The 288358-nt window shown below is 36.9% G+C and overlaps 6 protein-coding genes and 1 long non-coding RNA gene across 16 annotated transcripts in view; 4 read left to right on the top strand and 3 right to left on the bottom strand.

The window, feature by feature from the left end:
* LOC139124502 (alpha-2,8-sialyltransferase 8E-like) overlaps window positions 1-13913 on the top strand; it is a 32271-nt gene extending 18358 nt beyond the window's left edge. For both annotated transcript variants that reach the window (XM_070690639.1, XM_070690638.1), the window contains exons 5-7: window positions 5680-5769; window positions 6725-6969; window positions 11615-13913. In XM_070690639.1, the coding sequence (XP_070546740.1) occupies window positions 5680-5769; window positions 6725-6969; window positions 11615-11832 (553 nt within the window). In that variant the 3' untranslated portion in view covers window positions 11833-13913. The remainder of the gene's footprint in view (window positions 1-5679; window positions 5770-6724; window positions 6970-11614) is intronic.
* Window positions 13914-22520: 8607 nt separating this feature from the next.
* On the top strand, window positions 22521-41892 carry LOC139124488 (alpha-2,8-sialyltransferase 8E-like). 2 transcript variants are annotated; one of them, XM_070690629.1, is made up of 7 exons: window positions 22521-22643; window positions 32095-32341; window positions 32930-33074; window positions 37830-37942; window positions 39587-39676; window positions 40353-40597; window positions 41560-41892. In XM_070690629.1, the coding sequence occupies exons 2-7, from the start codon at window positions 32121-32123 to the stop codon at window positions 41781-41783; spliced, it is 1038 nt and encodes a 345-aa protein (XP_070546730.1). In that variant the 5' UTR covers window positions 22521-22643; window positions 32095-32120; the 3' UTR covers window positions 41784-41892. The 2 variants fall into 2 exon arrangements, with proteins under 2 accessions (XP_070546730.1, XP_070546731.1); XM_070690630.1 differs by lacking the exon at window positions 22521-22643 and adding an exon at window positions 24393-24464.
* Window positions 41893-57730: 15838 nt separating this feature from the next.
* LOC139124964 (uncharacterized) lies at window positions 57731-91082 on the bottom strand. 2 transcript variants are annotated; one of them, XM_070691085.1, is made up of 4 exons: window positions 90399-91082; window positions 66583-68603; window positions 64473-64541; window positions 57731-63690 (listed from the first exon to the last, which is right to left on the bottom strand). In XM_070691085.1, exon 4 carries the CDS (start codon window positions 61305-61307, stop codon window positions 60369-60371), a length of 939 nt encoding a protein of 312 aa, XP_070547186.1. In that variant the 5' UTR covers window positions 61308-63690; window positions 64473-64541; window positions 66583-68603; window positions 90399-91082; the 3' UTR covers window positions 57731-60368. The 2 variants fall into 2 exon arrangements, with proteins under 2 accessions (XP_070547186.1, XP_070547187.1); XM_070691086.1 differs by having other exon boundaries at window positions 57735-63690.
* LOC139125113 (uncharacterized) lies at window positions 78757-79562 on the top strand. The gene is made up of 2 exons (XM_070691226.1): window positions 78757-78914; window positions 79199-79562. Exons 1-2 carry the CDS (start codon window positions 78757-78759, stop codon window positions 79560-79562), a joined length of 522 nt encoding a protein of 173 aa, XP_070547327.1.
* An 8811-nt stretch (window positions 91083-99893) lies between the features above and the next one.
* Window positions 99894-262835, bottom strand: LOC139124895 (talin-1-like). 7 transcript variants are annotated; one of them, XM_070690997.1, is made up of 57 exons: window positions 262768-262835; window positions 209485-209740; window positions 199862-199959; window positions 187922-187996; window positions 177223-177277; window positions 167946-168031; window positions 167449-167530; window positions 161139-161281; window positions 159308-159435; window positions 158705-158768; window positions 158079-158183; window positions 146933-147022; window positions 142967-143134; window positions 139694-139859; window positions 139346-139434; window positions 137862-138002; window positions 136312-136472; window positions 133374-133533; window positions 131523-131546; window positions 130520-130618; window positions 129926-130093; window positions 129533-129634; window positions 128829-129062; window positions 128270-128401; window positions 127762-127890; window positions 126804-126917; window positions 126196-126444; window positions 125510-125638; window positions 124755-125066; window positions 124135-124254; window positions 122275-122394; window positions 121376-121414; window positions 119172-119369; window positions 118760-118899; window positions 118096-118279; window positions 117680-117802; window positions 116757-116900; window positions 116092-116253; window positions 115321-115461; window positions 114521-114702; window positions 113416-113650; window positions 112997-113167; window positions 112371-112517; window positions 111602-111820; window positions 110953-111099; window positions 110384-110553; window positions 109892-110075; window positions 108145-108270; window positions 107607-107723; window positions 106939-107124; window positions 106170-106274; window positions 105691-105796; window positions 105382-105512; window positions 103962-104087; window positions 103525-103587; window positions 102991-103173; window positions 99894-102180 (listed from the first exon to the last, which is right to left on the bottom strand). In XM_070690997.1, the coding sequence occupies exons 2-57, from the start codon at window positions 209618-209620 to the stop codon at window positions 101929-101931; spliced, it is 7860 nt and encodes a 2619-aa protein (XP_070547098.1). In that variant the 5' UTR covers window positions 209621-209740; window positions 262768-262835; the 3' UTR covers window positions 99894-101928. The 7 variants fall into 7 exon arrangements, with proteins under 7 accessions (XP_070547098.1, XP_070547100.1, XP_070547102.1 ...); XM_070690999.1 differs by lacking the exon at window positions 121376-121414; XM_070691001.1 differs by lacking the exon at window positions 122275-122394.
* Window positions 204614-207475, bottom strand: LOC139124808 (uncharacterized). The gene is made up of 2 exons (XR_011550042.1): window positions 206497-207475; window positions 204614-206043 (listed from the first exon to the last, which is right to left on the bottom strand). It is a non-coding gene; the product is annotated as an uncharacterized lncRNA (long non-coding RNA).
* Window positions 262836-275950: 13115 nt separating the features above from the next.
* On the top strand, window positions 275951-285615 carry LOC139124418 (uncharacterized). Its single transcript, XM_070690552.1, has 8 exons — window positions 275951-276218; window positions 278757-280412; window positions 281046-281510; window positions 282091-282173; window positions 282566-282611; window positions 282878-282964; window positions 283272-283895; window positions 284367-285615. Exons 2-8 carry the CDS (start codon window positions 279095-279097, stop codon window positions 285194-285196), a joined length of 3453 nt encoding a protein of 1150 aa, XP_070546653.1. The 5' UTR covers window positions 275951-276218; window positions 278757-279094; the 3' UTR covers window positions 285197-285615.
* Window positions 285616-288358: the final 2743 nt, after the last annotated feature.

Below are 288358 nucleotides of genomic sequence, written 5' to 3'. Positions count from 1 at the left end.
GGGTATGCAGGAAGTGGGTATGGGAACTTTTTTTTGTCAGAGAGACAGCATTTTTTTTTTTTCTACTGTCAGACCTGCATCAATTTTTTTTTCAAATGGAGTAGCAGTGAATTTTCAAATTTAAGCCACTGTTTCACATATCACAGGATGGTTTTATGTATTCATTTTACATTCCAACAAATGAAAACAAAATGGAAAGTCTAGTATATATACAACTTTCAATTGTAGAACACTTTTTTGGCAAATCAACTGTGATCAGTACTATACCTGCTTTTCTTTAAAATAGTCAATTCCTTTTAAGTTTTCAGGGGGGGGGGGGATGTTATCTTTTGTGGTCAGAGAAACAAGGCTCACACATTGTATTTCTTTATATTTGTTGTTCCTCAATTTTTCATAGTCAACTTGTAATCTTTCTAACATATTTATATTGAGAGAATAATGTATTGGTTTTAACACTAGTTTATTGACTCCTGTCTTGTGTTTTTAATTTTCACAATTTACAGAAGTCAAATAGTCCCATCTAGATATTGCCTATACCATTGAGATATTGCAACAGAAATCCTGAAATATGATTTCTTGGGTCAGAAAAGGGAAGGGAAACATCGAGTGCACTGAGGTGTAAAGTAGTGAATGCTTATATCGTAAGCGCTGGAAAAAAAACACATAAGAATTGCTTGTGGTAAAAACATTTGCGCTGCCTATGGCAGCATGCCAGCAAAGAATACATGAGGATGAAGTTTCCAAAATTTTGCTCTTTTCAACTGCATTGTGACAATTCCTTTTTTATTTCTGTCTGTTATGAGAATTTTTTTTTTTCAAGCCATTACAGGCTTAATTTTTTCTTTTATTTCACCTGGTGACATTTTTTTTCTCAAAATCCTCCATACCCCCCCCCCGGAAATCATGTGGTTCTCCCCTAAGTGAGCCCCTGACCTATACGGGCCAGTGGATTGCTTTCTCAGTAGAACTGATATGCCTGCCGGTACCGGTGTTTATCGCCTACGGAGGCCATCATTCTTCAGTCGATCAAAGGCGCCTTTCGTACCAAAAAATACATGACAGCCGCAAAAGTGCATCACTGTCAACTTCATAACTATAGAATATATTGAAATACACAGTGAAACGTTCACGACGTAAAAAAAGTAACGCAGAACGAGAAACAAGATGGCGTCCGATTCGATTCTTCAACTCAGAATTGTCCTAGAGTTGTGCGCATGCGCAGACGGTAGCTTTAACGAAAGCGAGGCAAAATCAAGTAAATATAAAATAAAAATGGATAAAAATATTGTTTAAAAATAATACAAGGCATGTATCACCAAATTTTGAACATTTCTGACGGCATTGCAACTATACGAACACCCATGCCAAATATCACAATAATCAAATCAGTGGTTTTGAGGAAAAATTGAAAATAGTGGTTTTCAGAAAAAAGCTAAAAAAGTGACTTTAAAATGATTCAATCAAAAAAAGAAAAAAGACCGTTTGAGATACATGCCCAAGTGACCACCAGACCAAATTTCAGAAAAAGTTACTGAAGCGTTTCTGAGATACCTGCGTCCACAGCATACGGCCCACTGTATGCAACAACAGAGGCCGCGTCATCACATTAGTATTTTGTGCCCACAGGGCACAAAGGACTAAAATAGTACGTGATTTTGAATATGTGTTTCGACAGAGTGGCCACACAACTGTTCACCGTTACGATAGAATAATGGCGCGATTAATTGTTATTTCGCGAACGACGTCCGTATTCCCATGAAATGTGCAACGCCAAGTGTTTTGGCAAAACCCTTCTTTCTCAACTGACAATATTTTTGACACGGACCTACGACAATACACGAAGAAATATGTGAATGGTGCAGCGGAGGAGTATATAGCAAGATAGAGGTCAACATAGTATGGCGTACTTAACTATGACATGTGGAGGTTGCCAGGAAATACAATTTTTACTGATGGCGCGCTGGCCGCTGATTGGCTTATGATAGAGAAAAATATTATGGCATAGCGTCGCCAATTTTGGAAATGACCCGGACTGGTTATAGTAAAGGATAAAATAGAATTAATTGTTACTTGATATATACGTTTGTACGACAACGTTGTGCCCGGTTCACCCTCTGATGAAAAAAGTTCAGCTACTCGATGTAAGACCCTGCAGGTATAGATTTTTTGTAATGTGTAAAAATATTGGACAAAAATTGGCAATTTTTACCATGATAACTACCTATTGTGTTTAACAAGGGACGTATTGTGGCACCATCATCGTGGCAATAGTAACTGCGCTGCCCAACTTCCACTTGCGAGCTGAAAACTACCGTTCCATCTAAAAACTGGCAATTTTTGCGTCTGGCTATTGACACCGAGGGCGCTTTTCTAAAAATCAATCCCAGCAGTCTTCTCTCTTCTTCTATTTTTAGGCGTGACAGCAACGATACTTGTATTAGTGACAAGGTGGATAATAATACTTACTGGCTAATAAAAGAGATATATTTTATTAATGGCATGTTATAAAATAATACTTTGCACGTTTCGAATTTGTTTATTTACGAGCACTAAAAACAAACATGGCGGCGCCAAGGGTTAGTATAGTTCAAGAATAGGTTTCGTTCAAACTTGTCAATGCAATCGTGGTGGGGAAAAACTGTGCGTAACAAAATATTTTGATTAGACTCATTGTACAGGGTATTTTAAACGCAAATTTCTTTCCAAATAGGTAAAAATATCAGTGAAAAGGAAATACTGTTGACAAAGCCTTGCAAATGAGCTGTGTCGTGTAAGCCAAATGACGGAAAAAACACTAGTAGCCGTCTTAACAGTACCTTGTGCCTTTCTTTTCTACTAATCGTGTAGTCTCCCGCACATACAGGGGGTGGCAGTAGTTGCAAGCGTAGCACTAAGCGCGGGTCGGGAATGCTGAGGGCATAACAGTGAGTGCAGAAAGTTTGCCCAGGCACCGGACCTTGACTCAGCCGTGTCAAGTGTTAGTGCAGGGGCGAAAATGGCGCAAAAACGACTGTCAGGAGTCTGCGAAACCTTCATGCCGAAAAGGTATTTCTGTCGTAGTAGTATAGCTTGCACACGAACGGTTTTGGTTTATTGTAAATTTGTATATTATGTATGATCACATATATTAGCACAGTCGTACCTTAGCGGACGCGTGTCGTTGTATTGCCCTTCATAGCAAATACAAATAAGCGACCTTGCGGCCGATATAGTACCGCTGTCTTATGTAGAGAATAACTACTTGTGACACATGTGTTGATGAAGAAGGTGGAAATCTTTGATAGCTCATTTCAGTGGTCTGACATAAATGGCAAAAGTAGCTCAAAATACACAATTGAAGATTTCATATTAATTTATACACATCACATAAAGATCATCCCTAAGAACATGTCAACCAAATCAATTAGACGAGTAGTTTTTTGAGCATCAAATTTCTTGACCAAAAATGACAACCCCCAAAAAACAAAATTGTAGATCATCATAATTTAATATACATATTGAAATATCCCCTTGCAACCTGTTTACCAAATATTAAAGCTATCGCACGAGCAGTTTTTGGGAAAGAAATTTAGAGCAAAAATTGAAAAAATTGCCCCAAAACTATGAAATTGCAGATTTCATTGTAATTTCAATATATCATATCAGGTTCACCTGTAGAAACCTGTATTCAAAATATAAAAGCTAGTATTTCAGAACACATTTTTCGACCACAAATCACAAAAATTGCCTCCAAAGTATAAAATTGCAGACACCATCATTATTGCATTATATTATTACATTATAAATAAGATAGCCCCTGGGAACCTGTGTACTAAATATATAAGCTATCAGGCAAGCAGTTTTTAGAAACATATGTTTTTACCAAAACTGGCAAAATTCTACCAAAATATACAAAATTTCTGATTTCATCATAATTTCAATTTGTCACATTCATTTCATCTGTAGCAATCTGTACATCAAATATCGAAGCTATCAGACGAGTACGTCTTGAGAAACAATATTTTGACCAAAAATTGCAATAATTGCCCCCAAAATACAAAATTGTAGATTTCATCACAATTTGAGTATATCACATTTTGCTCATCCCTACGAACCTGTGTACACCAAATATCAAAACTGTCAGTTAAGCGTTTTGGTGGAATAAATTTTTGACGATCAATGGCAAATTTGCCTTAAAGGTACGAATTCAATTTAATTTGCATATTTCTGCACATTTTGAACAAATTGGTAATAGGTGACCATTATGGAACTATATACCAAATATCAAAGTTATCTGAGCTGCAGTTTTGAAGAAGGTTTTTTTATACTTTTTGACTAAAATGACAAAAATTCCATTAAAAATACAAATATTGAAATTCCACCACGATTTGAACAAATTTTAGTGAGGTCACCCCAAGTAAACTACATATCAAAGTTAAAAGCAATGGGACTTGGGGTTTCAGAGGAGAAGGTAATTGTTGACGGACTACGGCCGGACAACTGACGGAGAGATGACGACAGCGATGACAGACGACAATGGAAAATCAGCCTCTTTGATATGCTGTAAAAGCAATTCCATAACCGCATAACGTACTTTGTAACGAGAACTATTCCTCTGAACAACTACTATTTTGTAAACTTACAAACACTGTCAGTCACAGGCAATATCACTTCAAGGCATAAATAAATTATGTATTGATATCACAGCAAGAACAAAAATTCATTTCTGGAACTTAAGATATTTTTAGACCGCAGCCTTTTCTCGTACATAATTTCCCAAGGTTTTTTAACCTATACACTTCATATATTAAACACTCACTATCACTAGTGTATATGTTTGAAATAGTATAAATCTCGTGTTGATCTGAAAGCTTGGATGGTGTATTTTAATGTACACCATCACAGTAATAATATAAAGTAGTGGGAATTCCCAATCACGAGTTGCCCGACTTTTGCTATTGACTGTTTTGTACTAAAAACAAATGCTCGACTAAGTTTAACATATTTTTAGCTTTCCACCGGTGTAAATCAATCAGTTGGCCATTTTTATTTGAAACATACATAAATTTCATTTTGTCCGAGATCAGTCAAGAAAAGTTGATATCTCTGGCAGCTGTCTCTAAAATGTCTCGAAACCAAATACCTGTCAAGACACTCAGTGTATACGAATATGAAACTTTAGCAATAGATGGATGTTGTTCATGGGCATTGCTTGATATTTAGAACTTTACCCCTTGCCAGGTCCACTGGGTCAATCAAAGTGAATTATAGTTTATTTATCATAAAGGCAAACTTGAAATGCTCACATTTTTAGCGCTTCAAAAACGGACAGTTTTACGTCTAATTAGCTGTGTTCACCATGAAAACAATCGCACATTTCCAGTTTTCACCTTAGGATCTCATATGTCATTTTGAATCATTCCATGACTCAATTATGGGTTTGTGATATTACACTTTGAGCAATGTGCCTTAAAATACCATAACTTTATTTTTGAAAATGGAAAGCGTCAACAATCATATAATTTCAATTCGAAATTTATAAATATACGCATGGCTCAATACAAATACCCTTACGTACAGTTCGATCACAAGAAAAGCTTTTAATTTACACTGAAATGAACATTTCCTTTACTCAGGTACACACAAATGATTTCTGTCAAGAGGAATCCCTATTGACTATTTTTATCTCATTATTTTCAGAATGAATTTTGCAAATGTCAAGAATTATACTGGCGATGTTGGCTTTAAAACAGATCTGGTAACATGTAATCCTTCGCAATTGATAAAACAGTGAGTAAAACGACTTGTCCAAAATAGTCTATAAAATTACCCTCACAGGGGTTTGGTAATTCTTTTTGAGTAATCATCTGATACGACACACTCAGAGGCCACATTCTGAGAGCAATTGCAAAGCCAGACATTTTAGCAGCCTTTTCGTGACGCAACTTTAAATGGCCTCAAGATATGTAACAGTTGTCCAAATTTTGAACATTGGGTTTCCTGGATATCCCGTAAGGTGCTGTTCTCTGACTTCCAAAAGCGCCCTTTTCTCACATGCATGTGAATTCTCTTGACCGACAGTACTGTAATTGAGATGCCTGTCTTCTTTGATTTTATCCAGCATCAATTGACATGATTAAGTTTTATATTTGAAATTTTTGGCTTGGTATTTATTTGCAGAGGCCTTATTGACCTTTGACCCACTCAACAACATGACATCTTACATATTTTATATAATGCAAGCATTCAATCATTGCTGGCCATAACATTTTCAGTAACGCCAAGCAATAAGTCAGGATATATTATCAAATGGTGAAATCCTGTTTTTAATTTTGCTTAATGATAGTGTACAGTTATGTCCCATTTCATAAGATTTTGAATAATTTGATATAAGTAGAAGATATTGGGTGGTAAGAATGAAACGCTTGCTTCCCAACTATAATATCATTTTTTTAAATTTCTTTGACAGGCCAATATCTTATACAATGGGAAATCCGCACCCCTAACCCTAACATTAAAGATTGAGACCCTTTGATTGGTCAAATGATAATATATCACACGTATCGTTTTAGCGGTACACAAACAAATTCATGGAGCGAATTTTATTTGGCAGAACGATCGACAAGATAACTTGTAAATATATTATGTTTTGAAGGAAATAAGGTGTCAGTACGTAGGAAAGTATACTACCAGTTACTTTGTTGTTCATATGGTAATAGAATATATTCCATTTGGTCTTAAATAGGTTCTCTAATTTGAATAAGGGAGGAGCAGAGAAGTTAAAAAACTATGCGATGCAGCAATATAAAAGTGCCAGGGTCTACACAACACCTTTCGCATATCAGGTACAAAGAAATTATTGCTTCAAAGCCCAGGACATACTGAAACCTGCAAATATTGAGGTTGTTTTTGCCCATTCAGATCACTTGTCTTCGCAAAGACGATTTTATGGGACAAAGAAGAACATTAAGGAAAATCGAGTGACAACAGGCAAGTGATATCACAAATATTATTGAATATTTAAAAGTTCAGACAATGTACCCAGTAGTCAAATCCTTACAAGGATCTAAATCCTTGTCTCTTATCTTATTGCAAAAGTATAGTGATCAATTAAGTAATAGAAAGACAGTGGAGAGGAAAGGCTGGATTACTCGTCCTCTTTCACTTAGCTCTGGAAAGAACGTATTATGTCATCTGGAATATGTCAACCTAATTGTCAGGTAGTGTGTAAACTTGTTGCAAAGTGCCCTCCTCATTCTTGCATTTCCATCCATGAAAATATAGAAACTATATTTAGGCCGCCACAAAACGAATTATGAGATATTCAACGTTGAAGAGTGTCAAGGGTAAGACGTCTGTCATCCATTAAGTCGTAGAGCTTATATAGTAAGCTGATTTCCGTCGTCATCCGTCCGTCAGTTGTCCGTCAACAAGGGCCTTAGTAATATGGCTTATTATATTATAGCTTTGTCAATACCAGTGAATTTTGTGACGTCATATCCATACATTAATACTGATAATGTATTCCATTATTCAGCATTACAGCCCCACAGCGAGCAAGTTTATTTTGGAAAACGAAAAAAGGACTGCGCATTTAAAAGGAGGGAAAATATCGGATAAACCATGTAATACACAAAACTACAAATCTTGATAATGGTGCACAATATTGATAATAATGTCATACTGTACGATTTATCTCATTTTTTGAGTCCTCACGCACGCACTTGCTGTCTGTCTGGCTGGCGCTCAGCGTGCAGTCCCCGTCCGATACGCTGGTTGTACTACTACGTTTGTTTACAACATGGTTCGCTTCGTTGCCGTATAGGTGAAACAGAACTCAGTACGTTCGGAGACTCCTAGACGATACTGGGTTTGACACATGGCATATTATGTATGTCATTGGCCATGTAAACGATGCAAAAGTGAAAGGATACTCGAACCAGCCGTAAACGGGCCAACAACGGCAGCTTGCTGTCATCAACCTTTACCGGAAGTGTCTACGGATATACTACGGAGCCATTCAAAGTCTCGGTCCAAGGTCAGCTACTACCAACAATCATGACGACCGTGGACTCTCCGTTGATCTAACATCTCGGCCACCTAATTCTGATGCACTGACTGTAATCGGAGACAACTTTCATTCATCGTTTTTTTCTCCATGTCTGTGATTTTACCTTGCCTTGTTCTCGATATCGCGACCGTACAGAAACCCTCCAGTATGTTTGTCAACTGTTGCTTTCAAGCACCCGTTTACGTCAAGTTCTGTCGTTCGCCGAAATAAAATAGCTCTTCTCAAGAAGCCATCGAAAATTAAATTTATAGACAATTATTATTGAAATATAAACATTTGAATAACAATGCTGAACTCTGTTGATATCGTTTGCAATGAATGCTGTACTACTAGCGACATAATAATGATCGTATTGATCAGCTGATATTATAGCATGCAGCTCGCTGATCAAACTGATGTCGATGCATGAACATTCCGTTTTCTTCATCTCTGGCATTTCACCGTGTCGGCTTTTTGAATGGCATGATATTTAAAGGTGATGTTTCAAGTTTGATATAGATCGTAGGGATGCAGTTACTTTTCATTTCCTTCGAAAATATATCGTTTTTCAATTAAAAATGAACCGTGAAAGTGCTGGTCATTTTTTGTGCTGAACGTACGTGTTCAGTGCAGTGCACTGTGCAGTGTGGAGTGCATGTAATATGTACAGAGTCAGGGCCGATCATGCTGGGCGACGCTCACTGGCTTCAAACTCAGTTTAAATTTCCTTTTTTATTCGTTTTCTACAACTACAAATTCACTGGCATTGCCAAAACTATAAAATAATAGCAATAATGCACCCCTCCCGGCCCATAATGGACTCAAGCAAACTTTGCACTCCATAATGTACTCGGCTTCGCCTCATACATTATTTCGTGCAAAGTTTGCTTTCGTCCATTATGGGCCGGGAGGGGGTGCATTATTGCTTAAGTAATATATTCAAATGTGATAAAATCTACAATTTTGCATTTTTAGGGCAATTTTGATTGCTTTGATATTAGGTATACAGGTTCCTACAGATGAAATCAATCTGATATATTGAAATTATTTGTATGCTTTGGCAATTTGCCAGTTTTGTTAAAAAATTTGTTTCTCAAAAACTGCTCCTCTGATAGCTTTGATATTTGGTTTACAAGTTGCCAGGCGTTAGCTTATGTATGATGTATTAAAATAATGGTGAAATTTCAAGTTTGTATTTTTAGGGAATTTTTGTCCTTTTTGGTAAAAAGGAATTGTTTCTCAAAATATTACTTGTCTCATAGCTTTGGGTGACATGTTCTCATGGATGACCTCATTGTTATATGTTCAAATTATAATGCAATCTTCATTTTTGTAGCTATTTTTGTCACTTTTTTCTGGAACACGATTGGAACTAATTTCGGATAATTGGATTTTCATATTTTTCAAATTTCTCAAAAGTGTTAGGTGCCGTATAGCTGATTGTTGCAATATTGCAAATAACTCATAAAAGCAAGTGTATTATGTATAAGGAAAAGCAGATGAGCTTAGATTTGCAGATTAAACATACATTACTTCACCATCCAATTATCCCAAATAAGTTCAAATCGTGTTCAGGCCATCCATCCAAAGAGGGAAGTCATTCATACCCTAGTGCTTCTCTGATAACAAAGTTTAAAGACTTTCTTCTTTGCCTCCTCATAAGTTTTCTTCATATTACCGACTAGCACAAGAGTCATAAATGAAGAATCACAGTTTAAAGGGTTCTCCTGCCTTCTTTTTAAATCATTCAATTCAAATTAAGGTGATTTACACTCGGGCTATCAATTCGGGACTCATGAAAGCTGCAAAGCTGTAATGCACGACTGATTTGGTGGATTCTCTTCAGACACAGGCACCAAGGGTTTAAGTGCTATTTCGAAATCATGACGTTAATATCAACTCGAAATAGTTCCCATTATTCCTCCTCCTTTGCTTTATTAGCACTTTCAGGTGTCCTAAATCACTCAAAACAAAGTTTTGCCCATCCACATATCTATATAGAACTGTTTTTTAAATATTTTTCGTAGAATCTCAGTGAAAACATTTCTATTCTCATTCTTTTTTCTTAAGTTAGTATATTTTAAATTTTATGTATTGTGTCTTATAATTGATATTCGCCTTGTATTGTTGAATATTGTTATTATGATGGTATCGCCTTGTTCCTCGCCAGCTTTGAGACATACGACATTCTTTAAGAATGCCGAAAGGGCAGGTTTGTTGGGATGTAAGGACAGTATGACTGTACTACCTCTCACGAGAAATTATCAACCATTTCACTTGTTACCTGTTTGAACTATTGTCGCTGTCAATGTAAATTTCAGATGCACTGGCATATCTAACTAGGGTTTACAGACCCATCCAACTATGGAAGTTAGTAGTGCATATTATTCGTGCATGCTGATAGAACAGTAAAAAGTAAACTTTAATCAGTATAAACATGTTTCTTATGGCATAGATGTAGACTATGTTTTAGAAGGGGAATGATATAAATCAAAGAAAGTGATTAATGACAATGGTGTTTTCTACAATAAAAAAGGATAACTGCAATTTTCTCTAGTGTTGAAGGGTCGAGAAAAATAATCCTATGTCTCACAATCGCTGGCGAATTTCTGTCTGACACTCCCCGCGCACTGTGTGAGATATAAAATTCCGCTAATTGTGACATTCAATTTCAGTTCTTTACGGCATGGAATCCCATCATTCCACTGAGCAGTTCCACAGCCCGAACCTTCATGCTACAGTGCTATCATAGAATGATAACCATCCTTTAGCTGTGTAGTAATCCTCCATCCATTACGTTATTCCAGACTGATTACCCTCAACCTACTGATTTGAATGACATCCGTCCGTTAAATTGAAGAAATGACTTTGGACGACACATTTGTGACGATAGAATCACTACTTAGTGGCGGAGGAAATTCGCATTTATGGCAACGAAAAAATGGTCTCCCTAAATACAATATGAATATGACAAACCTTGATATTATTGATCAAGAAATTCAAAAGTATAATATATTTTTATCGTACAATCTGCTTTTGCAAAGATAGAAATGTAAAATGTAATAACAACCAGTCAAACGCTGGTCATGTTTCACCGTATCACGTACTACATAAATTGACTTGATCATGTATATCGAAGTAAGTTGTTTTATGACATATTTGAAAATGACCCTGCGCTTGGACATTACAAACTTTTAGCAAAAGGCCAATTTATATGCATAAGCCAATTCGTATTTCCCCTATAGCCAAGTTTTAAAAGATGAAATAAGGCATTGAGACTCCAGACAAATGCAAGGACTGACATACAAACCGGAATTATAACCGCATATCACCCAAGAATTAAACATTGAATGGTGTCTGAGAATCAGTGAGGCACATCTGAGTCTCTTAGCGACCATGAAGTTGATGTTCCTGCCGGCGGGCTTCTTATAAACTTTGTATATTGATGACCAAACCTATATCTCTTTCCTGTACAATGTAGGAAAAACGTCTCTTACAGCCCGAAAAACTAGAGCACTGATTACAAGACTGCGCTATATTTTTTTACATCACCTGGAGGTCCTAACTATCTTTTTTATTTCCTAGGGTTGCTAATGTTCACCGCAGCCATAAGTTTCTGTGAAGAAGTTCATCTGTACGGATTCTGGCCCTTCTCGGAAGACCCGGATGGAAAAACCCTCAACTATCACTATTACGAAGAACAAATGCATGCTCAACCGGTCCACGACATGACAGCAGAGTTTAAAATGCTTGTGGATTTGCACAACAAAGGTGCAATACGGTTGCATGTTGGGATGTGTTAGCAGTGATCTTACAAGTTTCTTTGGAAATACCAAAGACTGAAAAGGCAAATCAATGTTGATTCATTCCCAGGAGTCCCTCATATTAAACCTCGCTGGTTGATAGAGAGAGGTGAAACATAGTTTGATTACAGCCAAAGAGTCCTTTACTGCTTGTACTTTCACCGTTTTAAAGCTTTAACGCGACGTTTTTGGGCGCGAATTTTCAAAGTGTACGGGACATCATCGTCTGTATTGAGTTAAATCTTCAATGTTATGTTTTCCTATCAAACATTTACAATTTACTTCATTTGAAATTTGAAATAAGGTTAAACTTTTCTTGCTTGAAAGTCTAAAAACGTGCTACATTTTTCTCGAAAGGTTTCAGCAGAAAGACAATAATATTTTCCCGGGTAACGTTTTTAATATTTAAAAAGATTCACCCCTACTCCAGTAATATTAATGAATGTCATTTTCCTTATAGTTACTGTTAAGTAGGTCATTGTAACCCATGTGTTAATAAGTCTAGAACATTCTTAAGGTCGTGTTCACTAAAAGTGAAAGATATTTTTAGAACTGTAATTAGCATATTAATCGAGAGTCTACAATATTCTACTGTTGTCTAGACAGCTGCTTCTCGGTGTAAATACGGGGAGGCACAGACTTTCACCAGATTTTTGGATCTCTCACATCATTATTAACTTCAAGACTTTCAAGCTGGATTTGCTCTGTACTTGGTTCAGACCTACATCAAGCCCGTAGCCAGAGAGTGACTTACTTGTAGACTGATATGATATGTTGTTGTTGTGGCCGCAGACAAGGCTTTAAATAACATACTTTTTGTCTGCAAGCAATTTTCATTCACTGTTTGATGAACCAACTGAAAATTAATTCAATTTAATGTATTACCACTACCCTATATGAACATGAAATATATCAGAATATTGATCAGTGTTAAATGAATTTGGCATCAACCTGACGAATGATGACAAGGTTTTACCTCGACTACATTGGATTCCTAAAATACACAAGAATCTCTATAAACAACGTTCCATAGCTGGTTCCATCAGCTGTACAACCAAGCGCTTTTAACAATTCTTGACCATAATTTTATCCACCATAAACTCTGGTCCGTTACGCTATTGTGACTAGGTTTATGAAACAAGCGGGAGTAGACAGATGCGGATATTGAAAAATTTTAAACAATTATTGCATGCTTTAGAAACCAACAACAGCATGTACAGTTCAATCCAAACATTCGATTTTTTACACTGTAGACCACAATCCCACACGACAAGCTTATAACTAGGCTGTCATCATTGGTTAAGCAAGCCTTCTTTTACAAGGATTGCAGTCGTAGCTGTGTATATGTTGCTATTAAACACAATTCAGGCTATTTTAGTAACAACAGTGATGCCACATTCAAATATACTGACACGGAAGTAATTAAAACTCTACACTTCCAAATAGACAATTCAACATACATATTCCATCGAGTTCAGCTTATTGTGTATACATTTTACAACTTCTGAGATACTGTAGAGATTGTGATTCGTATGAGGACTTTCAAGTGAGACATGCTTTTTAGTCTTAAAGCTAGTGAGACAGGGATTTTCACAAAGTACGTTGGCCAGATCATTTAACATGTTCTATGATATCTGTAAGTCAAATGATGAGAGACAGTAATCAGGCTTTGACTCACAACAGTTATTTGGCTTTACTGCCGTACAATTACTTTGTCACTTTGGTTAAATCTTGACAGGTGTAGCATGCTAGCAGGGTAGGCTTACCAATTCAAAACACCTTGTACCATCACTTTACAAGTGAAGTGGTTAAATTTTGTCAGGAGTTTTGGTTTTTGTTTGTTTTTATTGTTTCTTGGACATGGTTATTTACTTGCCTTGAATGATAAAAATTGCAGGAATTGATTTGATATCATATTTCCTGACTAGTAAGGTTTGTCTCGACTCAACTCCCTGGAAACTGTAATTTAGGAGTCTTGTGCCGTCCTAGCTAAGATAAGTACAACAATCTTTTCATTGTGCTGTAATATCTATTTAATTCCCATAGACTTACTAACTTTAATAAATCTATTTTACAGAAAATCGCTGACTCAACTGCCTTTTTCTGTCGTAAAAGCACTGCTAATATTGCCGTATATGTTATTTTGACTCAGGTTCATTGTGACCTTCGAAAACATTTCTCATTTTTAAACATCAAGTAGATAAAATATAAAAATGCAGTGTTTGAGATGTATTTCATATCGGATAAAAATGACAAGAATTAGTGATGATTTTTATAGAGTGCAAATATTTGAATTAAATATTATCGCAGTTGATGTAAACTTAGGGATCCATAATGGTAGAACGGTTACATACAGCTCAGTGTCGTTCAATCAAATATGTTGCTGATAAGGTTGGGTTATGACCTTTGACCCTATAGCACATTTACATGATAACGGGGAAACAAGTAATTCCCCATCTTTTGCAAATACATCTAAACATTAAGTACTTCACTTAGTGAATAGTGAATATATAAAGACAAACTCCTTCAAGTGTAAAGTAATAATATCTGCTACTTACGTTTCACCCATTCTGCAATCTTTAGACAGAACTAAATTGTCACCTTGTCTTGCTGTTCATTTATATGGTTGGGACGTATCATCATGCTGTGTTTTTTGGAATTGTCGAATAATGTATGGTTTGCTGCCTACATTTTGAAATCAACTCAGACTGTTTGTTTAACAGCATAGGTTTGTCAGCAATCATTGATAATGTGTACCTTTTCTGATATACTAACATTACATCACCTACTTATATTAGAGGGACGCGTCGCTCTGTCAATAATTGACAATGATATAAGTCAAAAATCTGATCCTTGTTCCTAACAGACCAAATTAACTTTGATAGTTCATAGTTGCACTCATACCTTAGCGGGAAGTGTCGTTTACAAGGCCGAAGTCTCATCGTGAGTCAATCAGGAGAAAATTTTCAACGGCCTCACTGATAGCACCTTCCAGAAGTGTTTCGTTAATCACATGTTATCTTCCCGTAACAAAAAACAACTTATAAATACCACAAGACGTTGAACGCGCTTAACGGTCCACATGCAACTGTCTATTACATTTTCCATCGCATATCAAAATGGGTATTATAACTTGGTAGTATTTAGGGACTTGCCGAAATAGAAGCAATTTCGGACAAGTTGTCAAGTTCAAGCTGTCGTTAGTATTCATTGTGAAAATAATTTAGAACAAACAAATCCGCATGGTTACTCCAACTGCATTAGTCTACTCCAACTTCCTTTAACGCGATTGGAACTAATTTGGGATAATTGGATGATGAAGTAATGCCAATTTAATCTACCAATGTAATCTCCTCTGCTTTTCTTTTTATATTACACACTTGTTTTTATGAGTAATTGCGATATTGCAACATTCAGCTATATGGCACGTAACACTTTTGGAAAATTTGCAAAATATGAAAATCCAATTATCCCAAATTAGTTCCAATCGTGTTCTTTATTTCTTCAATAAATCAGAGAACTGTTGCTGTCAGGTCGTGATGTCCTAACCAGGACAAGCAAACAAAATATCGTGGGAAAGTGATTAGTGGAAAAGAAAACATCAAGTGCCAACAAAATTTTCAGGAAATGTATTAGTGACCAACACATTTACGACTAATACGGTGGTAGTGCAAGCTTGTTCTAAAATATTTTATGTTTGTCATTGGGACAGTGCCACGGCATAATTTTCTGACGCAGAGAACTCTCTAGGATAGCAGTATTTAAAATGGCATAGTCAAGATTTGTATCCATATTGCTCGCTACAAATCTCAATACTGGAGTTACAATAGTACATCAGCATTTATTATGTTTCTAAAATATATCTACGCCTGGTTACCTAGTCTAAAATTTCGGCACTATTTATGTCAACCACAAATCAAATAATAATTTTGTCGAGACTTCTGTACCACATCTACATAAAACAATCATAATTATATTAGCTCACGTGTTCACTTAAATGTCCCAGTACATACCGCTGTCTGTGTCACTATGTCAATTAAAACATTATCGCAAGAACATACAGTTGGTTTGGAATCAAATTTGGTGGAGAAATTCCATTTGGGGAGTGCAAGAATAGATTAATTATTTGGTTAGCATGGTCTGAGTAACTAATACTATTTGCATAAAGTTCTCCGAACTAAAATTCCTATTAATATAAATAAAATTTGTGGATATTTACGAGTAGTCTGTTGTACCTTGTATTTGAACACTCCCACAAAGTGCATCATCCGTATCGTGTTCACCGAAGGGACTTGCAATAGGCTAATGAAAACAAAATTACATTTGGCCCACATACACAATGCAACAGATTTAATTATCAACTTTATATCCCAACAATGAACCTTAGAAAATGCAGGGACTGTGTCACCTTCAGATGACTGGTTTACTGGGGATTGTTGAACTCGTGAAGGTCACTTCTATCTCCACTGCTTGACCATAAAGCTTAGCGGTTTTGGCGAATTAGATGTAATTTTATTCCTTGATGTTTAAAATGTGATGCAGGTTTAATGGTTTGCATGCAGAAATGTACGCGTCCAATGAGAGAAGAGCAATATTGAAAGACACTAAATACGTCATCTGCGAAGGGTTATATGCAGACGCGTACATTGCATGCAGCTGATTCAGAATGGCCGGCGCTGGGTTGGTGTGCCCAGCCGATTTCAGGACAATTCTCACCAGTAGCGTAGGGTAAGGTATGATTTTAGGCAAAAGAGGTCAGTCGATCGATTGTTCATGCGACCATCTGACCGTTGACCAGTTTTTATCACCGGAAAAGCTCAGAGTTCGTCAATTTCGCTGATTTATGAAATCGGGCGTTGAAAAGCTTTCAGACCTTGAGTTCCTGTCTGTGCAGCAGTGGACGACGGCCCAAGCCGGGCCCTCTACAGCCGCTCGGTTAAGCTAGCCGACATGTACAGTAATATCACGTACCGTTATTCCTTATTAAATAATCAAGTCATGTAGACATTCTACACATTGATGATTATGCAGTGCGTTCGCCGGGCCCGAGCCAGGCAGCCATAGCCACTCGGTATAATGCCAGTCAACATGTAGACCTATAGGCCTACACTAATATCGTATGGTGATTCTTTTATTGAATAATCAAGTCGTATATAGACATTTACATATTAAATACGATTATTATCCAAGCGATGTGCCAAGCGCCTGTGCGTCAAACCATTTATGTTGTGAAACACCTTAGTCAAGCATTACTTGGTAGACCAGCTATCGAAGCACTAAACATTTTGTCTAGAGCCAATCTCAACAGTATCTCTGAGCAACAAGATAAACTCATGAAATACAAAAAGCTAATTCCGCAGTTATTCACTGGACTGGGCAAACTTGAGGGTAAATATAAAATCAACCTCAAGGATGATGTGAGGCCGTACGCAATTATTACACCCAGACAAGTTCCGCAACCGCTCATGTCAAAAGTCAAGGATGAACTGACACGAATGCAAAACCTCGGGGTAATCAAGCCAATTGATCAGCCAACCGACTGGTGTGCAGGCATGGTTGACGTTCCGAAAGCAAACTCAGAACGTGTTCGCATATGTGTTTTGACCTACAAAGACTCAATGAAGCAGTACACCGGGAAATTCATCCCATACCTTCAGTCGACAAAACTCTGGCACAGTTACAGGGAGCCAAGGTATTCTCAAAACTTGACGCAAACAGTGGGTTCTGGCAAATTGATCTAGACGAGAAATCTCAGTTACTCAAAACTTTCATGACTCCCTAGCCCTTCTGAAGATTTGCATTTCGCAGGTTACCTTTCGGTATCTCATCGGCACCGGAACATTTCCAGAAACGCGTGCAACGAATCCTCGAAGGCTTAGAAGGGGTAGTATGCGAGATGGATGATATCCCTATCTTCGGAGAAAATCAGATGCAAAACGACAAACGTCTGATCGATGTTCTGCGCAGATTGGAGAAATCTAGTCTAACTCTAAATCCGGACAAATGTGTGTTTTCAGTTCGTTCAGTGAGATTTGTTGGCCATATCATTGGTGAAAATGGCATCAGTGCTGACCCTCTCAAAGTTAAGGCAATCATTGAAATAGATAAACCTAACAACATCACTAAATTGAGAAGATTCCTGGGAATGGCAAACCAACTGAGCAAATTCACACTCGACTTGGCAGAGACTACAAAGCCCCTCAGAGACCTCTTATCAAAGAAAAATGCATGGCAATGGTCTGATGCGCAAGACGAGGCATTTTTCAAAGTGAAATCATTGCTTAGTTCGACACCGGTACTCACCATGTACAACCTAAAGTCTGAGACGTTACTCTCTGCAGATGCATCAGCATATGGCCTAGGTGTAGTTCTGGCACAAAAACAGACGGACATTGGAGACCTGTAGCTTATGCGTCACGAGCTATGTCCAGCACAGAACAAAGGTATGCACAAATAGAGAAAGAAGCACTGGCTATTACATGGGCATGTCAACGCTTCAACAACTACCTACTAGGACTACCCTTTCATATTGAAACTGATCACAAACCACTCGTACCCTTGCTTGGGACGAAGAACTTGGAAGACTTACCTCCAAGAGTCCAACGTTTCCGCCTCAGATTGATGAGATACTCATACACAATATCACATGTACCAGGTGGAAATATGACAACAGCCGATGCTCTCTCACGTGCGCCGATCAAATCATCACCATCAACAGAGGATCTTGCACTCCAAGAGGAGACTGCAGCTTATGAAAACGCTGTATACCAAAGAATACCAACATCGTCATCGCATTGAAAAAATCCGCAGATGTCAATCAAACGACCCAGCTTGTCAGCTGATCACACTCTACATCAAAGCTGGATGGCCAGAATGGTCAAAACTAGCCCCAATCGCGAAACCATATGGGCATGTCAGAGGAGAATTAACCACTCATGACGGACTGCTTGTGAAAGGAAGTAGACTAGTAATTCCAAAGGAAATGGAAGGTGAATTGTTGCAAAGAATTCACGAAGGTCATCAGGGCATATCAAAATGTTGTGCTCGTGCAAAATCTGCAATCTGGTGGCCAGGACTCAGTCGTGAAATCATCGACTTGGTGAAAACCTGTGACACATGTGTGAAAAGTCAGAAAGATCGAGCTGAACCATTAATTCCTACCAAATTCCCACAACGTCCGTGGCAAAGAGTTGCCGCTGATCTTCTTGAATTTAATGGATCAACGTACCTCGCACTTGTGGACTATTATTCTCGCTATGTAGAGCTGTCAAAGCTCGATTCTATGTCTTCATTTACAGTCATCAGATGTATGAAATCTATCTTCGCACGCCACGGTGTACCAGAAAATGTAATGTCAGACAATGGCCCACAGTATGCCTCTGAAGAGTTCCAGCAATTCGCAACAGACTATGACTTTGCACACGTAACCAGTAGTCCACACTACCCTCAGTCAAATGGAGCAATCGAAAGAGCTGTGCAAACAGTCAAGAAGTTGCTGAAAACAGTGGATGATCTGCCTGAGGCTTTATTGGCATATCGCTCGACACCACTGGAAAACTGATACTCACCAGCAGAGCTATTGTCCAACAGGAGAATACGCAGTACTGTACCAATCCTACCTGAAAAATTGGAACCATACCTCCCAAATAATGATGCATTACTAGCAAAGGTGTCGTCGATGAGAAACCGTCAGAAACGCAACTTCGACATTCGTCATCGCGTCCAGGAGCGTAAGAGCTTATCACCAGGAGACAATTTGTATGTAAAGGGAGATAATACACCTGCTACTGTTGTTCGTGCAGCGGGCACCCCGCGTTCGTACATTGTGCAAACACCAAAAGGGACACTTAGACGTAACTGTCGTCACCTGACATATCGATACAGCAAAGTAAAGACATAAAAACTATCTCCGCATGCAGATACCAGGGGAAATACGGACATTCCACAAAATATTCCACTCAGAGCGCTCAAACAGGACATTCCACGCAAACCACAGGAGATTGGAGAGGAAGCTATTGCCAGTGAAAATGTTGCACCTGCACAACCGCTTATGCAGGAAAGTAATGAACCCTACATGACTCGTTCAGGAAAAAGTTGTAAAACCGCCGAGCAAATTAGACTTGTGATGTTTATGTTGTGCATGCAAGAAAATCACTTTAAGACATGTATATGCTCATGAAAAATCAGTAGAATATTGTTCTGCACCTCTAGAGACTTCGCGGCGATGCATTAAACTAAACTTTTAATAGTTGTGTTTCTTCAAGTTCAAAGTTACACATACTGTCTTAAATGAGACATCAATTTTGTTGGTTTTCAAAAAGTGTAAATCTCTAATCATCAGTAGGGACAACTTCATCTTAGAAGGGAGATGTAGTGATATCGCCCTCTATGGCAAAGGTTTTGGCTGTAAGCCTCGTTCTGGTGTTGACAAGCATGGCTAGTCTGGTTCCCTGACCCATTTCCCCGGTAGAGGGCGTGGGGAAATATAGGGTCAGGTACCGGCTAATGTAAACATGGACGCTATTGGGTTAAAATAAAACAAGCTGTGATTGGATGAAAGTAACACTTGTAACTTTTGCTCATTTTTCGTGGGTTTCGCACTTTCAGGCTCACTTGACTCCAACTTCTTGTTTTTACCACAAAGCCGTGGAGGTAGAAAGAAAGACTTTTTACCTCCATGATTTAGCCACTGTGATTTAGCACACCTCTTGATACTTTTAGAACGTCGACATGATGCCTGGAATTTTTCACGAAATTCGGACACCATTCTATCCATTGAAATCAATCGTCGTTCACAGTTCCGACAAAGTTTGCTTTCAATTAGCTGTGATATCGCAGCAGTACTTGTGGCGTGTATCGAACGTGCTCTGGTCATTTGGGTCACACCACAGTGGGCGATGACCTCAATGACCCTAGTGCGTTCGATAACCGCCACAAGTACTGCTGCAATATCACAGCCAGCCTTCAATCACCTTTATTTCCCCGTACTTCTGGATTAATCCTTTCAGTTTATGTTTCCCGTCTCGTGTGCCAATGTTTTTGGTTTGGATACCAGTGATCGAACATAATTCTGATCCAGTCGCATTTTGACCGGCGTTTCCATGGTAGCAGCCATATTTGTTGCAGCATGTTCTGTCAGGTGACTAACCTCCGCCATCTTGAACAAAATTCTGTTCAAGATGGCTACCCGGTACCTGACCCCATATTTCCCCACGCCCTCTACCGGGGAAATGGGTCAGGGAACCAGACTAGTTAAGCATGGCATGGCCAGCTTGCAAATACAGATCATGTGTTCACATTAGTTCCTCGTCGTGTCATTGCTGCCAATAATCAAACACCATCTATATTACAATTTACTAAAAATTAGTCGACGTCCGTCCAGGAGTCATACAAATGATTAATATCCAATTTGCTAAATAGGCAGTTCGAACCGTTATCCCTACCTTTCGATAGGAAAAAAAAATTTATACAGTTAACGTTCACAACGAAGTCACACAGGGACAAAGGAAACGAATCCGATGGCCACGTGTTTCTTTGTGTAAAGTGCTTTCATACGTGAAGTTTGCCATTCATCGAGATGTAAGAGAAGCTGTCAAAGAGTTTGCTACTCAACATTTCAAAGAGTGAAGCGAACCAGAGTTGACCGCAAGTAAACCCAAAGTTGACCTTGTTAAAACAGGGCAGAGGTGACCTATATTTATTTAGTTCATTCATCTGAGAGAGTGCTTTGATATGCAAATCTGGCTTGCACAATGGACGGTAGAGCTACTGTCCAGACGGAAATTTAAAGGAAATTCCGAACTTTGTTCGGACATTCCGAAATGAGTTCGCGAAAGCGTTTTGACTTTATAGTTGCCCGAAGGAATAATCACAGGCTATGTTGAAATAACTACAATGTGTATTGAATTTTGATACAAATGTGCAGGTTGTTGGACTTATATATGAAAGTCACTTCCACCTCCATGTATGACCATATAAGCAGTATTTCGGCAGATTTAATGTATTTTTCCCTTAATTTGTAAAATTTGAGGCAGTTTGCAAAGGTCAACTTGTTTCAACTTGAAGGAGACCTGTCTTATGTCATTTTCCATATGAATTTAATGGATTACATATTTTACGTGCATTTTACCCTCAGATTACTCTTGGGTGATACATACACTAGTTTCACAAATTGATAATTTATTTTTATACATTTACTAGTCGCTGGATACTGCTAAATTCTCTTACGTTCATTATTGATGCGTGTAACTATTTGCATGCAAATATTATTGGTTAACTCATGACGTACAAATTATACAACTAAAAGCTTTCACCCTTATTTAAACCATTGATCCACGGAATCCCTATATGTTCAACAAATCTAGATTATTAAACACTGTGAAATAAAGAATATTCTGGCACGATTCCAGTCGAATGACCTTGACCACATTTCGGATGTAAACATACTGGACCATAGCATTAGTTAGAAAGGTAAGGCAATTCAAAGCAATTTACTTTTACGATACAAAATCATTTGATTTGGCGGGGCAGTCCATGTTTACCACATTGCGCTAAGTATGTGGTTTGGTTTACCAACATTTAAGAGATTCTGATAGAGAGAGTTTGTTTAGATTCAGAGCTCTGCTACCCGGATTCCCCTAGAGTAAATTGGTGAGTTTGCAATGACCTATGATTCATTTCACTGACAAGTTGCGACATGAACGGTGCAATGACCAGCTTGCAGTAAGAACATATACATGATGCCTGCACACACCCTCGACTGTCACCGTTAGGTATTACATAATCAGCCGACTCAGCCAGTATAAATCATGGTAAGTCGTTTTTTTTGTATTTCATGGCTTTGTGTACGTATGTGCCACGTGCACGTCTAATGCTACTTCCCAATGCATATCGCACGGTACTTCAAAACGTAGGCACATATGAAGTACAACCGTCAGCAGCTTGTCTGTAGGTGGACCACAGATTTTTTACAATGGCAGTCAATAGTAGACTACTTCTGGAGAGAGTTTCAAAAGTTCAAGGTCCATCTCGCTTTCATGCGAACAGATCCTCACTTAGCCTTGATAACAATGGAGTTGTTGAACTCCAGTAGAGTTACATTACCAGCACGAAACCATGCTGGTTAAAGGGCAAAACAAACATTGAACTCATTATGCTCTACTTATTGAGAGAGTTGAACCACAACGATGCTTTGGCCAACATAGCTAAAGGTTTGTAAATATATGAATGGTTTTTTACTAATTTAGACCAAAGGCTTTTTACAGAAACAGTATCATTTGCAAAACATTTTTCCTGAAGCGAAATGTGACTGCAGAATTATTTATTTCCGTATTTCATGTCATTTCTCTTCATTTCTCTTCCCATAATTGTCAGTTGTTTCCATACCATTTTCGTTAGTAAATGTATATAAAAGCGATCGAGATGGCAAGATATTATGTCATTTCTACACAGAAGGTACTGATAGGGTAACCGTAGGGTGGTGCATTTGTTTGCCATCGTCAGACTGTCTACGTCCGTGTGCGCATTGCAGTTGCTTTAATAGAGCAGTGATATATATATATATATATATATATATATATATATATATATATATATATATTTAAAAACTATCTACTGTTGATTGACCAATCAGAGTGCTCAATTCTGGGTGTTTTATTTACTCGTAGAGCCTTGGTCACCAAATTCCAGAAACGAATGACAGCGCCGTAGTAAAGTACTGTCCAATCAAAAGTGAACATGTCATATTCTATAGACATCTGGTACGTTTTAATATTCAAATTTGGTAACACAGCGGAAACCAGCTGCAATACAAAATCTGCTGTGCCCTAGGGCATTTATATAATGTGCCCTAGGGCATTTACAGGATGTTCCATTACATTGGAAGGCTATTTCACAAATAAAAGTGTTAATTCATATCCTAAACATGTTACATTGACAAAGGGGACGGTTGACGTAAACACATTGAAAACGAAAATATATCAGTTAGGGGCGATAGTTTTTAAGTCGGATAAAACCCTCGTACTCGGGCTCTTCTGGTATATAAAGTCCAACCCTACGATAAAATGTCTCGGCCTGCGGCCTCGACATTTTATCGTTGGGTTGGACTTTATATACCAGAAGAGCCCTCGTACTCGGGCTTTATCCTATATATATATATATATATATATATATATATATATATATATATATACATATACATATATATATATATATATATATATATTTGAACTTTAGCAGTCAAATAGAAATAATTTTCATTTTTGAGATCTCAATAAAGTATTACATCTCACGTATTATTCGAATATCGTAATTGCCTTAGACTAAGTAAGTCACGTGTCGGGTTGAAAAATTTACAATACCTGGTAAAGGAAACTCTTGCCCGCTCGGCGAGGTGATTTTCAAGGCTGTGAGCGTACCTTTACATAAGTTTAGTGCGCATCATTTATGTGCGCATAATGTGCAATTAGGCCCACTGTTCACGTTGACAACATGCGCACGACCGTCATGCATAAAATACGTTATTCCCCGGTTGAATGAGACGACTATATAGTACAACTACAAATGTGAGTACGTATGGCTAGCTACAAACTATGATGTGTCCGTTCTCAGATATTATTTGAAAGAATTTTAAGGTATGGCGACGGAAAATGTGTTTATTCACAGCTACGAATGTCTGCCTGCAGTTGTGAGTCACAGTCTACGGTATATCAATTATCATGCTGACAGCTGTGACTAACTTACAGGTTTAGACAATGCTCGTGTTACCAACGATAGCAATAAGCGATAAGCAAATAGCGATAAGCTGCTCACGACGGCAGTCCAGTAAAATCTCAATCGGATTTTAACTCAAAACATACGACACCTGGTTACCTGGCGAAGACATCAAAAACCAATCGCCTATATTAATCTTTACAGCCCTGATACGGCTTTTGCGGCCCGAGGTCGTACGGCGGAAGGGCCCGAGCGTGCCAGGCCCGTACGCCGTACGACCAAGGGCCACAAAAGCCGTATCAGGGCCGTAGAGGTTTTATCATATACCTTATGGAATGATAAATATGTAGTTTACATAATATTCAACATCGTTTAGGAGATAAAAAGGCCTGCAATATCAAAAATTCATCACCATTCATAATTGCGAAGGCGGTTTCCCGTCGCGGATTGACATACATAATGCCGTCATTTGTCTACCTGCAGAATTCTAAAACGCGCAAAACAACATGCGTACTAGTACGTGACCAAGAGAGATCCAGGCTGAAATCGAGGTGTAGAAAGGACAAACGCGTGCTGTCAATTTATTGTAATTAGGCCTACTACTGAACAGGCACGCACGCACTTAGCTGTGATATCGCAACGGTACTTGTGGCGTATATCGAACGCGCTCGGGTCATTGGGGTCATCGCCACAGTCCCGCTGCGAGCCAACGCATAGGCTTCGTTGGCAGTTTACTATGAGACCGACCGGTATCGTAGATTTAGCTTGCAAAATAATGAACTATGTTAGCCTTTGAATAAATAAATTTGTATCATCTTTATCATTGACTATCTGAGACTCATTCTGTACGCCTGCCAACTTTCTTGAAGATAAGAACACGTATTTTCGACCATTTTCCCGTGAGCCGTCGACGGTTTCTACGATGTTTGCTCGATCGCGCGTACAACGCACTGAATACATAGGTCAAAAGTTCATATTCAAGCAGGAACCATCGACGACTCACCGAAAAATGGTCGAAAATACATGTTGTCACAGTCGGGCTCATTAGCAGGAGTAGAAGATGAGTCTCAGATAGTCAGTGATACAGTAGGTATAATTTTATTTATTGCATGCTTTATCTATTTTATTATTTGCGAGCTAAGGGACTGGTCAGTTTCTTCGGCCTGGGGGGGGGGTGGATTATTTTTTGCCGACGTCAAAAAGTGGCTGACCCCCCCTATTCCAAATATTGAAAACAGGGTGACCCCCTATTCCAAATTTCTAAAACAGGGTGACCCCCCCCCCCGGGCGCGACAAAGGTAAAACAAAAGATGGACACATAAATTATATATATATATATATATATATATATATATATATATATATATATATATATATATATATATATATATTATTTTACATTTTACATATATTTATATTTTAAATAGTCATTCTATGTTTTAGTGAAATTGTTGACATGTCAGTTGTAAGATAGGAATTTCAAAGTGTCAATCTTAAAGTTTAAATACAGTACATTTTGAATGAGCTGTATTTGAATGAGCTGTGAATGTATTTCACACTTTCTCTGCTTAACCAGATGTCCTGAACTGTTGTACAGAAATGGATGTCAATCATTAATATCAAAGAGGAAAAAGCAGTGAATCAAAAACTTTGATGGGTGTTAAGACTTGCCAACCATCCAATTAAATCTACTGAGGAGCCATAGAGAGCTTTTTTAGCCAAATCTGATGTGTACAGTGTCTGAGAGGACCTTTTCTTGTGTAACATTGAAACCATAAAAGCACAGCTAAAAATGACAAAAACTGCCTTTTTTAACTGTTATTTTGTTCATAAAAAAGCATCTTTCTACAGAAAACCTATGAAACAAAGGAAAATAATTGCATCATGAGAAGGAAAGATATCTTGTCATTTTTCTATCTCTAAAATAAGTCACTGTATCAAATATATATTGTGAAATATTTGTGCATGTTGCTTTCTCATACTGAATTCTCACAGAGAGAACAGAAAAGTATCAGGAATTTGTCATCCTTTTCATATGAAATGCAGATTTCATAATGGTACACTTTCACTTAGCAAACATCAAGATATCTCTGAAAGTATGGCGCCCGAAGGGCGCGCCAAAAAATATGAAACATCCTGATATCTCTGATATATATGCCTTGTATATTAAAGTCATGCACCTGAAGGGCATGCTGAAAAATGTCTGATATATTAAAGTAATGAGCTTGAAGAGCACGCTGAAAAATATTGAACATACAGATATCTCTGATGTAAGTATGCTTGATATGTTAAAGTTGGGCGTGCCGAAAAATATGACTGATTATTAAAGTTATGCGCCCGCGCCGAAAAATACAACTGAATGATGAATTTTGTGGCTGACACTAGCATTTTAGGCAATGATGAGCCTGTGTCAAAATTCAAAAACACACTGACCCCCCCTATTGAGCATTTCAAAAACATGGTGACCCCCCCTATCACCAAAGTCAAAACAGGGTGACCCCCCATGAATCCACCGCCCCCCCCCAGGCGAAGAAACTGACCAGTCCCTAAATCTACGATACCGGTCGGTCTCGTAGTAAACTGCCAACGAAGCCTATGCGTTGGCTCGCAGCTGGACTGTGGCGATGACCTCAATGACCCGATCGCGCTCGATATACGCCACCAGTACCGCTGCGATATCACAGCTGGCACTTAGCATGGAGGTAGTCTCTTCCTACCTCCATGCACTTAGTATACACAGGATTTCACCAGAATTTAGAAATATAAGCCGATGTCACCGTCGCGGCGCCACTATCGCCACGCGCAACTACGTTCTGAGCGAGCAGACGTTTTCTTAACTTTTGTGTACAAATGGAACGTTTGCGGATAGCAAAGCGCGTAGCGACCAGAATCGAGGTAGTTCAGAAATCCACGCGATTGCCCATATTTGGGCACCGGGTCGGGGTATGTATGATACGTAAAAAAAATGCACGGAAGTGAGGGCGCTCTCCCCATAGCTTTACACAGGCACGTGAATGTAGGTAGGCCTGATAAAATATTGATGATGCCTGATTCGATAACTGTTGAGTTAGAACAGTCGATAGGTGCCGTTTTTTAGCTTTCATCATGCGTTTACTACATTACCCTGTTTGTATATATATATATATATATATATATATATATATATATATATATATATATATATATATATATATATATATATATATATATATATATATATATATATATATTATATATACTGTACTCTCCGTGCACAAGTTCAGAGATCGCCATAAAGCCATTATGGTGATAACCGGGAGGGCACATTGTATACATTTTATATATATATATATATATATATATATATATATATATATATATATATATATATATGACGCTGCAAACAATGTTGCATGCGTGTGCAAATCATTCTATATAAAACGTCTCCACACTGAAGTGTGTGCCATGAACGGAGGCAATCTCCACACAGAGATTGAAGCACAGTGGGGCAGCAGCGCGGCGTGGATAATTCGAACCAAGCTAGAGGGTCTCCGAGTCGTTGACCGCGCGCCCCACCAAAAAGACAGAAAATGTATATCGTGGAAAACGCACAATACCCAAAAAGTTGGTGAAAACCGTCGCCTGTGGCAGAGATTAGTGTGGCTACTGTACTGCTGAGACTCCCCAGCTAGGTTATAATTTTCCATGGCGCTACAATCTTTGTACAAAGATTGGAACGGAGGGTCAGACACATATGAATAGATGTGACATCTGTCATCACGAACAACATTGCAGTGTGTGACAGAAATGGACTGAAAGTATCAGAAACACGATTGGAACAAATTTGGAATAATTGGATGGTGAAGTAATGTCGGTTTAACCTGCAAATGTAAGCTTATCTGCTTTTCTTTTCAAATCATACACTTGTTTTTATGAGTACTATGTGATATTGCAATATTAAGCTAAAGGGCACCTAACTCTTTTGAGAAATTTGAAAAATATGAAGATCCAATTATCCCAAATTAGTTCCAATAGTGATCAGAGAGAAAACAAAAAAAACTTCCGCTTATTGTAGTGGATGCCCAAGGTGCATAAGAACCAATCCGGAGCTCGCTTTATTATAGTATCAAGCACTTGCAGCACAAAACCACTCAGTAAAGCGGTTTCTACTGTCTACAAATTAATTTTTGAACAAATGCATATATTCCATCTATAAAGTACATTTTATAGGAACATCAAAACCTACTGGGCTGTAAAAAAATATTTTCCAGTAATTGAAAAGTTGAAAGTCATCAACACTATAGAAAAAAGGCCAAATGCATCTCGACGTTCGACTTCAGCACACTACACCCAAAAAAACATAAGGATCTACTGAATATTTGTATGATGTAGTTGACTTTGTATTTGAGGGTGGAACTAAAGGGTACATTCATTTTTCTTCTTCTAAGGCATTTTTGCGCAAAGATAAACAAAGTTATTGTTTTTCTCAAGCATTATTGTAATCTGCCATAGAACATCTCGTAGTAGAAAGCTATTTCCAGATAGGCAACAGATTGATTTTACAAACCATAGGCATTCCTATATGGATATTGACCAAGCGCTATTCTGGGCAAATTTATACTTACACAGATATTAGTATAGATTCATGTCAAAAGCTCGTGCTCGGAAATTTCATGGATGCGCTTGATTCATCGATGACGTATGTTTCCTGAATGATCACGGAAAGTTTTGTAGATCGTATGAACAAATTTATCCGACAGAGCTCAAGTTTAAATGTGAGCATAATGTGCAACACCCGTACGAAAGATCAAAACTTGCTTCATATTAGTACATATGTGTTACAAATTTGCTAAACACTTTAATGGAACATGTGAAATATGCACCAAGTTTGCTCTAGTTTGGTACAAACTAAGGGGATTTTCACCGTGATTGTGGTGGAATTTGTACCAAGCTTGTAGAGATATGTGAAATATGCGTCAAGTTTGGTACTGACTTCAGACTTTTTTTGCTGTCACATATGGCACTGTTGTACAAAATTGTAGCTGTGATATCGCAGCGGTACTTGTGGCGTATATCGAACGCGATCGGGTAAAGTCCCGCGGATGTTATGAGATAAATTTTCTGCTCAAAGTGTTGGGAAACCCCCAAATTTTTATATTTTAGGTAATTTTCTTTTGTGACCTTAAATGACCTACACCAACCCACTGTCCCAGGATATGTTGTGAGAGAGTTTTGAAGGCTGCGAACATAATTTTGTCATATTTAATATCAATTTGTAGTAAAATTTGATCCAGAAAACAAAGCTGAGGTAATTTTTTTAATTGCGGGTCAATTTTTGCAACTGTTGCATGTAAGACATACAAGAACTGATGAGAAATTTGGATCCAGGATAATTCCAGATGTCGTAATCCCCCCACAGTGGAAGGCATTTCACTATCTGTAACTGATTTAAGTGCTGTTTACATTCGAATGATAGCACTCATAACATTAATTAAAACATCCCCAAGGTTGTAAATACATTTCCTGCCAGCTGGTCTTATGTAAGGGGTGGAACATTTGATATTCAGGAGGGGGTAGGGGATAGAAGATTGATGAGGTAGCATTACTTTTTACCAGATCCCTTGTACATATTTTTCCCACTTTTTATTTTTTCCCCACTCTCCCACCTTTTCTTTTGTCAAGCTTCTCTGGCTAATTTTTTGTCGACATTTGCTTATGTATGTAGGATCTGCTTGTCCCATTGCTAGAGAAGTTGATATGCATGTTCCTAAAGATGACCTCCAGTACCTAAGTTGCAGACCTTATTTGCTTTTGTCATTCTTGTTTTTCTGGTTTAAATATTCCTTGAATTTACCAATTCAAACCGAATGTGAGCACACTGTCCTTGACGGTATTTTACTTCTTCTAAGGTATTTTGGCGCAAAGATAAACAAAGCTATTATTTTTCTCAAGCATCGTCGTAATCTGCCATAGAACATCTCATAGTAGAAAGCTATTTCCAGATAGGCAACTGATTGATTTTACAAACCATACGCATTCCTATATGGATATTGACCAAGCGCTATTCTGGGCAAATTTGTACTTACACAGATATTAGTATAGATTCATGTCAAAAGCTCGTGCTCGGAAATTTCATGGATGCGCATGATTCATCGATGACGTATGTTTCCTGAATGATCACGGAGAGTTTTGTAGATCGTATGAACAAATTTATCCGGCAGAGTTCAAGTTTAAATGTGTGCATAATGGGCTACATTTCTTGAATTGGACATATCCATAGTGGATGGAATATTTGTCTATAAACTCTTTGACAAGTGCGACGATTGTAAGTTTTTCATAGTGAGAATGCCAGATCGCGAAAGTAACATCATTGATTAATCTTTTATGGCACTGTACTGTCAGAATATCTCCGCATTGCTAACGCAACACTTCTAATAGAAAACTTTCTTCCGAAAGTTGCCAGCCTGTATTACAGGATGCTGTCTCAAGGAGGAGTACAATGTAAAATCATCAGACAGTTTCATAAAGCTATGTCAAGATATCCGGTACGTTTTGAAAAATTCAATACAACACCTAAAGACATCACACGTAACATCAGACTCTGAAAAACTTATGGTGTGGTGGTACCTAATCAGTACTGCTTGGGGAGCCAAGGCAGTTGACTCAGTGTGTTATTTTCAAATCCCTGAAACGGTCGCCTTGGTAAACAACTGATGAACACTTATGGAGCTTTTTATGATGTTCATTCTTTGCTACATGATAATTGTTATAAACTAATCCTGCTGATGTCATATCTTCATCATTCATCTTACACCGTCTTAGAGAACACATAATGAGCCACTCTTTGCATTTGCATGACGTTACTATACACCATTGCTGTACTTATTTCTGTCCGAGTAAATTTAAACTGTATGACTACTTCTGAATATATATATATATATATATATATATATATATATATATATATATATATATATATATATATATATATATATATATATATATATATATATATATATATATATATATATATATATATATATCGATGCGGAAGGCAGAGTGTCATACCCGGTAAGTGTCCGAAGAACGCAGGATGCACGGAAACTTAAGTAACCGATATTATTACTATTATTACTTTGTTCTTGGAGTAATTTGTATTATATATATATAAATATATATATATATATATATATATATATATATATATATATATATATATATAGATAGATAGATAGATAGATAGATAGATAGATAGATAGATAGATAGATAGATAGATAGATAGATAGATAGATAGATGGATACATAGATAGATATATAGATATTTATATATATTTAACTGAACACAAGATATATATATATATAGATATATATATATATAGATAGATAGATAGATAGATAGATAGATAGATAGATAGATAGATAGATAGATAGATAGATAGATAGATAGATAGATAGATAGATAGATAGATTTAACTTAACACAAGATCCCAAGTAGGTCTACTGCGAACTCGGACTTGATTTTCAGTTTCTGTAGAAAATAAGACAATACATGTGGTTCCATTTAATACTAGATTCAACATCCTACGAAGACTGCAGCATGAAAACTGGACGTAAGATATTGGTGAATTGCTTTTGTGTTGTCGGACTTACCTTTTTCCTGATTATTCTACAAGTGCTTTCAAATGGTTCCATAGTTTGTGTTACGAACGTTAACTCAATGCCTCACGCAAGAGATGGGGAAGGTGTCTCCGTACTGGATGTATTTCACAGTATTGATACAAATTGGAGCTTCAATGCCAGAGAAGCGGATATATTTAGGTATGTGCACAGCTTTGTTTTAGCATGTTACGGAGTATGTGTGTTACATTGGTCTATTTTGTTTGAGTGTGTGTAAAACATTACATATAGATTTAGAGAGGGGAGGGGCTCCTGAAAGGCCTTTGAGCTATACTTGTCATATAGTAGTCTACTAATCAATATTTTGAAAGGTAATGAAACCCAATGTAGCACCCTAATAAGCCTGATTGAGTGCAACAATGAGGGACACTGTCATGATGTATGTATACCTATCACAATCTAAGCTCACATGCCCCAAAATATTTTGTACACTGAACACGTAAAACTGAATATGTCATCTTATGTGATATTGTATTCTATGTTTTCTGCGTGGTGTCAAATGTTTGAAAACGGTGGGAAATGTAAGATGAACTGAAATCTGCTTAATTTCCTTACTGCTCTATCACAAATGAAGGTTGGCCAATTGGAAAGTATATTTGAGAATACATAATGAAAATATTTTCCATTTGAAGGTCATCTAATATCAGTAAGTCGATGCTAATGAGCCTTAATGGCACTTTTGATTGGGTGATTTTCCTTGATGGTATATTTTACGTTATATATGTCTAGATCAGAGCTGGAGGACCATTGCACAACATCCAAACTATTTATTATAACACAGGAAAATGTTAAATATCATGGTACAATAGGATACGAGGCCGAGTGGCTTTCGTGGAAATTTGTGACATCAGAAATATACGATAGATTTCCAAAGGTAACGTAACTTGACATGTACTACTTATCAAAGGCCAAACATTGGTTCTTACCACAATTCTTCACAGATTCACTTTAACTATCAAATCATCAGTGTTATTCAAGTGAAGCATAACATTTTCCAAATAAAGTGTTCATCTGTAAATGCTGAATACATAGATAAATACGATTTTTATAAAACTGTCATGCTAGTAAGGGCCTGACATTATTCATGAATGATGAGTTTACCAATTTGATCACAGGCGCTCATGACATGTGTGCATTTGTAGACCCAGAACACATAGATAAGCACAATTTTTACAAACTGTCTTGCTGGTTAAAGACCTGAGATTATTCATGAATGATGAGCTTTATCTTCTTCCTTCTGTATGTTGTTATAATCATCACTGGCCTCACCATCACTTTAATCTTATCATCATCATCATCTTCATCATCATCCTTTTCTTTAGATCACGATCATCCTCATTGTCATCACCATCGCTTGGAGTATTCGTTTTTGATCACCTGCGCTATTCTTTCTAATAATCTGAATACAGGGCTTTGCTGCCTACCTTCCCGTTTCGATGTCTGGTATGCACACATTGTGTGCACAGAACACATGGGGTTTTAATCTTACATAAAAACTATCTAATGTTGATTGACCAATCAGAGTGCTCAATTCAGGGTGTTTTATTTACTCATAAAGCCTTGGTCACCAAATTCCAGAAACAAATGACAGCGCCGTAGTAAAGTACTGTCCAATCAAAAGTGAACATGTCATATTCTGTAGACATCTGGTACGTTTTACTATTCAAATTTGGTAACACAGTGGAAACCAGCTGCAACACAAAATCTGCTGTGCCCTTGGGCATTATATAATGTGCCCTAGGGCATTTATAGGATGTTCCATTACATTGGAAGGCTATTTCACAAATAAAAGTTTTAATTCATATCCTAAACATGTTACATTGACAAAGGGGACGGTTGACGTAAACACATTGAAAACGAAAATATATCAGTTAGGGGCGATAGTTTTTAAGTCGGATAAAACCCTCGTACTCGGGCTCTTCTGGTATATAAAGTCCAACCCTACGATAAAATGTCTCGGCCTGCGGCCTCGACATTTTATCGTTGGGTTGGACTTTATATACCAGAAGAGCCCTCGTACTCGGGCTTTATCCTTACATAAACAACAGGATGCCTTACAAGAGAGGCTGCCGTAATTAAGAAATTAGGCCTTTAGCAGCAGACACAATTCAGATTACAGCTGGCGTGGCAAGAGAATAAACAACAAGGGTCACCTCCAGTACATATGATCAATAAACAAGGATCATTCAGTCAATATATTTCTTGTTTGGTGTACTTGTCTTTAAAAGTCACAAGAAACGAAAACATCCTCCGACAGTAATTAGTCTAGTGTAATCTGAGGGCCTTGTTGTTCATGTAAGGGAGTTTTCAGTAATTACAAGGGGGTGGGCCGGGGGAATTTCGCGCACATCTGTACCGTAAAATGTGACCCTCCCCTATCCAAAATGTGACCCTCCCCTTGTCATACATTCTAAAAGTGGACCCTCCCCCCAACCACTGCGGTATTCTCCCCAGGAATAACTGAAACAGTATCAGCTAATTTATATAACAATAGATTAAATTGTTATGTTCAGGACAAATTACAGAGGGGAGGGCTGGTGTTTTTGGAGGGACACTCGCAATTTATCACGCAAGAATTTTTGAAGAGATATGCTATTTCATACACATTTGAGGGAGGGTCACCATATTTTGTGCAACTATCGAGATGTGGCTAATTTAGTTCTTCATCCAAAAATATCAAATCATAATACATTGAGTCTATCAGGCAAATTATTGACAATTTTCCCCCACAAAACATGCTATATCTGTATGTTATATATGTTTGATAATGTATTAAATGTACTTTGCTTGAATTTGGAAGCAAAATGTGCATTCGTGTAGAAGAAATTGATTTCTGAATTTCATCTAAAAGTTGGTTCACTATCCATGGTGTCCATGATGAAACTATGAATAGTTTTTTCCAACACAAAAACAGGTAAATCTTTGCATTTGTGTATTCTTGATTATTGATATTAATGTTCATGATGAGACTAGAGTGGTTACAAGTCTATGGTTGTGTAAGAAATTTGATTTTAGAATTTCACCAAAATGTCAATTCACTATGCATGGGGGTCTATGATGAAACTATGAATAATTTTTTTCAGTACAAAATTAGATAAATCTGTGCATTCATGTATGCTGAATTATTAACATTATTGTTCTTGATTAGAGTAGTTACAAGTCCATGGTTGTGCAAGAAATTTGATTGTGGAATTTCACCGAAATGTCGATTCACTATGCATTTTCAGTACAAAATCAGATAAATCTGTGCATTTATGTATGCTGGATTATCTAAATTATTGTTCTTGATTAGACTAGAGTGGTTACAAGTCCATGGTTGTGCAAGAAATTTGATTTTGGAATTTCACTGAAAAGTTGATTTACTGTACATGGTAGTCTATGAGAGAACTATGCACAATTTTTTTCAATATAAAAATTGACAATATCTGTGCATTTATGTACATTTGATAATTGATATACACTTTTCCACTTGTTGCATATGTTTTTGTCGCTTGACTTTTATCAGTTTTAACTGTCACCGTAAGGTGTTTAATGTAGGATACCACTGCATCTTCTTTGCTTGTGAAACTTGTGGATAATGTGTACGTATTTTGTCGGTGATTTCCTATTCAGGAAATATCACACGGACAATCAAAGTTTTGGCCATAAAATCAGCTTCTGTAAAAAGTGACCCTCCCCCCAAGATAGGTTTATAAAAAGTGACCCTCCCCCTTGAGCTGTTTTCTAAAAAGTGACCTTCCCCAAATTCCCCCGGCCCACCCCCCTGTAATTACTGAAAGCTCCCTAAGATAAAACCCACCATGCGTTCTGTGCACACAATGTGTGCATACCAGACATCGAATGGGCAGGCAGGCTGCAAAGCCCTGTAATTGCCAGGAACTCACTGTTCTTCTCAATGTCCTGTAAAGCATTTAATGGTAACCATACATTGACATTTATTTCAATCTATGGCTGGACGGAATAACGCATGTGCAGGTTTTGTTGAAAGGCTGAATACTGAATATTTCAACATGATAGCGTGTACAACAATATATTTGAAGTGATAACAAGAACAAAAAATACTGCAAAATGTTACATTTAGGTCAATAGTGTTGGCGTAATAAATGTTTAACCATATAATAAGGAGAGAGGGTTGATTAGACTGTCAACAGTCCCTTGTGCCTTTTCTGTTTCTTATTGTTGTAGTCTCTCGCACATACGAGGGTGGAAGGAATTGAAAGCGTAGCGCAGAAGGCTGAGGTCAAGCAATAACTAGGTGCAAGTTATTTATTAAACTGAAACCTGACTTACCCTTGTGCTGTTTGTTTATGCTGGATTTTGACCAGTTCATGACATATGCACTCACTATCGCTCGTGCATATATGAAGTGAACTGGTCAAAATCGATTGGTATACCGTCGCTGGGTGTGATTTATTGCTATTATATGATAACAATATATTGAAATTCTGGCGTTGAACGTCAAAAACGGATTTTCGCTCAAGCTCAGAGCTCACGCGTATGCCAGCCGTGGTATTTCGCCAATATACCACAGTTCTGTACGCGTCTCGGCCAATCAGATCACTGTATTTGCGCCATAATATACTGGTATGATGTGATATGAAATATGGGAGACGCCCTGACCATTAACGTGCATTTGTGGACCAGCGCGAGAGAAAAGTATTAAAATTAACAGCTCATTAATTTTGGGTTTCCTTTCGCCCACGCTCATAAACGTTAATAGTTAGGGCGGAGTCTTTTATTTCCATCATAAGCTTATTATCAACGGCGGGAAAGGTAATTGCCAATTTGAATATTTGATCAACTTACATAGGGATATAAATCTAGCTCTACTTTACTAAGGTTGATGATAGTGCTTATTTACATTGAAGGTACCAAGATATAACATTGGTGGAAGTTTGACATTCTGATCGATCGTTTATTTGCATATGCAATTATATTGTGTAATTAGGCTACATATCAATACTGAAGGCACCGATTTTTACCGGACTTCTGCTATAATATATTGATCCTACTTATGTTAAGTTATTTTGTCAGTTTGATATGGACGACGTTGTAATTATAAGGTATTTGAAAATTCTTAATTACGCTAGGTATATAAATAGTGAGTCAGCCGATTTTGCTGGAACCTCTGCTATGAATCGATCATTGCTAGTATAATTACAGTTTTTGTAAGTTAGGTGAGTGTGACATTCTAATTAATAGCACCTTTGCATATGTAATAAAATTACATGATTAGCTCATACATCAAAAGTGAATCTACTGCATTTTATTGAACTTCTAAGGTGCGTTTAGTTTATACAGTAAGATTTGTTCATGCTTAAAGTTTGATGACTGTGCTATATCATAATTAGTTCATTTGCATACATGTTTGTATAAATGCCAAACTGAAAGTAGAGCAAATATCAAGGACGAATACTCTGAACTCGAACAAGTACAACATTGATGAATGACATGTCGTAACCTCAAAATAATAAGCATGATAAGAAACATCACGCTGGTGTAGAGTATACATAAATATGTATAAACACCAAGATTTTTGTTATATTTGCTTCCATACAATGTTTCTAATGCATTCCTTATAGCACACAGTGTCCATCGAAGTCTTACTTTGATTTGTTCTCTTTTTCAGAAAATCCCATACGAGAAAAAAATGTTTAAGAAATGTAGTGTGGTTGGTAGTGGTGGAATTCTATTGGGTAGCAAATGTGGCAAGTTCATAGATACAGCAGACTTTGTAATGAGGTAATTACATATATCTGTTGATTCTCGTGTTATATAGAATTACTTCTGGATCTGCATTCAATTTTACCGATAATAATGTACATATCATATTAATATCGACTTGGCATTTCAAATACTATCAAAGGAGACCGAGAAATAAGCATGGTATAGAATTACCCAAAAATAATGAATTACTGGGCCTTACAGTGAATTTCAAAATAGCTTTGACTTACTGTAAAACGTGCTTGGGTGATAAGAAAAACATTTATGGCGATAGAAAATGACGCCACCTGCATTCATTACAGTGTTGCCGCGCTGTCTTTAAAAAATTAACAACCGTACACTGATTGCTTGAACATTCTTATATTGCCTTTATCTCATTTCCCGGCTATGAAACTGCACAGAACGTTATAAAGGATAGGAATTTTTTCTCAGGCAGCTACACTGGTCGATACAACGATTGGCATTTCCGACACTGAACGTGTTCTGTTATGAGAACAGTTGACGTCGTATTGGGTTAAATTGTTGCAAAATCTACCCTTTGGCGTCATTTTCTATCGCCAGGAACGTTTTTCTAATCACCCAAGCACGTTGTAGGGCCTAATTCTAAGCTATTTTGATATTCAGTATTAGGCCCTATTGCCGTTTAGTCTTTATCAGTTTCAACAGTATAGCCACTGGAGATTAAATCGTGGCCATTTGCACCTGTTGTTTTCCAATTGTATATCATTTTAATTGGGAGTCCCCAATCAGGGCTTCAAACTTAACCATGGCATGTTTGCAAACACATGGAATGGGCTGATTTCTCGCATAAGACACATGGTCCACAATGCATGCTATATTGTGCATTTGTGGTGAACTTTCAAGTTACGTGTGACTTCAATCTGAAAATGATGAGTATATGTTTCATTTAAAATTATTCAACTCAGAATAGTTAAGGAAGTGTCATTATCCCATTTCCATCTGCGATAGAGATATTAATTACTATGAAAATATATTTTTGTATTTAACACTGACAAACGTTATATGTGGTCGCCATCATATATTGATATATTTTCACTTCTAGCCTTAAAAACATTTAGTTGGCGATTATAAACTAATACATAAGTGCAGCCTCGTCTAGAAAAACACAAGTGCGAAATATCGATAACTTAACATAAGAAGATCCTAGGCAGTCATTTTCACATATTCTCGTAACATAATAGAATTTTTGTGAGGATCTGTAAAATTGTGAAATGAATGGATACTATTCATAGGTATAAATAATTTGATAACACAGTCAGAAATGATGGACAATGCATGGTGTACATGTTATAATATACTACACAATCAAGTGGCACCATACATAACACATACATTTCTAATATTCAATTTATACATTGATACACTAATGTCATTGAAATCGTGTTACAGACATGCATTAGTCGGTGGCATTTTTGTAAAAAGTCCCTCATTATCCAGTTAATGTATTCTCAAGAATTCGAAAATTTACACAGCTTACTTATTGCCAGTAGAACGTCCAAGATTCTAGACTTACAAACAGTTGGATCACAAGGCAGTCTGTACCAAACCTAAATCTTGTATTAACATTTTCACTGCTCTTCTGATTAATATTCTTCCAGTATTAATCAGTCCATTTGGACTAATTCTTATTTTTATTTACAGGATGAATTTTGCAGAGGTCACCACTTATAATGATGATGTTGGTTTGAAAACAGATCTGGTCACGTTAAATCCATCACTGTTATGTTCCAAGTGAGTAATGGGCATTGATCAACATCCATATATATATATATATATATATATATATATATATATATATATATATATATATATATATATATATATATATATATATATAATATATATATATTATATATATATATATTGTTATTATTACTTAAAGGCCGTACGGAACGGCCATACCCAAGGCGTACACCCCTCCGGCTGTATCTGCACGTTCATTGTTAAACGGTTTCAAGGGACCCAGTGGACGAATGTGAGACGTCTCGTGCTCTCTTGTGCACAGGCTATCCAGCAGCGCGTTCAATATAACATTTCACAGTTTCACTATAAATCGGGAGAAACATTGATAACATTGCACGAAAACGGCCACAACTCAGACAATTTGATGCCCTAGTCACGAATGAAAGATGTATAATAATAAGGTTATCACGGAAATCCCGGATGCACTCGCACGTTGGCGCCGCGCGTCGCCCTCCGCTTTGCGTCAGGCGATACGCTGCGCTAATGCCTCAAAGTATCCCTAATTTTAAAGTAAGAAGTTATGGAATATGGAAATAAGTAAAGCAGGGTCTATGTATGTGATAACACAATCAGCGTACTGTTCTCTTTGTTGTGTATATGAAGCGTACGATCATTCATATTTCATAATTTATGGAAATTGAATTTTCATTTCGATTTGTTATAGTTACTCTGGCCTGGACGAGAGAGGAGCAGTGAGGTTCAAAGACTACACCAAGCAGCAGTATAAAAATGCACCAGTCTATACATCACCTTTCAGTTACCATGGGCTTACTACAGAGCTTTCATTCAAAGCACATGATACACTCAAACCCGAAAACATAAAAGTTTTCTTTGCCCATCCAGACTTCATATATACGATGAGAAAATTTTATCAACAAAAGAACATCACAGAAACCCGAGTGACAACAGGCAAGTTAAATTATAAAACTCATTATTACGATGATAGTAAAGGTATACTGTCACCTGTTCCAATTTTGCCACAGTTACCATGGAAAGAGAAAATCTAACCAATGACAGATTTTAAGCGGGTGGCTGCTTTTTAAAAACAGCGCCCTCCCATGGGCATTTTGAATATCAAGGCACGCCCCTTTGACCATATATGGGCATATTTAGATTACAGGTGACTGTATACCTTTAACACTTCTACTCTTAAAGGGACACTATATGTCTGCCATCAATTGACCTTATCCGAAAAGTATGATATGATACATTAATTGGATTTTAATAGATATGGATTTTAATAGATATTGATTTTTCATCATATTTCCTAGAGATTAAAATAAGGAGCAATAATGTTTGTTCAGATGTAGTGGCTGGTATGAAATTTATTGCAACAAATCACGAATGATAATGTTTGCTTTTGAAAAATTGATAGAAATCATTTTTGAGACTAATAAAAGCAACATCTGAAAGACTCAATTTTCAGAAATGGCACATCACACGACATCTACAATCAATGAATATTGTTATGTCTTTGAGGTCAAGAGACTGCCCTATCATTTCTAGAAAAAATCTATTTCAGTGTGTAGTATTCGGATACAAGTACGACAACAGTAACAATTCTGACTTTCACTTTAATGACGGAGGTGTATCTTAACCTCTGTGCTGTATTTGCATTTATGCTATTCATGGATGTATAGCACTGTAACAGTTCCTGCAAAGTTTAAGGTTTCAGCCATTAGGTACTCACCAAATCAGCCACAAGCTATCGGGTTACGCTCCCATGCATTAACATTTCAATTGATGTTTCGAATAACAAGCAACCTTGTAGCCGATATAGCTCCACAGATTATTGCAAATAACAATTTCCTGTTTTTTGTCAAGATTAAACATCAAAAACACTTCGGTCTCTAATGGCTTTATGTTTGTAGGGTTGATACTGATCACTGCAGCTGTAAGTTTCTGTGAAGAAGTTCACGTGTATGGATTCTGGCCTTTCTCCGAAGACCCGGATGGAAAACCCCTCAACTTTCATTATTTTGACGCTTATTCATACCCGAATTACCTACACAACATGACAGCCGAGTTTAAAATGCTTGTGGATTTGCACAACAAAGGTGTTATACGGTTACATGTCGGCAAATGTAAGAAGTGATATTTACAGACAGCCCACAGAGAGGTTTTTAGTGCCTAGGTGATAGAGCTGTTTTAGTCAGTTTAGTCAATCTGTGTTTTAATAAAATTGTTGTAATATCAGTTTTAAAGTAGGGATTCAAAGTCTCCATATTTTGAATGAGCTGTGAATGTACTCCACACTTTCTATGGATAACCAGATGTCCAGATCTGTTGTACATAAATAGATGTCTATCATTAATATCAAAGAGAGAAAAGAAGTAAATCAAAACCTTTGATGGGTGTTTAGACTTGCCAGAGGTATTTTTATAAGTTTTATAATATATATTTTTATAAGTGTCTGAGAGGACATTTCTTTCATTATTGAAAGCACAGATAATAATGACAAAAGCTGCCTTTTGGTAACTATTATTTTAGTCATGAAAAAAGCACCGTTTTGCAGTAAATCTGGGACACAAAGGAAAATAGTTGCATCAATGAGAATGAAAACTATTGTGTCATTTTTCTCTTTCTAAAGTATGTCACTGAATCAAATATATTGTGAAATATTAGTGCATGTTGCTTTCTTATACTGAATTCTCATAGAGAAAACAGAAAAGTATCAGGAATTTGCCATGCTTTTCATATGAAATTTTCATAACGATTGGTACATTTTTCGAAACAGACTTTTAAATTGCAAACATCATTGACATATATCTCCAAAATTATAGTACCGCGCCCGAAGGATGCGCCGCAAAATATTAAACATCCAGATATCTCTGATAGGTCTGATGTATGAAAGCAGAAGGGCATGCTGAAAAATATCTGATATTTTAAAGTAACGTAACGTGCCCGGAGGGCGCACTGAAAAATATTAAACATACAAATATCTATCACACACACACACACATACATACATACATACATACATACATACATACATACATACATACATACACACATACATACATACATACATACATACATACATACATACAAACACACACACACGTATATATATTATATATGTGTGTGTGCCCAAAGGGTGCGCTGATATTATGTCTGATTATTAAAGTTATGCACCAAAGAAAGGCAACTGAATGATGAAATTCATGGCTGGCACAATGCATTTTAGGCAAGTATTAGCCCGTGTCGAAATTGAAAAACACACTGACCCCCATCCCCATCGGGCATTTCAAAAACATGGTGACCCCGCCATCACCAAAGTCAAAAACAGGGTGACCCCCATGAGTCCACCGTTGCCCAGGCGGAATAAACTGCCCAGTTCCTAATATCACTGTGCAGCCAAGTCATCAAGGACTGCTATTCGAATGTTAAGTGAAAGAGGAATATTTTTCAAAGAGACGACTTTTGTAAACAATATCACAGAACAGAATATTGATTTAGTAGGTATGACTGAAACATGGTTGAAAGACATTAATAGATATGCAATCTATGAATGCACTCATCCAGGATACTCATTTTGACAAGCACCTCGCAATGCGTCATCTTGCGGTGGTGTTGGAAATCAGTAATTAAACAGTCTTCATGGAAAACAATTAAATTTCAAATCCTTCGAGGCAACGCCAGCTACTCTTTCATACCATGGCATCTCGATCAAACTGATCATAGTACACCGTCCACCACCAAATAAGAAGAATAAATTAACTACATAGCAATTCTTGTCAGAGTTTGATGATCTACTTGAACATTTCAGTTCATGTGAAAGCCACCTATTTATTTATTGTTGGTGATTTTGACCAGCACATTGATGAACCACAAAATCCTGACACAAGGAAATTCACTGATGATATAGACTCCTGTGGCCTGAAACAATGGGTACAGTCTTCAATTCATATCCGTGGCCATATGCTGGACTCAATCATCACAAACTCTGAGTCTGTCATTGATTACATAGATGTCTGTCATCCAAGTCCCTCTGATCACAATCCTGTCCATCCCAAAGTTAAACTACAGAAACCACCACTCTAGGAACATCAAGTCTTTTAATGCTGCATCTCGTCCATTGACACCGATGTTTTCTCTGGGAATATTATAACCAAACTTGAGTTTCATCCCCCTCCAAGTGATATACATTTAGCTCAAGCCACCACCTACAATAATCTCTCCAGTCTTCTTAATCAACATGCTCCCCTTACCGAAACACATTGAAACCATCAGACCAAAAACACGAAATGGTACACCACTGAAGTACGCCAGGCAAAACAACAACGAAGGTCAACAGAACGCAAATGGCGCACTTATGAATTGGAGATTCACCTCAAATCTAAAGAGAGAAATGTCTTCAAGTCAACACGCTAATTCGTCAAGCTATACGTAGCTATTACACCAACCTAATAAAAGACAATGCAGATAACCAGATAACACTGTTCAGAGCCATCCAATAATCATCAATACGCCAACTTCTCTACCAATCTATACTTCTATTCTCGATCTTACACAATGATTCAGCCAGTACTTCATCAAGAAAATCACCGACATACGTCATAACCTCAACTCGAACACGTCAACCAGTCTTCACAGCAAGTTTGAAATCTTTAGTTCATCCAGTTTGTCACAATTCAAGTCCGTCCAAACAGAGGATATTAGGAAAATCATAATCAGCTCGCCAACAAAATCATGCTGCCTCGACCCAATTTCAACTTCACTGCTTAAGAAATATCTCGATTCTCTACTTCCATTCTTTACAAAAACTGTCAACCTGTCTTGTCACATTGGCACAGTTCTACAGCTGTTCAAGTCTGCAATCGTCACTCCACTCCACAAGAAACCTTTACTGAACTTCTACATTACCGAGAATTACCGACATTTTTGAAATTTACAATCTACCAGTTCAATCAAAATACTGGAAATTTCACAGCACAGAAACTGCTCTCCAGAAATTACACGATGACATTTGTTTATCCGAGGACTCTGACAGATGTTTTCTTCTCATTCTCCGCGATATTTCTACTGTATTTGATACTTTCAGTCATTATACAAACTCTCTCATCTTGGTATCTCCAGTGTTCCACTCAAGTTGTTCAACCCATACTTAACGCTGAGGGACTAGTCCATCAAAATCAACGATATCATCAGTGAACCATCAGAACCGAGTTTCGGGGTGCTATAGGGGCCCTATCCAAGGCCCTCTTTTGTTCACCGTCTACATTGCTCCTTTAGGAAATCTAATTCACAGCATGATCTTAACTTAAACCGGTATACAGACGACAACCGGCTTTATCTTTCATTTTCCCATCGTGACTCTCCTGTAGTCTTGTTCTCAGTCGAAACAATATTTGTGACATCAAGGAATGGATGACTCATAGTAAACTCCAGCTAAACGAAAATAAAAGCAGAAGCCCTTCTGATTCGGTCAAAGTTCAACTTTGCACTCACCTGCTCATGTCAACATGTTAACATTGGTTCGACTTCCATCGTACTCGTCCCAACTGTTCGCAATATCGGCATTGTCTTTTCACAACAATCACATGTGCAGTCAGCAAATTTAATACACTTGCAGATCAACCTACAGCCTTCTCTAGCTGATCAGATCTATACGAAGCTACCTCACTAATGAAGTATGCCAATCCTTAATACATATAACTTTGGCAGCCAAACTTGGCTATTGCAATTCATGTGTAGATTGACTCCCATCAGATAACACAGAAGGCCTGATTCAACCTACTCAAGCTGCAGGGAGATCAGACACCCGCATCAGAAAATTTACGTCGATCACGTGCACCCAATTCTCACCCACCTCCATTGCCTACCAGTTCGTCTCATGATTGTACTACAAAACATTGTTGTTGACTTTCAAGGCTATTTACAACTAGACTCCAGGACCTGCATATATCATTGATCTACTCAAGCCCTATATTCCAATTCGTACACTCTATCCATCAAGAAACATTTCACATATACAACCTACAAAACCATTATTTATGTTAGCCTTGCATTTTTCAATGCGGTACCTAAACCATGGAACGCACTACCGTTCGACATCAGAAAATCTCCAGACTTGGAAACTTTCAAAGGAAAACTGAAAACGTACATGTTCTCTAAAGTATACAGTGGTTTAGCAATTGAGTGTCACAGAGCAGAACACTAGTTTTGGATGTTGGCGCTATTTAAACTTTGCTGATAGATTGTTTGATTGATTGATCATATGGATAAACCGTTTTCAAACCCGTAAAAAACAATTGTCATACTATCATTCAGGTTAATGAGTAAAAATTGCATTATGCAAGTACCAATTCCATGATTATAGACGACCGTTCACAACCTTGGTGCAGTCACAGGTTCGAATTATTGTCGTGCCAAAAGAGTTGATTATCCTATCCAAAGAATTGTATACTACAAAACTTAGCCTGTGAATTGTTTTCATAACTGATTTGTATTTGTGATGTACATTTACAGCTGACTATATTGACTCAATGCGTACCACATAATCATCATTAGATAAAAATAGCCTTGAACTATTTTTCGACTTGACAACTTTATGATCTAAAAATGCTCAAATTACATGTTTCATATAGGGAATCCGGTTTTTACTAAATTATGCAAGAAAGATCGATTAAACGAACAACAGTAATTGAAATGTAATCATGTGCCTCTCAATGGTCAAAAATGCTTCATACTTTATCTATCTATCTATCTATCTATCTATCTATCTATCTATCTATCTATCTATCTATCTTTCTCGGACGTACATACGTGCTTATGCATGCCTGTACATATAAATTGGATGGATGGATGGATGGATGGGTGGGTGGATGGATTGTTAAAAATACTTTGTATATTGCCTTTATATTTAGTATTGAAATGGGTCATAGTTGCAGAGCTCCTGCCATTAACATGAAAGTGCAAATCCCGAAGATATGCAAATGAGCTAATCTGTGAAAATGAGAAAGAAAGCTAGAACTGTAAAATTACTGGTCAAAATGCTCTTGCCTTTTATTTTTGGCTACCTTTAGTATAGATACATTCTGACCATGCCAGATTGTTATCTTTTGTATTTTAGTCAATTTCTTGTTTTCGTCATTTTGGTAAAAAGTGACATTTTCTCAGGTTGAAATGTTTACTACATTGATTTTTGAAATGTAGCTTATACGTTCCTACACATGTTCTCATACATATATTGAAATCACTCCAAATTGAGTGTTATTGTAAATATTGAAAATATCTTTGTCATTTTATTGAGAAAAATTCTTTTCAGGGACCACTTGCTTTGCAGCTTTAAATTTTGTATGAATATTCCTTGCTTTGTCAGAGAGAAATTCATTCAGAATATGAGCAAAATTGTATACTTTATCCCATGTTCCTCTTTTTGTCGATGTGTTATCTACATCATCTTGAGTACACAGGATGCTGATTTAAAATACAGTCGATTGACAGAACTGTATTCAATGTAAAACTTTAGTCAAAATAATAAGAAATCAATGCTGAAGGTCATGTCTACAGGTTTCGACACCTTTTAAAGAAATTTCAGAATTTTAGCAATACCATTTAATATCAAGTGAAAATGGTTTACATCGTGTACATTTCTTGTCACGTGGTCTTGATATCTCTTCCAATAGACAAAGCCCTTGCCCCATAAGGAGTTCCATCCAGTGAGTCCATACAAGTGTCATACACCAATACTGTCGACAAAGCACCGCACAGTTCAAGACAGGAAGTTAACTCAAGAGGCCAGAACGGTTAGATATGTTTTTTGCTACAGAGTCCTACAACATGACGGGCCTTGGTTAAGACATTGGTGTACATGGTTCGTTCATCGATTCTGACTGGCGAAGGATAAATGTACCTAGACTTTGGGGGGACTGTGACCCAAAATGACATTTGACTATTACTCGTTTTGCTTTGTCACCTGGAAGCATAAAAGCAGGCAAATTTTTTTAGCTTGCTTGTTTGTCAGAGAACTACTTAAGTATGAGAACAACTTTGGCATGAAGATAAATCCTGAAAATTTGATAGGGTTTGGTTCAAATTAAGATGTTACTTCCAATATACAATTTTCTCGTGCTTTTTAAAAGTATGAAAGGGATAATTAATGAAAAAGGATCTGAAAAATTAAGTGACCTTCTTTTGATATTTGCGTTGTACGGAATAAGTGATAGATATAATGTAGGCTTCTTTAATTTTCTATTTGCCATGCGATTCTTTTTAATTTTGCCATTTTGTGTCTGAATAAATTCTTCAAAACCAGCACACGTCGGATTGCTGTGACGTTTGCTCTGAAGGTTCTGCCAGACAAAAATTCCACTCGCACAAAATGAACAAAGCGTCCATGTTTAAATCTCCTATACGAATAATCGCTGTTAATTTTTTTTTTAAATATCAGTTCGGTTGATAATGTAATCCAACTTCAAGTATCATTCTTTTTTTGCCAAAACAATTAAACAAAATCAGACGTTTCTTTTTTAAGGTGAAAACAAAATAATCATAATTGTGCTTCTTGGAAAAATTTGTGTTTTCATTTTAGTTTGGACTTATTAATATTATATTCCTGAGAACAGTTTTGCTTTTAATTACAAAAACCTTTTCAAATCATCTACTTATGGCTTTCAAATTCGATCTGTAGATTAACCACAACGTTTTATGATTGGTTTAAATTATTACAATACTACAGATACAAATAGTTTGATATGTTTCTTGAGGTTGGAGACAGATATTTCTACTCAAATTGTTACAATTGTTTTTTGATCTACCTTTTGTTGGGACTAATGTTGATAGTATTGGAGTAAGAAAATATTTCACGATTTGTTTTTTTTTGTTTTTTGGGTTTTTTTTGTGAAAATCGAAAATTTTATTTTCTCATAGAGAATGACTGCCTGGTTGAATAGAGTTAAAACAGGCATAAAGGCCATTTTAAATTACAAATATCGGTAAATGTTAGTTTCTACTTGCACAATTTGCACAGTGACCCCTGATTTTCATTCTTAATTTGGTAAGAAAATGGTTGACAGTTTCATTAAGGAATAAGTTAAAGCAAAAGTATGTCGTTCACTTTCGAGTCGCATACTGCATTAACAGACACCAAAGTTTAACTCCCTGTATAACCCCACTTAAAAATTTTTGAGTTTGATTGATACAGGTCACATTAACATAAACTTGTCGTGATCAAATGGAAATTAAAGTAATTCCCACAATTTTTAAATTCTACCGACAAATGAATTAAATAAGTCCTGGTACAATATGCGATTGATAATGTGCAGAACACATGGCTACATATGTCATCATGGAATCACAGTTGGAGTTGTTTTCAAGAAATGTATGATTTCTCCTTGATATTCTGAGCACAAGGCCTACGGGTGAACTACCGGCATGATTTCCAGTGAAGCAAAATGGCTAACTAAATCCTCGACTAATTTGGCTGAGCAAAGCACGCAGCGTGACGCCTTCTGAGTAGGGCTTATGACTAAACCAATTGCTCTAAATTCAATGATAATAATGACGCAAGGGTTATTGACAAGGATTCCTCAAACCGGTAGTTTTGTTTGTCAATATTCATTGAAAATGAATCGCAATATTTGACAAAACTAAGAGCATTTTGTGGGTTACTGACACGTATTGGCATCCAAATGACGAAGCTGAAGTATTCGAAATGGAGACTTAAAAGATGGCATGAGTAGACAGTACCAGCATAGACCATGAAGCTGACCATTTAAGGTAGTGAACGTAAGGTAAAATGAAACCTTTATCTGTCGTCAACAAGAATGAACATCACGGGTAAGCATGCATTACTTTGGATTGGAGACAGAAATTACCTAAAATTTACAGATACTTCAAAATTGCCGCATGCCATGTGATATGTTAGATCTATCGGGAAAAATCAAAAGCTCGCTTTTCACAAAAATTATGCTGTAAAACTTCGTTTACTTCAAAATCTTGAAAGTGAGTGCACACAAACAGTATTCCAGAAATGTGAGTAAATTTTGTTAAACATTGAGTGTCTAATTTATCAAACAAGTAGTATTCTATTCTTCTCTAATCGTGGTATTTGGAGATTCTATCAGACTTTTCCAGCAGAATTGTATATTATCACAGCAGAAAAAATACCGATTTTCTGATGAACGTAAAGAGCTGCCCAAAACGAATGAAATTCTAGGGCTTACAGATAATTTTTGATTTTTTTCTCTCCGTCATATAACTGGACGACGTTCTTGAATTAATCATTAGGTGTAAGTGTGTTAAGATGCATTACCGAACGAAGCAAGAATCATGCACAATTTCTAGGTATCATCATTCAAGTTTTCGATTTCATTGTGCATGTTGTAGGACTAGTAGACAGACACGGGAGAAAACATTTGCTTATGTAACAACAATATGCATCTTTATTCTTTTCACAAAATATTTTTCCTGTTCACATTAACATGCAATTCACTACAGGGTACATACTTTTTGTATAAATGAATTAGTCATGCACAAGGGAAAAAAATCAGGTTTTCTAGAATAATGAATGGAAAACAGCCTGCCTTACATAAAGGACAAAAATCAGGTTTTCTAGAATAATGAATGGAAAACAGCCTGCCTTACTCGGACTTTAGCAATTCTACAATGGTACATTATACCTTCCGGCCTGGTTACACTGCACTTCTTTCAAATACTAGAACCCTCGATGGTCGTGCTCAGGAAACTTTCTGTAAGCCTATATTTTTATGGTGACAGCGCAAAAGGAATGTATTTATTTAACAGCACTCTAAACACTGATAGTGCTATAATTTCTACAACATAATAACAAGAGATATATTCTGTAAACAGGAACGCGACCTTATGTTACGTCAAAAATTTAAAGTACAAATAGTATAAGTTTGAAAAAATCACACAGTGCTTCAGTTTGTAACTGTTATTTATATTATGTATTACTGAAGTAAAGACACCATTTCGGTGATGTCAGTTGTATTTCTGTGATATACGTTATGTAAAGGATTCAAAATACACACATGACCTAGTAATGGGAATATACAAGATGCTCATACTTGATTTTGAAATGTTTTGGGTTTTGCATCAATATTACAATATGTTTTACTGCCAACTGCTGTTTCCATGTTAGATTTCATTTGCATTGCCTTAAGATGTTCCCCGCAACTGAATTACTCAACGTTTATTTGCGAAGAAAAGAAAATTTAACACGTTAAAAGGAAGTATGATAAAATTTTGGTGTAGGTACACATGAAAAGACTCCCTACTTCTTTATATGTTTATTGAGTTTACTCATATAAACAGCAATGGAACATTCTATATTTCCATGGTGCAAATAAAACTCCTCGCGGGCGAGTTGTCAATCATTTCTAGTCATCGGTCGCGTCAGGAAGGAGCACGGCGGTTACGTCTGTGCAAGGAGGAACTGCCAGATGACCTTACACAACTTATACAAAGTTATACACGATTTGAAAGATAGCATGGACAAAGTCAAATTATTTTTCGAGAACAAAAACCGTCTGAATCACGGCGCGAATATTGTGTGACGTCGCGCCCGACCGACCGTACCCTGGTAGTGGTATCAATGCCTACAGAACGCACGGTAATGCGACCAGCTTCGAGTTCGTTGTCCGAAAATCATTCACGCAATTCCTTTGGAATGTACAAGCGTTATACTCGTACGCTTCCGTAGTTCGGATTATTATTGTCGTAGTCAATGCACATTTCATTTACGGTCCCTCCACAAACGGTCGGGAATCAAAGTATATATTATAGCCCAAACATGGGACTATGTGCCCAAGGGTAGGTGACCATTTGCCTTACGTAAGGAGGGCAAATTGTCTCCTGCCCCGAGGATACATAGTCCCTTGTTTGGGCTATAATGTTTTTATTACATGCCTCTCTTACACAATTTTCACTCAAAATATTTACGTTTATTGGCATATTATAGTCAAATGCTTATTTTCATTTTAGACGAAAAACGGTTAAAAATAGAACGATTTTCAATATCGAATGGCGCATTGATATATTTAAACTACTGTTATGCGGTTTATCAATATTTTTAGGATAAATTTTCCAAAAACCGGATTTTCTGTGCAAAACATGAAATTTCAAGACTTTAATTCTAAAAGTTTTCAAGTTGAAAATACGGTAATTCCGTTCACTTTCAGTCCAGTGATGACTATGCGGCCCGCTACGTCATCAGCGAGTTACCATTGAATCCTATGGAGCGCGCGACGTTCGATATATGAGGCATGTGTAATATGCATTTTATTGCCATGATGCGCGTTGCAATTCGGTTACATTATTTGCGTAAAGAAATTCTTGTGACTTGATGGTCTAACATTAGCATAAACGATGACATCATTTTTACCTGACATGCAATGAACTAAAGGGCAATGCGCATGCGTTACATAGGCTGTGTTTCGTATTTAGGCTTGAGTAGTTGCGTTTGACACAATCAATGCTACACTTGCAGTCACTACCAATGTAATGATAAACGACCATGATTTCATTTCTTTTGAAGACATCAATTGCTTGTCATTTTAGAGGAACAGGGTTCAGAGGTCGACGATGTTCCGAATGTAACTTTAAGATTTAAAACAATCTTCGGATGCCCTGTTTGCAAAAATAAGTGCCAGCAGTTTTCGAGGATAAGATGTTGAAACAAAAATTCCCTTAGGCTTTGTACAATGTCCATTTCCGTATTCGTAGCGGCATTATTTTACACCTACCGGGAGACCAGTGTGACACATCAAGCACATGGTAGGGCTTCATGACACGCGAGAAAAATTGCTTATGGGGCTTGAATCAAAACAGTGTTTTTACGTAAAATTCCCGCCAATGGATACGTTAAATCACAAAAAATTAGGACGTCCGTTTGAAGTTTCACATGGTGTTACAAGTACCGAAATAAAGAAAAAATACATTAAATACCATCTAGTACGTAAGGCACAGCGATCAAAAAGATTCAAAGAATCGAATATCGACTCGAGGGTCGCAAAAAGCAAAATGGCGTTCGGGTTATCTGTTTTTCTAATCCTTCGTTTATACTTTGATTTGTCATGATTATATCGCTAAAATAAGTTGGAATTGCTTTCAATCAGATAGTTTGAGTTATCATGTAAACAGACAGACACACACACACACACACTAACACACACACACGGACAGATACAGACATCGCTATGACATTAGCTCACTTGTGTGAATACGTGAGCTAAAACCGAAATAGCTGCTTCAAGAAACTTAAAACGTACTGGCAAGGGTGATTTTTAAACTGTAGCCAGAAGAGACAAATGTCGACGTCGCTGTATTGAACGATTAAAGTCGACTCTTTTAATGAAGTTTGAAAAAATATGCATTTGAAAGTACCAGTATAATCAAAAGATAAGTTACAATGTACCATTTTGGTATTCCAAGAGCTCGTCAAAAGTTAAGATTTTTGTTCACTTTGTACAATTAGCCACCAATCATTGATATAAATTTAAAGGGATCACCAAGCCTTAGTTTCTTCATAGTACTTCCAAGTGTTTTCGAAATTCTAGAGACTATTTCAGTAATAGTAGAATATATTACGGGTTGTGGGAACTAGGGCATATAGCCCGTCAATGTTCTAAGACATCTGTGGGGTCTCAACGGAGCAAATTTAACAAGGGATGTCATTTAACTGAAGGTGAGACTTGACAATTTTCTGATAAAGATTGTATCTATCTCGGGGGAGATTTTCAGAATACTTTTGAAGAAACGTAAATTATTTATTGATACAGGGGCTCATATTACAGTAGCTTGCATGCGATTATTACGTTCACTTCCCGATTGCGGAAGATTTTTGGGATGACCATACGGTTGTGTACAAGTAGCAGGGGAGGTAAAATTGAATGTTGTTTGATTTATGAAAATTCCTGCTTATGTTGGAAACAAGCATGTAATGTCGAATGTTAACTTAGTCAATACTCTTACTCATGATTTAATTTTACGCTTAGATTTTCTAAAGCGTTATGGAGCTGTGATTTATTTTAGTACAAATAGTGTTAAATAACAATCTGATGTACCATTGAGAAGAACAGTTGATGAGGTAATTCGAATTCGAATTCATAATTCAAATTGATACCAATGTATGTTAAGTGGGAAAAAACACACACTATGAGAGCAAATTGAAAGACTTTTTCAACATGTTTATTAAGAACTACACAACTGTTCATATCAGTGAACTAAGATACTAGTTCTATGAAATACTGCATTCAGTACAAACAAAGCCTCAATAACATCAATATTAAAACACTAACACTTAATGTGTATCTGAAACTCTACTTGCAACATCTATTGACTATTGTTCTGCAATCTTACAATATTAAAATGTCACTGAAACAGTATAAATTATAGTTGCTTATGTTTGCTGCTTATCAGATTTGTGTTTTTTTGAACTCTGTAGGTGAAATTTATATTTTCATTTCTACAAGAATGCTTATGCAAAAATGCTGAATATTAAATGAAGTACTATTCATGTGATTATTTTTATAATTGTTACACTATTTTTTACCATTATAAAAAAAAATCAGACAATGAATGTTCTAACTCTGAGAGTACAAATTATTGTACATTACAACACTTTCTAAGAAATGCAAAACTATGTGCAACAATACCAAGTAAACATCCCTTCTATTTCACAAGTTAAATTTCATAGACAATTATTTTCCTATTGTACTCTAGAAAATCAACAATGCATAAATCAATGAAGTTGCATTAGTAAACCCTACTCTGATAATAACTTTATAGATATAAGATAGCCATTAAATATGAAGTAAAACTATTTTAGTTTCGCAATTATAAATTTTGAATTTTACTTGTGGAAAATTTTCTCTCTGTTACTAAATGTGTATACTCATACAATAACTATGTGAAATATATTTTGTCTCTGATCATTATATTGAATTACACTAATGCAGACCATTAACTATCCTAGCAACAGTACAAGTAGTTTTTATCAACTTCTAACATTGAAACACATGAAAATACATAAATATGATTATGGTATTGGCAGAAACGTTTTAAAGATCGTGAGTACACTTCCAGCATCTAAAGATATTTTGTCAAAAATTATTCTTCCACAGCTGATGACAATTAGAACAGAGCACAACACAAACAATAAATGGTTCACTTACAACGTGCGCAACAATTTCAAAGGTATGCAATATGTTTTGAATATGGTAAGCCAATCCTGTGTCCTTTATGGCACCTGTTACACAACAATCTTTCTGTGTTGTTTAGAATGGTGAAACATCTACACTACATCACTGATACCATCTGCAATCTATTAAATATATCAATCATCCGAATCAGACATAAACCAAGAATTGCTTATATTTGTTTCCTAAAAAAATTGATTCCCATGTTTACTTTTCTAGCTTATGTTCCCAAGAAGGTAATATGATGAGAAAGCTATTAAGATAAAGTCAGATATTCTGATAATTCTGTCAAGTTAACTAAAGTTCAAAATCATTCACTGAGGTCACACTACAATTTTGGGTTTTCACTTGTAAACATAGCATAAAGTCAATCAAAGCATCTGGAATGAACAGTACAATAAAAATTGTGACTAAAGCGTAAGTTCTATAATAACCTTTTAAATGCAAGAAAATGAGAAAATGCACACTGATTAAGGCTGTAACATTTACAGTAACACATTGCAATGTGGATTGCCAAGGCATACAGTATCAAGGTAACTCATGATTTGTTACACCAGGTTTTTATTAAATCTATATAGCATTTACATATACTAGTCTTTCTATCAGAATGGACTGTCAAATAAAAATATTCTCTATGACATTATAAGCTTTAAAGAAGTAACAAGTGACAAAAAATCTTGTAACAAGGTAGACTAGTTGACCAAACTACAAATTAATCCTTTCCAAGGCAACTCATCACAAACTCACTCCTCTGAGGATGAAACCACTGTAGCTAAAATGACAAGAAGATGTTACTTGCATGTTTTAATACTCACAATACACATGTTTAATTCATACCAATCCCAGTGGTTTTGCTTATTGTTATTGTGAACAGGGTATTGCGAACTGTCATGTTAACCGTATAATGCAAGAAAAAGTACAAAAACTAACGAAGAAACTTATTACCTTCTCTGATTTTAGTGAACAAAATATTCATTGATGATGAGTTGAATTTAAAATGAAATTCAGTTTTTAAATTACATTAAACTTTGACAAAAATGTCAATCAGATATATTTGACAATCAATTTGACATTTACTTTAAATAATGCATGTAAGTGCACTTTTTAACTATGGTATAGTTTTTTTTATTTTCTTCTTAGCGAAGATTGCTGCTTCTTTTCCCCTTTGTCTTCCACTATTTTTTCACTACGTTTGTTTTCTGATGTTTTACAAATCTCATCTGCCCTAACAATTCTGTTGCCGTGAGAAAGCAGTGTTGCAGTTTTGCTTCAGAGCCAGGTGGCTTTGGAAAGAACCTATCTGCCAGGTCTCTTCTGTCAGCTTCCAGAAGAGCTGACCTGAGTACAGCTTCTGTACATGTGTTTGTCCCATTACTTTTCTTCCAATACCATAACATCTGCAAGGTATAAATATCATATATTAACATTATCATATATTAACATTCAAGGTTAGCAAAATATTAATTCAAAATCAATGTATGAATATGCCTCAGTAAACCATTTACAATTTTAAAATATTACAAAACATTACAATTTATCAAAAACCATGTATGCAGATCTAGTACACCATTTCAATTTTAAAGCATTTTACAAAACATTGAAATTTATCAAAAACAGACGGTTGAATGATTGACCCCTTTTGTAGGCATAGCATCACGCACCAATATAATGAACCTGATTACATAACCAATACTCAAATTTCTAATTTAGTCTCAGCTATAGTTGCATACTCAAAATTAACGTGTGACCTGGTAGCAAATATAGTGCTGCTCCAACTTTGAGATTTGAGATTTGAATAAAATTGACTAAGGTCATCCCTAGGAACCTGCGTATCAAATTTCAAAGCAATCAAACAAGGGCTTTCACAGACGATGATTTTTGGACCAAAAAACAGGAAAATTACCCCAATATACAAATATGCAAATATCACCATGATTTGGACAAAACTGACTGATGTCTACCCGTGTGACCTGCATAAAAAGTTTTCAAACAAATCAAACGGGCTGTTTTTTGACCGAAAAGGTAAAAATTGCCCCTAAATTGCAAATATGCATTTAAAAAGAATTTGTACAAAACTAACTGAGGTCACAACTAGAAACCTGAACGTAAACTTTGACAGTAATCAGATGAGTGGTTTGAGAGATAATTTTTAGTTGAAACTAGGATAAATTGCCCCAAAGAACAAATATGCAAATATCTATGCATTAAAAATAAACATAAATAAGGTCATCCCCAGAAAACTGCATATCGAATTTCGAAGCAATTCAATGAACAGTTTTAAAATATGTGTTTGGATCACAACGAGAATGATTGTCCTCAAAAATACAATATGGTAATTTCACTATATTTTGAAAAAACCTATCTAAGATGTGACTAAGGTTCCTGCATACAAAATAATTAAAGCCATCAGACCACCAGTTTCAGAGAAGAAATCTATTGTTTATGGACAATAGACACACAGATGATGACTGACAATCAGCCAATCTTATAAACTTCATGTTGCTGACAGCAGCACTAAAATCTAACTTTGCTCACTGATAAGGACCAATCTTCTGGCAAATATATATCTGCACATTCAAGGCTTTCTGCATTTATTTACAATTCCAATACAAACATTTACAAATACAGTTTAAAATGTTATGTCTAACTACCTTAAACGCTTGTTCATAGCAGTCATTGGCATTGTTTGCAGTTATTCTCTCCACTTCTGCTTCATGAACATGAAGGCAGCGAGCGATTATTTTCCAATTACATCCAATTGCACGAGCAATGTTGTGAAGGGTGTCATCCTCAACAGGCACTGAATAAATAAACAAACAAAAATTGCCATGTAAAGTTACTGAATTATAACAAAATTATCTATAATACGCCAACAAAATGAAAAAGTACTAAAAGATTAAATGGTGTATATTTACCTATTCAAATGAAGCAACTGAAGCTATGATAATTATCTTAGAGAAAATGTTTTGCTTTGGCAATGCCTGCCTTCATATCTGGTTGTTATAGACAAAGAATCTCCTTCAGTGTACACGCAAATAATGATCTAATCAATAGACAAGTAGAACAGATGGATTTATTTATTTTAATTGATCACAAGGTGTAATGAAACAAATTGTTTCATATCTGCTAAAAACATTTAAACCTGAACATGTTAGCAGAGCTTACTTTCAATGACGTCATATAGTAGTCATAACTATTTGAAAACAAATAATTGTCAAAATTGTCGCCAGATTTTCCAGAAACTACGAGTAAAAGATTGATGAGATTTATAATTTATGTCTAACAGTAGCTTGGTGAAACTCATAAAAAGCAAAAGCCTGTATGTGTGCTCCAATTGTGAGGCATATTAAAGAACAAATATTAATAGATGGAAGAATATCTGTCTTAATCCCGTCAGTTTTGCTTGTTTTAGTAACCAACCTACAATCGCTATTGGCACTATGGCCATAATATGTTAATATTTACCAGGCTATAAATGACCAAATAGAATAATGATCAGCTTTACATACGGCGCATATTTTTAATCACATACCTAGTTGAACCTCACTTTTCAATTCTTCAGATCTGTATACACATCCTCCTTGTTTTTCTAATCCATTTTGTTTAGAAGACTGCAATGGAGGCATGGCAATATCAGCATACTTATTAGATATCATGCCGCTCTTCACCCAAGGTGGTGATTTATGTTTTGAAGCATCAACATTGCTTGATTTCACATCTATGCTTATAGGTCTTTTATCTTCTTCAGTAGACTTCATTGTCTTACTGACAGGTATGTCTGTGTCTGTGACGCCAATTAATGTCTTCTGTATGGCAATGTCTGTCTCAGATTGATGGCTATCCAATGACTTATCAGTGAATTCTGGAATACCTTCAAATCCTACACTTCTTATCCCATCTTGTGCTGGTGATTGCATATATGTACCTTCCGCAAATGTTTCCTGTTGTTCTCCTTGAAAATATTGGTGTTTTTCACCAGACTGTGCCTTATTTTTTCCGTTTGGATACAAGGTTTGATCCAAGAAATATTGAGATTCTAATCTTGACTCTGATTCCCAAACACTTTCATCACAGACACTCGATGTAGAGAGTGTTCCATCACTAGGATTATTTTTCACCTTCTTCTTTCTTCGCCTGCACATCTTGTACCAAAGCTTTTTAATAGTTTTCGTTTGGTTCTTTAAATGATGGATTGAAATCTGTGGTTTCACTAGGAAAGCTTCGCTGTGATGTAATATCAGGCTGTTTGTAGCTTTGTGCGCAATACAATGTGGAGTCCTCAGTAGAAGAATCGTCCACAAACTGTGAAGTTTTCTGTGATTTGTTGCCTTTGTCACCAGTACTGATATTTTGTTCATGGAACGCAGAGCTAATGGTGCACAATTTCTTTGTGTTTTGTGTGCTGGTGTCATCTTTCCATGCATACTCTTCTGACCTTTTGGTTTCCTGTGCACATTCATTGTCGATTCTCTGTAATAATGCACCAGTGTTAGGATTATTACAGTGACTGGTTGGATTTGTGTGGCCAGTATATTGATCTGTACCAGTATATTTGGATTCCTTGCAGTTGACTTTATTGGAAACTTTCTTTTTCACATTCTCAGAATGATTATTCAGTCTGGTCTCATTTTGATTGCTGGGCGTCTCTGTTAAAGAACAGTTCCGACAATCAGTGCCTGTGCCTTCACCTATTCCTTTGAAATTTTCAGCCTTTTGACTTTGAAGATAAGCCATAGTATCATTGCAAGAGTGTAAAAAATTTCCATTTAGTGGTATATCGTTACTACTTGCTAAGGCCCTTCTTTGCTCTGGTGAATCAACCTGTTTTTGTTTTGACGTGGTGATCTCTTTTTCTGGTCCAACATTATTATTCTTACAGTCTTGTCAGACACACTTCGTAATGTGACAGTTCTTTTACTGTTGTCTGCAGTTGCTTGACTGATCATAGGGTTTTCGCTTGTCTGAGTGTCAATATCTGTCTCAGAATGGCCTCTGAAACCAGCTGCTATCCACTTCTTTTCACCAATGCACTTCTGAATGAACTTACTGGTGCTAGTTCCATGACAACCTATACTTCTTGTACTTACATCATCTCTATTCTTCTCATGAATCTTGGTCAAAGTTGAACTAAGAGAAGTGATTTGGTTGCTTTGCCATTGGCAAACCGCACTTTTGCTGGTTGCCTGGCAGTGAGTGTTTGATTCATGGCAAACAAGTCTGGTCTCTGAAGTTGTTTTGCTGTCATTCGGTTTCTGAACATGATGACTTGTGATTCCTTCATGCTCCCCATTCTCTAAACAACATGGATACTTTGTCTTTTTTTCACAACTTTAGTTTTCACAAGAGTAGATTGCAGGGCTGAGGAGGAATAGTTACTTTGATGTGACTGTTTACTTTGTATAACCTGCGCTGCATGACATTTACAGTTTTCCTCAGAGTTGAAGCAGTCTTCTTTGTTACAGGTGTGGTTACTTTCAACTTTTCCACCAATGAGTTTGTTGGAGACATCTAGCTTTTTATTTGTACCCATTATGTTCCTTTTCAGTTCTATCGTCTTTGTCTGGTACAGCACTTGCTGGCTCATATGTGGATTCATTTACAAACTTCTCATTGTTACTTTGAAACTGCACAGATTGATTAATTTGTGGACTTGTATTACCATTCCCACTTGCCTCACTGTCTGCAATCCTCCCATTGTGTAGTACAGCTAACTGATTTACCAGACTTCTGCATGTTCCTCTGTCACCTCCTGTGCCACCATGAATTCTTTCTTCAGCAGCCATCTTTTCATTCGATGTTTCCGAATGAGACACACCCTTAGCGCATATTTGACTCAACTGTTCAGGCAGTTGGGCAGTGTGATTGTTGCTGGCTGTCTTGCAGTTATTGCATGACTCATGACAAGCAAGTCTGGGCTCTAAAATAGTTTTGCTGTCATTTTGGTTCTTAATATGATGACTGATGGCTTCTTCCTGCTGCTTATTCTCTAAACAATCATGGATACATTGTCTCTCATTTACAAGTTTAAATTGCAGGGCTGTGGAAGAATAGTTACTTTGATGTGACTGTGTACTCTGTATAACCTGCGCCACACGACTTTTACAGTTTTCCTCAGAGTTGATGTAGTCTTCTTTGTTACAGATGTGGTTACTTTCAATCTGTCCATCAATGGGTTGGTTGGAGACATCTAGCTCTGTATTTGTAACATGGTGCTCCTTTTCAGGTCTATTGCCTTTGTGTGTTACAGCACTTGCTGGCGTGTGTATGGATTCATTTACAGACTTCGCATTGCTACTTTGAAACTGCACAGGTTGGTTAATTTGTAAAACTGTATTAGCATTCCCACTTGCCTCACTCTCTGCAATCCTCCCACTGTGTACAGCTAACTGATTAACCAGACTTCTGCAAGTTTCTGTATCTCCCCCTGCGCCATGAATCAGTTTTCCATCAGCCATCTTTTCATTTGATGTTTGCAGCTGTGACACTCCCTTAGCACATATTGACTCAACTCTTCAGGCAGTTGAGCAGTGTGATTGTTGCTGGCTGCCTTGCAGTTATTGCATGACTCATGGCAAGCAAGTCTTGTCTCTAAAATAGTTTTGCTGTCATACTGGTTTTGAACATGATGGCTGGTGATTACTTCATGCTCCTTGTTCTCTAAACCAACATGGATACACTGTCTTGTTTTCACAAGTGTAGATTGCAGGGCTGTAGAGGAATAGTTACTTTGATTGTGACTGTGTACTCTGTATAACCTGCGCCACATGACTTTTACAGTTTTCCTCAGAGTTATTGTAGTCTTCTTGTTACAGATGTGGTTACTTTCAAATATTTCATCAATTGGGAGATTGGAGATATCTAGCTTTGTATTTGTACCATTATGTTCCTTTTCAGGTCTATTGTCTTTGTCTGGTACAGCACTTGCTGGCTTATGTGAGGATTCATTTACAAACTTCCTATTGTTACTTTGAAACTGCACAGGTTGGTTAATTTGTAAAACTGTATTAGCATTCCCCCATGACTCACTCTCTGCAATCCTCCCACTGTGTACAACCGACTGATTTACCAGACTTTTGCATGTTTCTCTATCTCCCCTTTGCCATGAATCACTTCGCCATCAGCCATCTTTTCATTTGCTGTTTGCAGCTGTGACACTCCCTTAGCGCATATTTGACTTAACTCTTCAGGCATTTGGGCAGTGTGATTGTTGCTGGCTGTCTTGCAGTTATTGCATGACTCATGGCAAGCAAGTCTGGGCTCTAAAATAGTTTTGCTGTCATACTGGTTTTGAACATGATGGCTGGTGGTTACTTCATGCTCCTTGTTCTCTAAACCAACATGGATACACTGTCTTATTTTCACAAGTGTAGATTGCAGGGCTGTGGAGAAATAGTTACTTTGATGTGACTGCGTACTCTGTAGAACCTGCGCCATATGACTTTTACAGTTTTCCTCAGAGTTGATGTAGTCTTCTTTGTTACAGGTGTGGTTACTTTCAACCTGTCCATCTATTGATTGGTTGGAGACTTCTAGCTCTGTACTTGTACCATTATGCTCCTTTTCAGGTCTAATGCCTTTGTCCATTACAGCACTTGCTGGCTTATGTGTGGATTCATTTACAGACTTCACATTGCTACTTTCAAACTGCACAGATTGGTTAATCAGTGGACTTGTATTACCATTCCCACTTGCCTCACTGTCTGTAATCCTCCCACAGTGTGCAACAGACTGAGTTACCAGACTCCTGCATGTTCCTCTGTCTCCTCCCAAGCTACCATGAATCATTTCTCCATCCGCCATCTTTTCTTTAGATTTTTCCCACTGAGACCACCCTTAGCGCATTTTTGACTCAAATGTTCAAGCATCTCATCTGAGTGACTATGAGAATGGCCATCACACTCATGAGGTAGCTCAGAGGGCATCTGCTGGCTATGTTCCATCACTGCTTTCTTCCCCATCACACTGGATTCCATCTGATGACACTGCATGGTATATCCTGTGTGTTGCTCGATGCCATTTTTGTATGTGTGTCGCTGTGGCTGAAGTTTTCAGATTCAGACATGTCTTCAACAACATATGACTGCAGAAGAAGGTGTTCAGAAGCCATCAAACTCTGTGGCTTAGCCAGTTTGTTGTATCTCATTTGATCTGATGACTCTTCATCAGTACATGGATTAGGGCAATCCATTTGGAATTTGTCAGGGGATGCATGTATTGCAGAAGAACCTCTGCTTGAAAGAATGTATATCCTGGGGTTTCAGATCCCTCATTTTTGCCTTGGCACTTCTCAGAATCTCCTGTCTGTTTGATTTTGCCTTGGTGCTTACTTGTCTCTGTATCCTCTATGTCACTACAAGAGTCACTGTTAGTGTCAGAAGATAATCCATTTTCACTTGAAAATCCAGAGTCATCGGATGACATTGCTGATTTAACCTTCGTTGATGGTAATTGGCTTCCAGAAAGAATTTCGTTATTTCTACCGGGGAGGCAAGATACAGGGATATTGGATACTGAAAGGTTTCCATAGTCAGCTACATGAATATGTTTAGGTTCTCTAAACTCGTAGTCACTACTGTCTTCAGAATCCACAGAACAATTGTCACTCTCCTCGCTAGTTAAACCTGCAGGCAAGCGAGATCCTAAATACCTGACTCTGTATCCTTTAAACTTCTGTAACCTATTGTAGTGCCTGCTGGGGGTAACATGTGTGCAACACTTTGAAGGCTCTACTGTCTGAGTCTCTGTCCCTTTTGACTCTCATGCCTTGTGTTTCTCCTGCTAGGGTTCCCTTCTTATTTTCGGGACTACAGAGCTTGGCAATACCATTAGTAGATATACCTGTGAATTACAATATACAATTTCCATACATGTATGTCAATGCCAGCTTTTCTTATCTGCGAACGTGATTATAAACCATTTCAAATTAACATTAATGATTTTGAATAACCCCCTCTTTAAGAAAGTATGATGTTTGTAAACAGCAATTTAACTGGAAAATTTCACGCCTATTGGTATAATGTGTATATATTTAGGATGTGTTTAAATTACTGAAACCATTTCCCTATGCATACATTTACAAAACGTACATTTAAGATTGGGACAATACACAATGACAGCATTCTAATATTAACAACTGAGGGAAAGTAGTTAGTTTGAAAATGTCTAAAAATAGTATAATCAAATGAAATTCCTCTCGAAAAATATCTGAAGAACAATTTAAAGAAAAATAAGAAGCAGTGTATTGTTTATATACCAGAGATTGCTTTCAAGATTTAACGGTTTACTACAAAATTATATGGTGAATTGTAATTGACTTAATCATGATTTTCTTTATCGCTATTGAATTGCTACAGGAAAGAAAAAGCAATGATGGCTTGATGTTGCTTAATTTGCATAACTGTCGTTTGAATTAAGTCCACTATAGTTCACTTTGAATTAAGTGCCTTGTAGTTAACAAGCTATTTGCAATATGAATCTGTAAAATGAGGGTTCAGTTCATTCTAACAGCTATAAACCTAAGCGTCACAAGATGGTGATGCAATTCTAATTAAGCTTAGTCAACTTAAAGGATGTGCAGAAATATCATTTAAATTATTAAATTTATTTACTGACTTCCTTACCTTGAACATAGTGATTACTTTGTTTAATGCCCGCCTGAGATGTGAATGGTGAATTTGATATATCAGGAGCTGAAACAAGAAAGGTACCATTTATACTTTATTCATTGCACGATGTACTAGTGTGATTTATGAATGTTCCACTGTTGATAACATGCCATTATCATGTCATTCTAAAATCTTTATGATCTTTGGCTTAGAAAATATTCCTGATATGTTGAACATTGTGAAAAGAGACAAAACGTAACAGAACTTTGGCTTTGAGGAATACCCCGTCATTAATTCGTAGATATCAAGCAATTTTCCTCCTGTTCTTAATCATGTGCTTTTCATAACACGATCATTGGTTTTAGAGTAAATACCGGTAGTAAGTTGAATCTGGTCTCTTAAACAAACAAGTCAATGACAATAACACAGTCCCCACTGGTAATTGGGAATTTGAAGTAACTAAAGTGAAGTCAATATGATGCACATGAAAAAAAGAAATGAGGGTACCAAAGACCTGTCTGTGACTGATGCCCATATTGTATTCTATTGTAAACAAGTAGATATAAGTAGGAATGGCATAGGGTTGTGTCCTTTTACCAAGTTGGCTTGAATAAGGTATGTTATGTACTGGCTCTTGAAATGTGTCAAAAGTCTTGAAACTAATTTGCAAGAAATTGGTCAAGACATGTCTGAGTAACGGCTCTTGAATTGACATGAAAAATTCTGAACGCCAGATTATAACCAACTGTTCATTACAGAAACGACTTATATAATTAGCTATTGACAATACTACCGTAAATATCTTTCTTGACTGTTAAATCTTTACATGATCAACATGTTTAGCAAGTGTTATCAGATTTAGTGCATTCATTCAGGAAAAGATAGCTAATTACAAGCATTCTTTCCCTGTCTGAAAGTCAAGAATTGGTTAAAAGCATTCTGGTGATAAAGTAAAGGAAATCTAGCCTGCCAGCCTACTTACAAATGGTACTTTAAACATGTCACATCAATTAATTGACATGATACCGATAAACGTATTTGTACACTGTCATAACAATGTGAAATCAACCGCATTACATTAAATTTGATGGAGTATTTCTGGACATATCAACCTTACTATGAAAATTCATGAAATATGCAAATCAGCAGGTAACTGACGTCATTCTGTTAATTTCTTTGCATACTATTAGAACATTGTGAGATCGATCTCTGTGCCAAATTTCGTCAACCTTGCTTTAGTATTTCTTGACATATCACACTAATTAACAAACTTTTGAAAAAATATTGAAATTAGCAGCTAATGCAAAGAAATGACACGGAGACAAAGGTTAGACCAAAATCCAGGGGTGATGGCGTCGTCATCACCCTTCCCCTGAGGCCACTTGATGATTTGTATGGCCTCAGGGGAGGGTGGCATGTTACCAGTGAATGCACATACTGCCATGGCGTGGGAGTCGAGGCATCATAGTGGCCTAGAAGGTGGTATGGGGTCCCTCACTGTATGCAACCGCACATCAGGCAACGTGCTACCGGGCACCCACTTGGGTCCATTACAGTACCAACCCGATGGAACTTTATTGAGTTTAAGTTGTCCAAATATGAAAAACAAAGTTACAGTTCTCTTTATTTGTGAGCTGCTAGCCTGCAGCGATGTTGCATTTGTATATGTTGTTTCTTTGATGGTGGAGGATGGGTGGGAGTTTCACAATGTGGACTCGCTCGTGGTAGGGGCTCGAGTGGCGGAGCGTGGCCTTGAGCTACCGATATGTGCGAGTGGTTGATGACTCATAAGATATAACGCAAGATATTAGATAGCAATGAATGAGGGAAGGGAGCAGGAATGGATCGTGTTACGTCTAGAATAAATATAGTGCGTGATAAGCTCAGGAAATTCACTATGATGACAGAAATATGTTGTCTTGACGCAGAGACTGTTTTCTGTGGAGTTTTTGCAGAGCTCAACGTTCATACGTGTTACCACGTTCACGGTTTTGTCAGACCCCCTCACATAAAGTTACTCTTAAACAAAGGTTTCTATTAGTACCGTAGATGTAACTTATCACCAAATGAGGTTAATAAACAATTTTTCATCTTTACACACCTTGATGAACTGTGAGTTACTCACCATAAAAGAGTCTTCCATGTGCCCTGATGCTCTCTATACAAGATATTTGTCCGTCTTGGGTTGTCATGTACACAGTTAAGATGTTGTCAGTCCTCACTAGGCGATTGTCTGTTACCTTTGCATATAGCATTGCATTTGCAGGAAAATTGTAGTCACTAGTAACTTCACATCATCCAGGACATCGCCGGTGATTGGTGAAATCAGTGTAATCTGCGCCAAATCGACTTTTACCTTCTTTGCTGTCAACTCTCTCACGATGCTAGCAGTGGCTCTTGTAGTATCATTCACTGGTACACTAAAGGGATTTTCATTGGCCGTTCTGATTCTGAAAACATTCTTGTTTTCGTAGACTATCAGCTTTAGTTTCAAAATTTGGGGACGTCTGGTTCTGACTAAATAGCTGCCGAGAACATGTTCATCCCGTAGATTAATCTCACCAGAATCTCTAATTTACTATCAAACTCTGTTTTGATATCTCAGCACCAGTAACATAATTTATTTTTGCTTTCAGTTCCAACACTTTTGTGGTTTTAAACATCTCGAGTTCAACTATTTCCTTTCCTTCGGTTGATATCTTAATGTCTAGCAAAGTTTTTTTCTCTACCAAATCTTTTTCTCAGGAAACCCTTTACATTTCTGCAAGAAAATGCCCTTCTTGAGAAGAACAGAATTCATGCTTAATCTTTGTAGATGTTTTGCTATTCCCATGTTTTCCTCCACTAGCTCCATGATGTCTTCTACTTTACAATTCTCAGAATTGACAAAAACAGTGAGGCTGCTCTGAGATTGAAATTCTCTCAGTGTAATTGGATTGTATGAAGGTTTTGCAACAAAAACGGTTATGGTGTCACGGTCAAACAATTCATTTTCAATATATTCATCAGAACAGCAACATTCGTCTACTGTGCATTCATCTGACAACTCTTTGTTTCCAAGATACAGACTAGGCAATTCTGAGATTTCGGGAAATGTTTCAAACAGTAAATCTTTAAGGTGTGCAATATCCATATCTTTGACAACAATCCACTTAGCTAAGGTCTTTTTGCACGAACACACAGAAGAACCTTCACTAGTGTTCATAATTAGTTTGAAAGTCATTCGGTAACAAACGAATGTGTTTACCAACATGGTAATTGAATGCTCTCTTTCTCTAAAAATGACTTACTTTCGTCTATATATTCATCACTTCCTGACAACTTATATTTTTTCTTAAGATATCGATCATGGGGTTCTGATACAATATCCCTGATTTTTTGCTTCCCTTCACTGATTTCCTCAGCTATTAACACACAATCATAGCTTTCTTCTGTGTGATCCCTTGAGATGAATATTGGAAGATGGTTCTTCAGTTCATACTTTCTTACAACACAAAATAACAGGAAAGTCTTTGTTTCATTGACATTGCTTTCAGTTAGCTGAGTGCAAAACTCATTATATATTACCAAGTCATCTTTCTTTACGATATTTTTCTCCCTGTAAGCATTACCCCTTATTACTGGTCCATCGCAGGTGAGATTGCTTTTGCTGTTCAGGTATATATAGTGCTGGCTCTGTCTCATTAATGTATTATTACGTTCAGTAATTATTGCCTTTTTTAAACTGTCTAATGTTACTGCATCTTTTTTATCAAGTTTTATAGTGGAAGTTTCTCTTTTGCGAAGACAACCTTTTACAGCAATATTGGCATCATATCGAGAATATCCAAGAAAGGAGAACAAAACCACGTTAAGTTGGTTACTCTCATCAACACATTTTTCATCCATAATGACAATTTATGATCGTACTCTATGATTAAATATGCTATAGTATATTTGGTTTATGTTTTGAGTAATGGGTTTTAAAAAAAACTATTGTGACTTTTCTGCATCAACAGTATACAAGCAAGTACTTTTACAGGTTACAAAAAATCAAAACAATTCCTAATGGTTTTATTTTGCTATTACTCAAAACTGGTATGTAAAGTGTACCAACGAAATACTGCCACAGAAATTGAGCCACTACTACTTATCGGTACCCTGTACCTGTGAAGTAAAAGAAAGATCTCATCAATTAGTAGCCCTGCTTCAATCAAGGCTAAGGAACAGTGGATTTTACTGGGCTTCAATTTGAACAATTTTATGCTTCGATTTTTTCCTGTAGATAGTGAGTCGATTGCAGTATCCTGAAGTAAGCATGCTAGACCTCAAAACCATGGACCTGGACACCGAAAAATGTGAGGTTTATTTAAAGTCTAAAACTGATGAACACTACACAGAGTGCTTTTTACTGTTTTTTACTATTTTTTTCATTCTAAGTCAAAATTTGTTTTAGGCTCCCATCGTTTGATGAACATTTGTAACGTGAAAAAATGCCTGATGATTAGTTAATGAGGTTTTGGTTTTCTTTTTCAACATTTGAACATAAGGGTACAAGGTCAAAAGTTTGAAGTCTGCAATGTGCAGAGCAGAGGGGCATAAGGCGTTATTAGTATATGGTAAGAGTGTGAAAATAGCCTCAATGACACTAACGGCTCACATTTGGTCACATTTGGACAGCCGGAGTGAGTGTATGTACGATATATATTAGCTGCTATGAACCTTTGTCAGGACGATATCACAGTAAGATGCATTTGAACACATGTTGCACAAGTTACGTCCATCAAAGTACGAAATGGTTTGCAACTGTTGTAACATCAACACAAACTTATACTAGACCATGCAGCCTAGTATATCAAAATCCGGGGGTGCACTTCCATAACTTGCCCATATGTATACGTGCCACCCAATCGGCTGGGTATTTCAGCATCTTGGTCTAAAATGGGGGTATCAATTTCACTTTAAACAAGGGTCTAAAATGTGGTCGATTTTTGAGTGCCAATTTGTGAGACACAAACAATGTTTTTCAACTGTCCGTTCCCGTCTTGCTTACTAGCCACGACCTGGCTCTGCGCTGCACGCAATAGGCATCGATATCTTTTTTTCTTTGGCAGGGGAACCGTGAAAGAGACCTCCTAGCTTTAGCCAAAGTAAATCCTAACTTGGTTTTAAAACAACGTCACTGATTGGTCAGAACTCCACATACGGAAGATTTTAGGCCGATAGAAAACATCCAAACAAAGTGGCTCTACTACTCCTAGTATTTATTGTGACAGCTTGGCCATGGCCGCATGAGCAAGTTCTTCAACGACGAATGGCTGGACTTCTTGTGGTTCGGAATTTAAAAAACACCAGTCAGTCTGTAACCGGTGATAACTGATAATTTTCAGAAGCTGGACCAAAATTTGATTGTAGTGAAATATATGTTCATTTGCCAAAGATTTTAGCATTTCCAAAATGTTTTGTTGGCAATTCATGGCTTGGTCAGCCACACTGTAAAGCAGTAGGTATTGCCGGTAACCTGGTCATGCAAACACTTGATTTTTACCCTATAACATTTCAACGCTATGATTTTTGATCTGGGTCGAAGGTCACAAAGGTCTAAAATGAGGTCCTAAAATAACAAAGCTTTAGGTTTAAAATGGGCCCTGCATTTTGTGAACACCCCCGATCAAAATTAGTGATACATTCTATCATAACGAAGTAAAGGTGAGCTCTTGTAATATTATATTGCATGGAATTAATGTTGATAATATTTGGTCCCTCTACTGTCTATGGCTGCACGATCGAAGACATTCTTTAGGGCTGCCACAGTTAACAATGGTGACATGTGCCAAACTGCAACCCAGTTAAACCAGCATTGGGGTATCATAGGTAAATGGGGAAATTTTCAAACAAACCTACCGGTGAATCTACCAAGGCATCAGGTATGTACATCTGTTTTAAATCCCTTCAAAAAACCAAATTTCAAAGCATCAAACGTGGGAATTTTGTAGAAGCCATTATTTGACTTACACATACAAACAATTCCATAAATACATATTTTGACAATGGAAAGTAACAAAAATCTTGCAAACCAAATTCCAAAGCAATTTCAGCTTTTTATAAATATTAAAATTGTAATATTTACATGCACAGATAAAATATTTGGCTTGCTGGATTAAGCAGAAAAGTTTGTGGTCTATGGGAATGACATTTTTTGTGTGCATATGTCATCCAGCATACCTGTAAATGAAAAGTTGTTTGTTTACAACATTTCTTCTTTTAAACACAACATATACAGATATATTCATTTTTGTGAAAACTGTGTGTCAGCTGCACTTGTTAAATATGAACAAACTTCTGTCTTCAAATTCGTTAATAGAAATTATACAAATTTCATCATCATTTTGATGTATGATAATTAGATGATCCTTAAAGGCGCCCTTCTCAATCCCAGGTTCTCGCATTAGCAAACGTGTCAACAGCCCATTAACAGTTTGTCATTCTTTTGTTTTCCATTGAATATTTTATCAAGTACATAATATTTATATTAGATAAATCTGATAATTGAGTGGGGGCTTTAAGAACTTAAAATCAAAACTTTATACCTATCTGACGAGTGATGTTCTCAAAAAAAAGACTTTTGATCAAAAACTGCGAAACAATCAAAAATACATATTTACCAATTTTATGCTATTCGACCAAAATATCTCATACATTGTGCCTACCAACATATTCACAAAATATCAATTTATCTCTCTCATCAATATAACTATTGCAGTTTATGAAAAATCATTTTTCTTTATTCTGCTATCCTTATCTACAAGATTCAATTCTGTTAATGCTAACCATCTAAGCATTCCACATATCGAAGCTGTTCAGATTTGATGTGGATTTTTTTTAGTTATGAGCTCCACGAGTCAATCATCCAGCAATGTTGTTAAATTGTTGACAAATGTTATATATTTCAGGCACAGTGTAAACTTTCCTCGATTTTCCATGAACATGATGACTTTGACTGAAGTACATAAAACAAATGTTTATGTTTTGCCAATACACCAAATACATCAACATACCACTTTAAACTCAGAAACCCTAACAGGAAAAGTACACATTGTTTTCTTCCAGTACAACAGCTGCATCCACTTTCGGAACAACTTACAAAACTTACCTACACAAGGATGTTGACATTGAAATCAACATAAGAATTTTAACTCTGATATACTTGACTATCCTTTCAAATTCTGACCTAACTTGACATCTTCCATTGAGATATACTGCTCTGTTAGTTGTGTGCACAAAGACTTCAGGGATGGATCATATAAATCCTTGGGGCAGGGTTTGGAAGATTTGATGAGGTAGCATATTTTTACCTGGTCCGTTGAACATCTTTTTTTCCCCACTCCTCCAACTTTTCTTTTTGTCAAGCCTTCTCTGGCTCTTTTTATTGACATTTGCTGGAAATCGTTTTTCTCAAAATCTTCTAGAACCCCAGAATATCACATTGTCCATCCCTTGATATTGATCTTGTTTTATATAAAGGAATACAATGGCCAGATGGCAGGAAGTGTGAAAAAAGCTTATAGAGCTATTTAAAACCTTGATACTTTTAAACATTGAAAACCTTATGGAATATATTTCGCTTGAGACCAAACCTGCTAAAATCACACTCAGCTTTGCTTTCTCATGATTTTTTTTCTGCATTTCAACACCAAATACAGTTTACCATATCAAATGCTTACTAAATCACCACATTATGTACTCTAACTTCCTGTAGGTATAAAATCGCCAAAAATAAGAAAATCTTTCTCAATATTTATTAATTTTGTTCATATCAACACAATCTGAATAAGTTATGGTACTACCACTCAATCTTCATGCCCAATTCCAAACCAGATTTGGAGGTGGTCGTTAACTTGTTGTGGAGATATTTTTCACCAAGAATAATAACGAATAATAAACAAAATATTACAATTGTTCATCTCATTCTGACACGGCAATATACGTATGAGAACATTTGTAGGTATTAACAAACCAAAGGTTCAAATCAATACAGCGGACCATATTTGTGATTTTTCTGTCAAAATTAGGAAAAAACTTCACAAAAATACAAAATTGAAGATATTTCTCTGAAAATTTAAAACAGGACCTAGCAGCCGATAGAGCTCCTTTGTATTATGTAGAGAATAACTTTTTGTGATACATGTATTGATGAAGGAGGAAATCTATAGCCCATTCCAGGTCAGCCTGACCAAAACGGAAAAATAGCTGCAAAAATATGTAATTGAAGATTTCATCATAATTTGTACATATTATATCAAGATTATCCTTAGAAACATGTCTACTACAATATCAAAGCTATCAGACAACTAGTTTTTGAAAACAAAGTTTCTGACCAAAAATGATAAAAATTGGCCCCAAAATACGAAATTGCAGATTTTACCAACTTTGGCTTACTCTATTTAACAAAACGTAACGAAACGAAGCAAGATTAAGTATGCCTTCAAGCATTTTAACTTGCAGACTCTTTCATACCACCACTGGTATGTAGTATTTTTTACTTTAACAAATGTTATGAATAAGCTGGATACTAAGTAATTCATACTGGTGTAGCTTATGTAAACATGATAAGTTACATTACCCAGAAACTTCAACAATCAGAGTACACAGAGATCAATTGTGCATTTTTTATCAATATCATCCACACTAATGGACGACGACAGCCGCCGGCCCTGCACTGCTGCAGCTGTCCCCGAGGGACTCATAAGCCTTAAGACTGTATGGCTTTACACTTAAAGTGATCACCATTGCTGACACAGATTACAAAGTGTTTATGTAAAACATCAGAGAGCTTGGCTGATGAAATTAACACTGGGTATTTGAGTTTTCATTGACGGAATGAAAACAACATAAAGTCTATTTCATTCACAAAATAGATTTGAAGCTGAACTAACTGATGCAAATGTCATAGCTCTGCATCTACATCTAAAAAATTCAACTTAATTCTAAACACACAAAATGGAAATATAAAAACTGGGTATTTTTCAAGTACTGAAAACTACTAAACACTATGTAGAACCGTTTAGGAACGATGTAGAAAACTAAAAATGACGATCAACTATATTTTATTGTAGAGATGTACTACTGTATATAACTCACTAAACCGTACGGAAAACTTAGTTATGTAGTCACTTTCATCCATATGATTGATTTACCCACCAGTATGTTGATATTGTGGTCATACACTAAGTGCTTGAATTTGTATTTTATTTTAAAGTTTGCTTGTTGTTGAGTGCAATGGCTATCTGTATTTTTGCTTTTATTAATGTATATTTCCCTGACCCTTATTCAACGTTTGTTGACCTTGAATCAAGTTTGAGTGCACTGTGTTTTTCAATCGGCAGAGGCTCTGGGATTTTGCCTAAACCCTCTCCAATAGTCAAGGTGATCACGCTACATGTAAGAGAAATGCGGTGTTATGATCACTGTTGGTGACTTAGACAGAGCGCCCTCTATGGACCGCTCCTGTCATCAGCTGTTTTACTGGTTCCCGCCACCTCTCGGCGAGCAGCCTTCTTGTAATTGTATGAGCGCTTTGTAAATGTTGGTGTTTAGGTGGACACAACTGATTAAATAAGTGTACTGCATTCCACATCACTTCAACCTTAATCAAAAACATAACATGGTGACCCCAGACGTTAACCCCTTGACTACCAAGGCCAATGTATTCCTATATACCAGGCCCCTTATGTAAATATTGATAAAATCTTGGGCGTGGTCATTGCATGAACACTGCTTAGAGTAAAAATTAAGTAAGTACCAATAAACCATATATTTTCTGAATCAGCATGAAATTTTCCACTTTTTCATACATAAGTTTTGTATTTCTAGGTCACGTGACTGATCACATGACACATCATGTGACCAGAGTTGGCAAAGAATATGAATATTTGAAGCATCAGGACGTGTTTTGAATCCATAAAATGACGCAAATTTGAATACAGTTGCAATTTTCATGGCATTGTCTTTACATATATGTAATAATAACTACCCTTTACTTTATTTATAGAGGTAGCCCTACCTATTTATGATTTTTCTCACAAAAGGCAGAGTAAATGAACCACAAACATTGGCATCTGACATAATTCTGTAATTGAAAATAACACATTTTATATTTGTAAACACCTGCTTTATGTCTTCCTTGCAGAAACATGCATCTAAAATGGTTATGATTTATCAAAAAATAATTCAAAATATTTAAAAATACATTTCAGGGAACAACATATCACATGACCAAACACATGACCAGTCATGTGACCAGTCATATTGGATATATGGCTGCTTTAAAATTTCACTGGCTTATAGTACAAAATTGTATTTCCTCTAGACTCATTCACGAATATTGCTGTTTATAGAACATATTTACATATAAATCATTTGTTTTAAATAAATAAACATTTCATTTCATTAAAAAAAACAAACCATAAACATCTTCGCGATCGTCCGTACTTCTGAAAACTGTAAACAGTCAGCGCGACGCTTCTGTTATCAGCCTGACCTTTCAGGGTCGAGGTCATAGGTCACGACATTTGCTTCCGGACTTTGGCCATACTCGGACGTACGGGGCGCAATCACATTTAGGCCAGATCCGAATACATCAATCTCAGTCGGGCTGCATGCCAACGCCGAAATTACGGGATTTTTAGCGACAAAAATGAAGCAAATACGCCTATTTAACTGTGCCGGATATTTCCGGCACTCAAGGTATATGGTAATTCAATATGGCGCCGGATATATCCGGCGCCATAGGTAGTCAAGGGGTTAAAATCAGAAAACAGGTGATACCCAATAAGAAGAAATTGAAGTAAGTTGACTCTGATGTTAACACAATAAAACAGCTCCAAAGGTACACCCAAACTCAAATTATACGATCCCAGTCTCAAAACGGCCATGACAGATAAACTTCCTGTTATGAACTGGGAATCGGATAACTTAGCTGAATCCTTCAAAGAATTTAAGCAACATATAGGTCTATACTTCGTTGTTAAAAATATAAAAAGCGAAGAAAAAGCTGCAAATATCTTATTAGCAACAGCCGAGGAAAGATTGTGTAAGTTCAACCCCAGGGACTTGTTTAGTGACGAAAACAGACCCAGAAGTAACTTTCAAGAAATACGGAGAATCCATCGAACCTGCAGAAATCTTCAAAATAAGTAGACTGAAACTAAGTACTCTGCGACAGAACCTGGTGAATCCCTGGACAAATTTGTCAGTAAATGCAAACTGCTGGTAAAGAAATGTGAATTCGAATCAAGGAAACGCCAAAAAAGAATTTAGAATTAATCATTGCTGCCAAGCCAATACTTGAGTTCCAGAAAGAACTATTAGTAAAACCCATGGAATACAAACTTGACAAAGTCATAGCGCTTGGTAGAAATTATGAAGCTGCCAACGCACATGTATCTGCATTAAAGTCCATGGGACAACCAGCTCTTGAATGCACACCAGATGAAGTAGTGCTCTAAGCCAAGGCAATTACACACAACAAACCAAGTAAGATAAGATAAGATAAGATGAGATAGATAAGATAAGATAAGATAAGATAAAACTTTATTAAATCCCTAAAAGGGCAATTTGAATGCCTGCTTGACGAACGATAAAAAAAGCAAAAAAAAAAAAATCAAAAGTCAAAAAGCACAAAAACACAAGACCATGAAAGCAGAAACAGAGACAAAATGAACATGACTGTTAATTTCCACGATTAAAATTTGCGTTTAAAAGACTGATAGCTTGTGGAATAAAAGAGTTTGCGTAACGCTGGGTACGGGCTATGGTGGCCTAAGTCTGCCACTTCTAACAATGCGTTTGTCGACCAAGTCGTGATGTAGAGGATGAGTCTCATCGGTCAGAGTTAGGGTTACTTTCTTATCAAAACGGTCATGGTAGATAAGGTCAACTTGTCGCTGTGAATATCCGATGATTGTTTCCACTCTTTTTTGGGAGTGGAGATTTAGCCGACTGGTTCTGTCTCAGGCCTCTCAGCTAGGCGACTGATGCCGTATGTTGTGGGTTCGAATCCGATTGAAAACTATCCGTATATTCTTTATGATTTTGTCAAGCCTAGCTTTCTCTTGCTTTGAGATGTTACAACCCCAACAGACAATACAATAACTTAATACACTGCTGATAACGGCATTGTAAAATGCAGACAGGATCTCTTTCCTTACATTAAAAGACCTTAATTTTCGAAGACAATACATACGGGAATTAAGCTTTTTCAACATTGCTTCAACATGAAAACGCCAGCATAATATACTATCAATAGTGATACCCAAGTACTCATAAGTCACAACTCTGCAAACATTTTCACCTTTTATAACAACTAGAGTCGGGCTCAATTGGCTGCTTACAAAAATCAATTAACATTTCCTTCGTCTTGTTTACATTCAAAACCAAGTAATTTCTATCACAATAGTTAACAAAGCGTTTAATTTCAAGTAAGTAACTTGAGTAGTCATCATTTCTAATCAAACCCAACATGGCAGAGTCATCTACAAACTTAACTAAAGGACAAGTCATTTCTGATGCTCGGCAATCAGCAGTATACAAGGTAAAAAGAAAGGGAGCAAGCACAGTACCCTGTTGTGCCCCTGTACTTGAATATGTAGTTCCTGATGACACAGAACCCAAACTTACATACTGTGCCCGATTGGTAAGGTAATTTGTTACCCATGATATCAATGCACTTGGAATTGCCATTGACATTAATTTTTCTTGCTAATAGGGGTGGCTGGATTTTGTTGAAAGCACTTGAAAAATCAAAGAACATTATTCGAACTGAATTGCCAGCTTTATCCAGATGTGAATAAATCTTATGTAACACCGTCAGAATTGCATCGTCAGTACTTCTATTTTGTTGATAGGCAAATTGCAAAGGATCAGTGAATTTAATGACAAGTTTTTTCAGATGTTGCAGAACAATACGTTCACAAACTTTCATGACAGCGGACGTTAATGCCACTGGACGTAAATCATTCATACAAGTAATGACATTCTTTTTAGGGACTGGGACGATACAAGACTTCTTCCAAACAGCAGGGATGTGTTGACTAGTAAAACACATATTAAAAATAAGAGAAAAGATTTTTGCTAATTGGTTGGAGCATAAATTGGTTGGAGCATAATTTGAGGATGCGTGGTGAGACTGCATCAGGACCAACGGCTTTGTTTGGGTTTACTTTGTTGAAAAGAAAACGGACTTGATCTTTTGACGACTTGGTCGTTTGAAATGTTTGGTCTTGATTTTCAGGGACAAATTTCAATTGATCTTCTGCACTGTCAAGCTCAACACTGAAATCATGCAATTAAACTTGTTGTAAAATGTATTCAAATTGTCAGCATAATCCAATGTCGGTTCGGGTATAGATGAGACACTTTTATTTTTACAGGTGTAGCCACTCATGAGCTTCATGCTATCCCAAACTTTTTTCACATTATTCATGGTGAAATATTTCTCTATTCTACACTTATAATTCTCTCTCTATTCTGATGTATAGTTTTCAACTGATCCCTGTCCTTCCTTGCATACACGAGCTTCTTTTTGTTGATAATTTCCTTTACTCTCTTTGTTATCCATGGTTTATTATTGGGAAATATTTTGGTAGTTTTCTTCGACACAGTGCATTCAACACAGAAATTTATGTAGCCACCAATCGTTTCAACCAGTTCGTCTATGGTACAGGTGGAATTCACAAACATGTCCCAGTCGGTACATTCCAAAGCTCCTTGAAGTGTGATAATCGCGTCAGGTGTCCACTGAAATATCGTTGTGGTCTTTACAGGTTCCCGTTGCACAATTGGACGGTATTTCGGGACCAGGTGAACGAGATTGTGGAGCTAATTGGCGAGATGTATATGCGCGAGCAATATTTGTGTAGCATAAATCTATCGTTTTGTCGTAGCGAGTTGAACATGTAACATTCTAATATTCCGTCTATTTACTGTCTGTTCTGTGCTGTTTTGTGTCTATGTTTACAACTATTGTCTTGCGAATTCTGACCTACTGTCATTTGATTATGGATTGGTATGATTGCGATTATTATTCTGGTTATAGCTGACATTAGTTTTCTTGAGTGTACAATGATTGGAATCGCCATTAATGACAGCAAAGCCAAAGGGAAGCACATCCAGTGAATGCAGAAATTGTAGTCTGAACCACCAGATAAAATGTCCAGCTTTTGGTCAAGATTGCAGGAAATGTGGCAAACGCAACCACTGAGCAAGGAAATGTCGTTCTTCAGCCTCAAGCACACTACTGACCAAGCAACATGACAATAAAATGCATGAAGTTAGAACAGAGTGTGATTTTGACAACAAAGACCACTACGGGTTTGATGAATGTACAGGAGGTGACAAAGATAAATTTGCAGTCATCATCAAGCTGTCCACACCCCAAGGGAAAAGACGTCTAAAGGAAAGGTTGGCACTGGCGTGCAGGTAAATATCCTGAATTATACCACATATCGGTCACTTTTTGTCAATATCACAACATCTTAGCGGATACGGTAACAAATCTTTTCAATGCCATGGAAGAGTAACAGTGCCAACCGTTGAGTATCAAACACTTGCCACAGCCAATGTTGAATTTTTCGTATCGGAGCACGTGAACAATTTACTTGGCCTAAACTTGTGTAGCAAGCTAGGGATTGTCAATGTCCCTTGTGAGAGGCACAAATATGCTGTGAGAAATTTGTTATTGAGGAGATCACTTCATACACCAGCAAGGAGCAACTCATCAATGATAAAGCCAATGTATTTGACGATGTTGGAAAAATCCAAAAGGAACACAAAATCCAGCTGGCCAATGATGCAACACCCACTGTTAATGCAGCCAGAAGAACGCCAGATGCATTAAAAGAACCCCTCAGGCATGAGCTAGACCGACTGATAGAAAGTGACATCATCAAAGAGGTACAAGAGCCAACTGACAGGGTCAACAATGTCGTGCTTGTCACCAAATCCAATGGATCCCTACCCATATGCCTTGACCCGCGGGAGCTGAACAAGTTCAGCAAAAGACCACACTACTATGCAAAAACCCTTGGTGATATATTGCCAGATCTCAAGAATGCAAAATACTTCTAAATGCTGGATCTCAGAAATGGATATTGGAACATCCAACTCGACAAAGAATCGCAACTTCTCACAACGTTCAGTACTATCTACAGCAGATATTGTTTCACACGATTGCCTTTCGATCTGATATCTGCCCAAGATGTCTTTCAGGTTGAAGTGGATCAAATCTGTTGACCGATTGACAATGTAAACTGTATCAAAGATGATATACTTATTGCTGCTGAAACAAGAAAGCAGCATGACTTGGCAACTCAAAATCTATGACAGTATGCAGACAGAACAATGCCAAACTAAACGGTGAGAAGTATCATTTCAACATGGACAGACTCAAACTGTTCGGACACATCCTCAGCAAAGATATTACAGCGGCTGACCCATCTAAGGTGGAAGCTATCCAGAAGCTCAAATCACCAAAATACAAACAAGAGCTGCAGTCACTCCTCGGACTTGTGAACTACTTATCAAACTGAGCCAAATGACTGAACCCCTTTGAAGACTACTTTAGAAAGATGTTGTCTTCACCAGGTCTGAGAGCCATGACCAAGCGCTGCTTAGAATAAAAAAAGCCATTGCCAAAGCGTCAGTACTTGCTTACTTTGACTCAAGCAAAGAAATTGTGATTCAGTGTGATGCATCAAGCAAAGGTCTCGGTACTGTAGTACTGCAAAACGGTAAACCCATTCACTTTGCATCGAAGACCTAAACTCCTGCTGAGTCTAACTACAGCAACATAGAACAGCGTTTAGTAGTTTTTAGTGCTTGAAAAACAGTCTTCTCAGCCTTCTAGCTTTACTTCCATTTTTCCCTTGATTAAAGTTGAATTTCTATTAAAACACATTTTAGAGCTATGATATTTCCAGCAGTCGGTTCAGCTTCAAACTTTATTGTGAAAGAAGTAGACGTTGTTTTCGTTCCGTTGACGAAAACTCCAGTGCCCAGTGTCAATTTAATCTGCCAGAACTCCCTGATGAGATTGTTCAAAGCCAGCTACAGATGTACACTAGAAATGGAACAATATTTCTTTCAAAGGGCCTCTGAATTACAGAAAAAGCATTGGTAATGGCAGTCTGAGGAGCAACAAATGACACCACCACCAGAACTTACATGTATTGTGACAAAATAATAGTTTTAATCAACAAACATCAATTTCAAACAAAAGCTTGAGCTCCAATACTCAATGAACAAACCTTCATTTATCTGGCCTCTGGAGGGTGCCGTTAACTCTGACAACCAAACCTCTCTAACAGTGTATAGGAATTCCTATGGGTACTAACTGTGCTCCCTTGCTTGCTGACTTATTTCTGTACTCATACGAGGCAGAATTTATCCAGAACTTAATCAAACAGAAAAAAGGCCTCTGTAGCTAGAACTTTCAACCGAACATTTAGATACACAGATGACGTTATTTGAATGAATAACTCCAAATTCAGTGACTATCTCGCTATGATTTATCCTCCAGAATTGGAAATTAAAGAAACTACAGAAACGGCCTCTTCTGCTTCATATCTGGATATTTTCTTTGAATTGACTCTAATGGTCACCTTTCTACTATACTATATGAGAAGAGAGATGATTTCACCTTTAGTATTATCAATTTCCCACACCTTATCAGTAATATTCCGCTGTCACCAGCTTATGGGGTATACTTTTCCCAGCTTATTTGATATACACTAGCATGCAGTTCATATGGTGACTTTGTAGAGAGACATAGCCGTCTCTCTTACAAACTGTTTATCAAGGTTACACCAGAGCAAGACTTGTCTCTACATACAAATGCTTTTTGGCAGGTATCACAAGCTGGTAGATAAATACAGCATCTCTCTTTGACAAAATGATCGCTGGTGGCATCAGTAACATTGGACCATAGATGATGATCACTACCTATTTGACTTACAGGTTGATATTTGGGGCAGGATTTTACTATTTTCAAACACCTGACATCACTGCTTGGCCTTTTGGCCAGAGGTCCATATATCTTTCTTTCATGAATTTGACTTTGTTGTGTGTACCGGTGCTCTACTCTCTCTTCTGTGCTGTTTTGTGTCTATGTTTATAATTAGTGTATTACGAATTAAGACAGTGTGTTATGAATTAAGGATGGGAATGATTGCGATTATTTTATGTAAATACACCAAGATAATAATTACTCTCTCATGTTGAAAATCAAACAATCATCACTTTCCCCTTTGTATTACAGATGTTCTCGCTGATTACAGTACAAAGTGTGTGCCCTGTATACTAAACTCAGAACTTGTAAACTCTATGACATGAAAAATGGAATCGCACTGTCGGTTCAAATTATTCAAACAAAAAAGTTCTCAATCTCACAGAAATTCTCTACAGAGCTAAATCAGAAGCTGCAAGAAATTCCTTACAGTTAAGGTAACCTCGACTGATCTTCGACCTTTTTGTACCAAGAGGCGATGACCTAAAACATGGAAAATTCTAGATTGCCCTTTGATGCAGATCCTCACAAACAATGATCAGTTTTCTCTATCAGATCACTGTCCGAATTGGCTTCGTTCACAGTTATCCTGCAATCGTTGGGTTACTCCTGACCGCTCAATCCGTAACACAGCACTCTCGCATTCACATAGAAAAGTTCTTGATCTTGCATACTTGACTGGGTCTCGCCGTCAATTTTTCTCAAGATCTCAACTTTTGAGGAGGATGGGAACTGTTCATTTTCTTACCCAATTCTCTAAAACTTATTGTCGCCAAAGGTTATAACACTTCAACTTTATACTCAAGAAGGGTAGAATTTCTGATCAATCAATTGAGGTGAATTTTTATCGCTTTTGGTGCCTACGCACTAGTAACTATCCCATCGTACAGACCGCCTTTGAAACTTAACACACTCACAACAAAGAAAAAACCTTAGCTTTAATTAACTTATAATTATCAGCGCGGCATTAGTAAAAACTCGCTCTAAGAATAACTCAATAAAACCTGATAATTTGGGCTAATAATTCAAGCATTTTGCAAGGAAACTATACTATTATATAGTATTAACAATCAATACACAATAGTAACGGCATCATGCCAATTTCGCCTCGTGTACCAAGTTGCACAGAATACCTAGGACGATTCCTCAGGGTGCCAAACTAACATACTGCAACTAAGTTTTGAAATGGCTACACATATATCATGCATAATGCAGGAATAGTTAAGAAGAGTATAGTTTAGAAATGTTTTTTATATCAAGAATACAACAAATTTACTGTTGTCAATTAGTATTTATTTTATTCATATGTGTGTCATATAGCATTACAAATGAACCAAAGATATTTTCTACAATTTCTCTCCTCCCTGAGATATGTTGATATTCTGTTTATTGACAATTCAATCAGAAAAATAGATGACAGATTTAAATAGCCAAGTTATAGATGTAGACATATCTGTGACAAATGTTTCAGGTTGGTGTATGTTTCGGAAACATGATTCTAGTACCTTTGTTATGTAGGTCATTTTTCCCCATACTCATGACCAGTGAGTTTGATTAATCTAGAAAATTCTCAAGGTAACTGTACTTCACGACCTAACGAACTTGAAAATCAATTAGTCATGTTTGGAATGTTCTAAAAATTCAATAAGTCACGAGTGGAGATAAGTTTGGAACAGCAATTAGCATATCAATAGAAGTTCTAGATTGTTCGTATATTATCTTACATAACCGCATGAGTATAAATATCGGATAGCAGGCTTGCAGTCAGACATTTTGGGATCGTTTCTCTCGCGTGTTACTTCAAGACTTTGGAAACTCCAGCAGTATTAATTTCAAGATTTTTCAAGACCTTCACAGCAATGTTGGATTTATTCTGTGGACTTTGTGCAACCTCAAGTCTGCAAGCAAGTCAAAGGACTGTTCACCTTGTCTCGGTGTCTGATTCTGGAGCCTCTAGTGCCGTCCCAGCTGAGATAAGTAGCCTGTAAACTTTTACAGTTTGTATTCTATCCCTTGACTTAGCGATTAGTTTTATTTTTTGTGATACATTTCGTTTTATACGAAAATTGCTGGGTTCACCCTTTTGTTCATTATCTTTCAGTTAACAAAATTGGGGGCTCGTCCGGGATTCGAAGATTTTGAGCCGTTTGACAAAGTTTTGCCAGCCTTTCCAAAGTGCTGCATATTGTGAACTCAGCGAAATTTAAGGCGATACCTAAGGATTCAAATTGTTAAGCGGCGGTTGCTAAGTCTAATTTCCAAAATCAATCAAAATGCAAAGCTTTCATGTGTTTCTTTGTATAATAAAGATTTACAGAATCATACGATTCCATAAGACGCAGGTTTGTTGCGTGATTGGTCAGTGACGTCACACATATACACATTTTCACAGCTCTACTTAAAAATGTTTCAGCTCCTACAAATTTGCACCAAATTTTCCAAAATTTCAGAATGTAACAAATGATATACCTGTTAAGAGCCCCTAACATGGATTAGGTTATCTGTTCAAGTACAAACGATTTTTGAACAGGAAAATATCTGCTGTGTCATTTTGTGAAATTTTGAAGGGTTTAACGGCAATATCTCATAAACGGTATGGAATTTTTAGAAATGCATGCTTAACTATATGGTTTCTGGACAACTGGACCCCAAACCGACTGGACCCCAGTCAACTGGACCCCAAGTCAACTCGACCCTAAGTCAACTCGACCCTAAGGCCTGAACATGGTTACTCTACCCCAACCGTACCATAAACAACACTACCTTCTAAACATTTTATCTTTTCAAATCATTTGTGATTAATACCCACTTATGTTGAAATTTATTCCGTTTTTTCTTATAATATGTGTGGACCCACATTCATAGTACATGTATTAGCCTACAACACAATTGTAACTGCGCTGCTAGGTTACAGAATCGGAACTTATACAAGTACATGTATATGCTATAACGCTAGTTCGGGTCCAATACGCAATCTATCTGTATTCTAGGATTAACTTACACAAGTTTCACTGAATTTTCATGTTTACATTATAAGCCTGTTCACCTGTTGGATGAAAATCAAGAGTTCTAGGAGTTGGTTTTGATTTGTATTTATCACGTCCCAGAATGTCACTGCTAGGGGATCATAACCTCAAAAATACACAGGATTAGGGCAGGGATGCTTTGGCAAAAATATATTTTAGGGTCGAGTTGACTTGGGTGCAGGGTCGAGTTGATTTGGGTAAGGGGTCCAGTTGACTGGGGTCCAGTTGACGCGGGGTCCAGTTGACCAGTTACCAACTATATTCTCATGTATGACTTCGATAATCCTACCAAAAGTCAGCTAGATTGGTTTACAATTGAGAGAGTTGAAAGATTTGGAGCATTTTCAAAATACCGGGAGTCGAAAATCCATAGAAAACAACGGAACCTACTGTAACACAAGCTGTCAGTACAGTCAGTTCAAACCATTATGAAGATCGCGATAGTGAAACTGACTTGAGTGAAAATACCCTAAATTCAAAGCTGGGCTTGGTCAAACATCAGAATTCAGAAATCCTGGAGAATCTTGAATCTACAAAGTTGGCACACCTCCAGCCGTCAACACAGCAACTGATCCTCAAATATAAACACCTGTTCCAAGATATTCCAACAAAGATAAACGTCATCTACCACAACATTGATATCGGCGACAGTTAGCCCTTGAAACAACATCCATACAGACTGAATCCAACGAAAGCAAAATATCTCCAGGAAGAAGTAAAGTACCTGCTGGATAATGACTTTATTGAACCCAGTAAAAGTAACTGGAGTTCGCCGTGCATACTTGGGCCAAAATCAGATCATAGTTATCGTGTGTGCACGGACTACAGGAAAGTGAACCCACTAACCAAGGCAGACACTTTCCCAATCCCGAGGATTGATGATTGCATCGATCGAGGGAAAAGACAAGTATGTGACCAAATTTGATCTACTAAAGGGATTTTGGCAAGTATCTCTGACGGATTGTGCTCATGAAATATCCGCCTTTGTTACACCAGACGGATTATTCTCAGTACAAGGTGATGCCATTCGGAATGAAGAACGACGTCATATCCAGACTAGAAGGATGTGAAGCTTACGTCGACGATGTTGTCCTGTACAGTGACACCTGGGAGGAACACATCAAACTCATTCTTTGAGAGACTGAGCAAAGCAATGTTGACTGTCAACCTTGCCAAATCTGAGTTTGGTTGGGCAAGGGTGACTTACCTTGGACATACTGTAGGACAGGGTGAGGTAAAACCTGTTGATGCCAAAATCAGTGCCATTTCAAGCTTTCCCATACCAATTGCAAGAGACAGCTGATGTGCTTTCTCAGTATGGCTAGTTACTACAGAAAATTTTGTCCAAATTTCTCTTCAATTACTTAGCCTTTGACTAACTTACTTGAAAAGAAAGTAAAGTTTGTTCGGTCAGAACAATGACAACATGCATTTGATACACTTAAAACCATACTGCAAAGTGCCCCAGTCTTTTCTGCACCAGATTTCAGTTTGCCATTCAAATTAGCTGTAGTTGCTAGTGATGCAGCTGCTGCTGCTGTTTTATTGCAAGAGGATACTCATGGAATAGATCATCCTGTTTGCTACTTTACACTCAAATTTAACAAATCCCAGAGAAACCACTCTGCAATTGAAAAAGAGTGTTTATCTTTGATATTAGCTTTACAGAATTTTGAAGTTTGTTACTTCTTCAAATCAGCCAATAGTGGTTATATTGATCATAACCCTCTTGTTTTTCTGCAGAAATAAAAGACAAAAATCAGAGATTGCTAAGATGGAATTTAATGTTACAGGAGTTTAACCTTGACATTAGACATATCAAGGAAAGAGACAATTTAATTGCAGACTGTCTCTCTCATATTTAGAGCTTATTGTAGTTCACACTTTTAATAACACATTTGTAAAAGAAAGAGTTTTCTTTGAATATCATTTAGTTCATCTATAGAAACCTGTCTACCAAATTTCAAAGCTATCAGATGTGCAGTTTTGGAAATACACATTTTTTGACAAAAAATGGCAAAAATTGCCCCAAAAATATAAAATTGCAGATTTCGTCATTATTTCAACAAATATCATTTAGTTTATCTGTAGGAACCTGTATACCAAAATTTCAAAGCTATCAGATCAGTAGTTTTGGAAATACACATTTTTTGACCAAAAATGGCAAAAATTGCCCCAAAATAAAAAATACTGTCAAGGACAGTGTGCTCACATTCGGTTTGAATTGGTCCATTTGAGAAATATTTAAACCAGAAATATTTAAAACAAGAATGTCAGAAGCAAATATGGTCTCCAACTTAGGTACTGGAGGTCATCTTTAGGAACATGCATATCAACTTCTGTAGCAATGAGACAAGCAGATCCTAAATACATACGCAAATGTCAACAACAAAAAATAGAGAAGGCTTGATAAAAAGACAAGGTGGGAGTCGGTAAGAAATGTACAAGGGATCTGGTAAAACAGTAATGCTACCTCATCAATCTTCTAGACCCTGCCCCCTCCTGAATATCAAATGTTCCATCCCTTGGTATTACATAACCGCATATGATAGGATATGTATTTACAACCTCCTTGAGGAGTTTTTAATTAATGCCATGAGTGTTATCATAACAGCACTTAAGTTAGTTACAGATAATGAAATGCCTTCCACTGTGGGCGGTGATTACAACATCTGGAATTATCTAGGATCCAAATTTGTCATCAGTTCTTGTATGTCTTACATAGAAAAGTTGCAAAAATTTGTCCGCAATGAAAAAATTCACCGCAGCTTTGTTTTCTGGATCAAAATTTTCTACAAATTGATACCAATATGACAAAATTATGTTCACAGCCTTCAAAACTGTCTCACAACATATCCTGAGTTGGTGTAGGTCATTTAAGGTCACAAACTGAGAAAATTACCTAAAATATACAAATTTGGGGGTTTCCCAACACCTTGAGCAGAAAATTTATCTAATAACATCCCTCGGGACTTTATACCAAATTAAAAAAGCTATCAAACAAGTAATTTTGAGAACAAGTTTCTTGACCAAAAATGACAATATTGTCTTAAAAATACAAATTTGTATATTTCAGGACAATTTCCACATATCCAACTATTGTCATCTCTGTACGTCTGTGTACCAAATATAAAAGCTGTCTGTCCAGGGGTTTTAAAACGAAAATACTGTTTAGGATTTTTTAACCAAAAATGACAAAATTGCTCCAAAATAGTAATTTTGTCATTATTTCAACAAATTAGAAGAGTACAAGCCTCGCAAAGATCCAACCCAAATTTGAGAGCCATTTGGCTGGCGGTTTCAGAGAAGAGAATTTTTACTGGAAATGAGAAAAATCACCAAAGAATTCAGCAAAAATACAAAATTAAGGATATCTTCACAATATTTGTAAAACACAAATTTTCAGAGCAATCAAAATAGCAGTTCTTGAGTTATTAATTCTTGACCATTTTCACATTTTGTAAGCTCATTTGCATATTTTGCAATGCATACTTTATTGAACAAAATCCCATCTATAGCCCAGGATGCATCCACACACCAAATACCAAGCTGAAACGTGCAGCGGTTTGCGTGTTTTTGATGTTGACGGACATACTGTACGTACATACATACATACATACATACATACACACATACATAGAGACACCATTGACTTCAGCTTATACGATAAACTCACATTGGTATAACCAAATGTGAGCTAAAAATACAGATTTCATCAGAAATTCAATGTATATTACTTAGTTCATCTATAGAGACCTGTATACCAAATTTCAAAACTATCAGACCATTACTTTTTGAGAAATACATTTTTTGACCAAAAATGGCAAAAATTGCCTTAAAATGTAATTTGCATATTTCTGCACAATTTGAACAAATCTGAAATAGGTCATCCCTAGGGACATGTGAACCAATATCAAAGCTATCTGACTGGTAGTTTTGAAGAAGAAGATTTTTAAAGATTTTTTTTACCAAAAATGACAAAAATTGCCTTAAAAATACAAATATGCAAATTTCACCATGATTTGAACAAATCTGATTGAAGTCACCCTAAGTAAACTGCATATCAAATTTCAAAGCAATCGGACAAGCGGTTTCAGAGAAGATTTTTTTACAAAAACACCAAAAAATGTCCCAAAAATACAAATATGCAAATTTCACCACGATTTGAACAAACTTAAGTGAGGTCACCCCAAGTGAACTGCATATAAAATTTCAAAGCAATTGGACTTGCGGTTTCAGAGGAGAAGGCAATTGTTGACGGATGACGGACGACGACGACGGACGACGAAAATCAACCTATTTGATAAGCTCCGCGTCGCTGACAGCGGAGCTAAAAATACCCAAAAAATACAAACATGCAAATTTCACCCAAATTTGTGCACACATAATTTAGGACACCTGAAGGTATCTGCATACTAAGTTTCAACCAATTTGACCAATGTTTACTCAGTTTTAGCCATTTATAGGATTTTTCCTTTTTTTCCCTCATTTGCATATTTTTGGATCTGACATGTTCATTTGAAGAAATTCACATATCCACCCCTAGGAGCTCCTGTACACCTAATACTAAGACAGTAACCATTGCGGTTTAGGAGTTTTTGATCTAGACGGACTAATATACATACATACATACATACATCCATACACAAAGACGCCATGCCACCTTATAAGAATACCTCCTATTTGCATATATACATATGCATATATGGGAGCTGATAAAATAAAAATAAAAATAAAAAATATTCCAACGTTCAGCTATACAGCACCTAACACGTTTGAGAAATTTGAAAAAATAGTAAGATCCAATTATCCCAAATTAGTTCCATTCGTGTTACAGGTGGCTTAAAACAAAACGCTACACTCAGTGTGACAGTTTTCGGACGACCTCAGTTTTCGGACATTTAATGACATGCTGTTCGTTGTACTCACTTCGCTCTGTATTGATAGCGTTTTACAAGTTATGTTACGCATATTAAGTCAGGTGACGCTGCTGTCCCGTTTTGAATAGTCTTTTTTTTCGGTAGAAGCTATTTCGGGCGCGACAAACTTGGCGAAGTTAAGCCACACCGTACGATACAAGCTGTTGAAAGCAACACACAGAGACAGTCCATGTCCGGTATCTAAGCGCCATACATGTCTATTATAGTTGCGTCGTCCATGGATTGAACGTAACTAATTTATCACGAAATTTTTACAAACAGTTTTCTAAACACATCGAAATTGAAAATCGGGGGTTTGAAGTTTCAAAATATCAATATTTAGCCCCTATAATCACATTCCAAATACGACGTCCGATTACTGCGATAGCAGTCCGATTACTACGCACTCAACATGGGGTCAACAATTTGGCAACTTTGACCCCTAAATACCACTTCCGTCCTGTTAACAGTTTGAGGATAAACACAATAAAGTTTCGAAAGGTATGGTAATAAGATTTCGTAGTGCTCGTCATTTATGAAACGGCTCTGGGCAAAATTCACTACCCTGTCCGAAAACTGTCACACTGTATTTTTCGAGGAAGGGGATAGGAAAATATGCATGCATACAAACTTTGAATTCACATACCCACCAATTGCAAGCAATGTTCAACACGGAACAACCTTAATCAGTTATAGCATATGTATAAAAGATGTAATGCTACATGTTTTGACGTCCCCTCAAAGCACAGTTACGAGTGTAGTGATACATAGCGGCCGCCGCGTATAGTATACATAGAATAAGCTTACTCTTTATTCTATGTATACTATACGCGGCGGCCGCTATGTATCACTACACTCGTAACTGTGCCTCAAAGGGTATTTAATCGTCAAATTCAAGCAGAAAAAAACACAAACATGACATGTTCAAACATTCAAGACATGTTGGCGCGTTTACCTGGAGAGCAGTCAGACAGATGCAGCCGCAAGTTGGATTCCTATGGGAGTCAAACTGTACACGCCGTCTGACGCAATATGCAATATCCAAATTTGCTTGACCGATATTATTCGAACTTGATATTCTTGTTCTGGAGATCAACGCTGTACAAATTATTCACATTTGGTCCACAGTGAAGTAAACCTGTCTTCGCTTTCTTTTCGGCAAGAAAAGAAATATTTCCCGAAAATTATTGCTCAGTATAAACGATAATGCAGACTGCACAGTTGGCGAAAAAAAACTGTTTGACGTAATTCCAACGTTAGCGTTTTGGGGATTTCCCTGAATCATGAATATGTATATTTATGGGGATTTCCCTGAATCATGAATATGTATATTTATGGTGATTTTCAAACGGAGACAAATGCAGACACGGATTCAAAGAACCACGCTTTGGTCAGACTTGTTACTCTGTTTCCTATACACGATGGCTAACCTTCGTATCACAAAGTCAAAATCTCCACTCAAGATCCATCGAGTCTATCTTACTAGCGCTGATCGCAAATGACGTCACTGTTCTCTCTCATTAATATGCATAAATAAACATTTGCCCGCATTTTCCGCATAAACGACGAAAATAAAACCTGCGAGTGTTAGAATGGCTATTTAGCGTCACACTTATTCGTATGAATTGATGACTGAGACTATAAGCTGCAACAACAGCCGCGCATACCACAGGCTCTAGAGTCAATGCAGGCGAACCGCTAGCCGCCACTGATACAATAAAATCTATTGTATTAGTGGCGGCTAGCGGTTCGCCTGCATTGACTCTAGAGCCTGTGGCGCATACAACGACAAAATTTGTCCGAATTTCAGCTTATTTGTCCGAAAGTCGCGCGCGTGCAGCTATATTTAGTAACAAACCCAAAATCGCGATCAACGCTATTGTATAAACATGTTGCGTACTTTACAGAACATAGGCTGTGCAAATGTATCCTTATAATCAGCGCGAAGCAGGTGCCCCGGGACTTTCCAGATATCATGCACCTGCCGCGTGCATATGCATGAACAGACATTGTAACGTATCGTTATTTTGCAGGTCGACGGGTCAAAGAATCTTTTTTGCTGGTCGCCCGAAAACGATAGAAATGAGACTTATCTTTGTGTACAATTGTTTCTTGAAATTAAATGAACCATAAAAAAACACCTAGTTCCTTTAAGGTCATATTTCCTTTCGTGAATACCACGAAAAATACAACATCTTTGCCGATAATAGCGCTGTTCACGGTTACAGGTTTGTTACTAAATATAGCTGTACGCGCGCGACATCGCACACGCAGCTTGAAATGCGGACAAATTTTATCAATGTTGCATACATGGCCGTTTTTGCAGCTAGTACTCAGAGTCGTTAATATTTTTTTAGTATTCATTGTTACACTAGCAGTCACCCACTGAGATGTATTTTCGTCGTTCTTGCATGCGTAATTTTCAAAAGCGTTATCTGAAAATGCGGACAAATATTTATTTTTGCATATTAATAAGAGAACAGTGACGTAAACTGTGAACGGCCCTATTACAATTCCGGATTTCAGCATAATCCTCGAGAGGGTCTATGGTTTCACCAGGTCTGAGTGCGCCACCAACGACCTCATGCTTTCCCGCCATCCGCCACATCCGGTCAAGCTCGCTTCTGTACACTCGTCTATGGGGCGAATAGTCCCAGAGCTGAATAGCCCACCAAACGACTGTGAGTTCATATGCAAAGTAGAACGATTGCTATTTAAAACAGAATTGTTGTGATTGCATTTTGACCCGAGCTGCGTGTCACGCACTCACCTAAACCTCAGACGCTCATGTAATATGTTCTACGCGTAAGTACTGACTGTAAGCTTACTTGTACTTTACATCATGTTTAGGGAGAACCATTTGATTTCTGGGGGGGGGGTATGGAGGAAGTGGGTATGGGAGCAAATTTTTTTCCTGTCAGAGTGACCGTCCAGCAATTTTTTTTTTCTACTGTAAGACCTGCATCAATTTTTTTTTCACATGGAGTAGCAGTGCAATTTTTTTTTTGGTAATCAAGTTTGTATTGCGTTGTATATAAGGGAGTCGTCATTATTTATGGCCTGAAACTTAAAAATTTCGAGTGACCCCCTCTCGCCAACCATGATGAATTTGAGTAACCTCCCTCTCTAACTCTGAAATTTTGACTGATCCCCCCAGTTAGAAAAGTTAAATACCAATACATGTAATTGTAAAATTTACAAAATACAGCAACAGTAAAGACCTTTCAAATCCTGATGTACCCTAGTGCTAGACTATCATCAGTTAATTGTCTCATGATGGTTCAAAAAAGGTAAACCCATCAAAATGAAATTCAAAGTCACAATAAAATAAAGATATAAAAGCTCAAGCAGTATCTAACCATATAGTATATTGTTTAATTTGGATGGGTATTATGACAGGGTTTTCACTAGGATATCTGACCGGGCAGAATTTGAAAGTACAGGGGGAGAACACGCGAGAGGCTTAGGGGGAAAGTGTCATAGGGGCTTTACCCTATCTTGCATGGAAATTTTTAAGATATTGATGTGTGCAATGGTGCAGTCTGGTGCAATCTGAGAGGTGTTTTTTAATTTTTTTACTAAGTGAAACTGTTAGAACACCCCAAAGGGGAGAGCATGAGAGGGGGGTTCCCCCTCTCATATTGGAAATTTTGAGAAATTGATGTGTTTAATGGTGCAATCTGAGAGGAGTTTCAGTTTATTTTGCACTCAGTAAAACTGTTTGAAAATGACATTGAACACTGATATTTTTTTACATTTTTTGCATGGTCAGTGTTTGAGTCACAATATTCAACAACCAAACAATGACAATACAATTTGTGAAAAACAGTTCTGTTTGCCAGAGACTGAAGACAAATGAATATACAGGAACGGAAAATCTGTGACCTTCTTGTGTCATTTCTCCAGCTGCCAGCTTCTAATGAAAAGCCTGAATATGGTATGTTTAACTGTCAAAATGGTCACTGAACTGAGGTAAATTAAAATATGTTTCTGTGATATAAAGGATGAATTCACAACATTTCAGTTTTGTCCTAGATCCTGTGAAAATTTTGAGAAATTGATGTGCACCACGGTGCAGTGTAGTGCAATCCGAGAGGTATTTTCAATTTGTCTTTTACCAGTAAAACTGTTAGAAGACCCAAGAGGGAAAGCACGAGAGGGGGTGCCCCCCCCCTCTTGCATTGACAATTTTGAGAAATGGATGTGTGCAATGGTGCAATCTGAGATGTGTTTCACTTTATTTCGCACAAAAAATTGAGTAACCCCGCCCCCTTCTTCCTCTCCACATTTGAATAACACGCCTCCCCCTCCCCCGAAGTTTTCAATTTTTTTTTTTCTAGTTTCAGCAGGTGTTAATGCCTTTGATGCGAATGCTATTGGCTTGTTTTCCTGTAGTAACACAGCACCAATTTCTTTGCTGGATGCGTCTACCTGTAGTGTGATTGGCTTTTTTCGGATATAGTATGCCAAGGTAGTTTCACTGCTGTCACAGACTAGTCTCTTTACAGCCTCAAATGCTTTGGTGTGTGATTGAGTCCACTCAAACTCAGTATCTTCTCTGATTATAGTTCTCTCTCAGATGCTGTATGTTCTGTCAGCTTGGGTTCCATGGTTTCATGGAGATGTAATATGTCATGGTTTCTTTCTCCAGAACCAAATACTTGGACATCGATCGTCTTCGATGCCTACAGCACCTGTACATTTCTTGTACGTTTCATCTATTTTGAACTGGAATATATCTCAATGGCTCATACAGAGACCAAATGGCATTCTTCTGAAACGATATCTCCCAATGGGATGTTGAATGTCGTCAGGTAAGATGACTCGGATCTCTGTCCAATCTGACATTCCAGTAGCCGTTTCGGGCATCAAGTTTGCTGAACAATGTAGCTCCGGCTAGTTGTGGGGTGATTTCCTCCAATGGTGGTGTTGGGTAGTGATCTCTTTTAATGGCAGCATGTAAGTCTTTGGGTCTAAACATATGCGGAGTCGACCATTTTCTTTTTCTTGTACAACGATGGAATTTACCCAATCAGTAGTTTTGTTGACTTTGATGATGATTTCTTTGTCTTCCATCTCTTGTAATTCTCTAGTGGTACTCTGTGGCTGGATGTATCACTGGTTTCACTTCTGGGTCAAGGGTTATGTGGTAGGTGTAGTTTTCAAAACATCCTACTACGTCATTAAAACAACCTGGATACATCTTCATGAGGTGCTCTTTGCTCTGTATTCTGGGACGGCCTTCTAAGGGTGTATCACTATTAATAATGTACTCAGTACTTTTTGTGTATTCAGCACGATGATTGTTCTGGGCTTTAGGATCAGTTTTTCTTTCCAGCTTGGCAATATCAGTCTTCTGTGTTTTGTTATGTGCACCATCCTTTTGTGTCGAGCTTGCTTCCACTGAACAGTTCAGCAATATCAAATTTAGATCTTTGCATGCATTCAAACCTAGAACGGCTGGACCAGGTGCATCTGTTACATGGAAAACACATTTGATTTTCCTCCCTTTTTGTAGGCAAGGAATTGCTGTTATACCAAGCTGTTTGATACAATAGCCACCATATGCTGTAAGATCTGTCCCACTCTTCTGCAGCTGACTCTCACATGGGTAACCTTTGCTGTCCAATTTCTCTGGGTATATCAGGCGGAAAAGACGGAGAGGTAATATGTTACCTTGAGCTCCTGTGTCAACTTTACATCTCATTTCTATTTTCTTCTGTTCCTTTCTCGGTATCAGTAGCTTTGTATACACTTCAGTGACTTTTCTGTTGTCATGTGTTAGTGTATTTACTACTATAGTTCCTATTTCGAAGACATCACCATCTCTCTCTGGCATGCTGTCTTGTGTATAGTCCACATTATGAACTTGTTTACTCTGTTTTATCATTTTCGGTTCAGCTTTGATTTGTTTTGATCGGCATACTGTTTACCAGTGATTCAGCTTACCACAAGCTCGGCACTTGCTACCATACGCTGGACAGTTATTTCTTGATGCAGTGTCATGTTTTTTCCACAATGCTTGCATTGTTTTGTTTCCGCTCTTTTCTGTCTTCTATTAATCACGCTGACTGATTTAATTTCCCCCATCGAGTTCTCTCTATGGTTGTCAGCAAGTGTTTTCATCTGTTTCCTAGTGGCTTCAAATGCCCTTGCTATATCTAGGGCTTGTTTCAGGGTTAACTTCTCATCACGCCCTATAAGTTGCTTCTGAACTTCTGGGTGACATGACCCCCATATCAATTGGTCAATGAGTCTGGCTTCTCGCTCGTTATCAGTACCAATTTGCATTTGGCCTTTTCATTCTTCAGTTTGACCATGAAATTATCCACAGGTTCTGTTTGCTGTTTCATATCTTGAAACTGATATCTGTGTATGTGATGATTTGATCTCGGCTCAAGGTGTTGGGAAAATCTGTCTGGTAACACTGTTGGTCTTCAAGTCTTCAAGTGTAAATTACAACACAACACACAAACACAGGCATGCAGCTTTGCTAACGTTGAGGGTGCATATCTCTACTACTGCAATATGCTACAATTACGACATCTGGAAATATCCTGGATCCAAATTTCTCATTAGTTCTTGCATGTCTTAAATAGAAAGTTGCAAAAATTGGTCCACAATGAAAAAATTCACCTCAGCTTTGTTTTCTGGATCAAATTTTCCTACAAATTGATACCAAACATGACAAAATTATGTTCACAGCCTACGCAACTGTATCACAACATATCCTGGGTTGGCGTAGGTCATTTAAGGTCACAAACTGAGAAAATGACCTAAAATATACAAATTTGGGGGTTTCCCAAACACTTTGAGCAGAAAACTTATCTAATAACATCCCTTGGGACTTTTATACCAAATTACAAAACTGTCAGACAAGTAATTTTGAGAACAAGGTTTCTTGACCAAAAATGACAAAATTGTCTCTAAAATACAAATTTTGGATAGTTCATGACAACTTCCACATATCTAACTATTGTCATCTCTGGACATCTGTACACCAAATATAAAGCTGTCTGTCCAGGGGCTTTAAAAAGAAAATATTTTTTACAATTTTTTACCAATAATGACAAAAATTTCCCCAAAATAGTAATTTTTCCATTTTTGTCATAATTTCAACAAATGAGAAGGGTAGTACCCTTGCAAATTTCCAACCCAAATTTGAGAGCAATTGGGCTGGCAGTTCCAGAGAAGAAGAATTTTTACTTAAAATGAGAAAAATCACCCAAAAATTGAGGAAAAATGCAAAATTAAAGATATCTTCACGATATTCATAGAACTGTATACGCTTTACCTAGGTACTTGCACGCAAATTTTCAAAGCAACCAAAACAGCGGTTCTTGATTATTTATTCTTTACCATGTTCGCATTTTTAAGCTTATTTGCATCATTTTGGCAATGTAGACTTCATTTGAACAAAATCCCATCTATAGCAAGCTGAAAAGTGCAGCGGTTTGCAAGTTTTTGATATTGACGGACATACTATACGTACACACATACATACATACATACATAGAAACATACACACATACATACAGACACCACTGACTTCAGCTTATACGATAACCTCACATTGGTATACCAAATGTGAGCTAAAAATTTAAATTATTCCATTTATTAAACTTGAAATGAATGGTTTGATATATTGATTTTAAGCTATTTTATTTTAATTTTGTGTTATTTTACAATGAGAATGTGCAAATTGAGAATCACGCATTGTGACCCATCTTTTTTCTTTAATAAGCTTAGTTGATTATTCTCTGCCAGATTCAAACATTCCTGATACTTTCAAGTCTCCTGGTCTTCCATGTGTTGCTCTCAGGTCTGGTCTTGTGTACAAGTATATTTCACTGTCATTAGCGTCACTTGACCCAAACTTTCTTCAACTACATCAGAGTCAGAGCTATCTCTGTCACTGCCGGTATGCAGTGACTTTGACATTGCAGAAGCAGGGCAGCAGTATTATTATTATTTAAAGTATGGAAATGTGTCTTTTGATTCATTCTAGAATATCCTTTCTTCACCTCTTCTCATTCACATTTTTATGCAGACCCCTCCCAAATCAGATGAACTCTAGAGTCCCTAATAGTTGATAAGATGAATCATTGGAAGACAGTGTAAAACACAAAACGTAATCTTTTTTGTGTTTGCTGTGTTTTATTACAACATCATGAGCTGACATTATGATGTACAGAATAATTCAGAATGCTCGTTTGAGAACATGTCTGACCTACAATGTTAGTACAATGTCAGTATTTTCCAAAGGTAAATCAAGAAATACCAGCTTAGTGGTTGCTTTAAAAATCAAAACACCATTGTAACTTTTGCAAAACTAAGATTTCTTCATCAAAATGTGTGACTGTATATCTTTCCTTTGTTCCACAGCGGTTACATGAGTATGAACAGTGAGGAAAGTGATTGTACATGAAATGGAAGAATGTGAAAATTGTTGTTAAAATATTTGTTGGCAAAATTACATTTCATTTCTCTTGTCAGTGATATGCCATTCTGTTGATGTCAAATGTCAATAGATACTTGATGTCAGAGGTCAAGAGATACTTGACACTGACTTGAAGAATTGTTGATGAATTTTCATTCAAATGAACTAATGCTGCAGAAATGAAAACATCATGAATACAATGTTCTACCCAAAATAATAGCAATTCTTCAATTCGAGGCATATTAATGTTGGATCATGACCAGAATTAAATACATATTTGTCACTACTCTCCCTCACATTTGCATGGATATTAAAACTCTGAACATGTGCTTTACTTCCATAGAAGGATGAAAGTACGCCTTATCATCATAATCACATATGAACGAGCCGGACACAGGTTTTGTATTTTGTGAAAAGAAACACAAAAGACACCATAGGAAAATCAGTTCTATTTCCGATCTGTGGTGCATTGCCATTGTTTTTGGGTCAGTGCACTTGTGAATAGGTAGGAGTTGGGTTTATAGCTTAATTGAATGGCAGCAGTATTCTATCAAAGGTTTTTGTTGCATTTTAGTATGGGCTACAAGATGGGGAAACGTGGTATTCGATTTATATTTCATGTGTGCATTTCGAGCAATTGTGACGACAAACTTTGCAACCTGAATAGCAAATATTAGACAAGTACAATTTGTATTTAATTCTGCAAAAATAATCCATATGGCCAAACTTATGGGGAACATTTATGTAGAACAAACAGGACAAAAATCTGCAAGGTATTTAGCAATACAGTATGGGTGCACACTTGTTTTTGGATATCAAAAGGGTAACTGACTTCCTGTCACCCCTATTTCCTGTGAATAGATCCACTATCACATATGATAACAATCGGTTTGGACCAAACCATGATAGTGAAAGGGTTATTGCCACCCTTAAATGATGATATATGATATGGCAAGTGTCAAATTTGAAGAGAGATTATTAACTCATCATTTAAATTTCGGGTAGCTACTGGAAATTATATGATTGGTCTTTTTGTCTGTTGTTTGTTAGCAGGTCTGATGAGATGTTTTATCGACTGCAATTTTATCATATTTCAAGATGGAAGATAAACTACTGACTTTCAAGAAATGCAAGATTGACATGTATGGTATTAGTTGTAGCAACTTCATCCCCTGAAGGAAGAAGAGGGATTTTGTGGAAAAAACAACCAGGAATCCAGTTAGGAACTTTAATGTACCTGCGTGAGCAAAATTGAACCATATGTCTTGCATGGTGTACACCAGGTATACATCATCTTGATCTCAGTAAACCCAAAATTTGAAAATTCTTTCAACCTGTCCATTCGGCAGATTACTACAGAATTTTACTCTGTGGCCAAAAATTTACTTGTTCAGTGTACGCCATCTTTGCTTGCCAAGGTCTCTTGTCCAGGCAGCTGGATGCTCCCAGAGCGAACTCGCGTGAGCGGACATTGAGTGTATGCAGTTATTTCCTTCTATGCTCGAGCAAAGCCGGTGTGCAGAAATCTAGAGTCAAAGTTGACCAATCTGTCACTCAACATCCTAGGATCATAAACGTTCATGGCAATTGTTAAAGGAGACTTGATCTACAGGATCAAGTTTGTTCTAGTTTGTAAGATGGTTATGGAGGTGTGATAGCCTTTTTGTTTTCCATTGACATTGTTATCAGGTAAATTAGTTTCCTGGCAAGACAACCTGGTGCCTAACACAGGCCTTTAACCCTTTGAGCGCCAACGTCAATTTTTCTCACCTTTATAAAATATATCACAGTCAATTTTTCTCAGATTTTTGCCAAAATTTTGATAAAAAACTTTAGCCAATAAAAAATGATGTCCATTTGGTCTAAAATTATCAAAACATTTCAGAAAAATTCATAAAAGATTGGTAAAATGTGACAGTCAAATTTTGGTGGGAAAAATTACCGCACTCAAAAGGTGAAACACATTTGTTAGATTTAAATGATGTACAAAAAACGAAAAACATGGTGACATTAGTTATAAAATGCTTTATTTAACTAAGAATATTCATAGTAGAAACCAAACAATAAACAATGCATGTCTGACTTGAATACTTGTATGTTCAAATGTTACACAATTCACAACAACTCCCTTCTTTCAAATAATCAGGTCTATGCAGCAAAGATTATGTGTATGACCTTTGAACTGTTGAACAGCCAATCAGCAAAGGCTTGTTAAAACTGATGTCAACACACTAGGATTGCATTGTGAAAGTGAACAAAACTAGTCACAGTATGTTTTACTGCTTCATGAGGAAAAAAAAAATCACAAAAACTTGGGTAAAAAACTCGCTGAAATAGTTACAGTAAATTTTAACTTCCTACTTGCAACACTTTTGGAGGTAGCCTATAAACTGACTTCACTTTATTTCTAGGTCAATAACAAAAGGCAATAACACTTCAAATGTCAATAAGTGAAAGGTCATGCACACTAAGGCTGGCCACCATCCGTGAGCAACAGGGCTGTTATGAACTCATATCTGACCATGATTAAATATTCACTTCGATATTTCAATCCTTCTTATTTCCTGGTAAATGTTGATGAGAAATGCCATGTTTGTCTACAAGTATTCACATGATGCGATAAACATAACCACTTGAACCATCTGGTTATTGTCATGAAAAATGAGCTTATAAGCATTCTGCGTCACATGTGTAAAGTCTTATTTTCAAATTTAATTAGTTGCCGTGATTTTTATTTGTTTGTTCGTTGCAGCCTCACTTTAATACCTCCAATTTTCAGAAAAACAATAACATGTCAAAACTAATATTAAATGAGAAGTGGGTTGTATGTTACATACAGTTTTCATTACATTGTTATGGAAAATACAGCAATACAAATTGCGGTCTCTGTGAACATTAAAATGCTATCGAAAATAATTTGTTTTAATATACAACTAATTGTGAGTCTCCTAAAATAAAGACCAACCTGTTTTATTTTTATTTCTCTGTTTACTCGGCACTTAAAGCCATGGCTATATGATATGTGTTGCAGAATAGAATTAAAAGACTGTGTTAATCATGAAAACAAAAGCATTTAATTTTTTTACCACTGATGGGGTAATATTGATTTTGCCATACATCCACCTGCAACAATATATCATGAGTCTTATCATCAATGTGTCAATCAAATTGCTACGTTTATTAATTTTTTATACAAATGAGTTGTCTGGATGAATTCTATTGGAATCTAAATTTCCATTAATTACTCCCATAATTTTCTATCTATAGCAGAGCCCTATCAAGATTACAATCTGCATAAAATAACTTTGACAAATATCAATGGCTTTAAATTTTTTTTTGCATAATTCTATCACTTTTTCATACAAAAGTCTATAACCAAATATATCACAGAAAAATAAGAAACGAACAAAAAAGAACATTTCTTAGGTACAAGAAATTGTTTCTGCATTACTGAAGAAAGTAGTGGTTAAATGTAATTGACGGCAGTGCTGTTAATAATTGAGTTTATAGTAATCAGATAAGTCCCTAATCGCAGAAATCGAGGTTTCTCGTTAATCTGTCAATTGGTTAGTTTAAAAGAAATTAAAATCAAATCCATATCTTCACAGAGCATTGAGTGGAAACGGGACAGACCCCTTTTTAAAGTACCTTACCACCAAGAAAGGAAAAAGAAAAAGAATTGAGAAAGGAAAACCAAAAAAGCCAAGTCCCAAGACACCTTGAAATTTCCCTTATTTAAAATGTTAATTAAACATGGAAGCCATCCTTCTCACTTTATGGTTACCGATCATTTCCAGATAAAAATATTTCCAGATGTAAATGATTCTGTTCTCTCTACTGTTGGCACCCTTCACTACCCCTAATACTAAATGGTTACTCCCAACGCCTGATACGCTCGGTTCATTCCACTTGGACTGCAGGGATGTCTTGCATATTTTTCTTGATGATCCAGTTCAGTTGCTACAGATAACTAGTTTTCCTCCCTCAAACCCTAATGGTTCAGTCCTATGTGGAGTATATTCCATTTGAATTTGGGTGTGGCTGTTTAATCTGAATCTTGTTCTTCTGGTGGTCTGTTCTTGTATTTTGCTTGTCTGATGGCAGCCAGTTGTTTTCTGGCCACTTCAAGTTCTTTTTCCTTCATTAGAATAATTTCCTGTGCCTGTATTTCTTGCGCGATACTTCCGACCATGCGTTTACTCAGTTCAACGCCCAGTCTCTCCTCTTCCCACTCTGACGCTTGTTGTGCTGCCCTCACAAGGTTATCTGATGCACGTTTCACTGCATTACCAGCGGCCTGGGACGAAAGAAAACACAAACAGTCACATGAGGTGAAAGGTCATGCATAAATAATGCTACTGAACACTTCTTGTGCACAACCTGAAGGTTACAGTTTTTGCAAACAGACAGACAAAATTCCAGGAAGTTACAAATGTATCCATGAATAGTATGCCTGTAAGATTCTCTTGCACAAAGATTCCATCTTAACAGACATACAGACAGACAGACAAACACCCATTAATTCCAATTTGCACTGTGCCCACATCATGCATGTGCGATAAGATTCCATCTTAACAGACATACAGACAGACAGACAAACACCCATCCAGGTAGTTACCGACAAAATCCCAATTAGTGCTGTGCCAACATAATATTTGTGTAATGAATTACCTTGTTTACAGACGTACAAACAGACAAACACAAATCCAGAGTGCTACCAACCTTGGAATAAGCACTATGCTCAAACGATACTTTGTGCAAAGGTTACATTGTTACAGACAGACAAGCAAAAATCCAGAAATCATTGAGTGATGTGTCTGTGTGATACTTATGCACAAATACTCCATATTTCTGGACATACAGACAGACAGATAAACACACATCCATGAAGTTTTTCAAAACAGTCCGATGACTAATATACCCATACAATGCTTACATACAAGGGTTGCATTGTTCAAAGGCAGACAGACATACAAATACAAGCGCTGAAGCAATTAACATATCTGTAAATAGTGTGCATGTATAAAACTGCACAAAGATTCCATTTTTATGGACACACATACAGACAGACACAAATCCAGGGAGGTAGCAATACAACCATGCTTACCTGTAGCCGTCTCATAGGTTCACTGAAGGTATCAGCTTTGACTTTGCACGCCACCAGCAGCTGAGCTGTGGAACTAGCCACTGCCTTGGCCGATGAAATCAGTCTCTCCTCACTGGCATGTCCTTGCACAGCGGAGTTTGCAGCCTCACAGAGATTATTGGTTGCAACGGCGACTTTACGAGCCTTAAGAGAGGTAGGAAACAAATAAAATATCAAGTTATATGCTAGCAATGTTAAAGCTTTGATCTTGTCACCTGTGCTACTCACAGTTGCAGCAGAAAAGGTGTTTGGGTTTATATTGCATACATAGCACAGTGATAGTATTACCCTGTCTGTATTCTGATCCAAGTTGATGTGCCACTGACTTAGAAAATTGTTGTTGTTGAACGAAAATTTTGCATCCTGCATTGAACCATCACAGAGTTGAAATGTTTTTTCCTTCGTGAAGTCAAGCATTTCATTATTTGGGTGTGAACTGATACTCAGCAAGAATTCATGGCAATGTGACAACCATTTATTTAAACTGTGACTTACAGCAGAGATCAGCCCAAGAGACCACTGCCCGTCGTCGTATGCATTAGCTGGTATAGCACCAATCTGTGAAGGTAAAGTGAAATATTTTTTTAACAAACAGCATTTGGAGATTACAAAAACATTATTTAAGAATTGATTTGAGGTTGGAGACATTTGCTTGAGTCTTGTATCAATCTTTACTGAAATTTTTAAAATTTGAAATGGCACATTACAATTTCTTTCAAAGAAAATACCGTTCCTCTTCACAACAGAAATATACAGCTTTTCGTAAACTAACTGTTCATGTACGGTATTTTCACAAACTGAACAACGTTTATCTTGTCCTGAAGTTGTACTCTTTTCATAAACATCCCTTCATTTAAAATAGCATCACCATAAACAATGGAGTTATTCCATAACGAAATGGATTTAAGGGGTGGTAGATTGATTTCACTCACCTTTCCTTGAGCAACAAGTTCCCTTTGAGCAGCAGATGCAGCCTTGACCAACACGCTAGTTGCAGAGGCAATAGCTTTAGCTGCCTCCAATATTTGTTCCGCAAAGTTAAGGTTCTCATCTGCTTCCTGCAGTGAAAATAGCAAAAAATAACTATGAAAAAATTGTTTTTCATACGAGTGTTTTTCTTATCGGTTATACATGATTTTTGATACATACATGAGTTGTTTCAATCTGTGCCAAATAAAAATTCATTGTGTAAATTCATTTATTTGGGTGGCATATTGCTCTAGTCAGACCAGGACGTACTTATTATTCAGGTGTCAGTTTTATTTCTCACAGCTGTTTGTGTAATCCCTGGTTACGTTCCTGTGCCTTTCTGTGGATTCTGGGATCTCTCTACCTCTTTTTAACAAACATGTTTCATTCTATCACTTTCAAAAATACACTGTATCAGACTGCACACAACTCTCTTCCTCCGTTTGTCTGAGTTTCCAAAGTCGGTGTCCTCTCTCTTTCACCTGTCAGTCGTCCCTTTTGCCTTCTCTTTCTGCCTGTCTCTCTACAGTTTCCTTATATCTCCGTGAGAGTGCATCTGTCTGTCTGAATATCTCTATCTATGTCATTTTGTTAATCTATGAGGGCCTCTTCTCTATCCTCCCCTCTCCCTCTTGATCTTGGTCTGTCCTCTCTCTCTCTCTCTCTCTCTCTCTCTCTCTCTCTCTCTCTATCTCTCTCTCTCTCTCTCTCTCTCTCTCTCTCTCTCTCTCTCTCCATCAAACAAACCCCTCAAATAAATGCATCAATGTTGTTTGTGTCCAGTCTCTGTGGATATATGTCTGATACTGGTTGATTGGTAACATCACCAACCAAATAACAAACATATCACACAGCGACTGACATGCATCTTTCAGATCAAAAAAAAAACCAAAACAAAACTCAACAAAGCCATCCATGACCAAACATTGAAGACTACTCCACACAAACGCCTCAAGCTTGTTGTAACTTCACTTAAAAATGCTTTTTTGTACACAAAAACTGCTTTGATCTGTGTGTGCTTGAATTTGTTCCAACCATTTAAAGTTGCAAGATACTTGTGATGTGTGCAAGCTCTCCTGTTTTACAATGGAACCAACATTTTCTTATAAACTATATGTTGAAAACAAGCTGCTACATACAAGTAAACAAGCAGAAGTTTGTTTGCTATGAACACAACATGCAAAAGACGATGACTTGGAAATTACCTTTTCTACTTTGGATTGTACCTTGAAGTCATGAACACTTTTTACATATGAACACTTTCCCACTTGTACCCTTAGCCCTGAGTAGGATTCATACACTGTCCCTTTGTTTTCAACTACTCCGAGGACTATACTACTATTAATTGGGGAGGGGCAAATCGGTAGTGGAGGTGCGACTTACTCTGAATTTCGTTTGTTCTCTTGGTCTGAGCTGCTGCAGTTTCCTGGCTGCAGCTTCAATTGACGATGCAGCTGATAAAAGTTCATTTTCAGCGATGACATTAGGATCTTCAGGATCCACCCAATCAGAGCCTAGGATTCGACAGATGAATGCAAATATATGTAAATTATATGCAGGAATGATACTTGTCATTTTTTTTGGCATTAACCTGTCAAAGTGCGTAAAAAAGAATTCAGAAATGCCTACAAAAGTGAAATTTTTTCTAGTTTTTCCTTAATATTTTTCAAAGTTGTTTCAAAATGCTCCTACCTTTCAGAGCCTCTGCACACTGTACTAGTTCTCCAACAGCTGTTGCTACCCTCTTTGAGTAGACCACAAGGTTCTGTTTAGACTCTAGTGTTGGTTTCTGAACGGTCTGTAAGGCAAACAGAAATGTTGATGTATGTGCCGTTTGAACTGTCCATCAACCGTCCCTCCACAGGAGGGACAATTATCCACAATCAATACTACATGCTCCTAATATTTGATAAATATTTATTAGATGATGTTTCCTTTGTAGTTTTTTCACATGAATCATTTTATTTTTCGATCAAGCTCCAAAACAATCTAGACCGGAACCCTGACCCCCCTCACCGACCTACACATAAAACAGATTTAAAACCAACACAGTAAGTAAGGTGTCCTGGGAATATATATCAACAAATTCATGATGAGAGGGTTGAAATTTTCATAGAAAACAGCATGACTGTATCGAAAATTGGTCTAGAGAGTTAACCAAGTTAACTTACCGCTTGAACATGTTCAAGGAGATCCTTGTAAGCATACGCACACTCTTTACCAACAAGCAGTGTACGGTCATGTACTTCTGGATGCTCTGCACCAGCTGCTGCACTCTGGGATATGCAATATACACATCATGTAAGATAATATCACATTGTCATGTGATATTGGAATAAATTAACATTTACAAGCCACTGATCATTGAAGGTAGAATGCGCCTTGGGGATGGATATCTGAATTCTAAAACATTTACATTACTTCTTTGATCTACCATTTGTGGGGGCTCATCTTAGAGCTCTTGGAATAAGAAAGGCTTTTGAAAATCGAAATACTTTTTCCCATATAGTAACACCAGGATGGAGGCCATTTGGAATTTCAAATATCGGTAGCTCACAATTTTTCACTTTCTAAAATTACATGCACATCTTCTTAAAAGAGAGTACAAGTCAAAAATGTTTAATCAATTTTAATTCTCCAAATTGTTTTCTACAATTTGACCCTGTCCTGCAAAGATACAATTCTAGCAAATTCCTTGTCCTAGTCTCCCTATTCGTGTAATAAAAAACAGCTTAAATTTTGGTCAGTAATGCAGCCATTGGAGCACAATAAGCCAAAAATTTTGTCTAACAAGTACAAATAAATGGATATCTGGAGTTATACTACAAAACACTGCATTCTGAAATCCTGATTCCGATTCAAGTCCATTATCTCCATCAGTGATATATTCGTAGTGTTCATATCAAAACAATGAATGGTTTGAATAAATTTGACATTAACCTTTACAACGATAATAAGCTCGGCAATGGCTTTACGTCCCATGTTGGCTGTTGCTATGACATCGTCTTGACGACCTGAGTTACCCGCAGCAACAGCTTTGGCTGTTGCCAAGGTAACTGGTTTTGTAGCTCTGATGAGTTCTTCAGCTGTGGCTGTTCTGCCTGGCACTTCAGGCGAGTCGAAGGCCTATAAAAGTGAGGAAATTCCATTTTTGAAATTGCTGTGCCGCGTATTCTTGATCTAAATTTTGGCATTCTCTTTTCTCATCTGACAATACAAGTCGTGTAATTATGCCATTATGCAAATATAAAATAAATATTCAACAAATGGTAGGAAACTTCCACTGATCTTTGTTTCCTACATCTGCCAGTACCGTACAGGTCAAATGGCTATTACAGCTGGTATTGGCAAACACTGTCTTAAATATTTATCATAAGTCAAACATCTTCAATTTCTCCAACAACAACAAATCTCGTGATTCAGACATAGTGAGCACGCATAAATACAAGTTATCTGACACTTCCTTATGAATTTTCAAAAGTGGATGCTTTTTACGTGAACATTGTTACTCTACTACAATAACTTCAATACAATAGACATACTGAGAAAACTTCATGAAGTTGTAAACTAGCTGTTGCAAAATGATTTCAAAATCATCGATATCCTACCCTAGCATCTTGCCCAATAACCTCAATGGTGGATTCCAGAGCACGTGTTCCCCTGGCAGCCTCATCCTCCACTGTCTTAACAGTTTTCAGCAGAGATGTCACATTAGTCACCATCACCTAGGAAGGTAAGCAAATGATGGAGCAAAATGTGAAGTTTGTATCTACGATATTCAAACATAAAATGGCCATGGCTTAAACCCTATGCTAGGGAAGTCTTGAAAGCTTGAATGATATATCTCTAACAGTCAAAGAAGCAATGGATTGGCATACACAAATCTGTTGAAAATGGATAGTTTTAGGGGCTCCCTCTACAGGTAAAAGTCTCTTGTGGTTATAGGTACAAAAGCTCTGCATTTTGATGGGTTTTTTGCACCAAAATACCATCCAATTTTACTACAACATCCTCTCAATTTCCCCATTGAGTCATTTTACGTGTAAATGGTTTATTGTAGAGGGCACTATTTGACGAGGTGCAACTCCGAAGAGCAATTTTAGACTAAGTGTAACTCTAGAGGGCGCTAATTGACTACATGACTACCTTGGCAGAGTTTTTCAATCTAATCATTGCAGGGTCGTTAACAGCTTTTCCAGCTGCCATCTTGGTAGTTGTGATGAGTTCTCCAAGTGCAGAGGCTACGTCCTTGACAGCGTTAATCAACAGCACCTGTTAGTATCATAAAATAAAACCGGGAAAAACTTCCTGATGATTCAAATGATGACTGGTTAGAAGAAGGACTAGAATGGTTGTGCTTTTCAGAATAATTACCCAAAATGCAATGGCAATATTATGCTAATATGGGATCTAAAATGAGTCACCATTGCATTCTGGGAAATTGCTCCGCATATGCGTGCTACAAGCATAGCTTTTTTTGGATGCTATCAGCAGTTAAATTCTCATAGGCAATTACATGTGCTTTTGTTTGCAATGTTTTGAAAACTTTTCTCAGATGCTAATGAAGAAATGATCTCCTGATTTTACAAGCAGCCTCACAATACCTTGTCATGTGATGTTTTTCAAGCCAATCATAGAATAGAAAAGTCATTTGCACTGAATGGTGCCATAAAGCATTATGCAAATTTTGTGTGCACACAAAATAAATTTCAGTGATTTGATTTGATTAGCATTTTGCTAATTAAATAGTTTTTTAAACCACTTAAATCACAACTTTGAGTTTTGTAGTGTACAAACGTGTGAACTTTGAGGGGCACAGGAGGGGCCACACACCATGATATATGAAATGATATAGGGGGAAGTAGGCTACACCCCATGCATCACACATCATGCAGTATGTCTCTGAAATGACATATCTTTTCTTCAACTTGTACCTCATTCCATTATTGATGACAACATTGTAGTTCTCGCACATCCTTCATGTTCCCGTGTGACCATCACAAACTTACCTTAGAATGTCATCAACATTAAACAGAAGTTTCATAGATTTCTTACAAAGCATGTAAGGTGGCATGTGTTCTTTTTGTTATCAAAGGCACATATACGTTCACAGCAAATCACAAAATCATCAGGTTGGACTCCCACCTACTTGAAATATGAGGGCCAATCTCAAAATAGAGGGGAGTTACATGTAGTCTTTCTCATGAGGAAGAGGAATGCTTTACAAGAATCTTAAATGCAAGATAAAAAGTTCCCCTTGGTAGTGATATAAATATACTGAAATGCACAGCTCAATTTGTTGTGTTTGTACTTTTCCACACTGATGATCAGATACACTGACACTACTGACAATGCTTTTTGCAAATGTGATATATTTGATTTGATAAAGTTCCTATCAGAAATAGTAACATTTGATGCTCACACCCCAATTTCTCTGTTCAAACGTCCACCCATACTAATGAAAACAATAGGGACATATCAAAGTGTGGTGCTGAAAATGTAAGTGATTACTTCACTGCAGCTGCATAGTAACTATCATAAAATGTGTAGTATTATCCAAAGTGTTGCCATATCTTGGCATAACGTGCAAGTTCGTAAATACATGAACATACCCCACTGATGGCTCATTAGCATGTGCATTGCACACTGACACACTCATTAAACAATCTGCATAAATCAACACCACTACATCACATTTCAAGCACTTCATGTCTAAAAATATTCATGAATATAAGGAGTTCTTATTGTATTAGCATACTTAATCAGTATTCATGAAGATACTTTGCATAAATTAGTACCACTAAGTTGTGCTTCTTGCATTATATGTACTCTCAACAGTAGTACAGCTGTTAGAAAACCAATTGCACTGTATCATGGTACAGCGTGCACTCACCTGGGCTTCTGGGCCTTCCCCACCGAGGCTGGCAGCTCCCAGCTTGACGACGTCTGCAAGTCTAGTTATGGTACAGACAGCAGACTGCGCTGCAGCGGCCAGTTGTTCTTGGCTAGATGCAGCTCCTGATACCAAGGTCTTGGTGTCTTCAACCAGTGCCTTAGCTGTCTTCAAGATGTGCTCTCTGAAATGAAAATTGCCAAGACGTATGTATTATGCACGTGAGCTCATATTGGTTGCAAGCAAACTATTTTCCATGGTGTGGTTGTGCTTATTTACCTGGATTTTGGGGTTGTGGATAAACATACAAATCACAGAGAATGAACTGAGGAATTCTGTAAAGTTCTGATTATTTGATCTTGTTAAATATTAACAGTGAACAGTCATTTCAGAATAGACATGAAAATTTGATATAAAATAATCATGCTGTTGAGAGCATTTTTGGTGTAAATATCAGCAACAAAATAATAGAGGTCAAGGGTCATGTCTAACCTGTGGTCAGCAAAGGTTTCGCCATCGGTCTCACTGTGAAGAGTTCCAGCAGTGGCAAACATGATTGTGGTGTCCAAGTCACCGATGATACCAGACACTGTGCTGGCTGCGTTGATGCAGGCTTGAGTGCCACGGGATCCTGACTGCAGAGCTGCTAAAACGTAGGACGCCTGAAAAGTAAAAAAAAATTCATAAAGTTTTCTCTAGAAAGTGTCTTGAAGCACAGCAATTTACATGTGGAATTAAAACATTGCAATTTCATGTACCTTTAAACACAAACATAACAGAAACCATTATCTCCAAATTTCTTTGATGATTAGCGCCCTCAGTGTCAAGAATGTATAAATATAATGTTTTTACAGAAAAGCATATCTTCTGTACAGCACAGCACCCTCACATTTATTGCAATCTGCAACACATTGATATTTTTCATTGCTGATGAGATAGGTCGATATTTTTCAAACTTCATGACTCATCATCTCCAAATATGCATACTGGAACTATAATACTTTCATCAGCATGTGATGCTTGCATAAACACCTGAAAAACCACCCAGGATGAGAACTTACCTTTTCAGAGACCACACGAGCGTTGTCAACGAGTTCCTTTTTGGCCATGGAATCTGTTGGATTTCCCTGTACGACACCACCAAGTCTGACGAGGTCAATGCAGGATTTACCTAGATCTTGTACAGACACCTTGATACGGTCAGACACCTGCCAAGAAAATTATATGTGTCAGGATAACAACTTTCTTAAATCAGAGATTTTCAACTTTGATCTGTGTAAATCTTTTTCTGAACACTTTAGTCGTCAGTATACAGCTTACGCTGCAGCACACTATGACATCTGCAGGCTGACAACTGTGCAGATATAATGGAGTGTAGGATTTTGCACAATCTTGCCTTTGTTTATGATTTTGCTTCTCATAGCACCATTTCAACATAGCCACTTGTTCAACATCGTATTTTTGACATCATTTGTTTTATAAATGTGTTGGCTAACAATACAACTGTTCAAACCACATGTTAATCACATGATAACAGCATGATTATCACATGTTGTCCACATGAAATCCGCATAATGACAGCATGATAACTACATGCTATCCACATACATCCACATGATAATGACATGAAAATCACATGCTGTCCACATGAAATCAACATGATAACAGCATGATAATCACATGTTGTAAAATGAAATCCACATGATTTACCTCATCACTGTTGCTGGTAGCCATAGCACCACGTGCATTGCCAGCTAGCTCATTGTAGTCATGAGCAATGGTGTTTCCAAGAGTGCCGAGTTCACCAACATTGGTGTTAGCTTTTGTCACATAATCCTGCGTTGTTACGACGATAGCCCGGGAGCTCTTCACCATCTTTGTCTGGTAGTCAACAAAGCCATCAAGTTCATCTTCAGCTGGATCATCAGTCTGACAGAAATGAACACATGAAAGGTTATTAAGTAATCATGGCTCTTCACATAGAACCTATCATAGGAACACACAAACTTTTCTGTGTTTGTTAACATGTTAACAAACATATTTTCTTTTTGTTTTGTTGTTCCACTTTCAATTTAATCACACGGCTTACATTGGCACGATAGAAAAAAATTGTTGTGGTTCACAAATATTGTTCAATCATCTTTACTAGCTACATAGTTGTAGTTGCACAGTGTTTAGTTCAAACAAGAAACACTGGCTGATCATGTACTGTCCATGTGCTTCACATGTGTGGTAACCTTTACATATATCACCATCTTTTTAAGCACACTCACTGTGCATGCCCTTATCATGTGCCTATCACATATTGTGCATGTCCTGATCATTAACGTATCACATACTGGGCAAACCCTGTTTATGTGGCTATCACATATTGTGCAAGCCCTGATCATGAGCCTATCACATACTGTGCAAGCCCTGATCATGAGCCTACCAAATACTTTGCATGCCTTGATCATGCATCTATCACATGTCCACTCACCCTAGACAAGGCCCTGCTGATAGAGTCCACCATTCCAGTGACGATACCAAACTCACTGGCACACTCTTCCAATGTCTTGTTGAGATCATCTACAGCTTCCTTCATTCCATCGGCAGCTTCATCAATGGCTGAATGCGTGTGAGTATTCTGTGTGTACAGGTATCAGTAACTTTTGTCATATTCACAGGCACAACTACATTTTGCTTCAAATTTTAGAAGTACGTCAACATCTTCTTGGGGAAAGGAGGTGATTTTTTCCCTTGCTAACTGTACACAGCATGAGACAATGGGACTTCTCTTTTTTTATTCACCTTTATTGTATCTGTGTGAATGATTGAATGTTCAACAAACATGAACTTTTGGAACATGTTAGGTAAAATAATGGGTAATTTGTTTCGCTAGTTCCAAATTTTGCATGGTGATCCCGATTTTTATTGTTGATTTGGTAAGAGAATGGTTGAAAGTTTCATTCAGGAAAGATTGAGGAAAAGTTTCAGCCTTTCACTTTCTGAGTCACATACGAACTTAAAGGGAACAGTCTTGTAAATGTACCTACTTGCATAGAACACAGCTACATTTTACATTTTTATCATGTCCAACAACTTTCTTCTTTCAAAACGACATACCTTTGGATTTCCACCACCCTCTTTAGCTGCGTACATCAACTGCAAGGCTGACTCTGCAACCGTCTTGGTCAAGTCCAGGATGTTAGATTGCTGTTGTGAATTCATGGTCTTTGAGGCGACTCCAATGGCAGCATTAGCCAATGGCAGGAAGTAGTTTGCCATGCTGGCCACCTAGGTGAGTGAAATAAAGTCAATGGTAACAAAGCGGTTTACAATCTATGGCTGCCTAACATAAGATGTGCATACCAAACAATAGCTATTAACACCTTTGTATAAATGATTACCATTGTGTCCTGTATCGAACCAACATCTGATACACAATCAGAATCATACAATTATGCCCAACTTTGCAGTTAGAGAATTTTTTCAATGCACATATAATGGACCGCTCCAATATACAGTATCGATGTAGTCATTACCTGGTGTCCAAGTTGTTCTGGGTGACCCTTTGCTGCCTGTGCAACTTTATCCACAGTTTCTCCAATCATTCCGGCACTGTTTGCCATCTGTTCTTGGAAGCCTTGTACGTTACTTTCCTGCCTTGGAACCAAATGTTGACTGACGGCAGCGAGCGATGCCTGATCCAAATCTTTGATCACACTATTGATGGTGTCAATGGCATCATCACATTCCTTCTGTCCAGGAGCTTTGTCTCTGCAAATAACAGAAAATATGAAATAGTTAATAATCTAGATTTTTAGCCATAAGGTAAATGCACCCTGGGACAGATATTTAGACTTTCAAATTCTCTTCTGATCTACCACCTGAGGGGCTCATTTCAGAATAGAAAAGGAAACTTTCAGTGTCTTAGTTTTTCTGAAATTGAAAATTTTTTCCACCCCATAGAATGAACATAGGGATCGTGACCATTGTTAATTTCAAATATTGGTAAATGTTAAATACTCACCGTCTTAGTTTTTCTAAAATTGAAAATTTTTTCCACCCCATAGAATGAACATAGGGATCGTGACCATTGTTAATTTCAAATATTGGTAAATGTTGAGTACTTTGTTTCTGTAGTACCAAACTTTGCACGGTAACCCCTGAATTTTATTCTTGATTTTGTAAGAGAATGGTTGAAACTTTCATTGAGGAAAGTTTGAGCAAAATGTTAAGTCTTTCACTTTTGAGATGCCTGTTACCGTAATACAATCTTACTCTTAAAGATTCAATCATCTGATTTGGAACAATTACATTTTTGTATTTCATTGCTGCGCGAATGCCAAGTTCAACAGAAATCACTAAATGTACGTGTCATGCATGAGGTGCATGATCACTGCCTGATGAATGCCTGATTTATGCTAATGAGCACATGATCAGCACATGTTCACGGTATGATCAGCTGATGTCTCCAGAGTGATACGCACATGCTCTGTGCATGTATTTTGGGCTACTCTGTACCTCATCACAATCAAAATTACGACTTACTTTTATAGTAACTGTACCGAGATACATGTTCTCTACATGACACTTTTGGATCTATATCAAGTCATGAAATGACTCCAACATGACCAGATAACTAACCTTATAGCCGACACCAGTCTCTTGATGGAATCAGACACATTCTTGGAGTGACTGGCCAGCAGCTGCCATGTTGACGGCTCTTTAGGATTGGAGATCAGGGGCTTGGCGGTTTGCAACAAGGCTGATGAACTTTCAATAACTGCTTTACCAGCAACGATGATAGGTTCCTGGGCTTTCTTGGCCTGCATTTGAAAGAATGAAAATGGTTGTCAAGTGAACAGAATGGTGGACAATGCTGAAAACATGAGATCCCTCCTATTAGTGTAGAGACTCATCATTTCATGTGGAGGCCATTTTAGGAGTCGCCCTCCAACTTCCCTCAATGTGAATCTGACAACATGACTGAAAACAACAGGGTTGTAGTAAAATGTGGCAGCAAATGATAAGATAAGACAGTGTCGATCCAAGAAATGGACCTGTTCACCCCAATTCCCTGTACATGTAAACGGGTCCACACTCACCACTGATAACAATAGGTTTGGGCTAAACCATGGTAGTGAAAAGGTTAGGTATAACTATGTTGCTTTCATTTAACTTTCAAACAGACACCCACTAGTTGGCTTTTTTCATGAGTTGTGAACAGTTTTACATATAGAGGGCACAGATTTCAACTCAACTATATGAAACTTTCAAATCATTAGAACTCAATGCTTCACGTGAACTTGATGCATGAAGAGGTGCTTTTGAAGTTTGAGTTGTATACTGTGAATGACTGCTGATACTCTCAAATGATTTAAATCACAGTTGTAAGATTTCAAAACAGAAGTATTCAATAAAAGTGATGAGGTTGTAAGACTTACCTGAACACTGATTTTGGCCGGGATGCTGGCAAACTCAGGGGAGGAAGCGAATGTACAAAGGTTATCAACGGCCTCTAGCAATGGTCTGGTAGCAGCAGCACATTTCTGACGGTTCTCATCACTGAAATTACCATCCAATGCCTGGTGATAAAAGACAGACAAAATACAGAATTTGAATTTCTGCTAAACTGTAAATTACATATTATATGTTCAATGAAATTGTCATAGCTTACCGTGATGGACATGTATATGTAGCATTTCCACAAGACAGCACAATGCAAATACTATTCGAATACAGTACTACACTACAGAAAGGCTTTGTAAAATCTACAACATCAGGTTTGCCCTGGGTAAGGAAGCAGTCTATCCTTGCACTACGCATATTTGAAGCTATATATTGTAACAGTTGTGTTTATAATGCACCAGGACAAATAAACTTTTAACAGGCGGTTTTATCATCAGCAATAATAGCCCCAGAAAACATAATTATTTGTCTCAAATTTGTTTTTTTATACTGCTGTAAACAAATGAATGCATACTGTTTTGCCACAAGTCTTTTTTATAAATGACATCACATTAATTTCAGTCTAAACCTTGACAAGTACAGAGTCAAGTATAAACAAAAGTCACAACAGAACTGAAATGACAGGGTACTTATGAATATACATGAGAAGGAGGTGCTACCTATCACGAGCAGAGCTGGTATTGGTTTAACTTAATCATATGACTGTCTAACACAGTTGTTAATATTCATGAGGGGGAGGGGCTTACCTTGATGCTTTTGACCAGATTTGCTGTGCTGTTGGCAACATCCTTGGCAGACTGAACAAAATGTTTCTTGGCGACTGGGTTGCTGGTCTTGGAGGAGGCGATTCTGCAGGCGTTACACAGGGCTGAGGTGTGCTTGGCAACGACGGTGGCAGCAGACAATACCTGGTACGAATATATTATGACATCACAGAAATAATCAGATCACTGCATGCTTCAAAATTTGCATAACCAATCATGAGATAAGTGTCAAGAGTCAATCATCAGAAATAGTGATTTAAACATAACAAGTTGTAAAATTTGACACATAATTTGCATTTGCTGTTATGAAAGACACACAATAGGTTAAAGAGGCATTTGCAGTATTGAAAGTTCATTAACATGGATTGTAAGGTCTTTTTCCGATTTTCAAAACATTATGCCGGATGAGAGGCATGACAGTAACAAATGATGCGATTCAAAGGAATTCAAAGTAGATCATTTGTTTCTATGCTGATTGGCCAAGTTGAGGTAATATGAATGCCAATGAGATAAACCAGCCAATCAGAAAATTTGAACCTTTTCACTTTTTCCTGGTTACCTTTTGGGACTTGGTGACTGGTAAGAGTAGAGATGGCACAATGGCTCATGAGGTGTATCGGCCAATCAGAGTGATTGTACTATCTTACCTGTTGTTGGTTACTGTTTGGATTGAGTAAGTTCTGACAGGCCAACTGAATGGCTTGGTTGGCTCTGGCAAACTGGGACTGGTCCACCAATCCTGGTTTGCCTGCAACACTTGATGGATCAGAAATACCAACCAAATACGCACTCTGAAAAAAAGTAGAAAACACGGTGAATGAAAAGATCCAGTTTTGTCTGGCATTTTCAACTCATAACTTTTGTTGCTGCTATCCAGGTTTAACCCTCATTCTATTAGGCCTGTTGCTTACCCCTCTGCAAAGTCAGTAAAAAATCCGCATTGACCTAAAACCAATACATATTTTCACACACCTGGCGCAGTATATTATAGCAGTTTACGTCAAAGGAAAGTTTGGTTTTTTTAAGAGTCTCTACGTTTTTTGGGCCTCCAAAATGTTCAGTGTCATCCCTGACAATTCTGGTTTGCCTGAAACACTTGATGGATCATGACTTTGCTAGCATATGGGACACGTTATGCCTGACTGGTTTTAACCCGCTTGACCTGATGGTGACATATGAACTTGGCAGGATGAAGGTCAAGCCTCGACAAAAATGATTATACCGTAACAAAATATTTGGTTTGTCCTTTCAGTAGCCACGCTTGGTGTGAAGATAGAAGAGGAACAACAATGAAATTTACTTTGTATAAATTGACCTTTTTGGTGCTGTAATTTTTCCTACTAAAATTGTTGTGTAATATTTTACCGATTTTTATGATTTTTCCTAATTTTTTTTGATAATTTTGGACCAAATGGACATCATTTTTCATTGGCCAAAGTCTTTGACCAAAATCTTGGATAAAATACAAAAAAAATTGACAAGGTTACATTTTATGAACAACAAAAATTGACTTTGGCACTAAAACGGTTAATGTGGGAAATTTCGGGTATGTGACAGAGATGTGACCTACCTGGGCTGCGGCTTCTGTGAGACCGCAAACAGCATCACCAGCACTGTCAACGCTGGCACCAAACTTATCAACTTCACCATTCTTAGCATGCTCTGTCATTCCAGCCATACTCTCACCTAGAACCTGTGAAAAACAGTGAAAAAACAGATGGAAACATGAACATTTTATTAAAAAAAACATGATGCCTTCATATACTAGTAAATATGATCCAATGAAAGTGTCTTCACTGATGAAAGACAGAGCTCAATGCATTCAAGCAGAGTGATTCAGAAGCTCAATTATTGTCAAATATTCATATTCATAATTACGAACTTTGATAAAGAAAAAATCATTCATGAGACAATTTCATGTGTACGAAAAATCAAAAATATTTATCTGACCTTTGACATATGATAATATCAATATTCATGTCTGACCTTTGACTTATCCATGACATTGTCCAGGCAATCAAAGTAACTCCAGTCATTGACAGGTTCTGTTGTGTTGTCCAGCATTGGCTTGACAGTTTGAATGTTTCTCAGGGCATTGTCTATCTCCTTCTGACCAGGTGCACTCTTGGTACATGTGTTAATTAGCTGATTGATACTCTCAGTCACAGCCCTGAGACAGGAGAACAGACAATGAGAGTAATATACATTGCAATGGATAGCCCCACTCAGAGCCAAACTTTTGGTACAATCCTATATTTTGCAAAATAATAATTAATTGGATTTGTACATTGGGCAATAGGGGTGAAAAACTTCACGTTGGTTCTGAAGATTTCTATAGGAAGGATTAAATGTATAATAACAGAATTTTACATCTGAAAATGGATAGGCAGCCGGGGGTATCTGGTTTATACTGATCTAAAATTCCTGCTGATAGAACACAAATTTCACCGTACATAATGCAGCCACTTCAAAAAGCGAACTCAAATCAATGAAAAAACCGCTAGCACACATCAAAAGTCCCATAAACCAAAAGAAATTCACACATCATGATTAAAATCACTTTTGACCAATCAAATCGTGTCAACCTATTGAAGCCCCTCAACTCATAATAAACTCATGCAGTACAAATTAAACAGCCTCCTTAACTTACCTGGCAGCAGCAGCCAAGTTGTTCTTCACATTGGGAGCATTAGGGTCAGCAGAGAGAGACTTGACAGCCAGCAACAGTTTACTAGATGACATTGAGATCGTCTTCAAACTTCCAACCATCTGTGTCTGCCCTTCAGTGCTCTAAAATCATCAATAATTGCGTTTATCATCAGAATTGCTTAGACATCTACTCTAAACTGAACTTTATTCATCTTTAAAGGACAAGCAACTATCTGCAGACTACTTAAGTTGATGAAGATATGTGTAGATTTTAAGAAATCTGAAAGTAGCAATTTCATATTTAATGTATAAGTCTTGACACCCCTCTATACCAAGTAAAAGTGGTTCATGCCAGTTGGAGTAAAGGAACATTTTTGAGGACGAGTTCAATCGAAAATTTCTAAGATAAATACCTGAGTAGCTCCTGCCATTTGAATACCAGCATCGAGCAGATGGGTAAAATTACTGGTGAACTGTCCGGCAGTGTGTGCTAGGTGTTCATGGGTCCCTCTGGAGGCCGCTATCAATTCACTGGCGGAGACGTTCAGCCCAGCGGCTGCTGTGTTCAGCTGGCCCTGCACTTCTTGGTAGCTGTGCTTTGTGTCAGGGAACTGTGTTCAATGAGATTGCAAATAATGGGGTTAAAACGAGGGTGTGAAGAGATGGCACAATTGTATATGAGACTTCAAAACATACACCGGGCATGTAGTTGAGATAATTTTGGTATATTTTGCATAACTCAAACTTTGTATCATTGTAAGTGATTATCAAAAATGTATCAATGTTGCTAGCTTGGATAGAGGACTATCAGAAGTACAGGTATTAGGTTTGAGTTGGAACATCGTGAGCACAGTAAGTATATTTTAAGAAATACTTTGATAGGTCAAATGTATGTATGTGTTGAATTTTGGAATTCTACGGTGTTATACTTTGATGGGATTTTACTGATAGTCCTGGTACATTTTGGATAAAATATGTAGATTACAGCATATACTAAGATTTGCAATGGCTAAATGCATATTTTGTAAATGCTAGAGTTGAATGTATAATCTTTCCACTTTATGATACATGTGGTTTGACAAGACAAATTCATTTCTTATAATATCAATTATGTTTTTGTCTTTTCAGCTGATTCACAGTTCCTATATTTCTCATTTTTGAGACTATTTGATACAAAATGTTGAAAAATGTTCATATTTCTTCTCCCGAACAACCAATGCTGATATTTGTAAATCACTTCAAATATCCTTAAAGACTGCCAACTCCTTCTTGGCATAAAGCCAAGTTTATTATCATGCTACTGTGATGCAAATGAGAATGCAAATGTATGCACCCAAGTTCCTTTCCCTTGCCCTTGTTCATCAACTTCATCTGGAGTCCGATAAGTGAGCATTTCATTAGAAGCAAAAGGCAAGCAAAAACATGCAGTGTGATATTCAAAGGCAGAAAATAAGTCAGAAAATGTTATGCAGCTAGAATGATATGCACGTAATACAGTCTTTCTACCCTTTTAGACTACATTTCTTTGCTATTTCATGCAGGTTTTACACTCTTCTCAAGTCAATCCCTACTTTGGAAATTCATCCTTCTTTCAAAAGTCCATTCCTGTTTCACTATAAACTCCTTATCTTCTTTACAACAAGAGGTCAACAGGAAATTCTGGTGATTTGTTCACCTTTGACCTTCTGACCTTATTGAAAGAATCTCTTTGCATTGCATTTGGACCTGGCAAACAGTTTGTAAATCTAAGCAACTGTATTAAGTGCATGCACTGCATATGCTAATGAAACTAACTCATGAATATTCATAAGCATGCGAATGAAACAGCAGCAAAAGCGGTTAAATTATTTGGACAAATCAAATCATGCAGTATTTGATTTCATGGAAACAATAGGAATGAATCTGTTCTGATGGTTGCATGGCAAATAAAGTACTAAGTCCTTATTGGCTAAGTTCATATCATGGAGTTTATATGAGCCAATCAGATAATGCCTTTCACCAAACTGCAGTACCTAAAAGCAGCTAAAAGTGGTAAGACTTTTCCTGAATGGCTGATGACTCATCTAACCAGTGGATGACTATGAACATATAATTTGTAAAATTCAGTGTCATTTTTTGCATTGGTATATCAAGAATGATTTGGTTAAATGTATCAAATATGTAAAGTGAAGTCCAAATGATTTTTTTCATTTTTTTAAAAGTTAAACACATGCAACGAATTGCTGAATAAAATGCTGAAGCACACATGCAAGCAAAGCAAATCTCAAAATGAGATTAGTAAAACAACAAACACTGACCAATGTGTGAACTTTCAAGATTTTAGATAATCATGTAGAAATAGTTATATTTCCATTCCTTTGATATTTCTTTACAAAACACTATATATGGATTTCAAAGACTAATTTTGTAGAATAAATAAAAAATAAAATATGCTTTTCTGATACAATGAAAATATCTATGCCTGGCAAAGATACTTCTTGACAGAACTATTTCCAGATAATGATTATCTAAAACCAGTCAAGTGTTTCACCTCATTTTAAAGATTTCAGAAAGCAATGTTGTATGAAGAATGTCTCATAATGGCCGGTATGTTTATTGTTAATTGAGGAACACAAACCTTTGGTTTCTTTGTAATATGCAAGCGTAAATTAAAATGCTAAATGAAATTTGAAAAAATGTATGTTGTTAAGATTGCAGAGTTAACGCAGAGCATTTGAATAAAAAGCTGCCTTGTGTGGACACAGAAAAATAGAAACATTTTGTGTGACTTTTTTCAGACATACACAGCAAACAAAACAAAAAGACAACAAACAGCAAGTTTTTTCAAAATCTGCAGCAAAAAATGATTGAGTTAAAGTTTAGTATAACACCCTGGAACACTCAAAATTTTTCTTATACCCATACTTTGCGAGTTTGCTTCTTGTGTTGAGTCACTTCACAGATTACAGAGTAAAAGAAGTTACAGTAGCCATTTTGAATGAATTTCAAAAATCCACATATTGTGGGCAATTTGTTTCTAACAATTGCATAAATTTTAGGCAATTTGTTTTTTCAAATATTGGGTGGATAATTTGCTTCAAATATTGGATGACTTTTAGGTAATTTGTCTTTCAAAAATTGGGTATGTACTTTGTTTCTCAAATACTGGATAATTTTGGGGTAATTTGTTTTTCATCATGGGTAAATTTTAGGTGATTTGTTTTCAAAAATGTTATTTAATATTAGATCATTTGTTTCTCTAATCAAAAAAATGAATAGTGACCCCCTGGTATTTATTGCTGGATATCAAAGAAAACGGTTGAAAGGAAAGATTGAGCAAAAGTTGACTTTCTGTATTGAGGCACATGTTACATTAAGGTTGCATATACTTGAAGCTGGGTCAAGAGCTTGCTTTCAGTTGAAATGGTTACTGAGAAAAATATTTTTTGTGCAGGCTGAAGAGGACAGCAGCGTTGTGTTGTTTTGAGTTTCAGAAACCATTCCTGTTGTACAACAGGTTCTGCTGATTATACATACATGCGGTTGAAAAGTGTTGTAGTGTGGGTACGATCCATGCATCTGTCCGTCGGGTCTATCTCGAGGTTTGGAGGGCAAAGTGTGGGAATATTCACTTTTGTGAAGGACTTCGTTAACCGTCTGATTGGCACATGCAGGATGCCAATAAGGGAAAAAATGAAAATAAAAACAAGAAAAAATACACAACAAAATTTACTGTTACAGTGCAACTGACATGAAATTAAAAAAAGTGGTAAAAAGGTAATAAGTTGAAGTTTAATTCAGAAAATATGTCAGAGAATTCAGAGTACACATGCAATGGAAAACGACATACAAAAATCAAATTTTCTGCAAAATGTAAAAGTACAGATGACATGTCTGCCATATCGACATTCATTCGTTTTGAAATTTTTAGCATTATTGTTCCAAAAAAATGTGACAATATTCATTTCAAGGTACACTTTTTCAAGTTTCTCTCAAATATATGAATATGAAACTGAATTTCTGACAAGATGAGTCTAAAATGACCTTTTGCCCAATTTCATACATTTTTAACACCACTGTCCACATAAGATTTGTACGAACATTTTAATTCGGCATGAAGATGACATCATGCAGTGGTTGCTAACATTACATTGTGCAACATGTTAGATAATCTTTAAAATACTTCAGAAACAAATATTAACATTCATGAACGTGAGTATCTATAATTGTAACACATGCAGTACTCTGAGAAATAAAACCTTCATGCATGGAAACAATATCAAATTATTGATAACAACACTCATAATTAGATGATATTTCTTTGTGTTAGTTGGGAGTAGCAATATTGAGGTGATCCTGTACCGCAAGTTTGGATTGGTCGATCAATAAAGAGGCCCCTTAGTTTGCTTCAAATTAGTCCCTAGTGCATACAGCGCACAATGAATCCTTAGTTCAAGTTATGATCAGATAGAGACTTTTCCATCACATTAAACATTTGTATATTAACAGAATAATATACCAGTAGGCTATAGATTCTCAATCAATGCCTGTTTATATCCAAGATTTCAGACAGTAAATATCAGTAAACAATTTATAGAACTGTCAATAGACACATCAAATTAAGCTCAACTTCATCTATGAGCTATCAATATTGAATTAATCATTTTTTGGTTATGGCAATGAACTATTCCATTGTCTAAACAGGGGTCACACATCAGAAATGAAGGGCAAGAATGAAGTGACAGTGTAAACGTTATCGACCACAGTGCATGCAGTTCACTGAGTCTCCAGTTGGTACTATTTCATCAAGACCATCAAACATAAAGTCCACTGCACCTTAATCTTCTTCTGACGTGTATTGAACACTCAACTTATCCCTTTCACACCCATCTTTCTTTATAGAGGTCTAACATTTCAGTAGAAGACAACATGGTTGCGACAATATTTGGTATTAGAAATGGTTAAACTTTATAGATGAAAGTTTACATTCTGAACTTTAATTGATCTTCTGTTTGAGTTTGAGCACTGCTTTCCCAGTGTCAAGCCTGTTCATTGTGTTTTCACAAAGTCATTTACAGAAGAGGGGCAAAGCAAATATATCATTATTACTTTGGAAAAAGCAAACAAAATTACATGCCTACAACTTGATTTGAACCAAACACTTTTTTAGAATAGGTCTGGACAAGCAAACTCATAGGGGCGAGAGGGTAGTGGTAGGAAAAACATTGTTATGGTCATGGTTATGACGGACTTAATACCCATAGTTACAACAATTTTATCAAGAGCATCAAATTTGTGGTACTCATTCAAACTTTACTCAATCAAAGGAGGTAATTTGACATAACCAAATCAATACAATTTTCTTTTACAACTATCACTTTGAGTGACATAGCTTACCTTTCCAGTGAGCAACACTTTGCTTGCTTCGCTGACAGTCTTGAGGGCATTGTCCACATCTCGCTGTCCTGGTAGACAGTTGACAGTGTTGTTAAGGGCATTGGAAACTGCCTTGGCCACCTGTATGTACACCATAGAGAGGACTTGTAAAGATTTGACATGAATTAACAACAGTTATGGGCCTCATTGCATTTAATATACTAAAACACTGACTGTGTCTGGAGTACCTTCCTGCTGTGGATCACCAGCAATGTTACTTCTGAACAGCCGGAGTTGGCATAATCCTACTGTGTCCAGTGAAAACTCTGATCCACCTGCTCATACTGTGTAAGATATTTGCACAGAATTTTTTAAACTCACTTTCTAATACTTATAAATCAATTGAGGATCAGTGGGTTTACAGAGAGCCCTGCAACTCAAGGATATGGCGCCTTTGTCATATTATAGGGAGATTATGAACTACTGGAACAGTAGTCTCTTGCTTTTGAGTGAATATTATTCCATGAGCAAATTTGCTTCCAATCTAATCGTACATAAAACATCCTCCTTCATTGGAAACAGGAAAAGTAATCACTACTTTATAGTGGAAAATACTGTTTTGAGGCTTTGTAAAATCTCACCTGTGCCAGTCTCTGTTGATTATCAGGGTCATTAGGATTGTTGAGGGCTCTCTTCACTTCCTCCATCAGCAACTCAGACTTGTCCATTACACCTCGAGCGGAGTCAATCAATGCCTGGCTGACCTTGGCATCTTGAGAGGTCGCAGCGACCCCTCTCACGGCTTTGGTAAGAGATGTCAGTGCCTGGGCGGTGTCTCGCGCGGCAATGCCAGTGTAGTTTTCATTGCCCTGTGCTGCTGCTGTAAGTAGTTGGGCCATGGAAGATCCGACAGTCTTGGATGTAGCACCGAGTTCTAAGGCACTTCCGTCAAGCTACACAAGGAAATGAAACGTGTGTGAACTTAGAGTATTAGAGTAGAATGTGCATTGGGGAACTTTTTGAGACTCAAATTTTTTTATTTCATTCATTTTATCGTATTTTAATGTTATTCATTTATTTTCATTTTAGATGAGACTATAAATAAAGTTTTGATGAGTTTCACAAGATTACACTGAATCACATATGTTCTGATATTTTTTGAATTGCAAACAGAATGAAGATTTGAAATACAGCATACTGCTATTGACGGATTTTAAACACGCATTCAGATTAAAACTTAGTGTCCTGCTATATGATGACAGGCATAAAATGATAAAATTTACACCTAAAAAAATCTCACAATTCGTCATCTCACAAACATATAACACATTTCATCATTTTTTCTTTTTCTCTATGGCAGTTAGGTTGGAATAAAGAAAGACCAGAATCTACTTACAGTTTCCCCTGGCAAGGGCAGTAATTTGCCCTCTTGGGACGACTTCTTGATCTCGCCAAGTTCATTGTCAAGTGCCCGGATTGTGTCTAAGGCACTGTCCAGCTCCAAGGAACCACAAGCTTCTTGAGCCTACCGATAAAAATTGTATTTTCACTGATAAAGTTGACAGCATAATAGTGAAGTAACTTATTTACGGTACATTTGCTGAATATACAAATGAAATCACAGTAATATTTTTACAAGTTGACATGAGGTACATGTAAGAACGGAAGACAATTAAAAAAGAGTTTGTTTAACCTTTCCATGTTCACATCTTGCTGGAACCGTATTTCTAACATACAATAGTGTAGCTTGATTAATTTGAACTGTGTACAGACAATACCAGTGAAAGCAACTTAAACAGTTATTTTTGGCAGTATTTTGTCCAACCTGCACGTATCTCTTAGAAGCAAGATAACATCAAAAATATGTAGTGTTTAAAACAATATACGATGGTCTGTTACTAACGTAAATCAACTAGTAATAATGCCAGCATCTAACAAGTTCCTTGTGCACAATGCCACTTTATGATGATTACACAATGTTTTTCAATATCTTTTCACCCCATTTCCTTATGTAGAGGTCCAGCTTATCCACCGAAAACAACAGGATTGGGCCAACCTATCATGGTAAAAGGGTTAACTTACCTTGTTTGCAGCAGTCCTCAGCTCACTCAGAATGGTTGCTAACTGCTTGGCATTGTTGCCAAGCTGCAGCGCGGACGCCTGGTCACCAATGGTTGGTACAGCAGCCTTCGTAGCTATAATCATCTTGGTGCCTGGCTGGATGAAGCTCTTGCTAGCATTGATCAGATTCAACTGGGCAGTAGGACTGTCTGGGTTAGCGTTGCAGTCTCTCACACCGTGGATTAATTTAGGGATATGGTCAGCAACATTCTGTTGACAAAAGATATTTCATGAATATTGGTATCTTTCATTTCATTTTTTTCACCCTGAACACTCTTGTGGTGCAGAGGGAGTATTACAATAGGATGAAAGACTCTGAGGTTTTATCCTATTCACCCCCAATTCCCTGTGAACAGGTCCACACTCTCTGTTGATAACAATGGGTTTGGGTCAAACCATGGTGGTGACAGGGTTAAACAAGACTGATGTTTGAGGCTGGTTAAACAAAAATATGTGAGAAGAGTAAAGTGGCAAATTTGAAAGAAACAAAGAATTCAAGCAGGCTCAAGAGGGCGCCCTTGCACGCCCACTGGAACTCATGAAGTCTTTTGTGACATGTTTGTTCCTACCTTGCATTCGATGATAAGTTGTTGCTGGGAAGCTTCATTTCGGTTGGACTGTCCTGCACCTTGCGCTGCCGCAATGGTCTGTGTTGCAATGGCCGCAGCCTGTTTGGCAGCATTCTGACAAGAAACCAAACGACAAACACATGATTTGATTCATTTTACATTTAATTACACCAAAAACTGGGAGAGTGCAGAATGACGAAAGAAGTTGGTTGAACTTTTTGTGATTTTTCTCTGTGACTCTTATTGCTAGAAATCAAATTCTAGTTCAAAACGGTACTTTTTGCCAAGTCCTCGCACCCAAAATCAGGCAATTGCTGTCTAAATGCATCAAGGGTGTCTGTTGCAGCAAAGTTTTCCACCCCTAGTAAGGGAGCTTCAAAGTCCGACAAACAAAGAAATTTCTAAAGTACATGGGAAAACTAATGGAGTTTAGAAAGCGCCCTCTAGGGCTGTCTGGAACTAATAAGTATCACATGTAGTAAATTGAAGAGATGATATCAAAATCAACTGTTTCATGATCTGTAAGTAAATCTAAAATTTAGCATACTGGCCATGAAATTTTGTATAGTAAGCAATCACTAATTTGCAGAAAAAGGATTCATACATGGTCATGAAGTTATCGCTGGTAAAAGCAAGAGTTCATTATGAACTTTCAGAGCTCTTTAACTCTTTGAGTGCTGTAACTGACCCCATCAAAAATTTAGTGCAGCATTTTAACAATTTTTGTGAATTTTTCCATATTTATTTTATAATTTTAGACCAACGGACACAACATTTTTTGTCTACAGTTTTTGATCAAAATTTTGGGAAAAATCTGAAAACAATTGTTTGGATCTGTAAAATTATATTTCACAAAGGTCACAAAAATTGACTTTGGCACTCAAAGGTTAATGTGACCTTAATGACAGATCACTACCTTGGCATTGACAAAGTGGCAGGCGATATGTGTTTTACGTACCTCAAGTCTGACAATGAGTTTCTTTTGTAATGCGTTGCTGGCTGCAGCGTCAGTCGCAGCACGCAAATCCTCTGCAGCCTCGCGCAGTTTCTGTTGCTGTGCTGGGTCGTTAGGGTCTCTGGCACATGCCTGGCAGATAAACAAAAGTAACACTGAGTATGGTTGATTCTCACTATGTTTGCTACTGACTTTTACTAATGGAAATACCTCAAGCCTATGAGTAAGTCGGGCAATGTACGCGGGGCAGTAACATGTCCATCGGACCTTCTGCCCTACCCTAGTGTATGAGTGGGTCAATATAAGGTTTAATAGGGCAATAACATGTCCATCTGTCCTATCCTGGTAAACATGAAAGGGTCTATAATAGATATGTGTGAGGCAATATAACATTCAACAGGGTAACTATATGTCTGTCTGTCCTACTTTAGCAAATTTGAGAGGGGTAATAGTAGATTTATGAGGGTGAATACAAGATTCAATGAGGCAATATCATCTATATCTGCCCTACCTTTGCAGCCTCTACCATCCTAGCAGTAGCATCAGCCACCATCTTGGCAGCACCAAGTAGCTTCTTCTGCAGTTCACTGTCCTCGGCTGACTCTGCTTCACCTTTGATGCCGTTCACAAGTTGAGATGTTGCCTGCAGAATCACCAATCACCAGACAATATCAGTAAACACTCATCCTGAGTTACTTTTGTTGAAAAATCTTTCTTATAATAATCACAGCAAGATATCTTTTTGATGTTTGCTATTAAACTTAGTTGACATACATAGAGGCAATATCAATTGGGAATGGCTCTGATATTACTTAAAATTTGTAAAATTCCAAACTTTTTGGAAAAATAAATTTTCTGTGATTGACTTTAAGCTTATATACTTGGCATTTGAAGTCTTTGAAACCACTGCACCAACTGTAATTACACAAAATTTTAAAAAATCCCAACATTTTGTGAAAAGTTTTCTGAGATTGACTATCAGTTGATGTACTGGGTGTTGGAAGTGTTTTTAACTATCGCAGTAACCTATACATCAACACGTAAAAAGTACAGCAGCGTAGTTTGCCTACCTGTGCCAAGATCTTTGCCTGTTTAACCATTTCTGCTGCATCACCCATACTGCTGAAGAGTTTGTCGGTGGCCGTCAAGATGGTATCGCAAGCTGCGTCGTACTTGTCCACGACAGATGGCGTTGCCTGAGCAGTTCCCCTTCTCACATGCTGCAGCAGGTCATTCAGGGCTTTGGTCACAGCGGTAGCTGCCTCTCCAACACCCTTCAGCAGATCTTCATCATCACATGCATTCTATCATGGGAAAAACAAGAGGTGTGGCAAACTTTAACCTTGGTGGCGCTATTTCATTATCTATCAATTACTTTTAAATAAAGCATTACACACTTTGGCCTTCTCTTAGTGAGCTGTTATGTAAGATAAAACATCAAAGCATGAAAATAGTTGTAATATATTAAGATTTTCATGTACTTCTTGTGCAACAAACCTAGTGTATAGACCACATGACTGGCTGTACTGAAGTTAGGCATCTGCTGTACAATAATCAGACTATATGCCCTTCTGCAGGACGAATATCATGATTCGCTCTTGTTGTTATGTGTCATTATTTGATCATCTCAAATATTTGCCGATGTTACAGACCACGAATTAATACTAATTTGTTCGACTTTCACTGTTGACGGACAGACAGACATACATACATACAGACTTACACCAGATACTGCAGTACAATCATTCATTGTGAAATAAATAGCAAGACTTACCTGGGATGAATCAACAACTCCTTCTACAGATTTGGCGACCAGTTTAGCTGCTTCTACTAACTGTTCTTGGCAAGCTGGGCTGCTGATTGTTGGCGCTACAACCTGGAAAACACAGCAATGAGACAACAAAGTTAAATCATGTATGTATATACATACATTAAAACATACAAACATACATATATACCTACATACATACATACAGTCACATAGATATACAAACATATTTACATACAGATAGAAACACACAGACAGACAGACAGACAGACAGACACACATGCAATGCTATACATACAGACAATGTACACTTCAAATGATATTTCCCTAAAAAAATATCATGGATCAAAAATTCTTGAGTACAGTGAAGTACTACAGCATAATAAAATCTATCTGTACCTTGGTACAAGCAACAAGCTGTGATGTGTTCAGGGCACATGATGTGGCAGTCTGAATGACTCTGTTCTGGGCCTGCGGGTCTTCTGTCTTGCTGGCAACATTCTTGGCTTTGAGGACGAGAGCAGCAGTGGCATTGGCTACAGCCTTGGCAAGGGCCATCAGTGTGTCCTGGAAAACCAATCAAAGTTGTTGTTACATTTCAAATATTTCCTACAAAATTTGAGCAGTATGCAGAAGTTGCAAATAGCATTCAGACACCAATTACATTAATCAGACAAAAAAAAATCACAGTTCTGCTTTTTTTTAATTTCTTTTCTTTTGGCAACTTTGTAGCGTAACTATTGTGTCATACTTTCACGTTGATGGATGGATAAAAAATTCTTAGACTGAAAGATCAGTCACGTAAGCTGTTCACCCCCAAATGCCCTATAAGCAAGTCCACTATTACCATCAATAACAAATAGATTGGGTCAAACCATTGTGGTGAGAGGGTGCAGGAAAGTCCTTTGACTGGTCATAAGATGGTCAATTGAAGAACTTCAAGAAGCACCCTAAAACAACAGATCTTGTAATGAAAATTTTCCTGCACATTACCTGGAATCTGGGATCAACTTCAAAGTCACCGATTGTGTTCTGTACATCAGCTGAGTATGTTCCAATATTATTTGCTGCAGTTAGCAGGCTCTGACGTGGCTGTGAACACAGAAAACGGACAGTTTACTACTTTTCCATTCAAAATGAAAAAGAGAAAATGATGATATCCCCTCCTTGGTTTCACCAATGTGATGCAACCCTTCCATGATGGAGTAGTGCGACCAAACTCACACAAACCTTAGACACACCAACAAAGTCACATGACCATCACTTTTCTTGATGTCATGTGACTATCATGAGAACCATAACGACCAATCGAATTGTTCATCCACAGAAAAAAATTATTCTTTTTCTTTATCAAATTTTGCTTTAAATATGTTTAAATATTTCTTAAAAATTTCTTTAATGTTTACATGTAAATTTTTCTTAGAGTATTAACATGAAACATAATATTAAATATTTAAAACTATGCAATTTAACATTTTGATTGACTGATGGCGGTTTTGTAATTTAATTAGAACTTGATGTTAGGTAATGAGTGGATGGTTAAAATTGAAGAGAAAAATTTTCAACATTTTCATGAAAGTAACAAATAGTCTGCTTCGCAACACACAGAATCTCAAACACACTTGATCATCATATTCCACCATGGTGTTCAAAACCAATGAAACCCTGAATGAACAAAAAACAAGAACGAAACAAACTAAAGGGAAGAAGAAAAAGTTTAAGATGAAGAAACGAAAGATGTTACAAAATTTTAGTACAAAATCAAACAGAAATACAAACAAACCTCTCCCACCCCTCTTTCCTACCAAAATGGATGATCCGTGATAGAAATTAGTACAGGATCGAACCATTTTCCTAAGAAGGAGGGTATGGAAGAGTAGAAATGAAATACAATAGCAGGGTAGTTTATTGGGAATTTGTTACAGGAGTTGCTACCACCAAGAAACAAAATAACCTTTTTTCATACATTTGTTGTTACATTGTTGCAAAAACTTACCCCTGACCTTCGCCTTAGTGAGCCCTTGTAAGTTAGTTATAAATAAAATATATGAAAATAAAATCAATGGTCAAACAGTAATCCTTAATAAAAACAAAAACATACACTATGGGTCAAGGTCTCTATAATATGTGGTTTTTGAAATATTAGTATGGAGAGTTCTACGGACTTGGGTATTACACTTGATATCGGCAAGGTGTTACACTTTATATGGCTTGATTGCATGCAACGCTTCAAATAACTCAAATATCACACTTCAATTGACTTGGATATATTGTACATTTGAAATGATTTGGATATGTGTTTGACTTGGATATCACAAATCACACTTGAATTGGATATCACAAATCACACTTGAATTGACTTGGATATCAACAATCACACTTGAATTGACTTAGATATAACAAATCACACTTGAATTGACTTGAATATCACAAATTATACCTGCATTGACTTGGATATCACACATCACACTTGCATTGACTTGAATATCGCAAATCACAAACAAAGTGACTTAGATATCACACAAATCACACTTGATTGACTTGGATATCACACTTCACCAGATTTAGATATCGAGTGAAAATGACTTTAACAAACACTCCAAAAAACTTAGATATCAACTTTCATCGAGTTTGGTTATCACACTTCAAAAGACTTGCACATTACCAATAAACTTGAAACCACTTGGATATCAAAGTGCAGTTGACTTGATATTGTACTTCAAATGACTTCAGTAACAATCTAAATATGTTTTATATCAATTTCAATTGATAAGGACATTCTAGTTCAAAGGACTTGGATATTATGCTAAAAATGATTTAAATATCAAAATGACTTGGACATCAAACTGCAGTTGACTTGGATATCACACTTGAAAAGATTTGGATGTCAACTGTAAGAGAGCTTGGTATTACACTTCAATGATTTTGATGCAAAATTGAATGACTTTGATCTCAAAAATTGTCACACTTGATCTACTGAACTGGTTAGCAGTATCCAAATAACAAGGCAGTTTTTTAAAATCTGCTCTGAAACACTAATGTCTGCAAAAATAACATGACATATGACCTTGATGTTGAAAAGGGCACATCCCCCATTTAGAGTTAGTTTCCCTGCGGTTTACAAAAATGTACATATGAATCAAGTAATGAAGAGCAATTAAAGAAATTCTTTATAAATTGTTGACCATACAAATTCTTTCCCTAAAATAAAGTGGATGAGGTACAGTGCATGGCAATTTTTGACAAATTTGGAAAGAATTTACTGGTATCTCTGAAACATTAAGACTTTTGTAAATCAGAAAAGTAATAGTGAATAAACAGCTAATTTTGATGTGTTTTGTGTACTGTAATTTTTATTTGCATGTGCGGGGGATAAATGCGCACTTCATAGGCACAAAATTAGAATAATTTGTATTCAAAAAATGTTTTCAGAGGAATATTTGTAGCTTCTCCTTGTCAAAGTGATTTTTATGCTGCATAAAAGAGGTTGTTGAATACAATTAACACAAACTGATTTGAGTCAACAGTGAATCTTCTATTATTATTCTTATGATAAATTGATGTTTTTCTTGCTCAGCTCAGGGCAGTATTCGGTTTCTATTGTGTAAGCCAATGTTTCCATCACAACTTTACAACCATTGCTACAGATGCAGACAAATGATGTCCAGTTTCTACTGAGCATGCTCCGAGCCATCTCTAATTTGAGCACGTCTGGACAAGGAGCCAAAATCAATGTGTTGATTAGCTGGAGTACATCTCCTTCATGGAAGCAACTGAGCATGCTGGGCATGTTAAAAAAGTCAAATGAGGACAGAAACACATTCAGCGACAGATTCTTGTAACTCACCTCTTTGCTTCCGGGTTGAGCCGCTTTGAGTAAGTCAGAGAAAGCACCGGCTAGTTTTCTTGTAGCATCCAACAACTTCTCCCCGTGGCCATCTTTGTCGTCTTCCAACAGGGCTGACAACAATCTCACACTCTTAACAAGCTCAGGAAGATTGGAAGAGCTGGAAAGAACAAATCCATCTTTAAGTAAACATGCTGTGGAATGGTGTCTTCTTATCACATTAGAAGTATTACATATATAGTATCTTATACCATGATTTCACTCTTCTCCTTCACTGTAAGATTGGATATCAGCTTTGTGTGCCTGTCACATTCACAGAACTTAATAATCGATTAGCACTGATGTCATTACACCACACTGGTGGCTGCTGTGGGATTTCACCATACTTTGCCACATAAATAAAATGGCTGCAACAGTGTGGTGATGAAGCATGCAAAACAGGTAAATGTAATTGAGCATAAACATATAAGGAAACATGAAAATTATTGATTGGATTAACAACACATGAAAACTTGAACACAGTATGTTTGTCAGCAAGTCAAAACTTGGAAGAAAAAGCGGTCCCTTCAACTCAAAAATTTGGATAAGGGTTTCATTTAATGAATTCCAATGCTTGGCCTTAAAAAATAAAGCTTCTAACAGCTGAGTAAAGTCTAAAAGTTCTAAATCCAATAAATGTCATTCTGACTCCAAAATTTTCAGCATGTATACATGCCGGGTTGTATGCAAGGTATTTGTCAAAGGTAAATATATCTGAAGACTTGTGTGGGAGGTAGAAATAGATTACTGATAAAGTATGGCGGCACAGTGGCTGCTTAAAATGAAAGGAAAGGCTTTGATCTGCACGGAGTGATTTGTTTTATGCATGATTCTCTCAAAGTTTGAAAAATAAAATCAAAGATTGTGATCTCTCTGGTATTCACATTATGCAGCTAGCAGCTTTTATCACACTTTCAAAAGTACAGACTTCAGACGCAAAAAAAAAAGATGTTAAAAAATGTTACGTTGCTTATGATAGGCATCAGAACAAAAATTGGGGGGTTGCTTCTGAAACAAGACAGCTGACAAAAAGTGAGAGAACATGAACTAATTTGTCTCAAATTACACAAAAACTGGAAAGCAGCAAAAGAATTTTTCACTTTTCTCACACTTCAATTATTTGGTCATACAATGTAACTACAATCTCACAGCTATTAATTTTCAAAATCCCTCTGATACTTTGCAGAAATATTTTTAAAAGGTAGCAAACTTTTATTACACTAAAATTTGCAAGCAGCGAAACTACATAGCGCTTTCTCTGCTTTTTCAATCTGTAATTTTTTCATCCGTGATTACAAATTATCTACAATCTCACCACCATTAATTTCCAAAATCCCCTCTGGTACCCAGTATTTCCAGAACCTGCACTTGGCGGCAACATATCAAACACATCCAATAATATTAAAATGCATGAGACTTTCCTGGGCGATTAATCTGGACAATTCTGTTGGGTGTTTACTTTACTTTTCTAATCCACATTAATTGACCAAACTAGAAAATTGGATGTAAAAACTGTTGAAATTTTCCAGTGAGAATTTGGATAATTATGTATAATTTTCTAGATTATAGTTTCTTCTCCATGTTTTCACATAATTTCTTTTCATGTTTGCTCAATGTTAGGTTTTGCTCTAGTATTAGAAATATTTCAAAAATTGATAAAAAGCATTGACTTGTACAGTAGTGGGATGCAAGTGCAGATAGATGAGGGTGTAATGTAATGCTATGGACAGAAAACTGAATCCTCAAGCTTTACTTTAACTATTGCACAGCGTTGGTATTGAAAACTGTACACCAGAACACTGAAGTCATATTTTCTTTTCATTATGAAGTAAAATGAAATCATCAAAAAATATAACAGTATGCTCAGTCAAGCTGGGATTTAACAAAAAACACCAATAATTTCCAACTCTTTTTTTCACAACTTCAATGGAATGTGGCGACTTAAGAACAACGTTCACTTGGTCATGTTTAATTCCACGCCACACGCTCTCTGTTTCTTCATAGGCGGGCAAAAAAGAGACGGGCTGCGTAAAATTCAAAATATCACCTTCTATTATCAACGAAGCACGCATTCAACATTCTCCGAGGAATTGTGCGTGAGCACTTATCGAAGAAATGATCTCAATTTCTTGTAAAGATCCAAATCTGTTCCTTTTGTAGCAGTTTGTGCTTAATTGATCTGCAGGGAGTTGTGGAGGAGGCGAGAGTGCGAGAGAAATACAAATGGCTGTAGAGTTATTGTGTAACTGATAATAGCATGGAGATAAACTGGGGAGCATTACTTCCATACACTATGACTTTTCACAACTGAGCTGACAGAAAGATTATACAATATTCAGCTTATGGGGAAATGGATTACCTCATTTTTGTAGATGCGTGTTGACCTATGCTTGTCCTACTGAGTTTTTGACACCAAATTGTTTAGACCTAAAAAGTTAGGTCAGAATTTACACTTTGCAGGTTGCATTTAGGAGAAAGTGGAATTCAGTTGCTTCATCGAATGCTGTAAAAACATTTTTTAACTGGTATAAAGTGTAGTCCTACAAAGCCTACCAGTTGTTGAAGTATGAATTTCAAATTTGAAAGTATCTCTAAAATGTCATTCGAATTGGATTAAGTAATAATTTTGGCACTATTGGGTTTACAACTAGATACAAATTTGCAAGATTCACAAAATGTTGAAAGATTCACCAAAACTGGAAATTTTCATGATAATGTAGTGTTGGATCGGCAACATCTGGGTGTCTAGCGATGTTTGGGTACAGATGGCAAATCATGACGCACTGTTGAAAATCTACAGAAAGACTCATAACACACCATAATTCACTGAAGGTAACTGGCTATAGGCTATCACATGACAATCACATGACCTGTTTGAACCAATGATATGCCCACTTACATGGTTGTGACAGCGGATCCGACAGCGGTGTAGTTTGTGTCATCTGGGTCACCTGATGTCAGAGTCACAATGCCTGCGGTTGCCGCAGACATGGCACCAAGCTGGGATTGAATATTCTGCCGACTTACATCCAAGGTATCCTGTTTCCATTTCAAAGATGCCTGAAATTTCAAACCAGGTTGTGCTGCATGAGTATATCTCACTGTCAGATATGTCCTTCAATTCTATTGGATAAAGATTTCAGTCTGTCAAAACACACAGTACATAGATTTCAAACTGACCAATAATCAATCACCTAGGAAAGGACACAAAATTTTCCAAACTACAGAAACCAAGGAAAGGATAAGGAATTAATTTTAAATACCAAATGATCAGTCAGAGTACATTTACCTTAACCAATCATCGATCATAAAGATTTAAAATTATCCAATCACTGGTCCAAAAGGATTCAAACTATCCAATCACCATTCACAAAGAAATGAACTTATCCAATCATCAATAACTTGTATTCAGAAAATTCAGTTCTGGAGTAAAATTTAAAGTGTTACACTTAAAACTATCTGGATGGTTGGATTATTTTGGACAACAAATCAGTAACATCACAAACATCAAGTGATCAATTCTATATAATTTGTAATGAATGCTGGATCTATTGCCAGCTCCTAGCGAACACTGATTCTACCATCGGGTCCACACTGTTGGCAATATAACATACACAATGGCACTGGATGATGATACAACACACAAACAGTGGGGACATAATTCAATTTCATAACTTATTCCTATCCATGTCCGTGTTTACACACATGGCCACAGAGACGTCAGGGAAATAGACCAGCATTTTCTGAACAAACAGCAAGGAGGAACATCTCAGCCAGTCTTGCTGACCAAACTGCTTTCCTATGCACCGGGGCTATTCAATCATACACACATTACAAATGCATAGAAACTTAAATTTCATCAATTTCCTTTGTTGTGTGTTCGGAGAGTACACAATACCTGACAAAATCAATCATTGGATACAGATGAAATATAGCGTTCTCAAGAAATCAAATCTCTTCAGAATGACATATCAAGAAAACAATTTCCATTTTTCTATTGCATCTTTATCTTACTTCATCATTAATGATGTTGATAGAAAATTTGTTACCTTGGGACATTTGTGAAATCATACTCTATATTAAGGTGTTGCGGATTGACACAACAGTGACAAAACAGTATAAAAGGTTAGAAACAAGTAAAACATCTGTTTTTGGGTGGATACAATTTTTATATGCACAACGACACTTCATGATGGGGAAGTCTACTGAGGAACCTAAATAAAATTCAAATATGTTGAATTTTAATGAAATGTATACTGCTTAAACTGTAAATATACAAATCTGAAACAAAGGGCTCGCAAATATTGTTAATGACAACAGAATGCACCAAATGGTTTTGTAGCAGTTTCTCTAAAAATCTGAAATTCAACTATCTGTACACATACGCACACACACTAAGATTGGCAAGTATGGGGGGCATGAATTGAGAGCGCCCTCTACCAGACATACCGGGTCAGTTCCCAGAGGTGGAAGCTCAGCTGGTTTTTCCAGATCAGACTTTGTCCTTTCAACTTCTGTGATGGCCACTGTGATATTACCCATCAGGCCTTGCTGCGCCGTTGATAAACCAGGCTGCTTGGGAGTGGATGCCTGAATAACGAGATAACAAAGTCATTCTCACTAGAATTTTCCATGCAATATGTTTTATTACAAAGACAGACAAAAAAGTAAATATTTGTGGGTGTGCATAAATACAGAGTTCACCTTCTTGTCATACCGCAGCAGTGTAACCATAAAATGAAACATAAAGACGCCATCTTGCCTAATTTCAACAAACTTACGATGCAATCCTGTAAAACTCAAGTGGCGTATAAAAATTCAGTGAGGTATAATGGGAAACGAGCAATTCACATAGCTTGGCCTAAAGTGGGGCATAAAAATCCTCTAAGGTGTTACAGGAAACTAGTAATTTACTTCTGCTGGCCTACAGAATCTTAATGAAGTCCCTTTACAGCATCGGCTAGGGTACTTGTCATATACAGATGAATTTATCGTGTTCATCAACGTTCACTCCTCCCGGACAAGAAAATTATAGCTGGGGAAATTGAACTTCCTCTAACCCCTGTTAAGAATCACTTAAAATCTGCATTGGAAACTTAATGCAAACAGCTTCTAGAATTTCAAGTAGGTTCATTTTCCACCAGGTCACACGCGGTTTTCAGGATTTTTTCCAGTGCACTGTTTTCAGTCTGTTTTTGTCAGATGCTTAAATGCACTTGAGCAGCCCGGAGCGATAGAACAATTTTATTTACTTCCTACTATGGCTGAATCACTCTCTCTTTTGTTAGTTAACCTTCTTTTTTATTATTTCATGTCAATGCGTTTCTCTGCTTGGCACTTGACATGCCATTGGAAGTGTGCGCTTTACGGAAATTACAGCAGCCTTGTACTGTATTCCCATTTTCCATTTCCTGTCTACCTGGCACAATTTTTCCGTCTGCTCACAGAGTCCTCACTTGTCCCCTGGCATACTGTCACCATCCCTGTATACAATCATGTGACAAGATGGCTTGCCCTTAAACACCTATTTGCAATTTCAAAACTCTAATCTTATCAAAAATTTGAGTCCTTACCAATTTTTTCGAACAAGTTCTGACAAATGCCAGTTTTGCAGCTTTCAAATTCGAGCAAAGTTTTGCGCCTCATGAATACATTGGTCAGTCTGTTTTTCTGTCTCTTCATCTCGGAGTTTCTGTCAGTCCCAGCCTCATTTTGTCACCTCTACCTATGTGTAACTAAAGTAACCTTGTCTGTTTGCTTGTATGTCTGTCCATTCATCTACCTCTATCCGTGACTCTAACTCTCTCTAATCTTTCTCTGTCTCTTATTCTCTCTCTCCCCCTCCCAAGGTTCTCAGACATTATGTATTCATAGAGCAAAAAGGGAGCTATTTTTACTTTTTGATGTCAAAGGTGAGAGGTCATGACCCTTACCATCGGTGCAGTATGTGCACTGTGTGCCTGTCCCTTCATGGATCCATACTGCGGAGCTTGCATGGTACCAGTGCTGTAACTTGCAGCACCTGTGATGCAAAAAGAGTTTCAAAAGGTTACAAGAATATTACTTTGTATTTTTCTGTGCACTCTGATATAAGTTGAACAATGCTTCCACTTACAGAACTTCACGTCCTCTCATCATCATTATATTCTATCAAAGTTAGGCATGGTGATGGTTAATTGCTTGAGAGCTCAACGTATACAACTGCCCTACCGTAAGTTCATAGTTCAGGGTTCAAAGTGTCAAGGGTCATTTAAAGAAAAGCACAGACGTATTGAACTTACTGCCACCAGCTCTCATAATTGCTGGCAGAGCAACAGAGCCAGTGCTGGCATGTCCGATCTTATTGGTTTGATGTTGCATGATAGTTGCTCTGGCGGGAGAGACGTTGTCTTCCAGTAACATGGCATCGTCATCACCTTCCAGTCCATATCTGTCACTTCCTTTTTTCTGCAAGACAAATTTTGAGAAGAATGGTGAAATAATTAAAGATGAAAATGTTAGAGCTCCACTAAATGTAACTTTTCATGTGCAGTTTTGTTTTTTCTGCAAATTAAAGTTCCTTGTCCTACACTAAAAATCAAACTACCGGTACAGTGTATCATCCAGCATTGATAACACATGGCTTGTGTGAGTTTAACCCCTTGAGTGCTGTGATTTTTCCCACCAAAATTTTAGTGCAACATTTTACCAATTTTAATGAAATTTTCTGTAATTTTTTAAATAATTTTAGACCAAACGGACATCACATTTCATTGGCTACAAATTTTTATAAAAATTTTGGCAAAAATCTGAAAAAATTTGACTGGGGTATATTTTATGAAGACGACAAAAAATTGACTTTGGTGCTCAAAGGGTTAATCCTTTCACCACCATGGTTTGAACCAGTCACATTATTTTCTATGGTGAAGTTGGAGCTTTAGAGAGGGAAAGGGGATGAAAGGCTATGTCATTGTTGGCAACGGAGCTTAGCTGAGACTAGATTCCTTTGTCAATGATACCACCACATATTGTCTGCTGACTGTGTCGTGTTCATACAACTAATACCGGTACTCTGTATGTCTCTTTCCTCATGCTTAAAGGGAGTAGAAGAAAACAAATGTTTCATAGGAAAAGTGATGAAAATATTTTCAAATATCACAGATATTGACTTCATATCTTCAAACCAATTTCTTTACAATTTCTTTACGAATATTTTTTATTTCAGAGATGTGCAACTTGATGCCCAAATTCTCACTCAAAAGGCTCGGCATAAAGTATATCAAAGCCCGTTTCATCATCAGATATGCATGGATTGGTTAAGGTAGAAATTCGTCACCACTCTGTAAACTTCAAGCCTGTGTGCCAGCACATTTGCATAATTATCAATCTTTTAATTGATAACCTAGAGAGCACATCATTGAATGAAACAAGTGACGAATGAGAAAGCAGATCACCGCACATGCCTCCCTTGTACTGCAGAGATAATACATTTCTGGAATTATTCGCAGACAAGTTTTATTGATCTACAATTAGCCTTCAGCATAACATGTCTCTGCATCGACCTTTTTATCCTTGCCGGCAGCAACACAACAAAACTTCCAATTATTTCAGATTTTAATTTGAGTGGAGTGTTTGATCATTGAGCCAGCATATTTAAACTAGACTTCATTACACGAGTGATCCTTTATTTGACTTGCTTAAAGGGCCAGTAGCTGTACTTTTGGAGATTTTTCATTATTTTTGTTCTTAATGTCAACTATACAGTTTCTTGTTCTACTCTCCAAAGCATGTTGAGATACTCAGTATTCAGCTTGTCAACTCAGCCCATCCTTGTGTAGGCTGCACTTTTTATTGCCGTTTTGGTCTACCATTTTGAGGGGCTAATTTGAAGCTCATTGAATAACTTAAGTTTTCACCTGCTTATTTGCGTGAAGATTGAAACTTCACTTTTTCCCATAGAGTTAACACAGGAATGGCAGCCATTTTGAATTTCAAGACTCCGTAAAGATTGGGTACATTGTTTCTTTGGTACAAAACCATGCACAGAGATCCCAATTTTTATTCTTAATTTCACAAAGGGGATTATTTAAAGTTTCCTTACTGAAAGTTTGATCAAAAGTTGAAGTCTTCCAATTTCAAGGCACGTTAATCTTATAAAAGAATCAAATCTTGCGAAATCCTATTATGCCAATTTTCAGATCGATGGGGAACGAAGCAGACTTAAACAAATTATGGTGATAAAATGGCAAGTCAAATGAAGAAATCATAAAATTGATCTTTATCCAAATATTGTAGATTTATCTGTTTGCCAGCGGTCATTTCATTACTGAAAGTGGATAAGGTAATCACAGACGCCCCCCAGGGTCTGTGCAACATGGCGACGTGCTACGTCAATCGTAACAAGGTTTGGGTCAAAGTTCATGACTGTAGGCAGTGTCAAGACCCTTGAATTAAATTGTCAAATGAAGGTCGTAAACAGGTTAAACATTCATTTACTAATAGCCAGCTTTCCGCAAAGATTAACCGAATGCCATTTGATTTATTAAGGTGCTGAAAGTGCCAGGGCGAAGCACTCTGTCAGGTGGTGCGAAAAGAGACCATTTCAGAGTTTGGTTGAGTGGAGAATTTGAGTGGATTGGTGTTGATATGCACTAAAGACAGGTGCCTGTCAAAGAATATACTCTTTGAGCTCAAAAGTCAATTTTTGTTGCCTGTATTAAAAATATACTCAAATGAATTTTTTTTTCAAATTTTTGCCAAAATTTTGATAAAAAATGTCGCAAATTAAATGCAATGTCCATTTGGCTAAAAATTATAAAGAAAATACAGAAAAATTGTTAAAAATTGGTAAAATGTTGCAGAAATTTCGGTTGGAAAAATTACAGCACTCAAAGGGTTAAGTTCTACTGTCTCCAAACTGTGACGCTCACACAGAGAGTGTTATCAGAGCCATGTCAATTCTCTTACATAAGAGAACTGAGAATATCATGACTGTAATTTCTTTGAATTTCAAAAACTTAATCGATGTGAAAGAAGTTCAAAGCAAACATGATAATTGAAATGTTGAAATTCTATTGAGTTAGCCTAAACCTAGGCAAGTAATATGTGTTGCTAACATCAAAGAGAACACACATGTCAGTGGTGTGAAAATTGTTCCATCACCTAACTGTCCATAATGGTAACACATTTGGAATGGTAGAGTTGCAATTTCCAAGTACCAATGCCACACTGGAGGGTGATCCAGTAATACTGAATCTTGTTTTAGTAAATGCTAGGGGATTTCTTACCTTCATCAGCTGTAACTTTTAATGTGCAGTGAAACCTGTCTAAACCGAACCCATGTCTAAACTGGAAACATGTCTAAACTGAACCCTTTCCCCAGTCCCATTACAATAGAACTCTATGTTAAAATGACCTCAATAAACCAAACACCTCTCCAAACCGAACAATTTTCTCAGTCCCTGAACAGTTCAGTTTAGACAGGTTTTTGAAAAATTTCAAGGTCTTTTGTTCTGCTTTTAGGACACATATTTTCACATTTTGTTCACTGCCCAACAATCTTACTACAACCTCACCTTTTTCAGGATGATATCGATGTAACCTGCGATCAGAGCAGAGATTTGCTCGCCTTCTGTGGTTTGCACGGAATAATAGGATTCGGAATAATCGCCGAAATCCAGGGTAAAACTCTTTGGTGACGCCGCCCATCGTCTCACACAGGTCAAAGGCCATGTCTTCAGAATCTATCAAAAGAAAACCACATATTGTTTGATTTTAGAAAAAATGACAAGGTTATTCTTACTCTAATCAATGAACTTTATTTGTAAAACATGGAATCTTTAGTACATGACTGGAATTTATCTTTTGCACACAATATCGAAAAAAATTGCAAGTCAGCCAGGAACAATATGTACACACGGTCATATTTGATGGACCTGATGAAGTAAATATGTTGTAACATGGCAGGGCGTCCTCTGATGTGTTGGAATACAAGATAACATCAAAATAAGACTTCTAAAACAATACTATCGTAGAGAAGATCCATTCTACACAGGGCACTGACGGTATGGCCTTGACAAGGTGATAGTTTGTAAAAAATGTCCGACATGCTCAGCTGATCAATAGTCTTTCCGACAAGCAAGCACTCCAGGAATGTCATAGACTTGACAGCCAGTCATAATTAGGAATTTTGTAATCAGATATTCATCCACAGCCATGCACTGGTGCCATCCATCAAATTCTTGACATTGATAATTAAACATTCCTTGGGCAAGGTTACATCCTCATAGTGCTTCAGCTTCAGCTAATTTGCATATACTATGCATGTATTTGAATATATTATAAATGCAAATTAAGTCTGGCTAGCTTCTTTGTGGAAATTCACCTGAAAACCTTGTTAATACAATAATTACACAATGAATCTATACCTAATATTATCAGACTGCCAGCCAATTTTAATTGAGTGTTTCAATCAAGAGTTTTATTAAAAATTCTTGACACAAAATCATTGAACCGGTTCATGGAATAATTTTCATTAAATTGATTTCTTTATGTTACTCTGTAGTTTTCGAAATGAAACCATCTTTTTTTTCTCTATGAATATCAATTGCAAAAAAGTTGACCTTGGCCCAGAGGACGACAGAGAATGTATTCTAATTACTAGCACTACATGCCCGGCATCTGATATTATAATGTGTCAATGTCTGCTTCGTATGATACATCGCATAAAATATCCCATTACACTGATGCAATACCGGATCCATTCAAGGCTCTCTATTCTAGTTCTACCACCTTTCTAGATCTACAGAACATTCTACAAGATGTAAATGATTTGATAAAATGAAATGACTTGATAAAAGAACATTTTGCTAATTTGGTCAGAACGACTATTGCAAAACAGGTCAGGCAAATATGCATGTCATAGAATGTTGCTATACTAAACCAAGAATAAAAGCAAATCTCATATTCCCCCCTTTTCGCTGAATATGCTGGTTGATGTTAAACTCAACAATATTGCAAAAGTTGGGAAGCAAAGAGCACATTTGATCATGTCAGCAACCATTTCACCATAAATATGAACTTACTGTGAAACAGGCCGGCCATCACTTGATTTCACCAAACTACTGACTTATCAAACAAGATTATATACAAGGGAGTTAAAGGCCTCTATTGTCATCAAGACTACCTAACTAATGGACAATTATTTCTCTGCCAAGCAAAGGGGCTACTTAAAATATAAGCTAAAGCTCACACCACAGAAACTTCAACAGAAATCTTCAGCAATCAGAAGCCATCATCAACACAGAACCTTATGATCACAAATGTACAGATGTTTGTTCAAGTTTCATATCACATACAATTTTATTCTTCCGCTGTATTCTTTTAAGGGCATTATGATGACAGAAGGGAGTAATCTTGGAGGAGAAGCGGTCTTTGAAGAAATTTTTCATCGCGAAATTATGCATGCATTGAAGCTGGTTTATGCAATGTATTACACATTTATATATTCATCCAAGCCATCAAAAGTCTGAATATTATTCCTGAATACTTTTTAATGTTACTGACTGCAGAGGAGCAATAAAATGAAATTTTGTACCATACAGCACAGGGGAGCAAACAAGCACATACATCCTATGCATGCTTTGAATGCACAGAGCATACTCGTCTAGCCCATCTAATGTGTAATCAAAGCGTGTAATCGGAAGAGGCTTATCTCAAAATCTATCAAACATGAAAATTTCAATATTACCTAATGAATCAAGCTACGTAGGAGACATCTAAAGATTACTTTTTCCTGTCAAAAATAGAAATTACAGGCCCAAGCTGCCACAATGCAGAATTTGAGTGATTAGAAAAAGAGAAGTAATATCATATTAGCGTAAGCACTAATGGAGAGATTACTGTCATTTGTTTCTCAAATCTCCACATGATTTTTGACTTTCATTTTTCCCCCAATCAAAATCTGTCAACTTTCGTTAAGCTAATACACCAACCTGGAGGTGTCCTCACTGTTTCTTTAAACAAATTTGAAGTATTCTCTGGTAGAGCTGGTTTAAAGGAATTCAGTGACTGCATTTATAAAGGCTAATTACTGATTATCACAAAGTCAGTACCATACAAATTAATAGCACCAGCATAACTGTACAGTACTTCTAAATTTCCTTCAGCAAGCATGGCTGACTTATCCATTTTACTGTAACGATGTGCAAATTTGCAGTGGTCATGTGACTTTTCCATGCTATTCTTTGGCACAATTTTGTAGCTCTCTGTCATTAAAGTGGACTGTAAATGTAAGTGGCATGATGGAAACAATTTATTTTGCCTGCAGAACATATTCTTATTATTTGAGGCTGAGTTTCCAATTTTCACTTTCAATTCCCTTCAAAACTGAATGAGAAACGGCCTAAGAAAACCTTAACAATGCATATTGAGCCATTATGCATTCACAATTTATATTTCACATTTCTTTAACAGAAATGTTTTCTGTTATTTGAATTACAGAGTTTATTTTTTCACATATTGCTTACTAACTTAGATTATTTCTACGAAAATTGGCTGAGTTCTGGAAAGCAGAAATGTTTTCGATGCAACAACAGATGCAAAAGCTTTACTAAATTTAACTAATATTTTGGTAGGTACTGTTCTCCAGCTTGCGCACGTTAGAACACACTGTACACACGGCATACCATACACGATACACATACATGAATACTGTAGGTGTAGCTCCTATGATCATTATGCAAATATGGCATGACAGCTAAAAACAACATAAAAAGTCAAGACTACAGAGCAATGAAAACAGTATGAGTATGCCAGCATGTCTTGTCAAGGGAGAAGGCCATTACACAGGATAATTTGAAAAGAGTCACTTATACGATGATGTCACTGGCATCAACTGACCTCGGGATTTCTGACGTCTTAGATACACCTGCTTCATCTGAGCCTCAGGAGAAATTACTGACTTAGCATTACATGCTGTCAATGGCAGCCGTGTAGGACTGCTGTGCACAGCATTAATATCCAGCCTTTGAATTCTAACCTTTACGCTCAGTACAGCTCTGAAAAATCCTTAATCCTTTGACCCCTATTTCACTTTACAGAGGTCCAAGTTTGCCATTGAAAACAGCAGGATTAAACTATTTTATAGCAGTGAAAGGGGTAAAGGCAACACTTTTGTTTTAGCAAAGTCCATATTCCAGTTTTAACTGTTATTCAACCTAACTCTCAACTAGTAAACCTATCTAATCACCTTAAACAGAAAATGCATCCTCATATTTTTGACAGATGATATTCCAACTGACACGTATCAACATTCCTTCAAATGTTTTCATATTGCATCTGGATTACATCGCGAGCCAACCTTTCAAACAGTCACCAATAGTACAACCAAATTGTTCTCAGTAGTATGGTTGGAGCCATGCATCTATAAATAGGGAAGGATGTGTCGAGTCAAGTTGTCTACAGCAGATATGTTAAAACCATTTCATGGAGTAGTGGGCAGGATTAATATCAAAATCACAAATGTCGCTGAAAAATCTCACCTCTTTAGTCTTCTCATCAACTCTGACAATACTCTCCTTGTTGATTCCGAGCAGACGAGGCACAAGTTTGTTTTTCCCCTTCATCTTTTCCTGGAAGGGTAAGACCAAAGAGAAAGAAAATTTACAATCTATAAAGATGATATGAAAGACTGTCTTTGCCAGCAACTTGACCAGCATAGAGCATGTACAGACTTGCTTGACAAAGTCATGTTTTAATTGTGTCAGCAATAATTGCACAGTGGCTGTATATCTTGCAATATATACAGTATCCGAAAAATAGTGACATTCAATATTGCGTCACATGTTATTTTGTTTCAGAGATCATACACAAGCATTCAGTAATAAACTTTGAACTTGAAGTTGACATCAAATCCTTGTGATCAAACCTATCTTGCAAGTCTGTCTTTGCACATTTGTCTCTCTCTCTCTCTCTCTCTCTCTCTCTCTCTCTCTCTCTCTCTCTCTCTCTCTCTCTCTCTCTCTCACAATCAAATCACCACACTCAACCAAGTAATCACATTTTGACAACAACTGATGAAATGTTGCCATGGCAAAATCAGGTGGGCATAAATTCAATTCACATATCAACTCTCATACATCCATTATAATTGGCACATCAAAAGGTGTAAAGAGCGCTTTGAAATGAAATCTGCAAACAGCTTGAACAAAAAGACTAAAAAAGTCTTTTAAAATGCAGGCTTCAAAAGACATTTGTTTCTGGTGACTGTGCTGGCTGGGTGTTCTAGATGTATTGACAGTGAATTGAATTGAATTGCAGTAGAAATGCACAGACAGTTAGTTATAGGTTTGTAACATTTTCTCATTCAAAATAATTCTTGGAAAACAACCAAATGCATGAAAAAGCAAGTTATTTGTACGTCAGGACCACAAACATACAAATGTGGACAACCATATTGATCTCGTAAATTAAGTAAATTGAAATACCCATTGCCATGTACTGTGATGGTGACAAATTTTTCAAAACCAAATGTAGAAAGATGAACAGAAATAAGTGGTACATGTATGCCGGTACATATTTACCTATAAACAATGAATTTAAACTAACATGCCAGAGCGTCTGTATCCAGACAGACATAATGATGCACATTCACAAAATACAAAAGTTGATACACTTGGAAACATACAAACATGAATACACACACATACAGGGTATACATATGCATATACATATGATACATACATTCATACATGTACATACACATACATACCGGAAGTCAGCTTCATATACACTCTTAGGTATATTTCAAATATCATAGACAGAATTCCAATGTAACTGCCAATATGGGTATAGTGACCTTGCACGAACTCAAACACAATCACTGACTGACATACATACCAACATCTGGCACTAACTCTCCACGAACACAGCCATAGGTAAGCCTCGGCACACAGTTGACACTGCATTTCATCATAAAACAGATCAGTGAAATAAATAACTTTCACTTGCAAGCTGGTGAACAAGATTTAGCTCCAGAACAAAAAAGGCGGGAACTCATCAAAGAACACGGTGTGAGATTTATCTGCATTAAAAACTACATCAGTGCCATGAATAAAATGACATAATTTTACATGAAAACTAATTACTTCCCTAATGCCTGATATGCAAATTGAATCTCTCAGGAGATTATTTTGACCTTTGCAATCACTTCATTAACATGCTAAGCACAGACTGACATGATATACCGTACATTTCATTCATATTTTCCTGTCTTTCAAATTTTGTACACCTGCAGTTTGACGAATCAGTCTCTGCCCAGCTTGAAGGCTAGCCAGCGAAGGTGAAGTTAGTTTGCATACGACAAAATTTCAAAAAAGTCAAGGCTTTAGATGGTTGTGTGACACAGACATATAAGACGACTGATATCACAAAATGTATTTGATTTCTGAAATTGGCCTTTCTGAATTTCATTGACTTAAATATGAAAAGTAGGGAGTGAACAGAACCATATTATAATCTTTCAGTATCTTAGGGAGATGCACTTCCTTTTTGTCTATTATTAAGGCACCCTAGGACACACCTGCAATGACTATGATGTACTGAAGACCTACATTTTTCCCACGAAAAGTTTTGACATTGTGTTAGCCCGAGGCTACTGATGAACCACAACGGCATTTGTAACAATTCTGTTCAAATGTCAATAAAGCTGAAAAAATACCGATACAGTGAGGGATCCAGTTTTTAAATTTTTGCAAAATTCTTTTTGACTATGTGTTGACCACTGTATTGGGAAAGTCTCTTGTTCATAAGAACCGACTGCACAAATGAAAGAAATCACATGAGATGGGCGTATCATGATGAAGATTTTCATCTTAACAGGTATAATGGACATGAATAGATATTTCCTCTTTTATAATAAAACACAATATCTGAACATTGGAACAATTTTTGAAATGCAGAAATCATAGCCACCAGCTGCATATCAATTTTCACACATGTTGACATTTCTAATGGCCACCCTTTCCATTTGCTTTCAGAATTATTAACTTTATTGCCTTAATTCAAATCAGCAATATCATTCATATTTTCACTGGAGGCTGTTTATTGGACAAGTAATATCCTTTGGTTTCCGTTGCCATGATGATCAATAACATACAATTCATTGAACCATGGTATCAATATAAAAATGCCACAGGGACAACTTCTTGCAGAAATATGCACTGAGATTTTTTGTATGCTGTTTCCCATACTGACAGTAATTTGATGTGGCTGATGTGCAGCATCTCGGAAGCTGTTATCCAATTGGGTAGCCGAACCTTACCGTTATAATTGAATATTACAAATAGACTCCCTAAGTTGCTGTGAATAGTGACAATCGACCAATCAGATATAACCTTCTGAGGATGCTGCACATCAGCAGGTTTGATGCCAAACTCAAATACAACATGGAAAAAAGTTTCCAATTACAGTATGACGATAATGTTATCACAAAATCAAGCATGTTTTAACGTAGGATTCAGACTTGGTTATTTTGGTACAGACAGGTAATGCTCTGCTTCTGACTTGCAGCGTGTTTGTAAGGTTATATCTGATTGGTCGATTGTCACTATTCACAGCAACTTAGGGAGTTTATTTGTCTTATTCAATTATAACAGTAAGATTCTGCCAACCAATTGGATAACAGCTTCCAAATCGCTACAAGTCAGATCATGCTCTGTCATGGAACCATAGGATGTGAACCACAGGTCAGGAAGGTCTCAAGACCTCCCTGGACTTTCAGTTTCAACATCCGCATTTGAAATATTCATTTGATGGGATATTAGCAATCAAACCACAGCGACAGAGAGAGACACATGCTTGGGAATTCTGTTATCGATTTAAAAATATTTACAAATATCTGAAATGAGGAAAGGTAGTTGGTTTTTGTTACACCCGTTTTTCCCTTTCTTAGGGTCGACTATTTCTGTAGAAAACAATACAGTTATTCCAAGATTTGGTGATGGGAGTTTGGAAGTACAAACAACAGATATTATCAACAATTTACAGCCAAAGTTGGTTTTATCCCTTCAATTTCCAAGAGATCTGGTCCGTTCCATTCTTTAGCGGGTGTTCTCATCTCAGGAATAGAGATATATGAAACACGACACCCTTGTAAATCTATCTCCTTGGCTAGGGAGCACACAATGTTCCCCTTGGCTGGCAACAATCATCACATCTATGGCAACTGCAGAAAATTATTGGCTAAGTATTGGCAGTATTAATTTCCTATGTGCAAACACCTGAAAAAATTCCACATATACAGTTATAGTGGCTGCCTCTACTTCAAGCTACGGGCAGTTCAACAGGGCTGTAACTCTGCAAGGTTGCTAAATGGATTTTGCTACCATGGCAACAGCAATGGAAGCATTACTAAACTACTGTTTACCAGAACACTAAAGTCAAGTGGCTCACTTATTGAGGCAGAAAGCACCTTGGGGACAGATCTTCGGACTCTCAATTTTTCACAATACTTTCTAAGCTGCCACTTACCATACGGGCTCATTTCGAAGCTCTTTGAATAAGTAAATTTTCACCATCTCATTTGTGTGCAAATCGAAAATTTTACTTTTTTTTCATACAATTAACACAGGGATGGCGGACATTTTAAATTTCAAATATTAGTAAATTTAAGGTAATTTGCTTCTCTGGTACCAAAATTTGAACGGAGACCCTGATTTTTATTCTTGATTTTGAAAGAAAATGGTTAAAAGGTTTTTCTGACAAAAGTTTAAGTCTTTCACTTTCATGGTGCTTACTGTATAAACTTACAGTGATATAAAATGGCCGCCCATTTTTGCCTTGGTACTGCATCTTGAACATTTTACAAGGCAACGAAAGTGACACACGTCAAAAATTGGAGTTAAAGTATCCAAACATTATCCGTTAAATTTGATTAAACTGAAAAAGTCTGCACTTTAATCTATCACATTGCATGTCCACTACAACTAGAAACTACAACTAGAAACGTTTTTGTGAATGTTTCCAATGTTTGTATATTTCAGAATCACGCCATTACAAATGGTTAATTTACCATAGTAACACACACCTCACTGAGAAATCTTTGACACAAGTTCTGAATATGCGACCATTTGCCAAAAATAAATAAATATTAATCCTCTTTCTCCCAAGTTGTATTTATTTCTGTGGTTTGTCTATGGAGCCTGGTAGAAAGAGGATTAAAAGCCTTCTGAGAATTTTGATTTGCTGAGGAAAGTTACAGTATTGAATTTTTTCAAGACTTTATCCATAACAGATTTTACTAACATTAACATTAAACCCCTTCACAATTAAAAAGTGTGGTACATTCCTACTCTTTTCAATAGGCTGGGTCAATCCAAATACAGGAAAGTAGGAGAAAAGATTTGGCCTTTCTCACTCACTTTTAATTCAGACGCTGTTGTGTCGTTTGCTGATAATCTCTACACTGATAATCCTTGAATGGTAAATTTGTCTTAATTAGAATCTGGATTAATACGGGTGACGTACCGTACAAGATTGCTTGTACTTTAGACTCTCACGATATTTCCGAAGTCCGTCCTTTTCTAATAAAGTTATGAAGTACAATGACATTTTCATGATGAAGAAATCGTTGCTTCATTAATTTTACAGGAGAATGCCCCTTGGGCCTGGGGACACGTTCTTGTGCACTAATTTGAAGTACTTTGACTCTGTGTCCGTGAAGACCAGCTCAGAACCTGGTCATGTAAAAAAGTATCCAGTCTTGTTGTATATGTAGAAAATGGAAAATTTACTCTAACATTGGAAATGAAGCCATTTAAATTTCATATGTCAGTAAATTATCGGTACTTTGTTTCTCAAATGCCAAACTTCAGCCAATGATCCCTGATCTTTATTATTTATCGAGCAAGATAGTCATTTCGCGTTTCCATGAAAATGTTTGAGTTGAACCTTCTAGGCTATGTTGCAGTGTCTTGCATGCAGTATTCTGCGAAGTTTGCCATTATATTGTCATAATGTGTTTCAAGACACCGTAATACAAATACAAATTCTCTGATGACGATGAATAACATTGTAATATTCAGAATTCATGATCAGCACATCAAATACTGCTCATCTTTTCTTGGTCAAGAGTTTAAAATTTCTCCAACTCTGCCGCAATCCAAACAAATAAATCAGAGTTTCACCATAAATTTTCATCCGTATGAGCTCTGCTTTGAACACTGTTAGTCTTGATGTCAGTAAAATGACTGATTAAGCCATAATTGGCAGAATTAATTAGCATGACTTTAGAAGACGGATTAACAAGCTTATATACACAGAACATTCTTCTACAGCCATTATGGTGAAATGTTAACAAATCATTCTGCCAATCAAAACACTTACAAATATTACACTGAGATGAAAAATTATGACCACATCGTTTGGAAAGACAAATTTTCGCGAGCACCCAAGGAACTCCTCACCTTGTGTTCATACTTTTGGAACAATCATCATTAATTCCCTGAAATCAGCTAATCAAGTTTGCATTGAAGACTCGAGTGGGATCATGATTGGAAGTAAAAAAGCTGGTACACGCTCTGTATAAAACCTCCATTGATCATTAGTTGACTATTCAAAAGTACAGCAACTGCCATTCTCAACGCAGCGTGCATCCATCCTTACTGCAGAGGCCAATTTGGAGCATTCAATACCGCTTTGTACACCATGAAAATTCACTGAGAAAAATAATTACCAAACAATACTTGCTTTCTCTGCCAAAAAAAAAATAATTTGGATGCTCTGTCTATTTAATTCTAAGGGACATTTTACTTACGAATCTTGCAAACAAACAGTTATTCTAGGTAAATATTATCTCTCATAAAGTGGTTGACAGCAGCCACCTGTCTTAAGGTAGAATGCGCCTCGGGGACAGATATTCGGACTCTCAAACTTTTACAATTCTTTTCTGATCTACCACTTGTAGGGGTTCATTTTGAAGCTCTTGTTGTAAGAAAAGTTTTCACTGGCTTTATAGTTTTTTTAAATTTGAAAATTTTATTTTTCTACATGGAGTTAACACAGGGATGTTGGCCATTTGAATTTTAAATATCAGTAAATCTAGGTTATTTGTTTCTCTAGTACCAAAATGTGCACGGTGACCCCAGATTTTTATTCTTGATTTGAACGAGGATGGTTGAAAGATTCCTCAAGAGAAGTTTGAGCAAAAGTTTACGTCTTTCATTTCGAGGGGCATACTACCTTAATCAAAGAACACAGTAAATGATTTAACCTGTTCATCCCCAATTCCCTGTAAACAGGTTCACAATCAGCATTGTCAACAATAGATTTGGGACAAACCATGATGAAAAAGGGTTAATAGCTTTTGTTGATGAGTAAGCATCACCATCATTCCATCATTCCTCATATTTTTTTTCATTTGTTCTGCATTAAAAATTAAGACAAAACAAATAACAACTAAACAGATGGTCAGTAAGTATGTTTACATGTTGAAAACTCAAAAACAATAAATTTTTCTGAAAAACACTAGCATACTGTATTTTTAATCTTATACTGAGAAATCAAAAAGTTTAGCATTCAGGTTTTGAAAGAGCAATCATTTTGAAAAGGCTGGAAACGTTCTCTTGAAAGTCTGATAGACAACTGACAAATACATGTATGTTCTCCTGGGCACAGTCATTCAATTAGCTCAGAACAGGTGTAACATTAGAAATTATGAATAATAAATTATGTGCGAGTTAATTACTACTGGCTTTGGTTGTGTGCCGGGGCATTAATAAAGTTATTCAATTTAGAATATGAAATCAGGCTGACAATTGACACACTGCCTCTAGCCGTCACACATGTTGTTTAATTACAACCTCAAGTGGAACAAACTCTGAAGCTATATAATGTAATAAATTTATATTAGCTGGATCATATTTTCAGTGTTCAGCGCATGCACTGTTAAAAAACACACACTGTATCAATACTGGGTATGATTTCCGCATGGCGTAGCCATCAATAACGGGGATGGATGTGCTGTGTGTCTTTCAAATATCTGATTTATTACGGCTCTGGAATGACGATGGAAAATGTAGACAGGAAATAATGTCCTCACTGCTCTGTATTTCATTTCCAAGTTCAAAGGTACACATTTTTCACTGACTTTTTTGTGTAGAAGTTTAGGTTAAATTGAAATTGTTCAAAAAAATGACAAAGTTTTTCTGAATATTCCTCCTATTTTAGATTTTTATACTTTATCATTGTGCATGGCACTTACATTCAAACTTTTCAATAATTTATATATATGCCATAAGATAAACATTTTTAGGGTCACCTCACTCTTGTAAATGAAGGAAAAATTAAAACTGGTGTGCCTTGTCAGCCATTTCTGTCTGCTGTTACCTTAGCAACCATGCAGACAAGTGACCATCTCACAAATTCCTGATGAATTGTTGCAGTTGAACGCCTACTTGTCTTTTGTGGAAACAAAGTTATAAATAACGGACAGGACTATCGGTAAATATGAATTTACATTTTTCAATGGATGTAACACAGGCATCATGAATTTCACTTGGTATGGACTCGGCGTCTCCTAACTTTACATCTAAATGCAGTAACGACAACCCACGATGTTCGCCACGGCGTGCAATTTGCACAGATTGTTAAATTGCCTTTCAGGTGTGCTGACCCATATCTGTGTCTTCAAGTAAATTGCCCGTGCACAACAGTGAGCTCGACCCCACTTTGAGGCAAATATTAGCCGGATAACCCGTGATCTACTAAAACCCTCTGCAATTTCTGTCAATTAGCTTGTCTTTCCACTGTTACTGATACACACACACTTCACTGCAAATCACTTTACAAAAAATAGACTGGCATTATTTGCACAAACCTCAGAAAAATTTTACAGTTTGTAACACTTGTAATTTCTGTTCATGAATACGTTTCTCTTTTCAGCTTTTTAAAATATTCATATTTTGAAGGATTCAATGAAATGCTGAACTTTGACCTTTGAACCTTGATAATCATTGTTTTATCACCTGTCAATCAAACGATGACACTGTCAGAACTTCAGTTCTTGACGCCACTAACCTCCGGGAGAAAATAAATTAGGAAAGTAGTGAACTGACACGTAAATTCTGTTTCAATAATTACATCATATTTGAGATAGATTTCATTATTCAAACACGTTTTGACATATCCTGGTTTTGATATTAAATTCACTATGCATTGATCATTATTCAACGAATCTGCAATGAGGCTGGTTTTTCCTCTTTCTCAGTTTTTTTTAAAATAAAGTCAGCACAAACATGGCATTGTCAAGTATTTAGTCTGGATTTTTTCCAACTGAATAGCTCTGAAATCCTGCAGTTCCACTTTAAACATCATGTCCAAATGTCTTCCCTGCAGCCTGGATGTCTGGCTTTGCCAATCTTCTCACTGTTACACACTAATCAAACGGCGATTGCCCTGACAAGCGTGACACACAATTTAGGCCTTCTCTTTCTGAACACACACACAGCAAATTCCAGAAACTGTGTTGAAATTTTTGCATCAAGTTTAAGGTACAATGCACCTGAGAGACAGATATTCGGGATCTCAAATTTTGATAATACATGTACTACTAGGGGGTGATTTTGAAACTCCTTAAGTAAGTAAAGTTTTCACTGTCTTAGATTTGTCCAGCACTGACTGAAATCCTATCGCTAAGCTATAAAACACACCCAGCAATGGTATACCATGAGATTTTGACCAGTTCACGACATACATGCACGAGCGATAGCAGGTGCATATATGAGGTGAACTGGTCAAAATCGAGTGGTAAGCCGTCGCTGGGTGTGCTTTATTGCTATTATATCATAACAGAATATTGACATTCTGGCATGGAACGTCAGAAAAGGATTTTTGCTCTTGCTGAAAGCTCATGCTTGGTATATCGCAAATATATCACGGTTCTTTTCACATCTCGATCAATCTGATCGCTGCATTTGCACCATCAATATACTGGTATGATATAATTAACATTATCGGCAAGTTGACATGATTTTGCCCATGCGATAATGTACTGAAAAAAGACATCAAAAGTTACAGCTATAAGTATACAATAATGTGAACAAGATTATTGTTTTGACAAGCTTTCTCCAACTCATTCCATTAAAGTTAAAGCCACCGTCAAATCTTACATAAAAACATAGGCTAGTAAATTGCCCGCCCAAGCTGCAAGACCGTCAATATTTAATGAACAATTATAAATTCATATCGTTGGGGAAACTGCAGGTGCAAATTGATCCAGAGGATCATTAATATTGTAATGAATTGACTATTAATTAAACATCTATATGAAATTTGAAGTGACAGGACCTTTATTAATGAAAGAATTTTTCAACATTTAATGTAGTTTGCTGTCCCTTACAGAAGATCCTTCAAGTCATTTCATGTCTCTTGACAGGAATTCTGTGAATTGAGCATTTAACAGGGAATAAATGTTTGATAAGGGGTCAAGTTAACCACCTGATCCTTGTCTCCGGGGTATTGTGAAATATTCAAATCCGCATCACGAATCAAGCTACTTAAATTTTGGTATTCTGCAATACCTGACTAGATGGGCAGCGTACAACACACCGGTACACATGGGACATGAGCTTAAAAGCCGCTCTGAAGTGAATTTTGTGCTAGTCTTTTTGACTGTCTGAGAATTTTGCTGATTGGTTTCATTTTGATAATTAATGAACATTTCAAGGTGTTATTTTCCCATTCAAAGTAGAGACACATGGCCATTTAGATGGAAAACTATGGTTGGTTTTCTGTTGTCAATTGCTTCACGTCAAACACAGACAGACACGCCGGTACAACCATACAATACCTTCACTCTTATTTACACCAAATGACCTCATACACACATTTCATTTCATGAGGTGTGGTGTATACACATATAAAGCCATGGGTATACAGTGAGCAAATACCGGTCGGTAAACAGGCACAACCAGACACTTTTTCATCTAAACTATTTAGTGAGATACATGTACACATACACACAGCTGTGCATACAAATACACACACATACTGTATACACACATATACTGTACAGACAGACACATACCGATCTAGTTAATAATAACCATACCGTAGGTACAACTAAATACATTACACATTGAGACCACTGGGTTCTGTATATAACTAGCAAAAAATGTTTGAGTTACTTGTGGAAGATTTTGGAAATTTCTCTGTCTACACTCTACACCAGTACAGAACATGCAATGTTTTTGGTAAGAGAGAATTTCTCAGTTCTGCTCGGAGGACACATTGATGCTGAAACGAAAGATTTACATATGAATACTGGTCCACACTCATCCTTACAACATACAACTTAGGAAAGAAATCCAACCACATACACACACACACACACACATACACACACACACACACAAACACACACACACACACACACACAAGAAGACACAAATACAGCACCGTCCAAATTTACCCTTTGAGAGCTGAAATTTTTCCTACCAAAACTTTAGTGCAACATTTTACAAATTTTTATGAATTTGTCTGTAAATGTTCTGACAATTTTGGACCAAATGTACAGCATTTTTTATAAACTCTAGTTTTTGGTGGAAATTTTTTGGGGAAATCTGCAAAAAATAAAGGTGACAAAAAATTGACTTCGGCACTCAAAGATTAATCTGACACTTGTGAACTAACCTTGACCAGGAAGAATGTAATTCCGTAGGTTTTCAAGGATCTACACAGCTGAGTGTATCGCACTTTGGCGTCAAGTTCATTCACTCCTCGCAACTTCTTGTGTTCCTAATCACGGCAAAAGAGTAAAGACCAGTTACCGGTATATAAATATATGCTACAAAGAAGTATCATGAAAAAGTCTTTCTTTAATTATTTTCTGCTTGTATTTTAAACGGGATGATTGTGAAAAGTTTACTAAAATACTGTACTTTATGTCGTAAACCTTCTCCCAATACTCCTAGATTTTACTTGATATCATGACTTTATTCAAATGTGAACTTGTAATCAGCACAACATTTTGTTGTATCAGTACTTGTCCTTCTTTATCACAAATTCTGAACAGCTCACATAAATGCTGTTCATTTGACAAGGTCTGATAAGCAATGCTAAAATATGAAATCAGTTTGAATAACACATAAAAATTATCCTGACTTTGAAACTACCAAAATGCTGAAACGACTACATTGCTGACTTCTCTGACTCAACAAAAAAGTCGTAACACAAGATCTCATTGGTTGATCAAAATCAGCTCCTCATGATTCAGCCAACCAGCATTTCTGTAATATAATGTTTTAAGGTATACTCACTGCAAAGATTCGCTTTTCAACACCTTTTGTCTTGACATACTCTTTTGGAAGAATAAGTTTCAGACTGCAAGAGAACGGGAACTCGGTAAGCTGGTTAATGAAAGCAAAAATTTCAAGAAAATATGTTGGGGTGCCCAAAATATTTTCATGTCACTTTATTTCTCCAGGATGACTATGAATCTAGGATCACAATGAATGTTATAGATCTGTGTTTGTAATCTCAACACAAATTTGTTTTTGCACTAGTTCAACCTTAGCCTCTCATCCCTCTTCCAATATGTACAGGTCCATCTATGCCATAGAATGCAGTAGGGCTGTGCCATCATTTGGGAGTGAGTTTACCCATTCAAAACATGGTTTGGCCCAAACCCATTGTTATCAATGGCGATTAGGACCTGTTTACAGGGAACCAGGCGTGAACAGGTTAACAGTGAAGGGACTGTTTGAAACGTTCTTCTGTATCACATAACTCAGAACAGTAAACTTTACACAAAGTCGACTTACGAAATTTCATATTCACACAGAGAAGCTGCAAATATTCTCAATTTATCACAGAACTTTCACAAAGGACAGCACAATATCAAAATGTGGCTCTAGACTTACTCCAGAAATCCCGGTTTGTGTTTAGATTCAATGTGTTCACCATACTGAATCTGACACTGTGTACCTGCCAACTGACAGGCTTCATCTAGGGAGCAAGGGTGAGTTCCATTCAAAATATTGTCACGGCACTGAAAATGCAAAAATAAAACAGTCATTTTATCATAATCCACTCAACAATACAAAATGAATTTCATCAGAGAATAATCAATCTCCTTTTCGCCTGATGTATAATATTTGCAATTGGTAAGATCAGTAAATTTTCCAGATAGAAATTTCAACAAAACTTATCTTCTGACATTAATTTTGTCAATTTTGCAACATTTGAAACTTTAGAGATATCATTTGGCATCTTAAAATGTCCTGAAAGCATGGTCAACAGATGTATCTTTGGCCCTACTTGGGGACAGAAGATGGTTGAACATACCCACAGCAAAAGAAACTATCTGGTTATTATGTTTTCCCTCCAACTCCCTTCTTCCTAAACACAAGGTTTGGAGTGAAACAAATCTTTTGAAATTTCACAGTGACACGTTGAAGCCCAAAATGTTCACAGAAGGAGCCATTTTGTTCCTTTAATCTTGACATTCCCTGACAAACTGTCAGCAAATCTGTTTCTCTGTGATACTGTCATTCTGTCAAGCTGTCTAAGGGGTGTCACATCTTGTAAGGCTGCTCTTCGATAACACATTTCTCCAAATTATCACTCTTGACGTGCCCACTGATGAAGAAATCCCTGGACAAACCTGATTAATCTCTCATTTGTAACTCTTGTCTTAAAGAGACTGTGTGTCTGTGTCTTTCAGTCTGTGAGTCTACCCATCAACACAGAATTCACTGAAACCCTTTCCTTGCGTGGCAATATTGATAAAAATTCCACTTCACAAAACGGCAGCAATTTGAAGACAACACAAAGGCTACATGGTACTGTGTTTTGCTGACATTTGCTGTCAAAGTGAATGTCTACAGTGGTGGAGTGTATCACCAGGCACTTCAATGGCTGACACATTGTGCAGAGTCTCTGTTTTACAGATGTTCCTGACTATGGTTAATGCTTTGTATTATGTTCAAAAGGAAGCCCAACTAAAGTAGAAATTTAGCAAGTATCAATTCAGGCTACTGACTGAGTTATCAGGATTGTATTATTTCTTTCATGTTGAGTGTACTATGTATTATAGCTAAAACAAGTGACTATGTGCCCGAGGGTGGTGGGTGACCATTAACCCAACATCAGAAGGGAAAATGGTCTCCTGCCTCGAGGGTACATACATGTAGTCCCTTGTTTGGGCTATAATGTTTTTATTACATGCCACTCTTAGATTGTTTTCATTCCAAATGTTTGGTTTTATTTGCAAAGACAATCTTATGCTTTACTTCAATTTCAGACAAAAATCTGTGAAAATAGAACAATATTCATAATCAAATGGCACATTGATATATTAAATCACTGCTATGCAGTTATCAAATTTATTATACATTATTTATTTTCTAAAAACCAGTATTTCCTACGCAAAACATATCATTTTAAAGTTTGTAAATCCCAAAGCTGTCATGTTGAAAATAGCTCCACTTCATTGTCAATCACATGTTGACTATGGGGTGTGTGGTGTCATCCACGAGTTATCATTGAATCTTATGGTGCGTGCAACGTTTGATATGTGACGAATGTAATAATATCTTGTATATTCTGTTTTACAGTCATAGACAAAGACTATAGACCACAGTTTTTTTAAACATGGCTGCAATCTATCAGCCACAGAGTGCATTGTGGGTGGTTTTTTTTAAACATGGCTGCCACCTATCAATACCACGGTGCATTGTGGGTAAGACCTACCTGGATGTAAAGCAAGTTGAGTTGTACCGGATCTCTGGAGTCAACATTCTGATCGGAGTAGAAATACTTTCGTCTGAAAATGAGTGTTTCGCCCTCTTCAACGCCTTGCTCTCTCAGAGTTCTTGTATGGTCTAACCAGTTCACTGTTTAAAAACCACACAGCAACTTTACAGATTAAAATCTTGGTTCAAAATAATTGATGGTTGAGTCTTATTTACGACATTTATCCAGTCAACTTTATGTACCGGTAAGGTGCAGTCTGTGCTAGAAATAATTATGCCACACAGTATTTAGGAATGAGGCCAAGAATTTTAAATTTGACGCAAAGTGACTCAGCATTGGAATTCTCATTTTAGGAGTTGATGATCCTACACTTTCAATTCCCTTTTTAATATATTCACATTTCCTAAAAGTAATATTTATTGAAAATGTATGGTTCATTGATTTATCTACATTTTTTGATTGTTTGTTTTTGAGTTTTTTCAGTCTCTTTCTTCTTGTGGAATACTACGGGCACAATATGCTCACACTATCCTTTCGATGATTTGCATATTCAAATAATACTCAGTGACAAAATTTGCACAACTGATGTATACTAGTATTGAAATCAAGTATGAGATGCGCAAAACTGTTCAGGACTTGCGTTTTTCTCATGAAGCTGAACATTTTCTCTGAAGCTTTGGACTGAAATCACACCTTCATCAGAATAGTTGACCCGGTGAAAAGCGACCTCTCAACAAAGTAACTGCATTATTCCTGTTCTCTGTTCTGTATTATTTGCACAACTAAGCTGTATCAATACAAGAACCATGGAAACTGGAAAGGACTCCTTATTTGATTTATGGGTTTAATTCCACACTGCATTAATTCAGAACAGAAACACATCTAAGCAGTATACCACATGAAACTGAGTCACTATAAACAACAGACACTAAACAATATTCAGTATCTTTTGTTCAATTTGAAAGCTTGTAAAGTTTATATCTTTATTACATTAAACAAGGTATGTTCGGTGTAGTACATGGCCATATTTGGGAATTTTTTTTACATATTTCCATTTTTGATCCAGCAAAACATATTTCAGTTTTGCAATATCATTAAGAAGCAGCATTTATGACCTTTCAGTGGGATCATATAGTACACATATTTTGTTAAAGGATCAAAACCGACAAAAAAAAACTAATTTTGTGTGTCCATTTAAATCTGTTTATCTTTTTGGACTGCTGAATTTTCACCATCTCTTTGTTGCATTTAAGATAGTTCATACCTATCATAACACAACACTTTTGGTACAATCCAAAATGACGTCAACAGTAAAGCTGGACCCTAGTACAGAGAAATAGGATGTTCTGCTCAACAAAAGGCAGGTAGTTTATTGGGCATAACCCTTTCACGCCAATTTTCCTGTGAAGAGATCCCTTTGCAAAAGCAAACAATAGGATTGGATCAAACTACAGTGGTGGGAGGGGGAGGCTACGATGACACAAAACAAACTCATGATGGTTCAATTTCAGGTGAGAGACTTTCCTCTATCCTTTGAATATGTACTGGCAAAACCAAATATGACAGAATTTCAGAAATTCAGAAAATACCAAAAAATATTCACCCATTTTGCCTGTTGCGTTGAGTAATATGCAACTTAAAGAAGTCACTTGATTTCACACAAAAATCCTTCAAGAATTTGAACAGCGTTCAGACTTGTTTACTGTGCCTAAATGGACCAATATTGTTCCTTCTAAGTGCAAATTTTACGTTATTGGCAAACTAGGCTGAAGAAAAGCAATCTAACCACATTTGAAATTTGATTCCAGAATCACAGCATTAACAATGGCATAATCACCAGCGTATAGAAACGGTAAGTGTGTATTAGCCACTTAGCTGCGTATACTCCAAATAGCATTTCACTGTTACTGGGTAACTAATTGTTCATTTTGACATAATTGACGCACACAATTGTTTCCATAGCCACCGATGCATGTGATGAGGTGAGATCAGAAATTTGGAGCAAAGAGAGAGATCGACCGGCACTCACAGTCTGCATATTCGAGTGCAAAACCTTGAAATTACACTAAAGGTAGAATACATCTCGAAGACAGATATTCAGACTCTCAAATTTTTTTACAATTTCTTCCTGATCTACCACTTGTCAGGACTTATTTTAAAGTTCAAGGAGTAAGAAACATTTGCACAGCCTCGATTTTTCAAAACTTAAAATTTTTTTTTCCTCATTAGATTTAACACAGGGATGTCAAATGTTAGGTAATTTGTTTTCCTAGAACCAAACTTTGCATGGTGACTCTTGATTTTTATTCTTGATTTTGTAAGAGAATGTTGAAAGTGTCATTTTGGAAAGTTTGAGGTAATGTTTAGGTGTTTCACTTTCAAGGCAGTACAACCTTAAATTTGGCATCAGACTGTGAAATGTAAGATTGCAAGTCATGATAACTTTCGTTTCAGTTACTAGTTTCGTAACAGGATCAGCATTGGATCAGTCGAGGTAATCAAAATTCACACGTAGGATCTGAATTGTCGCAATCAACACGGAAACCTCAATCTTGCAACGACCGGTACTGCACAAACATACAATCTATATGTTCCATTCAAACTAATCATCACGGTTTCCATGGCAGCACTGTCATGACAACAGCTAAGGAACGGGTGAACTAACAGTGAAGTTCTCTCTGACTGGCCTGACAAATGAAGAGTACAAACGTCAAACTGCTCACAAAGGGGTAATTTGATTGGTTGTTATTGCGCTGTTTAGTTCCAAATTGGGCGTGACATCCATTCAAAGGAGTGCTTTTATGTTTGTGACACAGCCTTGGAGATTGAATGGGCTATCAGAATCAGTGGGCTTTCCCTTTTAGAGTGACTTTAATAAAAGACCAAATTACGGCAGAGTTTGTGATGTCAGTGGTTTATGAATGGGAAAGCTAGACAATGAAATACACACCAAAAAAAGGCAACCGCATTGACCGAATCTCAGCAGAAAGGGACTTATCTCAGCAGAAAGGGACTTAATCTGATTTGTCACACATGGATCTTATGAGATCCATTGAATCATTAGAAAGGATTTTCGTCTCTTTACAGTTTCAACGAAGTCCTTTTCATTACTCAACAATACACATGCAATATTAAACCAAATATACACCAGTAAAGCCATCATCTTAGCTGCTGTCTATGACTTTTGGGGGAGGGGGAGGGGGCGGGGGACAAAACTACATTTACAGTTATTCCGGAGCATTCATATGAGATACTGCCACCGGTATTATGATTGAAAACCTGAGATATTTCTTTCAGAAAAGCACATTAAAAGTTTGCCAGTGACGCCATCAGGTGAGTGACTACAGATGCAATTTTTACACATTTTTTTCACATGTAAATTCAAATTGTGTTGAACATATAAACCACTAACAATACTGTACACCCTCAAAACGTAATGTATGTACCATATTTTGTCTGAAAGGTAGTGAGTGTGTTGGTTCATTGACAGGCAGAAAGAGAAAATATGACTAATTGTATTACTAAAGTGTTGCGTATCAAATAACCCTGATTACTGAGAGAGGGACTAACGTCCATAGCAACTGGAAAGCGTATCACACCAATTCAATTTATTGCTCAATAATGGGCTTCCTGGTTGCTTGTGCGTTGTAATTTACCGGCGATTGTACTTGTGTTTCACACTAAATCTAGTCCAACCTTTTCTCTTCTGGCAGCTAAAAATACAAACCACAAGAGATATATTCTGTTTCTTTTTCTGTGGGTGGTTGCTGAAATATTATTTATTTTCAGGGACTTGATGAGTTAAAATATGGGTAACTGAACACTGCCTAATCCTCCTCCATGACCTCTGTAGCCTAGGCTCAGTATATTTTAAGGTAGTACGCACCTCGAAAGTGAAATACTTTCTTTTTTTTTAATTTTTGCTCAAAATTTCCTTCATGAAATTTTCAACCATTCGCTTACCAAATCAACAACAAAAATTGGGGACCACCATGCAAAGTTTGGAACTAGAGAAACAAATGACCCAACAGTTTGCAATATTTTAAATTCAAAATGGCTGCCATCCATGTTTTATAGCCACACTTTTCAATTCCAGGTTTTCGCATTAGTGGAGTTCTCCTCCCAGTCAAACACTTGGCCAGTACGTTTGATTTCTATAACAACATTAATTACACAAATCTGATCTCAACCTTTTGTCACCTTTTGCTAATCCTGCAAACAGAGTTTATACAAGCGTTTGATTGACGGTCGGTTCAAATCGCCAACGGTCATTGATTCCTAACCACACACGCTCGAATTTCCTAAAAGAATGTCTTCCGGTCGCGTTAGACTTTGAATGTAACCACAGAGTTCAATCGGCAGTAACTTTGCGCCCACCGCTTGGCAGTCTGTCTGGGTTTTGGTGGCCGAGGAAAACTAAAAAGTGGCATTTTCTGGAGCATGTGCCCGCGTGTTGCCTGTTTGGTGTCCACTTACACAATGAACGCCGCCATAGCTTGGCGTCCTTTTAAAGGGAGGCTCCGCCTTTAACTCTATGGGAAAAAATTAAGTGAGAAGGTAAAAATTTTTCTTCCTCTAAGCACTTTAAAATTAGAGAGCCTGAAAATCTGTCACCAAGATGCTTAATCACCTGCCTTCTGCATCATTCAAATTGTTTTATGGTATTTAGCAGTTTTCATCATTGCCATATCATCTCCTTTATAGAATTAGCCGACCAAGCCTCACAAATGGAAGGCATATACGCACACACACACACACACACACACACACACACACACACACACACACACATACACACACCGGTACACACACCCACACACACACAGTATATACAAACACCAACTTGCGAACACAATTACAAATGTTAGATGCCAATATACATCCCCTGACAGATGGGTGTCAATAAACTCACACACATACACTGACAATAAGACACACAATTACCAATGCAGGCATGTGGACACACAACTATCCAATACCTCCATGATAAACCAACACACAAAGCAGGCAGACACATCACAATGCACCACTTTCTAGCGATTGCTTAGTCTGTACAAATAAAAGCAGCAAATTTACAATGATTGTATTATACAGCTATCCATTACTAATCCTTGCCTGAACACAGGCACTCTGCTGTGATACAAAAAAAGACTGAAAATTGTGTTTATCCACGGCATGGATGAACGTCAATCATACTGTAACATAGCTTGAGGTTCTACTTAAACTGAATAACTCAACAAAAGCTCAGATTCAATATAACTTTCAAATTCTGGCTGCGAGTACAACACTTTGGTTCATTCTGTGGTGAGAAGAGTGAAGTGAATACACACTCTAGAGGGGAAAAACTCATTTGACTGGATGTCTTACAGGGTAAAAAGCCCGTCTCCGTGATTTTTCTCCACGGGCTACAGCGCTATCAATGGGACTGTCTGAAAGGTAATCCTATCATAAGCCACTGGCACTTCAGCACAGACAACAGTCACAATGCCATAATGAACACATTTGAAAAGACGCTCCGTTAGGCATTTGTGAGTGCTGTTCCCTGCAATATCCCTGTTAACAGAGACCGCACAGGGAAGTCAAATATTTGCACACAATCAGCGGCAGTAATATTACCATGGCAATAGAGTAGTATCTTGATGGGGTGTCTTTTGAATTACGGCAAAACGATGGCCAATCTATGCAACGAGACTGTCCTGTTGGATAAGTCAGGGCATTCTTATTCAATGTCACGCTGTCCAGACTCTGCAGGTTGTGGCGCCTTGTGTGGGTCACGGCAGCAAAGAGCAAGACTTCTTGAAATTAACTCATCCGACCCATCATAATCAACACAGAATCACTGAGATTGCTTGTGCAAACAGTCAGTCTGACACCCGAATCTCAGTATCTAGATCTGTCTGTGCATTTGCAAACTGACAACGAGAACATTTGACAGATCTTGTACAAAACGGGTTTGAAAAAAACAGAAAACCTTCGTTATTCTAACTCGGTTTATACTGAAAGCCTTCAAAGCAAACACTAAATGTGCTAAGAGGTCAATAAGCCTTAAAAAGTCACCAACTCACACTCAAATGCTAGAAATCATTTGCACTGAAAGAACATGTCCGGTGAACAGGGTTTCAGCGAAAACACTCTTACTTTGCTGTGAGAAAATCACACTTAATTTGCATACCGGTACATGCAAATATCTTTGTTATACGGTAAACCAAGCAGTTGATTGGTTCAGCTCTTTTTTAAAAGACTGAGCATGCAATTTCATTGGTTTAGGCACCAAATTTCCATATGAAAATTACAGTGTGATACTTACATTCATCGTCTGTGTGGAGCTTCTTTCTCAATTCTTCCATTTTCTTCTCATCTTTCTGTAATGTCAGTAATCCCGCCTTTTCCTGTGGAAAAATTGTGGCATCATCATTAACAACAAAAGATGAACCAGCTTGTTATTTTCCATCTTAAAGTCTTATCTTCTGGCTATTGATGAGAAATCTTTCAGGTTTAACCTGATGTTAACAATATGAAGCGGCGATGATTGACTTTTTTGTGTGCATTTTTTGCTAGTTCACAGTCAAATACGCCATTTGAATTCAAAAATGTACTGTTAAGAAGGAGAATACTGTGGTTATGCCTAACCATATTACAATTCAGTATTATCTCTGGGGTTTGTTTCAGTTTCTAACATTTAAAATGCCTCCTGTGATAAAGGAATTTGCATTCTTAAACGTTAACTCACTTATCAAAGAGAACTACCGGTTCACACTTCAAACAATAGGCGGATGAAAATACCTCAAATTCTATGTAACTTACTTTTTTCAGGGTGGCTCTGTTGATGGTACCATCCCTAGACATTTCAAGTTCTTTGCATAGAGAATATTCTTCATGATTTGTTACTCCTGTTGAAATTAAGAATAGAAAAAGACATTAATGTTTTGCCAATAACAGGATGGCCTAGAATCTCTATGTCAATTGCCATTGCAAAGATTCTTTCACTGAATATTACTAGGAGAATGTCCTTAATTATGGAGTGGACACACTTTGAAGGAGGTGCTCACTGTTTTCAAAAAACCTGAGATCATTTCAAGCCTCAACATAACAACTTTTTTGTGTGACCAAAATAGAAGAACAAAAATACAGAGATGCCTTACAAAAACAGTGTAGGGTGTGTTTACATAGGTGAAGATAAAGCACCGATGGTGGGGAAAACTTTTTAACCCTTTCACCTCTAGTTCCCTGTATACAGGTCCAACTTTACCATAGAAAACAATGGATTTGGGACAAACCATGGCGGTGAAAGGGTTAAAGCAGTATGATTTTACATGTTGATCACATTGGCATACAGTGTGTATAAGAATGTGTTTGCAGTAATCAAAGTATTAAAATCATGAATTTTATTTCTTCCCTCATAAATGAAGTTCAACTAGTTGGATTCAATCAGCCCACATTTAGTCTACAAGCACAAAACTGGATAAGAATGTTGTTAATTATTCATTTCTAAAAAATTGCATTGGACACATGCAACACAAATTTATTAATGCCAAATCATTTTTTTGACATGCAAGGTTCCTGGTGACAACACAAACCTACTTTGAAATATTCCTTACATGGCTGATTCAGATATTCAATATATATTTTATTAATCTTCTGTAAAAGCCTGATACAAGATGAATCCATTTTTTTCTGAATTTATTTCTCCATCAGTCAGGGAAATCTCAGCAAGCAAACTAACAGGGTGTTAAGACTGGCTGATTAAACACCAGATATGTTTGCCTGTATGTCGGCGATACCTAAAACTAATGCTACGAGTGCGTAATCTCATCGACCTGGTATTTGCATTTCCAAGCCTTCTTGCCACTTTCCCAGTGAACACACCAGAAGAGTAAATAGATATTTCTTTCAAATATTTGTTCACATCCTTTCCCTGGGTTTCATATTACATCATGCTTGTCTAGCACACCTTTAAAACACTATGCCATTCATCAATTACAACAGCCACTCAGATGGTACATACACTGTTTCTGGCATGGACAGCATCATATTTATTCAAAGGCACAATGCTGCATGAAAGTTGTTCTTCATGTACATGACGAATATCAAGAAAGGTAAAACACCAATTTCCTTATACATATGTCAAAACTTAACCATAAAAAGCAATATTCAGTGAATTCTCCATTGGATTCGAACTCAAAAAGAATGGCACCCAGTTACCTAGCAAGACATTGCAGTCAAAACCACTCATCTAATATATTTAACCTGTTCACCCCTAATTCCTTGTAAACTGGCCCACAATCACCCTTGACAACACCGAGTTTGGGCAAAACCACGGTGGTGAAAGGGTATCCTAAGCACAACAGAGGACACTTTCACTTCCTTGCAAACACAAGAATCCAACCTCAGAATATTCTCTTAAAGAATTTTGTGTATTTTATCTTGTTAAGCTGTAAGCGAAATAATCAAAGGTGATTGATGAAAAGAAAACATCAAATGCTATGTAAAATTTAAGCATGAAATGAAATTTTGATAAACTATACTTATATATTATGGTCTATTCCATCAGTGTTTACTTGTGAAACTGACATATTTTTCCATTTTTGTCCACAAAACACAAACTAACAAAATATATCGGTATGGGTGTTCCTGTACATCAAACAATTCCTTTTTGGTCTAGAATTATGACCACTTTATCAGGAAGGAAGAAACATCAGTATTTATACAAAATAATGGATAAAAGTATAAATTACAAGTATAAACTATATACAATAAAAATATATAAAATATAAAAATATATAAATTTGTGTTCTCTGTTAATGTTTTTAATTTGAGAAGTAAATGAACATATGAAAAAGTAAGAGTAAATAAACTCACAAGAGAACTATGTAGCATATTCAGAGAGATATAAAGCATTGGATTATCTTATGGAATTGTGACTGTTATATTTTGCACTGGTCAGTATCATTTCACAAAGAATGACTTAAAGTAGTACACCTTTTGAAAAACTTAAAAATTTGCTCAAATTTTCGCAAAAGAAACGTTCAACCGTGTTCCTACCATTCGAGAACAAACTCCAGTGGTCAAAGAGCAAATTTTGGTACTAGACTACAGAAACAAATTACCACACATCTATGGACACTTAAAATTCACAATGGCCACAATCACTATGTTAACTCTATTGGGGGGAATTAATTTTTGATTTCACATGGAAGAAACAGTTAAAACTCTATTAACTCCAAGAGTTCCAAAAAGATCCAATATATGCTGTACACCGTGGAAGTACTGTCAGCATTTTAAAGTCCAAATATCTGTTCCTAAGATGTGTTCTACCTTAAACAGGGGGACTGTACCGTTTCACATAGCTAGACTTAAAGAGAATTCTCAAAGGAGAAGGGCTCTGGATATTTTCTTAACCTTTTTGCTCCATTAAGCAGGATAGACGTCCCTCGCCCTGGTGCAGCCGACTATTGAAGGAATTATGAATTTTATGATGGCTGCTTTGCATTGATGGTTTGATGGGGGATTACTGGCAGAACATTAAAAGTGTTTTCGTTTTAGTCCATACTTGATGAACCGTGGAGATTTGAGGATGGGATCATACTCGTTCTGATTTCTTCCAGTTATTGTATTTTATTTTAGATCCCATTAAAGCTAGCAAGAGCCCTAAATCCTGGATCATACTGGGAAGGAGGAGGAGGTGGAATAAGAGAAAGAGGACTGGCAAAGTGATCTACAACATTAGAGAGAGAGAGAGAGAGAGAGAGAGAGAGAGAGAGAGAGAGAGAGCACCCAATACACACATACAACCTCACTATTGAAACAATGTGATTAAACCATGGCACAGTGGTGAACACCTTCATTTACCTGAACATAGGTCCAACCTCACCATTGAAAACAATGGTGTTAAACCACAGCACAGTGGTGAACACCTTCATTTCCCTGTACATAGGTCCAACCTCACCATTGAAAACAATGGTGTTAAACCACAGCACAGTGGTGAACACCTTCATTTCCCTGTACATAGATCCAACCTCACTATTGAAAACAACCGGGTTAAACCACACCACAGTGGTAAGCATATTTTATTTCCCTGTACAAAGGTCCAACCTCACCATTGAAAACCATCAGGTCCAACTACAATACAGTACGGTAGAAAACATCATTTCCTTGTACAGGGTTTAATCCTGACAATTGAATGCATGGGGAAGATCATGTAAATGCAGTGAAAACCTTCACGTCTCTAAAAGTAGATCCAACAATACCATTGAAACAAATGAACTGTACGGACATTGAGCAAACTTCAAAACCTTCTGCATTCTGTCAAACAGAAAATGTTCCAAAGTCTTCTGATGCCTAAGTAGTCAAATCATGAAGTTGTGTATAATTTGATTGCACTGAATGATCACAGTTTTGAAAATCATCCACTGATGACAAATATATTTTCTTTAGTACTACCGAATCAGTATTCACAACTGATTTTGCTGTAGATTTTTGATATACACAAACTCAAGGTCCAATCAAGAAAAGAGCTAAACTGCACCAACATGCAAACTGTTTTCAGTTGATGTTCATTTCACAGCAAAAGTCATCAAGGTCACACAGCAGTTTCTGTAAGCGACGAGAGCGTGTCACTTCTCAGTGCAGCTTTGTCGGCAAACATGTCCCTCCAAATGAGGTGATGGAAGCAGCAGTGAAAGAAAGCTGTCAGAAAAGATTAGGAACACTTCTTGTTTCACAGTTACGGGCAAAACAACGACAAGTGAACACTGACTGCAGGGTGTTCATCATTATCAAAAAGAGAACTATTATGAATGGGTGCTCTCAGGCACGGCCCGTCAAGTTCCATTAGAGATGCAAGCTCAGTCACCAAACCATGAATGCATATATCACAGCTGCATTAGCTCCAAATGAATGCAGAGTCCCTTTGCCATTTGAGTAATTTAACATGTGAATGATAATTCCTGTCTATTATAGAATACTTGTTATTTCTCCACCACAACGATAAAACCTCTGCCCTGTCCACCACAAAACCAGGTTAACTTTTATCTATCAAATTTCAGCCTGCACATCATTCTTGTCACTACAAAACCTACATAGATGAAATGAATATAGCCTGCCTTATACTGAAGCGTCAAAATGCCACCTTTTACAAACTGATACATTTTCACTTTGGATAAAGATCTCCCGATTGTGATGGTTAATGATATTATCAATGGTGATATAAAGGCCAAGTATATGAAGCCGTTTCAGTTCAATATGGCTGGTTTCAATAGTGAATTTGGATGTACCATACACGGTACATGTATGTGGATGTGACGGTGTTAATAACTGTGCTGTGGTATAACCTCATTACTTTCAATGGTAGGGTTGGACCTACAGTATCGTATGTACCAGGAAATGAGGGTGTTCACCACACATTGCTGTGGTTTAAACCAGTTGTAAATGGTGAGGCTGAACCTACAGTATGTACAGGAAAATGAAGGTGTTCAACACTGTGCTGCGGTTTAGCCCCATTGTTTTCAATAGTGAGGTTGTACCTATGTATAGGGAAATGAAGGTGTTCACCACTGTGCCGTGGTTTAATCACATTGTTTTCAATGGTGAGGTTGGACCTATGTACAGGGAAATGAAGGTGTTCAACACTGTGCTGTGGTTTAACACCATTGTTTTCAATGGTGAGGTTGGACCTATGTACAGGGAAATGAAGGTGTTCACCACTGTGCCGTGGTTTAATCACATTGTTTTCAATAGTGAGGTTGGACCTATGTACAGGGAAATGAAGGTGTTCAACACTGTGCTGTGGTTTAACCCCATTGTTTTCAATGGTGAGGTTGGACCTATGTACAGGGAAATGAAGGTGTTCATCCTGTACACAGTTTTAAGTACATTGTTTTCCCAAGCTTAGATCAGCCTTCTACCATTATTGACCAGCATTTTTAAAATCAGACTATTGATTTTATAAAGGAAATGAGCATTGACTAAACGGTGACAGTCAACATTGGTTCAACACAGTAAAACAATATGGCCCTCGAAAGACAAATACTTTGCTGTACAGGAATTTTAATTACAATCATTGTTATATTCCTTTACAATCACGAATAAAAAATGGCAAAGACTAAAAACTTTTCAACTCAAACAAAAATTTATCTAAACTATCCAAATCCTTGAAATTCAAAATGGCCGCCAAGGTCTTGTTGACTTTGCATAGATGTGGTTTGATTTTCCCCAAAACACGACAGTGATTGAGCAAAAACTTTATTTAAGTTTCATGATGCCACCCACACAACCCACAGACTAACAAAGAATTAATGATCTTGAGATGTCAAGTATGGATTCACAGTCCCTGAGGTCATAGCTTACACCATTGGCCACATAATTTCAAACTCAGGACTTGGATAATGATGATGTATATCGGTATGACTACTTCTGCTATCGTCCATAAACGTAACATCCAGTAATTAATCATTTAACAACCTCTGAATAATCATATCCCACAGGACAGAAAAAAATGACCTTTCAAAGTACGATTCTTATCGGTTCCCTTCACAATGCCATTACATGTTTTTATGTGAGCACATTTCACAGATTGCGGTATGGGGAACAAAACAGACTGAGCTAGTTAAGAATGGACAACAGTGGTGTATTTTTTTACTAGCCCATGAAAATGTGACACAAATGGCATTTTTTTTGCGGGACATGAATCTTGATTTCCTCCGGCATGATGATAAAGAAGCGATAACAGCTTTACACACCCGGCATATTGCTGAGGATGCTAACAATTTGCAAATATCACAACGAAGTAGTTAATGTAATTCACATACTGAGCTGTCAAAAAGGAAAGAGTATGTTTGAACGAAGGGGAACTGATTGAAAGTGCCATATTAGAAAGTAAGAAAACACGATATCATTTGATAAGATTAGAATGCCCTGATCTGGCTAAATCGCAATGCAGTACAACACTATCATATGGGGTATTTTCTGTTATATCATGACAGACATCCTATGACTTGCACATAACAGAGGGTAGTCTGGGCATTTGATTGTATTACTATTCTGATCATTATGACACAGTGGGCTCAATTTAATACATGATCCAGGTATTGAATAACATCTTTGCTTTGGAGCCTGGATCACAAAACTAGAAATCTTGGATACAAAAAATAAAATCACAGGCCAGTATCTGTTTTAAATCACCTCGTTTCATAATGCAGAATAAAAATTGGGGATCAACATGCAAAATTTGGTTATAGAGGAACATATAACAAAACTAGAAATCTTGGTTACAAAAAATAAAATCAAATTCGAATTCAAAATGGCTGCCATTTCTATGTTAACTCAATAGGAACAATTAATTTTTTTATTGTCACAAAAATAAGCGTATGAAAATTTTAGTTACTCCATGAGCTTCAAAATGAGCCCCAACAAAAAGAAACACAAGTGGTAGATTGAAAAAACAGTAAAAGTTAGAGAGTCTGAATATCTGTCCCTAAGGCGCATTCAAGCATAGCAGCAAAAATCACAAAGTTTTCAGTTTTTGTACTTGGAGAACAGGTACTGATACATCCACTGGCTATATAACTGCATGCAGAGGGCATCATTAGACATACAAAAGATGAAAAAAGAAGAAATATGATTTCACCACATGGATGTGGTTGGACTTGGTCATTTGGCTTAATGTTGTCTTATTGGTTATTCCGTATAATGAAAAAGCAAATCAGAGATGTTCGTACATCAAGTCTTCTAAATGAGTATAATTCAGACAAAGTGGGGAAGCAGCAATGCAGAACAATCTTATCATCTTACTATACTGAAGACAATTTGTCCTTCATTATGGATGAATGGTCATTCATAGATCATACAAATTCATTTGAAGTCAGAACAGGGGAACAAATTCTAATTTACGACAGTGAAAAACGTTTTGAAGAAAAGCGTTACAAGTTTATGGTTGCAAAAAACAGATTTCAAACAAATAGTAGAGCAAAAACTATTTTAATGGCTTTTTTGACAAATAGAATGAACCAATACTCTTTACTGTGTGATATACATATATATATATACTGTGTGATATTTCTCAGTGCGAGTGAAAAACGATTTGTTGAGATGGCATACATGTATTATTAAAAATCTCAACCCATACAGTATTAGGAATACCGGTCCTTTCGTGATAGAACTCATAATAATGAAATATTCAACATAAATTGTACAATGAAATAAAAGAGCTCGGGGGTAAAGCTAGTGCTGATTTTACGACTAACTATGCAGAAAATGTGGAGAAACGAGGAGGATATCTTAGTGTGACAGTATAAATACAACATTAAATACGCCTTGTCGTCAGACTCCTGGTTCAAAAGTCGCTCAGCGTGCTGTAATTCATCTGGGCATAATTGGACAAGTTACATTCAAGCCTAATTCTAATGGAAGGCTGCTGTCCTGCCCAAACTGTCAGAAAAGACACACATGAGGTTGTAAATCAATATCTACTTAAGCAGTGGTGGAGTTCTGACTGTGAACTCAATTCACATGATGTCCAGTCCATGTCTGAGAACGAAATGATGTATTGCCATGCACAGGTGAATGTATCCAGTGTTTTCCCAGGTGGGTACGACCTGAATATCACCTTGAACTTCGCCTGTCTTTGTACATGTACGCATGATTCATCATGATATCTCAATGAAAAATGTAATACTTTGAAATATTGATCATTTAAACATATCGTAAAATCCATCACAAAACAATATTTTATGTTGTCAGTCATATGATGCAAGGTTAACATTACAGTCACAACCATCGAAAAGATTTGTGTCTAAAATGGTATATGTCCTTTGTATTATTTCACTGCTATATTTCTTTGCATTTAATAAGATTTGAAAATTTTAAACAAGTGCTATAATAGATCAGATTATTTTTGGATGGAATATTGAAATTTTTGGGTATGCAAAAATGACACTATTAAAACTCATACCATGTGCAGTTGAGTGGTATTTGCGTCATGCGCAGCAGTGGCTTGTCAATGTCAGATTGTTGCACACAATTTCAGCAAGTGTCCTAGGACAGTCAGGATTTTCTTATGGGTTTTCACATGACAGAAAAATTTCATATCCCAAGGTATACAAACCTATATTACCGATACAGGTCAAGCAGTGAAAATTCCCAGTGTGACTAACTATTGCTGTTCCAACATTCAAAATGTTCCTTAGGGGTAGCCCTTGTTATAGCAGCAGCTGAGACTACTGTCACTGTCAAGCAAACACACACACTCATGGCTTGTAATGGTGCAAGCTTTTAAAAATAAATGTTCATAAATAGCTTGGAGAGTTGCTCCAATGTCTTTAATTAAAAGAGAGACATAAAATAGACAAGAAAGGTTACTAACCCCTTTTCTTGTGTTTGCATACTGAATGAATGTAATGTTGATGTAACTTTCAATACATACAGAGCAACTGAAGTCATGCTACGTGTATTTTATGATCACATTGGCTGTGTAAAGACAGCACAGAACATTGTCATTGTCTCGTTTCAAAAGATCCCAAGTCTTCATTTGTCTTATATCGAGTCAAATCTGGCAAAAATTCAAACTGCTTATATTTTCCTACCAAGTTCCAATAACACTGAAAATCTCCCGGAAGACTCCTTGTTATCATTTAAATATCCCAAATATATTAAATTTCCCTAGATACATTTATATTTCCAAAGAATAACTTTAATGTGAAACAAGATAAATGAGATACATAATATTGTGAAATTGATGTGTACAATATGACTTTGTGTGCTTGTGGATCTTACGCATTGTTTGTTTCTAAGTGTGTAAGTGTTGTAAGCTCATGCACTAATTCTGATTTTCCTGCTCGACAAAAAATGTATTGCAGGCAACATTTTGTCACCAGAAGAAGTGATCAATCAGACACTTTTTTGACGACAGTTTGTCAGTCCATGCCTCATCACCTCGAAAGATCATGTTTTGACAGCATAAGAGACAGTAAGAGAGGATCTCTGACAGTAACAAGTTAGAAATTCTGAATTGGGGATATTATGCCAATTTGCCTTGACAGTTATGGTTGCTTTCTTCAATTGCAGAAGCTCAGATGACAAAACTTACCCAGACGTGCGCAGATAGTGATCACAATCTGACTGACTATGTGGCTGTCATCGATCTGTAATGGAGACAGAAACAAAACTATTAGAATGCATGAAGTATGAAAACTTACTGACATTGCAGAATGTGTGCATACCAGTACATCACCAAGAGCTGTACAGTAATTGGAAGTCTTCAACATCACAATATATGCACATGTTATAAACCTGCTCTAGGCAGACGAGGGACTTGAGTTCACATACCAGGACACTGTTTTGTAGTGTCAAAGCAGATGGTAGCAAGTTATTGACTGATATATGTGGACACTTGCAGTTGCTTTTCTCGTGTTCTCATGACAACAGATACACTAAGTCTACCTTGTTGAGCTGGTTGAAGATGACCCAAAGCTAGGCTTGTACACACATCAAAATTTAAATAACTTGCAAACTATACATGTACACACCTCTTCATATCTTTAATTGTCAGTGCCATGATAAATTATGATTAGCTTTGTGTAATCAATGTCAAATGTAACACAGAACTGTATGTTGTTTCTTTAGGAAATTGAATGAAAATTTCTCCATATACAAATCAAGCCCATGTTTTGCTCATCCTTTGCAACACATTAAAACAATTATCACTTGAAATACATGAAAATGAAAGGAATAGGTGCCGGATTAGATGAACACAACAAGGTACACAAAATGACAAAACAAGGAAACTGGACATGTACTACAGATGATCAACTGGTACAGAATTGCAACAACATATTTGCTGTACCGGTAGATCGTGTGATATTTTCAAATAGTAGCATCTGGACAAGTGTTTTCTCGATGACCAAGAGGGTGGTAGGAAGGTTTGTTCTGAATAAATTATGCAAATATAAGTTATGCAAATCAAGGTATTTGCAAATTAAAGTTATAGCCCTGATCACATATTGATTTTAAATGTTTAAATATCACTTTCTTGCTCTTTTCCATCCATGTTTAACATATGTCAAGCTTCAACATATCTTTCACACTCCCATCACAGAAGTCCAGCTTTGTAATCTGGAGGTAAACTCCAGTTGATAGTCTTTCAGCCAGCAGGTAATGGGTTACATTAACTCTGTTGTTACATCATATGCACCAATCACAGTGCAGAATGCAATCAATATACAGATCTCATGAAAGAGAAAGACAGAGTGGGTATTTGTGCTCACTTTCTGGGAATTTTTCTATATAGGGGATTTGTGTAATCGTACACTTTTGAGAAAACAATGCAGTGTGCACATTTTTACGACAACATGGACAGATCAAGAGAAAGCATTATAACTTATTTTTGCACTTGCCCTAAAACGATATGTAGGCATTAAATATCTATACGGAAACAAGATTCTGACTAAATGGACGCTGTCTTTAGCTCTGCCCTTGCACCATCTGTATCCTGTCCACATCATTAATACTTACACCAACAGAATCCTGTCCACACCATCCTGCTTCGCAGGAACACAATTACACAAAATGCCAGGATCTCACTCCAGATAGGATGCACGTCTCAGTGCAATCTTGAGAACAGTGACTGAAATTCATCTCATACAAACTACTCTGAGGAACAACTCAGGGTCCATACAGTCAAAGAAATTTGAAATTAAGTGCTTTTTCAGCAAATGTTCCAGGCTTTCTGAAATATTGCAGGTGGCTTATCCAAGATTTGATTTGATTTTAAAAGACTTTTCAACTACTTTCCAGGTGGCTTTCAAATTTCAAACTGTCCTGTCCTGCATATTGACCTTGTACACTGCATGTATAAGCCTGGTCAGTTATTGCAACATGACACAAAAGGATCAGACAAGGAAATGCACAGTCAAGGAAGACAATGTAGCTATACAAAGAAATTCAGTAATTGTCCACATACACCTTTATTCTAGTTTTTTATTTACTCCAAATTTAAAAATAAAGAATATAAAGTCAGATTTCAGTATCACTATCTTGTCTCCCTTTAAGTGCATTGAACATGAATTATTTCCTATTACAGGCACAGCCTGGGCTTGAACACAGGAAACTTCATTATCAATGCACCAGGCTCATTTGCCTCTGTAGATCGTCTTTTATAATGGACAACTCAAATTGAATTTGAGGACAAAGCCTGCATATCTCCTCTTGTAAGTGATGGCCCTTGCATACTTAATGGGGAATACTTGATTTGACCAGCTGTGTGTATTTTAACTAGCGATAAAAGTTGCATGAATGCCAGCATTTTGAGATAATTTCTGAAGTAGTAAACTGGAGACAGTTGGCCATCTGGGCTGATGCAAGTAATCAAAGGCCTTAAAAAACAGTTCAGTTTATGATACTAACCTCAATTCTTGTAGATTGATTCTTCTATATGGTCAAGATCAAAAGAAATAGGTTACATGTTCACTTTTGCTGAATAATATTAGTAATGTCCTGTTGGTTCAAAGAACATTTTCTCAGTTTCTGTTCTTTCTCAAGCTTCAACAGATATTGGTGACCTGGCATAATATGCTCCTGGGCTGATTCACTTACACAGATGGCAATACCTATGGATTCCCAGTGTAAATTGCCACTGATCTCTAGCCATTCCATGGCCTACAAAAGGGAAAAGGCCCAGCAAAGAATCTCCTCATTAAGTAATGCAATGTAAAATTAAATTAGATTTTGTTTGAGAGAAATTGGTGTCCGTATATTACATCTACTGAATGCATATAAACTTAATTAAATGAATGGCTCTGTTGCTTTTGTTTACTCTTTGCACCCAAAGAACAAAACTAGCCTTTCACAGCACAAAACATTTAAAACATCTCCTATTTAGGACATATCTTTGTCCAATTTTCATTCCAGAGTGATAGGCTTACATGTACTTCACAGGTACTCATGGGATATTTGTCACAGACAGTATGTAAAATTTTAATGAATGCACGGACCGAAGGTCAAACACGAGAAGCCTCACTGGAAATCATGCACAGGAGATAATACCTCACTGTAAAGCTCTGGTCACATTTTGCTGATTAAATTAGTGTTTGCTGTTAACTTTGTAACATCCAAGCACAAAATTGCAGCAAATGGGTTCAAGATTGCAGCAAACCTGGCAATATCACTGATGTTATCTACAACAAGAACAGACTGAGGTCCTGTGTGGTTTCTGGACACTTATTGAGACAATGTCTGGAAATCAAACAATTATATCTCCATTAGCGTTCAAGCAAACTGTGAAACAATTTTGTTCAGCAGGGCGGGTTAGAAAAGATAGTGACTGATTGAGTTCATACACGACACCGTGGAGCCTTAGTTGGTGGTGAAACAGTTATCCCCTGAGAACAATGGATAACACCTACGCAATGATAAATGTCCATTGGTTAATAAGCCGCATCACTTTTCTGAACATTGAATGGATTAAATTGGAAGATTAAATGCAGCACTTGTCATTTTGAAGTCAAGACTATTTCTTTTGAAAAAGGACTTCAATTTGAAATAGTCTGAGCAACTATTCCTTAGATAGACATGGCAACTGTCAGAGTTATCATCAGTACAAAATGTAAAATATCTGAATCAATTCATAATGTTCAACATCATTACTGTAGCAAATGTTTCCATGCAGGGTTCACTATACACCAAAACACCTCTTGGTATGAGCATAGCCTTGCGCTGTGGTCTGACAAGTACGTGTTATGTTTACCCAAATACAAAACAGGATTAAAAGATTATCACCAATCTATGGTCAAGGAATTTGATGCAAATTATCAGGCCCGCGATGCACTGTACTGGCACTAAGCATTCAACTTTGGAAGAAAATAGTGAAAAAATTAAAAATCAAAATTTTTTGCTAGTTCAGCACTCCTGCCCACACTGCTGCTCTGCATACTGATCATCTTAATGTATCCAACTTGTCAATGACCATGCTTCTTATCTACTAAGTACTCTATCCCTTCACTGTGTGGCAACTAAAAGCAACTTTATCCGCAGTTAAATGGCAACTGTACAGCTGTCCCTCTGCAAAGCTCAGCTGATTATGCCCGGAATTCATAATTGCTGCGGAATGCTGATGGTCCACGGAGCAACTGTCACAACCACAGCCACATCCTTGGAATGTATAAACTAGCTTGTTATTTTGAATTCAATTCCTTCTCATTTGCTAGACTAAGAGAAAAAATTTCAATGTGGGAGACTGAAGTACCAACTGGGATGTGCAGTTCAGAAACAATATACCGGTACAATACTATGAGGCTATGAGCAGACTCTTTTATCATTTTCTCGTAGTCATGTAGGTGGACAGACAATACAAAAACCATCTCGATCTGAAATGCATGGTCACATTTGAACATTCAAGGTGGTCTTAGAACAGGCATGCAACAATGAAACCACACTAATACACAGTCCAATTTGTGACAAACTGAGAATTAATCATCTGGATGTACAAGATAGCAAGTGAAAGAGGGAAGGATGAAAAGAACTGGCAATGCCAATGCATAAGTTCTGACGGGTGTAGCATGCTAGCAGGGTACGCTTACCCATTCCGGACACCTGGTACCACCACTAACTATCAGTGGTTCAGGATGGTCCTACTTAAATTTGTAAATCTCAAATGTCCCGTGGACCTGGTAATGTATTACCTTGAATGAAAATGATTATTGGACCAGTTTAATGTCATATTCTCAAGCATTTACATGCACTTGAAAATCTTGAAGACTATTGTCCTAGCTACGCAGTACACACTTTACTGACTATTACCATAACATACTCTGTGAAGGTTCATGGAGAGCTTGCATTCAAATTATGAAAGTGAAATACCTTTTATGGTAATTGAAATACCTTTTATGGTAATTTAACTTCTTCAATTTTTTTGTGCTCGACATTTGGAAAGGTTGAAAAGCTTGTAAAATGCGCCAATGTTATCTTGTTTAATACATTCTCTTTCTAGAATGCTACTTTAAGATCATTATGCCTCGCCTTTCAAGTCTTCTTTTATTGGTTCACTCACCTTGAAAAATATTGAATATGACTTACAAGGTGACATCATACCTGGATTGGATAATTGGATGGTCCCTTATATAATTATCATATAAATTAAAAACTGTAATGTATTGCCCATTTCATGTATCGCTCTTAAGTCTTTCATTATCCGATGAAGATGTCAAGAAATCACCAAGGCAGTTCAGTGCTTGGTTTGATTTACTGCCGTCAGAAAATTCAATTTGAAATTCAATAACATATGTCTTGCATAGATGATTTTTTTTCTTTCCATTTAAGATAAAAACTGGCCAGTGATAACCACGTAATGGAAATTTGGGAAGCCATCTCTTAAGTCAGTTGACTAAGCTGATACATATTAAGGATTTAAAGCCTTAAATATGAACTTCACACATGACTGACTATACATTTGGTAATTAATACTTGCATACAACCTTCAATGCGCAAGTGCACCCGTATGACCCCATCTGAAGATGTGATTAAATTCTTAATGAAATGTGACCTGTTTGCATTGCAGGTCTTATGTCAAGTATTGATCTATTCACAATTCACAGTACATATTTATATCAGAGAATGCTGCTAAATGGTGGGCATGTATCATGGCGTCATTATTTACCAGACAGAAACTTTTTTAATAACCATTTTTAAAACAGAATCTATAATTTATAATCTTTAAATAAAACTGCAACACCAAACTAACTTTCTAAAGCTTTAGGTATGATGGTCACAGTAGATAATTCTGCAGTATACTGTATTTCATTTGAGATAGTGAATGTAAAATCATGTGGGCAGGAGTCTCAAATAACGCGATTCAGCATTACATATTTTTCAGATGGTGCATGTGTAGGTATGTGGGCAGCATGAACCATTACAATGACATAAATATTACTATATTACTCATTTGTGTAAGAGGATAGCATATATTCCCAGTTGTACCTTTCTTGGAGAGGTTTACTGTGCCATCAACATCTCCCCAAGTAAGGTGTACAAAACAAATGGCCTGCCATTTTACTGAAGATGAAATACAGGAAGAAAGCGCAGGATCAAATGATTGCGTTGTAAGCGGGAACATTTGTTGGCAGGCATTCTGAAGAGAAGCAGGAACTGCCTGGGTATTATCTCTACACAGAACAAGATCCCTCTATGCAGGATGACATCTGATGTGCTGACAAGATAGAATGATAAATTAACCTGATCTAATGGGGGTCAGCCATCTCCCATTCACCGCTAACCTTGTTATCAACAAGAGGTGTTAATACACATGCTGTGGGCCACAAGTATATTCTGCATTGAACTGCTGATGACACCAGGGTCTTTCCGTTCCAAACACATATGTACACACTAGTAATCTTATCTACACAGCATCCAATCTTAATTTTCAGGAGTTTTGAGTAAACTTAACAATTACTTCAAGTAGGTTGACTTTTTCAGGAAAGAATTTCAAAGTTCATCACTTGACAGTACCCACCGCACGTCCCAGGAAAATACAACATTGAATGAAATACATCAGTTTTGTCAATTTTGTTGTACAAATGAGCGACAAGGGAAAGCTCAAGATATCACACTCCAACATCAGAACCTGTGCAAGCCTTGGCAATATAATGATTCCACAACTTTTTGAAAATGATTCAAAAGAAATATCACTTTCAAGCTAATGTTGATAACTGGCAAACGTAACAGCAGTTCTGCATGTAAACGATAACTCACATGATTTACATCCAAACGTCCTCATTGTAGTGATTTACTTTACATATATTCAAGTTGTCTGTGATGGCTGCAATCATACCACAGCACCAAAATGATGCTGTATCAACCAAACAGGTATCATCATGATGTCATAACTAAATAAGAATACATAGAGAATATACAGAACAGTCGGGCTGGTAAAGAACATTGGTGTTTTAACATAAATAGCAAAAATGTTTTAACATAAATAGCAAGTTTTTGGTAACCTTATAGAGAACATGGACAACGCATCTTGTCATGTACATCAATAGAACTTAATTGCTGCAAAGCTGGAAGTGTCACAGTACCATGTATGCCCTAGCAGATATCAATGCACCGACACTATGCAATTCTAATGGCACAGCATAAACTTTGCCTCAAAAGTACAAATGTCATACCCTGACCTGGAGTCCGGTGTAAATTTAGCCTATTACGGTAAATTTGCATGAATTAAAAGGAGTTTACTTGTACTTTATCCTAGAGGAAATAGAGTCTGCCGATGAATCCTGTCACTTTTCTGATGGTGCTTGTGACTGGGCAGGAGACTGTATACATCACATAGTCAGATGGGGCAAACTTAGACAATCATCATTCTAAAAATTGATCATGCAACGTAGAGCCAGGTTAAAAATGTTCTCCCCAAAAGTAAATTTATAGCATTTTAAGTTTAAATAAAGAACTTACACAATGAAAGGCCTAATTACATTACACAAACATCAAAATGGTATTTTCTGCAATCCACACAACATCAATACATATGATATTACTATTACAAAGCATTGTAGTTGTACATTTTCTACAAACCAAATATCATCATCAATTTCCAGTAAAGAATATTGATAGAAACTAAGTTTCACATTTTCCAATTATTTGAAAATTTCATCATTGAAATTCAGAGCATACAATATGTAACACAAGTGTGCCATGGAATCATGACCTGAACAGCAACATCCACCGGTACATGGAATACTCAGCAGATACACCTCAAGGGCTGTCGGGAAATCTTCACCAATAGGCGATTTCGCGAGTCCTGAAATACATGTATTACACTCAACTTTGTTACTTAATCCTCTTTCTTCCAAGTGGCATTTATTTCCATGGTTTCTTTCCAACTCTGGTCTGCTCTTGTATGTTACAAACAAACTTATACAAACCACTAATATACATACAGAACTCAATATCTTGAGCATACGGTGTACATGGCAGAACACAAAACACATTGACAATGTTATCACTGCTTTCCATACAGTATTTTTATATATTTGGAGCACAACTATGACACTGGTTTATTGAGATGCAAACTATTTTTCGCCTCTTTGCCATCAGGATCGGGAGAGCCAATACTGGAGTACTGCTGTACCATGGCTGTATGTCCATTGAAGAATCAGAGAGCATTTCCCACAGCTCCCCAACTGCAATTACAATAAGCCTACAAGTCCCTTGAGCAACGCCAACTAAACTAGGGCCAAAGCAATTTATTGCTCACCACTCCACTCCGTTAATTTGTAATTTTGAAATAACTCTGGATTAATGGAGCAAGTCTATTTGGAGATCTTAAGAGTGATTTACAGCACGTTAGTCATAGAGAGAGGGGCCCTGTTGTGGTTTCTGAATACCAGCAAATATGGCCGACGACATCATTCGTAAAGGTAAAGATTTACTTTTTATTGGAAAAGTACATTCCATCTAAATATGTTCACCTAGAGGTGACAGTTCAATCATTTACCTTCCAGTAAAAGTATTTACCCTGTTTAAATGCCATGGAATAGAGGTATTTCCTACATTCCAATGTTTACAACATGACCCTGACATTTAATACCAACAGACGATTCTCCTATGGAAAGTTTACAAATGGCAGCCATTACCAATTTTGATCAAACAAATAAAAGATGGCACGATATGAATCCTATTATCATTTTAGTGAGATATGAATTCTATTATCATTTTAAGTATCAATAATCTACATACAGGACGGTTATCAAGAACCATTAAACCTCTGAATTCATTTGGTATGAAGGTATTTTATTTGCAGTAACATATTTCAACTGTCATAATACTGATTAACAGTGAATACAGCAAGATCTGTATTTCAGTTTTGAGTTGCAGTACCTGTCAAAAACAATTTTAAACAGTTAACAAACATGCATTTGTTGCAAAAAACTGAAGCTGTGCATTGACTAAGATTCTAGTTATGCTGAAAATGAATACATTTACATATTCTTCACATGATTTAAACTAATCAACTTCAGGTATTCTTCATGCGTACTGTCTGAACAGGATGGCACCATGGTGTAATTTAAATACTTGATGTGAACACCAATTTATCATCATCTACTGAGTTAACCCTTCACTCCATTCCCACTGTGGACATCCCACTTTGCTTCAGAAATCAACAAAATGTGACAATAAAATAGAGTTATAAGACTTCAACATGAAATCAATCGCTGAAGAACAAGCATATCACTTCACTGGAAAAGGGGAAATTTGCCCAATCGGATTACAAGGCATCTTGCACCAGTGAAGCACCAGCACTTTACGTCTGAACATATTTCACAATTGTCTGCAGTAAATTGCACAAATGAACATAAACTGAAATGTTCAATATCAGTGTTTTCTACATGTACCGGTATGGTTCAACTAACATCTACATGCCAGTGTCTCCACAAAATTGTCTGTATAACAACTGACAACCTTATTCAGGATTGCACACATTTTTCAGCTATCTTAAGACCTCTATGAGATATACTGAACATCTGGGCACAAAGTAGTACTGTATGTACTTGAACTTTCACAAAGAATCCACAACTATCTAGGAGAAGTTATCAGCATATCAGGCATGAAGCTGAAACTGCAACAAATTTGAATGGACAATCGTACTTCTGTGTCAAACGTTAATGTACAATCAACTATCTCACAACACCAACAGAATGAAACTCTTATTTTGAGTTAGCCATGCTCCATGGCTCACCTGAAAATACCAAACATATGTCTGATTGACTCAAAGTGAGCATATATCTATAATAGCGGCAGGAAAAGCACAGTCACCTCTCCAGAATTGCACATCTTCACTTGTGCAGACACTGGCATACATGTACAGTCAGACAACACGACATGAGTAGATGAAATCAAATGAGGCCAAACACATTCAGAGAGACACACATACTTCCACTTGTTCAGATGGACAAAATGACCATCCAATAAACTTAAAATAACATTTATACTGGCAGTGTTACAACAATATCTCTGAAAGTCCTTTCATGAAAATATTCACACTTACTGAATTATACAGATTGTTTGTATTACATTTGGTATTTCTAATTTTAATACAACCAATTACATGTATCTATAGCTATCAGAACTTATTTCATCTAATTGAAATAGTTTTTTGCAAGAAAATTGAAAACAACTTCAAAATCAATACTTTTATTACTGCTGCTCACAGCACATGTTCTTGATAGTGTATTTTACATGTTTACAAACAAGCAAACAAAAACATGAGGCACTACACATACAAGTATTCACGCTCATTCACACATTGGAAGATGGGCATGACCACATCAGTGCTCCGCCACGCATGTGCCCAAGTGTATAGATTTATATGAAATATAGCCTACTTTGATTACTGGCCAGCTGTCGGAGACACATATCGTGCATGCTGGCCAACAGACTTGTAGGCAAAAATGAAAATTTATTATGGTCGAAACTGTGCACTTTGACTTGTGTCATTGTTTAGATTTACAGGTCAAAAATGTTAAATTGAATACGTTTCAGAGGAAATATTGCTACACCTGCACACTGAAGACACAAAAATTGGAATAACATTCATCAGTATACTGAGATAGTGTCACATGGGAAGATTACAACTTGACATAACAATGCTATTTATTTTAATAATGACAAATTTGCAGTATCATATCAATAAAATTTAACCAGCATCTCTTCCAAACTCTGAATAAACAATGAATCGTTGGTCAGATCATCAGCCATCACTGGCCACACTCTGTAAACCATGTGATTAATGGACTCACCATAACAGTTTTGATGGCTCCATCTAACATCTTCGCTCTCAAGGGGCGCATCTTCTTCTTGTATTCTAAGAGATCCTGTGTGCAGAGATGAGGCAGAAAATTTGATTAAGGAGCGAGTTAAGTCTACCCAATCTCTGAGCTTCTGTTCATTTCAAATTCTATGTTCCATCTGAGTGTCTGACAATATCGTTTCACTTTACAATTAATTTCTGGATTAGCCAAGAGCCCCAGATTAGGTTTACATAAATGAGCATACATTGATCCAAGTGTTTTTTTGCAAGGACTTATCACTCATAAAATCCTGCAAAAAATATATCACAGCACAGTTGACATTGCAAGGAAAAGCATAACAGTATATATTCATGACAGTATCCACATGTTTACATAATATCGGCTGTTTTGTCTTAGCGTGTATATCTATGCCTGTGTGAATAAATATAGGGCATTCAAGTATTCTATTTACAATTACTCGTTAATATTTATTATGGGGATGGAGAACGAGAGAAGAATGTTGGTAAGTGACTATTTTCAGTTTTGTCATTTATTTTGGAATAACAATCAGGAAAACTCATTCATAAGACATTAGAACTGTTTGATTTAATTGCTGCTAAAAATGTCTTGCAAACTGCATACTTGTATCAAGAAAATGTCAAAGGAATACAAATAGATGATGACGACACTGAAAGGGCACACGATGACAAGAATCGATTTCTGGACAGTTACTGATGCCCTTTTGTATATCACCCAGGCTCTTTTGTTCATCTCTGTGACATGGACATCATCTAACTAGGTTTCGACCCTCCAAAACTTCTGACATCCGTGATTAAAGAGGCAAGGACACGGTCACGTTGAATCCTATCTGCGCAGTCAAGACAGCACGGAATTGATCCACCACGCAGCGTAGGGCCATCAAGCGGCAACGGCAGCGATAAGGCCCGCAAAGTACAATGAATATCAATATCTTACTGAACCTCTTCCCAGCATAAAACAGCAAATCTTGTCTTGTAGATTGAATCAGACCTTTGCTTTATGAATTCAAAAGCACAATCTCCAAGCATCTACTATCTTATGTAAAATTCTAATCACTCCCTTGGCGAGTTAGTTCAACACAAACTAGCATGGCCGTGTACAGTTATTATCAACGCATTTTGTCTTGATCGATAAAATAAGTCTCACAGTGCTAGAATTTTCTTTCATTGTGTCTGTATTATCAATCTTCAAGTCTGTATAAAGAGGATATGCTTCTGAATGAAATATGCTTCTAAACAATCATCAATTTTTTTCACATGTACATTGTTTAGTATGCTTTCCTTCACTTTGGAAGAAGTGATGGCCAAAAATATTCAAACTTCATTCTACTTCCGCTAAGGCATTAATTTAGGAGTGATATCAATGCTAGGATTTTTTCCGTCTCCATTCTCTTTGGCAAGTTCCAACCTGACATACTGATTCAACATTTTCACTCAATTTTCATATAATTTTTCTGAAACGAGCCTCTGAATTATCATCCGAATGAAAGATGACAGTGTGCATGGCTTTGTGATTGGAAATGGATTGTCTTTTTGATTGGGCTTGAATTGGTACAAGAGCCGACCACACCTGGTTTAGCTGGCTGTGATGGAGGCATGGGGAAGGAGTCTGAGGACTTGAATATTCACATGTCACTGTAAATGTTTCATGACAAGCTGTGAATGCAGCCCTCTTACATGTAGAGTACCAGTTCACGGTCTGCTGCACACACCGTCATGAACTCCAATCTCTGATCCGTACCTCAAAGTACAAAAATGTACCTGCTCTCCAGGGAAGGTGCATTTTGAAAAAAAAGACATGCGCCTGTCCATCTTCTTACAAAATACCCTCACTGATGTAGAATCAATAAATTTGAAATTTTCAAATTAAACGTCACATTTGCTGGGATCATACACAATCCTACAAGGATTTGTGAAAAATTCCTGTTCCGTTGTTATTCTACTGTGGTCCAACATTAATCATTGTGATTTAGATGACAGTACATCGTGCGTTGCTATTGCATTTGAAATATCCAATTTATCATCCGAAATCATCCAGTTTTTGTGGATATAAGTGACTCAATAGCTATGATTTACCATTTTTTTTGCCATTCACTTGCTCAATTACAAAATCCTACTGCCAAGAGTTTCCCTTTCAATTTGATAAAATAATATTTACTCAAAGTTTTTCAAGATGTCTGGCTGTTTACTCGGTCAGTGAAGACTTTTGCATTATTGAGAACAGGAACTGCCATCTTGGCGACCGAAACATGTACCAGCATACTCTTGGGTATCCATGTATGCAAATCAGCCATCCTTCTCAAACAAAATGGCCCCACATGTCAGAACCTTAGCAATACTTCTTGTACGAACACGGCCATAACTGACAATATTGATGCCATTGGGAAATAAATTGCGGTCATAAATTCTTCAATAAACAAGAGGGACCAGAGCTGTCTTTTTTTTTTCTTCCATAATTTTTTTTCTTCCATAATTTTTTTCATTACTGGAACTCGAAAAAATCAGTGAAACAGGCAACAAAAATATCAATCATTCATAAATTTGTCACAAATGTACGATGTGGATCAGAAAGACTGAAAATACACTTTAAGTCTACAAATTTACAAGAAACATTCAAAAAATACCATTTTCTTAGAAAGCAAAAACCAGAAGTGTACCACCAGGGGCTATCTCAGTGACAGAGCTAGAAGAGATTTTCTACACCGTATTTTCAATTTTAATGCAAGACATCCTTAATGGAATAACATGAAGCGTGTCATTCAATTCAACAAAAGAGCAACATAAAAATTTTAAATGGCTGGTTTTTTATCTCAGTGACCCCAGCAGTACCATCACAATCAATCATAAACATTTATCCTCGTTTCACTTCTTCTAACACACACATTACCCAGTACTATGGGATGACATGGTACGACAACATATGACCCTACTCTTTCAACCAGTACAGTTTTTGTGAGAATCGAGTTTCAGTTACCATGACTCTGTGCAGAAGTGAATGCTACATTCGTCGCATGATAAGCATTCTTAAATAATGCTGCCATTGTTACAGTATCCTATCAGCCTCTTTCAGCGACTTCATGAAACCCTGTGACCTTGTCATGGCAACTTCATGAAACCCTGTGACCACCTTAAGTTTCGAGGAGCAACATGACAGGCCAGTTACTGTTATATAAATATTTACATACATATTACTTAGCAACATTAAGGTAACTGTTCACTATGTATATGCACAGCATATGTGCTTTCTCAGTGTTAAATTGTCTTTCTTAAACATGAAAATATTTATTGACTAAAACAAAGGCTTGAAAAGCTGGTCAATATCTTTGGATTAGATTGGAAGACAAGCAGGTGGCTTCTGTGGGAGACAAGTTCAAATCCAAAAATAAGATTACTAATTTCTTGTAATAATATCATTGCCCAGTTTGTTCATTTTAACCATGCAGTTCTGAGTTATATGACCAGCTATTCACTCATCTTGGTTGCCTGTTTTCACAGATGACATTTTTAGTTATTCTTGAGAAGATACACCCACTGTGATCTCATCCACTTCCTAGCTCTGCGTGCCAGGGCTGTGTGTGACCAGCATTATACGGCCTCCAACAGCCATAATGCCGGTAACACACAGCCCTGCCACGCTGAGCTAAACCACTTCCTTGGCACACATATCAATGACAACGTGCAACCTACTGATATTTCAAAACACAATTTTTTAACACCCTGAGTGACAGCTACATGACAAAACGTTGCCTATTTTCATAAAAAATTTCATGATTCACAAAAGTGTCTACATTTTATGTTTCCTTGCTTAGATATGAAAGTTCAAAAAAATTCATTTGATTCTGTAACTACATTTTCACAAGGTAGTTTCAAACCAGTTTAAGAATTTTCCTAAAATCTAGGTAACGCTGCCTCAGCCTCTGTCCAGGCCTCGCTTCATGAATTTTCCCAGCATTAACATCCAATATCAACAGAGTGCTCACTTCCTGAGAGCAAAACCCTTTTCAGCAAAAGCTTTCCACACCGAGAGGGGAAAAAATCCTCTTTTGTTCAGCAAGAAATTGCCTAGGGCAGGTAAGCTTTTGAGCTAAAACAAGAGACAAAGGCTCTTTTTAACAACTGCACAAATTTAAATCCCTGGAAAATATTGACCAACAATCAGTGTTCTTTATTGAGCCCAATTCAATTTTGGTGTTTGCTTTTGCCGAGATAGCGGAAATTTTATATTAGTCTTTGCCAGCTACTTGTCAAATTACAGATATTGCTTTTTACCCGTAAGGCTCTCCACTGATACCATGGTGAATTTAGATTTTCAAGAAATATATCAAATGATGATAGATATATAAATTGTCGATATCCTTTCTCAGTTGCAGTTCAGTGGTTATTCTAATACTCTCTTTTTTCAAAAGCATGACTTTAAAATATACTTGGATGCGAAAAGATGACAAAATTTCACCATGTAGTGTTTAATTAGGACATGTTCCTTGGAATGATCTTTAGTAGTGAGATACTGGTATGTTCAAATGATTATGAAATCTTCAATTGTACATTTTTGCAGCTATATATATACTCGATGCAAACCTTTTTTTCCTTGTAATGTCCCCTTTCCATGCCAGAGTTTGGCGAGAATTCAATTGTTATCAATGATGATTATGGACTGGTTTACTATAAATTGAGGAGAGCAGGATGACTGCTTGACTTCCAGACTTTGGTATATCCTTTTACTAATACTCAGGTGTTTGGTTCTTCATTCATGGAAATTGGGGTGAACTTGGGATAAAAGAATGATTCAAGTTACTGAAAACCACCCTGCTATAACTTGGAATGAGAAACGACTTGGATCATGGATATGTATTGCCTTGACCAGAAAGACTGGGAGACTGCAAACCAGCCAGGAAAGACTGATGCAAATGGTCACATGTCCGTTTTATTGATTTACGTTTGCATGCTTATCATGCTGGCCTTCTGTCTACATTTCTTGAGGTTAAATAAGTCTTCTCATCTACAACACACATCACTTAGACAAGAAAGTAAATGCACTCTGTAAGCAATTTGCCATTAGCCACATGGAGCCATGCAAATAGAGCACAAATTTTGCAAAAATTTGCGATCCGTAGATGGCTGCACTTGAAAGACACGGCCATCTTGCATTCAGGAATTGTTTTAAAATATGACATTTGTGCCTGGACTTACTGAGCCGTAGTTTTACTTATCTACTCAAGCAAAATACACTCAAATACATGGCCTCAAATTGTTTCCTAAAAATTTGCAGTTTAATCTTCAAAAATGTTGGAGAAAGTTTGCCATCCTACATAAAATGTGACACAGCTAAATTACTTCCTAGTGGCATGTGAAAATTGAAAACACATAGTGGTAGCTTTCAAGCCAACATATTGAACTTTTTCCATTGCTAAACTGCTGTCAAACCGACAGGTATATCCACTTCCTGACGGTGCTAGGCTTGTCTCTCTTTTTGGCTGTTCTTGTCAAAATATTTGTGACTAGAGAGAAACCTTGCACTTGCTTGATCTTGTAAATGCAGATCACAAGTAAAGTGCATGATTTTTATAGCTGAATATTCTCAGTCTGCAGACAGCAAGTCATTATCATGGATTTACATACAAAATACTCATAAATACACTTCGCATAACTAAGTACACTTCACATTTATTAAAGAAATTCAGCATCAGATAATTGTCAATGAACAGCAAGGGCGGAAAGCCACTGATATAGCTGACGTGTGGCTGCCACTTTCTTCAAAAAATGCCAAAAAATCAGAATTAAAATTTTATGTAAATATTAATAAAATTATGGTAAAGCAAGCTGGCATAATTAAAGGATTCCTACGAAAATGAAACCAACTCGATTGCCTATCACAATTTGCCATGTTTTTATTCACATCCTTAGCAGACCAAACATCGAATGAATGTTGCCAGAAATATGCATTTAATCGAAATGTCTAGCCATTTAACGTTTTTGACGTGAAAAAAATATGTATATATAATCCCTCACATTTTCAAAGTCAAATTATCACCTCAGTCCTGGCTAATGTCAGCATATTATTATTTTTTCTTCTGATACTAAACACACATGATTCTGGTTTCCTTCACAATAAAATTGCCAAACATTGTCTTGCACAAAAAAAGGAAAAGCGCATATTTCTTGTAATTTTGCTAATATTTGTAGTTACAGTACTACACTATAACATTTTTCTCTGCTATAGTGCTACATATTTCACTGCTACACTGTAACACTTTTTTCACTGCCACACTGCAACATTTTCACTGTTACACTGTAACATTTTCACTGCCACATCTTTCACTGCCACACTGTAACATTTTTCATTGATGTAAGATTTTCCACTGCTACATTGTAACATATTTCATTGCTAAACTGTAGCATTTTTTCACTGCCTAACTGTAAAATTTTTCATGGCTACACTGCAACATTTTCACTTCTACAATGTAAGTTTTTCCTTCGCTACATTGTAACATAAATGTCTCAGCTGCCATGCTGTTTGTATCAACTGAACTAGCAGCAACAGAGGCATCAAATCGGTGTATTGAATTTTTGGTTCTTGCCTGAAGGAATCTACAGGAATTATTCAACCCTAGAAGACTTCCATTTGCCTAATCAATTAATCATCAAAATCTGACAGGAATTCATTTTTCCATGGTACACTTGCAGCTGTCCAATGGTAAACCCCTCTTTTTTATGAAGCTGAAACCCCAGTTGGACCAACTTGAATCAATTAGATGATGTCAATGCACACAGTCACACCTAATATAAATTTACGCCCCAAGTCAAAATACATGTGTTGAACACAACACAACGGAACTTGCAGTCACACTGTCTGGATCTCACATAAGACACAAAAGAGGGGAAATTCAGAAACTGGACGACCATCCATTTGCAAAAATTTCTGAGCCAAAATCATTAATTATGAATAAAATACCTTAATTCATCTCACATTCATATAACTTCTGAATTTTAAAATTCTCTAATATCATTTTTCTTTGTTTTGTACATGTGTTTGCATAAAATTTTCATCTTTTAAAATATTTAGAAGGAAGTTGGGACGTACACAAACACAAATTCAAAAATTTTGCACTTTCATAAACAGTACATTGATTGTACTATAGAGTCTTTAATGTCGTACAAAGGGCCAGTGATTCATTTTTCCCAACACTTCTTTGTTTCAAATTTCAATGTGCACATGTACATGAACAGTACGTGAAACCTGGTTAAGTGGTAATGAAATTTTACAAAACAATTCCTTGCAGCTTAAAAAAAGAACATTGGAGATTTTGTACAGTGAGAAGCTGGTACTTGTACTTAACCACTAGTTTTCATCTCACCATCCCAAAAATTAAATGTCATATCTCTTCACAAACACTGCTGTCTACATGAAGTATACATGCTTCAGCAAAGATTAGAAAAGCATGGCTGTTGTTGTGCTTATCCATCCTTTACTCTTTGTCAAATAAATTTTCAAACTGTTGACGAGATGAGCAACAACAACATGAATTTGATTCAGCAGAAGGGATATTTGAAGAGTCATCTCACAGGTTTTTTAAAGATTTTGAGTTTTGTCTCAGAATAATATTTGAACAAAGACATATTGGACTGACAGGAAATCAAATCACCAGTGGAAATTGTTCATGTTTGCATTAAATTAACACCAAATGCAAGTCTACTGGTTCATAAAATAGTGCAAGAGTGATGACATACAGAAATGGGACCAGTTTAAAGCTCTGAAATTCTTATATCCTTGTATGTGGGAAGTTTTAGGCTTGTATGTTCTGCAATAGCATTTTTTAAATTGAAAAATGCTTAATTAGCCAGATTTTAGATTTTACGAAAAGAATCAAATTTTGCTGTTCAAATAAATTTAGTACAAAGACAGCCCAAAATCAAGTTTGTTTTTTGAGAAAATTTGGAAAAATATGTGACTATGTGAATTTTTACTTTTTTGTGGGAACAATTTTCACAATATCATGCAGATCCAGCCCAAGCTAGTTCTGTTATCAGTACTGTAACCAATTCCTTATCAATTTTTTACACTACTTCCTAACCACTTCCACGTTTTAGCTTCGAAACCCTTATCACCACTATAGGGCCTCATAGGTCAAAGGTCGCACACTGGCAATATTCAGTTACATCTATTCATAGTACACATACACGTACAAGTTGTGAGCCTTCTGAAATTTTCACGTCTACATTTTGATGTTTCAAGTACACACTTTACCTTTGCATTGCTATGTTTTGGAACAATCCTACTGATTTTCTTTGGAGTGGTTGTGTCTACATTCATGGTATAGGGGAGTTCAAAGCCATAACTGGATATTTTGACATCAGTAAAAAATTTCAAGAAAGCCAGTCATTGTACTGGAAAGTTCTTTAAACTTCATAAAACAAAACTTCAGGAAATTTTAACGTTGAAACAATATGCTGTACTTATAGTCTTATTTGAAATTTGTGGATGATGTGAAGGACTATTTCCTATTGCAATGAAACTTTCATTCATTCATTCACATCTAATTTCACATTCCATGGAACACATTCTGAATATATATACCGGTATATATATAGAGAGAGAGAGAGAGAGAGAGAGAGAGAGAGAGAGAGCACATCATCATCATCACCATCATCATCATCCTTGCATATGTGTGTGTGCATAAGAGTGAAAAATATGCATTCTATCCATGTGTGAAATGTATTCCTTGAATATTCCAGGATCTTCCACTGAACTGACCTTGAGATCCTAAAAATAATACTCTGACATCAAATTCCGGATTTTCGAATTGGCTGAGGAAGTGAGTCTCCATGGATCAAGGCTGCATTGCAAAAATTCACTCTTGAATGAAACTGTACTGTCTACAGCAGGTCACTCAATGGACAAACAAAAGATGAATTAGCCTGTATGAGAACTTTCGTCTCACTGATTGAGAGGGGCAGAGGATTTGTGAGATTCTGGAATCTAAATATTGACATGGCAATTATCCCATGCTGTCAACAGTTCTATAGAGGAAAATTAACATTTAATATCTAATCAGAGATAATGGCCACGGCACAGGAATTGATTTTTTTTAAATCTTTCACTTCTGCAACGTAACCAAATTCAGAAGAGCGGCTCAACCTCTGAACCAAAGTGACTTATGATCTGTTTAGGCTTAAAATGCTTCTTAATCTGTGACAAGACTTGAAACTATGTTGGATCCTTTTAAATTTGTACCAACCATCAATCAAACTTACGCTTTCCAATTTCTTTTAATTAAGAAGCGTTTCTCTGCTGAAATTTTTACAGCGAGAGTGGCTATTAAATCATTATTTGCTGCACATTTCCAGAATACCATTTTAATTTCCTACCTCAACATATGATTGTGCAACACACAAAATTCAGAAAACAAATTTTGTTGCTTGCATTTGAGGATGATATTTTGGCAAAGCTCTACCATCTGACTTGATCAGCAATATGGCTTACTGAATTTCTTTATTATTTCTGTGAAATTTATATTTCTCAGTTTATCATTATATAGTGCTGAATCTTGGATAAAAAATATTCAGTATGTTACAAAGAAACTCATTGGCTGAGGGAAACAAATACTCGGAGAACACTATTGTGCATGTAAAACAGAATTTCATTGGCCACCTCAAATACTCAGATTCAGTGATATAAGCTATTCTGGATGTACAGATGGAATTCTATGGACTGTCTGATATACTTGAGCGATAAATATACACACTGCTGTCCTTTATTTTGATTTGCGCATATCAAGCCAACCTGATCAGGGATTGCGTGACTACAGATGAATGCGTGGGGCATATCATGCACTGTAATTTGTAATTAGATTTCAACATTGGCTTTTTTGTGTTAGTGAAACTAAATGTAAGAATGCAGAACTTTTCGGCGCATATCTGCAAATATTTGCTGTTGATTTGTGTCTGAAGCCACAGGGTATGTGCAGCTCCATTCAACAAAGCTGTTAATGAGCAAACCAAATGCATGATTTGCGACCAGTACTGTGACAAAACTTCATGAAAAATGTTCGCAGAACAACAAAAAGAAAATCTTTTGGGAAGTGTTTGCATGTAAAAAAATCTACAGCACATACAGCCTGATATGTGGCAGGGACTTCCACATCATAGGCATGACAAGAAAGAAAGCTAAAAACGACTTCCTGGTGAGCTTTACATTTCTAGCAACTCTACACTACTAACAGCAGGAAGTTTGCCCGGCATCCAAAAAGACTGGGTCTCTAAGAACAGACAGGAAGAAAAAAGGGCAAAGAGTTCTTTATGAAATTTGCTGCCGAAAAAAATCTGTTTTAACTGATAAAGCCCTCATTTCTACCCTGAAGAAATTTGTCACATGCGATTTCTTTCAAACTATTTGATAAGAAATTTGCATGTTCAAAATATTGTCACTCAATGTTGGTATCTCTCTTGAAAAACTATTCCACTCTGAAAATTATTGAAAAACTTTAAATCTGATTAAGAAATAAGATTTCTAGAGTTCTCAATGGAGATTTAGAAATTCTTGGTATTTGTTTTCTGCCCAAGCAAATGGCTGCAATGATGGTGAATGCTGAAACACAGCAATAGTATATAACGCTGGAAAGTTGATGAAATATGAAACGATTAAGTGAGTTTTGAAAAATGCAACATGACAAGAATACACAAAAGAAATAGCACATGAACAAACTAATAACGTGAGAATAGAGAGAGTGAAAAAGACATGAATGCCACAATGGTAGCCAAGCTGAATATTTCATTGACAGGGTTGTTTTATTGGATAACTGGAGTTACAATTACACTCAAACCAATTTTGTGTACGTGAATGCCTCCAAACACACCAGTCACGTCCCTGGGACAATACCAACACATTTGGAATGAACAAAATCCAAGGAAAATGTCCACTGGAATTGCATTTCCTTATGAACGCCCTGGGCACGAATTTTTTTCCCAATGTGGGGCAATTATTTGGACAGAAGCAGTTTAAACTAATACTGCATCTCTGTAATCACATTTACTTATGTTATTTTAAATAAGGCTGCCGATTGCTTGAGTAATGTTTGCTGAGTGGAGTGTACACAGCGGTGGATCTAAATACAGCAATTTTCCACTTCTCCAGAATATGAAAAGATGGGGGTTTTTTATCTTAAAAGCATGCAGTTTGATAGATAAGCAGTAATTAAGCTGGCTATCTACTGGTAAATCACTAGCAGTACACAGCTCAGTTCTGCTTCTCATTTAGCAAATTAAGCACAAGAATACTTCACACAAGTAGGTCTTTAGATGCTTTTTTACATTAATTCGAGAATTTTTTTCCATTTATCCTGCACTTTTGAAATTCCTAAACCTCTTCCATTCATTTTTTCAGTTTCTCTATGAAAAACTCGAATTTTTTCATAGGTACTACCAGTATAACGATTATTTTGAACACAAAGCTGAAGGAAATGAGTTGCAATTTCGAAATTTTTCAGACAGACATAAATTGTAGCCCGCAATCGTAACGTTGCTGGGAGTCGTCCCGTGTCCCTTCAGTCCCTGTTTGCGGCCTCTTTTAGCAGGATGTATTACACTGTATACACTAAGTTGGCACACTCCAAGCGTAATGGCTTGATACCACACAATTTAAATCTGTCACTTCTACACAGTTGCTTATCAACTCAGTTCTGCACGACCTTGGAAATTTTTACAATTTCCTGAAAAACTCATAATATTTCTAAATACGTGCACAAATTTTGGATTGAATCACTTAGATTTTTGCTACTCAACTGCACACAGTCAATTTTTTTGGTGAAAGGTTTTAAAATTTTTCGGACATTTTTTTTTGTTCACTCAAGAAACTGGAATGAGCAGAGCAACCAAAGAGAGCAGCAGGACATTTGATGAAATTTAATACACTTACCCCACTTCTGAGCAAGTAGTATTCCATCGAACGCCCAGCTTCCAGCCATACTCCCTTCTTCGGATCTTCATCAGCAAGAAAGAGGCCATACTCGTTGGCTGAAAAATTAAAATTCACAGGAAATCTGTGAATGGGATGCTAGACTCCAGAATGCAGCTGAGAGTGTGGAGTTGTGTGTAGCTATGAGAGCACACTGCTTTTGAACAGCCACTGCCATTTATGTCCCGGCCTCAATTCCATCTCATAAATATTCATGACCTGCATTCATGCTCATGAATATTTATGACATTTGCATACATCTTATGACATCATTTCCACAGTGTCACTGGACTCCCTCGCTGCACAGGAAATTCTAATCTATCATTCACCAGCCAGGATTTAAAAATATCGAAGCCAATGACAGTAATGTGAGCTATGGGACATTCGCACACATAAAAATAGCACAAAATAAACAGCAATCACAAATTTTTTTGGCCGCAGAAAACATAAAAAATTTGTATTCCAGGTCAATACACTAATCAAGAAAAAAATTATATCAGCTAAAATCGGTGCATTTTATCTAAATTTGTTAGCACACTCTCATCAGCTTCACAGGAAAATGTCAGTATCAGCCGGTATCAGAATTTTATTTGAAACCAAAAAAAAAATTTGCAAAGATCTATGGAATTTGAGACAATAAATCCCGAAAGTCTTCCTGCAATGTTTATCAAGCTTTGTCAAATACATTCTACCACAGAGGTTATCTTTCCAATTTTTATCTCAAATTCTTCAAATTCAGGACAAGATAAAATTTCATTGATAATTTTCAGGCTAGAAATGCAAATGGCGCACTTTGGAATTCAGGGCAGGCAAATTTTATCACAGTGGGGGTCATTACTTCCTTTCTGTACGTCTGCTGACATCACTTCTGTACAGTCTAACATCTGATATAGCATTGTTGATGTTTGAACCATAAATTTTTTTAAAGTTTACACGTCAATAGGAGAATGAATTATACCGTAACATTTCTTTAACAGAGCAGTGGTAAGTTGAAGAACAGTCGAATTACCTAACTGACGTGAAAGGAATGGAAATTTTTTGTACATATGATGCTTTGGTAGGACTGAAAATTTGACATTTTCTGTGCACCTGAGCAGAAAATCACCTCGCAAATATTGAATAAATGAAGAAAAATTTCATGCCAGGACTGAAAGCTGCTTGCAAGAAACTATTGATTGCCGAAATGCTTTACGTTGACAATTCATAAATTTAGCTGTGTGGATTAGCATGCAAAAATTGTCCGTGCACTTGAGTCAAGAAATGAATTCAACATTGATTTTTTCCCTTCTTGCAGACTTAACTTTATGCCTTGCCAGTATAAATGACTGTGATGTTTAACCGTTCCAAAAAGCACTGTTACCATGGCAACAATTACAAAATTAACAGTCACTGCTAATGAAAAATTCCTAATTTAAGTGAATTCTTTCTTCTCTTGTCCAAGGATATGATAGATTTCAGTTCATTAGTGTTTTATGTACAATACTATCAATAACTACTGAAAATCACCATCAAAAATTTTGGCGGGAAAAAATTGTCAGAAATTCTAGGTGATGAATATTGTATGTTTTGCTTGTAGAGCTGTTCAAGTAGGGTTATAAAAACCTGGTATTCGGTTGATAAAGTTTGATAACGCATGCCATTTTCACCGTTCAATGCATAAGTGAAGCTTTTCTATATTCATTACCCCTCAAAGGACAAGGCTTTGAATGAATAATACAAATCACAAAAGGAACGGTGGCTAACGATAATTCAAAAATTTCCAATCAGTAACTCATATCCATAAGCTTACTTCACTTGGCCAGAGTTCCAAAGCACCAAATTCTTTGTCAAATTCACCTTAAACAAACACACAAATGTAGGTCTTTCAGGGTTGTCTTCTGCTATACATTTTGGCACCATAGATCAGGAGTTCAAATTCTTACAATTTTTTGTACTTGTATACATAACACATATGACAGCAATGAAGCTGTGAAATATCAAATGCAACAACCTACAGTTCCACTTATTAAAGTAAAAGCAAAAAATGTTTCATCAAAATGCAAAAATTTTTCCCATCATCATTTGGCACTATCGTTCATTCTGAAGAATGAATGTGTGCATTGTGAACAGAAAGTGCAGACCCTGAATTTCTGTGAAATAGTTCCACTGGTTCTGATTCGTTCTGGTTAGGGGAACTAGCCATTTAAATTTACGATACCAAAGATCATGAGTTCAAAACGATTACAACACAACGAAGAATAAATTTGAATGAAAAAATCACAAGGGGAAATCCCTTATCATACAATCTTGGTCATTGCTTCCTTTTAACCCTTTCACCCCCAGTTCCCTGTATACAGGTCCAACTTTACCATAGAAAACAATGGATTTGGGACAAACCATGGTGGTGAAAGGGTTAAACTTCAAGAAAATGTACTCCTCTTCAATACTTTCTACTACTTTACGGTTTTGTTGTTTGCCTTAAGTTCCTCATCTGCAAAATTCTGTCATGCTCTGTTCCCGGTTGTCTTATTAAAATGTACTGTGGAGTGTGTGCAATATTATTTTTGGTGAGTCACTCATTTGACCCCATCTCCTGTTACTGCACTGGCTCAAACTGTACTACGTTGGACATCCTGCAAGTTTAATGTTTCGTGGACCAATGAAGACAAAATTCACATAAAAAATTCAACACGGTCCGCCCTCTTTGGCTGAGTCTTGTGTATAGTAGTAGGTGTGACTGGGCCTGTACACATTCTATTATCAGTCTATGCATCTGTGTATGGGTCTACCTGCCTGTGAGTATATATGTATGTCTCAACACATGTATGTGTGTATGACCCTGTCTCTGAGTGTATTTGTCTGTGTTCATATACATTTGAGTGAGCCTGTCTGCGTGTGTGTGAGTCTATGTAAGTTTATCTGGAGTATAAGTATATATGAGCCTTAATTAATTAGGTTCTTTTTCGGGCTGATGTGCAGAGTCTCCAAAGCTGTGGCTGAATCTTACCGTTATAATTGAATATACAAATAGACTCCTTAAGTTGCTGTGAATACTGAAAATCGACAAATCAGATATAACCTTCCGAGCACGCTGCACATCAGCAGTCTTTTCCAATTCATATGTATGTATGTGGTATGTATGTAGTGGTATGTACCGGTATGTACCGGTATGTATGTATGCATGCATGTATGTATGTATGTATGTATGAGTCTGTCTTCCTCTGTGTGTCTATATGTGTTTGTATGTATCAGTACAGGTTTGTATGGGTAGCTGGTTCTTGACTATCCTCAACAGGCCGGTGATTGACAGTTGCTAGTGTCATGCAAAGCGGCATCTGAGGTCACGACCCCAATGTCCCATAGTGCAACATTGTAACCATACAGGGCTTTGAGCTGCCCAGGACCTCAAAAAGCACCTCTATATTCACAGAATCCTGTGAAAAAAGTCAAAGTGCCATGCCTGGATAGATTACTGTACCCTGTAAATACAATATAATGCTGGAAAAGCAGAACACTGAGATTTATTTGATTTGTTGACTGTTTGACAGCCGGCGTTTCTTGACACTTCCACCCATTTACGATGTTGACTTCCACTTCCACATAAAAATAACACCGACTTTAATTCGTTCAGACAATCTTTGTAAATCGCCCTAAGGGGTACAAAGGGCATTGTCTGACCCATGCACACTTTGCACTGACCCCCTAGTACACTTGTAAAAAAGATCATCCATCTTGCAGAATTCTATATGACACGTACATATACTATTATACTTCTATACACAGTTTTGACTGTCGCTTATTAAACGAAAAAGAAAACTATCAAAGGTTTGTTTCGCATCCTACGTCAATATAAAGATAATGAGGCTTTTCACTTCCAGTGTTTAAATTTTGCTTATTCCAGGTCCACCTACAAATGTCAGAAAACGGGAATGTTTCCGACAAGCTGTAAGATGACAACAACAAGTCGACTGTTATTTAGAACTATACTTGCCTACACTTGTTATCCAACAGACAATATTTTTCACCTGCATGTAATGCACTGACTTTTTGTAATTTTTTCAATTTAATTTTTTTTTGCAAGAGAAGACGACATGGCTAATACAGCATGATGATGATAGGAAAGGGCTTTCTTATATTTTGGCTTTACTGCCTGTAGAGTGCAGTATTTGATCTGAACCAATACCGGTACACTGTACTCACAGTACTCTGAAGTTCTACAATTTCAGCATAGTGTTCATTGAAAACAAATTGTCGAAAAGAGGAACAGAAAGCATTGAAATTGTTGACCAGGATTTCTGGCCTAATTAAAAATCCGGGATTACAACAAAGGTTGAGTCTTGCTAAGGCCAAAAAAAAAAAAAGAAATGTTTCTGGTCAGGTCCTTCTTTAAAAAATGGTGCGGCGACGCGCATTTTATTTTATTTTATTTTATTTTATTTTATTTTATTTTTTTTCCCCTCAAGGGAGGGAGAAAGGTCAGTTTTATAGTTTTATCAATATAGTCACATATATACTGTTCATGCAGTCACTGATCATGCCCCCCAAAGAATTTTTCTCTGTCTCTTAAGCCATTTGGTTTGGTGTCAGCCACAGCCGCCGGCCACAACCAAAAAAAATAGCGTCAATGACACTGTAGCTCCCATCCTGGACTATTTAGTGTTTGTTCTCTGGTCAGATATTTGAACATGTGTGAAAGGGATAAAGTGCATGAAGTGAAAATACTTAAATGAAATGTACTGGAGACAGTGAAATATGTTTAATGTAATTATTCAGAATATAAAATGGGAAAAAATACAGAATTAGATATATCGAATACTGTGATACAACCATTAACTCAACAAGTCATTTACGATGACATAGTCCCCACTTGTAATAGGAATATTAGTCTTGATGGGGCAGGAAAATGTGGTCATTAAGAAGTATCACTGGAGTGTATATGTTGAGATCTATGGGCACATAGGTCTATGTCGTTGTTCCCAATTTGAAACACATGAGGCATGTCTACGTTATGGTTCTAAATCGGGCAAAGAGATCAGACCTCTAGCAGTATTAGCCAGCCAAGAAATACATATGCGCATTATAAATGAGGTACAAGATGTGACATCTTAAGGTCTAATATACTATCAAAATTGGAGGGTATAGAACTTGTGGTTACTGAAATATGCATATATATGTATAATCAAGGTCAAAGGTCATCGAGGTCACATGACATTTTGAAAAAAAAAATTATATTGCTAATTAATCCCTATATGCCAAAAAATCAGATCTCTAGCTCTATTCGCTTGCCCAGAATTAGATGTGTACATAATTAATGAGGTAAAGCGTGTGTTGTCGTAAGGTCTCCCATCCTACTAAATACAAAGGACATAGCACTTGTGGTTACTTATTTATTGACATAAACATATATTTTAGGTAAATGGTCATCGAGGTCACATGATATTTGGTCAAAAAATTTCAAAAATCAGACCTCTCCTATAGTTATCCCTATATACGAAAAATCAGACATCCAGCTCTATTGGCTCGCTCAGAATGAGATATGCGCATAATTATTGAGGTACAATATTTGGCGTCATAAGGTGTCCAATCATACCAAACATGAAGGGTGTAGCACTTGTGGTTACCGAGTTATGGACAAATATGTATATTTGAGGTCAAAGGTCACCGAGGTCACGTGACATTTTGCTAAGTTATCCCTATATACCAAAAATCAGACCTCTAGCTCTATTGGCTCGCTCAAAATTAGATATGTGCATAATTAATGAGGTACAATATGTGGCGTCATAAGCTGTCCCATCATACCATACATGAAGGGTGTAGCACTTGTGGTTACTGAGTTATGGACAAATATGTATATTTGAGGTCAAGGTCACCGAGGTCACGTGACATTTTGTCAAAAAAATTGTATTGCTAAGTTATCCCTATATACCAAAAATCAGACCTCTAGCTCTATTGGCTCGCTCAAAATTAGATATGTGCATAATTAATGAGGTACAATATGTGGCGTCATAAGGTGTCCCATCATACCATACATGAAGGCTGTAGCACTTGTGGTTACTGAGTTATGGACAAATATGTATATTTGAGGTCAAAGGTCACCGAGGTCACGTGACATTTTGTCAAAAAAATTGTATTGCTAAGTTATCCCTATATACCAAAAATCAGACCTCTAGCTCTATTGGCTCGCTCAAAATTAGATATGTGCATAATTAATGAGGTCCAATATGTGGCGTCATAAGGTGTCCCATCATACCATACATGAAGGCTGTAGCACTTGTGGCTACCGAGTTATGGACAAATATGTATATTTGAGGTCAAAGGTCACCGAGATCATGTGACATTTTGTCAAAAAAATTGTTTTGCTAAGTTATCTCTATATACCAAAAATCAGACCTCTAGCTCTATTGGCTCGCTCAAAATTAGATATGCGCATAATTAATGAGATACATTATGTGGCTTCATAAGGTGTCCCATCATACCATACATGAAGGCTGTAGCACTTGTGGTTACTGAGTTATGGACAAATATGTATATTTGAGGTCAAAGGTCACCGAGGTCACCTGACATTTTGTCAAAAAAATTGTTTTGCTAAGTTATCCCTATATACCAAAAAATAAGACCTCTGCTCTATTGGCTCGCTCAAAATTAGATATGTGCATAATTAATGAGGTACAATATGTGGCGTCATAAGCTGTCCCATCATACCATATATGAAGGGTGGTAGCACTTGTGGTTACTGAGTTATGGACAAATATGTATATTTGAGATCAAAGGTCATCAAGGTCACATGACATTTTGTCAAAATATCCGAGATATCTGCGTGAACGGATGGACTCACGGATGGACGAACAGACGGACATGACCCAATCTATAAGCTCACTGGACTTCATCCGTGGGGACTAAAAATTGTGTCACTGCATCCTTTTTGCAATATGAATACGATGAGAAACTAAATTTTTATTTTTCGTGGCCTTATACATGGGAGTCTATGGAGATCTGCCTTATACATGGGAGTCTATGGACGTGTAAACTAAAAATATGCAAATTTCACCACGATTTGCCCAAATTTGGGTAAGGTCACTTCTATGCACTTCCATACCAAGTTTCAAATCAATCGGACTTGTGGTTTCAGAGCAGGAGATTTTTTGACCAAAAATGGGAGAAAATTACAAAAATTCATGAAAAATAGCAAGTCCAAGATACTGACCCAAGATGTGCACAATCATTTCATGTCAGCCCAAAGTACTTACATGCTAATTTTTCATGTAATCTGCTCAGTGGTTATTGAGTTTTTTCAATTTTGACTGTTTTTACATTTTTTCACTTAATTTGCATATTTTTGGCAATGACAACTTCATTTGAACAAAATCTCATCTACAGCCCATCATCCATGTACACACCAAATATCAAGATGAAATGTACAGCGGTTTTGGAGTTTTTGATGTTGACGGACAGACATACAGACATACAGACATACAGACATACAGACATACAGACGTACAGACATACAGACATACAGACATACATACATACAGACATTTCCCTAGCCTATAAGAATAGCTTCCATTGCCATATATACATATGGCTATGGGAGCTAAAAAAAGGGTGACGCGCTGTTGTTCAAGTGACGCGCGCGCTGACCAGAAACATTTCTTTTTCTTTTTTTGGCCTAATCACAAACACTCAACGTAAACACCGCCCTTGACATGATCTTGATCAATACGAGAAAGATGAACCATTATCTATTGCATTTGTACATTACACCTGGACTAAAACTGAAATATGAAATATCTTCTCATTATCTCATTTAAGCATGACTGAAGAGCAGTGGGTCCATACTGAACAATTTTACAAATTAACATAATCCATGTGGATTCAGTTGTTTCATATGGCAGGGTCTCATAGGAAAACTTCATTGCTTTCAGAAGGATTATAGGCCAAACATTTTTAGGTGCATCAAAATATTATACACACATCAGTGTTCCCCACTACGATGGCTTGAAAAAAAAGAGGGGTGATCAATTTACATAACAATGCCTAATTTGCATATTATTTTGTTGTGAAAATGTATTCTTTTGTATGGTTATCTACATATGAATAGATCTCTGGAAGAACAGAGGGGAGGGCAACCCCTTAAAATCCTGTTGTGGAGAACCAGTACATGATACAGGAAGTTACAAATGCTCTTATACTCTCTTTACCATAGCTACTTTCGGTACTTTTCTTGCTTTTGTTTCGATAACAACAGTAGTTTTGTGTTCGGGTCAAAAATGTAGGTCAACATGCAAGATAGAAGAATACAGGGCTCGCTCTGAGCAATTTTACAGATTAATATAATCCTAGGGAGTCCAGTTGCTTTGCAATCTTATGGAAGGGCCCCCTAAGAAAACCCTGTTGTTTCATTGCAAAAACAGTACCCAGAGTTCTCTAAGTCCACCGGTGGATAGACCTTGTCGAAAGGTATGGACACTGAAAATGTAGGATGTCATTTTAGATACAATTACTAGGTCAAAATTTCATTAAATATTTGAAACCAGTGATAGACACAGTGAACACTCTAAACACCACAGCAACAAACGTTGACATTCTATTTGACAGACATTTTTTTGTGAATCAGTTGTAGTTTCTTTGGCCTCATCTGTAAAGCACTGTGAAATACCAAGTATTTGAAGTGCTAGCACTCACTTGTACAGTGCATGGGAGTAACAGGGATTGGTATTGTCCACAAATGAGTTCAGGTCAGGACAAAATTTAATTATTCATGATAAACAACCCATATCATACATGTACATGCCATGTTTCCAGGCCACACACTGAGAATGGATCCATGATTTCCGGAGTTGTCCCAAAAAAGTCGCTAGACTTGATAATGGAAGCAATAATGTAGTGACAGGTATCAGGGCCTCAAAGTTCAAGGATTTTGCATCATTAGCCTGTTCACCCTAAATCCCAGTGGACAGCTCCACAATCACTGTATATTACAATGGGCTTGGCCCAGACCATGGTGGTGAAAGCGTTTAATCACTAAATGTCAAAATAGTAAAAATGCAGGGTTCCAAATAACGAGTGGTCATGCGTCAAAGGACCACAAACTTTCATTTGGGACCACCAATTTCAATTTTTGGCGGTCCATATCAACCACCAAGTTTTTGCCGCTCACACAAGTCCACTGAAGAGTTGTGAATGCAGCGCCTCGACAGAGAGGTTCAACCCTCATCCAACTCTACAAATGTGGTGGAATGTGCCAGAACAAGACATCAGCCCCCTATCCTATGGACCTCAACCTCCAGATAGTGAAACTTATTGTTTTTGGACCACCAACAATTTGCTATTGACCACCAAAATTTGAATCTGGTGGTCAACGCTGAACACCACACAATAAATAAATTTCTAACCCTGCAAACACAAGCTGAAAGTTTCCTCAGTTATGGCCATTTCTTTTCTCCCATAATTTCACATTTGCTCTCCCTGACAACTTAATGTAATCTCAGATCTCTATAATAGTTGACTATTTTAAGTTGTAATTCATGAATATTCATGAGAGAATCTGTCACAGGCAAGTACAAATGAATAATTAATACTAGTTTTGCATAAAATTATATACTCACGTTCTCCAGAGTTTGCTTCTTTGACGCGTTCTCGTATTATTCTGCAGGCATCGTAGACGATGGTGGATGGGTCAAACTGCATGGTTTTGGTAATATCCGACCCAACCACGCTGATCTTTAATGACAGAGCCGCCATTTTCGATGAACTTATTTACTCAAAATTCTTGCTTGGTGCAGGTGTGTTTGATATCAAATGGTTTCTTGGGGGTATATAGATCAAAAATAAAAATGTGATAATCTTGGTAATCTTTGTGATCTGAAACAAAGAATACATGTAATAAAATTAATGAATTGCTCACTTTCGTACAAATCATACAGACATACCAATAGTGTAATTTCAATGAAATTCTACCAATGCTGTCATAGGTCACCAGGAGGTCAGGGTTCAGAGGTTAAAAGGGTCAGGGTTCACAGAAATACAAATATAGCAATAGTGTAATTTGAATAGAATCCTATGAATGATGCCGTGGGTCACCATAAGGTCAGAGTTCAAAGGTTTAAAAGGGTCAGGGTTCACAGAAGTCATACAACATACTGATGGTGTAATGTAAATGAATTATTACTTGACAAACTTTTGTTTGCAGATCTAGACAAGTTGTTCACTTGGTAACAACAATCCACAACACTGAACAGCTGCACAGCCAAGTTCACAACAATATACAAAGTTTGAAGTTTCTACGCCTGCTTATCTGTAATATTTATTTGACTAAAGCTGACAACTTGACACTCATTCAGTTATTTCATAAAGCATTGCTACACTAGCTCCCTGCAACCTGTGAAAAGTTTGCATCATGGGATAGTCAGGAAAAGGTCAACCGGTTCTAGGGTCGACGTCCCAGCAATAAATATTCATTTGTAAGTATAGGTACTGAGAAAGCTGAACATTAATCAGTGAAGTGTACATGTTGCTACCATACTAATTCTGCAATGCAAATTATTCTTCCTTTGTGCAATACAAACATCTGTTGAACCAGACTTCTTTAATCTAATCTTATCTAACGAGCTCATCTTTTTCCAGACATTAGACAAACAGACTTGCTATTCAATAATTTACATGACAGTCTTTTATCATAAATCCTGACTCATTTGTGAAAGGGAATAACAATACCGATAATTTTTTTTTCCCATGCCTGATATTTTAAGATCAGGTTGACAATACACCACCTATTTGAAAATAATTTGAACACTCTAATATCATGTCAAACCATATGTATTGTTCCATCGGACTAGTGTACTTAAACATAGTTCTTTACACACTGACAGTGATGCTTGCATTCTTAGAGAATATGGCCGATCAGCGAGAATTGTTTTTCAGATGCCGTAGCGGTAAAACAATAACTCCTGGCACATGTTTGCCAACCACTTAAAGAAGCAGTCAGCATTGAAACGTTATGCCATTGCTTTATTTACATCTCCTATCGTGTTGACCATATTTTAGATTTTCACTCGCCAAAAACACAAGCTGGCCTTTCTACATTTCAATTAAATGACTGAACAAATTTAGAGGTTGGTGGACAACATTGATTGTGTTAAAAATTTCTGACTAATGCTCACATCTGGGTTCGGGCCAGTGTCATTACCCACAATGCAGTGCTCCTGCCCTAAACTAGACTCTACCCGATACACAGACAAAGTGCTTTGAAAGTGTACAGGCAGCAACCAAGTACACTATACCAGTCTGTTGCTTGTTTTCCACACTGTTAATTGCACATGTTTCATGGTCGAACAGAATGGCATAAACTTTGTTGCACCGTAGTTCCAAAGCCATTTAGTTTTACCTAAGTCACAGTAACAACCTATACAAGTACGTACATGTACAAAGGGAGAGGTCAAGTGTTGTAGACTGCAATTCTGGGATTATGTTCAATATTTGGTGAAACCCAACGAGAGGATAAATAGGTCTACGACAACAATTATATGTTATTAAAAAGATAATATATTGTGTTGGAATGCCCATAATTGGATTAGAATGGCATGTTACAGATATCTGGTGTTGAAGTTGGACTCAACATTGGGAACTAGCATGAGTCAGCTGATGGCTTTAAAACAGATTCCGACTAAGGGATTCTGAAAGAACTCTTGGTTAAACATTGGTTATGCTAATATCTGACAGTAATAAGGAGTCTGCTGATTGGTCAGAGAGGTGCTACATTTTAATAAATATTAATGAGATGCTGATTGATGAGATTTTTTTATGGAAAATACCAACATCTGTATAGGAAGACTGGTCACTCATTTATTACACACGTGTTAGTTCACTCCTTTTGGTAATTTCTTGATAGCGTATACACTGTATACAAATTTGGGCATTTTTCAAAGTAATTAACCCTTTGAGTGCTGTAATTTTTCCCATCAAAATTATAGTGCAACATTTTTTCAAATTTTTCTAAATTTTTCTGTAATTTTTTGGTAGTTTTGGACCAAATGGACACCATATTCCATTGACTACAATGTTTTAGCAAAATTCTAGCAAAAATCTGAAAAAAATTGACTGATGGTATATTTTGTGAAGGTGACAAAAGTTGACTTTGGAGCTCAAAGTGTGAAAGGTACCATGAGCATGAGCGGAACTGAAAATTAATGTATGCGATTTCTGCCAAAGAGCTCAGTAAATGTGATGGACAGTGCAAATGTATAAATGTCAAAAAAAGATTGTAAAAGGCAAATACATTAATAGTATTTACTTTGTATTATAAATGCATTAGAGGATTAAACTCCTTGACCTTGCATTTGACCTGCCTACATACAGCAAGACAGCATTTCTGGAATATTCTTTCATTTTATTGACTTCATTTTTGGTCAGACTTGGCATATTCCCATGAATAGTGTAAACCACTGAAGAATCTTCACATCTCAAAATATTTCTAGACCTTATGGGATATTAATGATGTAGTTATTCTAATCCTTTTTTTTTTTTTTTTTTTTTTTTTTTTTTTTTCCAAAACTACTTCTGGAAAAACTAGCTTGTGCCATCTTTCATCTGATTAAATTTTATTGAAGGTCTAGAAACAAATCATGGCCATCAAGAATTACAGCTTTGAAATCTCTTGCACAATTTCAAAATTGTTTATCTATATGTACTTCTTCATACAGGACATTCATGTACTGTACATGTATTTCTGACCTTTCAAATGTGCATTGTCTAGTAACCCTTATCAAACCGTGGTTTTTACGCAGTTCCATTATTTTCTAGGGGAACTCTGTAACAGATATCAAGCTTGGTAAAATATGCTACAATGGACTTTACTTCTTTGCAGTCCTGATACAGACCAAGGAGAGCAATATCTGCGTTTACAGACATGCACAAAAAGAAGATCAAATTGAATAAAAGATTTCTGAGGAGCTGCAGTGAATGAATTGGTTTTTTTCACTCAAAAATGAATCCGACTTTCCTGACACAATCGCTTTTCACCGTGTCACAAAAGACGGTTCACACAACGATATAACAATCTCTGAATTAAGCAATCACAAAAATTGCTTTTAAAGGATTAAATAGACATTATCCTGACCGGATCGTAGGTCTGGCGACTGCTGAGCGGCAAGACAGCCACATGGCCACGTCAATGTACGACCGGGAGGATCCGAGTCTAACACAAACAGATTACTGTGACGACATTCTGCGGAGCCTTTTAAATGCGACTGACAAAACGGAATGGCCAACAAACTTAGCAGAAATAATTATAGGGCAAACAATCGAGACACAATCGAGACAAAGTTTAAAATAACAGATAAAAATGCTTTCTTGAAAATTCTGCCAAAAAACTGACTCTCCGTTCTACATAATTTTACTTATCAAGTTATTTTAATAAAATTTTCAAGTTTAAAATAGTCCTACCTACAAATGTCATGCATCAAAAGTCAATTTAATTTTGATCTGCTATGAGATATTGAGTAAAGAATCAGTGGATGTGTGGCATTTCCGTTTGTAACCATGGTAACATGCTCGGCATGGAAGGTTCATTAATCCATTGCTATTGATGAAAGCAAAATTTACAGTACTCTTGTTTACTGTACAAACTGCATATATACTAAATGTACATATTATACATACCAGTACATGAATATGTGAATGAAAATGGCTTATCTTTATCGGACTGCAATGGATGTATTGTGAAGGGAGAGTGTAGTGTACTGTTCAGTATACTATACATACCAGTACAGCAAGGCATAATAAACAGCAGTAGATAGAAAATGTTCTCTATAATGTGATATTGTATTGTAAAGTATTTAATGTAGTCATACACATACGGTACATGCATCATGTGTAGTAAAGTGTTGTGTGCTGTAATGTAGAGTGCACTGCAGTGTAGTGCACTGCAGTGTAGTGTAGTGTAGTGTAGTGTAGTGTAGTGTAGTGTAGTGTAGTGTAGTGTGTGTAGTGTAGTGTAGTGTAGTGTAGTGTAGTGTAGTGTAGTGTACCGTAGTGTAGTGGTTTACTGGTGGTGTACATGTACCATAGTGTACGGAAGGTGTGGTGCGGTGTACCGTAGTGTAGTGTGGTATTGCAGTGTTAAAGTGTAGTGTGGCAGTGTAGTGTACTTTAATGTGGTGTAGTTTAATGTAGTGTAATGCTAGTGTAGTGTAGTGTAGTGTAGTGCAGTATAATGTACTGTAGTATAGTGTAGTGAACTGTACTATAGAGTATTGGTCACATTGGTAGAAATAAAATACTAAAAATAGTGATTTAAGAAGTGTAAATTAATTATCAATCCAAAATAGTAGTTGTAATCAACAAGAAGTTTACCGTCTACATTCTTAAATTATCATGACTTACACATTTCTAGAAGGGTACAACTGAAATTTCAAACTCAGAGACATTAATATCTGAAGGTAAAACAGTTTTAATATATCACCGAATTAAAAAATTAATCAGTTGTCAAGGTTACACTTTGATAAAGCACTTGAGGTCACATATAATAATGTCATTTCCTACATTTTGCCATTAAAGCTATGTGATAAGGAAGTAATACTGAGTTTCATACTCACAAATAATCATATTGCCATGGTAACAGTTACTACTCTTAGGATCATATTGCTCAAGCAGATGCAAATTCAACAATGAAGAAGTTCACAAATTTTGGTAAAAGGTCAATAATAATTTTTTTCCCATCAATATGTATCACATGAATATACCAGTATATGCATGCTTTTCATCTTCAGCAAGGAAAAGGAAATACTGTCCAGGTATTAGCAAACTTTGATCCGCTACATGCATTTTCCCGATAAAAATTGCCTCGAAACACACCCTCAAAAGAAATCCACCTTCCCTAGTTGCCTGTTAATCACTGCCTGCAACTAATTCTTTTGAAATAATTGACTGTCGCTTTTCTACAGTACATATATCTCACAGTAAAATTTTCAGACACTGAAATTTTTTAAATTAGTTTTTAACTCATTTAACTCATTTTGAAGCCTTTGTTGTGCAAAAATTTAATTTTTTCCCTTGGCATTGACTCAGAGAGTAAGGATTTAGGCAAATTCTGTTTAACTTTTGCCAAAGACATCACTGTCATACTATGCAACAGTGGAAGGTCAGAGGTCGCTGTAACTGTTACCATGATAACTGTGTTGACCCTCAACCAGGCACACATACTTCGTATGATCAAGTATGGACAGAGAAATATCTATCCAAAAGGAGGATTATTCAGCCCTAGACTGACCTGGTCTAAGTGAAAACTTCATTCCAGTTAGTCTTATTCTGTTTGTAAAATGAAGTTTCTATTCCAATCCAGTAAAAAAATCCACGTTGTAATGCATAGTTTCAACTTGTCAACACAGCCTGTAAGTGTAATGTGCAATATTATTGTTGACGAGTGAATTTTTGTCCAGAGTGGAATTCATTTGACAACAATAACATTGCACATTGCGGACTGAACATCGGGTCTGTACAGCTTGCATGTATACTTTGTGCATCATCATCCTTTAGGGAGATGAATAGCAAAATGTATTCAACTCTTTGAGTGCTGTAATTTTTCCCACCAAAATTTTACTACTGCGATATTTTATCAGTTTTTATGAATTTTTGTGTAATTTTTGATAATTTTGGACCCAATGGACATCAAATTTCATTGGCTACAGTTATTTATCAAAATTTTGGCAAAAATCTGAAAAAAAATTTGACTGAGGTGTATTTTATAAACATGACAAAATTGATTTCCGCGCTCAGATTGTTAAGACATACTGTATAATAACGAAATACTATCAAAAGATGCAGCAACATGTATCGTCCCTTTAACCTGTTCACCCCAATTCCCTGTATACGAGTCTACAATCACCATTGATAACAATGGCTTTGGGCTAAACCATGGTGGTGAAAGGGGTAAAACTTAAAGACTGTGTGTGTGAACAACAGTCACATTTCAAAGCACAATGATTAGATCATCACCGACTCTTTTAGAAAGAACATTGAGAGAGATGGCTATAAACTGCCTTATCGTACGGTTGGATCACGATAAATGAGATTTAAAAACGCAGCTGGTGAAGTGTCAAAAAATTCTGTACGCATCGCAAGGCAGACTGGGTTTTCTCTATTCTTTCTTTGATGTAGAAATATTGTTGTCATAAATGTCAGACAATGGGGAAAATCAATATTTAAAGAGCTGGAGCTGAGTTGCTCACAAGGGCTGTAAAAATTGTGGATGGAAGTAAATGCTGTGACGATAACGACCGCGACATGGCTGGCTTCAGCCTTTTTTTTTCTCTTGAGTGGGATCTCACAGAGCTGAAGAAACACGCTGATTTTCCATGAAATTCTGCCCCTCAAGCCAAGTTTCAATTTAACCCTATTCAAACAGCACTTAGGAATTCATTGTAAAGCCATTAAAAGTGGTTCTGAATAGCTCGGCACAAACACGCCCCTAAAGAATGGCCCGTAAGTCACCAATTACATTACATTATGCGATTCCCCGACCATCAGACAACTATCAACATTGCCACAAGCCCGAATTATTATCCCAGTCATAGCCCTTGTTCAATAAAAATTACAAAGAAAAAAAAGCTTCGGCAAATACCCCTCCATGTCTATTTTCACACATCTTTGACAACGGTATAAGTAGTGGCTGAATGTGCGAACAGGAAGCAAGTCACATTCAATATAGCAAACAAGACCCGCACACACCCCTAATCCAACCGATTGCTGCTGTTCCATTCAACGATATTTGTCCTCTGCTAAATTCATGATTAACACTGTGTCACAGAAAAATACCTCTTTTGCTGTGTTCTATGCATGCCTAAAAGTCCTTTCTCCTTCTTCAGTGACCAACTTTCTCGATGGCTAAAAGCAATTGATATACATAGCGCCTTCTTTTCGTCAAGAACGGAACACGCTTTAATAGCCTGTTATTTTTCCCTGATAGAATTTGCTCAGCATTTCTATAGATACATCACTCAGAATTGAGTTTGAATGTGGGCACTTCCATTAGAAACACATTAAGCTGTTTCTTGTAGTGTTTCTTGAAGTACAAAATATGCAAAATACTTCAAAAACTAGTCAAATTGCACAGAAAATGAGGATTTTTTATTAAAATCTTTCAATAACTAATTGGCTATGTAAAATCTTACTCTAAATTTTCTTCATCAGAATACTTATATCTAATTTGAATTAAAAATAAATTTTATTGGTGATCAAAATATCCATGATTAGTTTTAAATTAAGTAAAAAAGAAATGACAATTGTGGTTGGTATTTGCACACGACACAGGTTATGTGATAGTGTTTCATAATTTCAGGGGAAAAGACATGATTGGCAACATATGCAAATGTTGAGAGTAGGAGTAAAAACTTTTTCATCAAGTTTGCTCTCCTTTCCATTTGCCCCTATTTCCGGTAAAACTGTTCACATTCACCACTGATAACAATGGGTATGGGTCAAACCAATGTGAGCATGGGTCAAACCATTGTGATGAAAGTATTAATCTGTTAATGTTACTAAGAATTTTCTATTGTTGAGAATTCAAAACAAAAAAGTCTTATAACTGAAGAATACGTGATTTGTTTGATTAGAATATCCACCTCCAAAAATTAACTTTCTTAATCACCCAATACAAGATAGAATTAGAAAAATCTTCAATTAATGTTTTTAATTTTTATGTTCTTTTCATGTATGAACACGACAAAAGACCAACTCTTGAAAACTAAGATCTCAAATAAATGATACATCCTTGACAATAATCGGCCTAAGATGAAAAAACTTCATTGAGTATGACAATGGCTACCGTTAACCACTTAATTTATTCGTCTTCACAACATGTATGCCGACTCGCAAGGCGCGAGTCAAAAGTCATTTATCGTTAAATATTTCATCATTTGTACAGTAGCTGCTCTCTTCCCTACTGCAAGGAGAAGAGGAAAAGTCACTCCACACAGCCATGGAAAAAATTCTGAGAAAAAAAGGCTTGATTGTTAATAATTCTAAGGGACAATTTGCTTGATTTGAGTTGCATAGGCTAGCAATTACTTCGTTGCCGATGAAACATCACTTAGTCAATGTTTATTGTTGGCAATCAGTCATAATTGATGCACAGGTCAGCTACTACCACTTATTGCCCCCGCTGTTCTAAGCAGGTTAGCCAATCATGACGTTTCAGGCTACAAATTTGGCAACGTTGGACCTCAATAACTGTAGAGTAAGCCTATTTTGAAAAGAAAAGTTTCACAAAGCTCTTGGAATCATGCAAGTTATCATCTTTACAGTAATGTGTTTGGTGTCACATCACCTCTGCATATGATTTGAGGTACAAAAATATTCTGCACTGAGTGACTCATTTTGTCAAATTTGCATACTTCATTAATATTCATTGACACAATTTGCATAATTATATCATTACTTAAGAAATAGATTTAAACACATGTGTAAAAGGTCAAGCATAAGTCACGCCAACGAGCTGATTGCTGCAAAAGTAAATTGTGTGAAAAATTAAATTCTGATGAACTCTACTACCGTTATTAGAACATTTTTTTAATTTAGGTAAATCTGTTATAATACACATTCCTTTCTTTCTGGTTGGTTCACATGTGCACACAAGTGATCAAAGATTGTACACATTCAGTGATTACAAAGCAGTGTGTGTGCACAAATGTAGATATGTCATAGCAGTACCAGTACATACGGTACATGTACATGCATAGAAGTGGAGCAATATAGGACACCTACAAAATGTTCAGCATTGAAAAATGTTTGGTCTTGATTTTTGACTGTATACTTTATGGTTTTGCCTGCACCCTCCTGGACAATAAACAAGCATTAATCCAATCTTCTAGGCACTGTTTAGCCAGCCTGCGCTGGAGCATGAGCCAGAAAATCTTAAAACTATATTCCTTTCAAAGTAAACACATGCAAACTGTACCGGCACATTTTGCAGTGCATCTCAAATTTTTACTTGTCTTCATGGCACATTAAAACACACTGCTGCAAATGTCTAGCACAGACAGGATTAACAACTTTTCCCATGGATCCTTGCTGTTTGCAAGGAAAAGCATCATTGCTGCCACACCATGGATTAGACCAATGGCTTTCAACACCAATGATATTCAGGGTGCCACCTGACCATTTGCATGCAACACATTCTCTTCCACTCAAGAAAATTTCATGTACATATATTATTACTGCTACATGTACCAAACATGAACTTGATTCTAGGAAATTTCAAGAAGTTTAAAATCTGGCAATCCAATTAAAACGATATAGAAATCTTGAAAGATTGAATGCACGACGGTGTTACATGTACTTGCCAATATTGCACATCTATCTGTATGCTTGCACTGGTATGGTCATGCACTGTGCAGGTACCAAGCTGTACAAGTCTACAACATCTTTCTGAAAACACCTTCATATAATTATCATACACCAAATTACTCCTTGTCTATTTCTGTTGTAAAAAGTCTTTTTTTAAATCAAGAAAATGACTTCTGTGAAACAAAATGCAGAAAATTTTACCCTAGTACAGATACGCATGTAGAGTTTTTTCTACCGCTTTTGAAAGAGATGCCACAGTATCAGGAATAAATGTACAGTGATGGCGTCAGCTCAATTTTCAGTCATCTCATCAGAAATGCTTCGACTGGATCTTGAGATCTTTTAAACTTTGACTTCAGAGACAAAAACACCACTCAAAATGCAATTAAGTCCCACTTGGAGGAGTTTAAAAAGGGCTGTTTGGATGTTGGCACACTGATTGGATAAATGACATACTGTAGAAATTGTCAGGGCGGCGGAGTACAGTGCTTGATGACAAGAAACACATCTTACGCGTTTCTATCCATCAACAATATAGGAAGTTGTCTAAAACTAGAACGATTTGGAAATTACGGCTTGTCCATCATCAAAACCATGACAACCGTACGGTATGTCAGAATCTCTAGCAGTGCACTTACTGCATCCATTCATGACTTCTGATTGGCTAAGAACTCATCAGCTGACTAATAGCCTACCTGTGACATCACAAAAAGTTTAATCAATCTGCGATTGTTTGGCACTGGTCAATCAAGTCTTGCAAACATCACAATACACATTTCAAGCATTCTGATTGGTGTTTCCCTAATCACCTGATTACACTCATTATAAAGCTTATTAGCTTAGACATTTCTAATTGGCTAACATTGTTTCCTTTTATCACTGAATAGTTGTCAGACAGTGTGTACATTCAAAGCCAACACGTTAACAGATCACATACATTAATTTTCACAACATGCACAAATTCTCATGAAAACCTTCGCTAATTGACTCCCTGACATCGGTTCACCCTACTTGAACACTCATATGAACTCCATTAATCTCAGGGTATCTGCTTGTTTAAGAATTATTTCAAGAGCACTGACTCCATTTAATTCACTTAAAATATGAAATAATGAACGACTATACAGAAAACCAACCCCTGCTCGCTGAATGCAACAAAGTGTCACATCAAATTTCCACCACCGCAAAAGGAACAAGGCAAACCTGCCTACGACAATGGAACGTTCCCTGCGTACAGCATTATATGAAGAAGAATTGCTCATTTCATTCTGAAGGAAGGGGTCTTGACCAAGTTAGCATCATGCATGGGCAAGGTGATTTATGCAAACGGCAAACTGTCACTTCATATTTTTGTACCTGTACCGAGGAAGTGTTCAAATATCCAAAGACAGGTTCACCTTTAAACAGAACACAAAAAATTTACACTTTAACGGTACTGGGTATACGTCTGTACTTGCACACGCATCTTTGTTAAATTTAAATTGATATAAATATTTGATATTTGTCAGTTTAAAACAAAGACTTTTGATATCGACAAGATATATTGCATGTAGTCAGTACCTACGGTACCGTATACTGGCTTGAAACAGATAGCATTATATCACAGTGCAGAAAGATTATGTTTGCATGAAATGCAAATTGTAAGTCTAGAGAACTCCTTCTCTTTTTGTAGAGTACGCTCTTTCAGCTGTCACTTTTGAATATACTTCCATTTTTTTCCGTAAATGCAAAGTAGGTTTTTTTTTGCTCATTTGCAAAAATATGTCACAGTGGTAGTGCTTCATGTATCAATCAAAGCTTGTGAGAAATGTCAATGTTGACACATGAATTCCGGTCCGGATGAGAATTAATTTGTCAACAGGAACATTGCATTTTGTACATACCGTAGTGTGTTATGTTTGCAAAGCCTGCCAGGGAGGACCTCTTTCATCACAAAATTTAAGTACAGGTCTATCATTCTATATGGCAAATATAAATCTTGGTACTTCGATACAGGGATGAAAGGGTTTATATTTTCTGTAAGGGACAACTGTAAAACACACTTGATTGGAAGGAACACATAAAGGTAATACATTTATTTACATCCAAACTTCATGCTGATGGTACATTTGTCAAACTCCAAATTCACATACTAATTGACTACCGGTAGTTGTCACATACTAAAATCTGCAGTGTACAGAACCACCTATGTCTACTTATGAAAAAATTGTATCTCAACACACTATATACTGTATACCAGATCTCTATATTTGCATACACTGTGGAACTTCATCAGGTATATTGTATACAGGTGCTCACATTGTACAATGAAAGTAAAGTTTTAACAGTACATCTACATGTACATATATCCATATCATCACATGACATGTTACATTGTCTCAATTTTGGCTACATTGTATAGAAAAGTTAGTGTGTCACTGTACAGCATGGTACACTGTCTCAATATAATTTCATTTTGGGTAGATTGTATCGAAAAGTTAGTACATCATTAAATGACATGTAACATTGTCTCAACATAATTTCATTTTGGATACACTGTATCAAAAAATTAGTACATCCTTAAATATCATGTTACAATTTCTCAATATAATTTTATGTTGGGTACATTGTATCAGAAAGTCAGCATTATATACATCACATGGGTCTTTCACTCAGCTCAATACAATAGTCAGAACATCAGAATTACTTCATATACATGAACAGTACTCAAAGATTATGGAAGATCAAAGTCACAAATACACCAGTATACATACTTAGCAGGAGCGTACAAAGAATGAGAAAATTACTCCGATAAGGTCAGGGTGTTTTGCAAAAAATTCATCAATATTCACGCCGATCCCCGAAGATTCAGCGAGAATGAACAGAGATTATGTCTTAATGTAATGAACAAATTTACCTGAATTAATTTAACCATCAGCTGGCACCTTTCGTATTCTTGTCACTGAGGAAGTTGAGCTCCCAGAGGACTGTGCAAAACTTGCACTGCAAATTTTAATTATGTACCGAAGTCTGGAAATAACATCCTCAATTTTGATTCTTATTTATGCCTGTCACAAGGTATTAATTAATCATGGATTGGCTTCAGTGTTCACATTCCTCCAGGGTTGGCTGTGTATAGATTGCCTGTCTCCTGCCGAGCCGCTTGTGATCTTGTCAAGATATATTAACAGGGAAGGAAAGGACGCGTGCAAAGGAACGAAGGGACGCGTGTAATTCAATTTCCTCGTCAGGACAGTGATGATGTTGTTAAAATTTGCAAATACCTAAGATCTTTCATTAAGCCTGTATAAATGTGTCAGCAAGACTGAGGAATCCTGGGTCAACCCTAGCCATACTTGTGGTTACATGATATGAATTCAGTAAATTCTTGATCAGATTCAAACTCACGACAGACGGCGCCAAGTCACCAGGTGAAGATATCACAGTCAAAATCGCTTGGCTAAATCCCTAGTATTAAATAGTGGTGCAATACGTGAGCTAAGAGAAGCGTTAAAATTACATTTTTGAAGTTACACTTTCCCTGAAAAGTGCAAAAGGAGGTATCTTACACAGCATCCTTTGCCACGGTCAGAACTAAATGTCCGCATGTTATTGCATAGGGAATAACGTTACCTATGTTTGTAAATAATTTACCAATGTTCAAAAAACACCAGTATCACTACTTTGTGGCAAAGATTCCTGCAGAAAACAAGCCTGTCACACAAAAAAGTTCTCCAGGACATAGAGACATTGGATATTACAATAGTACAGATTATATACATTTCCTTGAATCTACTCAGGCTTTCTAAAATCACTGTTAGAGGGCACACTGTCATTGTCCATGACTGTGCAACAATTCTCACCCCTATTTTATAATGCTGTTGTACGGCTCTGCTACCAGAATGCTTACAGAACAAACCACAATATGGCTGTGAAAGGGGTTGAAGCACTTAATTACCCATGCACTGCTCATATTCAGGATATCATGAGACCAGTGCAGATCAGGGACAAGTAGGAAGTAAAACTATATGAAATATCACCCCATGAAACTTTCACTATACTCTATTTATTTGCTCATTTTACGAGCTTCATGAAGTTTCAATCATTTCTCATGTAACTGCTTTGCACTTTTCCCATAAACTTCTTTATCTAGAAAACCATCTCCATGTAGCTGATATACACTGCACATGAAAGTCTATACATCATTTATTGGAATGTGTTATTTTTTATGAATATACTATTGCAAATAAGAAAAGAAATCTGCATTTTGTGGTTAGAACTGTGAAATTTTGCGTTCTATCTCCAACAGTTCAGGATGTACACGGATACCACCAGCATTTCCGTTCTCACTAAGGGTAGAGACTGAATACACATCACTTGAATCCAAGTAACATTTCAGGACAAGCTATACGGTATTATAGTACATGTACATGGACAAAGTCAACCTTTCACATCAAAATTAGTACCCTAAGGAGTCAGCAGGGTAAGAAATGGAGTACAAAGCTAAAGACCCCCTAGCACTCCAAAGATTTACGTCCACTCACGGAATCTCACTCTTGCGTCCAGTTTTTTGTTCGCTAATCTTATCAGGAACCTTGGTTAAAAAGCTGGGCATTCCCATGACACAGACCAACTTAAAGCCCCTTTAGAAACTTACATTTATAGTTTTAAAACATTTGATCTACATGCCAGGACATTTGTTATGAAGGGTACAAAGACTTATTCAATATGGCTGCCCATCAGCATGAGAACTTGAATATAATAACCATTTTTTTTTCACAATATTTTTAAACAAGACAACATTCATTCACTCAAATTCTAACTTCAATTTTAGTTTTCACATCGTTGTTTTCATTGAAAAGAATCATTTTTGAGGCTGAGAATGAAAGTGTAAACTTTGAGCACCTGGGACAATAATTTGTAGAATTCAGTTTATAATGAAGAATAGTCTCCTATCAAAATACGCTCTTTTGTATTAGACTTGTTATTCTTACAGCATCAGTTGATGGTTTCTGGGACACCTCAAGGTCAAAACCCAAACTATTTATGGTATCAAGTACTGTGTTGTAATTACAAATCAGCTTTTAATCTCATATCCAATGGAATGCTATTAGTAAGAAAAACATTTCTGAAAATGAAGAATTATTGTGTAGGAGAAACATAAACTACATAGATGAAAACAGTTGACGGAATCTCTGGTCAAAATAGAATCTTTTTTAAATAATATCTGACAATGTCCTTGAAAGATGACGTGAAAAGCACATAAAATATGGCTGTGTTCTTTTTGCCTCTATTTAATTAGATTTTTTATGGGAAGTCATAAAAACACGCATGGGCTGTGGTTGACATCGCCTGGAGGTGTAAGATCACAGTACTGTATGTTACTGGAATTGTAATGTTTATATATACTCAAGTAATAAACTGAAACTACTTCTTGTTATTTTTTTATAAAAAAAAAAATAAAATTAGACCCTTGTCATATTTTTCACCCAACTCTGACAAGTACATGTACGCTTGCTGACTATCAGACTACAATATGTTCTTTATCAAAGTAAGTACCGGGTAGGCTTTATCTTCAAAAAATAGTCAAATTTTATTTTATTTTGTCCTTCTCAGGGTAAACAGTTTTCATCAAACAGCCATATACATGTACTGTATGCATACTGAAGATTCATATATTTATATTTTTTAAATTGCTATTACAATTTGAAATGTATTTGATGATAGTTTGTTTTGAGTTAAAAGCAGCAAAATTAAGAGGTATTTTTGCTGTAGATAGTTCAAGCTATACACGCACAAATGCAACTAAAGCAGCACAAAAAAATTTCTGTATGTTTTATTGCAACACATAAAGTACAGAAAATCTAGTTTTATGGCGGGAAAAAATCATAAAATATTAAAGATTATACAGAAACGTATTGCTGTCAGTTTGCATTAAATCAATACAAAGATAACACAATGTGCTGGGTAATGTACACTCAATGCCTTAACGAGCTCATCATAATTAATTGTATAATCCTAATTGGCTATAACTCATTATCAAAGTGCAATCAACTGTGAGGGAAAATTAAACATGACGTATTCTCACGTTAACTATTATTCTACAAGACTACCATTTGTAGTTCATTCAACCGTGAATATATCCACTATGGCAAGATATTTCAAGCAAACTAAATTTTTAATTTTTCCTCTTTTTCTGAAGCAATTCATAGAAAACTTTTGCTGCAAAAGGCTTTTGATGCATATGGATATTTCAAAAATATGGAAAATAAGACTCCGGTTGGCAATATTTACCTCCCTGCAGCATTTTGAAAAACCTTACGTACTCAGACACCAAAATAATTCTAGAATCTGGTTCAGAAGCTCACCCCAGCATAATGAGAAGTTGGGTTGAGAGAATAAATGATTAACTAAATAAAGAAACAAACAAACAAAAAAATACAAACTATTAAAGAAATAGGTACGTGAATGAATAAATAAGTGAACAAGTGAAAATGGGCGAGTTAAAATGCCTGTAAAAATTGCGTTTTTAACAGAGATTTATTATGTGATAAATTCCCACATCACAAGGCGCAAAAACGAAGTCAAAAACTTGGTTTCTAGTAGATTGGGAAAGAACACTTATCTGTAATAAACTGTAAACCTCCACCATTTTCCTGTAAACATGTGAACCTTCACCATCAAAGACAAAAGCACTGGGTCAAACCATGGTAGTGAGGGGGGTTGAAGCATGACATTTGACTGCTGACCTGACATCACTTGGTTATTGACCTGATTGATTTGTGACGTATGAATCCTACAGATGTTTTTAATACTGGCTTGGTTTTATCACTTTATTCAAGCACCACCCTCCCTACCAGTTCCATTGGAGGGTCCATACTATAACCAACCACCAGATGTATTCAGCAAATGCTCCTCTTATATGTAACATTTCACTTCACAGTAATAGAGTCACATCGACGCAATAAATCCCAAAACAAAAACAAAAATTTTAGAGGAAAAAATTGTGGTCACTTTATCAGCCAGTGCAAAATTTCAAATACGCAACTATTCCTACATAAACCAAATGAACCTCATTAATGTATGGAACTACTTGCTTCATTTCATTGACACTCTGAAAAATTAACAAACTGCTACATTCAACCTGTCAATCACCTGTCAGGAAATAACAAATTTACCAACCTCAGGGCGAATATAATTAAATATATACCTTTGAAAGGTCAAAGGTCATAAAAGGGTAGGGCTGAGACTATTGAGGGATAAACCAGGTAACAGGTTTCTCGCTAGCAAATTTCTTGAGAAAATTACATGCACGCTTTAGATGGATTCAGAACTGCTGGTTATAATTCATGTTGTTATTTTTTAATTAACTGCCAGTCTGATTCTGCTATTCTCTGTCGCCCGGATATATGCAACATTAGGTCTTCAAATTTAATGACCGTCTTCGCTGGCTGCACGTCTGCAAACTTACTTTGTTGAATTTCAATTTTCAAACGAATCATATTAACTCCTTGCAAGGTTTTCTGAAAAGATTCATATACTTGTAACTCTGTGAGAGTAGAAAAGCTTTCAATACCTTCATACTCTGTATTGACTTCTAGCAGAAATGCACTTACATGGCAAATCAACACCAAGGTGGACAGTTATGTAATACTGCCCTCTAGTGGTAGGTTGAGGAGAACCTGCACTGTCTGCAACCGAATGCCAACCCTAAATTTCCATTAATCAAACTTGAAGATTGGCCAGCTGATAGCAACCTCCCACAGGAGACAGATGAACTTCTTAATCTCCCAGAGGACATAGTACTTTGCGAAGTGTAGGCAATTTGAATCCTGCGTTAATGAACTCACAGTGTCTGACAAAATGACAGGTCTGTGCACATGTCAAGCTACAGACCAGGTGCATCTTCTTCATATGCAAATATTCATTAGGGGAAGGCTGCATTAACTTGCATGGTACCTGAAACCTGAGTTCTTGCCTGACCAACTCGGGTGACAAACAGAAGACTTTAATCCCCAAGGTGTGAATGTTCCATTGTTATGTTTATCTAATCCTGCTGGTGCCATTGTAGTGCCATTGTAGGAAAGGCAGGTCTGTGAAATTGATCCTCTAGGGAAGTCGGGTATTCCTAAGTTAATGGAGGTTTCCCGTAATGTAGGTTGTCACCCCTAGATCTGCATGTACATGTAGGTAACAGCCTAAAACTAACGCGACGGTCTGCTGAAGTTTATTCCTTCAATTTACTCTGTTTTGATATTTATATATGCCTGTAGACTTGGAGCAAGTCTACAGAAATGCTAAAAAATATATACAATGTTATAGCTACTGACCCATTAACGATGTTGAATGGATGAAAGTTTTGACAGTTCTGACAGTCCATTGACCTTTGACCTCTCGCCTGGCATATTATGGACTTCATTGCATGCACGAACACACCATCAGCGAAGGAATGTTACGAGAAAACATCACGAACCTGCCTCACAGTAATGAAGATTTTCTCATATTGACAACTCACTGGCCACTCATGTAGAAAAGAAATTCACACACTTGCTATATTTTTGATGTAGTGAATATTTAAAACCTGCTTGAGGCAACATGATACCGGGACTGACTTAATTAAAACCTGTAAATTTAATTATGTTCTGAAAGAACACGCGAGCCCGTCACTCTGTGATTGAATGAACCTTTTCTGTAACTCTCACGCAGCTAAGAAACACTGAGCAACGACACCTGCACGCGGATTTTTTTGGGACGAATAATTTTTTAAATGTGGAACAATCATCATCACAGGATTATATGCACATGTCAATCAACCGCGAGAATTATAGTTAATTATTAAGTTTTCAATGACGCATTTCACGTCTACCGACAAAGATATTCTGCAGGTCTCTGTGAACAGTGTTAACGTTTGATTTGGATGCAAATTTGGGCACTGAAAGATCCTCCGTAATAGCATGAACCTCTTAATTTTTTCGCAAACACAAATAATGGTCAAAACTTGAAAATTTATGACTTAAACTAGCAGTTATCAAATATCTTTTTGTTGATCATTTCCATTATATCAAGGATACTTTGCAAGATGAGAGCCAAGAGAGTACTTATGTTTCGGTAATGAATTTTAATCAAACGCGTACCGGGTTTTCATTAATTCAATTTCCAAAATTTGCATCTCTTCACGGGATGAAATATATTCACGTCACATCTGATGTACTCCATAAATACTGCGCCATTTCATTTTGTGGTTTAAAGCTACTGTCTGTTCATTCCATAGGTAAAAGAGTATCCAGGCACGTGAGAACTAAACGTTACATCTGTAGCGACATTTCTAGGAGGAAACAGCTGATTCACATACCTTGACAAGCGATGTTGCTAAGTCAGTACATACATGTACAAATAACTTCACAATTTACAAATGAGAAAATTGTGGCACCTGGTTTAACCCTTTAGAGTGCTTTCATTTTTCTCACCAAAATTTTTCTGCAACATTTTACCAGTTTTTATGAATTTTTCTGTAATTTTTGTGAAAATTTTGGAGCCACTGGACATTATAGTTCATTGGGGACAGTTTTTTATCAAAATTTTGGCATAAATCTGAAAAAAATTTGACTGGGGTATATTTTAAAAAGGCGACAGAAATTCACTTTGTGTTCAAAGGGTATATCATTTATGACTGTCATGGCCCTGTCTTTCTGACTCTGTAAGCACTAAAGCATCACAAACTCATTCTAAAAGCTGCTAATCTGCCAATAAACACCTCTCTGATGCACCCATGAATGGCCAATTTCCTGCTTGAAATACCGGTGCACTTGGCCTGGCATACTAATCGCATCCAAAACACTAGCACATGAAATTGACAAACACTAGGCACGCACCGGATGTGGAGTTCACGACATCGCATGTGCCAACACATCGTAAGCGCCTCTGTGATGCTTTCTTGGTGCTCCGAAAGTGCAAATTTTACACATACATTGTAACCCCGGTACACCTACTACACATCAGGACTGGGCGACTGTAGTGTGCATTGATAAGCTGTATTGTATCTGCACCAATACTTGGGTACATACATGTACATGTAAGCAAAACAGAACTTGCATCAATATAAAGAAAGACATTTTTCACTACATCGCATATCAGTCGGAGATCTTGCTGGAGTAGTTTTACCAGGGATGTCTGATGTTATAATATGATAATAAAAGATAAGATGTTGCACAACTTCATAAAATACACATATTAACCTATTAAATGGCAAACTTGGCTACAACCTATTGATTCCGATGTGGTGGCTGGACCTATGTATATGAAATGGGGGTATGAGGGTTGACCTATTGGAATCACAATTTCTTTAAGAAAGGTCAAATTAAAAAGTGTATGAGATATTTCGAGGCTTAGCCCTTTTGATATCATTTCCTATACTGGTAGATACATCATTACACGTAGCTTTCCCTTTCTCGTTTGTGCTTCCTTCCCACTACTTCCAAGTATAAAAAATCCAGCCATTTTATCAAAAACAATGGGAACATAGTACAAATCTGGCAGTGAAATGGTATACTGTTCATCGAAGCTGTTTGGCTGGTATGACTCACTGTTTGTATGATTTTAAATTTAAGTAGCCCAGCAAAATGTCCCAATGACACTAAATTCAAAAACACCTTTCGTATGATTAAAATCCACCAGTTTCTCTGGACAAGCTATGCTTTTAATTCTCCATGAAATTATCAAACAGACTACTTCCCACACCTGGTATCTTCCCTATAAAAGTTACGGATAATCTTGCATATATCCCACATGGATCTCACTCGCCTTTCTCCTCAGTGCTTTCATTACTCCGTCAGGTTGTACATGTATGCACTGGAGTTTAAGACTTGCCGATGCTTTATCCGTGCAAGAGAAAGTAATCTTGTCACTTGACTTGTGTATGTATACAAGCCATTTAGTGTACATTGGCTCAAACTGATGTCAACTTTACATCATACACTTAGACGATTACACAACCCTGGGACGATATCTGCTATAGTTCATCAAATGGAAGCAAGGGCCATTTGTTTTTAAAACTAGGATGATTCAACATTATGGAGTCAGACGCACTATTTATGATGTTCTATAATTCATAAAGCATCAACTGTAGGGCAGCAGAGAATTATCATAATCAATATAATGGTTTGATTCTCCATATTAATTAAAACTTTCCTCTTCAAGGGCAACAGATGCAGGTTTGATAATGTTCTCACTACTTTTTTTATATATCTATGTTGATATAAAAAGTACTGGCCATGCAAACTAAACAAGTTATGTATAACTCTATGGCAACTGCAATATCAATGATTTCTTGTCTAGATGACAACTCATGTCTATGCAGGTCTACACGATGACGTGCAGGATTGGAGAATTGTTAGAGCGCCCTCACAGGTGGTAAGACTACCAGCAAATGACAGGTTCACAATTCACCACAGGTTGTGAATTACTGGTGTAGTTACCGTCATTCTTGCATCAATGCCATTGGTCAGGGTTCAAAGTTGACTTTACTTTTGTATGTTTAATATTTACACTTAAATCTATAACAGTGGTCACTCTAAAAAGTTAGCTATCTACTTTACACTTTTAACTTTAAATAATATTTTTATAGTCTTATAGTCTTTCTTGAAATTCTGCATAAAGGGAAGGAAAGTACTCACAATTATTCATTTAATTCTCATAAGCAATTGTTAGTAAGATCAAATTTATTGTTCAATTTTTTACAAAGAGGACATTAATCCTACTATTTTTTATTTCATATCGATCAACACTAAATTTCAATTTGTAAAGAGCCACAAGGAAAAAGTTTGAAAAACTGACGTCACAGACATTGAGGCAAGGAAACAGTGCGTTAGCTAATGAAGGTTACAACCTCTTGCCAAGTACCTACATGTACACGGTTACACCAATTTATTACTGTTACTTTTTGCTTCAAAATAAATTCTATCAACTTTGGAAATTTGTGTTTCAATAGAGGTTGATATGTCTGCTTTCATCTAACTAACGCTTTGGTTTTGAGTTCATTAACGAGCACAAAGCATGACCACAGAACGCAGAATGCAGTAGAGCGCCCTCTATCGCACAGATTGCAAACTTTGAGGTTCCCTGATGGTACTCCGCAAACTTAAAATAACTCTCGTGTTCTGTCATAATTTGTCATGAAATCGAGCAGAACAGCTTGGTGATTACTCATTGTTAGAATCATCACGACTTAACTGCACACCCATTGTAAAGCACCAGGTAATCTAAATATAATTAACTATCTAAACTGACAAAGCTTACTGAATTCGCATATATGCCAAACACACAAAGCTATAAAACATGATTAAGGCACGATTTCATTTTCCGACTCAAAAGAGCAGTTTCTTGTCCCAGCTTACAAAACAATCCTCAGCCATCGGTAGACTACTTCCAATCTGCTTATAAATGCCACAAAACATATGTTTCAGTGCAAATACAAAAAATATTGTGCCACAAGTTTATTTCGTGTATTTTTTCTATGAGAAGAATAGCGAAATAAATTTTCAGCCTGTAAATTTTTGTTGCATTAATTTAGCACTGAAAATCTATCAAAAGGAACAGCAAAATCAATATGAAATTGTGAAATCATATAATATTTACTTCCTTGTACTGTAAATTGTACGTGTCCACATTCATTACACAGGTACAAATGTACAGTGATACAATTACTGGTTTACTATCCATTTTGCTGTGACCTTTTGCAGGTCAAGTCATTCATTTTACAATGTAACCTTGTTCCATTTGATGAGTGTTCTTACTACTGTACACTGAATTTTGTCCAGATGGGCTTCAAGAGTTTTGTTTCTAATGGCCGCCGTATAATGGTGAATTATTCAGCTGGTAATATTCAAAAGTGAGTGGTCTTGCGAAATTTAGGGTTGGGTTGGTGATATTATTTGGCCACTAGCCTGTCAGGTAGCAAATCTGAAAATGATTTTAACCAGTCTTTAATAAACTCGAGTTAACCCTTTGAGCGCTGCTATTTTTTCCATCAAAATTATAGTGTGCTACATTTTACCAATTTTGTGAATTTTTCTGTAATTATTTTGACAATTTTGGACCAAATGAACATCACAGTTTATTGGCTTCAGATTTTTATCAAAATTTTGGCAAAATTTAGAAACAAGTTGACTGGTGTATATTTTGATATAGGCGTCAAAAATTGACTTTGGCCCTCAGGGGTCACTGAGCACACTTTGGGAATAGACAAACAGCTTACCCTCGACAGGCTTCAAAATGACCCCACACTTGCAGCATACCAGAAAGTATTACAATTTGTAAAGATTTGAGTGCTGTAATTTTTTCTCTCGAAAATTTTAGTGCAAAATTTTCCCCATTTTTTGAATCTTTTTGTAATATTTTTTATCATTTTTGACAAAAGTGGCATAGCTTTTCAATGGCTACATTTTTTATCAAAAGCTTGGCAAAAATCTGAAAAAAAAGGACTAGGGTATATTTCATGAGGGTGGCTCCCAAAGGGATATTAATCCACCCTATCAGTACATAACACAGCACACTCAGTGGTTTTGCGAAGGTTTGGGAAGATAGGTAAATGGTGTGGTAAACCTGGTAAAATTTCTGCTGTCCCCTGATAGCACTCATATAGGGGAACCCATAACATGACTTTGTGGAACCTGTTTACCAGTTTACGGGGAAACAGCCCTGACAGAAACAGATTCTCATTGAACGGATTAAAAATTGTGAAAAATAAACATCACACAAGTTCATGCACATTGTCACCTGGCAACCATGGAGAAGCATTAACCTAAACTTGAGCAGAGTAAAGACTTTACCTTAGCTAAACAAACAAACCTTGAGTGTTTCTGTTCAGCTTCTGTGGATGCTAAAGGCATCTTGCAATATATCAAACTCCCTATTTCTCTGAAGGAGTCCAATCTTGCTATGGAATAAATCAGGCCTGTCCCAAAGTTGCTTTCAAGAGTGAGGGGGGTTAAGTATGACATCAAAAAATATGAACATTTTCAATATCAATGAACGTCAGGATCAAACACAAGGTCTAGGAAAGCAGAAATCAGATTGAACATACTGTATGTGGAAATTGCAAACAAGCATTTTGCACTTGTTCTTGTATAAACAGAATCTCCCACACCACACTGGCATATTAGAAAATACACATACACTTCATGCATTTACATAAATAAGTACAATTTCTTTTTCTCAATCATTACACTGAGAAAAATTTGGAAAAATTTCCGGTAACATACCTGAATTACGATAATGCAGATACTGTTGTATACTATGGTGTATGCTTGAGAAGGTTTATACAATGTACAGCTTACATTTAAGGACAGCAAGAGTACACACTCTGAAAGCCTTCGACACTTTGCAAAGGTCAGTGAAAATATTTACACGTGGTAGCCATATTTTCTTTTCTACGTACATCTTGGGAAATACGGAGAGGAGCTTTTGCGAACACCTGCATGGCTGTTGTCACCGGAGGGGGCCATGAAATATGTTACTTATAAATGATGGCCCGGGGAGCACTGAGCAAGATGTTTTGAAAGGGGGCACTTTGAAAGACCGCCTGTGAATTTTCAGAAGATACTTTAACTGGGTTAGTGTGTTTATTTATTTATGAGGGCGCTATAGGGTCATCCATTTGTACATCCCTTCTGGAGAAACTCGGCTGACAATGTGCACATGTGGATTTTTCAGTGTCGTGAATTATTTCCCGTACAGACTATAAAAGTTTCCCCCAGGCTAGTTCTATTCATGCTTATTCAACCAACAAATGTTAATCTTATCTGTGCTGGGCTCTAAACTACATGGATGTGCATAGGTGTGACATACAGCCTACACTGGAGTTGACTATCTTACACTTACAGCGGGTGTACATGAACGATAATTTATGACAGAGGCTGGCAACTATGACCTCTTGCATGTCATCTAACCTTTTCAGTCCCAGTGTCCGGTACAGCCCCAACGTTTTCAATACATTACGTTGGGTTAACCCGTTACAGGGATATTGGGGTGAAATAGTTGACACCACTGTTTGCACACCGTCTTGCTATCATTTATGCAAAATATTATTTTTTTACTATTAAATGTGTAATATTTTATGGCATACCTTGTCATATTTGTGGTCAATTTTGGTCAATTATGGTCAATTTTGGTCATTTCATTATTTTATGTACCAGGGAGGCATATGTATAGCCAGTAATTGCTTGCATTTATATTCATAAAAGTTCTTTGTGATTATCAATGTGAACGACACACTAGAGATTCCCAACATACTTTGCTAAATGAAGAATTATTCAACTGGCTTTAAGTATTTATCCATCTACATAAAGAACTTATCATCAATACTACATTTTGAAATTGGAATGTTTATATTTAGTATATATATCTACGTATGATTGTATGGCTGCAATAAATGCAGTTCTGAAAAGTGAATTTAACCGACATGTACCGCCTATATTTACAAACTGTATCAAAGTATCTTGAATATTGTTGTTTGTTTTTTGTTTGTTTACCACTGCACATCATCTGACTCAAACATCACCGCAAACATTACAGTGAATTCAACGGTTAGTAATGGTAACTTTTGATGTTTTTCACTGATTTGGTTTTAAATGTCCACCGTAATTTTTTGTTCTACTCCCCAAAGCATGTTGAGATACACAGTATTCAGCTTGTCAACTCAGCATGTACATGTGTAGACTGCATTGTTATTGTTGACACGTGAATTCTGGTCCGGAGTAGAATTCAAATGTCAACAATAAAAGTGCATGTTACACAAATAAACGCTATCTTGACAAGCTAAACAGTGATTGTTTCAACATTCTTTTTGGAGCAGAATAGGAACTTGCAATTGGCATACAAAATAACAATAATAGAAAATCGAAAGTTAAAATTACTGGCTGTTTAACTAATTCACTCACTTCAAAGACTAATTTCCACAGAAACTTTCCAATAAAACTTCATGGAGATTATCACTCTAAAGCATAACATTTCATGGCCATTTCATACAAAGGTGATAAAAATTTTATTACACTGGTATTTTTTCATACTTGCTTCCATATTTCATATCTTGCAGTCTGATGAAAAATTTTGTTTTTATTCAGTCAACACGCCATACATTTTAACACAGCAGCCTTGTCACTCCTAAGAAAATAACGGTAACAAACTGATGCAAAAAGCGCTGATCATAATCGTAAGTTGTGTTACTATGCAAAATTTGGCTGCTGCCGACAGAAATGTGACAAATTTTGTCTTTGCATGCATGGGTTCATTACAGAAGTTTGTAACTACGATGTATAATTTTCACAACTTTAATGACATAATGTTCTCAGCAACAAAGTATCAATTTAACACTATCTGTTAGCAAAATTTTCAGAAGTCCCATCCAAAATTTCAGACAAATATGTATTTTTTCATATTACAAAAGGAAGAGGTATGGTAAATTGAAAAAGTATGTTATATCAAAACTATGCGGAACATGACAGACTCTTTAAGGTAGTATGCCATGCGCCGCAAAAGTGATAGACTTTAAAAACTTATGTTCAAACTTTCCTCAATAAGATTTCAACTATCCTCTTACCAAATCAAGAACAAAATTTGGGAGTCATCTTGCAAAATTTTGTACTAGAGAAATAAATTACCGAACATCTACCAACATTTGAAATTCAATGAGCAATTCCTATGGAAAAATAAAATTTTAGATTTTCGAAAAAACTAAGACAATAAAAAATTTTCTTACACCAAGCTTTTAAATTTGCCACCACGCATGGTATACCAGAAAGGTACTGAAAAAATAGACCCACATATCTGTCCCCCGAGGCACATTTTACCTATAACAGGAAGACACAAAATTTATCTGCCTTCAAGCGATTGTGATTTACGAGGAATTATTTTCTAATTTCAATACACCATGTATCGAGAGTCCAACCTATGACCTTACATGACCTTTGATACCAAACAAGCCACCCAGTTGCCAATAAGGAGTTAAGACAGTGATTTATGTGAGATGGTTTCCAAGGAAACTGAAAGTGACATGCAAGCAAAATTTCATCCAAATCTTCAAGAAAAATTTTGAAATCATATGTGTCAGATTTCAATCTTTTCTTGAAGCAATGGAAGGAAATGTACTTGCAGCAAGTGCGTGTTGCAAATGCAAGGTTTCTTAACCCTGCACAGCCACTGCCATGTTACTACGGCTACCAGGTCAGGGGTAGCCTACGTTGCATTCTGGGGGCCAAACAGGGTAACCCCAGAGAAGCAATTTACTGTGGAATGAGCTATCAAAACTTGAAGCAGACCTCATAGACGCTAATAAATCTTATTTTCAATACATATCCTTCCCCTCTACAAACAAATCGGATAAAGATAACCGAACAAACATATTGATACGTATTGATAGTGGCTCACGCAAGCGCTGGCCCTACTTGACAAGTTGACTTGCAAAAAATCATTGCCTCATTCTCTGCACAGACATACATATCCGGAAAATGGTCATATCTGTAGAACAGTGCAATAGTCCGAGTGGTAGTAATCTCCTTGACTTAGGGAGCTTTATTGTTTATGAACAGAAACATACTCCCTGGGTTGTTGTTGAATTGTAAAATATGGCTCATGTGATCCCAGTATTTTTCAGTACGACCACTATGTGTTCACACTGTCTCCCCCAAACCCTTATCCACACCAATGCACTGAACAGAATCGTACCAAGACCTTGTACAAAAGAGGTTGGACATCAAAGCCATCCATACAAATTATAACTATCTTAATTTTTTTCTTTAAAATTTAACTAAGACTGTTTGATAAATATTGTCGTTCACCAGAATTTTATCAGATATCAAGACTTTTTCAGGGAAAATAACTGAACCACATTACAGTTATGAAAGGTTTTAGACAGAATAAATTGATGCACTTCTTTAACTGCACTTCCAATCATGATTTTCAAAAGTACAAACATGTGCTACCGGCATGATAATACTTAGTATATACAAAGGGAACTGCTCACTCATATCACTGTTACCTGCTTGTAATCACCAGCACTTCCCTGTTATTATAGTCTGACAATTGCTGTTGATAATGATATTGCTGTGAAAGACTTTGATGGCTTTTGAGACAACTTATTGTTGGACATAAAATAGGCACGTAAATCCAAGCTTCAAATTAGTACATTCTCTCTCTCTCTCTCTCTCTCTCTCTCTCTCTCTCTCTCTCTCTCTCTCTCTCCCCCAAACCTCTTTGATGCGTTAAACAGTATAAGTTTGGAAAAGTACAGCACTAGAGTTCAGTCTATCCTCTGTATAACAGTTCCTTTCGTTCAACCATTCATGTAAAAATTCCTTTCCACACAAAATGGTAGAAGTTTTTCACATAAACCGACTGAAAAATTTGAAAACAATCAATTAGGGAACATGAGTAATATTTACTCACTTGGCTGCCAGTTGGAATGCAATCAACAATAAGGTCAAAAAGGATGCATTTTACACTCTGCATCAAAGTACAGCACTGATAGAAAGTTTTAAAAAATCCAACAACCTAACAATTCACCTATCCCCGAGACAAATACCAACATCATAATAAAGTTTTTCTTTTTGTGTTATTGTTACTTACAACATTTTATTCTTTAGATGCAGATGTACCTTAGGAATGTCCTATTAAAAGTAGAAAATACACAAGCCTTATATTGTTTGATTACATAATATATATTAGAGTAAACAACTCTTTTTCTGAAAAGAGTATTTTTTTGTTTTCATAAGAGCACTGGCAGTCACTGTGAGACAATGAAGGGGTTGTTACACTTTGCAATAATGTTATGTCTGCAGAGTGAGACATTCCAGCTACTGCAGTACTTGGTGAATTTGGAATTTGCGTGAGACAAATTCAGTTGTGGCGTCTAAACGAGCAAATGTGTAAGTTGAGTAAGCAAGAATGATATAAACCACAGAGATAAATTGATGCGGTGACTCCAAATCCACATTATATCTATCGCTCTGGTCCATTTACTGCCCATCAGGTCGTCCTAAAAGCCGATATAATGTGCAAGTAACACTCACAATGTGATTGTGGGGCAGAGTGCCCTCAATGCTGCATTGATACGACACTCAGTCAAAGTTCTCCTTGACACTAGGTAATTTTTACATAACAGATGTACACTGGTTAAGGACTGATGCAAATAAACTTCAAGACATTTACACATTCACTCAAAAAATTAAGAAATGTTGCAAGTCGGAAGGCGATTTGTCATAGAATAAGAATACCTTAACAGTTCCACAAAGTTTGTTACTTTTTAAAAATACAGATTTTCGCCAATGCATTGATTTCTGGGATATTTGCAAGTTGACTGAAACATAATTTGAATACATGTAAATGTACCTGTCCATTTGAAGTGAATCTGTAAGACACAATCTACATACATATATCAACCTTTTTCCATGTTGTCTGTCTTTCAGATTGACTTTTTTTCCACAGTGGTATGACAGTAACAATCTCATGTAATTTGCATAACAATGGAAAGTTTTTGGAATCAACATAACAATAGACTGGAATTTGTCAATTTGCATTTGATTTACATATCAGTAAACTTATATAAACTTGCGACATTTCGATTAAAATATAGCTGACTAAATTATACTCAACATAAAAATAGGCTGGAATTTATTTATTTACATATATATCAATCAACTTACATAAACTTGCTACACTTAGATTAACTTGTACTGGCTCAATTATACATTTACATATCTAGGGCATCACTAGAGACCTTGCTACCTTTTGTGAAGTGGAATTGAAACATAATTTTCCAATGTGAGTTCAAGTTAATGAATAACTTTTTTCATTCATTTTTGAGATTAAAAATCCAAAACGGAAGTGTACAGTGTATGTATAGCATGATACTCCGGTAAATCAGTTCAAATTTTTATCTACCATCTTAAAATACTAAAATGGCAAGTCTGATTTTTACATAAGGTACCAAACCTCGCTATGTGATTTGTATTATTTTAATCATGATTGACACCCATGGAATAAGGAATGAAGTTCGTAATGCTGTAAGTATACAGAAATTTCCGAGAAAATTCAAAACAAATATTTTTTTTCTGCATTACCAATTATGGAACTGTAACTACTGTTACCTGCAGTAACACAGAAATAAGTGTGACTGAATTAAATAGCTAAAACAGGAAGTGAACTCCAGCACTCTCTCACCAACCTGACAGCAATTGAAAACATTTCAGAGAACCCTGGATTTAACAAATGACATATATACAATAATTCCATAAATAATTTGGAAATTCACCCCAATTATTGTTGTTGCCCAAAAAAAGCTATTAATCATGGCAAGAAAAACATACACTCATAAAGTATACTTCGTTGGAATTTTTCAATGAGTAGAAAACAGAGAATGGCATGTAGATGTGAACAGCTCTGTACACACACAATCACATAATCACTTCACCAATTTCTCACATTTCACTATTTTGCCCCTCATAAAGTTTCCATACCTGCATTCTATGGACAGATACAAACAAACTGGAATGCATGCATCCACAGCTCAAATCCCCTCTGAGTGGCCCATTAGGAAATATATGACTGAGAAATTCCACCTGACAGCTAGTTAATAACCCGGTCTGTATTTAATCAACTTTCTGTAAGTTCAGCTTTTAACAAGCCCTTGTCGATATTGACCATAACTTAATCACTTGTAGCCGTGACATATAGATTGCAATTACTGTATATGTGTATACATTATGAACAAGCTGTCTAACAACCACTGTGTAATACCAATACCTGTGAAATGTAAACTCACTGATGTTAATATATCATTGCATAGCAATATTATATCCATGTACTTTGATAATTTATATTTCCAAGGTGTAAAAAAAAGTAAATTAATAAATAACTTACTTAATCAATCAATCAATAGGATAATAAACAATTTTAACATAGTACTATTTTAAGGTTTATATATATTTTAACTATTCCACAAATTATAAATATATATCATAAATGTTTTGTTATATTTATTGGATTACATTCATTCACTATACATATTTATGCATTCACACATTATTTGTTTGTTTGTTTGTTTGTTTATCCTTGTATACTTCACATAAGTAACCTAAACACTTCATTTTTTAAACATGGAATCTGGCAAATTTGCACTTTTTGATTCAATCATTTCTAAAAACTTTGCCTGGGAGAGAAGCATCCCATGAGAAATATATAAAAACTGACAGTTTGCTGAATGTGAGAACTTAAAAGAGATTAATTGAGACTTGACTCATACTGTATTTTGAAAAGCACTTGTTGACAATATTTACATTTGTATACAGCCTAATTAGATAACATACTTTGCTTGATGCATTATGTGAACTTCTATTTTTAAGCACATTTATTTCATGTGCCGGTATGATAGGCAGAACTGCACTCAACTTTTATCAACCATATCAACTTCTGTTCCTGAATTAAAACTTACTTCCTGAAAACACTTTAAATTTACAACCCAGAAAAACTCTTCTCACGTAAAATAAATGTTCAAACAAGATTTATAAGGTGATGTGTGAGATACTGGAGAGGTCAAATTTTACATGTACAAGCACTACCATGGTATTTCTGATGTATGTTTTTCAAATACACAATGCTGTTGGCATTTGTTGACATTACAGGATATTTTGTGTTCATTTCGGAGAGTCAAGCCAGTGACCCATAATTTTGGCCAGCAATCTATCTGATTAAAAACTGTCTAATCGAATCCACAAAATAGAATACACTATCTGAGGGATCCTGCCCTCCCCCGGACATGGCATGGCAATCGTAGTTTGACACCTATTTGAAAAAGTTTAACACTGGCCCCCAGTCGCCTGGCTTTTATCGGCAGGAGTCACTGGCTGACAAGGCATTCACCAAACAATCTACGCAACACACTACCACTTAGCGCAACAGTCTGCTAATGTTTAATAACTCCTTTAATTTATTCTCTTTTGATATTTATATGCCAACAGACTTGGAGTATGTTTGTACAATGCCAGCATACTTCCGACTTTGGAAGCTTTGAAACTGCAACATTAACAAAATTTGTCAAATTCTTCACTAGAGTAAGGTTGTTCTTTAGCTTAAAGTGCAACGCCATCCACAGCAATGTAGGTCACCTTGCAGCAGACGAATGTCTGATTTGTGACCAGAGGTCAAGGGTCATCTCTCTCTAACACCTACCCTATGAATGCACTCATGTTCTACACCCACGCAAATCAATTGTTTCCTTTGTGAACAGCAAACGTGGAGTTCCAGCACTTTACAATATATAAAACCAGTCAGGCGTTGTGTGTCTCTTGACCTTTGAACTCATCGACCTCACGGTACGGGACACACATGTGTACTAAACAGACGTTTTGTCTACTTGAAACCCAATACGAGTGCCGAATGCCATGAAAATTGAATTTACGATGCACACAGTATTTTAAAATGCTTGAGATGGTTTCTGGAAACCATTGAGATGTTTGTAACACAAAGTTATCAACAGCTATGAACACATGGCAGTGGCCTCTTGACCCTGTACGTAGCAAAAATTTGGACAGTTCCTTTTGCTTAAATATTATGGCGGACTAGAATACTGAAAAATAGGGGAGGAAGGGTGCTTATTGCTGTTACAATCAAACGAAATTTTTTTTTAAACTTGATATGTTTTGATTACTGAACAGCACATACTACTTTCTGTTCCTAATCCCCTTCATTGATTATTTACTTGTGCTCGGTCTTCCTTTAACCCTTTCATCACCATGGTTTGAACCAATTCCATTGTTTTCTATGGTAAAGTTGGACCTCTAGAAAGGGAAATGGGGGGTGAAAGGGTTGTAGAAGTTCTGTAAGGTTTGCAAGTGGATAATATCCTAGCATTTGAAGCTGTTTAAATATTTTTAAAACAGCTGACTCAGCTTTTATTGACAGTTCTTTTGTAAAGAATTTAGAAAACAACAACAATCTTGCTGTTTTATCTTGAAATTTAGCAGAGTGATACCATTTTTTAAATGTTTTAAATTCATTTTTTTAAAAATTATGGTTTTTAAAAGGCATCTCCAAGTGATCATGATAACTTCAAGAAAATGAAGATATTACAACGGTCTGTCCTTGCATTTTTACAATATGTACATGTAAGTTAATAAGACTTGCTTGACACTATACAATCCATGTGTAGGCCTCCAGATTAAGAAAAGAATTTGATAAGTAGAAACTATTAAACTCTATTGTCTAGTTGGTAAATTTTTTTAACAGCGGTAAAACTACCGGCCAGTAACCAAAGGAAGCATGACATAGCATGTAGGGCACAGCAACAGAACTCTATTTTTGTCAGCTGACAGGACAATTTTAGGATGAATTCTTTTCTTATCTGATTTTTATCTTCTTTCTCTGAAGGGACAACAGTTGACTACTGAAAAGGTTATTTTGTTGAGTTTACCTATTACATCCTTCATAAGTTGTCTTTGATTTAAACCTTGGAGTGTCAAAGTCAATTTTGGTCATCTTTACAAAATCATAACACATTCAATATTTTTCAGATCCAGACGTTTTTCAGATTTTCTTCAAAATTTTGATCTAAAACTGTGGCCAGTAACAGGTTGTGGACATTTGGTCCAAAATTATCAAAAAATTGCAGAAAAATTCATCAAAACTGGTAAAATGTTGCACTAAAATTTTGGTAGATAATTACAGCTCTCAAAGGTTAATGACTTGTATACTTGAGTCTATACTATCTCTTTGAACTTGATTTTTGTTTCTGGAGGTGTCATGGGCCAAAACATACATACCACTAAATTAACCTTTGTCAAGAGGAGATTAAAGTTAATACCATAGGCTTGTCTTTAAAGCCATGTGAAAATCCTTGACTAGAAATTTTAAGAGAGAAATCCAAAACCTGCCCAGAACATAATCTTAAATGTGTAGCTCAGACTGTTTTTAGCTGGACTTCAAATTACATGTACTGTAAAAAATATGTGTGTGTATTATTCTTACATGTACTTAGGGATTGTGGGTAAATAAAATGGAAAATGACACTCATTTGCATATGACCTAAAACACCTCTCCTTCCCAGAAACAAAAGTTTGGAAATATTAATATTTAACTGCGAAGCAAAAATTTTGTCCTCCAAACTCAATTAAAAATACAGCTTGTTTGAGGTAGCTTGTTTGAAGTTGTGCCAATGTGTTTATGAACCACATACAAATTATGTATGGGTATTTCGCAGAGAAATGGTTTCCATGGCGTATTGTGATATTATGAATTGCAAAGGGCGATAAAAATAGTCTAACTAAATCTCCTCCCTCCCCAGACACAAGTTTTGATTCGTTCGTCATGCCCCATTTTGGTGTCCTTGTCAGCTTTGATTCCCTTCACAGATATATAAACATTGTACTGTAAAGAAACCTATAAATATGACCCAGAAGATCGTAAAAATTGAAAATTGATTCTTACATACGGGCAGTTCATTTGATTAGATTACCAGCATGCTATACTTTTTATACTCTGTAAACTACCTTCTGAAATTTGAGTTGACTGGGTCAAAAATAGCTATAAACATTGTCTGCCTTGAGGCTGCTGGGGTTCTCAAAAATCATGGCCGTTTTTTGGCTCTTTTGGCTTTTCTTCAACTCTTTTCAGAGGAGAGTGCTCACTCTATCTTGTACCTTTGCATTTGAGCTTTATACACTAAGCTGTGTAGGTATAAGCATTGACTTCATACCTATTCTACGGTTCTTGCCAAGGACACTGGACCTCAGTAGTTTAAATATTAAAAGAAAGCAAAACGGATTGTCGAGAGTACTGTCCATGACCCAGAAACCATTACCACACTGATGATGTACAGCCTACACCATTTAAATACATGCATTTCTCTGGGGCACTCCAAAGCCGCTAGTCTCTGTAGGTTAATTACATTAAAATAACTAAGTAGTGCCAGCAGTCACTGCCAAAACATACGAAACCACAAAAAATGCTAAATTTCTTCAAAAGGTTAGGCATCCAAATTTAAGAAAGTAGTCTTTCTGAATCTTCCCAATTTCTTCATCACAGTGCAAGAATCGTGGCCAATGTATGAATGCAGACAGTCGGCCATGAAATTCAATCAATGTTCAAAGATCTACTGGTATGTTTAAATCGTACTTGTTTATATATCGCTACGTTTACATGTTTGTAAATGGCTACATTTACAAGTTTGTAGATTGGCTAGATCTAAAGCTGGTATCACTTGTACATGATGGTACAGACCTGCACAGAGAATAGCACATTGGTATTGTATTATCAATCGTACAGACTTGCAAAGAGAAAGGCAAGCCAGTATAGCAGAGGCACTGTGGGTTATTTTGTAAGGCAAGGAAAACTTCCCTGGCCCAAGAAATATTATGATTGACTTACCCTGCAAGTGCTCACCTACATGTATTCCCATATCTACGACATTTGTCTTTTGGAGTGAGACTTACATACACGGTACATCTACATGTCACCTCAGTGTTTCACCAATAGCGCTGATCGCAAATGATGTCATTTTACTTTCATTAATACACAAAAATAAATATTTGTCCACACTTTCCGCAAGAACAACGAAAATAAAACCTGCAAGTGTTACAATTAACTGATACTAAAGGTCACACTAATTCATAACTCAGACTACAAGCTCAACAACTGCCACGATTGCAACAACAAAGTTTGTCCGAATTTTGTCCGGTGTCGCCCGCGTGCAGCTATATTTAGGAACAAACCTGAAATATCAATCAGCTATACTACTTTAATGAGGCAGTAAGCTCCTCGAAAGTGAGACTTACCGTAAACTTTTGCTCAAACTTTAATTCTCCATGAAACTTTCAACCATACTCTCACCGAATAAAGAAGCACAATTGGGGTCACTCTGCAAAGTTTGGTACTAGACAAACAAATTACCTATCATTTACCGATATTCGAAATTCAAAATGGCCGCCATTCCTAGGTGAACTCTATGGGGAAAAGTGAAATTTTTGACCTTCATAAAACTAAGACAGTAAAATTTTTTCTCACATCAAGAGCTTTAAAATGAACCCCAACAAGTGGTAGATCAGAAAAGAATTGTAAAATATTCACTGTCCGAATATCTGCCCTGAGGCACGTTCCACCTTAACAAAGATACCTGACATAACAGACACAGAGTGTATATTATACATACAATGATGTATATGTATAATCCCTTCTACCCTCGTTTCCTATTGCAGTGGTCCAACATCTCATGTAAACCAATTGGCTTGGACCATATTTTTACTTTTGAAGGGCAAATATACATGCAATGTACAATTTACCCAAACGGTGGCTCAGAGCAAAAATTCCACATATATCACGTATACTACAGCTAAAACATTCAACAACTGTTTCTTAATCCCAATGGGCAAGCAACTTGGCACAGTTGTCTGATTTCAAATTAATCAAATCCAATTGATTGATTTAGAAATTTATTTACAGGACTAATGTTTAATTTAACTAATTGGCTACATGTAATTACACCAACTGGTAATTGTTTATTTAGGATTACAAGGAGAGTACTGAATTATTGCCTTTAGTTTGGTAACAGCAATCAGTTCATTAACCCTTTTCCTGCCGAACACTGAGACAGTATCACTTCCCCATCTGCCAAGTCAGTCAGCGATATTGATCCAAAACCATGTGTATTTTCACACACTTGGTTTGGTATGTTACAGCAGCTTGAGTCTATATTAATCATGTTTACACTGTTTTCAGGGGCCTTCAAATTTTCAATATTTTGTTAAAATGAAAATGAATTCACTCAGTGAATATTAATAAGTTGACCAGTATGTAGTGCTTTTGTTTCCAAATGAGGTCTAGTCCAGATGACATTTGCCTGTCTTCTATATGCTACAACACACACACATTCCATATTGACAGGTTGAACAATAGGCATTTTGAACACAATTTTTTGAGTAAAACCAGAAACAGTTATTTACAAAGGAGACAAATATACTCAATAATTGAAAAGCTAAAGCAATTAAGCTTCAATGCATGATAGAAAGTGATATATATTAGTATTGATTTATGCAAAGTGTACTGTTAAATATGTAAATTTATGGTAATTCTGGTCAATTTGCATATTCATGTGTCTTGGATTGTGCACTACACAAACTGACCAGCCTTGCCTATTGTCCACTCAGTCAGCTGTCCAGTCAGTCAGTGCGGGAGGAATTATGTCATTGCCCCCAGGCCAGTCAGTCAGTCAGGCATGTCAGTCAATGAATCACTGAGTCAGTGAGCCATGGTAGAGGAATGAAGACAGCTGTTGGATCAGAAATACCGTGAATCACTCCATGAATGTCAAAATAAGATGAGTTAAGATAGCCAGAATGTATGTCAGTAGGTTTCAGAGACATTAATGGGACAATTCTCACCAGCTCTACATGCATTATATACATGTAACATTGTATGTTAGGATGTGAAAGCAGACTAAGGGCATACATGTACTTTGGAAAGGCAAAACTTATCATAACAGAGAGATGTCCTCAAAATTTTACCGACTAGACAGATCTGAATCTGTCCATTATACATATGTAGAGAGAGAGAGAGAGAGAGAGAGAGAGAATGAGAGAGAGAGATACACACACACACATATCTATATATATTTGTTGTGTATGTGTAGCACATGATATATATCTATATTTAATATGCATGTCTGTGTATTTTCTGTAAACTCATTACAACTGCAAGAAGTGATATTTTGAGTTTTTAACAAAGATTTGGTTGAATCCAATGGTTTTGGATGGTTGCATTGCACCTATAGACTGAGAGATCGGGCTCTGTTTCTGGTTAAACAGAGAGCCGCATGTTCTACATTGTATAAATACTTGACTCATACCCAGAGATGTACCTCACAATCAGTGTACTTAACGGAGAAGCCTGTTTGTCTGAAGGCCGCTCGGCAGATTAGACTGGCTTCCCGGTAATTTTTAATTGAACGACTTCCATTGTGAAACAATTCCCAAGTCGACCTCTAGAGTGGTTCATTCTTAGCTTTAATTCAATTGACACGATGGCTATGAGCTGGCAGGGCTTTCACATACTGGTACAATCAGTTTCAATCAACTGCCAACAGAGAGATTCAATGTTCAGTGTATGAGCAATCAACGTCCCTAATTTTGGCACGCATTGGCCATTTTACTCATCAGTGTATTGCTATCATGTCTTGAAATAACAAGTTCTGTAATTTGAGAGAATTCACAGCAGAAGAAAATAATCCACGCTCTTTAACCCTTTCACAGCCATGGTTTGGCCCAAACCCATTGCTATCAATGGAGAGTGCGGATCTGTATACTGGGAATTGGGGATGAACAGGTTAACAAGCAATTTGGTCAACAAATTTTTGTTGTGCAGCTATAGGAAAACAATTAATGTACTGATCTAGTGATATCACAATTTTCTTCTCACAATTACATCACTTTACAAAAATTAGCAATTTCAAAATTTTCATATCGAAGAACTACATTCACACGATTAAGATATTTATTGTACTGGAGAAACCACAAATTTAGTAATCCAATCAAAGGATTATTACATCATCAACTGCATCGTAGAAAAATACCGAAGTTGCAGCTGGACTGTTATGGATCCCACAGTTGTCATAGTAACCGATGACTCATTTTCTAATACATGTAATCAAAAATTCTTAACTTGACCTAGTTCAATACACTTTTTCCATCAGCACTATCTTGACATTCCTTAATCAATTTACAGATACTGTCTGAAATTTGCCCGACATAACTTTAAAACCGAATGAAAGAAAATATGTATTTCCAAACATCTGTTAGATACTTCAAGCACAGTCCCTTCCTTTTCTGCTTTCCTTGAACACAAACGTCAACATAAGCTGCGATACTACTTCAGGTTATTTCATTATCAGAAATATTTGACCCTGGGCTACCACACGTATCACTGTGTATCTTTCCTCTACTGCTTGACAAGTTTTATGAAATGTTCTCTGACAGAACCGACATCTCATATTCTAAGATGGCAGTCGTAAAATATTAAATCTGTGGTCTCTCACAACCTCAGCTGTTTTCAAAGTCTGAGACGACTGGCATGAAATTCAAACTGTGTTTCTGAAAAAAATCAATAAAAATTCAAGAAATGAATAAATTTTGATTCTGAGAAAGGGAAAGAAAATTGAATTATTGTGACTGTCTCACAATACAGCTTGCATACTGAATTTGGAAATTAATAAAGTCAAACAGAAAACAGATGTGGCCATCTCTCACTGCAATGATTCCCAAAAAAAATCACTTTTTTGCTTGAGAAGTGCGATGGTTGTGAACGAAACGAGCTGACAAGTCAGCCATACCAGATTTCTACTGAAGCAGTTTAAAAGCTCTCCCTTATGTAAACAGACAATTTCTCCGCATATAGACCTTTTCAAGCAAACACATTAAACAGCTCATCAGAGGACAAATAAATCTTCATAACTCTCCAATGCTTTTGATATCACGGATCACTGCATATGAATCACTGGTTAGCAATGCGGTACACCAAAACCTCCACTGGGCCCAAACTTCATTATGAAATATATCAATTTACTTAAGAGGCCTTCCAAGATTCATGAAGCAGCTTGACCCCCTAAGATTATGGAAATTTATCACATTGCTCAGTGTGGGTCCACTATTCTACAGTCATACCAGCGACACTTATTGCGATTTTAGATTTTGAACTCAAAATATTTGGTTTCCCTGTGTCATAATCATCTAATTTATGAACGGCTGAGAATATAAAATGTTTCTAAGATGATCGTTGTGATAAAATTGGGAAAAGTCTGTATGTAATTTTTGTAGGAAGAATTATTCTATCTATGTCAACTTTTACACCATCTCCCCATTAATCCAGCCATCCACATTAAACCCGCCTCTGATACACATTCTGTAGGAACCGGTATATTGCTAACACATTCACATCACGGTGGTTCAAGGGGGTATCCTTCATCCATATTTGTCACCACAGAACTGGTTTTGATTGTGCAATAATACGAAAATAAAATCAGTGAAAAAACCTGTTCACCCTAATCCCCTGTGAACAAGTCTATAATAGCCATTGATAACAATGGGTTTTGGCCAAACAATGGTATTGTTATCTAAACCCTTTCAGCACCAGGCTTCCACACTGTACAACCCATTATGGACTTTTACACATGAAAATCGGCAACCACTGTACACATCAGTTAAGGTGGTTGGAAAGGCTAGAGCGTCAGTTATAAATTTCAACAAAACTATTAAAATATAAAAGTAGTCAACATTCTCTGTGGAATAAAAAAAACTAGACACTTGGGCACAAAGGCATTGCAGAGTTATAGCCTGTTAAAACTTCTGAAAAACTAACCAAATAAGAAGAAGTTGGGGAGTCCTTAGTGTATTAACTATGGTAGAGGTCCCCTAGCTTTTAATAAAATGTTTGAAAAGGGAAAGTCATTATTTGCTGTTTTTCAGGAAAGTTTGACAAGGTGGTGCTGGCATTCAGAGTGAGTGACTGCTATTGTAAATGCATTTTTAGATTCTTTGAGAATCAAAGAGGTGTCAAAAGTGAGATTAACCAAAAAAAACTGCTCTATGACTTCAAAAGGGGGGTGCAAATATGGCTTGTTTTCAACATTTTTGACAGAATAACAGTTTTCCTACATAATTGTATACCAATTTAATCAAACTTTGAAATGAGATATGGACATGGAATTTTTACAGCCTATTAACAAGGTTACAGATAAGATTTGTACGGCACAATTTTCCTTTATTTGAAGTACTTTTTGAAAAATCACATTTTGAAATTTGAAAGAATTTTTTATAATCTTTTGATATATAAACCCATGTAAAATCATAAAAACAAATTTTATTTACAAATCCTGCCGTACATATCTTACAATAAATAGTGTCAATATATTTATAACTAATTTGGTAATATTAATACTATCCACTTATTATGAAATTCAAATATGTAAAAAAAATATGAAAAATTAAATTTTAATATTTACTGGTGTCATATTTCAAAATCATGGCTGCAAATATACAATTTTTATATTCTTTGGAGAAAATATTAACTAAGGAGTTATCCTGAAAATTTGAACTAAATATCTTGATTCTAACACTTGAAACTTGACATTAACTCTGAGAAAAGAATTGGTGCAAAAATAGCCTTTCCAACCACCTTAATAGTCTCTGATTTGGACACTGTACAGTAGTTATTGTAAAGATGTATGCATATCATTATTTCATTAATTCATTGTTTGTTTGTTTGTTTGTTGATTGATTGATTGATTGATTGATTTGTTTTATATGAAAATTTTGTTTGGCAGTGGTCAAACAGTAAGTACTTGCAGTACTGCATGACTGTGATTTATATGAAAATTTTGTTTGGCAGTGGTCAAACAGTAAGTACTTGCAGTACTGCATGACTGTGAATATGCAAATCACAGCCCCTCTCCAACAGTATAATGCAAGATTCATGAATTAATCTTCAAAATTAGTTTTATTCATTAACAGTCTCTCACCTATGAATATTTCACAAAATATTTCATGAAATATTTCTTACGCAAAAGTTAATTTTGTGAGCCACAGGCACTTGATATCAAATTTGAGGGCAAATTGTTCACATGATCCAATGGGAATCCAGCATACCAGTCACATGATTCAAATATTATTGATAGTATACTAGTAAATCAGAGGACGGACTCTCTCCATCCCGTTCCGTTCATAATGGTGTAACATTACAGACTGGGAAGAGAGTTAACTTCCGTTTGGAAACACGGCATGTATAGTGATCAAAATAAATCCCTATTTTCGCTTATGGTTTCTCTGCAGATGAAACTTTCTGGACAACTGGATCAAATTTCCATCGTACCATAAACATTCCAGTTATGAATATACAGAGGGCAGAAACCAGAGAAGATCCGTCAAAGTTAACATAAATATCAGTTTTATTACATACATGCACTGATAAGATATCATCACTCCAGGGTTGTCCATGAGGGGATTACTACATGTAGGGCTTGCCTACCCCTCTGCTTTTTGGAGCAATCTATTTATATGTTAATAACAATACACGACTCGAGAATACATTTTCACATCAAAAGAATATGCAAATTATATATGGGTATGTAAATTGGTCACCCCTCTGTTTTTCCAAGCTATGGAGAACACTCACTGCATTCCATGTAATAACCCACATGCATGTCACAATGCCATAACTCAGTTCTAGATCTTAATGTTAACCCTTTGAATGCCCTTATTTTTCCCCATCAAAATTTCAGTGTAACATTTTACCAATTTTATGAATTTTTATTTAATTTTTTGATAATTTTGGACCAAATTGACATAATCTTTCAATGTCTACAATTTTTGACCAAAATTTTGAGGAAAATCTGGAAAAAATTATGTAAATCTGAAAAAGTTGTAGGCTATGTTATATTCTATAATGGCAACAAAAGTTGACTTTGGCACTCAATGGGTTACATGCAAGTCATTATAAATGTATGAATGATGTCATAGTAAGGTTGGATAACAATTATATATGGATGGTTAATTTACATCAAGATGTATGTTTCCATGTACATATTTTATAGCCTTGAAAATATATCAATTTACTTGATCAAGGAAACTGGAACAGTTTGTTCGGAAAGAGTCCGGAGAGGAAGTAAAAGTATTCTCTCCTGAACAACACGGATAGATTATCACGCAGGGAAAATCTTGCATTTGTGTGTATACAAACATTGAAAACTCCACACTGATGGAAAAAATTTGATCATTAATCTTATGTGGAACTAAGTGAAAGATTTTACAAACTCTTGATCAAACTTTCCTTAACAAAACTTCTCAACCATTCTCTGATCAAATCAAGTATAAAATAAGGGGTCACCGTGAAACTTTAGGAACTACTACAGACACAAATTAAATACTTTTCACAGATACACAATATTCAAAATGGCCGCCATCCCTGTGCTAACTCTATGGGGAAACATTAAATTCTACTGTAACTGGCATACACACTGATACTGTGAAGCCAATAGGAAAATGTTATGCTATACTGAAACATACTGTTTAGCTGCCAAACAATGAAACATGCACACTTGCACACAAAAAAAATTGAAATGCAAGTAGTTTCACGAGTCCAGTAGGTTTAGCCTTGACATTGGTATTTTCCGACAAAGAAACCTGCAAAGCCGAACAAAAAGTGCCGCTCAATCACTCTTAAAACTGCATGCACAATTTTTGATCCCTGCCTTGCACTTTGGGTTCCTACATTTACATATTCCCAGTTCTTTTGAATTTTATTATTTTTAAGATCAAAATTTTTATTGAGGCTGTCACACAGGTATTAAAAGTTATGATGGAAATATGAAAAAGGCGGCTTAAAAATAACAGGAGGGATTTTATTATATGAGAGAAAAATATTAGTGATATTTTACGAGACTGCAAGCTATTGGAATTGTGAACAATTTATGACCATTTGGCAGTATAGTGTTGGTGAACAGCAAACAGTAAACTCAGTTACACACTGTAGAAGATCTTGGTTTTTCATCAGAACAAATTTATCAACCATGGCAATCAATAAATTTTCAATTAAATCTTTAATTACTCAGTAATCATGTTTCACACTTCAGGATAATTGCATCAATTCTTCATTCATATAGCGTTCTTTGTCAAGTACAGTGTACATGCTATTGCAGAATTGAGTACTTTTACTAGGCATGTAATATGTATTTGGTTGTAGGTTGTGATGTGAGTTGCATATACCATTGTGTAGCATGTCCATGTGGTACCAGTTGCAAGATAACAACAAAAACTGCAAGCTCAATCTGAAGAACTGTTCATCGTTAGGGAGTCATTTTTTGTTTGAATTTTTTTTAAACAAAATGAGCAAAAGGTTGACGCAGCTAGTCTAAATTGAAACATGGATGAGGGATGAATAACAAACTCTTTTTTGGCCTTAAATTAAAATTTATGATGGCATTCATGTTTGGAGAAAATTCAATTAACCCTCTGAGAACCATAATTTTTCGACCAAAATTTAAGTACAAAATTTATCAATTTTTATGAATTTTTTTAAAGTTGTTTGATAATTTTGGACAAAACGGACATCACATGTCATTGACTGCACCTTTTTGTCAAAATTTTGGCAAAAATCTGAAAAAAATTAACTGTGCTCTATTTGATAAAGGCAACAAAAATTGATTTTGGCATAACAACACTGTGCTTGTCGCCATTTACATGCAGATGCCGAGCTGAGTAGATCAGTATAATATACTGCAAAATGTGACGTGTTTCAGGACAGACTAAGATACAGTACTTCATGTGTCAAAACCACAGGTCTTGTCAAAAGTTTGAGTTACTGGACTTCAAATCCTGTAAGTTTTGTTAGAGTTCATGACTGCTAGGTCAACATGTGCAAAAATTACATGCATACTCAGTGTTCAAAGTTCTATGGACTTCAATAAGTACTGATATTTTTCATATGAATATTCATTTTTAAAACTATTAACATTATTCTTCCTATTGTTCCTTCTTTTGAAACTCAGAATGTATTCAATGGTGGCTTGGGGTGAAAACCGGTGCTCGCGATATTTAACTTGGCAAAAGCAGGTTTACATTCCACTGTATTCACCGACATAACTTACAGCTTCCTTTGACAGAAATCAGGGTCAAAGGTCAGACGTGGATGGCATGTGACATGTGTAACGGGAAATCCAGGGGATCAACTTCCAAAGTTAAAGACATCAATAAATGCTAAATTCGACTTCCTATGCCGTTACTCAACAAGGTTGCTGTCCGACTTTTTAACCCCTGTGCAACTAATTTCCCTTTCTAGAGTACCAACTTTACCGGCGGAGTACATGATTATGTGGCATGTGATGAGGCACTAGAAGTATATGCGGTAGTACAGTGTGAAAGGCCAACTATAGAGTACACAAGGTCAAGGGTCAAAAAGTCAAAGGTTACAAAAAGGTCACAGTCGTATAACAGAGGTTCGTATCTTATATTGGCATTGTCATATTTAATTTTATTTGTTCTGCACACGTACAGGACTGTTTTATCAAATTGATAAATTCCACACTTCTTTCAGAGAAGGCTCCAGGAATGAAAACTGAGACAACACAGTTGATTAATTGACGTCATGTACTGTGTATGAAGATGGGGATTTGTAACGCATCATTAGCGAGGAACAACACGCATGTGCATACAAGAAAAGCAGATTGTACGTGTTACATTTTCGAATTTTACGATGAACCTAAGCTGAGTGGATATTTAACAATCAGTCAGCTTGTGGTTGATAATGCATTGTGTACACATAAAAGTTAAATCGAATCGCTCACATGGAGCCTCTCTGAGAAGTTTTACGAAATTTCAATCCAATCAAGAACAATAGATGCTGATCACGGCCAGGTAACAACTAGCGACTAAACTACAGGAGTTCAAGCGTACCTGCTTATCAGAAAGCAAGTTCATGAATTATTTCTACCTCATTGCTTTCTTTTTCCAAAGTAGATTTTCCAGATAGCAAAGTGACAACGTTTATTTGTTTCACGCTTCATCTTCGAGTCTAGACAATATAAACTTCAGATGACAGAAACCCGGTTTGTCGATAGACCATATTTTTAGGGTTATGGGTTGACAGACCTATGCATCATCATCTACAGATGTAAGGTCTAGCAATGTTAAGGATGTACGAGCGGTACGCGCGCGTGGAATTTGTCACTTCCCATAGGATTACATTGAAATTTGCTGGAAAATCAATTTCTACTAATGTCATTTTCATGAAAATTTGCACAAAGCTCAGTCTTAGAGAAATAAATAATACTGATCAAATAAAATTATATGGTCACCGCGCTAAATTTTGAGATAAACAGCATTGAATTATTTCGTCCATAGAAAATGCATTGGTAAAAAAATGCTGACTCCGCATTTTTTCTCGCAAATGGCAAAATTCATGTTCATTTATCTCACAAACGAGCACGGTGACCCCTATATTTTATCACACATTTTGATAATACTTACAAAGGAGAATCCTAAAATTGACAATTTAGAGAAATGACATTACTTTTAATTTTACCGATCGTACATCCTTAAAAGCGCATCTAAATTTCGCTAGTCAACATCATTCTAGGGGGCCCTGTTTACATTAAGTAGGGTAGGACTCCCCAAGAAGGTTGTTGTTGTGAGGAATATTGACCGCAGTGTTCTTCATATATGGTTCTGAGTTCTTTACAATTCAAAGAGCTGCAGTGAACTTGACCCCTGCTAAGTTCAACTTCTTATACAGGCATTCATGCTGGATGTTACGCACGGAAATGCAATCATCGTGGTAAACCACCCACCTCTTTGCGGCTACAGCTGATGGCATCATCCCGACATTTTTGTCAAGCATCGACGAGAGGAAATAAAACCGGCTGGCCAAGATGCATGCAATGTATCAGTACGCCTCATTGAAAACAACACTCATACACATTGCACATGTCATGCAACTCATAGCAAAGCACAGGCTATTCAAGGTCTGTGAACCCTAAAACCAGTCTCACTTTAGTTTCCCCTATTGCTAACAAAAGAAACCTGGCAAAACTACAGTATTTACAGGGGTGGTTTCTCAATTCCAAAAATATTCTCTCAGTATGTACAGGACAAACATGCCACCCACAAAAAGGTTCAGTAATTATGTGATCAGCCCCAATTGACAAACACTGTCAAGTGTTTGATGAGCAAACACGTGTACCTGACAAAGCTACCGTTGTTTACTTCAAATATTACTCTACTTTTCTGTTTTTCACATCAGGCTTGAAGAGGCAGTAAACCTATTTATGTTCTACTTGGTACCTATATAATTCACACCCTGCCAGCCTTTGTTTTCGATAGTATTTGTTTAATCTCGTCTGAAAATTCAGGTTTCTCTACAAGAATGTTTTGAAGGGTGGGCCATCCCTCTATAGATGGAACATTCTATTCAGATGTTAATAACAATATAAAAGAACCATTGTCACACTAAAAGAATATGCAAATCATGCATTGTTATGTAAATTAACCAATTCGGCCAGTTTTCCAAGATGTAGAAAACACCGAATATGCACATCCAGGTGTAAACTGATATCTGGTCAATACTCATGTAAAAAACTCTGATACTGGTACATACATAGATACACTGTAGGGTGATGTTTGCATACCGTACAAGTACAGATACTGTATGCATTATGTATACTATGTTACGAGTCTGACAGTGTACTGCATCCACATACCAACACATAACACAACTGATAGAAATCTTGTAAGGCCTGATAAGATATCCCTTGCAAATTCTCCACTAGGTATTTTCACAGCACACTGACAGCGTAGCAGTCTGCTAATACATGTCACTGGGTGTATAGATACCCCATTCTCACTACTTTGTCACTGGTGTGAAATATTTATAAATCTGGTGACCTATGACCCCTGGACTGACAGCTGATAACATTTACAGTCGCTCAAGAACACTTGAGTGTTTCTTTCTTGTCCCTGAGAAACTTCCTAATGGGAAAAGTAATGGGATGTACATGCTTTTCTGCTGTTTCTGAACTTCAGATCAAAATCCATCAAACAAAAGAACAAACTGCTGTAGTTCTTAATTCTGTCATAGCTTTGTCTTGTGCTGAGGGGGGAGTTTACTGTACAATGTTGAAATGCACTGTGGGTAAAAAGTCAACTTCTAACCACAGAAAAAGATTGAGACAGTGATCTACTAAATACTTTTAACACAAATATCATCACTATCATGGCAAGTTCTGTTAATTTATTAAACTAGCTAAACTTATTATCTTTTCATTTTTTTCATATGTTAATAACAATATGTGCATTTTAACAACATCAGAATATGCAAATTATAAATTGTTATGTAAAATGACGAACCCTTTGTTTTCCCAAGCTAAGGAGAACACTGCTCAATATACATACATGTACAGTGTTTGCAGATATATGTATCATTTACATCTCTAACTACATTACAGAGTCACACTCACAGTAGCATATATCCAACACTTGTCTTTACTGTCCAGTAAACACAAGGAAAAACAGCAGCTAGTATCAGAGTTAACATCCTTTCTGATTATGGATCTCTCTCTGTCAATATTATGTCATTCTTGACATGTGAGATCAGGCTACTTAAAAAGATTGTACAACACTTGGTACAAGCACTGACTACTAAAATATTTTCCATTACACCGTAGACAGTGAAGAACCACAGTCTATGGTCAGAAGTGTACTCTTAGAACAACAAAATCTTCTTTTTTAGCAGCAGTCAACAAATTTTCTCTAAACCTACCAGTATCTCCAAAGAAAAAGTTCTGTCATTTTAGACAGATGTAATTTGCAATTTTTTCTTCTAGCAAATAAACTTTTCTTCCTCTTCTGCCTACCTATGTCTAAGTTAAGGTCTCACGTTCCTCAAAATCAAAAGACTTAAAATTTTTGATTAAATTTTCCTCAATGAAAAGTTTAAACCATGATCTTTCAAAATCAAGAATAAAAATCCAGGGTCACCATGCAAATTTTGGCAGTATGGAAACAAATTAACTGGCATTTATTGATAACTGAAATTCAAATTGGCTGCCATCCCTGTGTTCATTCTATGGTGAAAAATAAATTCAATTTACCCAAAAATAAACCACTAAAAACTTAAAAAACTTAAGTTACCCCATGAGCTTCAAACTGAGTCCCAACAAGTGGTTTTGAGAGTCTGAATATCTGTCATTGTGGCACATTCTACCTGAAAATCCAAAGTATCCTTCCATCCCTGCCAATAAAATGCATCATTACAATATGCCAATGTTACTGTTGTGTTGACATTTGAATAGCGCTGTTCACGGTTACAGGTTTGTTACTAAATATAGCTGTACGCGCGCGACATCGGGCACGCAGTTTGAAATGCGGACAAATTTATCAATGTTGCATGCGTGGCTGTTTTTGCAGCTTGTACTCTGAGTCGTGAATATGTTTTTTAGTATTCATTGTTACACTAGCAGTCGCCCACTGCGATGTATTTTCGTCGTTCTTGCATGCGTAATTTTCAAAAGCGTAATCTAAAAATGCGGACAAATATTTATTTTTGCATATTAATGAGAGAACAGTGACGTAAACTGTGAACTGCCCTATGAATTACCTACTAGACATTGCTAAACCTACAGTTGATTAAATTTCAGCTGCCAATGGCATTTGAAAGCTCTTGACTATATCAAAATTTCACACATACATGCAGGCTCAAAGCACTGTTCACAGTTACAGGTAGGTTTGTGGGTTTTTTGGGAGTTTTTGCACACATTTGTCTGCATTTCAAGCAGCAGTGCCCAATGTTGCTGAATGTTTCTAAATACTGCCGATTTGACCTATCTACTGAGAGTCAGGGATATTTAAAGCATTTTGGCAAGACTGAAGATCAATGGACACAAAGAAACTTTTGATTGAATATTTGGCAACCTAGGGAGGTCACTCATGCAAAAACTTATTATTTCGAGCCCCCAAGAAAACCTGTTTTAGTTAGCAACCAAAGGCATACATCCACTAATCTTCAGTCATCCCACCATTTTAATATGAAAACAAGATATTAGTTGACACATAGTAAAGGGATGTGTTTCAATTATTTTACAAACCCTTCCCCCTGCGCACATACTGTAGCCTCCTCCCCTGCACTCTAATGGTTTTGCCCTTGTCCCAAACTTCCTGAAAGTATCCGGTGTGGGTTACAACAAGTTGATTTATCGGGTGGGGGTGGGAAGGTTGTCCTCTTGCAAGGAAGACTACCAGTCAAGCAAGCCAAGAACAGTTTACAATATCATTTCACACTCAGACACGGAGTTGAACAGAAACATTGTCACTGTTCAAAATAGTTGTCACCTCTGGACGGTACGGTTCATGCTTGCCATGTAACTTGATACGGCACTATGAATGCTTACTAGGGCAGTGACATACTGGATATCCCTGCTTGGTCCTCAAATCTCACAGGGACGCCATGAGAACAAACCAACCAAGTCCTTCAACTCACAGATTTCACATAGTAACACTGCACAGTACAGTACACTGAAATCCCCTCCCCTCCATAGCAACAGTGAAACCACGGCAACTGAACCTTGCCCCCTCCCCCTCTAAACTTATGAAATAATCAACATACCCCTTACAGTCAAAGTAAAACAAACTTTTAATAAATCCGTTGTAGAAATTTATCAAAATGTTAAATGCATGTATTGTGACATTCATTCTCATCTACAGTAAACGTCACTAGCCATGATTGAAACCTTTCAAAAATTCACCCAAAATCTGCCAAGTCAGCACTCTGGGTTGACTGAGTTCTGCATATACAGCAACAGCCTGGGTCAGAGTTTGATGTTGATAGGATTTTTATGAATCAGGGTGGGCAGAGCCATGAATACAGATTTAGGGATATGAGAGTTATTGACAATAACGTCATATACAATTCCGTCAGCCATTCCTGCCAGGAAAAACAGCCAGTTTAATTAACGCTCAACAATTACAAGCCGAGAAAACACAAAGGTTGTTGTACATGTTGTATCGTACATGCGTATAAAATAATAGCGCAGGATTTTAACAGGATTTTTTCAGCTGTGTAAGTAATATTTTGAGCCGTAGGTTTTGTTCGGTACTTTCGTAACATAATGAAATGTCATTTACTTCAGTCCTGCCGACATCTGATACCCTTATTGACTGTGTAATCAACTAGGGTGTTGGTGACCTGGTATCTGTTTTTAGAATAAACACTGGTGTACTGAAGTACAGAGAAAAGTATACTACAAGGAGTGGCAGGGCTATTGGGTACATTCTGTTCATATGCATATACTAAATATTGTAAATATACTCAGACAGTGTACAACTACAAGAGCGTGACTCGATCAGTTTTGCTTGCATCAATCAGACATGTGTTTCCTGCACCGCCAGTCCCCATTACAGAAATCAATCCATTTGCCTTGATTGCCAGTCAAATTTGTAAACCATACCAATCACCGTTTACTCCGTTTAACACTGTGTGTGGCAGAACCCTACTGTTTTCTATGGCAGAGTTGGACCAATGTAAAGCAAAATGGGGAGTGAGAGGTATGTACAGTGTTAGGTACATGTCTTAGGTACTGAAAATGTTCAGACACACTGTACAACCAAGGTCATATTCAAATTTCCAAAGAACTTCAACTTGGCCATGAAAGCAAACATAATGCATTTTCCCTAAAACTGAATTCCGGGAATATGATGTACTTCCTTCTACTTCCTTCCCGATGAACGTACATAATAATGATCATATATCACAAAATAAAGAGCACTGTCACGGTGTGCTGTTGTTAAAGGGCCAGTAGCTTTAACTTTTTGTGATTTTTTTTCACTATTTTTGTTTTTAATGCCATCCACGATATTTTTTGTTCTATTCCCCAAAGAATGTTGAGAATGAGATACACAGTATTCAGCTTGTCAACCCAACTTGTAAATGTATAGACTGCATCGTTATTGTTGACAAGGGATTTCTTGTAAACACTAGAATTCAAATGTAAACAATAACAGTGCATTCTACACCTACAAATGCTGTCTCGCTGTGTTGACAAACTAAACAGTTTGTTTTTAACATGCTTTAAGGAGTAGAGCAAGACCTTGCAAAAAATAAATATTCCTTACAAAATTTTTTTTTTCATAAGGATGTCCACAATTGTTACTTAAAGTTGGACTTTGTAGGATTGTTAATTTGAAATATTGTTCAACATGGCTCGAGTAATCTTAGGTCTTGCTGTTGTTCCAAATATGACAAAAAGACTGAAATTCTGGTGTAGTGGCCACATTGTCAATCTTTTTCTGGACAGACATGGATTCGTCTCCTGGAGTTGAACGACCTCTTCCTTTGGATTAAGATAAATTATTGTCAACGAGCAGTGTTTGAATCGAAACTATCAAACAATATATAGAAATAAATGGAGAAGTATCAGTTATTAATAAAGCAGATCTGAAAATATAGTTTGTGTTGGTTTTATGCAAAACTTAATTTTTCTACAATCCTGTTCATTCTACTGCAGGCTGTGCAGCGTAAGACATTACAGCCTGAATAGGGAACTATGGATAATTTCATTCCTATTGAGTTTTGGATTGATGAAATTATAGGTGAATTGAAGCAAAAATGAGATTCATATTTACCTTCTTTGAATTTTAAAGTCACAAACAATACAAGTGAAGCCGAGTGGAAACACAACAGGGGATTTGCATATTACAGTAGGTTGATGTCCTATTTACATAACAACAGAAGTGTCAAGTCAAAGGTAATTTACTATTTACCAAAACAAACAAACAATCACAACCAGTTGGGATGACAGAAAGAGTAAACTTAATTGTGAGGTCACTGAGCAGCCATTGTTAAATACTTCGCTGTTTCTGATTGTAGCTCAAGAAATTTTAATGAGGCCCTTGGTGACAACAGACGGATGCTTCTGTGATTACGTCCACATTCTACCAGAACTGTCAAACCCTGACTCACTGGTTTGTCTGTCTCAAACCCGCAGCACAACATGCGTGTAACCTAACTGTTAACGAGGAATGTCATTTTTTTAACTTCCTGAGTCCTTTCCGTCTGTTAAAAGTTCTCATTAAACGCTATGGAGTCAGGTCACTTACGCTCCTTATGACCTCTGACCTGCCAGTGAGTCATAAACCCTGGCATGCATTATGCCCGCTAATAACCTGATAACAGTGGGATTTGTAAATATTCAGAGTACAGCTTACGTTAATGGGTAGCGTCCTTGCACCGAAACTATCGTAATGCAGAAGATATGGCCACGTTTACTCTCTACGTCTCCCGTGCTCGCTGTCGGGGTGTAGCCCCGACAAGGGTTGTCAAATGCATAGTGTTGGATTGTATACTGAATCAAAACACATCATCATACAAAATATGTGAGGAATTCGCTCAAAACTCGGCCGGTCCCGTGCATGACCGACCGGTTCGTACGTTTGTGCCAAACCCTGGCGACATGAATACCATACAGTTGGCAATGTTATGATAAACCTTCAGTAGGAGGGTCGCTTTCAGCCGCAATCTCTGACGTGAGATTCTCGGGGCCTGGGTTGGGCCGCTCTGTGATGTCAGCTACCTCGTCTGGCTTTTTTAAAGGAACTTGGCTTCAACTTCAACGTGCCACTGGGCAAAATCCATGCTATCTTCAGTCCGCAGCCATAAGATCGGTGAATACTACACACCGTAGACCGTGCTAAGAAAAGGAAACGGGCCTACTGCAAGATGATTTGAAGCTGCGATATTTATGAGAAACGACTTTGCAAGGCCACAGACTCTGCGTGATCGGCCGCCGAGCGTCGTGTGAGTTGTCTAAGGGAATTTCTTGGGGTTGCAACGGGAGTCCCACCAAGTCACCCAAGTTTAGATCGCGCCAGATACACCTCACCGGAGATCAGTGAAAATATCAACAGAGCGACGCCACTCAGACACGATCTCCGTGTGCTAACATCACTAAAACGTCGACAAAGACAACAACGCTCTCGCTAAAATTGACGAAAAGTTGGACTCACCGTGCTGCGAACTTCTTCCGTTTGTGCTTATGCTGCCCAGTTCCAAAATGGCGGCTTTAACGAGTGACGTCATCAAGGAAGAGCCCATGCTATTGTGATGCAAATAGCCTATTACTATGAAAGGCACTTCCCGTATACGGCGTTTGGAGTTACTTGAAAGTATCATTTTCCCGGGTGGAGGCAGGAAGCTGACACATAAGGAGCTATTAGGGATGGACCATTAGACCTTGGGAGGGGGGGTGGTCACAATGAAATTGTGAAAATTTTTTTTTTACTATTGTAAATTTCTGAAATTTTTTTTTTCCAATTGAGATTAGCTGTGCAAATTTTTTTTTCAGAGTAAATTTTCAGATTTATAAATTTTTTTTTGTTCGTCGCTGTCTGGAGATAAAGAGGGCAAACGTGGTGCCAAGCACCACAAGCGGCCACGCAAGCGGTCACTGGGAAGAGGTCAGGAGAGGGGTGTCCCCTCCTGCCGTTGGAGCTTTTGAAAAATAGAGATTAAAATGGTGTTATTTGGTGGCACTTGGGGAGTATTTTTGTGGGGGTGGTCAGGAGGGGGTGTCCCCCTCCTGCCATTGGAGCTTTGAAAATAGAGATTAAAATGGTGTTATTTGGTGGCACTTGGGGAGTATTTTTGCGGGGGGAGGTCAGGAGGGGGGTGTCCCCCTCCTGCTGTTGGAGCTTTGAAAAATAGAGATTAAAATGGTGTTATTTGGTGGCACTTGGGGAGTATTTTTGTGGGGGTGGTCAGGAGGGGGTGTCACCCTCCTGCTGTTGGAGCTTTTGAAAAATAGAGATTAAAATGGTGTTATTTGGTGGCACTTAGGGAGTATTTTTGCGGGGATGGTCAGGAGGGGGTGTCCCCCTCCTGCCGTGGAGCTTTTGAAAACTAGAGATTAAAATGGTGTTATTTGGTGGCACTTGGGGAGTATTTTTGCGGGGGAGGTCAGGATTTACAATTGATTTTGACAAGCTGAGAAGCTAAAATAAGCTAAATAATATAGTGAAATTTGCATATTTGTGTTTTTAGAGCAATTGTTGCCCTTTTTTGATCAAAACATCTATTTCTCTGTAGCAGCATGTCCAAATTGATTGGATGTGTATAGATGTGTTGAAATTTCAATATTTGTCTTTTTGGGCAATTTATGACATTCATGGTCAAAAAATCTGTATTCTCTGAAAGGGCTTGTCCAATTTCTTTGAAATTTGCTACAAAAACGATTAACCATGCAGATTTATTCAGTATTTGCTATCGAGAAACTTTCAAAGTTCAACCCTTTTATGTGTTTTTGTGTTGGGATTTGTTGGATAGATGGCATTCTACGTAGTAGTGTATTGTTGAATGTTAAAACATGTGTTGCTGTTGTTATTTGAGGCTGTTTTTTGAGAAAAAAGAATTGAAAATGCCTTTTTAAAGCAAAATAATGCATAATGACTTGATATGTTGTTTTATCATTATTGACGTGTTTCTACTTGTTCACCCATTCTTGCATTCATCATTGTAATAAAATGCTGTGAAAAAAATGAAACTGATGTGGCCTGCATCTGTTTACCTTGATCTTAAAAGGCAAATACAACTTTCTGTCTTGACAACCATACCATAGTTTCAATGTTTTACCTAGTGTACCTGCTTGGTTTGTACGCAGGAAACAAGTAGAAAACAGGCTCTATAATTTCATAATTTCAAGTGATCGGAATACAAAAGTCCTGAAAAGATAAGATAATCACAACTTCCAGTATAAGGGATACAGTCACTCGAAATGTATAAATTAAAATTAAAAATGTGGAGGATGTTTTAAAAATACAGAAAGTTGCTTACTGTCGGTAAAATCTAAAAAAAATTCAACATTTTAAAGACTTTTGCAGATTTTTTTTTACGCCTTTGTCTTCTTATTTATTTTTTTTTTATTTTGCAAACTAGTTTGAAGATTTTTTTTTTCCTAACTTTCTGCTCTGAAAATTTTTTTTTTCTGTTTTTGACCACCCCCCCCCTCCCAAGATCTAATGGTCCGTCCCTTATTAACGTTCCTCGAGAAAAAACACATATTTATCTTATTATCGAACCCTCTATAATAACTTCACCAGAGAAAGAAGCACAAATAAAGGCAGGAAAGCGTGAATTTTTCAAATGTATTTAGACCGTCAATTTTATAATCAACTGGTACCACTCGAAAGTAAGATCATACGTTCCTCTGTAAGAACCGCATACACAAATATTTTACAGGTTCTAATCTTGTCCCGTTTTTTTTTTTACGGATTACATAAGTACGGACAGAGCGATTCTAAGAATTGTGACATTTTATCTCAAGTCCGAGTGACATTCATCCTCTAGAAAAAGTTTCAATGAGATTCGAGACGCAGCTATTTGGGCCAAAAAATGTCTTGTAGACATTTGATAGTGCGAGAACGGGGGTGTAAGGAACAGCAAACGGCTGACCTTTTCTGTTATGATGTTAAACGGAAGTTTGCGTGGTTTCGAGTTCGTACAAAGTTTCCACAAAACTATGTCTGACTTGCAGAGAGGATGCAGTTGTAATGGTGACGTGTTTGAGTCCAGAGTCCTTCCTGGATATCGGACAATTTTCTGTTGCGAGTTCAGCCGCCTGTAGACGGTGACGAAAGCTCTATTGAGAGAGACTGTTGATGTATTTTCGACAGCTTCTGTCCAATTTGTGAAGATACAGTTTCTTGTCATATTGAAACATAGTCTGATTAAAATCAGACATAGAGGGAGCGACGTTTCTACTACCTTTGCGTGGCTTGTTCTCGCCAGCGACTGTCGCGTTACGGGATCACTTTGAAAACAGGGGACCCAGTAATCTGGTTGTTGTTGTTTGTATTGTTGTTTATGTTTATATTAGTCGTGTTGTTGACCGATAAAATTAAAGGAACATAACCATCGTGTTGCTGTTGTTTCAAACGTAATGTAGATGTCCAATAAAGAAACACTTAAAAAGACACTATCATTATTTGACCCGATACAACTCTCTCTCAACTTACACAGTCTTCCACAGGCGAACTAGACATTAGTAGTCTAAAAATATGATAGTATTTTCGTAATTATTAAAAATAATAAATCCTAATTATGAAACATTGATATCACTACAACCGAGTCAGTATTACATTCGGGTTGAGCTTCCTTTTTGAGGAGCAGCACTCGATAAAAACGCTGTATGTGTATGAGTTGTATATGACATGGGCGCCGACCGGCCCGCCAGGTCGTCCAATATACTGGGAATATAGGCCTACCTTTTCTTATAGTAAATTTAAATTTTGTTTCTCTCCATAGAATTAACACGGAGATGGCGGCCATTTTGAATTTCAAATATCGGTAAATCTTCGGGATTTTGTTTCTCTAGTACCAAATTTGCACGGTGACCCCGATTTTTATTCTTGATTTTGTAACTGAAAGATACCCTGCGGAAGTTTAAATCTTCCACTTACAGGGCGCGTACTACCTGAGGGACCGTCTCAGATCGCCGCATAAGTTCAAAAAGAGAAATTCGTTCTTGAACTTATGCGACAATTTGACTGATAATTTGTATTTCAAGGATAAGATAACGAAGAACACGGTTTATGAAAATATCATTAAGAGTTATAGATACTGTATTGTATAATGCAAACAGCGCGCGCTGATTCATGGGACTGTGAGAGTGTTTAGAACGCTGCAACCCGTCACTGTGTATACTGACTTCATGATCAAAACGCGGAACTGCAGCAGTGTTTGGTTTCGAATGAAATAAAATCGTTGATGCATTGAAAATGAAACAAGCTAATAAAAATGTACTTAAAAGCAAGAGGAAATATTTAAAAGATTGGTAAATCGTTTGCCATTTTACAGCACTGACAGTCCTGGTGTATCGTCAGAATTATAACGACAATTTCGTTTTGTCCTGTACAGGCAGAAGTTCAACAAAACGTGCAACCTATATGACAAATAACGGAATTATAATTGAGAATGAACTCATTTATGCAGGTCCTAATTATCATTTGTCTAGGATCTATGCCCTGTCATTATCATAATTGTTATCAAAACGGCCGATTTCCGAAAAGCGTCTGGACAAAATTTCTGTAGGTGATTGTTGATTTGATATTCAGTCAAATGTAGTTTTTTTGCCTCTTCTCCAATCACAAGCACACGAAAAATACGCACCTGAAAAAAGCATACTAAACTTTGTGGTAATATCCGCCCGGAACTAAAAGTTTTGAACATTTTCAAACTTCGTTTTCCCAGAAGTTGTGAACTACTGTCTTTCATAATCAAGGATAAAAAGAGAGGTTGTTATCATGAAGAGAATGTGAGATAACAAAAATACAAATCATCTAAAATTTACGGATACCTGTAAATATATTTCACAGGAATATTCAATATTTAGATTTTCACACACACAAACACACAAACAGAATGATGCGGCTTAGTTTTTCAAAAATCGAAAATCATGTATTTCCCAATAGAGTTAACACGGGGATAGCGGCCATTTTGAATTTCAAATATCAGGAAATCTTAGGTAATTTGTCTCTCTAGAACCAAATTTTTGCACGGTGACCCCTGATTTTTATTCTTTCTTTGGTAAGAGAATTGTCGAAAGTTTCATTGAGGAAAGTTTGAGCAAAAGTTGAAGTCTTTCACTTTCGAGGCGCATACTACCTTAAGGAACAACAACTGTGACCTGCAATAGTTTCTTCACCAGTTTTTTTAATAGAAAGCGAGTGCACACTCCTTTTCATCATGGATCTTCCCAGTGAAGCACGGTAAGATACTTAGTATTAGCTTTGCTAACATATTGAGAGTACTTATGATCTGTTAATTCAGTTTCATGCATCTAGCAATCTTCAGACCAAATTTAATTCCCCTAGGTCTTCACTCTCATTAATATGGTTGGGACGAACCATTATAGTTTAGTTTTCGGTGATGTTGAAATTCGACAAATAATAATTTAGTCTGAATATTGCAAGATGCATGAAACTAAAGCAAACTATGAAGCTTTGAGAAACAATAAAATTGCATCTTTCAGTAATTACCATTTCGTTGTGATATGAATTTCTGTCTTGCCATTACTTTTTACAATATCCTTTCTCCATATCCGGCGTACTTGTTTCGACATATTGCTCTACATCTTGGACAATATATGTAAACATGTCTGTAGTTTACATGTGTACAAATATCGTTTCCTTATTATCAACAGTTGAATCGAAATCCGGGAAGAATGCGCAAAGTTTGGATTAAAAAATACTGATATAGGAAAGTTGAAACTGTTCTCAAGTAAGCTTATGTTCCATATTAACTCTATAGAAAAAAATCCCATATGTAAAATGGTGAAAAACTTAATTTTGTCTTCCAGTTACAAAGTAAGTGGGACTCCATACAAGCCGGAGACCAACATCGGTAAAAGCTGTAATATTTTCAGTCACAGTGTTCGAATACACGGACCTACGTTGAAGGCGCTCTCTATACCTCAAGTCAGACATTTCTGGCGGCGCTGGAGCTTAGGTGTGGCCACTTTCATGCGACCGTCAGTGTACACAGTTATAAAGTCTACGATTGTTTGTCTGTGTTCAGGACAATACAGCCAAAAACAGGAGATTGAACACTGGTTTGTACTGAAATTCGTGCAGGACGATGTTGTGTAAGCTTCTCCACTCAAATAATTTAGAATATACAATTTAATGCTCAAATGTTCCGGATACAATAACCGTTGCGAGATATCTATTGTTCCAATAATAAAATAATCACACCGTGTCAGATTTTCCCGGTGTTTACATAAAACGGGCGTGGTATCAACGGTCAAAAATTAATGGCCCAACTGTCACTATTGTCATCTCTGCCTTTTCTGATACCAAAAATAAATCCATGGCTTACAGAAACATGTGTAACATATTGCACGATATATTCCAAAATAATACACCTGACAAAATATTTGGTATACGTTCGGATATTTACGTATATTTACGTATATGGAACACCCCAGTTATATACGTGTAAATACGTGTATATCATGGTATGGAACGTTAACATACCAATATATTGATATAAATAACGTATCTATGCAGAACCAGAATATACGTAGGCAGATCTTTGCGGATCGAGTGTACACTGTTCTTGTGTATATTATCTGTAGGTGCCGCCAACTAAGCTGTTCGTGCAAAAAGGTGTTCGTGCGAAGTTTTTCAGCGAGCGGGTAAAGTTCAAAACTAATTAGCGGGCGGGGAGAAAATATCGATATTTACTGTACATGTGGGCGGGGAAGAAATTTCATTACTTTCAGCGGGCGGGGAGAAAATTTTTGACAGTGGGCACCGGAAAATACGTAGAGGGACTCGGAGGGGAAAGCGGCGTGGTTGACGGAACTTGAGGAGAAATTAAGCGCCTAACTTAGAGGGGATCAATGTTCCAAGGTATACTGCTAGCTGGTCGCAAGGTTTTGTGTTGATCTGGGTTGCCCAGTGGGCATCTAGTTAGCAATGGGGAATTTTAGTAGTGGGGAGAGGGCAGCGGGGAGCTTGAATTGTTGTGGGGAGCGGGGAGCGGGCAGACTATAGATACCGGAGGGCAGTGGGCATCAAAATTCAGTGCAGGGGAGGGCACATTTTCAGTGTATACCAATGGGAGAGCAGTTACGAACAGCTCTCACTTTCCCCTCCAAATTTTAGGTCAAGGTCAAAAATAAGAAAAATCGGTATATCAGCCTTCAAAACATGTTTTGAGATGATTTTGCGAAATTCATGAAATTTACCAGATGGCGGCACCTGTATCTGTATACAAACGTGTATACTTCACGTATTTGACAACTGTACACAATCTGTATTATCAAGCATTTTGCCTGGTGATAATTTGTACATTGAAATATAAACACTGTCTGAATGAACTTGGTGTGTACAGTAAGGCGCATTAGACCAGAAAGGGAAATTCTACCGAGGGGCATATAAGAACGAGCGGGTACACTAAATAGGATTTTCTGGATATATTACATTGGGAAGAACTATTTTGTCAAAAGTTGTACCTGTGTTGGGTATTTATCTCCAGATCGGGAGGGACGGGTCATTGTATCTCAGGACCGGGACATATCACCCTATCACAGAAAAAATGTCTCCTTTCCGTCCCAGTGCCTTGCTGGTAAATGCGTTATGAATGTTGACTATCATTGCAGAAAAGTCAACACAAAAACTAGAATATTGGAGGACAAGGTACAAAACATGGCCGTACTTTGATGTAATTGTTTGTGTCGAGAAATAAAAAGTAGTCTCAATTTTGTTGAAAATAAACGTTCACAAGACAAAATATAGTGTCATGTTTCAATTCGTTACATATCTTTATGCCCGGTATACGGTGCAGTAGTATCGTGACCGGGGCTTCTCCGAGTACACATGCACAGATCAGACCGTAGCACGTATACTTGAAGTATACACAGCAGAGCACAGGTAAGCCAGGATAAACAAAAACAAACAAACAAACAAACAAACAAGGAAATAAATATAAGGGAAAAAATATACTGAATTAGAATTAAAATAATTGACTGAACATTGCATGATGTAACACATTCAAGATGCGACATCAGTATCTCTGCTTAATTAGTGAGAAGTAATATACTTTAAAAACTTAATTATTTCAATTCTTATTCAATTTATAGTTTTCTTATTTATTTATTTATTTATTTATTTATTTATTTATTTATTTATTTATTTATCTGTTTATCTAGGCTTTCCTCTGAGCAGAGCGCATGCGAGAAGTTGTTTGGGCTCGGGTATAGGTTTTTAGGTTAGCAATCAGTTGGTGACACTGAGCAAGCAGCTGCCTGCCCCCCCTGAACTTGAATTCATGCCATTCCATGCGCTGATTCACTCCGGACATTGATCGAACACGCAGCGCCACAACTTGTCAGGTTTCTGCACACTGGCTGCATTTACTGTGAGTCGGAGAGGAGTACATTGAACTGCGTTGTACGTTGATGACTGTTCTCAATGGCTCGCCATGACTTGATGGATGATGGCTCATCTTTTCTGAGAAATATCGACGCATGCGCCGTGATCGAACTTGGAATACAGGAAAGTTGCATCACTCTCGCCGGCTATCAACTGTACATCACGTAAAACAACCAAGAATTTTTGGCAAAGATTCATTATCAAGAGGGGTTCACATGAATAAATTGTAGTCAGCAGTTTTGTATGAGTGACAAGGAATGACTGCGCACGTGATGAAGTGCGCACTACAATTGTGAAGTGCATAAAGTTCTCAGCACTCGACGTTGCCGTGGATACAGGTCTACCCTGGATATTTCGAACCAAAAAAGCACAAATTCAACAATTTCCCGTAAATATTGGGGTCAAAAAGTGTACACTCTTCTCCAAATACTAACGTAAGAGCTCAGCATTTAGAATTAACAAAATGGTGGCTCAAAATCGTGTTTAAAATATTATCATGACAAGAACCAAACGTCTACATGTTATCAACGTTTTCCTCAGGCAAAAGTCTACGCTTGATGCGTAAATAGAGGGGTCAAAACCCCGATACACACGTTTTTACCCTTTCTATGACATTGAATCCAGGCAATATTCGCCTTCATTTTAATCAACCCGCCATCTACAATAACTTCTGACGTAATATTTTAATATTATGAACAAATATATTGCCGGCGCGCCTTTTTATGAGTAAGAATATAAATCGGAGATCACCGCGCATAGTGTGGGGTTACGTAAACATAATACCTTAGATTTACTTGTTTTTTAGCATTCGAAACGGCAAGCTGCTGTACCCTGTGGTAACTGCTTTATATGGGACAAAATCACACATGGGTTTTATAGAAATATAGATGTGAGACAATGAAAAAAATCAGTAAGCCTTCATATACTATACAGGAGAACCACACGTGGAAAATACAGTGATAGTGCCCAAAATTTACCCTGTGGTACATTTTACTTTACAACCAATATTTTGTTAAATGTCGTACCGAAGCCTTGTACAATTCATGCATCTTCGTCTGCCAAGGTCTATTGTCCGGCCCGGGGATATCTGGATGCTCGATCCCCAAAATCAGGTAGTTAATGGAAGACTGTAGTCGAAGTAACTGACCCGTGCTAGCGGACGATGCAATTCATGTGGTTCGGTCTCCATTTTCATACAGAAGAGTTTACAAATACTGTAAAACACTTTGGATCAGCTGCATGTTTTTTAAGCGAGTTTGGATTTTCTGTGTTATCAGCGGGTTTTTAATTTAGTTGAAAAGACATCTTGACCATAGTCAATACTGGGGAAAGTTTAAATTAGCGGCATTTTTAAATTGGCGATTTTGAAACACTGAGCTAAATTATTTTAAAAAAGGACTAAAAATACTTGATTTAAAGCACTTCTTTGTGCAAATAATACACTTAAAGTGGAGTGCACAGGGTACGAAGTGAATCGCGTGAGTTTACGCAGTGTGAAAGATTCAGTCGTGTGAGGGCGCTCCAGCTGGATCCGAGGTCCTCGACAAAATATAGTCTAATCATCTCGGCTCTGCGAAGATTTTGGTTTAAAAGCTGAGGTTCAAAACCAAATAGAGCATTGGGACAGATTTTACATAAACATTTAAAATCCTTCAAATCTTCTAGTTTCTTGTATATGCAGTCTCTTTGAAGTCCACTTCTAGCATGTAAAGACAATTTTGCTGATTGGGTTGACGTAGTGAACGCCGGTACATGTATTACTGTTTAACTTATATCTCTTCTAGTCGATGAGTACGTGTAAATGTGGAAAATACTACGTCTTGGATAAAAATTCAAACTGAGTAGCTGCGATAATTGTACGCCTGGCGCTTCTTCTGTGTTGGCTGTTGTCGGGGCTTTTGTTCAGCCAGCACAACAGTAGCCAACACGAGAGAAGCCATCGCCCGGCCCAAGATACTAACTTTGTTGGTCCAAGAGCTACAACTGGTACAGCTAGCGATTCATTGACAAACCACAGTTTAGAGAACGAACGTTAGCAGTGCCAGCAACGCAATCATTGCAGCTATGCCTAGCCTTCAAGTTCGACTCGGAGTCAAGCTGTGCTATAGCTAGCAGAAAACAAATAAGCCAGGAGCGTATGTGGAGTTTAAACAAGTTTTACTATCAGTCATAAATTCGATTATTCTGGACAGTTTCAACTTTTTTAAAGGATGGTCGCTGCCTTTTGCTGATGGCGGATTTTTGCTATCATTTGAATCATGTCCACCATGATCATCGCTTCGTCCGAAAAACACTAAATGTCTGTAGAGGAAAGGGCGCACTGTCACTATCAGAAACACTGGCTGGACCATATCCAACGCAAGTAAAAACAACTTTCTAAAAGTGAACTTGTATTTTAGAGTCTATTTTCTATTGTTGATATCTTTCGAAGTTTTACGGTGAGGTCGGCGTGACAAAATGTGCTCCACAAGCAATGTCACTGGAGTTGGTTGCATTTGGCCAATCTTTTCGTGTGAAACAAAGCGCTCAATTTTCCTCAACACAGAGTAGTTTTTGAACACACAGACACTAAATGCATAGATGTTTGTGTTCTTGTACTCTCGCGCTGTGCACCATTTCGCCGTTGTGATAACAAACTTAAATTTCCCCTCCATTAAGTGACTGTATGTACTATGACGGCTATTACTTCTTGAGTGGAACCATGAGTGACGTCATCATGTTACCAATACGAGGAAAAACAAAAATGGCTTCATATATATATATATATATATATATATATATATATATATATATATATATATATATATATATATATATATATATATATATATATATACATACATACATACATACATACATACATACATATATGAAGTCAATTTTTAGGTGCGGTTAACTTTGCACCAATTTATCAAACAAATGCACTATTTTAATGTAAAGGGCCAGTAATGATAACTTTTAATGATTTTTCACTACAATAATAATCCTGTGCTTGTTTTCAAAGATTTACAGTTTCTTGTTAGACACACCACAGTCTCTTGTGTTCTAAAATTCTGCGCTGCGCCTATGCACTCCACAAACGTGTGTGCATATGCCTGAGAAGAATATCTCCTGTTCACACGTCTATGGAGTGCATAGACGCAGAGCAGAATAGACCACAGGTGACTGTGGCAGAATTTTTACGACACAGGTGACCGTGGATAGACATAACTCATTGAGGAGATTGTTTCCGAATCTCCGACGGATGTCATACGTAGCCCCATGAAAAATCGAATCGGTTGTACCACAAACCTCTTCTTTGATCCGTTAAAATGACTAAACTAGCGATAAAGTCAATTGGGAAATACAGTTAGTCATTGCGTGGCACTTTTACCAGTGTTGATTTGCCTTCAGCGCACTAGGATAACGCTCATACTAGCGCCCGCATCGTTCACCAAATAGACCTACCTTACGTAGTAAAGCATCGTGTGGGGCGAGATGGCAAATATATTAGTCCGTGGGCTAGAGGTGGTCTACGTGCACCCCCCCCCCCCACAGGATAACAAACCTGTATTTTTCAGAACCCTTGGGATCCCTAGAATACGAAATGGAATTTTAACAGGAAAAATATAGGGACGCAATAGCTGTTATGGTCATGTTTTGAAGGGTACCGCAAAATCACGATTTTCCAAGCCAAATGCATTTTCGTCAAATCTGTCTTCTTGTAAGTCATGTGCTGAGCTCATTTTTAACATAACCTCACTTGTTTGGTATCATTAGAAAGGGAATTTATTCCTCTTTAAGATGACATATTGCACTATGCAATATCTTCTACAGTTTTTGTCAAATATAACCAAACCTTACCCCTTACCCCAAAATTTAACATTGCAAATTACAGTAAAACTCAAATTCTACCAATTTTTTAGCTAGGCATAATAAAATATGCATTGCTTTGTCTGAAATCTGTTTTATTTGATACAGGGACATGTCAGAAATATGAAATAGACTTTTAACAGAAAAAATATTGGGAATCTACAGCTGTAACAGTCATATTTTGAAGGGTACCGCAAAATCATAGTGTAGCAGATTTGCATGCATTTTTGTTAAATTTGTCTTCTTATAAGTTATCTGCTGAGCTTGTTTTTGAATATAACCTGGCTTGTTGGGTATCATTAGAAAGATAATTTACTAATCTTTAGAATGACATATTGTAACATGCAATATCTTCTATATTTTTCATGATATATAACCAAAACTTACCCCATACCCCAAAGTTTACATTGAAAATTGCAGTCATAGCTAAAACCAAATTCTACCATTTTTTTACCTAGACATATAACATCTGGCCATTTTTGCTATTAAATCTATTTTATTTGGTACAGAAACATGTCAGAAATATGAAATAGACTTTTAACAGAAAGAATATTGGTATTCTATGGCTGTAACAGGCATATTCTGTGGAGTACCTCAGTAAATTATCTTTCTAATGATACCCAACGAGCCACGTTATATTCAAAAACAAGCTCAGCAGATAACTTATAAGAAGACAGTTTAACAAAAATGCATGCAAATCTGCAACACTGTTATTTTGCGGTACCCTTCAAAATATGACTGTTACAGCTGTAGATTCCCAATATATTTTCTGTTAAAAGTCTATTTCATATTTCTGACATGTCCCTGTATCAATAAAACAGATTTTCAGACAAAGCAATGCATATTTTATTATGCATAGCTAAAAAATTGGTAGAATTTGAGTTTTACTGTAATTTGCAATGTTAAATTTTGGGGTAAGGGGTAAGTTTTGGTTATATTTGACAAAAACTGTAGAAGATATTGCATAGTGCAATATGTCATCTTAAAGAGGAATAAATTCCCTTTCTAATGATACCAAACAAGTGAGGTTATGTTAAAAAATGAGCTCAGCACATGACTTACAAGAAGACAGATTTGACGAAAATGCATTTGGCTTGGAAAATCGTGATTTTGCGGTACCCTTCAAAACATGACCATAACAGCTATTGCGTCCCTATATTTTCCTGTTAAAATTCCATTTCGTATTCTAGGGATTCCAAGGGTTCTGAAAAATACAGGTTTGTTATCCTGTGGGGGGGGGGGGTGCACGTAGACGGACTATATTTAACCAACTTCCTCCCGCGCCTAAAATCGATAAATGTTTGCATATTTGGCCTGGGACGCTTAAATAAGGGTACCTTTGTTTAATGTGGGCGTGTTTATGTACAGTTACTCACTGTCCGAAGGGCATGACTTTATGACGCAGGCGATGTGAAAACGAAAATTCCCAACAGCAAGTCCACTCAACACAGGCAGAACATTCTCTGATCAAATTCCGTTTGACCTTGCTGACTGAACCGAGTATCGAGTACAATACATCAATTTGGGGTGTCCAGATTACTCTTTGAAGCAGTTCAGACGTTGAAGACGGCAAAAAATTCCTACGTCGTGGTAATCGTCAGGGCAGCACCCAAGATATCCGTATCATGGTCTGGATTTGTGGCAATGCGTTATCATGGTTATAGTGCTTGGAGAAAGTGAGTCTTGTTTTTTAAAGTACAAGGTGTGTAAATGTGACAAAATTTAACCAGTTACTGCTCTAATGAACAGAAAATCCGTTCATGCGCGGTCATCTACATTTTTATGTAACCTGTTGTCATGGATACGAATCCTATGACCTGATTTGACCCTTTTCTCCCCTGTGCCAGATGGTTCATCGCTTGGCAAGAATCCATCATGCGACACAGTCGCTTGTGAATCGATACTCGAGCTCTGTGTGGTATGCATTATAAAATGCATACCATTCAGCGGCCGTCGTGTATCAATTCACAAGCCACTGTGGCAGGCAACGCGTCATTCGTTGGTGTGAACGGCCTTGACCTGTGCTCACAGAGCCAGCACGCAAGTAACGCATACGAAGTGCGAGACGTACTTTGTTGGTCATTATGGGGAGCAGCTTTCCTTACATGTTGTGGTAAGCTATCCATTTGCCTGAACAGTTGCCTGCCCCTGTTCTTATAGCACGATAGAGTACAGTATAGCATTCAATGCCAATCAGTAGACATGTATTGTCACAGAATTCGCCACTGTGTTGTATTGTGTAATGCCATCGTGTGATGCAACACAGTTAACATTTTACCCGCAGGATGGCAGGGTTTTCACCTAGCACATCTCCAGTGCTCATGAAAGGCCCTGACTATGTGTGGCCGGGATGTGTGGCTCATTTTCAATTGCGCTATCGTTATTTCTAGCAAAGACTTTCCAATCCAAATGTTGCTTCTATCGAGGGCGATTACGTAAAATTTAGGGTCAAAACGTTTGGCACAAAAGCAAGGCACGTTCGACATGTCGTAGATTTTCCATCACGATAGAGTCACAAGGCATTCATCCACGGACTTGAGTGACCGTGACGTCACGTCTCGCGTCTGTCTGGCATTCGAGTACCATCAACACATTGAATGGGTATCCGGCTTTAGCAAGAAACGCGGCGAATGAGACAATACAGAATGAGATGAATCCGCGAACTATGGCGGGTAGTTAAATAAAATTTACTGCTTGCTCTTCAAACGACCTCAGAACATGTATAGAGTGGAGATGAATGAAGTGACCCGTGTACGTATACATCCCGAATGTACATATCACAGCAACACAGTTACGCAGAAATTTATAATCTGCTTTAATTTTCTTTCGGTTTTGGTTTTGACAACCCAGTAATGCATCACTCGGATAGGGACCTTGATAAGGTAGTATGTACCTTGAAAAGAAAGGCTTAAACTTTTGAACAAATTTTCCTCAATGAAACTTTCAATCAAACTAAAATGTCTTTGAAGAAAGTTAATCAATGGTTTTAGTCGTTCGGTTTTGAGGCGCATACCCAGTTGGAAAATGAATGTATCGCTTATTATAATAATTTTCACGTTCGCTATACAAAACAAAGACATTTTCTTATTCATTTATCTCAAGTTCATCGAAATAAAGACTCAATGGATATTACAATATTAAACCTGTTGGAAATATTACTAATGCTGTACCTTACATGACTTAAAAATTGTGCCTCAAAAGTGAAAGGCCTTCGCTCCTATTTTGCTTTAAGGGCGCACATGAACAAAACTCTGTCAGTTTCCATGATGGAAACAAACGCTTACTTAGGGGGCCTTTTGTAGCTTCGTTAAACAGCTTGACCCCATAGGGTGATGTTGATTTGTACAACTGATCAGGATGGGCACAGTCTCTGCGAGTCTTGCTGCTGGAGGAAGCATTTTGTCGTCTACACTGGAACACCGTGAGTCAGAAATGTCAGTGAAAGTGAATTGATGGCATTCTGTCTATAGCAAGCTTTCAAATTGAACCTTCACACATAAAGGGCTAGATAGGAGAAATATCGAGGATATAACCTTATCTTCTACGGAAATTTTTTCCCAAGAGTATTTCTAAGTAACACTGTGACACAAGTTGCTGTTCAGAATGTGACTGTGTTCATTTTTTCATGTACACTGTATACTGTATTCGCTGAAAAAAAATACATACAGTGGATACATTCATAAAGGAACACCCTCGTCGGAACTGCGCCTGTGCGAGTTTCTTGTTTACAAACAATGTATTTCGTGTACGATATCTAGATGAACTTCATCATCATAGCTGCAACATTTAAATTATACGATGTAGATTATGACAGACATGTTTTAACTTTCATCAATCACCATCGTAGCTTGGATACAGTGTTTACATTGGTCGTATGGGTCATATGCGACTTTGAGCGCAGTTCCGACGACTGTTACCCCAATTATAGTTTAAAATTGGTAGCAAAGTTTTTTTTTAATTTTCAGAGTGACGCTGAATGCTTTGAAAGTGGTGAAACATTGTGTTTCCAAAGTATTACCAAGCAGAAATAATGCCACTGTGCACCGAGCAGTTCTGACCGTGAAGTCCTCACAAGTTGAATTGGTGCCGTACTTTGTGAGCTCAAATCCGATCGAGAATTTATACAGACACATCAGTGTGAACGCCTGTCCCACGAAACAACTCGTAAAATGTTTATAAAGTAAGCATAAAACATATCTTCCTCCTTATTCTAGCCTTGCGTCATTGAAACTACATTCTGGAGACCAACCCACATCGGTGAGGATGGAATGTGTCATGTGAAATCACCCGGTAGAGGGCATATATGTACTAGGTTGACGTTTCACATCACAACTATACTTTGGGGCAACAAAGTCATAGGTTGACTGACAAACAGAGCATGTGTCGATGGCAACTTTGGCTAAAGTAACATAATTTGTTAAAACACAGTTGACAGAAGAAAGATACGATAGAACCGACCGCATTCTCATGTGCTGAAAACTCCCGTACTTTTTAGCGTCAGAAGATGCTGACCAAAACCCAAGGTCAAATTTAAAAACTACATGTTGAAACTATGAGCTTGAGCAAGTCACCAAAGCCATTTGGTCCAGAGCCCCCACCACCACCAGGGGTGCTATTTGTATTTGACACATGGCATGAAGACGAATGTGGACTGCCGGGATGCCACAGAACCCTAATAAGGGACTTCTGCATCAGGAAGGAGAAGTCAGGTGAAATTCTGAAAGTTTATTCCACAATTTTAGATGTTGAAGTGAGTGAGTGTCAGATTGCAGATGCTGCAGCAATGGGGATAACTCTGATCACCGCTGAGAGGAATGAGAGAGTGGACCCGAAAGACGACCCCGTGAAACCTATCTGGCTGTTGTATCATAAGGGATATTATCCACACCTTGCAAAACTGAAGAATGTCCTGTATGTCGTTGGCTATGCCCCTAAGACGGGTGATGCTGCTGCAGACATTCGGGAAAAAATCTTTCCCCATGCCAAGTTGTATCTCATCAATCATAAGCTTCCTGATGACCCATACTTACTGGCAATCTCAGACGAGGAACGTAGAGCATTAGAAGACAAGATGCTCAGGCTGGCGACTGAAGCAGATGTGGTTATTTCCATAGGACCAAGCATGTATGGCTTCTTTGAAAATGCATACAGGGCTGTTTTGGAGAAAGATATCTCACACGTTCAGCTGTTACCAAAGCCTCCACAGAAGTTTGTCAATAAACGGGACATTAAGATTCAAGACCGCATATCTCAACATGTCATATTTACATACGGAGAAATTAGCACCCTGGAAGCGATCAGAAATTTCGGAACGGTTGCTGCATCAGTTGGTTCAGTTGGAAATACATTTGTAAGTCTGAAAGCTAAACCACCCAAGTGGAAGTTACAAGGGGTCTCGCCCGACATCACTGAGAAAGTGATAGCCGAGTTGGTTGGCAGAATGCAATGTGGGCATATCAAGCCAACTGTCTACCATGGTTGTTCGGCCAAGGCATTGTTAAGATCTCTATATCAGTGTCATCTCTGTCTACTTACAGCCTGCCACCACGACTACGGCTTTGAGGGGCTAGAGGCCATTGCAACAGGCATCCCTGTTATAGCTGCTGGTGATTCTCAGCTGGGCGAGTTCATCGACAAATGTTTTGGTGATTATGTGGATAACTGCCTCGTGGGCGACTCCGAGGAGGAGTTGGCAAACAAAATCGTCAGTATTCTGCATGACACGGAGCCTGCATTCAGACGAGCGAAGGAGTTGAAGGAGAATCTGATGGAAAATGCAGATATTGCCAAAAGCTACGGTACATTTGCAGCCTTGTTTACACATCAACAACAACAACAACAACAACAAGTACGGAACGGTTACCCAACAAGTGAGTAAGGAATAAAAGAACATTTCATAAAATTAATCCAGTGACAAAAGCATAAAGAGTAATTAATTTGATAATAGCTATAGTTAATCATATCAGTAATATTGGTTGAACGAGAGTTGTTACATATTAATTGCAATCTTCAGCCAACAACATACTTAGATATTGTGAGCAACAAAGTCTGCCCTGCTTGTAGATTGGACATATCATCCCCAAACTTAATTGAACCTCTCTGTTTTTTTCTATGTGTCTATCATATGCTATGTCAAAATGATACTATTATTGTTCCCATGTCTCGGTTTAATTCTCAACTGACATCAGGATTTCATGTTTCTAAAAAGTTTTTTTAAATGAGTACAGTCATACCCTATAAACTCTAAATCCCTCATATGGAGTGCTGGACATGACAGGTTTTGTATGAACATTGCAGAAAGAAAGTAGTGGCACATGCTCACTTTTATAAAGAAAGCAGCGGAAATTACTGTAATTATATATAATGTTATACAGACCAGCCCTTCCTTGTTGAGTATCTTTTACAGAATTATTTGCACGAGAGGTAGACTTTAGATTTTAAGATGAATAAGATTAAACTGACATAATCCTGGTTGGTTCTGGTTTTTTTTCCTAAATTGCTAGATTCTAATCCAGTTCTTCAAGTTCAAGTTGAACTAGATGACACTAAGCTTGAGCAGTGCCTCATGGAAATTGGACAACAGGAAGACCCGACAAACATCACACCAGAGCAAGTGCGTGCCACTTGGGGGAGATGTCAAGAAGCATTTGCCAGAAATACAGAGCATGTAATAAGTGATGAACAAAGCCATCAAACGGTGCAATCAGTAGTCCAACGAAGGTGTGGAAATGTGGAAGTTGACAAAATACAGAAGGGCAGCCTTGACATCAGAATAGTGTTACCGTTACTCGTAAATCTTTACATGTTACAGGGTTGTTGTCGCTCTGGCAGTCTTGGGAGAGCGTTCAACTCTCTCCTGATTACAGATGATATGAAGGAGGAAGCTTCCAAGGTTGGTCTGTCCCTGCAGTTGAAAAGTACATACAGCAAGGTCGAGTTTGATGAAGTGGAAAAGTTCTTTGTCAATCGTGAGTTTTGTATAAAGAACAGTTGCATTGGCATCGCTATTTTTACTGGTTGCAAGAACAGATCTTGTTATTCTTTACAATAATGTAATATGTATTACAAAATGTTTTACTGCCGACTGCAGTTTCCATGTTAACTTTTTGGGCATTGCCTTAAGATTTCTCCTATCACTGAGATACAATAACTCGACATTTTTCAGAAGAAAAACATTTACCCCGGTAACACGTTAAAAAGAAGTGTTTTATATTGCTGTGTGATAAAATGTTGGTGTAGGTACATGTGAAAAGATTCCCTACTTCTTTATTTGATTATCAAGTTTATTAATATGAACTTCAATGAAACAGTCTATGGTACTATTACTTGCCTATAGAAGGAGTCGACAATATTAATTCGAAATGAATGCTTTAATGAAGTAGGTATAATAGCTCATGTGTTTGAAAGTAATGGTGGAGGTTGGACAGATGGCAGGCCCACGTCTTAACCATAGGAGTATACCTTTCCTTTAATGATGCCCTCTTGCGGTCACAAGAAGATATGAGTTTTGGCATTAATTGTGACATGACTCTCTGAACATGTTTTCAGGGGACGGGGGAGGCCTGAGTCCAGTTGATCTGCCTGATTATACGGCAGAAGATGGCTTGGGAGAAGAGTTGGCGATTAATGATGTAAGTCGGTAAAATATTGTGGCCTTACCCTACAGCTTCATTAGTTGCAACTCTTGATATATATCCCTTACCCGTTTTTCTGTTTGTAAAACAATTACTTGTTTCATTCCCAAAGTCCTATAAAAGTACTGGCTCTTCAACTTTTCACCACAGACTTCACATGCGTAATATCCACTATTAATTTGCAACAATAAATTGAGAAGAAGAATGTGTAAATCTTCTTGTTTTCCGGACCAAAATTGATGAAAATATTATAAAATGTCGTAGTTTTATCCCCTTAGTATTGCACTAGACGAAGTGTTAGTAAAATGTTAAATATGGTCAATAGAAACATTTTTCAAAATTCTTTTCCTAAATCCAGGGCATAACATTTGAGGTTTTTTGCCCTGCAGGTCGAAGAAGAAGAAGGTGATGCTGCAATGGAGTGCGGAATAACAGGTCAGCAGAATTACTCGTTTTACCCTATAACCACCATGGTTTGACTTAAAGCCATTGTTATCAATGGTGATTGTGTACCTGTTTACACGGAATTGGGAATGAAAATGATGCTTGCTCGTCAAAAGGTATTTCATACTATGTGTAAACAATATTGAGACGCATAAACTGCACAATGTTATTTCCAGTCATTACATGTAAACTTTAAACTGTTCATATTCGTTCAGCTTCTTTAATGATCCCATGTTATTATCTTACCTGTATTTTAGAAGCAGGCACCGTTGAAGGAAAAAGACCTTGTGATATTAACGGCACAGAGAGTTCAAAGAAACCTCGGATGGAAGAAGGGACAACAGGTATCACCAGTTTGTAGGGACATACTATACATACCACAAAACTTTGGAAATGAATGTAAATAACTTCATATACCTTTTAGGTGTTACAAGATATGTAAGAAGAAAAATACCAAACTTTTTTATTTCTGAATCAAGATCTCATTTTATTCATAGCGTGTGAATATTTCAAATAGTGTAGCATGTTCATTCTCTTGTTGCATTCAATATCATTGATGAAGTCTCACATTCATACACCATAAGCGATAATAAATGTACGACTTAGTCAGTAACATTTGTTTTACAATGTGTCATTTGCTTGATCCGTTAGGCGAAGAGAGGACACATTTGCAAAAAGCGACCCAAACTTCGGACGTGCGAGGATTGGAAGATGAGGCGTCTGTCAAAGAGCGTACACGGCTACAAGAACAAAACGCTCAGCTCAAGTCCGACAATGAAGTTCTAAAGTCAGCCGTTGCTAATCTGAGAGCCAAGTTAACAGAAAGAGAGTCTGAAGTTGCCATGCTAACAGAAAAACTAGTCTCATCTGAAACCCTTCAAAGAACTATCACATCATTGAAAGAACAGATCCAACTGAAAGATGGCCGAATAGAATTGGGCAGACAAGCTATAGAAAGAGCCAGGGAGCTGGAAGCAGAATATTCTGTCTCGAAGTCTAAATTAAAAGATCACCTGAGCGAGATTGCGGAACTGAAATTGACCATTGAGAGCAAAGAGAGACAAGGAAAGGTAGTCTTTGAAGAAATGATGAGACTGAAAGAAAGAAAGGTCAAGACAGAACAGCTGGAGGAGGAAAACACAATACTAAAAACAGGAATGGACAGCTTGAAGGCAGATATCCAAGAACTGGAGAAGCAGAACAAAGATATGCAGAAGGTGATTGACAATCTCCAAGAAGAACTAGCACGGAGGGCAAGCGAAACAGTTGACAAAGGTCAGTGACCTGGTGAATTGTTAGTCAATAGATTGCTTCTCTTAATCAAGATGTGCTGAAAGATTTGACATAACCATTAAAGAGAGAAATTGAAAAGATCGGCAAAGGAATATTTCAAACCAGATGTTCAGCATATGTAGTATGCAGAGTTGTCTGTACATTGACATATACAACTGGTTTCTCTGGCGATAATCCCATATCTTGTTATGATAAAAATCACCAGTAAAATTCATCAATTTTTGAACTGATATTCATGGTATAAAAGCAAATTTGAAATTGTCATTAAATCTACAAATGATAAATTATATGACGTGAAACTGTCGTGCCTCTTCCGATCTACCAATATGTTATCATGAGCATTAATATGTGAAGAACAAAAGTATTATGCAACTAAGATACTGATGTTTAATCATTTCTTTCTCTGTATCCGAGAAATTGAAGCTTACAAAGTCCATCTCATCTGATTTCCAGATGGTTCAATCAAGTGGCCTGTGCGTACTCTTGGCAAGGAGGAGTCTGGCTCAGAGCCTGGGCTATTCAATTGGCCAGAGGGAGTTTTATGGAATGGTGATGAACTTGTGGTTTGTGATACAGACAACAATAGAGTTCAGATTCTAACTAAAGAGTACAAATGCAGGCTTTGTCTCACTTGCGATGATAAGTTTCCTAAACCTTTCCTGCCATGGGACATAGCTGTGACAAATGATAACGTCTACTATGTGAGTGACATTGCAAACTATCAAATCGTGGTATTGAGTGAAGTAAACGAGATTGTCCGCACTTTCGGCCGAAAAGAAAATATCATACCATACGGAGTTACCATGGCCAATGGTGGTTTAGTGGTTACTGACATCAAAGGTCACAGGTTGCTGAAGTACACATTAGATGGGCAGTGTATTGGAGAGGCCGGCGGCCAAGGAATTGAAGAAGGAAAATTAAACAAGCCATACTCCGTTGTTGTGAATAGCAAGAATCAAATCATAACATCCGATTTCTACAACCACAGGGTCCAGGTCTTTGACTCTGATCTCAAATACCTGTACCACTTCGGCACCAAAGGATCGGGAGAAGGTCAACTTCAGTGGCCTGTTGGCTTGGATGTGGATGCATCAGATAACATTTACGTCAGCGACCGTGAGAATCACAGGGTGGTGAAGTTCAAGCCCGATGGACAGTTTGACAGCATTTTGTTCAAAGGGGATATCAAGGACCCCAGATACATCGCTGTTAAAAGGCAGGGACAGAACATTATTGTCCTCTCACAATGGAACAAACACCAGTTGAAGATTTTCTCAAAGTAGAAATGTGAACAAAAAAGACACTGCTGCGTAATACTGCTTATATTTATTGTACAGTATTAAAAGTCAAGCATATTGGTTACAAAATTGCAATAAGCTGGAATAGTGATAAACAAATGATACATCATTGCTTCCCTTTGGCTGGATATGTGAATAATTTTTCAGAAGAGGGTACCTTCCAAAGAAAACCCTGTGAAAAACAGCTACTCAAACTGCAAACATTTTTGTACAGTGGTGAGGTGATATGACCAAAGCATTATTCATAATTAACAGTATCATTTTTCATAAGACAGCACCTTTCAAAGAAATTCCCTATGATCAAACAGCTGCTTAAACTGCAAACATTTTGTAGAGCAGTGAGGTTAAATGACGGTAGCATTATTCATGGTTAATAGTATTGCAGGTAATAGTTAATTATTAGAAAAAAACAACGACAGAGAAAACATCAACAGCGATTTTGTCCCTATTACGCGTAGAACCACAGAAGTCATAAACAGCAGGTGGAAGTTCTTTAATTTCAAATTGATTACATGCGAAAACATAGTCAAGAAGATGTCTTCAGCACAGTTTTCAAGTGGGAAATAATGGTTTTTGCTTTTAAGAAAAGGAATCATTTTCATATTATAGTAAACGACTGAAATTCCTTTGTTGAAAATGTCCATGTCTGCAGGAGAGAATCATAACTGAAACTTTTTTACAAGGTATGTTTCATCAGATGAGAAGCATTGGGATAAACAAATATGAAGCATTTGTTCGACAACCAGAAGTAAAAAAATCCCTAGAAACTCTTTCACAAATATATATATATATATATATATATATATATATATATATATATATATATATATATATATATATATATATATATATATATATATATATATATATATATATATATAGGCAAATGCTTTTCTGGAAATTCTGTAACAATGACCAATATGTCAGGATCTATCAGTAACATTAAGGTAGAATGCACCTCGAGTTTGGAAATTCGGACTTTTCTAAACTACCAATTTTGTCTTATTTTTCTGAAAATCGGAAATAATATTTTTACTATACAGATAACACAGGGATTATGGTCATTTTGAATTTCAAACGTTGCATAAGTTATGGTCATTTGTTTCTCTGTACCAAAAGTTGCACGATGACCTACGATTATTGGATGATTTTGAAGGGGATTGATTGAAAGTTTGCTTTAGGAACGTTTGAGTAAAAGTTTGTCTTTAACTTTCTATGTGCGTACTACCTTAACAGAAAACTGTCTAGGAGTATTTCAAAGGAAAAAGAAACAAATAAAGACATCACTTTTGATTATTCATTCACTTTGTAATGGACCAAGAACATGGTTGGCAATGAATTGGTTGATTCAAAGGGACAGATAGCTGCATCGTTTGGTGTTTGCTTTTTTCCATTAATCTTTTTCTGTATCTGCTTTAATGGGCTTCTCCCTGGACACATTGAACAAAACACTGAAGTAGCAAATTCGATTGCTCCAATCTTGGTTCATTCAATGAAAATCTGATTAAGTATTTGAGACAATTCTTGTAATGTAATTTCCATATATTTATGTATGTATCTGATGTCACATTCCCCTGCAGGCTTTGGTATTCCATTGCAATGTGTCAAATTTTATGATATGCACTGACCAGACTAAGTCAGGCATGTATGCTTCCAATCCAACCAAATAGGAGTACAGACTTAGGCCGCGTTCAAAAAAAGTGGTGGGGGGGGGCTGGAGGAATTCAGGGGGGGATTCGAAATTTTTGGGGTAGTCGAGGGGGACTTGAAAGTTTTGTTCTGCCTATAGGGGGGGGGGGGACCTGAAAATATTTTTGACTCCCAATATTTTGATGTCGTCCAGTGGTTCTAATGTTAGTAATATTAAACAAAATCTAGAACCGTTTTGTCATATTTTATGTCTTTAATCTCGAAAAAGTCTAAAAATGTATGAATGCCATTCAATTTTCGTAGAACAAGTTGGCCTTGTAATGGGGCAGGAGCTTGTTGATAATTTTTCAATATTTCTATGCAATGTATCAAACACAGTTTCTTGGTGTCTCTCTACAGCATGCTGAAAACACAATATACAGTTTGTCAACAAAGCCCGTTTGTCTAAATATTGGTGATAATTGAATGATGCAAATGCATGGTACACGTAGGCTGTGTTGGCAAGCTGAATACTGGATAGCTCAACATTCTGTAGGGAATAGAACAAGAACACAATTGGATAAACTGAACAAATATTATCAAAATAAAAAGTTAATACAACTACTGCCCTGCTACTACATACTGGCAGTGACAGTGATACACGTAGCTCTGACTCTGATGTAGTTTAAGAAGAGTTTCGGTCATAGGACACTCAATTGACAGTGTAACATACAATTACTTGTACACAAGATCCAGCCAGAGAGCAACACATAGAAGACCAGGGGACTAACAGTTACCATGGATTTGTGAATTCTGGCATATCAGAACAATCAAATATTAGAGAAAAAAGATTGGGTCACCATAATTGATCTTATACAAATATACGATGAAAAGTCAGTTTTTCTAAAATCACTTACAATCAATCTATGAAACCATTCATTTCAAGTTCATGCAGTGAATGAAATTTTCACATCTCATTGTACCAATAACACAAAAGTAAAACTTTGAACAGTAAAGACTCTAATTTAAATGGGAAAATGTGTGACTAAATGGAATCTTTTATTTTTATCAAATTTGCCATTATTACACCCAAAATTTCTGAGATTAAAACATTAATTTCATGGAATATTTCAACCTTCCAGTATTGTCAATTTTGCAAAACATTTTATAAGTGGCATCTAAGTTGTATATGTCTTGTACTTTTGAAAAAAAAATTTGGTAGGTCACTGTGCTCATTTTTTCACAATTTGGTTAAACGTAGCTAGGAATACACAATTTTCATACTCTCTCATGATTGTCATTTTGTGTGCTTTTCAGCTGGTGCCATTGAACTGGCCAGAGTTGGATAAACTCAAGTCGGCTTAGACTGAGAAATCCAAAAAGTTCACTGATGCATTTAAAAATGAATCAATTTAAGAACTTGCCCTAGGTATATGGCTCTACAACCTGCTGATTAGAGATAGTGTTGAACATTTGCGTGCAGAACGACACATTACATGTTTTTTTTACTCTGCGTGC

Source organism: Ptychodera flava, assembly GCF_041260155.1.
Source record: "Ptychodera flava strain L36383 chromosome 23 unlocalized genomic scaffold, AS_Pfla_20210202 Scaffold_24__1_contigs__length_23054250_pilon, whole genome shotgun sequence".
NCBI lineage: Eukaryota > Metazoa > Hemichordata > Enteropneusta > Ptychoderidae > Ptychodera > Ptychodera flava.
Note: the sequence above shows the minus strand (reverse complement) of the source record. Positions and strands in the feature narration are given on the sequence as shown.

What these genes read in the sequence shown, in the direction of transcription:
- LOC139124895 (XM_070690997.1), bottom strand. Translation starts at nt 209,620, where the DNA reads ATGGCGGCTCTGTCATTAAAGATCAGCGTGGTTGGGTCGGATATTACC. An exon ending in CACTAAGGCGAAGGTCAGGG is followed by an intron (nt 130,619 to 131,522) that starts GTAAGTTTTTGC and finishes CTGTGTTCACAG; the next exon opens with CCACGTCAGAGCCTGCTAAC. An exon ending in GTGTGCAGAGGCTCTGAAAG is followed by an intron (nt 105,513 to 105,690) that starts GTAGGAGCATTT and finishes GTCGAATCCTAG; the next exon opens with GCTCTGATTGGGTGGATCCT.
- LOC139124418 (XM_070690552.1), top strand. Translation starts at nt 279,095, where the DNA reads ATGAGCTTGAGCAAGTCACCAAAGCCATTTGGTCCAGAGCCCCCACCA. An exon ending in AAGAGTTGGCGATTAATGAT is followed by an intron (nt 282,174 to 282,565) that starts GTAAGTCGGTAA and finishes TTTGCCCTGCAG; the next exon opens with GTCGAAGAAGAAGAAGGTGA. An exon ending in AATGGAGTGCGGAATAACAG is followed by an intron (nt 282,612 to 282,877) that starts GTCAGCAGAATT and finishes CCTGTATTTTAG; the next exon opens with AAGCAGGCACCGTTGAAGGA.
- LOC139124488 (XM_070690629.1), top strand. Translation starts at nt 32,121, where the DNA reads ATGAAAACTGGACGTAAGATATTGGTGAATTGCTTTTGTGTTGTCGGA. An exon ending in AGAGAAGCGGATATATTTAG is followed by an intron (nt 32,342 to 32,929) that starts GTATGTGCACAG and finishes ATATATGTCTAG; the next exon opens with ATCAGAGCTGGAGGACCATT. An exon ending in ACAGCAGACTTTGTAATGAG is followed by an intron (nt 37,943 to 39,586) that starts GTAATTACATAT and finishes TTTTATTTACAG; the next exon opens with GATGAATTTTGCAGAGGTCA.
- LOC139125113 (XM_070691226.1), top strand. Translation starts at nt 78,757, where the DNA reads ATGCATGAAGTTAGAACAGAGTGTGATTTTGACAACAAAGACCACTAC. An exon ending in AGGTTGGCACTGGCGTGCAG is followed by an intron (nt 78,915 to 79,198) that starts GTAAATATCCTG and finishes TTCATACACCAG; the next exon opens with CAAGGAGCAACTCATCAATG.
- LOC139124964 (XM_070691085.1), bottom strand. Translation starts at nt 61,307, where the DNA reads ATGGCTGATGGAAAACTGATTCATGGCGCAGGGGGAGATACAGAAACT.